The sequence below is a fragment of the Gobio gobio genome, assembly GCF_949357685.1.
Source record: "Gobio gobio genome assembly, chromosome: 7".
NCBI classification, from domain to species: domain Eukaryota; kingdom Metazoa; phylum Chordata; class Actinopteri; order Cypriniformes; family Gobionidae; genus Gobio; species Gobio gobio.
Genome location: NC_137103.1, coordinates 36,007,080 through 36,295,437, shown reverse-complemented (window position 1 = coordinate 36,295,437; position 288,358 = coordinate 36,007,080). Strand labels below are relative to the sequence as shown.

Here is a 288,358-nt window from a genome sequence, read left to right as displayed (position 1 = left end):
GATGAGATACTTTAGAAATGGCTTTCTATTATGTGAAAAAATAAGGAAGTTTGAAGTAGTGTTATCTTATGGTCATCTCAGCATTTTGCTTTTGATGTGTTGTTGATCTCTTTAACTGTATAGTAATGCATTGTGTTTTTTTACTACTTAGTGTAAGAAGAGCATACAATTGCAATGTGTGTACATGCATAAAAATGCAGTTCATGTTTTGTTTTGTACAGTTCTGTGCTACAAGGCTTCATTTGCCTTTTCCAGGAATTCCCTAGTACACTCTAAAAAAAAAAAGGTTCTATATTGCACCAAAAATGGTTCTTGGCTCGTAATCATAGGGGAACCTTTTTTAGTGCTATATAGCACCAATTTTGGTGCTTCAGTGGTTCTTCAGCGGTTCTTCAGAGGTTCTTCAGCGGTTCTTCAGAGGTTCTTCACCGGTTCTTTGACTAAGGTGCTATATAGCACCTCTGAAGAACCGCTGAAGAACCACTGAAGCACCAAAATTGGTGCTATATAGCACTAAAAAAGGTTCCCCTATGATTACGAGCCTTTTTTTTTAGAGTGTAATTGGAAGTCTATACAGAAAGCTTCTTTATTATAAAGATTGAATGTTTAGGTCTCTAATCAGTCTTTAAATCAGAAGATTCTTGCTCTCAATTAAGCCAAGTACAATTGAAAGAGCAAATTCAGTCATAATGGGAATTTGAACAGATTTGTGAACCAGCCCAATAGTGTCACAAATATCAGAGTTTGGTTTTTAGCATTGAAGAATATTTAAAACAGCCAAAAGTTACAGATATGTAATGAAAAAAAAATATTAAGTGAAATTAGGAGTGACTTAAGATGATGACAGTACAACCCAAGTGAACCCCATTTTACTCTCAGTATTTTTCATAATAAATTACATCTTGGGAAAAATGGCCAATTTACAATGCTCAGAACTGTACATTTATACTTTGCATGACTGAGAAAATGGCAGAATATCAAGCAGAAATGACAGATCCAATACCCTGCTGATACACTTTTACACTAATTGAAAACCTTACTTTCATCATTACAGAGAGTGAATCTTTTAATTTCTTTCGTCTCCTCTGGGTATTTAGAAGTTCAACTATTCACACTCCCTCGCAGACTCAATAAGCAAGCAGAAATGAGACAGAGAGAGAAAGTCACCATTAACCCTTTGATAACCACACCAACACACACACTCAGTTTTACATAATGGGAAATTAAAGGGAATTAAACTTTACTCTCATATTATGAGAGTCACCTTATGACTTTTTTGTCCTTCCATGGAACATATAAGAAAGATTTTTTGCAGAGAGTGTCAGAGCTGTTCTTTTCCATAATGAAAGAGTAGTGAAAGTAAAAATGAAATTACAAAAAAGCTTCATACTGTATGATAACTTTGAGAGAAGAACAGACTTAATATTTGTGAATCAATACAGTTTGCTTTCATAGATCCCCAATGCGACTTGATGGGCCAAGCTTGCAAATGCGTTTAAACTTTATTTCAATGAGTTAGTTGACATGTAGTTGCTAAGTTACTTATAGTTAATAAAATATATAAAGTGGACCATCAAAATAAAGTGTTACCGAAAATGCAAATTAAAGTTGTAAGTGACATCCTCACACAAAGCTATCTGATGGCTTTAGAAGATTTAGTACGTAATGAAGAAACAAAACGAGCCTTTTTTTGACAGGCTGGTGAAGATGGTGAGATTACAGCTGAAGAACAGGTACAGATGCTGCTGGATGCAAAGCTGCAGTGCCTACAGAAGGTCTCCACAGACGACCCTGCAGGTAGGCACCGTTTCCACTCAACATTTTTCCATTACAGTCAGCATGAAACGGCATATGTTGCAATAGTCGTTTCCCCCTTATTGTGGCTGAGTGAAACGGCTTCTTGAACAAGACATAATATAGAGCTGGACTTGATTTAATTGGGAATTGATTGGATGGTTGGGGTTTGTTATTGCTGTGATCTTGTGAGTGACAGGTTATCCCGCCCTCGCGCCAGTAAACACATCATCAGAGAAGAAACGTGATGTTGTTGCAAGAGGGAGAAGAAATCATGTGACCATGTGTCAGCTCACTCACATAAACGAAGCGTGCAAATAAACTGAATCGGACAGCTAATGAGACTCCTTCAAGACCTTTGTTAGTCTAAACCAGGGGTCGGGAACCTTTTTACCAAGAAGAGCCAAAAAAAAAAAATTTTAGAGAAATTTTTCAAAAGAGCCACAGCAAAATTTACACCTGTTTATTAGAAATATTTGCACATTTTTATGCATTTTAATGTAATAACAACAGCATTAACATACCACTTGCAATGTTAGTAGTTCTGGTAGTTGTATAGAACACCAGTAGGTGGCAAAAATGCAAACTAACGATTACACAATATATACAAAGCACTATATTTTGTTCACTGATATAGTGCTGATTTTTAACACAAAAAAAGAGAAACGGGCAGCATAAACACGCGATTAACAAGAAGTATTGTACCTTATACTTGCATTAATGAGATTTTTGTTGCTGCATCATTTTGCTGAGTGCTTTGAAGTTGGGGTCGGAATGAATGGTAATCGTCGTCTTTTTTTTCTTTTTGCCATCTTGCTCTCGTTGATGATTTTTAATTTAGATAGCTGCTTAACTTGATCTAGACATGATGCAGGCCTAACCAATTAAAATTCAGCTCTCTGAAAGGTAGGCTATACAGGCCAAACACCGCTGTCAATCATATTAAGCTGTAAGTGTCTTACCTAAATATTTTTTAACATATTTAATAGGGATGCAACAATACAGTTAGTCCACGGTTCAATACATACCTCGGTTTTTAACCACGGTTTTCGGTTCGGTTCTGATGGCTTGTCACATCAGTTTTTTGCTATTCTATTCTTAAGCGACAGGAACAGCAAGAGGTTAAGGAGAAAAAAGACTATTTTTTAATTGCAATTCTCTTTCTTTATTTTACTTAAAATAATTGAAAAACCTTACTTAAACTTAAAACTTTCCTTAAAAAAACCCTTGTACACATTCCTAGTGTATGTATAATATAAAATATATATATGTAAAGATTTACACTGGCAGCTCATAGATGTACAGCAGCATTTAAGTATGAAATTGAATGAATAAATGTAAAAATAAAACACTACATAGACTTCACTATAAAATATACATTGATTCTTATTAAAGCTACTGTATTAAAGTTTTTCAGTCAAGAGCAGTGAGTGATTTTCTCTTTGTATTTTGTTGTTGTATTAACATTAAATGGACAGTTCACTCAAAAATGAGAAATGAATACAGGTTTGGAACAATATTAGAGTGAGTAAATAATGACATAATTTTAGAGGTGAACTGTCCCTTTAAGGACCGCGTGTTCACTAGGCTGCGCTGCTTTCAATTTGCTTTAAAGACCTGTTTTCAGTCTGCGTGCATCTAATATACAGACACGCGCCGATTTTACTTTCACTGTAGACATAACCGACTGTGTTTATGTAAACATGGTGTGTATTTGACAGCATTAGCGCAGTAAGACTACTTAGTCCAGTAATCACGTGTTTGACAAGCGTTTAGTGCGCGCGTTCGGAAAAGCGCATGTTAAAACCGCGCACACGCCGGCAAGGCTTTAAAACGCATGCAAATAATGAACTTTCGTGATTGTGAATAACTATAGTGTCCCGTGAGTATAACTCTACCACTAATGTGTGATGTGAATGTATGACGCGTTGTTCAGTATTGGGATGGAGGCAAATGATTGAATTTGTAGAAAAATACTTAATTAAATGCAAAACCGAAAAACCGCAATTCACAGGCGCGTATTGAACCATGAAGGCCGTCGAACGGTACAATATTATATTGAGAATTGTGGCATCCCTAATATTTAATTTAATTTTACATATTCATAATGTTAAATTCTACATTAATCAAGTATGCTAATAGTTTAAAAATAATTATCATCATCGAGGGTGTATTTTTCAGTCAACATTTGAAAACTGGAGAGCCATATAAAATCCGGAAAAGAGCCATATATGGCTCGCGAGCCATAGGTTCCCGACCCCTGGTCTAAACTCACTGCACAGTTGTTTTTTTCATTTGGCTTTATTACAAACTTGTCACAGGTGATAAGGCAGAACATGTGAAGGGTAAAAAAAAAATGGGTCATCTCTGTTGGAGATGACCCATTGTAAAATGGCCTTCCTGGCAACTCAATAATATTAATTTGGCTCACTCCCTTTCTCTTTCATGTGAGCTTCATGGGTTATTGGCTTAAGCATAATTCGTGGAGATAAAATAATTATGTTCCGTACAAGGAAATGGTGTGCAAAGGATGTGGGTGCAACATACTGTAGCCCTATTTAGTTTTCAACTGGCACGTGAGAAGTTGATTACAGCCAAGTTGCAGTGGGAAAAGTGTTTAGTATAATTAAGATTTTCTTTTCTTTTAGTTCCTGAACTTACTTTTGCCAACATAAGTCAACATAAAATCAAATTGACATTATATACTTGATACATTCTGGTACAATTCATTGGTTTACATTTTTCTAAAGAGAAGGGGCAATGAAACTTTATCTTTTAATTTATACCTTTTTCAATGGATTTGCTAAACATTATTTTAAACATGGTTAAACATTAAACTAGGGGTTCTTCTTTTATTTATTCTTTATTTTGGCATGAAAGAAGACCTTTGTAGTTAATAAAGTTTTAACATGCTCTTCCTCCTTCCGAATTTTAAAGATATGTTGTCATCTCTTTCATTAAATTATATTAGCTTGATTTTTCATGGGCAAACATTTCCAGTAGTCATTTTTGCATCATTTCAATAGGAATCTATTCGAGCATGAATTTTGTATGATGGCGAAAGATTTCGGAATGGGTTTAAGTTGGTCGTGTGAATTTACTACATTGACCAAGAAAAAAAGCTGCTTGGTTTGAAAGTGACTTTTGTGTGAGCTATGCTTTATACATTGCTACACTATTGACAATAGACAATAGATCACAGGCTTAAACTGTAACAACCACCCAAAAATGTGAAATACGCAAGATTAAATATACCAGAGAAATTAGTCCTGTCCTACATTGTTTCCTTTTCACTTAGAAATGTTGCATGAAAGTAAGACGGATAGCAAATTACTGTTTCATGTTGACTTAACATTAGAATAGCAGGACTTTCTCTGAATCATTCCGAGTGAATAGTTTGAATGCACTTCACGGTCTAATGTTTTCAAACTTGACGCTTCATTGCTCCTGGTCTGATAGAAGAAATCTGTGGTTGATGGACCGACTGTTGAATCCATGCTGATTTATTGAACGTCTTTACACATCAACTGTCTGGTGTTAATTGCATTGTTTTTCTTCAGCATTTTTTTATTTCAACATAAACATTACATTACAGTCATTGTTATAAATTGTTTTAGCACAAAAGATAAGTACATGCACACTTGTTGCCTCTTCATGATGTGTCAGTGTGGGTTTCCCCGTGGGTGCTCATGTTAGGCAATGCCTGTTGGATATAATCGAATATCCACACAGCACAAACACATCACCCATAGGTTTTCATTTGATTATATGAGTGATATTTCTAACAGATATTTTACAGCTTTTATCTAATAGAAAGCATATGATTCATTTGGTTACAGTAAAGGATGTATGAGCTCATTTCATGTTTATTGTGCTACAAGATCTACTGTAATGATCAAGAAGGAATGAAAACGGTCAAGACTTTCATATGGTCTCATGTTATGCTGCGAAATTGGATGATTTCACTGGTCATATCTGAACTCGTCCTTTGGTGAATTGACATATCTGCTCTGAAACTCTTCTACTCTCAGTTGGTGTGTGTGTCCCAGAGTGGGATGGTCTGATATGTTGGCCGCAAGGCTTCCCTGGAGCTCTTACCAAGACCCCCTGCCCCACTTACATCTATGACTTCAACCATGCAGGTTTGAAACATTTTTCTCTTTCTCTGTTTCATCAACCATTGAGTCTTTTGTAGTTTTGAATGCTGTGCATTGCTGAAGCTAAAGATAATCACCGGTAAGCCGACTAAGCACTTTACTATCACGTTTATTAGCTTAACCAAACACACCCTATAATTGATAAATCAAAGATATATACACCTAAAATAAACATAATATTACAACTTACAATTGCACAAAACGAAAGTCTGCGAATACACAGGCAAACTTATAGTCGTGAAGATATATCAATATAGATATATAAACCAAGCTCTAAAAATGACTGAAACTAGAAATAAAAAGGAAAAACAAGACTGCACTATTATAGGAATCTAGAGATAAACTAAATAAGTTAAGCTAGAAAAAGCAAGACAGAACTAAAAATATGTCTAGGGAGACTAGACCAAAAATAAATACAAGAACTAGATTAGAGTAAAAACTCAGGAACAAAGAAAAACGAGAATTTAACAAAAATTTAGGAAACCTAAATCTAGTACTAACTGACAGTAGGGATGGCTGACGCGAAACTGACGTTTTGGTGCTTTGTCGAGATCCCGAAGCGCTGATGTTTCGTAACACTGCTCCGAACTGTGATTCGAAACACAGATGTCACGTGACTATGGCTAAATGAAGTGTAAAGTGTTTCATCAGGTGGTGCCTGTCGAAATTGCGTTTGATTGAAAGGGGCGGGAACAAACCACAGAGTCACATATCCGTTGTGGATGCACTTATCCTGTAACAATGCGCTAAAATATGGGCTTACAAAGAATTCACAACATTATTTGATAGTATAGTGTTTTCATTATAATTTTATGTTGCCAATATGAAAGACTTCCACTGCACATGTTGCACTAAAAGGGATAGTTCACCCAAAACTGATAATTGTATCATCATTTACTCACCCTCAAGTTGTATGAATTCTTTCTTCTGCTGAACACAAAAGAAGATATTTTGAAGAATATGGGTAACCAAACAGTTGATGGGCTCCATTGGCTTCCATAGTATGGGGGAAAATTGGCTTGGCTTGTAATCATAGGGGAACCTTTTTTAGTGCTATATAGCACCAATTTTGGTGCTTCAGTGGTTCTTCAGCGGTTCTTCACCGGTTCTTTGACTAAGGTGCTATATAGCACCGCTGAAGAACCGCTGAAGAACCACTGAAGCACCAAAATTGGTGCTATATAGCACTAAAAAAGGAGTGTATGCAAGTCAATGGGTCTTATGAACTATTGGGTTACCTGCATTCTTCAAAATATAAGCTTTTGTGTTCAGCAGAAGACAGAAATTCATAGAGGTTTGGAACAACTTGAGGGTGAGTTTATGACAGAATTTGTGTTTTATTTTGGGTGAACCGTCCCTTTAACTTTATTTTCCTTTCTAAATCATATTTCAAGCAATTCAAAAATATCATGGCGAACAGTGCGCATCAGAAGTGTCTCAGCTGAAGGGACATTATTATTGCCTTTAATATATTGGCCATATTTTCTTATCGGGTCAATAATGATAACAATAAAAAAAGAACATGTATCTGTCAAGGTTCTGCCCTGGCAGCCTTGTCAGCACCAGGCAGGGCGATGATGGGAAAATCCAGGCAGGAACACCAGGAACCTGAGGCTTGATGTTCCCTATCAGAATCAGCTCCAGTCTTGACTGCCAGGCAGTTAGAGACAGTGGCCAGGGAAAACTGAGGGCACAGGGCAGGAACCAACACAAGACTCTAAAACAAGACAACAAGCGATAACAGACAAGCTAACACCTATGACTAAAGAAAACCAAATAACCTAAATAATAACGAGCTAGCAAAAGAGAAAAAAATTGTATAAAACCAAGCTCTAAAAATGACTGAAACTAGAAATAAAAAGGAAAAACAAGACTGCACTATTATAGGAATCTAGAGATAAACTAAATAAGTTAAGCTAGAAAAAGCAAGACAGAACTAAAAATATGTCTAGGGAGACTAGACCAAAAATAAATACAAGAACTAGATTAGAGTAAAAACTCAGGAACAAAGAAAAACGAGAATTTAACAAAAATTTAGGAAACCTAAATCTAGTACTAACTGACAGTAGGGATGGCTGACGCGAAACTGACGTTTTGGTGCTTTGTCGAGATCCCGAAGCGCTGATGTTTCGTAACACTGCTCCGAACTGTGATTCGAAACACAGATGTCACGTGACTATGGCTAAATGAAGTGTAAAGTGTTTCATCAGGTGGTGCCTGTCGAAATTGCGTTTGATTGAAAGGGGCGGGAACAAACCACAGAGTCACATATCTGTATGAACCTAGTTCCCCACAGTTGCGAAGTGAAGTTAATCCATCTTCACCTCGTGGGTTTTTGTGAGAGGAGAGAGATTTTGTGATAGCAGTGATTTTTTTATTTATTTATTTATTTATTTTCCTCATTTGTATGTACTTGCTAAAAAAGAATTTTTTCAAAGGCTGGAGAAATTATATGTAAAAAAAAAAAAGAAGTCGGCTAAGTCCTTCAACAGCAGAGCAAAAAATATTTTTGATTAAATATGTTATGTAACAAATGTGACACATTGTGGCTTTATTTAATTGATTAATGTTCCTTTTTCATGACCAAAAAAACCTATAGTTATCCACAATGAGGCTACAGGTTACAAAACCAAGATCATGTAGTTGTCAGACAGATGTTAAAAATTATTATTTTTTTTTTTCACATGGATCATTGTCAAAGTTATTTCAGAGCAACACATGCAAGTGGCCGCTAGTTGTCGCCGTAGAGACGGGTGTCGGATTGATTCGAAGCTTCGAAACAATATGGCACATTTGCTTCAACTGTTTCAGTGCTTCACGGAGCCTTGGTCTGCCCATCACTAACTGACAGGTAGAAAGAGAACTGCACGCATGCAACGAACCTCATGTAAGGACATGAGGGAAAGTAGCACAATATAAAGGGACCAGAGCACATGAGGATCAGGTGAGCAAAATTAGTGAAGTGAGGACTAGACCAGGCTAAACAAGGGGGCGTGGTAACAGCAAACATGGAGGCGGAGCAAGTGGAACACATGGTTCACACAAACAAAGACACAGCCATGTGCTCAAGCACAAGACAAACAAAGAGACACTTAACAAAGACAACACAGACAAGGCTGCCAGGGAAGAACCCTGACAATATCAACCGATACCGATATGGTGGCCGATATTTTAGTTATTAGACTTTTTTTTTTTTGTTGTTGAAATTTTATATTTATATTTTAAATAAAAAAATTGTTGAAATTGATTCAAAATGGAAAAATAAACCAATGTTTACCACTGTTTTACATTTTTACTGTTGCATAATGTGTACTGTTTCACATATTCTCTCTGTTTCATCAACCATTGTGTCTTTCTTTTTTGGTTGTGTATAAAATAGTTTTAAACTGATTTTGAAAATGGAGAGCATCTTTACAGAGCATCATATGTTTGCTTGTGTTATACTGTTTCTGAGATGTGCAGTATGTATACTATGTGAATATGCAAATTTTCTGTATGTGTAGAATGCCCAGATGACCTGTAGGCCTACAATGCAATGTTCTTGATTTTACCTTTAATTTTCCAGTGTGACGAAAGAACTAGAAATTATATATTTGTATTGATTCTTGACTCATCATTTGAATACATTTAATTGTTATTAGACTTTTTTTTAAATGATTAAAATGGAAAAGAAACTAACATTTACCACTGGTTTTAATTTTTATTGTTGCATAATGTGTACTGTTGTTTACACAGTACACATTATTTTTTTTTACAAAAAACAGGTAGCATACAGTGTGCACTGAGCATTATGCTAGAATTAATTTACCCAGTAAAGTCTTTGTCGATCTTTCAGGACACGCCTACAGGAGATGTGACTATAATGGTTCCTGGGTGCTTGCAGAAAGTTCAAACAAGACTTGGGTCAACTATACCGAGTGCATCAAATCCCCAGAGCCCAACAAAAAGAGAGTAAGCTACATTACCATCAGTTGTCTTCAATGGACTGAGTTTAACTTTATAGGTGGCTTGACACACCACCTCTTTGACCCCACAGCAGATCTTTTTTGAACGGCTGCACATCATGTACACCGTAGGCTATGCAGTTTCCTTCAGCTCTCTTCTAGTGGCCATCTTTATTATTGGATACTTCAGGTAAGTAACTGACTGTGTGTGTTTGTATTTCATCTCATAAACTGCACGAAAAAGATTTTAACTGATGTTTTGTTAGTTTTCTTAAGACCCTAAACTCTAATATTGTATTTCTATTTCTATCAGTCTGTAATTGCACACTGTGAATCAGTGCTGCCGTGTATTTTTCTTTCTCTCTCTTTCCCCCGTGCTCCATTATCAGCTCGTTCAGTTAGAACATGCAGTTAGCTGAGACGTGCCAATACTATTCACCTAGTAAAGGAAGTGCTTGGTACAAAACGTCAATATTAAAGTGTTAGTTACCCAAAAATGAAAATTCTGTCATTAATTACTTACCCTCATGTCGTTCGACACCCGTAAGACCTCCGTTCATCTTCGGAACAGAAATGAAGATATTTTAGTTGAAATCTGATGGCTGTGAAAGGCCTCCATTGGCACAATGGCACTTTACACTCTCAAGACCCTTAAAAGGTACTAAAGACGTCGTTACAAAGTCCATCTCACTACAGTGGTTCTAAAATAACTTTATGGAGTGACGAGAATAGTTTTTGTGCGCAAAAAAAACCCTAAATAAAGTTATTTTAGAATCACTGTAGTGAGATGGACTTTGTAACGACGTCTTTAGTACCTTTTAAGGGTCTTGAGAGTGTAAAGTGCCATTGTGCCAATGGAGGCCTTTCAGAGCCATCAGATTTCAACTAAAATATCTTCATTTCTGTTCCGAAGATGAACGGAGGTCTTACGGGTGTCGAACGACATGAGGGTAAGTAATTAATGACAGAATTTTCATTTTTGGGTGAACTAACCCTTTAATAGCACAGCTTGCAAGCTGCAGGAAACAATGCAACATTGCAAAACTATGCTGGACATTGCTAGCTTGCATTTAAACTTTTGATGATAAAGGTAATGTGGGAAATGAAGGTTTTTTTTCTCTGTCTTGCTATAGCTTGATTATTTATATGCAGGATGGCATGTAATTATACATAGATTATTATCTACCTCCATTATAATCCTTCTCAGGAATTTATCTGTTGCCATTTCCAGTGCATTACCGCAAGACCAGTGGTTGTACACTCTAAAAAAATTGTGCTAAATAGCACTAACAGTGGTTAATTGGCTTGTAATCATAGGGGAACCACTTTAAGTGCTATATAGCACCTATCTTTAAAGGTGCTATACAGCACCTTTGTCAAATGGTTTAGATTTTAGATCTGTTACTCCACTCTCATATTTGCTATGAATGGCAATTTACTACAATGGCAAAAGCTGTTTTGAATTACTTTTATGCTTTTCTGAAGTCAAAAAGTCTCTTGTGGGGGCAAAATGTTGAGAACCACGTTATCTTCAGGAAATGCACTGTATTTTAATGTCTTTAGTATTTTAATGTCGGCTTAATGGGTTCTTTGTATGGCAGTGGTGCTATATAGCACCTCAACCACCCCAAAGAACCGCTAAAGAATTATTATTTTTGTGTGTGTGTGTGTGTGTGTGTGTGTGTAATAAAGTATTTCCCAATGTGCACACATAATTGCATCAGGATCAGGTCTTTCTGGGAAACAGAAGGTTCAATATATAGTGACATAGAGTATTATTTAGTGATATAGCCCAAGTCACTATATATATATATATATATATATATATATATATATATATATATATATATATATATATATATATATATATATATATATATATATATATATATATATATATAATTAGGGATGCATCAATACAGTTAGTCCACGGTTCAATACATACCTCGGTTTTTAACCACGGTTTTCGGTTCGGTTCGGTTTTTTGCTATTCTATTCTAAGGCGACAGGAACAGCAAGAGGTTAAGGAGAAAAAAGACAATTTTTTATTGCAATACTCTTTCTTTATTTTACTTAAAATAATTGAAAGACCTTACTTAAACTTTAAACTTTACTTTAAAAAAAAAAAAACCTTGTACACATTCCTAGTGTATTGTATAATATAAAATAAATATATATAAAGATTTACACTGGCAGCTCAGAGCTGTACAGCAGCATTTAAGTATGAAATTGAATGAATAAAAGTAAAAATAATACACTATAGACTTCACTATAAAATATACATTGATTCTTATTAAAGCTACTGTATTAGTTTTTCAGTCAAGAGCAGTGAGTGATTTTGTCTTTGTCTTTTGTTGTTGTATTAACATTAAAGGGATAGTTCGTTCAAAAATGAAAATTCTGTCATCGAGAAATGAATACAGGTTTAGAACAATATTAGAGTGAGTAAATAATGACATAATTTTAGAGGTGAACTGTCCCTTTAAGGACAGCATGTTCACTAGGCTGCTGCTGTCAATGTAAGACCTCCGTGCATCTAATATACGACAGACACACGCAATTTTACTTTCACTTTAGACATATCCAACTGTGTTTATGTTAACCTTGTGTGTATTTGACAGTATTAGCGCAGTAAGACGACTACTTAGTTCAGTAATCACGTGTTTGACAGGCGTTTAGTGCACGCGCTCGGAAAAGCGCATGTTAAAACCGCGCACGCGAATGAACCGGCAAGGCTTTAAAACGCATGCAAATAATGAACGTTCGTGATTGTGAATAACTACAGTGTTCCGTGAGTATAACTCTACCACTAACGTGTGATGTGAATGTATGTCGCGTTGTTCAATATTGGGATGGAGGAAAATGATAGATTTTGCAGAAAAATTATTAATTCAATGCAAAACCGAAAAACCGCAATTCACAAGAGCGTATTGAACCGTGAATGCCGTACCGAACGGTTCAATATTATATTGAGAATTGTGGCATCCCTAATATATATATATATATATATATATATATAATGTATGTATGTATGTATGTGTATATATATATATATATATATATATATACAGTATATTGAATACACATATTGAACACCTCCTCCAGTTTTACATTTTTTCTTTTTTATTAAATATTCTTGGTCCTTTTTATCATGGTGTTTTTTTACTTAGCTGGGCATTATATAAACAGATTTTAGATATTCAGATATAACTTTCAAAACAGCAACTACGAGATGTTGTGAAAACTGTGGATGAGGTTGGGAATGTTTTAAAGTGTATAATATATGAGTATTCTTAAGCACTTTGAAGTGTCTGATGCAGTGGGTTAGCCACAGCAGTGGCTGACAAAATGTATGTTGCTTCTGAGGTGAAATTTTTAAAGTGGCAGCTTCTGTCGTGTTGAAGTACAGGACACTCCTTCAGTGCACTATAGCATTCTTCTAAAAGATTTTATCTAAAAATATAAAATATCTCATTATCTTATCCTTCATGGATAAAGAATGCACTACAAAGAGCTTAGTGAATAAATGTATCTAATTGATATAATTACAATAATTTCACCCTATAATAGAATAGAATAGAACAAAATTGAATTGAATTAGATGAGCATTGTGATGGTCCGTGCAATCCATGCAAGTATCCATATACTAAATGTAGAAAATCTTTATAATATGCATCAGACTTTGAGGATTTTTGTGAACAGATGGTCGCTGAGTGTGTTGGTATTGTATTTATTCTGTTTGAGTCCCCTGTGAAAATTATGATCAATAGAGAACAGATTGAAACTGAAGAGGTAATCCAAATAAAAATAAAGTACATCATAACATTAAGTGGCATCCATTTAGTCTGTGATTGCATATTACAAAGGTAATATAAATCTTGACTTCAAAGCATTTTAGCATTATGTAGAAACAAGGTAAGTGCAATACTTAATGTAAACTTTACTCTTCCTCATTTCCCTGAATGCACTTTATCTCTGAGGTCTACCATCTTTTCTATTCTCTGCCTGTATTTCTGTGTGTCTTCAGACGTCTCCACTGCACCAGGAACTACATTCACATGCACCTGTTTGTTTCCTTCATGCTGCGTGCTGCCAGCATCTTTGTGAAAGATCACGTGGTGCACACTGGTACCGGGCTGCAGGAATTTGACGCTGTGCTCATGAATAACTTCACTAATGCTGTGGATGTGGCACCAGTGGACCCTTCACAGTATGTGAGTCAAGTGCTTCATTAAAGTATTCCACTAAATATTTATAAAGTAAGTCATGTGGCTAGATTTTAGATTATGTAATCAATACTTGTATTACACTCACCTAAAGGATTATTAGGAACACCTGTTCAATTTCTCATTAATGCAATTATCTAATCAACCAATCACATGGCAGTTGCTTCAATGCATTTAGAGGTGTGGTCCTGGTCAAGACAATCTCCTGAACTCCAAACTGAATGTCAGAATGGGAAAGAAAGGTGATTTAAGCAATTTTGAGACGGGCCGGTCTGAGTATTTCACAATCTGCTCAGTTACTGGGATTTTCACGCACAACCATTTCTAGGGTTTACAAAGAATGGTGTGAAAAGGGAAAAACATCCAGTATGCGGCAGTCCTGTGGGCGAAAATGCCTTGTTGATGCTAGAGGTCAGAGGAGAATGGGCCGACTGATTCAAGCTGATAGAAGAGCAACTTTGACTGAAATAACCACTCGTTACAACCGAGGTATGCAGCAAAGCATTTGTGAAGCCACAACACGCACAACCTTGGGGCGGATGGGCTACAACAGCAGAAGACCCCACCGGGGACCACTCATCTCCACTACAAATAGGAAAAAGAGGCTACAATTTGCACAAGCTCACCAAAATTGGACAGTTGAAGACTGGAAAAATGATTTCTCTTGAGGTCTCGATTTCTGTTGAGACATTCAGATGGTAGAGTCAGAATTTGGCGTAAACCGAATGTGAACATGGATCCATCATGCCTTGTTACCACTGTGCAGGCTGGTGGTGGTGGTGGTGTAATGGTGTGGGGGATGTTTTCTTGGCACACTTTAGGCCCCTTAGTACCAATTGGGCATTGTTTAAATGCCACGGCCTACCTGAGCATTGTTTCTGACCATGTCCATCCCTTTATGACCACCATGTACCCATCCTCTGATGGCTACTTCCAGCAGGATAATGCACCATGTCACAAAGCTCAAATCATTTCAAATTGGTTTCTTGAACATGAAAATGAGTTCACTGTACCAAAATGGCCCCCCCAGTCACCAGATCTCAACCCAATAGAGCATCTTTGGGATGTGGTGGAACGGGAGCTTCGTGCCCTGGATGTGCATCCCACAAATCTCCATCAACTGCAAGATGCTATCCTATCAATATGGGCCAACATTTCTAAAGAATGCTTTCAGCACCTTGTTGAATCAATGCCACGTAGAATTATGGCAGTTCTGAAGGCGAAAGGCGGTCAAACACATTATTAGTATAATCTTTTAGGTGAGTGTGTATTTGGGCTGGGTTATATTGTATAAAATTATATTTTATTTTATTACATTTAAATTAATATGGCTCTCCAGCCACTGTGGCTAGTGGTTTCCAGTTACTAGCCATTTTCACTGGCCAGAATTTTGTTGTTGGGAAATTTGTTGTTGGCTATATGTAAATGACCACTGTACACACCCAAATCAAGTCTACATGAAATGTATAAAATGACAGGTCATCAAATAGGCCTATTTAGCTCTGATAAAGTTGTGTGTAAAGCTCCTTAATCTAGACAGGGAAACACGAACAGTAAAAAAAAAAAATGTTTTTGGTGTAAATATAATTTATTCTCAAGCAATATTCTCATCAGTGTTCTATCAGCTGACATATTTAAATCTAGCATATTTTGTGTATGAGCCCATACAGAAGCCTAGTGAAATACATAATCATATTTTCATGTGATTTGACAGTTTATCATACCTGATACCCAGATGAACACTTTACAGTTGGTTTTATGACTGTACGTCATTCTCTTCAAATGCTATTGAAGTTAGAAATGTGTATACCAATGTTGTATGTAACTGAAATAGAACAAAAACAGTCAATCACTGAATGATGAATGAACCTCCTACGTACATCACACGTATACATCTCTGCTTTGTTGTTTATGAGAATGCAGATTTCAGTGAATGAGAGCGTGCTGTGAACAAAACTAGAAATGACTAATCTGAACGCCTCTGATTATTAGACATTGCGTTCATAAGCTCAACAGAATCTCGTGTGATTGGTTATAAATAGGGTTGGGAACCGAGAACCGGTTCTTGTGCAGAACCGAAACTGATTTTTGAAAAATACCAGAACCGCGTGAAATTCCTAAGTTTCGGTTCCGAAAACGGTTCTGGTGCAATGTGTGTGCGAAGTGCTGGAAGCGTATCCTTTAATAGCGAGTGACAGCCAGTGTTGCCAAGTCCGTGGTTTTCCCGCGGAATTGGGCTACTTAAACACTGTTGACGCGAGCTGTGTTTCATGTCCGCGGGTTTAAGCGACCCCAATTATGTGATATTTTGCCCCGGAAATGCGAATTTTACCGGAGAAGCCCCCTGAAACGCGATTGGGCTTGTTTTGGGCTAGTTTTGAGTAGCAGTTGTGCGGGTTTCGTTGTGAAAACCTGGCAACCCTGGCTCACCTCATCATGAATATTAACTACGTTGCCTGCCGCTTCCAGGAGTGCAACGCAGTTCAGCACTGAAAGCCCTCGCGCTACACATTTACGGTTTTGCGTCCGATATTTTCTCGTTAACCACCAGCATGGCGAAGAGAAAGTCACAAGTATGGATTCATTTCCAAAGAATGAATGATAATGAAGGAAACACAAAAATGTAACACAGGTGAAAAGTTAATAACATGCAAAGGAGGCTGCACTAGCAATTTGACAAAACATTTGCTACAGCACAGAGTGCCACAGGGCTTATACCAGATTTATAGTGAAAGGCCTATATATATTTGTCAACCGTTGAGTCACCATGGTTTAGGTAAGCGTTTAGGCACAATTACCTTTGTAATGCTGAATTGCAATTTATTATTTACAAGTTCACTGAATAACTGAATTACTATTAAATTAATATACAACTAATTAATAAATATAACTAATAAATATAATTTATAAATTGGTTTTATTCAGAGACAGAGAGATAAAATGTAATAAGACAATTTCAGAGGTGTTCATTTGAAAAAAAATGTGTTGCAAGAATGGCTTAATTAATACTGTAATATATGTACAGTTCAGGACTTTTTTGACATTGCCAACCTGTAAATTAATTTTAGAGCAAGTAATAAACACAAAATGGATTGTTTGAGTTGCGTATTGTGCCTTTTTCCTTTACCACTATTTGTTTAATAATTTTAATGGAACCGGAATCGGAACCGGAATCGTTAGGCGGAACCGGAACCAGAACCGGAACCGGAACCGGAAAATTTCTCACAATTCCCAAATAAATGCGATTATAATAGATGCCTTTTGTAAATGGCGGGTGAATGTTATTCTCTCAAAAATACAAGAATGTACATACATGTTGCTCTCATATTATGGAAGCCCAGTTTGTGCTGAATACAGTGTAATTACACTTTTGTGTTTAATAGGTTTATAAGCAACTGAAAAAAGCACAAATGTCAAAGCATGTCAAAACTTCTAAAGGGCCCCAGAACAGCTCCGACTCCAGAGGGTTAATTTCAAGCCCTGCATATATGGAGGACTCTTCTAATATCTGCTGTCTGTTCAAAGTACACATCATGCTGTGTGCAAAATGTGCCATTTGGATTAGTAATTCTTGAATGACCAGAAGCATAACTGTAGACTGTCATCCATAACAGCTTGAACACTGAATAGAGGCACAGTGAAATGTTAAACAAGCCTGGTATAGAGTGGAAATTGAAAGGGGTCATGTTGTGTCTGGATTAAATGACATATTGGTGAGGTTTGACTTCAATTCTGATTATGGTGGAGAATAAATATTTTAATGCTAGTGCAAGGTTGTGACCTGTCTTGAGAATGAAATTGTTGGAAGAAATGCCAAAGCTAGAAGTCAAAGGCCATTGGATTGCAAGAAGCTGTAAGTGCTTAGTCTCATCCTGTGCAGTGTGTCATACTCTAACTGGAGGGCTTTTGTTTCATACTTTCTCCAATCTCCACCCCAAAGCTCATACACCGCATGTCTGAATGTTTTATTATACTCTACGCCCACTACCTGGCCAGCCTCAACAATCCATGCAAAGAGGTTAAAAAAGCTCACTTGTCCCCGTTTGCTGTCTTTTGGGTGGGATAGATTATTCATTCCCACCTACGTTCAGACTCAAACTGTATCCCATTGCGGGCAGTACTGGAGACTCATTGACTGCGCCCTCAGCCTTTTCTTCAAACAGCTGCATTGCAGGAGATAAGTGCGATGGAGCCTACATGTGAGGGAGGATTTCACGACCAGTTGTTTAGCATCCATAGCTGCAATGCTTATGTTTGGTGCAAACAATGTGTCTTAAGAGATCAAAGGCACAACTGCTTTGCTTTGATCCATTTTGTTGTGTGTGTGTGTGTGTGTGTGTGTGTGTGTGTGTGTGTGTGTGTGTGTGTGTGTGTGTGTTGTGTTTCTATAGGTTAGTGAGCCAAAATGCTCACATTAATAGGTGGCTTTTACTCTGGACATTTCCTGCCCTTCCTTTTTCTTCAGTGGACCAGTATGGCAGCAGAATCAATTATTGGCAAATATTTGCTCTGTATATATGCTTTCTGCATCATATCAGGGATCTTTGTGAGGACTTCTCAAAGTAGAAACTACTTTATTATTTAGGTATGTAATACATTATTATTATTATTGGCAATACTGACAAAGGTTTTTTGACTAAATTAACCATTACAGTGAAAGTAAGCTACATTAATAATGTATATGCTTGGTACAAAATTATGATACTGCATTGTGGGAGGATTTCAAGTGACTCATAGAGTGCTTCGGGTATTGCATTATGATTTTAGCCTTTCTTAGTCTTGAGTTATTAACTTTGTATGTCAAAGGCTAATGTGATTACTTTATTTTCAACCCATTATGCTTTTCTCAGTATTGTATGAACTGAAGGAAAGGCTGCACTTTTTCCACTTGTAGCATTCAGTATTTTCAATTATTAATAATAACTGGAATCTGCATCATGCAACACGAATAGGAAATTGTCCATTTATTCCTAAACCAAATTGGACATTATAGTTTTTGTCTGATGTAAGATGATGATTTAAAGAGATCTGAAGAGTGTTACGCAGTCAACGGTGATATTTCAGTATTTTTTTCAGATTCAGTTTTTCCAGAAGCACCTTGTTGACCCAGGATTTCATTTGATATCTATAACATTTGTACTTCTATAGAAGCCTCCCTACTGCTTCCCTGTGGTGGTCCGCAATAGGCATTGTGTTTCCAATCAGTGCTGTGAAAAGAAGGCAGAGATCTCTAAGAGTACATTGTCAGCAGAGTGCCATGCAGAGAAAAGACAGAACAAAAGTTTCAGGTGTTCAGGTTAGCTGTTCAGATCCTCTAGATGTATTGACAACATAATCTGCACCTTGCTTTCCTCTGGCACCACTTTGATCATCTGCCAGAAGCACTGAAGCTCTCATAGTTGCTCTTAGTTTCTGGCACTTTCATGTGTCTGGAGTTGATATGTCTGTTATTGTCCTTTCACTGGGTTGATGCACTCCTTTTGGGGAAAAGCAAGAACAGTAGAGAACATTAAAGGTAGGCCTATAGTTAACCTAAAACATGAAAAGTCTGTGATAATTTACTCACCCTCCTGTTGTTCAAAACCTGGCTTACTTTCTTGCTTCTGTAGAGCACAAAAGATGTTTAGCAGAATGTTCATGCTGCTCTTTTACATTTAGTTCAATCATACAGGGGCTGCCAAGTTGCAAAAAGTCTTACTGTAAATGTGCATAAATAGTCTGTATGACTATATTCTAAGGGCCAGATTTACTAAACAGGACAAATTAGCGTGAGAGCGCAATTCCATAAAAGCGGCGATGGGAGTGGACAGTTCTGTGCATGATCTACTGATGATGCGCAAATTAATGAACACAGACGCAGCTGGATCATTTCCATAATGACCAATGCAATCTACCCGTTAGTGTCTGGTTTAAGACGCGCTTTTTTTGGGCAGTAAATAATGGCACAAACACCAGTAAATTGACGAGCGCAAACCTTTGTAAATCACCTTGCATTATTCTCTCCACCCATGAATTTTGCACCTGAAAGGGAAACTCCTACAAATGCATATGCAATAAGGTCAGCCGCAAAAATAACCATCCACGCCTTTTCAGCCCTAATTTCTCACTGCGTGTCTTTAGTAAATCCTGACAGTAGTTGTTTAACGCCAAAAGAGGGTTTGCGCAGGCGCAAGCTGTTAGTAAATCTTTAAAGCCATACAACAGCTTTGTGTGAGGAACACACAATTTAAGTCTTCCTTTCCACCGTAACTCTGTAATCTCATTTGACCATACACATTTAAATTTACCACATCACATGCAAGTACGAATTAATCTGAATGACTTTATTTTTGTTCCTCAAACAAAGCTATCACATTCTATAAAACTTCCTTCTGTGTTCCTTAAAAGATAGTAATACTGTCACGGTTCTGTTTAGTTATTTTCATGGACTTTCAGTTTGTTACTTTCAGTCACATGTTTCTTTTGTCTATTTTCCCGCCACTTATGAGTTTTCATGATTATGTGTTCTCTTAGTTCAGCTGTGGCTCCTTTGTTAACCTTGTTTGTACCACTACTTACGTTCCATTGGTTCCGCAGTTCATCGTCGGTTGTTATTTGTGCACAGCCCACTGTTTTGTATTGTTGAAGTTTTTTTGTTAGATAAATCCTGTTATTCTTGTAAACTGGCTTCATCTTCATCATCTCTGGATCAGCGATACACATACAGATTTGGAACAACGTATGGATGAATAAAGAAGGATTAAAACTATTCTTCTGAAAAAAAAAAAGTATGATTAAAACCAACATCTCATTCTCATTCATAAGCTGTTTACCTCTATCTCTCTGTGTGGATGAAATTCAGTGCTCATGTTGGAAAAGGCACTGTAATTATAGCTGGTTTTGCACATTATACGTACTAATTATAGGTTATTCAAATCACTTGACAGATAATGTTTTGATTAGTCAAGAAAGGATGCACTACATTCATGGATATTTGTGGTAAATGAAAACTCACACATTGAGAATTATTGATGACTAAATTAGATCAGACTAAATACCTTTTTATGTTATGAATATACAATGTGCCACCATATGATCTCTATCTATACATATAAAAACTAAGAAAGGTAGAGTGAGGGTCATAAAACAGTGTATAGAAAAAAGGAGAAACAATCAGATTAAATACGGAGAAAATTGAGACTTTTACTACAGACCTAATTAATCTCACGTCTCTTTTTGAGTTTGGAAGAAATCTCAACAATGCCACACATTATGCTCACATTTTCAGAAATAAGATTTGTTTTAGAATTTAAGTCTCTTATGCTCACCACGCCTGCATTTATTTGATCAAAAATACAGTAAATACAACAATTTTCAGCATCATTACTCTAGTCTTCAGTCACATGATCCTTCAGAAATCATTCTAAAATGAAGATTTGGTGCTCAAGAAACATTTATTATTATTATTATCAATGTTGAAAACACTTGTCCAAACAGATATTGAAAATGGAAATCTTTTGTAACAATATAATCACTTTTGATTTATGCATCCTTGCTACATAAAATTTCTTTAAAAAAATTAATTTTACGAACACCAAGGTTAATGTATTGCAGGATCAGCACACTTTGTTTGTCTTAGAGCAACATTCTTATTAAACAAGGATATCTGTTACCCTACAATACATCCAGTCTAAAAGTGTGGAGTGAAAGCTGAGCCAAAAATATATCTTAAGATTTGATCAATAGTTGTTATTGCAGGCATCACTATTATTGATCATACTTGATGTTAGTGATTTCAACAAACTCCTTATCCTATGTATTAAACTATAGTGCAGCAATTGGGTTCATTGATGCCTCAAAATGTGCAGCTTGTTGAGGAGAGGTGTACTATTACTTTTCTACGTGATCAGACTTACGATTATCCCCTGATAGGCAATAAATCAAGTTTAAAAATCCCATAGACTTGGGATTGAGAGGAAGGGACCAAGCCGTATCTCGGGACCAGAATGTCATAGTGGTAAGCATTATTTATTATTATTTATATATTATTTTTGCCTCTTTTGGACCAGTATGCAATCAACCACCTTATATATACTATTACATTTTACTAGTAAAACCAAATAAATTATTTTTGGTTTTAGAGTAGGAGGTGATATCCATCAACAAATAACTGTCAATGGTGAGTGCATTGAAGTTGTAGATGAATACAAGTATTTAGGAACAGTTGTTGTTGCAAAATTAACATGGGGTGTTAATACAGGAGCCATTTATAAGAAGGGGCTGCATTCTTGAGCATAGCTCTGTTAAATAAATTCCTGTGATGTCATTGTACACCTATGGCGGAGATTCGGCTGTTGTGAGAGGGATGTTGGTGTCTAGGGTGTTTAGTGGCTATACACTCACCTATAGGATTATTAGGAACACCTGTTCAATTTCTCATTAATGCAATTATCTAATCAACCAATCACATGGCAGTTGCTTCAGTGCATTTAGAGGTGTGGTCCTGGTCAAGACAATCTCCTGAACTCAAAACTGAATGTCAGAATGGGAAAGAAAGGTGATTTAAGCAATTTTGAGCGTGGCATGGTTGTTGGTGCCAGACGGGCCGGTCTGAGTATTTCACAATCTGCTCAGTTACTGGGATTTTCACGCACAACCATTTCTAGGGTTTACAAAGAATGGTGTGAAAAGGGAAAAACATCCAGTATGCGGCAGTCCTGTGGGCGAAAATGCCTTGTTGATGCTAGAGCTCACCAAAATTGGACAGTTGAAGACTGGAAACATTTTGCCTGGTCTGATGAGTCTCGATTTCTGTTGAGACATTCAGATGGTAGAGTCAGAATTTGGCGTAAACCGAATGTGAACATGGATCCATCATGCCTTGTTACCACTGTGCAGGCTGGTGGTGGTGGTGGTGTAATGGTGTGGGGGATGTTTTCTTGGCACACTTTAGGCCCCTTAGTTCCAATTGGGCATCGTTTAAATGCCACGGCCTACCTGAGCATTGTTTCTGACCATGTCCATCCCTTTATGACCACCATGTACCCATCCTCTGATGGCTACTTCCAGCAGGATAATGCACCATGTCACAAAGCTCAAATCATTTCAGCATCTTTGGGATGTGGTGGAACGGGAGTTTCGTTCCCTGGATGTGCATCCCACAAATCTCCATCAACTGCAAGATGCTATCCTATCAATATGGGCCAACATTTCTAAAGAATGCTTTCAGCACCTTGTTGAATCAATGCCACATATAGAATTTAGGCAGTTCTGAAGGCGAAAGGGGGTCAAACACAGTATTAGTATGGTGTTCCTAATAATCCTTTAGGTGAGTGTAGCCTATATGGTGTATGTCACATGATGTTTTGGTGATGGTTCATGTTCATTGTTCCTTGTTCACAGGGGCGTAAATTTTATCTAACAGTAGGGGGGGACGATAAACATGAAATTTCTCAAGAGCAATTTTTGAAGGGGACACAAATAATATAGCCAAAATCGTACTTGTAAGGATATGTGTACCACAAAAAAAAATTGTGCTTATTTGGCGTTTTGGTGCACTGAAAAATTATCTAATGTCCGTTTTTCTTTTCTCTGTCATTTTATCTGACCAACAACACAAAGCAATAGTTGTTTAAATATGAGTAAGGTTCACCACACAGTCATATTATTTAAAATTATCTTGCATCCTCCACATAGTATTTTATACTATGATATTCAGATCTTTAGATATTCAACTGCAGCAAGCCTGATCTGCCACTTATTATCATATTGAGCAAAACCCAACACAGATCTGACAGAGCGTCGCGCGCATATACTTTAAATTTAGAATTAGCGCCAATTCGAGGGCGGGTTGCTTGAATTATGGGTTCATTAGCCTATTATTCTTAATGAAAAACACAGCAAGAAAACAGTACAATGACACACTCCCTTAAATAGGCACTTTTACATTTCGCTTTGAAACCAAAACTTCCGCGATCATCTTGTCTGTCAGCTGTTTGCTCTAGTGATGAATGAAATCTGACTCTCGTTGGGCTCGTGCTGTATTGAGCAGACACGTTTAGTTTTTAATTGTTGTGTCTGTTCTCTAACTAAACAAAATTATTTTATTACTATAAAAATGAAAACAACGGTGGCCCGGGGCGGTGCCGCGGTGGGCAAGTGATGCTAACAGGGTTTTGCCTAATCTGTATTAAAGAGAAAAGAGTCACTTCATCTGATGTTTAAAGTTAATAAAATAGCATTGACAGCTTACTGGAGTTTCACAACTGCTGTCTGAAGAGCTTTGTTCTCTCCCCAAACTTGTGGTAGTTTTTTACGTTCTATGGGTATCGTTAGTTGAGGTGCGCGGTGGATCAAACCACTGTGGGGCAAGGGGGGAGGGGGGACTCCAAATGTTTCTAAACTTAAACGCATTTTTTGTCCCGTTTGCTTTTGTATTGTTTTACTACTTACACATTTATTTTAAGTATATATCATTATATTATTTACAATACTCAGCATGGTTTTTAGGGGGGGACAGCCCTCAGATTGGGGGGGTCCTGCCCCCCCCCCCCCGTGATTTACGCCCCTGCTTGTTCATGTTTTAGTTTATCATGTTCTTGCTTTGTTTTAGTGTCATGCACTTCCTGGTTTTGTCATGTTTCAGTGTCATGTGAATCCCATGCCCTCATGTGATCTTGTGTCTTGTCCTGTCATTGGTTCATTGTCTCATCACTGTTCACAGGTGTCACTTGTCTTGTCATTAGTCTGTGTGTGTATTTAAGCCCTCATGTTTGCCATGTGTCTTTGTCAAGTATTGAATGTTGTAACCCGCTGTTGGTGAGTTTTGTTATAGTTGAATGCCAAGTCCTTGTTTTGATTTATGTTGAGATTTGTTTAATTGTGAATAAACTGCACTTGGGTCCTTCAACTTGCCTCCAGTGGATCTACTTGTTACAGTGTAATGATCAATGTTGTGTTGTAATCTGTTTGTTTGTTCATACCTGTTCATGCCTGCTATTGTCGACTGAAGGGTGCCACAGATGCAAAAAAGATTTTCCGAAAGGACAATAAACTAAGCTAACTAACATTTGGATGGACAGATATTCTCATCACACCTTCTATGAATGGCTGAGTAGGCAGGGAGGTTAAAGACTCAAAAATCCATTGAGGTTTCCTCATGTTCATCTGAAACCTGCTCACAGCACAGACAATGTTTGATCTTTTGTTTTATTGATCATGCGGTTGGGGATCTGTTTTAATGCGTGACTTGCTTCTGCAGATTTGGAAGGACAGAATAAAATTGGAGAAAAGTCACGGGAGGAGGCAGTGATTGACTGATTATGCTGTCCATCGGCTAACACTAGCTGTTCTGGAAATCAGCCCAAATTAGACAGTTTTAGTAATGGATCGACTAATTACTAAGTAAACAACTCATTCACTTGCACATCACCACTTTCGGTCACGTTTGAATCAAAATTCACGGATTATCTGTGAATGATACTGTTTTGAGTAACCATTCAGCTCTGTTAAATTAAAGCTGCACCTCCAGAAGATGAGACTTCTGTGTTTGCCTAACACTGTGGAATAATAGTCGTATAGGAAGAGAAACCGTTGTAACAAATCAAAGCTATACATAATATGCTTGTTGCTGTATTATTTCTGAATCAATGTAAATGTAAGATTACATGATGAGACTTTGATGTGACTGGCTTTTAATAAATAGTACACTATATTGCCAAAAGTATTGGGACACCCCTCTAAATCATTTAATTCAGGTGTTCTAATTACTTCCATGGACACAGGTATATAAAATCAAGCACCTAGGCATGCAGACTGCTTCTACAAACATTTGTGAAAGAATGGGTCACTCTCAAGATCTCCGTGAATTCAAGCGTGGTATCGTGATAGGTTGCCACCTGTGCAATAAATCCATTTGTGAAATTTCCTCATTACTAAATATTCCATGGTCAACTGTTAGTGGTGTTATAACGAAGTGGAAGCAATTGGGAACATCAATTCAGCCACGAAGTGGTACGCCACGTAAAATCACAGAGAGGGGTCAGCACATGCTGAGGTGCACAGTGTGCAGAAGTCGCCAACTTTCTGCAGAATCGATAGCTACAGACCTCCAAACCTTTGTGTGGCCTTCAGATTATCTCAAGAACAGTGCGTAGAGAGTTTAATGGAATGGGTTTCCATGGCCGAGCAGCTGCATCCAAGCCTTATATCACCAAGAGCAATGCAAAGCGTTGGATGCAGTGGTGTAAAGAGCAGTGGAGATGTGTTCTCTGGAGTGACAAATCACGCTTCTCTGTCTGGCAATCCGATGGACGAGTCTAGGTTTTGCAGTTGCCAGGAGAACGGTACTTGCCTGACAGCATTGTGCCAAGTGTAAAGTTTGGTGGAGGGGGGATTGTGGTGTGGGGTTGTTTTTCAGGGTTTGGGCTTTGCCCGTTAGTTCCAGTGAAAGGAACTCTTAATGCTTCAGCATACCAAGACATTTTGGACAATTTCATGCTTCCAACTTTGTGGGAACAGTTTGGGGATGGCCCCTTCTTGTTTCAACATGACTGCGCACCAGTGCAGAAAGCAAGGTCCATAAAGACATGGATGAGTTTGGTGTGAACGAACTTGACTGGCCTGTACAGAGTCCTGACTCAACCCGATAGAACACCTTTGGGATGAATTAGAGTAGAGGCCAGGCCTTCTCGTCCAACATCAGAGCCTGACCTCACAAATGCGCTTCTAGAAGAATGATCAAAAATAAACACACTCCTAAACCTTTTAGAAAGCCTTCCCAGAAGAGTGGAAGCTGTTATAGCTGCAAAGGGTGTGCCAACTCCATATTAAAGCCTACGGATTAAGAATGGGATGTCATTAAAGTTCATGTGCCTGTAAAGACAGGCGTCCCAAAACTTTTGGCAATATAATGTATGTCAATATGATAATGGAACTATAAATATTATAGTATTGGTTGCTTATACTGTAACACCGTGTCATGGTGTAAAGCAAATTATATAATCAAATTTAAGGCACTGATGTTTGAACGACCACTGGCTCTGCACCCCTATACCTAAACTCACAGCTTCAGACTTAAGTGCTCTCCTGAAGCATGCAAGTGAATGGCGTCTTGTGGTGCTATCTCATTTTCTAAATCATTTTCTAAAGCATACTAAATCATTTTCACAGACCTTTTGACTGTTCCCCTTCAGGCGGAATGACCTGCCTAGCTCAACCCGAGTCTTTTGAGTCCCAATTTTTGATCCATTAACATTTTTTATTCTATTTCTATTGTATCTATTTTTTCTATTTATTAAAAAAAAAAAATGTTTATGTGTAGTGGTAGATTAGCTGGAACTTGTCACTGCACTTACATATGATTGCTTTTTTTTTTGTTGGTTTAATTGCTTCTATTCTCCTCATTTGTAAGTCGCTCTGGATAAAAGCATCTGCTAAATGATTAAATGTCAATATAATGTTTCCTCTGATTTTAACTCATAAACTGTGTACCCTTACGAAAAAAAAGTTTATTCAAGTGAAGTCCTAAAAAAATAAGAAAGCATACTTTCAGTTTTTATGAACTCCTCAGAAATATTCTTGATGTACTTTTGAGAAATATACTTCAAATTGCCCTAAGGTATACTTGACTTATACTGACAGAAAAGTCTTAGTATATTTGTTCTACGTATACTTGTACTCAAACATTTGATCTAGATATACTTAAAAGTATAATTAAGTATTCTGGACCCGCTTTATATTAGGTGGCCTTAACTACTGTACTAACATTTTAATTAATCATTTGATACAATGCACTTATTGTGTACATACATGTTTTTACATTGTACTTGCATTTAAAAAAATACCTGCATGTAATTACATCTGTAATTAATTTCTGTAGTTACATTTGTAATTACACAGTTGACACTTCCCTTACACCTAACCCTACCCTTAAACTTACCCATACCACCACACCTGTCCCTAACACTTTAATTAAAGTGGATTTAAAAACCTTTCTCTTTTTAATTTCCTTTTTTCCTTAGCTCCACTCTCAGCGAATATATTACATCCAAATGTGTTCCCACCCAGAAGGCTTCAGATCAAGAAAGAACCCACTCTTGGTCATTATGACCATCATACATTTTGCACCCAGTAATGTTAAACAAGAGATCTTGACCTCGCAGTCATTATTATTGATTATGTCCAGAAGGCACTGGATGAACAAATTGCTCTCACAGCACAACTGTTAAAGACAGCAACCTTCCGTATCACATGTTCCTATACAGAAATCATTCCATTTTGCCAATTTGGTGCTAAAACATTTCTTATCAATGTTAAAAACAGTTGTGCAGCTAAATATTTTTTTGAAAACAATGGTACATTTGGTGAATAGAAAGTTGAAAAGAACATCATTTATTTGAAATAGAAATCTTTTATAACATTATAAAAATCTGTAGCGTCACTTGATTAATGAATTAATTTAACTAACTGAATAAATGTCACAGTAATGTTTAGTTTGTTTAATTTTCATGAACTTTTAGTTTATCTTCAGTCACAGTAATAGTCGTTCTTTTTCAAAGACACTCATTCAAACAGCACACCTGTTCGCCCTTGAGTTTGTTATCACTTTGTATTTTAGTTCCTCCTATTCTTCAGTTCATTGTCAGGTATTGTCTTGTGTTACGGTATTGTAGCATCTTCCTGAGTTTGTTTTATTTAATAAATACCTTTGTTTTGGACCTTTTGAATCTTCCTCTGGACCTAAACATTACAATAGAAGTATTTCTTTAAAAAAAAAAAAAAAAACTTGCTGACCCCAAACTCTTTAACAGTAGTGTATATAAACTCAATAACAAATCACAAAGATAACATCAAGGGACATTTTGTCTATCCTTAGTTGTCTGTCAAGGGACAAAACAATCCAACAGGCACAGACACAGATGTTTTGGCAGATCCAGGCATGTTGTAGAGGTTAGAGAGGTTGGAGGTTTAAAGAGACCAGACAAACCAACTGAGCTTAGTCTTTAACTTGATGGATCATCTACTGTCAGATTCTGAAGTGTTCAAGAGTCTTTCTCCTGATCTTTTACAGGTGAAAATCGAACTGTGCCACAGGTAATGTTTTCTAAGCAGCTTCCTGTGCTATAGCTACTTTCCCCCTCTTCGCTTCCTTCACTGTTATCTGTCCAGTCAGAAAAAGACAGTAAAATGTCCTCCTCACCTAGAATCCAGAAGCTACTTGCGTTGTTTAAAAAGAAAAATACTTATATACTTATCTTATAGCCAGTTAAAAAAATGTTTTACAAATTTTTTGTACTAATGTAATAGATATACTGATTGTGTCTGAGATTATTGACTGAGCCTCTTTCTAACTTTATTGATGCTTATGACTTCCGGTGATACTGTACAGTGATGTCACATCAGTGTCAACACCTTTTTACGGAGATAATTGACAGGACAAGACTTTAACATGGTTGTGTTTTCATCCTGTCACATGTTCCTTTGTCTTAGTTTCCCTCCACTTGTTTGTCACCATAGTTGCCCTCGTTATTTATGTTCGTTTCAGCTGTTCAGTTAATCATCTTGTTTCAGTTTGCTATTTAAGTTCTTCCCTGTTCCTCACTCTTTGTCTGGTAACCATTATGGTTGAGTGTGTTTCCCGTGTTGTTCTTACATGTTCCTGAGAGTTTACATTAAAGTTCATGTTATATTTGGATCTCCTGAGTCTACTGCCTGTTCCTGTGCAACCCACCGTGACAGATTACCAGACCAAGACAGAAAGACAGCAGCAAGATGGGCATTCTGCTCACTCCTTGTGACCCGGCTGACCTGCTTATCGCAATAGCACAAGATGGCCGGCCTATCGGAGTATGTGGAGGAGTTCCTCGACTTGGCCCACCTGGTGCCATGGGGTGATGGAACGCTGAAGGGCATCTTTTGGACTGGGCTGGATGACCACTTATTTCGCCAGGTACCAGCAGTAGCGACCACTTTCTCCCTGGCCCAATATCTTGATTATGTGCTGTGGAGAGTGGTTCTTCCCTTACTGTTGGTGAGGTTGATAAGGACACCACCACCACTCAGCCACAGTCACCCTGTTCCACTTCAGTCAAGATGGCCGCTGCCATCCCTGCATCAACTTCACCAGAACCAGCAGATGAAAACTGGCTTATCAACTTTTGGACGGAGATGCCTCCAGTCCCCACCGAGTGTCCAGTGATGTCCCCTGTCTCTCTCCAGAGCCCAGTGACGTCCCCAGTCCACGTCCAGAGCCAAGCGACATCTCCTGCCCCAGACCAGCGTCTAGAGAGGGCTGAGGCCCCAGACCAGTGTCCAGAGAGGGCTCCAGCCCCAGACCAGCGTCCAGAGAGGGCTCCAGCCCCAGACCAGCGTCCAGAGAGGGCTCCAGCCCCAGACCAGCGTCCAGAGAGGGCTTCAGCCCCAGACCAATGTCCAGAGAGGGCTTCAGCCCCAGACCAGCGTCCAGAGAGGGCTCCAGCCCCAGACCAGCGTCCTGAGAGGGCTCCAGCCCGTGACCAGAGTCCAGAGGTTTCAGGGTCTAGCCAAATGGTCACAGTGCCTCCCGTCTCCAGTCCAGAGTGGGCTCCGCCTCCCATCTCCAGTCCAGAGTGGACTCCGCCTCCCGTCTCCAGTCCAGAGTGGCCCCCTGAGCTCCCTGAGCCTCTGCGGTCCCCTGAGCTCCCGGCACCTCCGTGTCTCCTGTGTTGGCACCACCCTGGAGGCTTCCCAGACAGTCAGGGCCCAGATCACCTGCCTTGGTCCTCTTGGACTCCAGGGTGCCCGCCCACACTCCCTGGTTTGTCTTTCTACGGCGCGAGGATGCTCCAACCCGGAGGGGGAGTAATGTAACATGTCTGTTTAGTTTATCTTTAAGTTGTGTTTTCATCCTGTCACGTGTTCCTTTATCTTAGTTTCCTGCCGCTTGTTTGTCACCAAAGACGATGGGTGCTACTGAAGATGCAGTTATGGGTAATTTGGAATACCAATATATTCTTTTTTTTCCCCCAGTGGGGTCAAATACTTGCCAAACTCACAAACAAAAATAACTTTTCATGCCAGTAGTTTCCATTTGAAAATATATTTTTCAAAAATAATACAGCAACCAGAACATTTTGTCTATCATTGTATTTCTTATGACCAGCTGTTGTTCTTCTTTTGAGACCCTTAGTCAACAAAAGTTTGGTAACTATTTGAGTTCTTTTAACAGGAAAATCAAAAATTGTCTTTTTAGTTTAGTGTGGTCAGTTTTTTTTTTTTTACACTTACTTTCTTGCCAAAACGGATGTGGTGTAGAGCGCAGGCTCGGCAGTACCCCCAGGCCTGCGAAAGGCGTTGGGGGTATGTGGCGAGCAGCGAGGCTGAGGGACCGTGAGAGCGGGACGAGGCTGCGGTCATTAGTGATGATGAGCGCCAGCTGCGTGCCGTCGGCCTCGTGTCTCAAGGAGGAGTGACGGGAGTATAAAGGAGGAGTGACGACAGTGAAGGACGAGAGAGGACCAGGCCTGGATTTTAAGTTGTGTTTTGTTTACGTTATGTTATGTGTGTGCGCGGCAGTCGTCCGTGAGGGGCTGCCGCTTTTACTTTCACTTTGTTCATTTATTTCATTAAAGTCTGTTGAATATTCGGCGGTTCCCGCCTTCTTCTTCCCACACGAACAAACTACGTTACAAAATCCATAGAAATTGAGTTTCTTTTGATTTTCCTCAAAAAAATCTCCACAGAATTATCATTATTAACACATCATCCACCTTCAACTGTTCAAGGAAAGCAAGTACCCAGCATACATAGGAAGTCTTTCAATAGTCCTTGAAAAAATCCCTGACGTCAAGAAGTTGCCTGAGAGAATACCAAGATTGTGTGAGTCTAAGCAGAGGGTGGCTAAAGAGTTTGGATTTGTTTAGCATTTGTTGGTCACTATATTATTAGATTAGATTAGATTAGATTCAACTTTATTGTCATTACACAAGTACAAGTACAAGGCAACGAAATGCAGTTTAGGTCTAACCAGAAGTGCAATAGCAGCAAGTGCAGGATATACAACGTTTGCATAAGTGCAGGACATGGATATGTACTGAGTATATATAAATATGTCTATAAATAGAGAGATGGTTATTACTATAAACAGAATTTACAGGTGAATATGTACAGTGAATAATATACAGATGGTTAATACTATAAACAGAATTTACAGGTGGATATGTACTATGAATATAATATAATATACAGATGGCTATTACTATAAACAGAATTTTACAGATAGAGGTATACAATGATATGTTAGGCTAAAATTAGGAATATGGCAGTGGATTAAGGTAGTGCAATAAATTATGGACAGAAGCTATCCGAAAAAAAAGTGTAAAAGTGCAGTGGAAGTGATTGCATATTACAGTTAGAAGTACGGTGCAAAATACAAATGTAAACAGTAGGTACTGTAAATAACAGTCGGCAGTGCAAATGAGCATAATCCAGTTACGGTGTGGTAGTGCAAAATGAATAAGTAAACAGTTGTTACTGTAATAAAGAGTCGGTAGTGCAAATAACAAAGTGAAGGTGGATGTGAGGTAGGAGAGTTATCAGTATATGAGGGGAGTGGATCAGCGGGGGTTTGAGTTCAATAAAGAGACAGCTCTGGGGAAAAAACTGTTCTTAAGTCTGCTGGTCCTGGTCCGGTGGATCCTGAAACGCCTGCCGGAGGGCAGGAGAGAAAACAGTCTGTGGGCTGGGTGCGAGGAGTCCTTGAGGATGCTGCGAGCTCGATGCAGACAGCGTTTCCTCTGGATGTGTTCGATGGCAGGCAGTGGAGTCCCTGTGATGCGCTGGGCAGTTTTCACCACCCGCTGCAGTGCCTTGCGCTCCGCAACAGAGCAGCTCCCATACCATACTGCGACACAGTTGGTCAGGATGCTTTCTATTGCGCAGCGGTAGAAGTTCACCAGGATAGCAGAGGAGAGCTGATTCTTCCTCAGTGTCCTCAGGAAGAAGAGGCGCTGGTGAGCCTTCTTGACCAGGCTGGAGGTGTTGGTCGTCCACGACATGTCCGCTGAGATGTGGATCCCCAGGAACTTGAAACTGGAGACACGTTCAACAGCCATTCCATTGATGTGGATGGTGTCGTGTGTGCCTCTTGACTCCTTCCTGAAGTCCACGATGAGCTCCTTCGTTTTGGTGGTGTTGAGGAGCAGGTTATTTTCGGTGCACCATGTGGCCAGGTGCTGGATCTCCTCCCTGTAGGCAGTCTCATCGTTGTTGCTGATGAGCCCAATCACCGTTGTGTCGTCCGCAAACTTGACGATAGAATTAGATCCATACACAGGCTTGCAGTCGGAGGTGAAGAGGGAGTAGAGAAACGGACTTAGCACACAGCCCTGTGGTACACCAGTGTTGAGTGTGATGGATGTGGAGCAGGTGGATCCTGAACGAACATTCTGGGGTCTGTCAGTTAGGAAGTCCAAAATCCAGTTGCACATTGAGGTATTGATGCCCAGGTCTCCAAGTTTGGCTATTAACTTGGTTGGGATGACAGTGTTGAATGCTGAGCTGAAGTCAACAAACAGCATGCGTGCGTAAGTGTTCTTATTGTCCAGGTGAGTGAGCACAGAGTGCAGTGCCATGGAAACGGCATCCTCTGTGCTCCTATTGCTGCGGTAGGCAAACTGGTGTGAGTCCAATGTGGATGGTAGAGAGTCTTTTAGGTGTTCCAGGACCAGCCGCTCAAAGCACTTCATGACGATGGGTGTGAGTGCTACAGGGCGGTAGTCGTTAGGGCACCTCGGGTTAGAGTGTTTTGGCACTGGCACAATGGACGTGCGTTTGAAGCATGAAGGTACAGCTGCTTGGGCAAGAGACAGGTTGAAAATGTCTGTAAAAACCTCAGCGAGCTGCTCCGCACATGCCCTGAGAACACGACCAGGGATGTTGTCTGGTCCAGCAGCCTTGTGCGCGCTGATCCGGCTCAGTGACTTGCAGACATCTGTGGAGGAGAGTGTGATTGGTGGGTCAGCTGAGGGTTTGAGCTTGGTGGCAGTTTCTCTGTTGTCTCTTTCAAAGCGAGCATAAAAGTGATTTAGCTCGTTCAGGAAGTTGACATCAGTGGCTGCGGGGGTGGAGTGGGGGGGTTTGTAGTCACTGATGGCCTGGATGCCCTGCCACATGCGTCGAGGGTCAGAGTTGGAAAAGTGACCCTCTATCTTTAGCTTGTAGCAGTGCTTGGCCTTTTTGATGCCCCTCTTCAGGTTAGCTCTGGATGCGCTGTAGGCTTGTGCATCTCCTGATCTGAAGGCAGTATTGCGTGACTTCAGCAGGAGTCGCACTTCCCTGTTCATCCATGGCTTCTGATTTGGGTATGTGGTGATCTGTTTCTGGGTTGTAACACTGTCAATGGTGGTATTGATATGATCCAATACAGAGGAGGTGTAGGAGTCAATGTCCGTGTGAGCGCCACTGGTGGCTTGAGAAGCAAACACACTCCAGTCTGTGTGTAGAAACCTTTCCTGGAGTGTGGAATCAACCCCCGCAGGCCACACCTTGATGGTCTTTACTGATGGCTTCACACGGTTGATGAGGGGTGAATATTTGGGGATGAGGAACAAAGAGATGTGGTCTGACTGTCCCAGGTGGGGGAGGGGTGTCGCAACGTAAGCACCAGCCATGTTTGTGTAAACATGGTCTAAGGTTTTGTTTCCTCTGGTGTGGCAGGAAACATGCTGGTGAAACTTGGGTAGCACTGACTTTAAGTTTGAATGATTAAAGTCACCTGCAACAATAAAAGCAGCTTCCGGGTGATCAGTCTGTTGTTTACTGATGGCTGCATGAAGTTCTTTCATAGCAAGCTTGGCATCAGCATCCGGGGGAATATAGGCTGCAGTTATAATGGTGGAAGTGAACTCTCGCGGCAGATAAAACGGTCTACATTTAACCATGAGAAACTCGAGGTTAGCTGAACAATGACTCCCAACAATAGCAGAGTTTGTGCAATATACATCGATTGTTTGTGCAATCGATGTATATTATTCCATATACATCGATTTATTTTTGATTACTTGATATTTTCAGTGTAAAACGACCTTATAATTATTCCTGATATTAAAAAGAGAAATGTCTATCATCAGTAAGCTTTGATAGTGTTTTGATTTGTGATGTGAAATTCCTTTTAATTCAGTTCATTGGTCTGGAAATGCTTTATGGCCATTAACCACACACATCTGTCATGGCAGTGAGCTAATAGCTTCATTAAAGTGCAGCACTCTACCTACAGCATTCAGCCAGTCACCTGACTGTAGTAAAAGGTTGTCATTTTGTCACACTTCTACTGTCCTAAAGAGCATGTCTGTCATTTGACACTGACAGTGTGTCATCTTAAATGAAGTTAGTGAGCTAATTATTCTAAAAGAGGATTCATGATAATGAGCATTTTTGTAGAATATAAAAGAGAGGACAGTTCAGCCATTCTTTCTTCTGTGGAACACAAGATATAATATATATATATATATATATATATATATATATATATATATATATATATAATTATTTTTTTTTATTTTTTTTGGCCCTACAGTGAAAGTCAATGGGGTTCAAAGGAATTTGTGACTTAAAATTGGAAGTATTCTTTATAATACCTACTTTTGTGTTCTGCAGAATAAAAAAAAAAGTCTTCTTATTCTACAAAAAATGTCTCCTAATCTGCCCTTTTGTTCACAATTATGTCATACAATGCAGTATGTTTAAACAAATAAGAGTGCATTTGAGTCTGGAGATGGATTTTGCTTTGATCTATTGAAGCCTGTGATTGTTCAGATTGTACCATAACAGAAAACATAAGCATCTTGGTTCATTTTGCTGTCTTATGTCAGTCTGACTCTGAATTAAGGCACCTAAACAGGACTGTTTTCAAAAACTTGTTTGTGGTGGCCTCCAACCAAGAGTAGGAAATAGTTTGTCACAGCTGAAGTATTGCTTCCCAATTTGGCTCTATTTAATCGAAACTGCCGTGTTTTGATACACGTGTTGACTTTTTTTTTTCTACGCTCTTCTTTTTCAGATGGGTTGTAAAGTGACCGTCTTGCTGTTCATCTATTTCCTGGCTACAAACTACTACTGGATCCTGGTGGAAGGCTTGTACCTGCACAGTCTCATCTTCATGGCCTTCTTGTCTGATTCTAAATACCTGTGGGGCTTCACTTTGATTGGATGGGGTGAGTATGTCATGGTAGTGAATTTCTTGAAAGACGCAATTTATGTATATTCCTGTTTCTGTTGGGTTTGTAACATTTCTTGGACAATGAAATGCTGCTGCTACTGGGTTGATGTGCTGAGTTTCTAGTTTTGTTCATGGACAGTTGGATGATATGTAATTGTACTCTCTTCAAACAACAAGACCAATCATTTTTTCACTTATATTTTCATTTTGGCTTCATATAGCTTGCTGTTATTGAATATTGTGTGTGTGTGTGTGTGTGTGTGTGTGTGTGTGAGAGAGAGAGAGAGAGAGATACTATGAGAGAGATATTATAACAACATCTTGTGCTTACCAATGCTGCATTTGATCAAAAATGTATTTGTAATTTCTTAAAAAAGAAAATAACTGAATGATATGATGTGCATTACATTTAAACTCTTAAACGCATACCTCAGGCTTTTAGTTACCCGGGACATAATTCATTACCCTCCTCCTCATTCATTTTTTAAAGTTCATCAAAGACATCAACCTTCTTAGTATGCTTCAATCAATTCATTATAAACAATGTAATAAGAAAAAAGTAATAAAATTCTAAAAGAATGCCATTTTTTTATTTTTATTGTATAGGGTCGCTAAAGGCCTGTACACACCGGGACGAATATCGTGCGTGCTTATCGCCAGCGTTTTTCGTGATGTTTTTACGGCGCGTCTTGAGTGTTCACACCCAAGTGATTTTCACTGGCGATGCGCCGAGTGAACGTGCACATTCAGTAGATAGCGCTCCCGGTACACAAGGTGGTGCTGTGGCCCTTTGCGCTTCTGACACTTGCTTGTTACACAGAAGAAGAAGAGAGACAGTATTTACGTGCTTGCCATAACCATAGATATATTATGTCTACGGCCAAAACCATTCACACACTTTTTGCTAACTGGCAAGCAACATTAGCAGCTCATCTTCTTCTTTGTCTACTTACTACTTCTTCGTCGTATCAATGTGTGCTCTACAAGACCGTTTTGTGCTTGAGCGCCACCAAGTCGTGTTTTACTGTCACTTCAGCAGCTCCAGGCACGTGAACAAAAGCGCTGATCTTATTGGTCGGCCAGTTTTTAACGCGCCGCGTCAAAATAAAAATTTTATAAATGACGCTTTTACGCCTGGCATTTTGCGCGTCGGTGTGCACACTCACATTGGCGCCCTTTGTTTAGTCAAGAGGCATTAAACGTCGGCGTTAAACGCACGCGAAAATTGTCCCGGTGTGAACAGGCCTTAACGATGTAAAGTAAAGTATATTTTTTTCTGCACAACAATAATTTAATCTTTGATGACTGAATAAGTGCAATTGTCCTTTATTCCACAAGGTTGCAATGTCTGATACACAATGATGAAGTGATGTTTCACTCGTAGTTACCACAGGCAGAAAACAAAAGAATAGGGAAGTGTCATCAGCAAAACTTGAAACGGTTTAGCAATTTACTGCAGAGCAAGTACTGAACGCAATCAGATATTAGTGTCACTGTCACTTAATGGTGGATCTGATTTTGGAGATGTTGAAAATTATAGTTTTGAGATGTACTGGAAAATAAGCTCTGATGAGGACAGTGACGATGGTATTAAGCATCTGCTCAAACTGAACCCTTTCAAGCTCCAAAAGGTAACAAAAGATGTTTTATTTTATCCTTCTAATTCTGCCCTACAAAGGCAAAAGACCTTAACTCGCTAGAGTGTGGAACTGAGAAAAAGGACTTTAAAGATTTGTAGTTGTCCAGCCAAATTAATTATAGGTAGGACACTGGAAATCTGGCAATTAGATGTATTAGTAATGAAAATTATCTACATCAAAAAATCGTCAGCAAAAAGTGAGAAGTCACACCAAGGTAAATGGCAGTAACTTCCATATTGTCAATATTTGGTTGCTAAAAAACACAAAATCTTTATAGTAACACCTGTATAAAATCTAGTGATCATGGCATTTATTTTGGATGATTTATAATTGCTTTTTTATTTTGAGCAGCTTGGTAGCCTATTCATTGGATAGCTGACTAGCCTATTTATGCTATAGGCTGCTGCTTGCTAAATGAAGTAGATTGCAATCTATCTAATTTGTTAGTCTAATGCATCTTTTGTTTTACACAATTTTACCTTGACCTTGATGTCTGCGTTTCAAAGCCATCTCATCCATCATTTTCCTTCGAGAGCAATGGGCCATCCTTAAACGCTATTAGTAAAAACAACCACTCAGCTATTTGTTTTACCTACACTTTTATTCAGGTATTGTGTGTGTCAGAAGTGCTTCAGTGACAGATATGACGCAGACTACACCACAATTTAAATGCAAACTTTAATGGACAGTAAAACAAAGGCAGAACACCATAACTTCAAGGCCGGCACTGTAACTTCAAAACAATGGCTAAACAATAGCAGAGTATCTAAACTCAATTTGAGTGTTACAAAACAAATGCAAATAACTCTTGGTTTTTGGAAGTTACTGTTAAGACAACCCATTATTTCTCGATAAAACAATGGAATTGACTCAAGATACTTATCCACATGATAAAGGAGGTCTTGAATGTCCCAAAAATATCAATAACTACTGTCAGTTACTGCATTTTTCCTTTGTAGGGCAGAATTGTTACTTTAATATCAGGAGAGTTGTATATTATCGCGACAGGTTGAGTTCCATCCATGTTAGATATAGATCCCTGTCGCTAAAGACCATAATATGTAATAATGATTGGCGAAACATTCATGCATTTAAGGGTGAAGTGTATTATAAAATAAATATACTTCCCTCCATGAAATTATATTAGGCTATGTTGACAAATGGAATCACATTGGCCGTCATTTACAAAACAAACGTGCAACAGAAATTGGGCGTGCTGTCGTTTCCATGCAAAAATTACTATTACAATAACATTTTCATTATTAAAAATAAAAAATAGAGTATTTAAGAATAAATATAACAATATAATAATAAACATAATAATAATAATAATAATTCTATTTTACAGACAACTTATTTTACAAAAAACTGCAGGGGTACCTGTTAACATGTAGTTAACATGAGCCTATGACTAAAAATCACTAGAAAAGGATTTATTATAAAATATTATATTATTGTTATTATTATTATAAAAATCGGTGTTATCAATTTCTTAATTTTTGTCAGGAGGAATGCAAAATCAAGAATGAGTCTATGTCTTTAATATGAAATATGAGCCTCTTATGCATCCACTGTGGGGAAAAAACTCCTGTACACTGGACAAAAACATATGGAACATGAACACAATAAACACATTAAAGGGTTAGTTCACCCAAAAATTAAAATTAGCCCATGATTTACTCACCCTTAAGTCATCCTCAAGTCATTTATGACATTCTTCTTTCAGATTCTTCTTTGTCCTAGGATTGTCGAAAAGGGAGAAAACGGTCCAAAATCGCCTGGGATATCTTGTAGTGTGTGGCGGGCTTTAGATTGATAAATGAGGCCCATTGTATATAATAATACACATAATAATAATAACTTATTTTACAAAAAACTGCAGGGGTACCTGTTAACATGTAGTTAACATGAGCCTATGACTAAAAATCACTAGAAAAGGATTTATTATAAAATATTATATTATTGTTATTATTATTATAAAAATCGGTGTTATCAATTTCTTAATTTTTGTCAGGAGGAATGCAAAATCAAGAATGAGTCTATGTCTTTAATATGAAATATGAGCCTCTTATGCATCCACTGTGGGGAAAAAACTCCTGTACACTGGACAAAAACATATGGAACATGAACACAATAAACACATTAAAGGGTTAGTTCACCCAAAAATTAAAATTAGCCCATGATTTACTCACCCTTAAGTCATCCTCAAGTCATTTATGACATTCTTCTTTCAGACGAGCACAATCAGAGTTGTATTAAAAAATGTCCTGGCTCTTCCAAGCTTTATAATGGCAGTTAATGTTACTCTGTCCATAAAAGTGCATCTATATCCATCATAACTGCTCCACACGGCTCCGGAGGGGTTAATAAAGGCCTTCTGAAGCGAAGGGATGCGTTTGTGTAAGGGAAATATCCATATTTAAAACTTTATAAAGTAAAATTTCTAACTCTAATTGAGTTTGACGTCTGACGAGCGTCATGACTGGTGTGCAATGTCGTCAGACGTAGCGTAAGCATTTTGAACTGCGAAAGGCACAACACTTTTTCCGTAATTTGCAGCCTTTATGCTTTCATAATCGCACATAAGCCAAATCGCGATTGCGGTTCGATTTCGAATAATCGTGCAGCCCTATCAAGTAGCTGTATAAAAGGAATAAAATAAATAGGACTAAACAAAATATACCATCAAGATAGTCTGGACTTTGTCCTAGGATTGTCGAAAAGGGAGAAAACGGTCCAAAATCGCCTGGGATATCTTGTAGTGTGTGGCGGGCTTTAGATTGATAAATGAGGCCCATTGTACTTCACCGGCATACACACCACACAGGAAACGCAATTTACTAAATTGACTTTGCCATGAATAGACGACGTCACCATGTGAAAACCCGGAGCAAACCAACAATGAGGACCATGGAGAAAGAGCAAGAAGAGGTGTTTACTGAGAAGGAAACCACAGGAAGGAAGTAAACAGAGTAGCGGACAAAACAAAAGCGTCACTCTTAATAAGCATATGAATCATTCATGATCTGTGCTTGACAAATGCTGTATTTTGTATTACATGGTGCTCCTAAATGTACTATATTCTGTATTTTTGGATCCAGTGCTGGAGTTCTTCACTCCCTCTCCATGCAGCTTCTACAACTGAGTCATTTTTCTCCAAGCAAAAGAGATAGCCTGCAGAGAGATTGAGCAACACCTAATATTCACTGTTTTTTTCTTTTTCTTTGATCTATAGCTTGGGAAAACATTGTATTTATGTGGTGAACTGTTGGAAACTTTACTGTACACTCACCTAAAGGATTATTAGGAACACCATACTAATACTGTGTTTGACCCCCTTTCCCCTTCAGAACTTCCTTAATTCTACGTGGCATTGATTCAACAAGGTGCTAAAAGCATTCTTTAGAAATGTTGGCCCATATTGATAGGATAGCATCTTGCTGTTAATGGAGATTTGTGGGATGCACATCCAGGGCACGAAGCTCCCGTTCCACCACATCCCAAAGATGCTCTATTGGGTTGAGATCTGGTGACTGTGGGGGCCATTTTAGTACAGTGAACTCATTGTCATGTTCAAGAAACCAATTTGAAATGAGTTGAGCTTTGTGACATGGTGCATTATCCTGCTGGAAGTAGCCATCAGAGGATGGGTACATGGTGGTCATAAAGGGATGGACATGGTCAGAAACAATGCTCAGGTAGGCCGTGGCATTTAAACGATGCCCAATTGGCACTAAGGGGCCTAAAGTGTGCCAAGAAAACATCCCCCACACCATTACACCACCACCACCAGCCTGCACAGTGGTAACAAGGCATGATGGATCCATGTTCTCATTCTGTTCACGCCAAATTCTGACTCTACCATCTGAATGTCTCAACAGAAATCGAGACTCATCAGACCAGGAAACATTTTTCCAGTCTTCAACTGTACAATTTTGGTGAGCTTGTGCAAATTGTAGCCTCTTTTTCCTATTTGTAGTGGAGATGAGTGGTACCCGGTGGGGTCTTCTGCTGTTGTAGCCCATCCGCCTCAAGGTTGTGCGTGTTGTGGCTTCAAAAATGCTTTGCTGCATACCTCGGTTGCAACGAGTGGTTATTTCAGTCAAAGTTGCTCTTCTATCAGCTTGAATCAGTCGTTCCATTCTCCTCTGACCTCTAGCATCAACAAGGCATTTTCGCCCACAGGATTGCCATTTTGCTTAAATCACCTTTCCCATTCTGACATTCAGTTTGGAGTTCAGGAGATTGTCTTGACCAGGACCACACCCCTAAATGCATTGAAGCAACTGCCATGTGATTGGTTGATTAGATAATTGCGTTAATGAGAAATTGAACAGGTGTTCCTAATAATCCTTTAGGTGAGTGTATGTTCTGCAGTGTGACATGCCAATCTCCGTCTAAAAGCTTTTAAATGGTCAAATGGTTAAATGTAATTGTATTATAATTATTGTGCATGTAGTTTTCTTTTTATGACCTTGTATTACTTGGGAGACAATATTTGTGCTATTAAAGGGGTCCTGAACTGGCTTTTTTATTTTTTTTATACTGTTGTCTGAGGTCAACTTATGACGTTTGCGTGGTTTTTACATTCAAAAACATCATAATGAATAAGAAATAGGCTTTTTTCTACCATGGTTTTGAGACTAGCTCCTGGAACGCTCGGTTTTTATGGGCGTGTTGCACTGAAGACTTGGAAGTAAACACCCACTGCTATGATTGGATAACAGTTTTGCATATTATAATGAGCTTCGACTCCGTCGGTACATGTTTTGTACAAACGTTTTGAAAACGGCAACCGGAATGATTCGCCCACAGCAGGGCTTGCAATATGTCTTTATCAAACAAACACAATGATTTATCTTTCATCCACCAGCAATTAATTGGAATATTATTTGTATTGCTTGGCCCGCCCGATCGGTGGATAAAACCGCGAACCGCATCACTAACTCACTCACACACACACACACAAGCATCTGCAAAACTTGCGCGATTGTATTTTTCTTTCAAATATCAAGTCAAGAGAGTGAACAAAGCACATCATGAAAGGCATGCTATTTCACTATTTAAGATAACCCGTCAGCAGGCCATAATACATTTTGGTTGCCTGACTTGAAAACACATAACCCCGGGACGTCGGGCTTTGCGAGCCCTGGCCTATACATGTTCAAGTCTGACCCCCAATCGCAGGACAATGAACCAACAACACCTCATACTCCAGCCTGTGACAGCATGGTAAGTTATGTTTAGTTAGACATGTACACATAATCAGTAGATATCAAACGTTCTGTAACAATGCAATACTGTCACATAAAAAAACTATTTTTTACTCACATAAGTGTGTTGCATCATTCCTGTCAGATCCAGCACACAGCATCGTTTTTTAATCTCATTCTGTCTGCAAATCCAGTCTCTTGTTTACAAACGAATCCACAGTGAAATGAAGCGAACAAACGCGCAATGTCTTACCCACGTGAGCTGGAACTTCATTAAAAATAAAGTTCAACCATGCTTTCCTAATATTGGAATCTAAATGAAGTGCTGCGTTTATTGCTTGGAAGTTCGATCCGGTTTAGCTTCACGTAGGCCTATGTTATTTATCTATGTCAGGCACGAGTGTGTGCTGGGTGGGCGGGTCTACAGAATCAGGCTTTCCTGATGCGGCGATTCACTGCTCTCTGACGTCAGGGGGACGCACATTCGCAGATCAATCAATTGCTTTTCTTTGACTAATAAGGACGTTTTCAGCTCTGAAACTTACAGGATATTCTTTCTTTGATATTTATAAATCAAAAGCTCAAGGGAAAGTTGATTTCTCAATTCATGACCCCTTTAAAAAAATCACACTGCAGGTTCCAAATGAACTAATGAAGACAAAAAGTTGAATAAAAGTGGTGAAAATGAAAATAAATTTTATTATATGATTTTATTATAATTAGTATTTACAATACTTTTAGCCTACCTTTTTAAAATATTTATATAAAAATGTTTGACCTCAATATCCTTATGCATTGAGATATACTGTAAATATACTGTAAGTCTTCTAATTTGCTTGATATCATGTCATTAATTATCTTTCTCATTACACATTCCTCGGCTGAAAAGATAAAAACTTTACAAAATAATAATCCAAGTGTTTTGTGTTTTTTTTAAATGTGAGTTTTAATGAGCTCTGCCTCTGAATATCCCATGTTTCAGCCAACTAAACCGTATCACACATGCAATAACTTGCAGGGATGTTTGAGATCTAGATATTAACAAGGTCTCAATACATAATTTCTCATCACCCTTCCTATTTGAACACGATGACTAATCTTATTATAAAAGATCACCTGTCTTAACCGTTCTCTGCATTCAGTTCATTGGTCAAAGCAGCAGATAATTCAACAGGGATGTTGTTAACCCCCCGTTGTATATTCTGAGGCTGTGAAGGTCTTGTTTATATAGGGAGGTAACGCTTTCTTTCTTTTGCTTAGCATTATAAGACATACAGATGCCCCCATCATAGAAGGCTGCCTTTGAATATGTATCTTATGTATTCCTTTGAGAAATGTCTACATGGAAACCAATAAGCTATTATTTATAGCAAGTGGTATTCATACCCTTTGCTCCGCTCCCACACGGAGAAACTGCACAATGATAGCTCACTGCAGTTTGTTTTGAGAGGTTGCTTCCTTTTCAAGTGGTTTCAAGTTGAAGTGTTCTTTATTTATTTGTCATTCCTGTTTGATGTGTTCCTAGTGGAAGGGCAGAGATCGGAGTACCTTTGATATGCAGATTCCCTGTTCTGGGAGAGGCTGCTCACTACATTCTCATGAATGTGTTTGTCATGGCTTATTAATGACCAATGGGTTAATTCTGTGAAAGTACTGCACAATAATGCCACGTTGATACTGTTAATCTAATGTTAATGAGGGGAAATGTTCCATCTTTAATGGATAAGTGATGTAATTCATGTTGTGGATTTGAGCTCCTTCTCCTATCTTTCAATGTCTATAGAAATGCCACAATGATGATATCTTACATTAAGGATTCATATTTATTTGATGGAACCATTGCTAAGGAAAGGTAACTGAACCATGCTGTGTGATGCAATAATTATTATGGCAAAGGAAATTTTTAGTATTAGGGCCCTATCTTAACGATCTGAGCACATGGTCTTAAGCGCATGCCGCAGATGCACTTAGGGTGTGTCGAATCCACTTTTGCTAGTTTAACGACGGAAAAAAAACGGTTGGCGCACCAGGCGCATCGTCCAAAAGGGTTGCACTCTTAATGAGTAACGTGCAAAAAACCAATTAGAGTCTCATCTCCCATTCCCTTTAAAAGCCAGTTGTGCTTGCACCATGGCGGATTTGGACTTAACGCTTCTCCAGAGAGGAATCCTTTTATTTTTAATATTTAAAAATGTTTGTGTGCTATTTTGTTTTCAAAGCTATGATTTTTTTTTTTTGTGGAAAAGGAGTTAATCAGGTTGGCTGTGCACATTTCCTTACAGTGCATCATGAATTTGAAGCTAGGTTATGATTCGATCTAATATAATGTATTAGGATTATTTATTTGATTCGTTTGGGTTATTGTATTATTTTCAAAAAAATAGCTGATAAAATATATATAATTAGAGACAATTTGCACTATAGTCGAATATTGACAAAATAATACATCAGACTTTATATTATTCACTATATCAAAATTCCATTTTGGCATAAGTGGTGTCCATTTATTTGGGTACAAATGTAAATGTTATTATTGGTTAAATAAAATAAAGGAAAATATGTTGTAGAATGAATACACATACTATTGATGCATTTTTACACCTCTACTAGTAAACGACAAAAATGTATTTTGAATGTGATTTAAGAGCTACAGCTCAAAGATTTACAGCAAATAATGGTTTCAATTTTGTCAAACAAAACCAATGTATAGCTTCAGAACACTTTAAATATAGTGCATAAGTTGTATGAAATACTTTTATTTTGCTTTTTATTTTATTTTTCCCCCCTTAGCTTGACATCGCTAGCTTGGTCCTACCAGACTTTCATTTGTACAGAGAGTCTGGCCACTCTCCATTGACAAGCGTTAACTTCCTTGAAGGCGGGTACTCTGTTGAAGTTTAAAACTATTGAATTTGCCCAGAGCCACCCTGGATCTGCCATAACCAATCGCTAAAGTTTGTTCGTTATGTATGTCATCTTAACTATCGCACAACATCAATGTCATCACTCCCTCTGTTCGCTGATTGGACCGGTTAAAATTTGATTGGAGAAAACCAGAGCATATACCGCAATCCCAGACGGAGTACTAAAGGAAAATGAAAATTGAGCGGAAGTATGCAGGAGGGCGGAGCCAGGCTATGACATCACCTGGCCACTACCTGGTTTGGTTATATAAAAATAACTGCATGAATATTCTTCAAAATATTTTATTTTGCATTCCACCGATGAAAGAAAATCATTGAAACAACAAGAGTAAATGATGACTGCATTTTCAGTTTTGGTGGACTGTACCTTTAAGAATGGATTCAGTACAAATTGAGACAGTGGGCTATTCATACACTTAGAAATGCAGTTTTATTTTAGACTGACTACTCACCTACTTTTTCCTGATTTACCAGGAAATGTCCTAATGTAACAGCATTGGCAGCTGGCAGGAAGTCTAAATCTTGGACTCATCATCATTATCTCATGACTCGGCTGATCAGATCATACCAAACAGAGGTTCGTTATGTGAATGGCTATCTAGAGTTAATGAACGGCTCAAGAGTTGAATAGTTTGACTTCACAGCCTCAGGGAAGTCTTGTGACTCGTCAAACGAACACACATATCCTGTGTGCAACAGGCTAACAATACAATAGACACAGAACTCTTTTGCTGACTTCAGCACACACACACACACACGCGGTTGACCACGTGAAGTTCGAACACGCAAACACACATACACGGAGAGCGCTGAAAGAAGACAATTCTTGCACAACACGTGTTACTTAAAACATGGGACTTAAAGGGGCTATATGCGTTTTTCTGAAATTTAAACTCGCGACTGACACTTGTGGCCAAAAAACAGAACTGCTCTCATTTTCTGCTCGCTCTCGCAGCGGTGGTGACGTCACATCCGCAGACAGCGCGGGAAAAGACGACCCGCCAGAAAATAGGAAAAATAGGAGACAGGCTTATAGGTGCACCCACTGTGAGCGGACAAGGTGTCAGTATGCTCATCAGGAGATGTTTGAGTCATAAATGGTAAAATAAAAAGGCTATTGTTACGTTTATTTTGGGGAAAAAGTTGCATATAGCCCCTTTAAAGAACTGTTTTAATAATGTTCAAATATATATAATCCGTTGATTTCATGTCTTTATACAATGTATTAGAATAACTAGGATGTCTACTGTTGCCAATCAAAACCTGTATGCCAGTAACTGTGATAATCTTGTATATCTGGACGCGCAAATCACAGAATGACCGTTCTTAGTATCTCTGTTATCGCGAAATTATGACTAGGCCAAATTTGGTTCAAAAATCAGATTTTGATGCATAATTTCAGAGATACCAGCTTTCTAAAGAAAAAGAGGCTTTAGAATTTCCACCCTATTGATTAACTCAGAGGAGGGGGGGTTCAGAGAACAATGGAACACTCGCGCCTTCTCGAGAAGATCTCTCCACGGACGTGATTGGATCTTTCCATAAGTCGGGCTCGGCCAGTCCATCTATAAATGCAGAAGTTATCATTAACTCCTTGCGCTCTGCCACTACGAGGAAAAGACGACCCTGGCCTCCGGCCCCTCCCCTTGAGAGAAGGACCCCTTTGGCACCAAGCCAAAAGAGAGAGACGGACCTGCAACTTCTGGAGCGACTTTCCTGAACTTCACAGAAATTCTCCGGACTCACCTCCTTAGCGAACTTCCACGACGATTCGAACTCAGACACGTACACGAGAGAGCCTAATGCAAGTATTATATTTCACCTTTAACTGCTTGTACGAGGTTGTCTTAATTAATCCTGATTCACGAAATCATAAATGTCTGAAGGGTTTTGGTGAAGTGATTGAACTGTCTGTCTGTCTGTCTCTCTCTCTCTCTCTCTCTCTCTCTCTCTCTCTCTCTCTCTCTCTCTCTCCCTCTCATCTCTCTCATCTCTCTCTCCCTCGTGGATTCTCTCTTTCCATCATTCTTTTCCTTTTGATTTTATTTGTTAAGTTTGATTTTTCCTTGTTTGTACCATATCGTTTGTTTCTCCTATATATATGCATATTTACCCCCGTGTGATTCGTAGCTTTGTATTCTATAGTGTTTTATTAAAACTCAATAATTGCATTAAACTGAATCCTTATTGTTTTGCTCACAAATCTCGAAGTCACTGAAGCGTAAGATCTAAGCTACCCATTTAAGCTTGATTTTCATGTATTACTACCTCAGTAATACAAATTGTGCAAACATAAGAGATATTATTTGTCCTGATCAAACAGATCAATGTTTCTTAAGGTTTGTAAGATTGATAATTGATGAAGAAATCAATTTGGATAAAGGTTACTTTTAAATGATTAAAGGTTCCGTTATACGTTAATTTTTCTGTACAACAAGCTAATAATATTCATAAACTCATGAATATTCATACCATTTGAATTAATTATTCCCCAAAACTTATTGTTGTTACAGTGGTGGAGATATGTTCGAGCAGTTTCAAACTTTGTTTTTGTGAGCAATATTAATATTCATATTCATGTGTAATTTTTGGGTATTAATATTATGCACGCGCGTTTTCGTTCGTTTCTTTGAACTGTGAGACAAATCGCGCAAGCGAACTCACTCACAAAGGCACGACGCCGAGCTCAGTTTAAAGCATATTAACAGATGCTAAATTGGCAATATTAAATGTCCTGCAGAGATAAAGAAATCTCTGTTCAGTCCGTACATGAGTAATATTGTTTTGTCCCGCTTGACTTGAACGACGAAATCTTCTTTCAAGCGGAAGATTGAAATAGGGCGAGCCTCCCCTATTCAATAATAGGCCTAATATAATATTAAATCGTTAAAGATAAACGATAAAACTCCTGGTTTCGCATTGGGGTAGCTATCCAAAGCCAGACCTAACACATGACTCATAAATGCTGACGGACCGTCAGCCAGTTTGATAAATGTCTATTGGAGTTATTTTAAATGTGAAGCAAAGCAGATGTTAATTCCTGTAGCCACATGTTTCTTGTGCCATTATAGCACAAAAAGGCCCGCCGTGGTCTAAAAGTCATTATGTGTTAATTCTGGGTGCGGCCATTATATGATTTTTGGTCTTCAACCCCCACGAGCGTGTGTTGCAACTCCGCGTGCTAGACGCCCGAGGGCGCGAGCTCACAGCTCTCGAATTACACTTCCTCATAACTTTATCCCGAGCGAGCGCAACAACGCCATCTCGTGGGTATTTTCGGATAGTTCTACTCTCCGCTAGTAATTTTGTCTTGACAGACTTAATTTTCCTTCCTAAGTTGAGCATGTGAATTGTTAATGATTACTGTTAGGAACGTTTTCATTTATGCAATTTTACTAAGCATTAGGCAGCAACCAGGTCTCATTCTCGCTGATTAAAAACACTTATTTGAATTTGGGTTTAAAAGGAAAAATGAATTTCCTCTAACTTAAATTGAAAATAGGTTCTTAAAGTTACTGACAGTCCGCTTGGAAGGACGCCACCGTGTGGCCGTACCCTGCTAAGTCAGCTTACAGCTCTCTCTCTCTTTTCCACTTTCTTCCAATTCTGTCTGAAGTGCTTATTCCTGTTTCCCTTGCTGATTATTAATTTTTTTTTTTTGGTTATTAATGATACTCCAACTTAGCATTAAATTGTTATAGGATATTATTTGGACTTGCTTTCTTTTATTTACATTCTCCCTACAGGCTTATTTAAATTTAAATTTTAAACTTGTTTTGAATTTAATTTGAATTAAGTTTGTCTTGTTTAATTTTAATTTTAATTTTCTATTTAATTTTATTTTATTAATTTTTTTTATTAGTTAAAATTTTTATTTTTTTATTTTCTTCCTCTCATTTGGGTTAGGTTCATTTTGATAGTTACCAACATTATCAAAATTGCCTTTTGTTTTATCATTAGTTGATAGAAACCTTTGCCTTTTTCTAAATCACTCTCGATATAGGATTTTGCATTTCCTTTTCGCCTGCAACCATAAATCACTTGATCCGGTAAACAATAGAGTCTTAATTAATTTTGATTTCGCCTGTTTACCCTCTTTTGTGTATTTATCGTAAGGCTCACAAGCATCTGTGGTGAACTGAGAATCGTCTCAACGTGGTCTCCACGAGCAAGGTTGTCCAACCGACGTGACCTGCACCGGCTGTGTGTGAATCTCGGTTTCTTTTACCTCTGTCCGCCGTTGCGGCACGCAGTGGCGACATCAGCAATCTGACACTCCAAAGCCGGTCAACCAGTTCAGCTGACACACACAAGGCAATGTCTGGTGCCCGTACCCAAACCTTGGCTTAATAGGGAGCCACTCTTGAAAAAGAGGGTTCTGGGGAGCGTGCCAACTTTGCTGTGCTGGCTGGCGGTTGACGGGTGGGTGCTGTCAGGTCGTGTTTAAAGTCTAAACTGTTTGAGTGGGCGTAACGCGACAGAGTAACAAGGACCGAGGACACGGCAGTTGGGTGTTTGGGAACGCCCGGAAGGCCGACTGCGCCACTGGTTTCCACCTGAGCGACCTCAAATCGCCCCGGATAAACTAAAGGTAATAAAATCCACATTATAAGCCAAATATTAGATACTCCCCGAGTATAGCCTAAACGTTTGGCCCACCTTTCCTCTCTAAGCCGCACCCTCTTTCCTAGGTTTCCTACCCCGATAGCCACACATGCTGTAGGCCCTATCAGAAACTCTTACGAAAGGTAGCAGGTTTAACCCCTTTAGTACTTCTCTAGCACTCCCAGCGTTCGCGCTTATTCTCCTTGTTATTGCAGACCAATTCATTTTGTGTTTGTTTTCACTGTGCTCTTTCCTACTTTCACTGTCTGGACTGTCGTAATCTTGTTTCTTTCAGTTCACCAAGAGACCCCAAGGAAAGCAAATTAATAGAGTGACAACCAAGCAGCCGGCGTCACCAGGTGACCGACAGGGCTATCGCCTGTCAAAGCCTCTATTTCAGGCCGATCCAAAAATTGGCCCGCCTAATTGCCTAACTGTCTAACAGTCTACATCAGTTAGCCAAAATTCTTGTCGACGGCATAGTCCGTACAAGAGCTCGTAAACCTTAGAACAAACTTGCATTGGCCTCTTTGTGTGTGTGTGCTGTGTTTCTCTCGCCCACAGTGAACCAGTATGTCCCGTTCATCCAGTCCCGCTGTCCCTTGGGATCGCCTAGCGGTATGGTTGGAAGCGATGACGAGCACTGTTCCGTCGGAGGACACCAGTGATCTGCAACTGCTGAGCCAGGAGGAACTGGACACAGAGCTAGACAAGCTGACGGCACACGACCCGACGCAGAGTTACTCTCACAAAGAACTGGCCAAGATCCTCGGGAGCCTCGCCCACAACCTTGTCGCCCAGGCACGGCTAAGAGAAAAGAGCCACACCGACCTGGAACAGGAAGCGGCAACACTAAAGCTCCAAGCCGAGGAGGCCCGGAGAAACCAGGCCCTCACCCAGCGTCATCTAGACCAGCTACTTCTAGAGACCGAGGAAAAGGGTGAAACGGACACAGAACGAGAGAAAGAAGTAAAAAGACTTCAAAAGGCCCTGGAAGATCTGCGTCTGGACAAAGACCGCAGAGAGCAGTCGGAGAAAGACACCAGGGAAGAACTCAACGAACAGCTCCGGCGAGGCGAAGCTCTCCTAGAGAGAGCCAACACTGCGCTCAAAGACAGAGATGCTAAAGCCAAAGCCTCCGAAAACCACTTGCAGGCTGCCCGAGCCGAGATCAATGAGCTGGTCCAGCAAAGACATGAGCTCAAAGATGAACTTGACCTTGTTCACAGAGAACTGAAACATTCCTATAAACTGCAAAGTGACCGGGAAGGGGGAACGCACCACACAAAGTTTCCCCCGACCAGCTGGTCCGCACCTTCTAGCCAAGAACCAAGAGCTGAAGAGGGGGGTGACAGCCCACTGCTCAGACTGTCACCTGCTAGCCTCCCCGAACCCCCGCCAGCAGCGGAGGAAGGGACGCCCTTCCAGGAAGTCAGGGTCAGCAGCCACGTAGCTCATAAGGACCTTTACAAGCTGGCCAGAAATATCCCTACTTTCAGCCCAGACCCTGCAGGAGGACACGATGTTTATGCCTATTTGCAAGACATAGACTTTCACCTGCAGACTGTCGCTAACGCGAGCACTTGGGACAGATTGTGCCTACTCAAACTCACGTCTAACCGGGACGTGCGTAGCTTTCTAGACCGCCAACCAGAGACTGTCAAAGCGGACTACGGCCAGCTACGACGAGCTTTAATTCGTGAATACTCTGATCCAGAATCAGTCCAGGGGCTCATCGCTGCTGTGGACCTCAGGCAAGGTCGACTTGAAACCCCACAGAACTTTTATAATCGACTGCGACATACCTACTTCGGCGCACGAAACGAACCAGGCATGGAGGAGGACCTCAGCTTCAGAACCCTGTTCCTCCGAAACCTCCACCCCACGATTAATCACCATCTGGGAGTTCTGGTTTGTCCACGCAGCATGTCCACCCAACAGTTAAGAGACTTAGCTCACAAGGCTTACACCAAGCAAAAGGCTATTTCTGAAAAGACTGTAAAACACCCAACCATTTGCCCTGTCTCTGAGCATCGCCCAGAGCTGACCCTAGAGGGCGCCCAACAGAACCACAGTTACGGACCCGTCAACAGAGAGTCTACACCGTTCCAAGCCAGCAGAGGGCAGCATGATCGTGGTAATGCCCATCCAAGGTACCAGAACGATCGCTCTGGAGGATCCTGGGACCGGCCTCGCCCCCTCCACAACCAAAAGGGGAGGGGCACATGGGAAGCCGGCCGGCAACCCAGAAGGAGCCGAACCCTCTCTCCCAGAACGCCAAGCCCAGAAAACCGACGGAGGAACCACTCTCAACGTGGTACTGGTAAGCGCGGATCTGAGCCCACGGCTAACAAGAAAAGCATGGTCGAGTCCGAAACTGCAGAACTGCTGAAGGTACTGAAGGAGTTTCTACAAAAGAAACCCCGCAAGACAGACAAGAAGGATGAACCAGACACCGCATGACTGAACCGGACGCCTGAAATCAACCTTCCTGACCTTTCTGCAACTGAACCTAACACCCAGAACACTGTTTCCCAACCACAGACTCTCGAACTAACTGTTGCACCCCCACACGTCAGCAACACCCACTCACTCCAGCTGACGGCAACACTTCCTGACCGAGACAGTGTCACTCCGCACACCAAGGTACATGAAAGTGCTGTCCTGGTTATCTGCACTCACAGTGAGACACAAGAGACATATCCCGACTGCCTACCGATCAACACACAGGCCCCAACACCCAGACTCTTGGGGAACCTGATCGAGAAGGGAATAGCTCGAAAACTCTACCTAACCATCACCTTGGAAAAGGAACTGAGGCTCGAAGCCCTGGTTGACACCGGCTCCGACCTAACGTTGATATCCGTTCAACTGTTTGACAAACTCAAATTCGAAGCACAGAGACAGAATCGCACTCTTAACCTTCACACGTGTAAGCTGAATGTGCAGTCGTACAGCCAAGACGACATCCAGCTCAAAACCATAGCTCCCATTCACCTGACAGTTGGGCCTATGAGTCTTGTACATCCTGTCTATGTGTCACCTATGAACACTTATCCGTTTCTCATCGGCAAAGACCTGCTGGACCGTTTCGAACCTTTACTGGACTTCAAACAGCTGAAATTCTGGGCACAAGTGCGAGAACCTCTTCCCCTCCAGACACACAGGTCTTCTGAGCAAGACTGTCAGGTCACAGAGGTCACGGCAACCCCAACAGAACCAGACTGTCAAGTCACAAAGGTCACGGGAACTCCTGCAGCCAGCCGTGAGAACACAGTCTCAGACCCAGAGCAAACTTCAAGTTCGCTACTCTGCACATTTCAGCTCACCATAGACTCTGATACCTACAGCCCCAAGGTCATGACTGACCTGCAGCTGAATGATATCACCACAACGAACACTATTCTAGCATTATGGGCAGACAACTCAGCCATTAGTCTCTCACTGTTCAATGCACTCAGGGAACACGCACCAGACCCGCCTTATGCCAGCAAGCGCACCCGTTTCCCTTTGAACTCACACCCCTCCTCTATGGTGTCCGCCAGAGGAATCTGTGCACTGCGCTTGACATGGAATCATCGGTGCCTGACCCATTACTTCCTGGTCCTTCCGGACCCGCCCCACGATGTTTACATCGGAGCAGACATTTTGGTTCGCCTCCGGGCTCATGTGGACACGTTCAACGAAGTGGTATGGGCCCCATTGACTTTACAGCCACATGTTTCCATCAGCCATGACAACCTCATGTCAGGACAGACCATCCCTGAGGTCTGCACCCTAGTCAACGAACAGGGAACGGTGGTACCAGCATACACCAAAGGGGTCGCTGTTCGGCTCAACATGCGATGTGGTCAAACCTTAAACCACACGCTGGGCTTCTTCCAACCCTCACCTGAATGTGTGGAACTCGGACTCACACTTGAAGCCACACCCCTCACTGAAGTGTCATCTCGTGTAGTCTACATCCTCTTCAACAACTGCACAGCAACTGACATCAACATTCCCAAGGCCTACCGGCTGGGATGGCTAGTGAGCCATGACTTTCATGACTTTGAACTTATACTACCCATCATTGGGCCCATTCCACCTGCACTGATACCCGAAGGGAGCACAGATAACACACTGTTCACCGCACCCTTCAAATTCATTGCCATCACGTCTGTCATGCCAATGACCAAAGACCAGGTGTGCCGAACGAAGCTGACTGAGGACAGTCACCTCGCAGTATACACAGTCTCCCACCAGCCTGTCGGTGAGACTGATGACTCTGCCACACCTCCCAAGACCAACCTGACTGATGACACACATACGGAGGAACCTTACCCAGGTTTTGAGTCTCAAGTGCAGCAAATTCTACGAGACCCTGACGCGCTCCAGAGCGAGACAGACCGTCAAAGACTCAAACAAGTCCTTTATAAGTTCAAAGAATCCTTTGCCAAAGACTCTTTAGACTGCGGTCTCACCAACCTCCACACGGTGCGCATCCCAACGCACCCTGATGCGCCTCCCACTTTTGTCAAGCAATACAAGATTCCCATCGCCTCACACGAACCAGTGCAGGAGATCATCGAATCCATGCTTGAAAAAGGTGTCATCCGTCCTTGCAACAGTACCTTTTCAAGCCCCTTGTGGCCTGTGCTGAAACCCAGCGGAGCCTGGAGACCCACGGTCGACTATCGGAAATTGAATCAACAGGTACCGTTGTCAAGATGGCCTATGACCCAACTAGAACAAGAAATACCCCGAATCAGGGGAGCCACAATCTTCTCTACACTTGATGTGGCCTCTGGATTCTGGACCATTCCGGTGCACCCAGAAGACCAACACAAGCTAGCATTCACATTCGGCAACCGACAATACACCTTCAACAGGTGCCCGTTCGGCTATGCCAACTCACCAGCTGAGTTCAACATCTTTCTGAACAAAGCCTGCCCAGACGCCAGAGTAAGAGGCAACCTGATCTATGTAGACGATGTTCTCATGAAGAGCACAACGGTGGCCGACCACCTGAATGAAATAGACTATGTTTTGAACCAACTGTCCGCAGCCGGGGCCAAGATCGCCCTCCACAAAGGACAGTGGTGCCGGACCAAGGTCAACTACGTGGGCCTGCTCATCGGATCCCAAGGCATTGAACCTCAATCAAACCGTATTCATGCCATTCAAAACATCAAGCCTCCTACAAACGCCTCTGAGCTGCGCAGTTTTCTAGGGGTATGCAATTACTCTCGACAGCTCATCGAAAACTACTCAGACATTGCTAGACCTCTAACAGCCCTGCTGAAGAAAGACTGTCCTTTTGTCTGGTCAGACGCTCAAGAATATGCCATGACGGCACTTAAAAGACATTTATGCACAGCTCCATGCCTTGCTTACCCCGATCCACAGAAGGAATTCTACCTGGAAGCCGGGTTTTCCGACCAATGTCTCAGTGCTGGCCTATATCAACAACATGACCAAGACAAAAAGGTGGTCGCATATGCCAGCAAAACGCTTCTCCCACCAGAGTGCAAGTTCTCTGACTGTGAAAAAGCTCTGTTCTGCACGGTGTGGGCCATTCAGCGATTCTCCAACTACATTGGGGCACAGAAAGTTATCATTGAGACTTGCCACCAGCCCGTAATGTTCCTCAACAGCCAACGCATCCGAGATGGCGTTGTCACTAATTCACGTATAGCCACGTGGTTAATGGCCCTCCAGGGACGCAATGTTGAGGCACGGTACGCACAAAATCACAAGTCTGCACTGGGCAATGGCCTGGCTGCATGCCAAAACTGCTCTGATAACACGCCTGCTGCTGCAGCGGATGCACAAGAACCCCAACAACAACAACTGACCTGTCACAGATACTTTGAACCGAATGCGTGCCAGGGCATGCCCACGGCCTACGTCGATGGGTGCTCCTACAACCACGACGGCGTCCTAAAGGCAGGTGCAGGAGTGCTGTGGGTGAACGATCAGCCGTGCCCACCACAACACTTCAAGTTGGGCCCCCAGTCATCGCAATATGCAGAGATAGCAGCTATTCTCATAGCCCTACAGATCGCATCAGCCAATGACATCAGAGAACTGCTCATCTGCTCAGACTCTAACTATGCCAGACTCAGTTTCGTGTGCCACCTTCCAAGCTGGAAACAGAATGGTTTCAAGACCGCTAACAACAAGCCAGTCAAACACCAACACCTGTTCCAGGAATGTGACAACATCACAAGAACACATGACCTGACAGTGTACTGGAAGAAGGTAAAAGCACACTCGAAGCTACCAGGTCTCGACAAAGACTTGAATGACCAAACAGACGCCCTCGCCAAGACGGGCGCACTACACGGCGACATGTGGGTACCCCCGAACCCCACATCCAGCCCCAACGTTGCAGTGCTAACCCGCAGCAAGCGACCGGCACCGGCTACAATGCCCGTCTCGCAGCCACTATCGCTAACTCCGCAGATTTCCAACAACGACATCGCGGATATGCAAGCCTCTGACACTGCAATAAAGACAATTCTTGACCACCTCTCTGACCCCTCCTGTCACCCTATCACTGACTCTGAGCTCACTGATGACTCAAGCCTCAGACATCTACATAACTCCAGACACATGTTGCGTATACAGGACAACATTCCGTGGTTTGCGCCCGATGACAGCACAGCACCAAGGCTTGTGGTGCCACGGTCGCAAAGGGGGGTCATGCTAATGTATGCCCACGACACACCATGTGCTGGACACCACGGCACCAGAGCCACGTATGACACACTGAAACAGGTGGCATATTGGCCCGGGATGCAACAAGATGTGGCAGAGTATGTCAGAGAATGCCTGGTTTGCTGCCAGTTCCAACCAGCAAACCCGAACCACAGAGCCCCACTGCAACGCAGAGGGATCACGTTCCCGTGGTCAGACCTACAAATCGACTGGGTGGGACCCCTGCCCAGGTCCGCAAGAGGCAACAAGTACTTCCTCACGGTGGTGTGCCAGTTTACCAAATGGGTAGAGTGCCTGCCAGCACCCAATGACACCGCCCAAACCACAGCATACCTCCTGATGAACCACATCTTCTCCCGGTTTGGATTGCCACTGAAAGTCAACTCAGACAGAGGCACCCATTTCACGGCCGAGATCATGCAACAGATCTGGAAATGCCTAGGGGTACGGGCTAGACTTCACATCAGCCACCATCCAATCTCGTCCGGCCAGGTCGAGAGATCGAACCGAACGGTGGTCGCCATGTTGAAAAAGTATGTGTCTGCTAACCAGAAAGACTGGGATATGAAACTCCCCCTCGTTCTGATGGCTCTCAGAGCTACCCCGCAGGAATCGACAAGGGTGTCCCCCTTCGAGCTCATGACTGGGCGGCAGATGACTCTGCCACTTCACTTGCTGTACCAACCCGGAGACTCCAATCTTGTCACCGCGTACACCACATTCCAGTACCTCGAGGAGCTCCATAGACACTTAAAAGCAACCTTCGCGTTTGCCCAGCAACACCTGCAGAAAAGCGCTGAAGGTCAGAAAGCATATTACGACCGGAAAGCATCACACCAGGAACTGGATGTGGGCGACAAGGTCTTGTATTACAGCTTCAACCCGCCACCTTTGACAGGCCCCCGGCGGCTGTCGAAGAAATTTCTGCCTCACTGGACGGGACCCCATGAGATTATGAACAAACTCTCCCCAGTAGCGTACCAAATCCAGTTAAACCGGGGATCCAGAGAACCAGTTCTCAAATGGGTCCACCGGAACCAGATTAAGAGACATGGGGCCACTAGCATAGAAAGACAGGGAGGGGCCAATGCAAGCTAGAACTCAACCGCCGTCACCGAAGCGAAAAGACTGTCCCATCCAACCCGGGACAAACCTTGCTGACCTGTTCCTTTTCTCTCTCCCCTGCTCCTCCCTACCTCTCTCACTCTCCTGCCTGTAATAGGATGCGGCTGTGGATCATCCTCCTATGCCTCCTGTCAACCAGAGGCCAGCCGCCACCCGACCTCATCACACCAGGCCCCGCCTCGGGCATTGTATTGAGAGAACAACCGGGGCTCCTGATCACCAATTGCCGGACGCACACCCAGAAAGTGTACGTTCGACTCGACCCTCGCAACGTCTACAGAGCACACTACCCCAAAGCAGTAGCCCAGTACAGCTGGGCCGGTGCCCGGTGGACAGAAGACTCTCTCCTCCATGCCGAGGCCGATGTCAAGCACATGCTCAACCAACTGGAGAAGATGACAGTCACCCAAGCGGAGTTAGGCGGACACAACCGCCGCTCCAAACGGTTCCTGGGAGCGTTGCTCGGAGCCGCCGCCGCCGTTGGAACTCTGTTTAACATTGGCATGTCCAGTGTCAACGCAGTAAACATAGCCACGATAAGACGGCATGTGGCTGAAATTCAGACGGAACTCCCACAGCTAAAAGAGCAACTCACCACACAGAGTGCAGCTTTACAAACCGTCGGCCAGACATTAAGAGGAACGGTGGTAATTCTGAACACCCACAGTGTCCTGTTGAACCAGACCGTGAACTCCATGAAACAGCTGTTTACAGTCTTCCAGAATGACTTTGCTCAAACGCAGCTGGTCACAGCCTTAATGACTGACATGCTACGGGAAATAAGCTCCTCCATCGATAGCTTAGCCATGGGTAGAATACCACCATACCTCATACCCTTAAGCCTGGTGCAAAGTGTGCTGGCGTCTGCTATCAACACACCCGCCGACCCTCTGCAGGTACACCTGGCCTACTCTCTGGGTAGCGCCATTCCCCTTTATGTGGACCCCGAACAGAAGGAGATGGGTTTCCTTCTTAACTTACCCATCATCGAGTCGAGCCGAATCTACCGACTCAAAGACATTGTCAATTTGGGCTTTTGGAAGGGTAACACACACCTTAAGGTGCGCACTCCTGAGGTGGTCGCCTACCACGACAGCGATACACAGCTGTACTTAGCCCCAAACCTGCACATGTGTACCCTGACTAAAGACATTCACTACCTCTGCCCTAGCAAGCCCTTCCTCAGAGACAACACCGAAGGAATCTGCGGACTACAACCGATGATCAGCAACACCCGCTGCCCTACCGATGCCACGCCTCGTACCCAAGTCACCGAGACACAGGCAGAGATCGTAGGTGACAGGTGGCTCGTCAACACTCCGGTGCGTACCGCTATGCTGATCTACGACCAGCATGACACCGCCACCCGCATCAACTTGTTGGACCAGAGCATGTGGATCCAAGTACCACGAGGGGCCATCCTCCATCTGGACGATTTGGCTTTGTACCATCTCCCAAGTGAAGAGTATCGGTCAGAGCTAGAAATCCCAGCCTTTTTCAAGGACCACAACTTCACCCTAGCTCCAGAACTAGAACGGTGGATTGAAAAAGGGGGGCCTCAGCTCATTGACATTGTTCCCCTCGACACAGCCCTCCAAGCATTGTCTCGATTGCCTATCCTGAATACCTCACCTGTTGTCCAAACCTGGACCGCCGCCGACACTGCGCTATGTATCTCCATGATCATCGGCAATACCCTAACCCTGGGCATAGCCTTTCTCCTGTACAGGAAGTTCAACGAGATGAAAACCTCTACAGCCAAACTCACGACAGCCGTGTCTGGAGGTCTCCGATGGAAACCCCGGAGGGAGGGTACCATGCCAGAAGCAGATGCGAACCTCATCGAGCTGGCTCCTCAGCCATAACGAACAGCTACTCTCCAACCGTCCCGATTCACCTGCCATCCGATCACTGTGATGAGGGGTTGTCCGATAATGTCCATCGGACATCATCCGACAAAAAGGGGGACTGTAACAGCATTGGCAGCTGGCAGGAAGTCTAAATCTTGGACTCATCATCATTATCTCATGACTCGGCTGATCAGATCATACCAAACAGAGGTTCGTTATGTGAATGGCTATCTAGAGTTAATGAACGGCTCAAGAGTTGAATAGTTTGACTTCACAGCCTCAGGGAAGTCTTGTGACTCGTCAAACGAACACACATATCCTGTGTGCAACAGGCTAACAATACAATAGACACAGAACTCTTTTGCTGACTTCAGCACACACACACACACACGCGGTTGACCACGTGAAGTTCGAACACGCAAACACACATACACGGAGAGCGCTGAAAGAAGACAATTCTTGCACAACACGTGTTACTTAAAACATGGGACTTAAAGAACTGTTTTAATAATGTTCAAATATATATAATCCGTTGATTTCATGTCTTTATACAATGTATTAGAATAACTAGGATGTCTACTGTTGCCAATCAAAACCTGTATGCCAGTAACTGTGATAATCTTGTATATCTGGACGCGCAAATCACAGAATGACCGTTCTTAGTATCTCTGTTATCGCGAAATTATGACTAGGCCAAATTTGGTTCAAAAATCAGATTTTGATGCATAATTTCAGAGATACCAGCTTTCTAAAGAAAAAGAGGCTTTAGAATTTCCACCCTATTGATTAACTCAGAGGAGGGGGGGTTCAGAGAACAATGGAACACTCGCGCCTTCTCGAGAAGATCTCTCCACGGACGTGATTGGATCTTTCCATAAGTCGGGCTCGGCCAGTCCATCTATAAATGCAGAAGTTATCATTAACTCCTTGCGCTCTGCCACTACGAGGAAAAGACGACCCTGGCCTCCGGCCCCTCCCCTTGAGAGAAGGACCCCTTTGGCACCAAGCCAAAAGAGAGAGACGGACCTGCAACTTCTGGAGCGACTTTCCTGAACTTCACAGAAATTCTCCGGACTCACCTCCTTAGCGAACTTCCACGACGATTCGAACTCAGACACGTACACGAGAGAGCCTAATGCAAGTATTATATTTCACCTTTAACTGCTTGTACGAGGTTGTCTTAATTAATCCTGATTCACGAAATCATAAATGTCTGAAGGGTTTTGGTGAAGTGATTGAACTGTCTGTCTGTCTGTCTGTCTGTCTGTCTCTCTCTCTCTCTCTCTCTCTCTCTCTCTCTCTCTCTCTCTCTCTCTCTCTCTCTCTCTCTCTCTCTCTCTCTCTCTCTCTCTCTCTCTCTCTCTCTCTCTCTCTCTCTCTCTCTCTCTCTCTCTCTCTCTCTCTCTCTCTCTCTCTCTCTCTCTCTCTCTCTCTCTCTCCCTCTCATCTCTCTCATCTCTCTCTCCCTCGTGGATTCTCTCTTTCCATCATTCTTTTCCTTTTGATTTTATTTGTTAAGTTTGATTTTTCCTTGTTTGTACCATATCGTTTGTTTCTCCTATATATATGCATATTTACCCCCGTGTGATTCGTAGCTTTGTATTCTATAGTGTTTTATTAAAACTCAATAATTGCATTAAACTGAATCCTTATTGTTTTGCTCACAAATCTCGAAGTCACTGAAGCGTAAGATCTAAGCTACCCATTTAAGCTTGATTTTCATGTATTACTACCTCAGTAATACAAATTGTGCAAACATAAGAGATATTATTTGTCCTGATCAAACAGATCAATGTTTCTTAAGGTTTGTAAGATTGATAATTGATGAAGAAATCAATTTGGATAAAGGTTACTTTTAAATGATTAAAGGTTCCGTTATACGTTAATTTTTCTGTACAACAAGCTAATAATATTCATAAACTCATGAATATTCATACCATTTGAATTAATTATTCCCCAAAACTTATTGTTGTTACACTAATAATAAGTAGGTTATATAGCATATCCAAGACAGCATGTGCGAAGCTGTGAAAGAGAATGTAGTATGAGTCAAGGCAACAAGATAATCCCAGACTCCCACAGTTACCCCATCATCGCCATGGGAACTGCTGTCTGAGAGGAGGGCACCCTCGATTGACATGCTCACCCTCAGATCCAGGCAATTTTGCTTCTTGATATGCATGATATGATCTTGGTTTCTCTGAGGTTTAAACCATGCATCTTATCAGTATGCAGCGTTTTTTCGTTTAGTGGCTGAGCCACACTAGATGAACCAGCTGCTGTTAAAATAAATTAAAATTTCAATTTGTTGAATAACGTCATCATTATGCATTTTGCAAAAGGAGAGAAAATTCTTTAAAGACTAATTTTTGTATTATTATGGTTTGCATAAAACAGAGCCAAACGAATGCACTGGCATCTTTTACCACCCCAAATTTCTATGAGAATGCAAGTTTTTTTTGGTCTATAACTTTTGAAGTGATAGACCAATTCAGCCAAGAAGACAATTGAGATTTCCCTCCCCTGAGCCCATTGAACTTCAGCGGACCCCCTAAAGCAGTGTCTTTAAACTGTTGGGTCGCAACCCAAAAGTGAGTCCCAGAGTGGGTAGTCAAAGAAACAGCAACAAACGGAATTCGAAAGGCTTTTCTGATGCAAGATTTTATTTTGAAAGATGTGCGTGAAAGCTGTTGACTCTTCTGTCAGACGCAGTTTAAGTAAACCCTGAGATCTCGGAAAAGACATGTTGCCTCATTTATGAAGTCCATAAAAGTGCATCTATTCATCATATAACTGCACTACACGGCTCTGGGGGGTTAATAAAGGCCTTCTGAAGCGAAGAAAGACGGGAAAGCTGTGCGCAATTTGACTTTTGTTTTACTCCTCTGCGCTTCTGCGTTCGTCAATACGCATGCGTCAAGTGTTCAAGGGTTACTCTTTCGCCGTAAATCGATGCGTATGGCAATCCGCCGGAAGTTCTTTTGTTTTAGTCTATAAAGTTTTAAATATGGATATTTTCCTTACACAAATGCGCCACTTCGCTTAAGAAGGCCTTTATTAACAGATATATGATGGATAGATGCACTTTTATGGACTTCATTAACGAGGCAACAATTCACTGCCATTATAATGCTTGGAATATCCAGGACTTTTTTAATATAACTCTGTATTTGTTTGAAAGAAGAATGTATTATACACCTAGGATGACTTGAGGGTGACTAAATTATGGGCAAATTTTCGGGTGAACTAACCCTTTAATGAGTGATCATTCAACCGTATCGTTCAAAAAGTTGATTGACTGTCGTGTATTGCTCTGGTTTTGCTCAGACGCAAAACAGTGCTGTGGCTTGTGTCAAACTATTTACCTTGGCGAAATTGAGCAAAAAATGAAGATAATATCACATTTGTAATTGTGCTGATATTTGTAGGAAATGCCACTCTTCGTGTGATATTACCTATATTAAATGATATAAATCTAAAAGACATACACAGGGGAATTTTTTCCCCTTATCTAGAATTTTGGGGGCATTATAAATGCATTTTAATAGACTAAATCACGCAGCGAATGCGTGTACTCTGCTCTCTGGCTGTGTTTTTGTAAAGTGAGGGATATAGGCCTGCTCGTTAATGTCCGATCGCATACCATTAAAACAACAATTACAATATTATCGTGGATGATATATATTGCACACCCCTATCTTCCAATACTGCATCAATTCGTCTTCGGAATGACAGATACAAGTCCTTCACAGTGGCCAGAGTGATTTTGAGCCATTCCTCCTCCAGGACAGTAGCCAGGTCACTATGTGACGCTGGTGGAGGAAAATGTTTTCTGACTTGCTCCAAAATACCCCAAAGTAGCTCAAAAATATTTAGATCTGGTGACTGAGCAGGCCATAGGAAATGTTCACCTTCACTTCCAGGTTCATCAAAGAAAGTCTTGCTGTGTGTATTGGTGCATTATCCTGCTGATACATGACACGCCCTTCAGGGTACAATGTTTGAACCATTAGGTGCACATGGTCCTCCAGAATGGTTCGGTACTCCTTGGCAACGATGTGCCCATGAAGCACAGGAGGGAATGCCATGATATTGCAACCCAAACCATCACTGATCTATTCCCGTGCTTCACTCCGGTCAGCAAAAGTCCGGGGTGTTATCCGTCTTTGGGGCTTCTCCACACCGTAACTCCCACGGATGTGGGAAAGACAGTGAAGGTGGACTCATCAGAGAACAATACATGTTTCACTTTGTCCACAACCCAAGATTTGCACTGTTGGCCCCAATGAAACCGACATTTGCGGCATTGTGACCACCAAAGGATTGGCTATAGCTGCCCAACCCTGAATACTGACTCTGTGGAGCTCCAGACGAGTCGAGTTGCGTATTTAATTCAGCTGTGTGTTGGGCATCTATGGTTTTATGTTTTTTGGATACAATCTGGGTTAGCATATGGACATCCCTTTCAGACAGCTTCCCTCTTGCATCAACAGTTATTACTGTTGGATGTGGTTCCCATTCAGTCGGTCACGTTCGACGTACGAATTGGGATCACTTCTGGGAGCCCCTATCAGCTTCGAGCTATCTAGAACCGGCCAATGAACAATTGGCGTGCGAGATTTGCATCTCGCGCTCCGCCCCGCGCCGCGGGTATAAACAGGAAGCGAGAGCGAATGCACGCTGTCATTCACTTCGGAGCCAAACGGCAGATGAAGACGACTCTCAACGCATCGCTTGAGTTTACCGCTGCTATCAGCAAGAGTTTATTGAGCCGGAGAATCCAGAGGAGACGGGTGTTGGAGAAACGGCACATTTCAGCAGGGATCCGCGCTGACTCATCGGCTGCCTCTGCAAACAGAGAAAAACTGCTGTTTTCACAGCAACAGCACTGTTGGTCTGGTTGGGCGTTTTTCCTGTTGAGTACAGGCACGGGCTGCACACAATCCCGTGCGCTGTCGCGTTTCCCCCTGAGTGCTTCAGCACAGAGCGTTTCCTCACAAAAGAGTTCACGGGTGACGTGCCGTCCTTTTCAGGATGTCTTACCACCCGTGCGTTTCTGGATGCGGTCGTTCCCTGTCCCCTGCTGACGGTCACAATTGCTGTCTCACGTGTTTGGGCACACAGCACGCTGAGGCGGCGTTTGTGGATAGTCATGTTCCCACTGCGGGAACATGACTATCTCGGAGCTAAGATCGAGACTCTCCTACCTCCGGGCTGGGGGAGTCCCCTTACCCATCCCACGAACCAGGGCTGCCCCTAACCCGGGCGGACCTGCTTCTTTGGATGGCCAGGGTGATCTGAGGATTACGTTTAGGGCAAACCTGCCGAGCGACCCTCCGCAGGCCCCTAATCCCTCAGCTCCGCAGCCGGTAGAGCCTCCAAGAGAACCCGCTGGACCCTCCCACGGGAGACCAGTGGTGACTTTTGGAGCTCCAGCGGACGAACAGATGTCGATCGCTGCATCGGAGGGGGAGTTTCAGTCCTCAGAGGATGAAGGGTCAGCTGTACTGCCTCCCTCTGGGAGAGTGGCAACGGCTGCCCCGGACCCTGAGATGGCTGCTATGCTTGCCCGGGCCGCCGAAAGGGTTGGGCTCGAGTGGAGCCCTCCACCGTGTCCCGAACCCTCTAGGTTGGACGATTGGTTCCTCGGGGTGGGTCGCGCTGGTTCTCAGCGTCCCGCCCCGACACCTTTCTTCCCGGAGGTGCATGAGGAGCTCACGAGGTCGTGGACGGCACCTTTTTCTGCCAGAAACCGGCCGAGTGACTCCTCCCCCCTCACTACCCTCGACGGCGGGCCAGCCAAGGGTTACGTGGGGATCCCGCCAGTGGAGCACGCCGTCGCGATGCAACTGTGTCCGGCGACCGCCTCTAACTGGCGCGGTGACCCACGTCTCCCGTCCCGGGCCTGTAAGTTCTCTTCCGGTCTGACCGGGAAGGCTTACAAGGCCTGCGGGCAGGCTGCGTCCGCCTTGCATGGCATGGCGTTGCTTCAGGTCCACCAGGCCCAGGCACTCCTTGACATGCACGAGGGTAGGCCTGACCCAGAGCTCCTCCGGGAGCAGCGGACGGTGCCATCGGTCAGGCGATGTCCACACTTGTGGTCCAGGAGCGGCATCTCTGGCTTAACCTGGCTGACATGAGGGAGACCGATAAATATCGGTTCCTGGACTCCCCCATCTCGTCAGCTGGGTTATTCGGCGACGCGGTCGAGAGCTTCGCCCAACAGTTCTCGGCCGCCCAGAAGCAGACGGAGGCGATCAAGCACATCCTTCCCCCGGCGGCCCGCTGCTGCCTCCACCCCGCTGCCGGCGGTAGCGCCTCCGACTACTCGTCGCCGAGGACGTCCACCCGCCGCCGCCCCCGCCAAGACACCACAGCAGCCTTCCACCAGCCGACGGCGTGGGGCCGGCCGTGGGAAGGATGTCCAGCCCGCTCAGGCCGCTGCCAAGCCAGGTGGCAAGCGTCGTCGCAAGCGACCCTGAGATGGGCCGCCCAGAGATGGAGGAGACTGCTCTGAGGGAGATGGCTGCAGCACCACTCCTTCCCCCGGAGGAGGGCCGGGGGAAAATCTTTTGTTTTTCTGTTCCGGCACCCAAAACTGTTTTCTGTTTCTGTTTTCGGCACCCAAAACATCAATAAAAGAGCAGTTTCCAATATCTCTGGGTGCCAAGAGAGCGCGCTTGGCGGTGGTCGACGCTCCCATGCCTCGCCACCCTCAAGTACCTCTCCCTTCGCCAGCAGGGGACGCCGGCTGTCGGGACGCACACAAGCGGCCTCCCCACACTCGCACGTCCCCTCCGCGGATGCAGGTAAGTGTTGCACAGCACACTCAGATCCCACTGCGGGCCGCTCCCATGCCGTCCGAGCCGGATCCCTGCGTTCCGCCTCGCTGCCCCACTGCGGGTACGTCTGTGGTGCCGATGGTCCCCCTTGCTCGGAGTCTGGGAGCCTGGCTAGCGCTTCCCAGCCCGTCTCGGTGGCTCATCCGTACCATCAGACTCGGCTATGCGATTCAGTTCGCCCGGCGTCCCCCCAAGTTCAGGGGCGTTCACTTCACGACTGTAGTGGAGGCGAATGCCCCCGTGCTCAGGGCGGAGATCGCTGTCCTACTGGCGAAGGACGCGATAGAGCCAGTCCCTCAAGCCGATATGAGGTCCGGGTTCTACAGCCCATACTTCATTGTACCCAAGAAAGGCGGCGGGTTACGACCGATCTTGGACCTGCGATTCCTGAACCGGTCCCTTCACAGGCTGCCGTTCACGATGTTAACGCAGAAGCGCATCTTCAGGTGCATCCGTCCCCGAGATTGGTTTGCAGCGATCGACCTGAAGGACGCGTACTTTCATGTCTCGATTCTCCCTCGACACCGGCCCTTTCTGCGCTTCGTGTTCGAGGGACGGGCATATCAGTACCGCGTCCTACCCTTCGGCCTATCCCTGTCGCCCCGCGTCTTTACGAAGGTTGCGGAGGCGGCCATTGCTCCCATGAGAGAGCATCGTGTTCGCATCCTCAACTACCTCGACGACTGGCTGATTCTTGCCCAGTCGCGAGAGCAGTTGTGCGAACACAGGGACAAGGTGCTCAGTCACCTCAGCCAGTTGGGACTTCGGGTCAACTGGGAGAAGAGCAAACTCTGCCCCACGCAGAGGATCTCTTTTCTCGGTATGGAGATAGACTCGGTCGCCATGACTGCGCGCCTCACCGAGGAGCGCGTCCAGTCGGTGTTGAACTGCCTGAATTCGTTCAAAGGCAGGACAGCGGTTCCACTGAAACATTTTCAGAGGCTCCTGGGGCATATGGCATCCGCAGCCGCAGTAACGCCGCTCGGATTGCTTCATATGAGACCGTTTCAACGCTGGCTACACGATCGAGTCCCGAGATGGGCGTGGCACAGCGGTTCCCTCCGCGTCCAAGTGACTCCGAGGTGCCGCCAAACCTTCGGCCCGTGGTCGGACCCTCTGTTTCTCCGGGCAGGAGTTCCCCTAGAACAAGTGTCCAGGCACTCCGTTGTCTCCACGGATGCCTCATCCACGGGCTGGGGTGCCACGTACAACGGGCTTGCAGTTTCGGGTCTGTGGACGGGGCCTCAACTGCAATGGCATATCAATTGCCTCGAGTTGTTAGCAGTTCGTCTTGCACTCAGCCGCTTCAAAGGGCCGCTCAGAGGCAAGCACGTTCTGGTCCGGACGGACAACACTGCGGCCGTAGCGTACATCAACAAACAGGGTGGTCAACGCTCCCGTCGCATGTCGCAACTCGCCCGCCATCTCCTCTTATGGAGTCAGAAGCATCTGAGGTCGCTTCGTGCCATTCACATTCCGGGCCTGCTCAATCGTGCGGCCGACGAGCTGTCACGTCAGCAGGTACTTCCGGGAGAATGGCGACTCCATCCCCAGGCGGTCCAGCTAATCTGGAGTCGTTTCGGGGCCGCACAGGTAGACCTGTTTGCCTCCCCAGAGACGACCCACTGTCAGTGGTTCTATTCCTTGACCGAGGGGACCCTCGGGTCGGATGCCCTGGCCCACAGCTGGCCCCGGGAAGAACGCAAGTATGCGTTTCCCCCAGTGAGCCTTCTTGCGCAGACTCTGTGCAAAGTCAGGGAGGACGAGGAGCAGGTCCTGTTGGTCGCTCCGTATTGGCCCAACCGGACTTGGTTCCCGGAACTAGTGCTCCTTGCGACAGCACCTCCCTGGCCCATTCCTCTGAGACAGGACCTCCTGACTCAGAGACGGGGCACCCTATGGCACCCGCGTCCGGACCTCTGGAAACTCCATGTTTGGTCCCTGGACGGGACGCGGAGGTTCTAGGTGACCTACCGCAAGCGGTAGTTGACACCATCACTTCCGCTAGAGCCCCCTCTACGAGGCGCCTCTATGCGTTGAAGTGGAACCTGTTCGTCGACTGGTGCTCTTCTCGCCGAGAAGACCCCCGAAGATGTTCGGTCGCATCTGTGCTTACCTTTCTACAGGATGGGTTGGAGCGAAGGCTGTCTCCCTACACCCTCAAAGTCTATGTCGCCGCTAATCATGAGCTCGTAGATGCAAAATCTCTAGGTAAGCACGATCTGATCGTCAGGTTCCTTAGGGGAGCGAGGAGATTAAATCCACCTCGTCCTCCCTCCATACCCTCTTGGGACTTAACTCTGGTGCTAACTGCACTACAGAGAGAACCTTTTGAGCCTCTGCAGTCAGCTGAGTTGAAAGTTCTGTCGTTAAAGACAATACTCCTGACTGCGTTGGCCTCCATCAAGAGGGTAGGGGACCTGCAGGCATTTTCGGTCGACGAATCGGAAGAAGGGAAGGCTGTCTCCAAGCAGAGGATGGCCCACTGGATAGTGGATGCCATCGTCTTGGCTTATCAGTCCCAAGACGTGCCCTGCCCGCTCGGGTTAAGAGCCCACTCCACTAGGGGTGTTGCCTCTTCCTGGGCGCTGGCTCGTGGCGCCTCGCTGACAGATATTTGTAGAGTTGCGGGCTGGGCAACACCTAACACGTTCGCTAGATTCTATAGCCTCCGTGTAGAGCCGGTGTCTTCCTGTGTGCTCACTTCCCATAGTCAGTAACACCGAAGTACCCGTTCTAGTGTCGGCTTGCTGCGCCATTCCCTCCCCTATGGTAGATGGATGCGTGCGCTTATTCTGCTCCAGTCGAGTTCCCCGGAACGGCGAACCCTGTTGAGTCCTCCGCAACCCGCGGCAGTCGGACGTGGCGGAGCGTTCGACGCCAGGTCTAACACTCGTATGCATTGGTGGAACTTGTGTTAGGCTGGGTTCCGTATGTAGTGACCCCCACGGCGGTCCCATATGTGTATTCTTCCACGGTACGGCTCCCTATGGCGAGCCCGTGTCTTCCCTCGGCAGAGTTCCTCTGCCGTCCCAGGTACGTGTTGTCTCCCTCCTAATTGGCCGGGGCCACCCCTGGGACTTCCGCATGTTGTGCTGCCCACGGCCAGCCCATACGTGTATTCTCCACATGTTAACTCCCTCTGGGCATGATGTGGCTTCCGCAGCTGCCTTCACAGGCACGCTTTCCCAGCGTTATCCAATACAGTCAGCTGAATGGGTCTTGCGGAACAGCAGCTTTGACTCTCCCTGCATGAACCTACCCGCCCGCATCAGATCGGGGTCTGTGGGGCTCATCGCTGGGCGCTGGAAGTGGTAGTAACTATGGCATTTTCCATAGGGGATCCCAATTCGTCGGTACGTCCGATGTGCGTCGAACGTGACCAACTGAATGGGAACGTCTCGGTTACGTATGGTAACCCTCGTTCCCTGAAGGAGGGAACGGAGACGTACGTCCCGTCGCCACAGTTGCTGTACCATGACTGCAGGTCGAGCCACTACGTTTGGCTCCTCAGTGAAAAACAGCGTGCATTCGCTCTCGCTTCCTGTTTATACCCGCGGCGCGGGGCGGAGCGTGAGATGCAAATCTCGCACGCCAATTGTTCATTGGCCGGTTCTAGATAGCTCGAAGCTGATAGGGGCTCCCAGAAGTGATCCCAATTCGTCGGTACGTCCGACGTACGTCTCCGTTCCCTCCTTCAGGGAACGAGGGTTACCATACGTTACCGAGACGTTCTTCCTTCATAGTGGTATGCTGAGTTACAGACATTAGCCTACCATAGATCTCGATACACCTCAAAGACTTGCTGTCCTGGTCACAGATGAGCCAGCGAGACGCGTACCAACAATTTGTCCTCTTTTCAACTCTGATATGTCTCCCATTATGTTGTGTGGATTGCAATATTTTATGTGCAGCTCTGCTGTACTGAAGTATTTAAGAAAATTGCTGGGGAAAAAAGCAGTTGAAAGTGGGAGGATGTTTCATTTCTTGCTGAGTGTATTTATTACTGACTGTAGTCACCAAAGATTTTGTTTACTTGGGTGTGCAATGAAAGGCATATGAAAACTTTTACATGATCAGAATCAAAAATTTATTTTAAACTTTTAGTTTTCGATTTCAAAGGCTGATTGTGAATCGAGACAAACCACTCAAAGTGAAAAAATAATAATAACAATTTTGTTAGAAACAAAATATTAAATCAAGTTTCCTTCGTACCAGGCAGAGGAGAAACTCTTCCTGTCCAGTGTTTAGAATGAAAAACACTCCATTGGCAATAAGAAAACAAGCAACATCTTTCTTCAAGATTACTCTGCAGGATATCCATCTATGAGTGCCAGCCTCCGCAGGTGCTCTTGAACCCCTGGGAAGGCATTAAAATCAGGGTCATGCTTCACTGCCTCCCTAAAATGTCTTAAGACATTTTAACATCCATTTATTTTATGTTAGCTTTTGTTCACTGCATTTATTGTGGTTCACTGCAATGCATACTAAATTAGGAAAACAAAATACTGTTGTATTGTTCTTGTTCATATGAAGGGATGCAATGTAATTCAAGTATTAATTCTCAAATTACTTTGCAAATCCAGTTTACTTTCTTTGGATATATATTTTGCAAAATGGTGACCAGAAGCACATTTTTTAAAGAATAATTAAAAAGTTTGACTGTGACATTATATTATTATATAAATTATAATATGACTACTAGCTTTACCATCATTTTCACTTACAGTAAAATGTTTGCTTGCAGTTCATTGAAATACTTTCTTCCTCTGTGTTTAATTTCAGGTGTTCCTGCTCTTTTTGTTGCAGCATGGGCAGTTGTCAGGGCAACACTGGCGGATGCAAGGTGATTTCATGTGTTCATTCTCACAGACTTGACCTCTTGTCTTGACCTCACGGACTTCGTATGGCACTGTTCATGAATATAAAAAATTAAGGAAATAAAAAGCTAGTCTAATAAAATTGAAGTAGCTAAATAAAAGAAGTGCATTAAAATGACAATGGTATTTTTTTATTTATTTTTTCTCAACAAAATAATGAATATATCATAAATATTCACCCCTCCTATAATTCATGACTTCATTGATGATGTAACAAATTAATTCAGGGCACATTTGCTAGTTAGTGAACTAATTCGATCAGAACTTGTCGTCTTGGATCTGTAAATGTTTGTGTTCTTATTTTAAAATGCCACTTCAATGTCCAAGCTATTTATCACCAGATCATCTAAATGAAGTAGTGTTTTCATGTCCGATTGATGTAAGACCATGCATGAGGCATTCTCCTTTCCTTTGTTTTATTTTCAAACACTTGCTAAATGCTATTGTCTCACTTCCCTCAAAAGAACAATTTGTATTCTTGCAGCTTACAGGCTGTTAGTGATGGTACCAAAGCAAATGTCTTCAAGCAACAACTTGCTGCTTCTCTGGCGAGAACATTCTTTATAAACATAAGGCTTTGTTTTAGCTGTAGTGTTTCTTTTTTCTTTCTTTTTTTGTGATGTTAAGGTGACCTAGTTTAGTTTATCACAGATTGTATCTTTATCTTTATTGTATCTAAAAAAAAAAAGTAATATGGTGTAATATGAGATTAATCTTTTTCATTATTAGGAAATGTCACAAATTAATTGATAATTTACAATAAGCTTTATTGGAAGGATATTAACCTTAAACAGGATCAGCTGACGCTAACTGTTTGGTTGACATACAGGACAAGATCTGATAAAGAATGAGGCTAACAAAATAACTCTTTCCTTGCCATTGACATAAATTTACGTAATTTATGAGACAATGGACATTTTTGACTTTCTGTGTTTTCACTCTTATAAGGTAGCCGATAGCAACCGATAGCTTATGTAAGCGGATGCATAAAATAATGCAATCATCAACATTAAATTATGTTTTGTTAGGGAGGAGCACGTTCATATAATTGACACAGGTGGAGAGCACTCAGCCAATCAATAATAAGAGGTATATATATGCAGCAGTCTTACCTCCATTTGTTGACAGCCTCCCTCCACCACCCCTTCTCCACACTTTTAGCTCTAACCACTTACATACACGGGGGGGTTGGAGCCAAATTCTGAGCCCGAAGCCCTCCCCCCAGACAGCACACCAAATATGCATTTAAATTTACTCTCTATAAATTCTATAAAATAATAAGTGTGTACTTGTGAAACAGCATAATGTCGACCCAGGACGAGCTGCAAGAACTCAGGTTTTTGCTCAAAATGTTTCTTTCTAATGAAACTTACCCACATTTTAAATGTAAAACTTTTAAAGAGTTTTTTGTTTAAAAGCAGATGCTCTGTTCTTTCAGATTCATACCACAAAATACTCTGGGGTCCATGAAAATTTGTGCAAATTATCAAAAAATGCTGGCGGTGGTTGGCAACTTTTTTTAAACTAGGACCACTTGGGAGGAAATAATTGCAAGTGCTTTACTCACAAGATACTGTTTTTTTTCTTATAGCACTTTCAGTTTTGAAGCGTTAAGCTAAAGTGTTGATGTTTTTTTTCATTCCGGTATTTGCTCTGAGCAGGGAATCTCTCACTACTGAGCAAGAAGCACTCTATTTATACTGAGTTCCAGTCTGTGTGTTTCTTGGCTTCTTTTGGAACTGTTTCCCGAGTTCACACTTGCATATAATTTATAGAGAGTAAATTGAAATGCGTATTTGGCGTGGTGTCCGGGGGGAGGGCTTCGAGCTCAGAATTTGGCCTGAACCCAGAGAGCTTTTTAGTAGTCTGAATGGCTTTTGAGACTGACATACTGTAGGATGAATTATTTTCCAATTTTGAATATAATTGTAATTAACTTCCTTATTATTTAAAGATACAAATATCTTCTCTTTTATGTCTCACTGATCTTTTATTCCACTTGAGTAAAATGCAAATGAAATGCTCATTTAGGCAAGGCAAGAAGTGAGACTGCAGAGCTCTGTAAAGTATCCTGACATTTGTCAGTTCTGAGTGATGGTGGGTTAATGACTTTCTGCAAGACCATAAGATGTTCCACTCTGAAAAGCAAATGTGAAGAAGATTAAAGGTATCCTCAAGTTGTCTTGATCTGCATTCCTTAGATGTAACTGGTAGCGCTAACAATGCTGAGGTCATCAGGGAATACTGATAAATTATACAGTATACCTTTAATGCATCATAACACACTGGCTGCCAAATGAGTACATGTGGATGTTGTCTGGACATTTGCATTCCACATGCATCTTTATATTTGTATGTTCTGCCGTTTTGGGGTCAGAGGAACCATGAACCAAACATTCTTATTTTGTAAGAAGTAAAATACAGTACAATATACAATACAATAAAATAAAATATTTCTAAAAACAATACAAATGAATAAACAGATATTTACCTGAATATTTTTCACAGAAAATGAAAGGGCACTTATTATGCAAAATTCACTTTTACATGGTGTTTTAACATAAATATTTGTGGGCAGTGTGTGTACGCAACCACCCTAAAATGGAACAAGACATTTGGAGAATCCTTGTAAAATGATGTCACATTTCACAGGCCCCGCCCACGAGTGTTGATGGACACTGTATTAGCATATACCCCACCCTCAGAGAGATGTATACAGTCCGCCATATTTATCTCCTCGCCAGAGCAAAGTGTTGCCAAGTCTTGAATTGGGCTACTTCAACACTGTTGCCGCGGGCTGCATGTCCACGGGTTGAAGCGACCCCAATTATGTGATATTTAGCCCCGGGAATGCGAATTTTAGTAGACAACCATGGCAAAAAAAACACATATTTTACCCCCTAAATGCAATTTTTACTGGAGAAGCCCCCCTGAAACGCGGTTGACCTTGTTTTGGGCTAGTTTTGAGTAGCAATTGGGCGGGTTTTGTTGTGAAAACCTGACAACCCTGCCAGAGCATTCAACAGCAGCATTCAAGTCAGAAATGTGTTCTAAATAAAGCTACTAAAGTTCACTCAGTCAAGAGCAGTGAGTGATTTTCTGATTTCCTCTGTTGTTTGATTCATATTAACAGCAGATATAGCAGTAGGTACTTGGCATATTAGACTGCTTTCACTTTAGTAACGTTACACAGATCTCATATACACACAGGATTTCTGTACTAGCTGCATTAGTGCAGAGACATAACCAACTGTTTTCATGTGAACTTTGTGTGTTTCTGACATAACCTTGTGTGCATTTGACAGTTCGCAATAACACATGAAAGAGAACTAGTCCAGTTTAATAGCCTACTCACGGACGCGCTGACATCCAGCTCTCTGTGCGCATGTGTCGGGTGTGTGTGCTCAAGTTGAGAGTGATAAGGCTTTAAAACGAATGCAGATGATAATATTTCATGATGATGATGATGAACTGCAATGTCACATGAGCATGTCTGATTGAGATGATCATCAAAACAAACAAATGTTTTCATTCTAAGGCTCCGCCCTCTGTGAAGGGGGCAACAGCTCATTTGCATTTAAAGGAGACACACAGAAAACCGCTCATTTTTCTCAAACCCATTTTCAAAATGGTATATGAAATGATCTGTTAGGAATTTTGATCTGAAACTTCACAGACACACTCTAGGGACACCTGAGACTTATATTACATCTTGTAAAAAGGGGCATAATAGGTGCCCTTTAATTAAAATGTTTAGGAAACTTATTAGCCAAGTGTGTTAAATGAGATATTCACAGTATTTTTTAACTTTACAGTAGTATATTTTCAGAGATAATACAAAACTATATTGCAAAAATGTAATACACTGATGAGCCAAAATGTTATATGACTCACCAGTCATAGGTGAAGCGAATATACTGATCATCTCCTAACAAGGCCACATATCGAGGTCTGGGTATAGATGGTAAGCAAACAATTAGTTCTTGTAATCAACGTGTTGGACGCAGGAGAAATGGGCAGGAATAAAGATCTGAGCGACTTTGACAAGGGCCAAATTGCTGGGTCAGGTGACTGGGTTCGAGTATCTCTGAAACGGCAAGGCTTGTGGATTGCTCCCGGTTAGCAGTGGTTTTTGGATAATATATCAACTGTGGTCCGTCCGAGGATGGACAAACCACAAACCAGCGACAAGATGTTGGGCGCCCAAGGCTCATGGGTGCACGAGGGCAACGAAAGCTATTCGAGCTATCCGTCTGGTCCGAGCCAACAGAAGGTCTACTTAGGCACACACCATTTTAATGATGGTAATTGGAGAATTGTGTCATTTTGCTGTGTATAGGGTTGCATAGCCGCAGGCCAATCAGAGTGCCTATGATGACCCCTGTCCATCGTCGAAAGCTCCTACAATGGGCACATGAGCGTCGGAACTGGATCTTGGAGCAGTGGAAGAAGGTTGCCTGGTCCGATGAGTACCATTTTCTTTTACATCACATGAACGGCTGTGTATGTGTGAGCCATTTACCTGGGGAAGTGATGGCACCAGGATGCACTGTGGGATGATGACAAGCCGGGAGTGTGATGCTCTGGTCAATGTTCTGCTGGGAAAACCTTTGTCCAGCCATTCATGTGAATGTAAATTTGATACGTGCAGACCAGGTGCACCTTTTCATGACAATGGTGTTCCCTTGTGGAAGTGGACTCTTTCAACAGGATAATGCATCCTGCCACACTGCACATGTTGTTCAGGAATGGTTTGGGAAACACAATGTTCAAGGTGTTGCCCTGGCCTCCAAATTCCCCAGATCGCGATCCAATTGAGCATCTGTGGGATGTGCTGGACCAACAAGTATCAAGTATGATCCACAACGGCTCCACCTCGCAACTTACAGGACTTGAAGGAACTGCTGCTAATGTCTTGGTGCCATACCACAGGACACCTTCAGGGCTCTTATAGAGTCCATACCTCGGCGGGTCGGCATTGTTCTGGCATAACGTGGAGGGCCAACAGCATATTAGGCATAATGTTTCGGCTCATCTGTGTATATTGCCATGACCTAGTAACAAATCAGAAGTCTGCGCGGATGAGTCAGATTCAAAGCCACTAAATTAGCTTGATTGCATATCAATTGAATTCCATATTAATGAAGCATGTTGCTCTGTTGCTTGACAACTGTAAACGGCAACAGTTATGAGCTATACTTTTGCAGAAATAATTATTATAATTAATAATGCATTTATTTGTTGAAAATGTTTTTTTTCCCACTTGTTGCCATTTTGTTAAATCAGTAAGTTTTGCAGTGTGCCTAAGATCACGATTTAACCGTCGTAAATCACTGTAGCCTACAGCCTCTCGTGGCATATTGTATTAGTATCTTCGTCTGATTTTTCACTCATGTTTTTCTGGTTTATCCATGCCAATCTGGTCATAATATTCTGATTATTATAGTTATTGTTGGTTATGGCAAATAGGATTCACCAGTGTTTCCCTGTTGATGTCTTTCTGCATGGAAGTGTTTTATTTACTATTGTTATATAAAAAGCTGTGACTCATTTTAATGAGTCCTTGTCAGATTGCACATGCAAGAAACAGCAGCGCTCCTTTTCTTTGTTCTTTTACATGATACTTTGCCTGCATACTTAGTAATTGCCTATGACACTAAAATCATTTAAACGAGGATAATACAAAATCTATTCAAATTAATAATGAATGTAATTAATAATGAATATTCATTATGACTCTTTAGTTTTGCTCTAGACTGGCCATGCATTCAGCATCCCTCTGAGTACTTGCAGTATATCCTATTTATGGACAAAATCCTCTGCATGGTAGATTATCTATTCAGCTTCACATCATAGTAAACATTCCTAACTGGATTATGAATGCCATAACAAATTGGTGGTAAGCAAATGGAAATGAGTTTTATAAAGCGCCTGAGCTTGCTTGCTCAAAGTGAAGGAGGGTGCAGCGACGTCAAGGAGAGACTAAACTATGTATTTTTGACTTATACAGTATATAACTGTGAAGTACAGTATATCATTACTGTGTTAGCACTGCCTCTGGGACTGGAAACCTATCTGCTTCTCTCCTACTGTCTCGCTCCATGCCTTTTAAAATTTCCCTTGCATCGTAATCCATGTGTGCCAGTTCATGTATCATTCGATCTGTCTTTATCTGTGTAGATGCTGGGAGCTGAGTGCAGGAAACATCAAATGGATCTACCAGGTCCCCATTCTGACAGCCATTGGGGTGAGTAAAAGTGACGTGAAAAACTGTCAGACCCTTAATAAACACAGCGTGAGAATCTGCAGCCTGGGAAACAGTTCAAAGACTGAGGCAATTTACTCTAAGGAGGGCGAAATTGTCTAACTTTAGCCTAACTTTTCTCTTTTTTTGTTATTCAACACTGCAAGATGAAAAGAACTTTGCCAAAGAAGGCAAACGGCAGATGAACTGGCAAGAGCATTAACATAATTACAATGTGTACGTGTGTGTTTCTGCAAGTTCTGCCAATTATTGAATGCAGACAATAACATGATTCAGACATGGGCACAGTCAGAGAGACTGAAGTGTCTCAGCGGGGGTCCCCACTTAAATCTAAGTTCTCCATTCTAGTTCATTTGGTTCATTTGAAAATTATTTTTGATTTAAAAACGAGGGATTTATTTATCACAGTTAAGTGATGGTTTACAGCTGCTGGTTTAACTTCTCAACCCCCAAGTTAATATCAGCCATGCATGCAGGTGATGTGCAGTGGCCCCAAAAAGTATTTGAACACTGAAAAGTCAAACATAAAAATGTATGTTGTTGCGTCATTTAAAAAAGAAAAGAAAAATGAAAGTGACGACTCTAGACCTATTCTCAGAAATAACTGTCTTGCCATTTTGGATCTTAAAGGATTAGTTCACTTTTAAATAAACTTTTGCTGATAATTTACTCACCCCCATGTCATCCAAGATGTCCATGTCTTTCTTTCTTCAGTCGAAAAGAAATTAAGGTTTTTGATGAAAACATTCCAGGATTTTTCTCCATATAATGGACTTCAATGGGCTCCAAATGGTTCAAGGTCCAAATGACAGTTTCAGTGCAGCTTCAAAGGGCTTTAAACGATACCAGGCGATGAATAAGGGTCTTATCTAGCCAAACTATCAGTTTCTGCAAGAAACCAAACAGTATTTATGCTATTATTTTACCTCTTATCAGATGAACGTGATCATCTCTGAGCTCTGCCATAACTTACGAGCGTGGTCATAGATATATCGATCGTAGATGCCTCATTAGCGCCTGCACGGATCAGTAGAATGAGGCATCTACGATCGATATATCTATGACCACGCTCGTATTTTGACCTCACTTAGCAGAAGTTATGGCGGAGCTCAGAGATGATCACGTTCGTCTGATAAGAGGTGAAATAATAGCATAAATACTGCTCGGTTTATCGCAGAAACTGATCGTTTTGCTTGATAAGACCCTTATTCATCGTCTGGTATCGTCTGGTATCCACTTTGTACATTCTATAAGTAATTGCAACTACATGTCAAACTCATCTGCTAACACTTTATGTTGATGGTCCCCAACAGACATTCTGTTGTCTTTAAGTAGCTTTGCAAGTACATATTAACTTATTCTACTAACCTACACCCTAACACCCAACACCTAGCTTAGCGAGTTACCATCATTCTTACAATAGGTATTAATGAAACTAATTATTACCATAATATTACTTATTGTGTAAATGTTAATTGCAGTAGTGGTTAAAATGTTTATTCGTCCAGCATTGTTTATTGATTAGTTACACATTAATTATGAAATTGTATAGTTTAGTTCTCTGGGAGGCATTAAAACACAGTAGGGCTTTAGTTCACATTTATGTTTTCATGTCTTTTTATTTAGTTAGGACGATTCTAAGGGCCCATGCACTTTTGGGGCCCCCAGAGATTTTATTAGTAGTAACAGTACTAGTAGTAATGTAATAGAAGTTATAAATGTAGAATCTACCAAAGAGTTACAAATAAAACAAAATGACGGCTTATTTCTGCATTTCCGGCAAAATTATCGACAATTATTTCTATGAATATTTGATTTCTGTACTGTATTTTTCTATTACATTTGCATTTTGTATAAAAAATCCTCTGCTAGCTACAGCCATGGTAGGTCTCTGACTAAATACTGATACCTCCCTAGTGGTCAAAACCAATAGCAAAAGTCTGTTTTATTAAATTACAGACAAAGATTTTGGATAGCTGGGTTGGCTTGTATGTTTGGTGCGGAATGGGTGCGGTAAGGGGCCCAACCTCATATTCTTTCATAGGGCCCAAAATTGATAGCGGTGCCTCTGAGAATACCCATAATGCATTGTGAGAGTCACGCACTGAATTAATTCCCACGTCTCGCCAGAAGATGTGGCTACAGCATAATATCATATATTGATTATATAACTTTCAGTTTTTAAATGTAATTTAAATTGATTTTACAAACTTAAAGCAATATCGTATTGCATAATGAATATTGCATTATTTAACAAGGTATCGCATATCGCATCTTTTTTCAATATCGCACAGCCCTACAGTCAACTATAACTCATTATACAGCAGCTTTAAATGGTTACACAACATGGTAAATGTATTTTGACAGCTGCTTCTCAGTCAAAGCCATAGAAATTGAACACCCCTTTTCCACTCTAAAAAAAGCTGTGAAAAGCGACTCACTCTTTTTCACTCTGAATTCAGATTTTTTTGGCACAGATATGTCTAGCACCAGTCTGAGTGGTCCAGCATTTTGATGATTGGTCAAATGACACCACTGTTTCTATTAAGCCCCAGCCTTCACAGCTGGCGTTGTTTGCCTGCTGCTAGCTGCTCTCTGCACAATCTACTGCCATCCAGGTGGCAGAGAGGGTCACTGCTGATGTATTCCTAAGTGCCCTGCCATGAACAGAGTGGAGAGCTGTGAGAGTGATGGATCCACAGATGCTAACACATCTCACTGAAGTGGTTAAATCGACTCGGCCAGGCGAGTGAGTCATTAGGAACTCAATAGTTTCCCTAAAGCGATGCAAGTCAAAGACTCTAACCAAATGTGATGGTACTCTGAGGTTCTAACAACTTTCCAAGGGTTTGTTCAACCATTTCATTTACTCACCTTCATGACGTTCTAAACCTGTATGACTTTCTTTCTTTTTGTAGAACAAAAGGTGTTGCATATTCTGTGCAACGAAATTGAATGGTGATAGATTAAGATGAATGGTGATAGATACAAAATAAAGCATGTAAAATAGACTTGTGCACTATATTCCTCTTCTAAAAGTCACACAATAGTTTTGTGATTGTTGAACAGACCAACATTTGTGGGTGAACTAACCCTATAAAAATGGATGAGCTCACTTTTAGTTAAAAGGGATAGCTCAAATTAAAATTTACACACCCTCGTGTAGGGCTGAGCGGTATGACGATATATATTGTTAACGTGGTATAAAATATCTATCGTTAGAGATTTTTCTATATTGTGTATATCGCGGTATGTAAATGTATAGCACTATTGACACTTCAGAGTGATGAAATGCATCCTCAACAAATAACATACAAACAAACCTCACTCACCTGGGGCCGAATTCACGAAAATCTTCTCAAGAAAGAAGTTAAGAAAATTCTTAAGATAAATTCTAAGTTCGTAAGAATGTTCCTAAGTGCAATTCTTCAAAAATTCTTTAGAAGTTCTCAAATATTTTCTTAAGAACATAATAAAAATAAAAGGTGTTATATGGTGTTATTTTATTGAAAGGTATTACTGAAGACTCACTGAATGAAAAACACCTCAAAGCCCGTCTTTTTGCGCTTCCTGCAGATTACCGTAGATATCATAATAAGTGTGCAGACTATTTTCGTCGTGACTGGCTTGACGGGAGTAAATCACTCAATGTCGTGTTTTTAATGTGCCGTTATTTTATAAGAGCCTAGCCATTTATCAAGAACGCTGCTCGGGTACAAGATCAGCCGTTAGATCTACACAAGACGGATCATATCTCAGAGACGTCAGAGCCAGCGGCAGACGGCAGAAGGACTGGCCGAGGAAAGGCTGCTCCCGCCGGGGTTAATCAGCGCTGAACACCCGCTGATCGCCTGGATCTCACAACTCCGAAAACGGCAGATCAAATTGTAAAATAGGCGCTCTCTTTATAAATAAACCACAGATTTAATCTTTAAGTAAGTACATACTCGCCTGAAAAAGTCTTAAAACTACAATTTGTGAAACATTAACAGTAGAATTGGTATTTAAGATAGATTGGAGGTTATCCTAACTAGGGGTGCACCGATCCGATATTAGGATCGGATATCGGCCGCGATACTGACAAAATAGCTGGATCGGGGATCGGAAAAATTAACAGATCCACAAGCCGATCCAGGTGTTTTTTTCCGTCGCAGCAGAACCTACGTCATTCGTCAGCTTCACGTGTGTCGCATGCTAGAAGGGAGCGAGCCAGAGAGTCGGCTGTGTGGAGGAGATATTTCACGCTTGCCACGCCAACTAGTTCGTCGCTGTTTCGAGGGTATTACTGCAAAGTCAGGGTCTTTCCTGCATTGACATTTTTTTGACGGCCAAAGCCTAATTTGATTAGTTATTGTGATTTACGAGTGATGTAGAACAGATGCTGCGCTTGTGACTGAGTGACAGAGAGACCGATCTGAGAGCTCCTCCCCCGCGCGCGCTCTCTGGGTCTTCAAAATAATCAGTGTTCGCTCTCATATTTCACATATTAATCCAAATCAAAAGCTCGGAAGACCGAAACCATGTTGCACGTGACACATTCGGACAATTTTGTCCTTGAATTATCACTGGGTGTGAATTGCGCTCAAAAAACATTGACTCTTCTCTGACCAGCTGACATAAAGCATACTTTCAATAAGCGGGAGACAAATTATATCCAGTTATGAAGTGTTTTCTGTGTGTTGACATCTTTCGCGATGTTCTAACAGACGGGATTCGCACACAACGCGTCTGCTAATGTCCGATTCGTGACCTAATGACTCCTTTGAACCGAATCATTTTAACGACTGGCCAGAACAACTGATCTGTCCAACACTGAACTCATGAACTCAGTTTATTAATTTACTCAGAACGCAACTGAAATGAGAACACAAGTGTGCTTACCCAATTTAGCAAGAGTGGGTAGTAAGAATTATTTTTAATTATCAACAGTATTTCATCTTATTTCTGTTGACAATGTGTAGTAAAATAAAAAGGCCTAGCCTACAATCATTTAATCTGGAGTGAGGTGAAACCAGAACAAAGTTGTTATTAGCTAGCTGAAAATTTTTATTAAATTGCATATGGCAGAAAATTAGACTATTTGTTAATTTGTAATGCTACTTTTTAATATTGATATGATTATATACCAAAACAATTATCTGTAGTGTAAAAAATTTTTGGTAACTGTCAGATTACTATTGTATGTTTGACCAATACACTGTTTTTTGTTTCCACTGCTACATTTTATTTATTTAAAGAAGTTAGATTACATTCTATTTTAGATTTGAATGCACAATTGTTTTTTAAATAAATAAGAATTCAACACCTTACATACATCTGTTATTTTGTCTTAGTTATGTTTAGTTAGTAAAGTCTGGTGCCTTTAGTCTCTTCAAGGAAGGTATAAGGTGGAAGATATACAGTTTATTATTAATTCAACAATATATCGGATCGGTATCGGGTATCGACAGATACACAAAGCCCAGGCATCGGTATCGGTATCGGGACTGAAAAAGTCGAATCGGTGCACCCCTAATCCTAACTTTAAGAAGTTATTTACGATGATTGTGAATATGATTACTTCTTAAATTTTATCTTAAGAACAATCATAAGAAATCCCGCTCCGAACGGGTTTACTAGAACTGCTTACATGATCGCAAATTCAGTTCTCTTTCACATCTTGAGTTTCTCGTCACATTCTCGCGCTTGAATGGTCGAATACACACGCGATTATGTCAAAATTCCCATTGTGTGGAGTATTAATGTAAACACAGACAATTATGTCTCAAGTGAAAGTAAACAGATGGGTGGATCTAAAGCATTAATGTGAATCAAACAAAAGAAAAAAATAACTTTGTTTTGGTTTTCATTTATCACAAGTGTCTCCCTTTGTTCTATTTTCCGCCACAATCTGTCACCATGGACACTAACAGCATTCATCACAGCTGTTCGTCTTTTAGTTAATTATCACAGTATTTAGTCCCCCCCCCCCCCCCCCCGCCCGTTCTGTTCATTGTCGGTTGTTGTTTGTGTTAAGACACACTGTCTTGCATGTTGGCTGTCTAGTTTTGAATGGTTTAAATAAATCTTATTTCATCTTCATTTTCGTCTTCATTGGATCCAGCGTTACAAACTTACTGGCATAACATTATGACCTTCCTAATATTGTGTTGGTCCCCTTTTTGCTACCAAAACAGCCCTAACCCCTCGAGGCATGGACTCCACTTAACCCCTGAAGGTGTGCTGTGGTATCTGGCACCATGTTAGCTGCAGGTCCTTTAAGTCAGAACCAGCATTAACTTCTTGAGCAATTTGAGCTATAGTATCTCGACTGTTTGATCGGACCACACGGGCCAGCCTTCGCTCCCCACATGTGAGCCTTGGCCCTGTCGCGGGTTCACCACTGTTCCTTCCTTGGACCACTTTTGATAGATAATGACCACTGCAGACCGGCAACACCCCACAAGAGCTGTTTTGGACAGAGTTTTGGACATGCTCTGACCCAGTCGTCTAGCCATCACAATTTGGCCCTTGTCAAACTCGCTCAAATCCTTACGCTTGCCCATTTGTCCTACTTGTAACACATCAACTTGGACAAAATGTTCACTTGTTGCCCAATATATCCCACCCACTAACAGGTGCCATGATGAAGATATAATCAGTGTTATTCGCTTCACCTGTCATAATGTTATGCCTGAGCGGTGTATATATCGTTATCTTGAAATAAAATATCATATCTCATATCGTGAATTAAGAATTTGGTCATATTGCGGACCCCTACCCTCATGTCGTTCCAAACCTGTATGACTTTCTTTCTTCTGTAGAAAATAGGGAAATATTGAGAAAATATCAAGAGAAATATTTTAGGAAATGTCAGTTTTAAATTTGAACTATTCCTTTACATCTGGCTTGCAACATTGCCCAATCTCTGCTCATTAATTTCTGTTCTCTGTATTCTCTGTAAAAAATATAAAAAGGCCAAAAATAAAGTAAATTTTTACTAAAATCTATTGCAATGAAGGAGAAAACATCCCCTTACCTAGAATACTCTGTGAGCAGGGGCAACTCCAGATGGCTCTCAACAGGACCAGACTTTCAAAGTATCTTTTTCTTGTGTTACAAACTTGCTGAAGGGCATTGGTTGTTCTGTTACTATTACCAAGTGACAATATTTGTTGTTCACTGGCATGCTGGCAAAAAGCGAAGCCAGGACTTTTGACAGGGATGGCCAGGGACCAACAATCACTTTGTGGTGCCACTGCGGTGTAAATAGTCAATCTCGTTGGCAACGATACAGGCTACCTTTTGTACAAATAGCATACTTCTTCTGTTTACACTTTGAATGAATAGCATCTGTCATTTAGTGACACATTATGTGTAGCCGACAATTTAGTTTTATTCCTCATTGTGCTAATTGAAAAGAATTACGCTACAGAATCTTTGAAGTTCAACTCCATTAGGTTGTATATACTGCTCAGCCTGCTCATTCTTCATCAAAGCATCTTCAAAGATACATAATATATAATAAATAAAATCTTCAATAACAACAATGGAATCGAGTAGATGTCAATTTTGGTAAAAACATTATGAAACTGAATTACAATAACCTTTAAAAGGCCCATAAAAGACTGGCAATTGCGTACATGAATTCCAGTTTTTATTAATTTCAAGTGGATGTAGGTCTCAAATTGACATTGTTGCGTATTCTTATTCTAATATTCATAAGGTTTTGTTAATTTTTTTTATTTGTAAATGTAATTTGTACTTTCAATTTAAGTTAGTTAAATTGATCTTTTATTTTAATGTATTAAATAGGGGCTTGTACGTGCAGTTTTTATGGGATCATAGTATCAAATATTTGAGGGATGTGTTTGTGTGTGGATGTTATGTGCGCATATGTAAATAGACTCGTTTGTATTGGTTGAAGGTGTAAATAATCTCCATGCTGGTGAGAAATTGAATCTTGTATATCCAGCTATTCACTTATCTCTTTGTGCACATCAAGCAAATGTATTATTCCAGGGGGACGATAAAGCTGCCTCAGCATGACTTCTTTTTTCCACGGTCTTCTTTAACTTGCGCCAGGCAGCCCAGCTGGACTCTTTACAAGTTTCGCACATATGGCGAATCAAGTTAGTATTATGGGGCTTTAAAGAGATGATTCCAACTTTTAATTACATAAATCTTGCCCCTAAAAAAAGACTGAAAATCAGTGACTGGCCCTTAGCTCCAATTAATGCTGATCTATTCAGATAGCGAGATGATGATATTTCACACTATGTCATTCAGGTCACACACTGAGAAATTAGGCATTGAATAATTTTTTTGTTTTTAGATGTCTTACATATTTTGATGCATATTTTAATGATTATATGATTGTAAAATGTGAGACAGAGATTCTGCAGGCATAGTAGTAACTACAAGTGAAACAAGTTTGTGGTTGTTCTTTTTCTCCTCTGCTGATTTACATTTCTTAAATACTGAGAAAAAAATATATATATAATATATTCTGATGCAACACACACACACACACACACACACACAATGTAATGCTAGATTAATATTATTCAATTCCATTGTGGCCAGTGTGGATGGATGGATAACAATTCATAGGAAAGTCAGATGTATAATGAGAGAAATCTGGCCAATGATGATTCATATGTTGCAAACTGTTAAAACACATTTACATTTTTTCAGTACTCCCACTGAACAGATGGTAGATATGGGGGTAATATTCTGCAAAAGGGGTCATTTAAATGTGTGACTGCCGTGATTGGCAATAACATCATATGTGTGAAGAAGAATGTGGTGTGTATGTATTTTGTTTGTCCTTTCAGTGCTGTTAATGTCCTCTTTGATCTTTTTGATGATTAGAAATACGAGAAATAGAGTACGCAGGCATTACTACACTATTAAAAATAAAGGTTCCAAAAGGTCGTTTTCGCAGCAATACCATAAAAGGACCATTTTGTCTTCTCAGAGAACCTTACAGTGAACTGTTCTTAAAATAAAAATGTTTTTGTGTATAGTGTATACAGTTTTAATTATTATAGGTAGTACTCAGAACACAGTTTGTTGAGCTTTATTTTGCACAAATCATCTTTTGCCACCCTCACACCTGAACATCAGTTATCTTACAGTTTTTTTAGTTGTATTACCTCCGATATTTAAATCTATAATAAAGTGACTGACTTTTGTGGTTACTAAAATCTTGTTTTGAAACGCTATAAGAAGTGTAATAGTTTTGTAATCATTTTGTATATGTACTTTTTTATATTAATATTTTAATATTTTTATTGTTGTTCAATAACACCAATGCTTGTAGGAGAGCTATGTACTCGTGTTTCTTCATTAATTATTCATGCTCAGCCAAGCAAGCTTAGCATTATTGGCTTCCAAAGCACTTTTTTTTTAACTGAAAAGGACATATGCAAAACAGAAAACGAAAGAAAGTAATATTAGAATAAATTTACACACCAAATAATGCATCTATAACGGAGTCCTTTTTGAATGTGAAATGCTGAATTACAAACACCGTAACTTTAAATTAGAACCAGAATGCATTTTTGTTTGTCTTATTGATTTCGGACTGAGCTCAAAATCCCATGCACATACATCCCACTCATTGTAATTAAGCAGACGGAAATAGGCATTTTTTAAATACATGCCAGCTCATTTGGGAAAAGCCAGCCATGCAAATCACTTGTACGGTCATCTGCTGGTGACCTCCTGCGACAGGCTTTATTTTCCAGTTATCCATAATGGATCAAATCCTTATAGTCCTCAGTCTTTATTACAGTTTTTCAGCTACACAAATTGGACGGATTGTGTTTAGGCAGGAGAAGGGATTTTATTAGCTGTCACCTTTTACTCAGTTCATTCTCTCTGTGCTCTCTTTTTCAGCTGAACTTCATCCTGTTTGTGAATATCGTGCGGGTGCTCGCAACTAAGATCCGCGAGACCAACGCTGGCAGATACGATACTCGGAAACAGTACAGGTTTGTGCGTCCACTTCCACTGGGCAATGTTTTTACGCATTCAAGTGCCTTGAAATTCAGTGTTGTACCAGCCTGAATTGTCTATGCCATTACAGTGGCATCATCTTTGCTATTAGATTGCTGAGAGTGGAAGCTATCCCTACAGCAACTGTTTATTTCCTTATGTAATTTATACGCGAAACCTTTCATCTGACAGCTTGGAGGTAGAATTGCCTGTGGCTAAGAGATGCGATAATAAGCTTCCCTTCCTACGCCTACTCATTATGCGGTTTGATTCGGATTGTGGTTTCTATCATTCCATCTTGTCACTACTGAAATAAGTGTCACATTTTAAGGCCATTGGATATTATAGATCTGATCTTATTACATGTGGAAAGAAACATTTTTGGCTTCCATTTTTATCTGCCTTTGAATCCATTATTTGAAACCCTATAGATGCACATTCAGGCTTTGGCATGTTCAAATGTTATGCTGGATGCTCACCAAAAGATTCCAGTTTGGAGCAAAACAATGTCAATGGATGTCATTTTGCGCTGCTAATAACAGTAATCAGTTTGATCATTGCCGTCTCCCCGCTAAATAGTGGTATGCAGAGCCCCAGGTGTCAGCTTGCACAGCTGATAGGACAGACAGTCATGTTTGCAAATACATTGGCAAACAGTGCATTTTGCTAAGCCAAAGACAGCCCTGGCTGATTCCTAGAAATAAATCTGTAATGTGAATGACCTTGTACACTCTCATGTCACATTCTTTGACTCTTATTTGCTACGACGCTCCCTTCACCGGAACACTTTGGTTGATCAAACTTCAATTAAAAGAAGATTTACACCCCATGATCTTCTAACGCTGCTCTTTTCCAATTATTTTTCATGATTCTTTTCATGACTAATTTGCCAGACATTTTACCTGTCTTCTAGGGCAGGCAAGGCGTAGCCATTAAGATGTTGCGCATGTCTTCGTTCAGATTAAAGTCACTCGGAGGCGTGTGCAGTGTCAGTCATAAAACAAGGATTAAAGACTTTTTGAATTCATAATATCACAACTACGTCACACACAGTACTTGGCGTCATCAGCCTACACAGATATCTCACTGAGATCAAAAAGGGTTACGTGAAAATTAATAGGCAGGACAGTTTGCCAAAAAATATAATTCTGTCATCATTTACTCACCCTCGTGTCATTCCAAATCTGTATGACTTTCTTTCTTCAGTGGAACACAAATGGAGATGTTGGGCAGAATGTTCACTGTCTTCGCACGAAATTGGGTAGGGACAGATGCTGCCAATCTCCAAAAAAGCATAATAAAACTCCATTGTGTCCTATATTCCTAGTGATCTAAAGCTGTATATCTTTGCAGTGGGGGATGATTTTCAGCAAATGACGTCTTCAGTATCAGTCAGTCCCTGACACAAATCTACCATATATTTTCAGAAGACTTGGAAATGTAGCTCACAAGTCATATGGACTTTTTGATGGTGCTCTTAGGTCTTGAGGAGCTCAAAACATCTTTCCCCATTCACAATATGCACAGCCTGTTCTCATGAAAATGTGTATATAGCACGAATTGTATTTATTGTGCGATTTATACACCAAAAGGAGTTTTTACGTTTTTGCCGTATAAATTGCACAATAAATACAATTCGTGCTATCTATATATATTTGCGTGGTCAAACTTTAATCTGATGGGAATTAGCATTTGTTTGCCTCATTTCCCTCATGCGGAATTCCCGATCACACAGATCCCTATTGAGATGAGAGCATTTCACCTGCTGAATTTTCACTGTACAAAGGTGATCGCACCTAAATATCTGTTTTTGTGTTGCACAGAAAAAAGAAATTCATATAGGTTTGGAACAACATGAAGGTGAGAAAATTATTTTTTTGGGGGGTGAACTGTCCCATTAACTCACAGAACATTTTCATTTCTCTCTGTTCAGGAAACTTGCCAAATCCACGCTTGTGTTGGTGTTTGTGTTTGGGGTGCACTACATTGTGTTTGTCGGAATGCCGCACACTTTCGACGGTCTGGGCTGGGAGGTGCGGATGTATTGCGAGCTGTTCTTCAATTCTTTCCAGGTACTTGGAAACGATGCTTTTATTGCATGAATAGCTAATGTAATCAGTGATCTCTGCCAGTCAATATGCATATGTTTTTCTTTTGATAATCCAAAAATCATAAATTCAAATTTGTATTTTAGCATCATTTATATAACTGCTGTGCAAGTATTTTGCATGATTTAATATTGATGTGGAAGAAAGATTTAAAAACGAGAAGGAAAAGCAACCCCCGGATATTGATGAGAATTTCGCTGACATGATGATGCTTGTTGCATAAACTACAAGCAATAAAATGTTCAAGAAATGTGTAAGACAGAGAAATAAATTGACAGGTCAATTCAATTCACAGCACTCCAAATGGGCTTGACATCTCATGACACACCACATTGATTTTGTCTGAGATGTTCGGCTGTCTTAAATGACAGGTGCTGGTTAGGTTAAGGGTCTTTTTTTCTGGACCAGGATGACACGATTCAATGAATGTCCTTCACATCAAGAACAGATCACTTCCATATCCACTTATAGTATCTTCAGAAACACAGCCACACACATTCACAGAACTGGGATAATTCAAAAGCATTTTATCTGTTTTTATAGGCCTACTGCAATATAATATAAACTAAACAGGTGGTCAGTGTCAACTGTAATTAATTAAATACCTAACATAATGATTCCAAATCACTGTAAACAGCATGTGACCAAGAAAAAAAACTTGGCCCAGTGCATATTAAAAAATATTCCAGAGACAATGTTACATTATTTCTTAACCTCTGAATCGCAACCAGAAAGTCTTTTATAGATGTTTTCATCAGTTTAAATTATTCCTCATACTTAACACTGTGTCCTAACCACACGTGACATGCGATAAAAGGTATCTTTTCCATGTTAAAGGGTTAGTTTCCCCCAAAAATGAAAATAACGTCATTTATTACTCACCCTCATGCCGTTCCACACCCGTAAGACCTCCGTTCATCTTTGGAATACAATTTAAGATATTACTGTTGAAATCCGATGGCTCAGTGAGGCCTGCATAGCCAGCAGTGGTCCAATATTAATATTATAAAGCGACGAGAATATTTTTGGTGCACCAAAAAAACTAAATAACGACTTATATAGTGATGACCGATTTCAAAACATAGCTTCATGAAGCTTCGGAGCGTTATGAATCAGCGGTTCGGAGCGCCAAAGTCACGTGATTTCAGCAGTTTGACACGCTTTTTGCTGTCGAGATTAATCTCTGGTGCCCTGCACTTGCCGCGAGAGCCCGCCCACACGCTGTTCTGATTGGCTGTGGTTTTTGATTGACTTAAAAATGCTTACATGCTGTTAAATGCTGCCTTCGCGTGCTATACAAATTCCGACTTTAGAAGTCGTGATTACAATCTTGTTGCATTCAAGTGCTTTGTTATCAGAATGAACAGGAATCATGGTGAACACCAGGTTTATTCTTGCCTATTTATTGGGAAAATCTTATTTAAACCAACATCATATGCACTGACAACCATAAACATTCCAGATAGTCCGCTTTCTGACGATTCTGCAATTTCAGTCAAATTCAGGCTATTTTTGCTGTGTATCAAACATACAATACGCTTCAAATGATTACTCGTACATGTAAAAATGACATTAATGTCAAGACAAGACGACCTAGCTGTTTTGGGGAAAAAAATTATAAAACCACACCTGCCACAGCCGTATTTCTCCCCGCCACCATGTTTAAAGTTTATGACACGCCCATCTCGGGAATTGGGGTATCAAAATTATTTATGAACTTCCCAGTGGTAAACATCAGAGGGCGTTCACGTGCAATTTTTACCTAGGAAACTCGTATTTACGATAATTCCCATAGTACGTGAAGGCAGCAAAAGTAATGTCGTAAAGATCGTATTTACGAGTTGAGCGCACATGAACACCACCATGAAGTCGTAAATACCAGTGGGAAGTTCGGGATTTTTTTTAAAGGGTTAGTTCACCCAAAAATGACCGATTTCAAAACATTGCATCATGAAGCTTCGAAGCGTTATGAATCAGTGAGTCGATTCAGCGGTTTGGATCGCCAAAGTCACGTGATTTCAGCAGTTTGACGGTTTGACACGCGATCCGAATCATGATCTATATAAATAATCAGTATATAAGTCGTTATTTAGGTTTTATTTGCGCACAAAAACTATTCTCGTTGCTTCATAAAGTTATTGTAGAACCACTGTAGTGAGATGGACTTTGTAACGACGTCTTTAGAACCTTTTATGGGTCTTGAGAGTGTAAAGTGCATTGTGCCAATGGAGGCCTTTCTGAGCCATCGGATTTCAACTAAAATATCTTAATTCGTGTTCCGAAGATGAACGGAGGTCTTACGGGTGTCGAACGATATGAGGGTGAGTAATTAATGACAGAATTTTCATTTTTGGGTGAATTATTTTCTTTGAGAATCATGATGGAATCAATACATGCAATGTCTGTAGTTGAATATAACGGGTATTTAGCAGTGACACTGTCAGGCTTTGTCATTTACAACAAAGTAAGCTAGCATTGTAATATAACAATTAGCCTAATATATAACGATACAGTTTACAGTGGCTTCATAGATGAATTCACACGGTTGTGTGCTGGGGGCCTGGGGGCCGGATGGCGCGCAGGGCCTTCCCTCTGCCGCCTCACCATGGTATACCTTGTGCGGGGGCCGGGGGGCACTGTGGCTATGTATGGGTGCCCAGGAAGTCTGCTTAATCAGTCAGTCAATCAATTATTTCTATTTTTTTTTTTTTTATTTTTTTTTTCACTTATTCTTATCCTATGTAATGAAAATAACTAGGGTTTTTTATTTAATTTTTTTTCTCCTCTGTAACCATCCTATGTGATCCAGCTTCCATCACCCCGGCCAAACAATAAGCCAGCATTACTCCTTATATACACCCACACACACACACTAACACACAGACATTCCCACATACTCATTAAACCCCCCCCCCCCCCCAACCCCGCAAGGCCACCACTTCTACATTCCCAGATCCACCATCCGTACTCAACTCCCACCCCCCCCCCCCCCACAATCCCGCCCTCCCTCCCTTCTGTTTCTTCACTCCTGTCACTTATTTTATTCTCGTCATTTAATTTCTGTCATTTCATATCTATAGTCAACCTGTATGCAATAACACTCAGCCTCTATATCTGTTGTTAATGTTATTTTATGTCAAGATAATATTCTAATATTATGTCTAGTACTCGTGTCTATTTTATTGTTGTAGTTTGTTTGTAACTTCATTCTTGTTTACAATAAAAAAAATAAAAAAAACACGACTTCTCACCTCGTAAATATAAACATCGAAGGAGGACTTAAACGCACCATTAGTCGTAACTCGTTGTCACATCGCGTCTAGTTAGGGCCCGTTGTTCACACCAAGAACGATTACTATAAAGATAACCATTATGATATTAGCATCCACACCAACGAACAATAACGCTCTTTTTATTCTAAGTAACAATATATTTCGTTTTAAGATTATGTCTTTTTTTTTTACCTCAATCAGCTGTTAGAGAAATGTGTACTGTATTGAGACATCCTGCTGTTGCCCTTATTAACATCTGTTTCTGTTTTTTAGGGCTTCTTTGTGTCTATAATCTACTGCTACTGTAATGGAGAGGTGAGCATTTGCAAAGCTGCATTATAATCATTAATTATAATTAACAATAATTAGGGGAATATAGAGAGAATGTGCAATTTAATTCTTTACTATTTTCTCATTGTGTACAGACAATTTGTCTCATTTATTTGCATTGTCAAACATTGTTTTTAGGACATTTGCACACTTCATGACTGAAAGTTGTTGCCCTGTCACACATTTAAAGAATCCGTTTCTTGATTTTTTGCTGGTGATTTGTGCACATTATACCAATAATCGTAAACCAGGTGCCTGAGACTCATTGCAGTGTGTCTGACAAGTGTACACTTGAAGTGTTTTGGCAAGGCAGGTAGTGCGGTTGGGTCATCGTGATTTTGTCAAATAAGATCCTAGATCAACAGGTTCCTAGATCAACATATTTTGTAATTAGTGGGAAATAATAGGTGAATAACACTGATGAAGAAGCACTTAACCTTGGTTGTAAAACTGAACTTGACTTAAACTGTAACTTGTCCCTCAAATCTGATCATCACTGCAGTTGCCTTACATTTTGGGTTGTTTGCAGGCTAAAAACATAAAAAAAAATTGTGACTTTCAGTGTGGTGTTGTGGGCTATCATGGGTTTAGAAAGCCAGTTTCCCACTGAAGCTAAACGGACCTCCTCGAGAAAACTAGGTTGCTGTCGGAAGAGTGGCTGACTTTTAGATGAGATGTTAAACTTGTCCTGACTCTCTAAGGTCATCAGAAATCCCAGGTGGCTTCTCAAAAAGAGTAGGAGTATAACCCTGGTATCCTGACCAGATTTACTCATTGGCATCCATCCATCATAGCCTCCTACTCGTGCCTTTTTAAGCTGATTGGCTACATCACTTGGTCTCCTCTCCACCAATAGCCGGTGTGTGGTGGGTGTTTTGACATGCTACGGCTGCCATCGCTTCAACCAGGCAGATGCTACAAACTGGTGGTGTTAATGGACATCCCACCACCCCCTAAATAGCTTGGAGGGCTCTGTAAATGTAACATATTGGTATTCATTTAAACATACTGATGTTATACTTGTTAAGTGCTTTAGCCCTACAAATGTTAGTTTTAAATAATAGACCAATCAGAAGAAAATGTGGGTGGAACAAGCATGGAGTTTTAAGTGTTCACCAAACTGTAAGAGTAGGCTGTTGTTCTTTATCCTGTTTTGCTGTAGCTGCTGCTATGTAGGGCTGTTACATTCCTCCATGTTCAAAATTGGTGTGATGTATATATAACTCTATATATATATATATATATTCATTGTAATATATATTTGTATATTTGCATTGTAATATATATATTTTTTTATATATATATATATATAAAAAATCCTGTCAGACATGCATGAGCATTAATATTCCATAAATATCTGACATGGGGAATGGTCTGCCATTGTAATGAAATAGGAATATATATATATGATTCCTATTTCATTACAAGGTCAGACCATTCCCCATGTCAGATATTTATGGAATATTAATGCTCATGCATGTCTGACAGGATTTTGATAACTGAATGGATCAAGAGTTTGGCTTACGTGTACTTACTCTTTTGCACACGTGCCAAAACACATGAAATGTTCTTAAATCAATAAGAAATTCAAATCTGATGTGAACAAGAAACAAATTGTTCAGAGATCTGAACTTATTGTTTTAAGGGAAAAAAAAATCTCATTTGAGAATTGAGCCAAAGCGAAAACTGTTAAGCAGTGAGTTCTTCAATGATACAAACGAATTACTCTCGGCCTTGGTTTTTAAAGTCACCTTGTATTTTGGCATCAACTGTTCTTTATCATTTATCTCTGATCCTCAGGTCCAGACTGAGATCAAGAAGACATGGACGCGGTGGAACCTAGCATTCGACTGGAAGGGCCCGGTTGTGTGTGGGAGCTACCGCTATGGCTCTGTGTTAACTGGCCTCAACAACAGCACCAGCAGTCAATCCCAGCTCGCCGCCGGAGGCCCAGGCACCCGTTCAACCACACTCTTCTCCAGCCGAGTCTACCGCAGCAGCGGGGGGCCAACTGTCAGCGCACATGCCTCCTTGCCAGGCTATGTGCTCAATTCAGATGCTGACAGCTTGCCACCATCTATACCTGAGGAGCCGGAGGACAGTGCGAAGCAGGTCGATGACATCCTGCTGAAGGAATCCCTGCCCACAAGGCCCAGCAGTGGCCTGGAGGATGACGAGGAAACTCTGTAGATAATGGTGCGGTGATAGTCAGCTAAATTGGCTGTAATAGCAAACATCGCAATTGTTGAAGAACAAAAATGACAGTACATCATCTGCAGAGAACACCACTATGGATGACAACAATGGACATTTCCTGCTCAATCTGTGACACATAGTTTTGTTTTTGACACAATGTCATATGTGGATAGATTGATATGTTCATGCTAAGACATCTCTACCCATCATGGCCCTGGAAACGCTGATGGTGGATAAAATTTCTGGTTGTTTCATGCAATTCTGAAACTGCCAATGGACAAATGTGCCAAATCCGAAAGTTTTTTTTTTTTTTTTATTGCTATGCCAACAATTTATTTTTGAATACTGATTTCATTTGCTAAGAACCATGATGTCAACAAGTGATTTTTTGTTTTGTTTTAGTCAACAGCATGACTTGTGTAGATCTCAGGATGAATGATTGTATTAAGGTCTATCGTATGTTTGGGGGGGGGGGGGGGTGCAAAATTTACTCCATCGTACTTCCTGTAATATTCCATTTCAGAGGATACATTTTAATAATTTAATAAAATTAATTTTGAATGCATTATAATCTGACAGTGTTGGTTTTGTTTTTGAATGCTATGCAACAGTTTAACTTTATCAGAAGGTTGACTAGCAATGGACCAATCAGCTGTTAGCTCGAGATGAGGCTGGACTTCAGCTGCGTTCACGTCATGTCGTAATTACCATAATTATGAGATGACAACCCGTGGTGCTCTTCTCGGAGCCGTTCACGTCATCGGAATTATGCGTGGCAATTATGTGAGAACATTATCAAAGCTAAAATGAAGCAATTACGAGTTATACAAGGACGTGAGCTCTTCGTGCGAGTTAGGGTATGGCGCGAACGCACCTTTTAACAACAGTAAAGTGGATGGCTTTTTACCACCAAACCTGTCCCTACCTTACCCGTATCCCACCTCAATAACAGCACAAGTGTTTTGCAATACAATATGAACTCTAAGTACATTGTACTTATTTTTTATGTTAGTAGTTAAAGACACCTAATATAAAGTGTGACCTTTTATTTTATCATAGATTACAGAAAAACAGTGCCATGAACACACCAAGTAATTGCCTTGTCAGCTGAAACATGCTCTTATGAAAGGCAATGATTACTACAGTATCACACAGAAAATAACCGATGAAGTTATGACAAAAATATGATGGATTCCTTGCATGCCTTGCTCAAATGTCTCATTGATAGTCTGTGAATCAGTGTTTTTAAAATGACTAATTTCATAGTTTCTACTCATAGAAATGTGCATTCTGATCTAAATGCAATTTTTTAAATGTTTTTAAAGAATCCTCTTCTGCTCACCAAGGCTACATTTATTTGATCCAAAAAACAGCAAAACAGTATTATTGTGAAATATTTTTACCATTTAAAATCATTATAATATACCGATTTGCTGCTCAAGAAACATGTATTATTATTATCAATGTTGAAAACAGTTGTGTACAATTTTTTTCAGGATTATTTAATGAATAGAAAGTTCAAAAGAACAGCATTTATCTGAAATATAAAGCGTTTGCAACATTATAAATGTATTCATTTCTTAAGTCGTGAAATGAATCCCCCCCCCCCCCCCCCCCCCCCCCAAAAAAAAATTCTTACCGACCCAAAACTTTTGAACGGTAGTACAATGTTACAAAAGCTTTCTATTTCAGATAAATACTGTTCTTTTTCATTTTCTGTTCATCATAAAATCCTTTAAAAAAATGTTTTACACAACTGCTTTCAACATAAATGTTTCTTGAGCAGCAAATCATCAGAATGATTTCTGAAGGATCATGTGACACTGAAGACTGATGCTCAAAATATATTCTTCAGTTACCTATTTCCTGTGTTTCCTTTGTTCTAGTTTCCCACAAGTCATTAGGACACTCATTCATTCATTCAGTCTTTTAGTTCATCAACATATGTATTTTAGTTCCTCACCTTCACTCTGTGTTTGTCCAATATTGTTTGTGTGTAGCACGCTGTTTCATATTGTTTGCTCGTGTTTAATAAATCTTGCTGTTATTGGGAGATACTTATTCTGCCCTCATCATCTTTGATGATGTGAGTGTGTGTGTGTGTGTGTGCCAGATATTCTTTCAGACACATCAGTTTTAAGCATTTATGGATATGATTAATCTGCTAGAATGAGTAGCTTGGTCAGCAGGAAGTAATATGGAGTAGCAGCACTGATAAAAATCAGTACCATTCTTCATATTTATGTACATGTGAAGTCTTTTTTTTTTTTTCTTTTCTTTTTTGGCAAAGTTTTTCTGTTCAAACTTTTAATCTGTTTTACATACTTTTTTACTCTGTTAATGTACCATGATTTTTTTTTTCTTTGCTGTGAACAGCTAATCTCTTCCTCTTGTGTTGCAAAAATCTCATCAGTTCACAAATGTACAGCTTGCAGCAACGTGGAACACAAATAGCTGATTATATATGGTACTTCTTAAGTTAAACTTAATTATGTTGTTTATCTATCACTAACAAATTAGCATATTATCTATCAGAAACCAAAATATCAGTATGTCCTATGAACCATTTATGAAATGCATGTAAGCATTTATGTAAGCAACCCCTCAGCAATCATCCACATCGTCGTGATATTTTTGCACCACTTATATTTTCTTAAGTAAAAAGCTTTTTCTTTTTTGTACTTTATCTCCATAAAAGCCGCCCCACTGGCCCATTGCAAATCACTCTAAATCCTAAAATTGCCTGGCATATGTAGAGGAAATGCAAATCAATTTGACAACAAAAATGACTGCAGAAAAACTGCAGTAATGATACAAATTTTCTAATACAAGATTCGGTGGGGATGTTTCAGATACAAAAGCATCGCAATATTATTTATTCATTTAGCACATTTCCCCCCCCAAAGTGACTTGCAAATGAGGAAGTACATAAGTGATTATCAGAAAGAAATGGGTATTAGATTCACTCCCACAAGAAGCTCAAACCTTGTTGCTAGTTTGCCAAAAGTGGCAGATTTTTAAATAATTTCAAGTCTTTGTAACTGTTAGAAAGCATTTACTGAACTAAGTATGAGAATATTTGCTTAAAAGAATACCTTTTCAGTATTGCAGTAACTTATAGAAAATATTTCATGCAAGTAAATATACATAGATGCTTTAAATATAAGTTAAAAGAAAAAAAAAATGACACAAACTTAAGGGAGGAAATCATATGCATGAGTATGACCTTGAATGTCGTTTTATCGAAGCAATCAAATATAAATAAGTAGAATAAAAAATAGAAAATAGGATAGAACCAATGAATGTTAGTCTGGGGATAATGTGTTTATTGCAAGAAAGTAACATCATATCAAGAATTTCTGAGGAAATGTCTTCAGGTTTTCAAGAAACCTCTGCTAGCATAGAGACAGCTTGTCAGGTTTGGTTCACCTGGGTTTAACTTTGAGTGATCAGACGTGTCTCTTCTATTCCCTTAGGACTTTATCCTGCACACTGACTGCGTGAACCTGCTAGCATTAGTGTGAGAACGAATGCTTCTGAATCCTCATTGCCATAACAGCAGGATCAGATTATTCTATTGTGTGCTAGAGTGTGCTCAATGTAACAAGTCAAGGAGCAAAATACTTCATGCCTTAAAGCCAATCTGATATAAACTGGAGGAACGAAAAAGACTTACAATTAGTAAAACATTCTGCAATAAATTGGCCCGTTTTGTTAAAAAAAAAACATTACATCACCAACTAATGCAATGCTTTACAGACTTAAAGCCTCATGTTTCACAAATAAGAATATATTTGGAATTTCAGGTCATTTGATTGATCCTGGGAGACGTTTTTACACCAGTTTGATATACATTGCCACAAGTTTTGGGACGCCTGCCTTTACATGGACATGAACTTTAATGACATCCAATTCTTAATCCATAGGGCTTAATATGGAGTTGGCACACCCTTTGCAGCTATAACAGCTTTTTGACCATTCATCTAGAAGCGCAATTGAGAGTCCAGGCATTGATTTTAAGGCCTGGCTCGCAGTCTCCGCTCTAATTCATCCCAAAGGTTTTCTATCGGGTTAAGGTCAGGACTCTGTGCTCATCCATGTCTTTATGGACCTTGCTTGTTTGTCATGTTGGAACAGGAAGGGGCCATCCCCAAACTGTCCCACAAAGTTAGGAGCATGAAATTGTCCAAAACATCTTGGTATGCTGAAGAATTAAGAGTTCCTTTCACTGGAACTAAGGGGCCAAGCCCAACCCCTGAAAAACAACCCACACACCATAATCCCCCCTCCACCAAACATTACACTTGGCACAATGGAGTCAGGTAAATACCGTTCTCCTGGTAACCGCCAAATCCAGACTCGCCCATTGGATTGCCAGCGAGGAAAGCTTGATTCGTCACTCCAGAGAACACATCTCCACTGCTCTAGAGTCCAGTGGCGGCGTGCTTTACACCACTGCATCCGCCGCTTTGCATTGCACTTGGTGATGTAAGGCTTGAATGCAACTGCTCGGCCATGGAAACCCATTTCATTAAGCTCTCTATGCACTGTTCTCAAGCTAATCTGAAGGCCACACAAAGTTTGAAGTTCTGTAGCTATTGACTAAGTTGTCGACTTCTGCGCTGTTATAACACCACTAACAGTAGACCGTGGAATATTTAGTAGTGAGGAAATTTCACGAATGGACTTATTGTCCTCATTCAATAATTTGGAGGGGTGTTCCAGTTTTGGCAATGTATATTGTGGCGTTCAAATGTTCAATACAAGGAGGTGATCTGGCAATTTTTATACCTCTAAACGAAAAAGACTTACAATTAGTAAAACATTCTGCAATAAATTGGCCCATTTTGTTAAAAAAAAAAAAACATTACATCACCAACTAATGCAATGCTTTACAGACTTAAAGCCTCATGTTTCACAAATAAGAATATATTTGGAATTTCTGGTCATTTGATTGATCCTGGGAGACGTTTTTACACCAGGTTCAGTTTGATATACATTGCCACAAGTTTTGGGACGCCTGCCTTTACATGGACATGAACTTTAATGACATCCAATTCTTAATCCATAGGGCTTAATATTGTTACAATCAGGTTCTAGGGAGATGAAGTCGATGAAGATAACTCAGGGTTTTAATAATAAGTCTCAAAATACAGCAAACATGTGAAACAGTGTGCTCGTGCACAGACAATACCAGACCATGAACTTAAGACGAACTAGAACTAAATACACAGATGAATTAACACAGATGACGAACATCAGGTGACACTCAAATGACAAACAGCTGATGATGACGATTAGTCTCCACGGTGACTGAAGATGGTGGGAAAACAGAACAAAGGAAGACATGTGACAGATGAGACCAAACTGAATGTCCATGAAAACAAAACCAAACAGAACATAACTGTGACATTACGCCCCCTCCGAGAAGGCGCGTCCTCGCGCCGTAAAAAGAACAAAAACAGATGAGGGAGGGTGGAGGCTTTGGAGGCGGGCGAGGAGCAGGAGAAGGACTGGAAAGGAGGAGCGGGCAGAAACGGGCAGGTCGACCGACAGGCAGGCAGAGCTTCCATGGAGGGAGTGTCCGTGAAAGTGCTGACGGGAGGAGTGGCCAGATGGTACAGACCCAGAGCACAGAGCTGACGACAGCCAACGGTGGCGTCGATGGAGGGAGAAGCCAAGGAGTGGGCGTGGTCAACAAACTCCGTGGGACGACTGACGGAGACGAAACCGATGTCAGGGGATCCCCATGTGATGATGGAGAGCCGATGGTCCAGAGCGGCGCTGCTGGCACTGGAGACCTGGGCGGAGCTGTAGGGACGAGCACCTGAGGGGACACCAGAACTCTCGAGGCCTGAGGCGGAGGCGGTGTGACTGAAGACCAAGGCGAGTCCGAGGGGAAGGAGGATCCCACTGCAGCCCTAGGGGTGGAGATCCGAAGCGCAGCGGGAGGATCGTAAGTCCGTGGCGCAAGGGTGATGACTGACCAAGGGGGAGCCGGAGGGATGAAGGAACCTGGTGAAGCTGCAAGGTCGAGGGATTCTGGTGGTGCCGAGGGTGGGAGGAGCCACGGTGTAGCCATCAGGTCACAGGGCCGAGGTGAGGCGAGAGGATCAGAGGCCGGAGGAAGAACCCATGGATCCACTTGAATGGACGAGACTGGTGAGTGCTGGTTCTGAGGCTTATCCGCACTGTAGGGAAACACAGGAGAAGGCACAGGCCAGCACGAGGACAGCTGAGGCAGGGCTGGCAGTTTCAAATGGCACAGAAGGAAGAGGGATCACAGGAGACAGTTCACATAAATCAGGGTGGGAGACAGTACTTCAGTGTCCCAGTCAATGAGCCAGTCCTCCCCAGTGTTAAGCTCCACCAGAATTCCCTCTGGGACGGCTGTTGCCGGCTCACACCCCTGGTCAGACTCACTTGGGATCTTCGGCTCCGGGGCTGCGGTGGGCGCTGTCGTCACAGGCTCTGTGTCAGCGGCGGGCGGAAGCTCTCCGTCTGCGGGGGGCTCAGGCGGTGTCGTCTCCATGGTGCAGGGCGTTGGTGGGCTGTGCTCTGGGTCAGCCTGCGAGATGTCTGTGGGGTGTGGCTGAACAAGGGTGTTGTCGCCCTCCGCTTCGCTCACTGTGTCCGTGGATCCCCATGTCCACAGCGCGAAGTTGATGTATCCCTTCAGTGTCCAGCCGGGATCGCTGGGTGGCATGATGAAGCGGAGGGCCTCGTCCAGGCCACACCGGAATCCCTCCATGAGACAGACGTCGTCGCAGGTGGCTAGATGGCAGAGGTCGAGGAACTCCTCCACGTAGCGGTCCAGGTCTCTGCCACGCTGAAACACAAACACTGTCACTCCTTTCAAAAATTGGTTACCCCTCATCGGGGCAACGTTGATGGAGGCTAGATCCATCTTTCTGTATTGGTCTGGTATTCTGTTACAATCAGGTTCTAGGGAGATGAAGACGGAGACGAAGTCGATGAAGATAACTGAGGGTTTTAATAATAAGTCTCAAAATACAGCAAACATGTGAAACAGTGTGCTCGTGCACAGACAATACCAGACCATGAACTTAAGACGAACTAGAACTAAATACACAGATGAATTAACACAGATGACGAACATCAGGTGACACTCAAATGACAAACAGCTGATGATGACGATTAGTGTCCATGGTGACTGAAGATGGCGGGAAAACAGAACAAAGGAAGACATGTGACAGATGAGACCAAACTGAATGTCCATGAAAACAAAACCAAACAGAACATAACTGTGACAAATATGGAGTTGGCACACCCTTTGCAGCTATAACAGCTTTTTGACCATTCATCTAGAAGCGCAATTGAGAGTCCAGGCATTGATTTTAAGTTTGCTTCCCAATTGCTTCCACTTTGTTATAACACCACTAACAGTAGACCGTGGAATATTTAGTAGTGAGGAAATTTCACGAATGGATTTATTGTCCTCATTCAATAATTTGGAGGGGTGTTCCAGTTTTGGCAATGTATATTGTATATAAAGACACACACACTCACATACACACTATATATATATATATATAGTATGTATGTGTGTGTGTGTGTGTCGCGGTATACAAGTTCAACTATATATTTATATATATATATTAATTATCGAGAGAGAGCAAGCAAGTGATATGAGAGATGTGTGTGTGTATTACCACTTCTGTGAAGCTGTGAGTGTAATTACTTCGAAACCAGCGATTTTACCCCCACGTTGTTGAGAAATATAATGTAGTGATTCAGTAGCAAATCTATTTTATTAATAAAAGTCATAGGGCATCATTGATAAGTTTCTGTGCTACTGAATGTTTATGTGTGCTAGCAGTGTCATCTTCGAACTCTGTGTGCGAGTGTGCCCTTTTTCTTGACAAAAAGTGTTTCCAAACTAGTTTTTTTGTGACATTTGAAGTATTGACAGAATTTATGCACTAAAGTCAAAGGGAAAAAGATTGTGTCGACATTTGAAAAATGTAAACAATAATTAAGCATTTCTATAGAGGTAAATATTTTGATGCGCTAAACCCTTTTTCACAAATAAATCCTTGAATGGAAACCTGGCTACATAAAACTGCACATTCACATTAATATATATAACTGACTTGTAACTTCCTGTGCATTCGACAGTTTTATTGCACACCTTCCAGCCAATCAGAATCAAGTATTCAGACAGACCATGGTATAAAAGCCAGGGCATGTTTTCTTTTATTAAAAGTTTACAAGCCCAAAAGGAAGTTGGTTGAGCACAAACATGTTTTAATTATTATTAGGTGTCTTTAACTAGGCCTATGTACTGTACATCAAAAAAATAAGTACAATCTGCTTGTGGAGGTAAGGGAAGGGTCAACAGTGTAATTATAGACATAATTATAATAATATTTCACGAGTTTGTGTCCCCATATAATCTTAGTGAAAGTGGTAAACAGATTTGTCTGATATAGAGGGGCCCGGAAAGGATATTATACCCGAGCTCCGATTGTCCCACTATAACAGGCAAAATTGTAAAAAAATGGAGGAGCAGGGGAGGATGAGGGATGCTGCAAGAACTAACAATGGGAAGAGGTAAGCTGCTGGTTTTATACCTTGGTATTAATTGGAAGATTAGATGGGCGTACTCCTCCCGAAATTTTGTTTAATAACTTCACATGTACATGTAAAACATGTATGTAAACAATAAGAGCATTTTATCAAATCATTATTTACATGTTAGTACATAGTGGTTAAAGACACCTAATATAAAGTGGGACTCTAGATTTTAGTATTGATGCAAAGTACTTTTGTTTTATAGTTATCACATAAGCTGCATGCATGTGGAAAACTGCATGGACCAAAAACGGTAGGAAGTCACAAGGACAGCATGAAAAAGCAATTTCAGTCAGTCATTAATGCAATCTCTTTTTTAGGCAAAAATAAATAAACCCCTTTCTAATATGGAAAAATATATATATATATATATCTCACATCACAAGAGTACTCTGAGTTATCATTTATGCAAAGTGTGTGTGTCAGACACAATACCACTGCGATTCAACTATCGCTACTTGCTATACAACAGTGAATGTACTTTTACTACTCAAGCGTACGCAAGTTTAATTACGTTTAAATGGGTTTGAAAGGCTTTCAGATGGAAATAGTTGTTTTGGAACTGGGCCTTCATCTCTGATTCATTTTAAATTTAGCAGCGCAATCCTGACAAATCACATGACTGCAAAGTAAACAAGAATGTGCCCAACAATTACTAGAGAATGGATTTAGATGCAGCCTTTGGCAGACATAACCATCTCCACAGGAAGCCTTTCACTATTATTAAAGGCAATGTAGCATGTACACAGAGATGTTCATTAATGTATAATTTCAAAAATAATTTCACTAATACAGCATTGAACGACTTTAACAACACCCTACCACTTAGTTACTCTAGCAACCCACCCAGAACACTCAGAACTCAGAGCAACCCAGTCAGAACACTCGAAACTATCTAGAAATTCCCTTGCAAACATTCTGAATACCCTAGCAACTACATAACAACTCTTTACAAATCACCTATAACACTCTACCAACCTCCAACTCTCCTTCTTCACCCTGAACACCCTAGCAAGTCTGTATTAGCAACTCAGAAACAAACCCCTCAGAAAGCCTTTTAAATGGTTTAGCAATGTCCTGAAATCCACCCAGAACACCCTAGCAACCACATTACAGACATCACACCTCTCCCAACAGGTCCGGGAGTCTCCTGACGCCTGAAAATTATCTACTATATCCCGGAAATCGAGCGAGCCAATGGCGAAGCTCTGTTTCCATCTGGTACACTCTTAAAAAGACAGGTTCTTAAATGGTTAAATGGTATTTATAAGGGTGTAGATGCGTTTTCAGTGATCCGTTAACAAGTGGCAAATGCGTCTCCTGTGACCAACGTTGGATTTCCTATTATTTCGTCACACTGTCTGTGTCACACACAGACAGTTATCACTGTTGTTCACTGAAAATGTTGATTTTTCAACACAACATATTAATACGTATGCCTGAAGATGCAGCAATTACCTTTCAGCCCATATGATAAGGGGTAAAGTTGCTGTTAACATACTGGGGAGGCAGAAGGCCGCCAGGGACTTTGGGAGCACGTGACTTTCATGTTTGTAGCAAACTGACACTTGCCTTGACTGACACTTCATTAATAATGCTTGTGGTAGAGTGCTGTAGTAATGATGTTGGTTGGGAGCTTGACAATGCACACAGAAAGCCAAGTAGGAGAAAAGCAAACCCACCCCCTTTAGGGCATTTCAGAGGAAAGCGATGCGTCAAGTGCTCATCATCTCCCTCTTGCAGTAAATGTTTATTATTTCAGAAACAATCCTGCATTATGCATGAAAATGTTTGCACAATGTATTTCGTCCAAGTTGTGCCTGGCGAGTTAGTGGTTAATTTTCAAACATATCTCCTCAGCAAAACCTAGCTGATATCCCAGGTGGGCAGCTCAGCGCTTCATCAGCATTTGTGCAACACTGTCACATTAGAGAGTCACAGCTGGGCGGCGTGAAGTTCTTCAGCAGATCCTGTCCGCAATACAGTCCCCTGTTGAGGCAATCCAGCTTAACCTGCTTTGTCAACAGCTCCACTTAAATCCTCAGTCACAGCTGGAGATGTGGCCTATGACCACTGATATGTCATGTAATGCCACTTACAGTTAGTTTTTTGTTTATTTTAACACCCAGATCGTATGCGTTGTGAATGTTTGCAGCGTGTTTCTGTATTTGGTTGCGTTGTGAGTATTCGCAGCACATGTGTTGTCAAACTGATGAAGCTGTTTTGCTGGTGTTTTTTCTATTTACATGCGTTTTCTTCAGTTTCAACGTGTTGGGCTCTCTCGGCCAACGTACATTTCCCATCATGCAAAGTATGTATACTTAAGGGGGCGTTTACATGACACCATTTTCAACTAAAAACGAAAAAACTGTGTGCATTTTTGGTTGTGTTATATCATTTTTTGTTTCATATGCACTTACATTGTTTAATATCAGCCTGTTTTAGCCACTTTCTACTGGCTTTACTGCATGGTTGAGATTAATTTCTCCATATTATATTAAAGGGCAAAACATATCCTGAAAGTATGCAACACATACATAGGATCAGATGAGTCATTGGCTGGCATCTGCACAGCTTTTTGTTGCTCATTCCAATTATGGCTTTTGTCAGTGTTAAGGCAAAGTGCTTTTAAATATGAATCACCAGAGAGCCACTGCTAAGCTCGTGCCAGGAGTGTATAGGACATAATTGTGCATATGGTGATTGCTCATTCATGCACCACCTCTTTTGTTTCAGTAGCCTAAATGTTTTTATTTGTAGTAGTAATAGTAGTATGGAGTTTACCTTAAAAAATCTATCTTTTTTCGAGGCAGTTTTGTCCTTTTCCAATGTGAAATGAGGAGGGAGTGACATGAAGGTAATAGTACCCTGAATGTATGCCATAATCTCTTCAAATTTCAGAAATTGCTTTTGGACAATAGAGTTGCTTTATTCCAGAGAAATGTGAGTGTTTATAAAGAATATGAAAGTTTCCCCCATTCTAAGGTGATCAGACGTCCCCGTTTCCTGGGGACAGTCCCGGTTTTTGGTGTTCTGTCCCCGACTGGAGCTGTCCCCCGTTTTACAGCTCGTTCAAAACAACCCTCAGATATATTGCAAAAAAGCGCCCAATTACCATACAGCAGCTGCTGATTATAGGAGCAATCATGTAGTGATTATTTTCACCAGCAGATGGCGCTGTGAGCTACGCTGACTCTACTTGGATGCGCGCCGCTGTTACTTCATGAAGAATGTAACCGAGAGCAGAGCGCCATTATCGCCAAATATCAAAAGAAACATCATTATCATTATCTCAGCCTCCCCGGGAAAGTCTATGCCAGGGTACTGGAGAGGAGAATTCGGCCGATAGTGGAACCTCGGATTCAGGAGGAACAGTGTGGTTTTCGTCCTGGTCGTGGAACACTGGACCAGCTCTATACCCTCTACAGGGTGCTGGAGGGTTCAAGGGAGTTTGCCCAACCAGTCCACATTTGTTTTGTGGATTTGGAGAAGGCATTCGACTGTGTCCCTCGCGGCGTCCTGTGGAGGGTGCTCGGGGAATATGGGGTCCGGGGTCCTTTGCTGAGGGCTGTCCGGTCCCTGTATGACCGAAGCAGGAGTTTGGTCCGCATTGCCGGCAGTAAGTCAGACTTGTTCCCGGTGCATGTTGGACTCCGGCAGGGCTGCCCTTTGTCGCCGGTTCTGTTCATAATTTTTATGGACAGAATTTCTAGGCGCAGCCAAGGGCCGGAGGGTGTCAGGTTTGGGGACCACACGGTTTCGTCTCTGCTCTTTGCGGATGACGTTGTCGTGTTGGCCGCTTCTAACCAGGACCTTCAGCATGCACTGGGACGGTTTGCAGCCGAGTGTGAAGCGGCTGGGATGGGGATCAGCACCTCCAAATCCGAGGCCATGGTCCTCAGTCGGAAAAGGGTGGTTTGCCCTCTTCAAGTTGGTGGAGAGTTCCTGCCTCAAGTGGAGGAGTTCAAGTATCTAGGGGTCTTGTTCACGAGTGAGGGGAGGATGGAACAGGAGATTGACAGACGGATCGGTGCAGCTTCTGCAGTAATGCGGTCGATGTACCGGTCTGTCGTGGTGAAGAAAGAGCTAAGCCGTAAGGCGAAGCTCTCGATTTACCGGTCAATCTACGTTCCTACTCTCACCTATGGTCATGAGCTTTGGGTCATGACCGAAAGGACAAGATCCCGGATACAGGCGGCCGAAATAAGCTTTCTCCGCAGGGTGGCCTGGCGCTCCCTTAGAGATAGGGTGAGAAGCTCAGTCACCCGGGAGGAACTCGGAGTAGAGCCGCTGCTCCTCCACATCGAGAGGGGACAGCTGAGGTGGCTCGGGTATCTGTTCCGGATGCCTCCTGAACGCCTTCCCGGGAAGGTGTTTCGGGCATGTCCAATCGGGAGGAGGCCCCGGGGAAGACCAAGGACACGCTGGAGGGACTATGTCTCCCGGCTGGCCTTGGAACGCCTCGGTGTCCCCCCGGAAGAGCTAGAGGAAGTGTCTAGGGAGAGGGAAGTCTGGGCATCTCTACTTAGACTGCTGCCCCCGCGACCCGGCCCCGGATAAGCGGAAGAAGATGGATGGATGGATGGACATCATTATCGCTTACAAGGTAGTAACATAATAACTATTCATGTTAAATTAAAGTAATACTGTTTGTATGTGCTTTATAACAGAGCCTCAACAGGGTGCGGGACTCTGAGAGTTCCGCAGTCACAAAGCAGTGATTAACTTACCACACATCTGAACTATAAAAAAGCCTAAATAATTACACTTGTAACAAATACATGTGCAGAATATACAAACTTTCTCCTTAAAATAAGCCAAAAATGCACAATAATTAGACCAATTGGATAGTAAGAGTTATTTTCAAACACAAACGCAGCAAAACAGTAAAAAAAAGTAATCTATATAGAATAAACTTGTGAAAATAAAAATATTAAATACAAATATAAAATGATTATTTATCAAATATTGTTTTATTTTTGTAATGTGTTTTTGTGAAGTCATGTTCTAATATTGTTTTGAACTGCTTGTTATTTACAATGGTTACTATTAACTGGTTTAATTTTTTTTGTTTTGTTTTTGTGGGTACGTTGAATTATATTAAATCCAGACCAAAAATCCTAATAATCAAACTAAATCATAATAATTGTTAATGTTAAAAATAATAAAGGGAAACCCACAACAACAATAACAACAAAACCATTCAAAAATTGATTGTCCCTGTTTTTTAATTAAAAGATGATAACAAATTAGATTTTAGGGATATTTTGATCACTCAAATAGGAAATGTCCCCGGTTTCAATTTCAGAAATCTGGTCACCTTACCCCATTCACTAACACAGCTAAATTATACTTCATCCATAAAAAAAGAAATCAGTGACACTACTATGTCATCATACTAGGTTAGATCGTGAGGAATTATGCTGCCGGACGTGCCGGTTCTGATTCCTCTTAACAATGCTTTTGAATTTAATGAAGAAATATTTGGAAAACAGAAATGCTGGGGTCATTTCAATATCAATTGTAAGACAACAGTAACATTTCATTCTTTTTATTATTATTAATAATAATAAAATAGGCTACCACGGACAAAACTCACCATTTGGATTTTAAAAATTGTCGTATAAACAACAAAGTACCTAGTAGACTAGGCTATGCCAAAAATGAAGGATTTACAATTCCATGAATCATATTAACTAAGACTGCTCCACCTGATTTCCTAAAAAGAACCGGCTTTTAAAAGTCTTTCACTTGAGAATTCACTGGTCGGGTGTGTTTTTGGTTCACTACAAAGAATCGGTTTATAAAAGGTTTGTTCGAGTTGAAGCGGCGCTGTGCAGACCGATCGATGTATGACATCAAAGTGCTCTGTGCTTTTGAATCGCTCTCGTGTATACACCAATCGGTCTGTGCAGCGCCGCCTCAAGTCCAACAAGCCTTTTTGTTTGATAATCGGACTTCATTGTTGCTGTGTGTTTTGGTTCATGAAGAATCGGCTCATAAGAGACTCTTTTTTTGAGAATCACTGGTCACTCTGTATGTTTTTGTTTCACTGTGAAGAATCGGTCTTTCAATCGCCCCCCTTTAAACTTTTGTAAAAATCTTTTATTTTATTTTTTTAAATTGAGAAACCTGCAAGGAAAAACACCTGCAATAGTTGAATGTCATTGAATCATTAAAAATATAGGCTAACAGTAAGACAGAATAATAAATCAGAACATCATTTTAAATTCAAATTTCAAATGTGTAGACGGTGACAATTCAACAGTCTGTGGTGCAATGATTCAGTGAAATTGCCGTTGGTTGTGACTTTATAAAGCCAGAGCAATAATTAAAATTATCACAGAAGAACTGGGATAAAAGTTTATCGTTTTAATATAAACACTGATGTCTACGGTAGCGATAGATGAAATCACATCAAATATAGATTGCATCAATTATGCTACATCTTTACACCAGTAGCTGGCGACAAGAGACTGTTAAAAAATGAATTTGTGATTGAATCATTTATTCAAGAGATTCAAAAGCGCTGTAATGAAACAAGTGAAGTCTTTATTAGTGAGTCATTGAATCATTCATTCAAACTGATATTTAAAAAAATAATGATTCAAATTAATTCAATATTTAGTAAATAGACTGCATCAATCAACATTTTGTCAGAACCTCTTGTAAATTGCATGTTATTTTGGTTAGTTGTCTAGGCTACTCTATTTAGAATCAGGATACCCTATTTAAAAAGATTAAAGATTCTCAATTTATCCAGAATCATGCAGCTCTAACACAATGCCCAGTGGTGAAATTGGCTGCGATGTAATGGGCACCAGGTAAAATATTGCCTGGGGCAGCAAATTGGTCAGGGCCGGCCCTGGAGCGCTAACCACTATTCATGCACCAGCAGAGTGAAGGTTTAAAGTAATGTTAGTAATTTTAATTAGATGGCATTAACAAAATTCCCAGTATTTGAAAATTTTAATGTGGAAAACATTTTAAAATACTTGTCTTAAGGTCACAGTGAATTGACAGATAACTAACTGTTGAGTTCAAGTGATATCCAACCTTTTCTCTATTGGCCTACACGAGAAATGTCATCATGATCTCACACAATGCCAAAAATCCACATCTGCACACATACCATTTATTTATTTAGTAAATTGATACTTTCACAGGATGACTATGTGGCCTTGAAGGGACTATATTTTATTCCTTATATTGAACTCTGCTTCTCAAACGTTAAAAAAATTGGAATTGTTATCAACTAAATCAGAGTCAAATGTCAGCAGCACTGTAAGAAAACTGTGAAGTCTAATAAATGGCTTTTACAAGACATTTACAAAAGACATTTTTGTGTCCATTCACAGCATGAAGAATTCTGAAATTAATGGATGTCAAGGTCAAGACGAGAAGATAATAACGGGAAGGTTTTTGAAAACCTTCAATAATCCTGAAGATTCGTATTTCTGATAGGCCTATGTGAAATTGGAATTTCAACTAGTAAGAAATTAATTCTTGATATCGACAACTGAATTTGAATGGCAACCATATGGTGACATTTCACTAGTTAAAATACAATTAGGGCCTACAGTTATCAAGAATTTTTATTTGGAATTCAGTTATTGATATCAAGAATTCGTATTTATATAAAAATTGCCATTGTTACTAGTAGTTAAATATAATTCATGATATCAAGAATTAGCATTAACTAGTGAAAATTGAATTCTTGATATCACAAATGCATATCCTGGGAATGAATAAAAGTCAAAACGGCTTGCCATAGTCACCAGTTAGTGCAACATAAAAAATAATTCTGAGTGCTTAGTTCACATGCATCAAAAAACGAAAGCATCAAACCAATTATATTTCAACTATTTCATAATTAGCAGCTGAAGATTATACAGGTTTAGTCTTACGGAAAACTTACAGAATCAAGTTTTCTCAGAGCTTCATTGAAGCAGAAATCAAATGCTGCTGAGCTCTTTAAAAATCGTTAAAAGTCGTTTTATTGCATAATCTATATTTTGCTGACACTTAGCATTTGATGATGGATGTTAGAGCCAGACTCTAGATTCACAGAGTGAATCCTCAAAGGAACCGTGTCAAAGAGCTAAAGAAGTTGCTTTGAAGCCTTGTTATTTTGGGATAAGATACAAAATTAATTAACTGTAACTTTAAAATACTCAAATTCTTATGAATAGGCAGAATTCAATATTAAGCAGAATTGAATAATGAAATTTGTAATCCACAGGAAAAAGACAGAGCATACAAAACAGTCAAATACTAACATAACATGTCTGCAAACATACACAATAAACAAGTCTTATCTGCATCATCTTCCGACCCAGTTCCCCTCTTCTTATATCTATAATTTCCATTATTACGTTTGTGTTGTATGTTATCACGTCATTATTGTTCTTACAGACCTCAGCCTTATAGTTTTTCAAGAAGAACCTGGTCATTTTGATCGCTTGAAAGACAGATCTAAACAAATGTCTGTACTTTACTGCCACCTGCTGGTAAATGCAAGTATACCCTAGTGTCTTTTTGTTTCAGATGTTACGTTCAGTGCCTAAATAGCCAGAAAGTAAAAAGATTTAATAAAAATTAAGCATTTACTACAAATGTAAAGATGTAGCGTATTGACCCAATTCAAATATTTACATTTAAAACCGAATCCTCTTCTAGTAAAAATCCATGCTTGGCTACATTATGTACAGTGATTTATTTAAAAACCCATCACTAACAATCCATCATAATCGGTTTACTTTCTCAGAATCTCACCCAAGGCAAATTGAAATGTAATTTTCTTTTGAGCACCTTTTTCATAATGACTTGCACTTTTTTTAATCTTATCATGGTGAGAGGGAAAAAAGCAAACAAAGCATTTGTCGCATGGCAATATCAAAACTGACATGCTGATTGAACAAATATTGGATCGAGACGTTTAGAGATGACAACTTATTAAATAAACATTGGCATTGTAAAACAAGTGTCAAGTAATGCAACAAACAATCTTTCCACTCATTCACAAATAATAATAATTAAAAAAAACATTTAATCACAGTACGAAAAACCCATTAGACCCATGATGACCTCTTGATGCAAAACAACTCACTTCATCATTTACAAGCAGTGCATGCAGACAATGATTAATGCTCGACAAACCTTGTCTGGATCTATTATATATAATACATAACATGGGATTGGATTGGTATGAACTCTGATCTAATGCACAGAAGAGCACTAATTCATCAGTTTAGGACATCACTGTTATAACTATGAAGCATTTAATGTAATTGACCAACCAAAGGAAAAACAAATACGTAACAACAATATTTGTAGGGGATCAAAATGGAATGTGCATTCAGGTTATTGTGATTTTACATTTATTTAACCAGAGTCGCTGTAAAGCATCTATTCCCCTGTGGAAATTCATCTCCATACTGCCAATTTAAACCAATGTCAATGTTATCCAGAGCTTCTGGATATGTTGAACTCTAGCTGATTAGACACGTTTCCAACAATAACGAAATAAACCAACTCCCGATTCAACAGATCACAGCAAGGTCTGATATTGTGCCTTACTGATTTATTTATGTGTAAATATGAAAATGAGTGAGCAGAGCAAAGCTGTATTGAATATTACATGATATCATTTGGCTTAACGGCAGACGGGATCAGCTTGTACAGGCCTGTGCTTTGGGAACAGTTAGATGAGCCAGTGGCTAAGAAACTGATTGTTTATCACACTGGCACAGGCCCATAAATCAGCCCAACATAGAGGAAACAGAGGCACATGAGGTTTGGCAAACCGTTGAATACTGAAGGTTGATCAAGCATCAAATCTAACCCATATCCAGCAGAGTCATATTCTTCACCCTGCCTTGACAACCTTAAGTCGCATTGTATGCAAAATTAAAAGGTACATTCCGTTCACGTTTGGGGTTGGTAACATTATATAGAAGTCTTATACTCAAGGCTGCATTTATTTTATAAAAAAAGAGTAAAAACAGCAATATTATTACAATTTTAAATAACTGTTTTCTATTTTAATACATCTTAAAATGTAATGTATTCCTATGACTGCAAAGCTGAATTTTTACTCTTAACTCTTACTCTTAGTCTTCAGTGTCACATGATCCTTCAAAAATCATTCGAATGATTTCAGCATAGTATTCAGCATGTTCTATCAGTGAAAAACAAGCTCCGGCTGACTCCGACAGGGGTACACACTGATCTAACAAAACCCAATGAAGTGTCTTTTGCCGTCAGTCTGTGCGGTGTGAATTGGTCTTAAGTGTGCTACAAAATCCAATACATGTGCCTTTGACATCACAAGTCAACTTTGTTAAACAGCAAAAGTCAATGAGTAAATACTGAAAGTGCTTGCATTTGTCTGCTAGTGCAATGGACCCATCAATCGTATCAGAACTTTTTGTGCTTAACAATTAAACGGATAGTTCACCCAAAAATGAACATTAGCCCATGATTTACTCACCCTCATAGGTGTATAAGACTTTCTTCTTTCAGACGAATACAATCAGTTATATTAAAAAATGTCCTGGCTCTTCCAAGCTTTATAATAGCAGTGAATGGCAGCCAAAATTTGAAGCCACAAAAAAGTGCATCCATCTATTATAAAATCCACACGGCTCCGGACTGCAGAAGCAAATCGAATGGTTTTTGTAAGAAAAATATATTAGTAAGTTTGTAAGTTATAAAGTAAAATATCTAGTTTCCGGTGGACTGTCTTCCGTATTCAACTTACGAAAAAAAAGTAACTGGCGCAACTATGACGCAAGCATTTTGTACTGTGAAAGGCGCTACACTTTCTTTGTAAGTTGAATACGTAAACTTTTATAATAGATGGATGCACTTTTTTGGGCTTCAAATTTGGGGCTGCCATTCACTGCCATTATAAAGCTTGGAAGAGCCAGGACATTTTTTAATATAACTCCCGATTGTATTCGTCTGAAAGAAGAAAGTCGTCATATACACCTAGGATGGCTTGAGGGTGAGTAAATTATGGGAAAATTTTAATTTTTGGCTGGACTATCCCTCTATGACACTTAAAGTTTCCTTAAAGAAGTTTAGCTACATATTCCTTTGCAAATAAATATGCATTTTAAGGCGTATTTTGATTCTTCTTGAAGGTTAAACAACAATATCCCTTCATATTTGTGGGAACTCCTGAAAACAAAATGTTCAGACAGCTCTACAAAACAACCATCCACATAATTATATGAGCGTTTGGAAGCTGCACACAATTTTGATGTATGTGCGTAAATGATTGCTGTGCGTGGTTTCGGTTTTGATGCATCTTTCTGGGTAGCTCCACCCACAGAGCAATCTCATTGGACTAAAATTTAGCTTGATATAGTATATTAAACATCAAATGTGTTCTAATTGGCTGTGATTTTTGTGGTTTCAGGCAGTGCTTCCATTAGGATGTGTTGAACTGATTGTTCCTCCTTGGTCTGGCAGTAGTGATTCCTTCACTCACCTAATATGCTACCCTGAGACAGGAAGAGATAGTATGGCTTCATGCCAGTTCTTTTGAAAAAGTCTGTGGTCCTCTGATTAGTGCAGATCTCTAGTCAGTCCTCTCTGGCATCTTATCTTGCCAAACGCTGATGATTTCAACAGAAGAGACACAATATCACAGTATCACACAGCGAAGCTTGTGAGAACTCATGGCTCTTTCTCCGCGCCACTTCGTCTTTTTCTTGTTTTTCAGACTAATCTCTGGAACTTGCTGTCTAAAAAGGCAAAGCATGAATGAAAAAGACATTTTAGTACATAAAAAAAGCTCCGATTCAAACATTTAACTGCACCTATAATGCCCACAAATGCTGTCTGGGTAGGCAGAAATGGATAACGATTTTATCTTTAACTGTATATCATCATAGTTCATCATTATGAGATGACAAACCCCTGAAAAATGTGAGATCATGAGTTTTATTCACCTGATAACTCTGACTAGTTCATGAAAAGCTCTGTCCACATTCATTGGGGGATCCTTGGCACTTGTTTCAATGTAAGTAATCTACAGAAATAATTAAGAAAGGTAAATTACTGCAATGACATCTCTCACATTTCCTTCAGACTTTTAAAAGTGTAGGAGTTCCATAAACACTTTAACATTTTGAACATAAATAATAATAATAATTAAAAATTAGTGTTCAAAACTTTTGATAAATTTAATGGCAATTACAAAAACACAGTACTGTTCAAAGGTTTGGAGTCAGTAAGATTTAATTTTTTAAGAAATTAATACTTTATTTCAGCAAAAATACTTTAAAGTGATCAATTGACAGTAAAGACATTTTTAATGAACAAAATGTTTCTATTTTCAAATAACCTATTATTAACATAATAATCGGTAATGTTTCTTGAGCAACAAATTAGCATATAAGAGTGATTTCTGAAGGATCATGTGACACTGAAGAGTAATGGTGCTGAAAATTCAGCTTTGCCGTCACAGGAATGCATTACATGTAAAAAATAAAATAGAAACTTCTTTTGAAGACATAATCTTACTGACACCAAAGTTTTGAAGGGTAGTGTGTATTTATAGCGTTTATGTATGGGGCTGCATGCTCCAAAAAATGACATAATAAGCACCGTAAAATTAGTAGTAGTACAGACTGAAATGTGAGTGTTATTCACTGAAATTCTCTCCCTCTTCTACAGAAGTCATAAAGGACGTTTTGGAATGTTATGAGGGTGAGTTTATTATGACAGAATTTTTGGATGAACTAACCCTTTAACCACAGTCAACATAAACACACACACTGTAAATTCTGGGCTCACTGAAAGTTGTCAGTGCTCTGATATCTGACAGACTCACGTTGTGTTTGGCGGCCATCTCACAGCCCTGTTCATTTGTCACTTTCCTCAAATGCACCAGGTCCACTTTGTTAGCCACCAAAACCATAGGGAAAGACTCTCTGGTGCAGACACGAAAGAAACTTTACATATTTTGTGAGGAGAAGTATATTCAAATATGTGTTGTGGTCTTGAGTTTTGTATGAAGTAAACATGATCTCTGACCGGTCTTTCACTCGTAGGATGAGCTGGTGAAACCGGTCGACGTGTTCAAAGCTGGCCTTGTCCGTCACAGAGAACACAATAAGGAATCCGTCACCAGTCCTCATGTACTGCTCTCGCATGGCGCTAAATTCCTCTTGACCTGCTGTGTCTAAAACTGCAAGGAGCAAAGGTAATAATATGTGTAAAATATTTACACAGACTGAAAGCTGTGATTGGAAATCTTAATTATTCCACCAAATATTCATTTCTGAATTAATTAATAAAAATGTGAATTCTGTATATTTTTCCCTCGGACCTAAACTAATTTGGATCAACAAATTACCACAACTGATCAACATTTAAAACTGCAAGCAACTGAAGCTAGTTTTAGCTGGATTTTCCATTAGGCATGATGTTTGTCATAATGTTATAAAAAGGAAAATTAGCCCATGATTTGGTCACCCTCAAGCAATCCTAGGTGTCTATGACATTCTTCTTTCAGACGAATTAAAGCTGTTCAAAATGCTTACGCTACATCTGACGACATTGCACACCAGTAGTGTTGTTTTTGGCGGCCTGTTTTAATTTTAGTTTTAGTCTAGTCTTTGTGCCAAGCTGTCATTTTAGTTTTTATTAGTTTTAGTCATAGTCATACTATTTTAGTCTAGTCAAGTTTTAGTCGACTAAAAGTCTGAGCATTTTAGTCTTATTTTAGTCAGAATTATCTATGGCTATTTTCGTCTAGTTTTAGTCGACGATAACTGATGACATTTTAGTCAAGTTTTAGTCAATGAAAATTGTATTTTAGTCTCTTTTTAGTAATGCAATTCTATTTAACCCAGTCAATATAGTATAAGTACATATTATAGACAAAACCAAAATCTTCTTTTAGCCAAACCCATTTCAAACCATGTTATCTTATTATATTATTGTTACCTTATAGACTCAAGAATACATCCATTCCAGACACGGAAGACGCTCTGATTTGAAGTTACAACATATTTATTTTACCAACTAAACATGTTAGAAGTACACACACATACATTTGAATAAAATAAATAAAAACATTGAGATGTCTCTTAAGGTTTGTGGTGTTTTTTCCTGTGATTTTTGTGGCCACATTTCTCCCCATCTTTTTCCACAACACCCGTTTTATTTTCCACTTCAATGTAATAAAAGTTTTTCCAAATGTCTTAATAAGAATAAATGCATATTTAATTTAATTTAATAATAGGAAAATAATATCCAAATTATGATTTCATTCTTTAAATCTGTTTAAAATTAGACCCACATTATAGTTAAAATGTTTTTCTGTCTTGTATTTTATCTCAAAATAAAGGATGTAATTTTATTCCACATGGAAATGAGCGGAAATAAGTGAATACAGCCTCTTATTCGCTTATGAGGTAATCATAATGCTGCGGTTATTTTAACATATCTAATTGCTGCCGTTATAACGGCCCATTTCAAATGTTTACGTGCTTTTCTTTCTTTTTTTGAGCGGTGATGAAATATCTTGCTCTTGTAAATACTTGTCAGCATTTCAGTAATACAAGTCTAGATCTTTCAAATGCATCCAAATAACAGCGAAGCACAGCCGCACGGTGCTCTGCAGTGGCCAAAAAGGATATAAACAGTGAATTCTGAAGTTATATATTATTGAAAACTCAGACATGTGGATTCAGAAGGCACCACGCGACCTTGGTGTTTGTCAAACAGTAATTTAGGTCATTCGGCCGGAGATTTTTACACGGGTGGTGGGAGAAAAACACTGATATTCTGGATTAAGACGACAATAAAATCACTGACTAGCCCCTGTAAATGATAAAGACACCTTACAACCGCTGGACAAATAATTACCGTCCGAATAGTGCTTACGAACCCCGATTGCCCGCCCATCGGTCTCGTTCACTCACCGGAGCTAAATCTTCTAAAACGCCGCGCGAGTGGGGGGGCTGCGTCTGAGCAGTGCGCCCTGATGCAGCCCCTGAATGAGACGCACAAAAATACTGCAAAATAATAATAAAAACGCGACTTTTCGTCTCGTCTCATTTTCGTCAACGAAAATGAAGAGACATTTTAGCATAGTTTTTATTTTGTGAACCACATTTAGTCTCGTTTTTATTCGTCATCGTCACATGACCAGCATTTACGTTGCGTCTCGTCTCGTTTTCGTCACGTTATAAAGGTTCGTTGACGACGATATTTAGTCATACTTTTCGTTGACGAAAACAACACTACACACCAGTTACGTTTTTTTCAGATCTGGTGGAAGCTAGATATTTTACTTTATAAAGTTTTAAATATGGATATTTTTCTTACACAAACACATCGCTTCACTTCAGAAGGCCTTTATTAACCCCCCGGAGCCGTGTGGAGCAGTTATATGGTGGATAGATGCACTTTTATGGACTTCAAAAACGAAACAAGAAGTCACTGCCATTATAAAGCTTTAAAGAGCCAGGACTTTTTTAATATAACTGATTGTATTCGTCTGAAAGAAGAATGTCATACACCTAGGATGACTTGAGGGTGAGTAAATCATGGGCTAATTTTCATTTTTGGGTGAACTAACCCTTTAAAGCCACAATATTTTTATTTGGTATAAATATAATATAATTTTATATTATATATAATTTTAATTCACAATATAATTTTTTGCCGCTAGAGGTCGCTTATTCATTTACATTTACATTTACATTTATGCATTTGGCAGACGCTTTTATCCAAAGCGACTTACATTACATTCAAGGTATACATTTTACATTTTTGTCAATTCTTGCTTTCCCTGGGAATCGAACCCATGACCTTGGCGTTGCTAGCGCCATGCTCTACTGTTTGAGCTATAGTTTGAGCTATTATTCAAAACAAAGGCATGGCGTGATGACGCCTTGATGTTGTGGAGCTTTTATTATGCCGCAGGGGACCACTTCCGCTTCTTCTGCTCATGCGTATGTGGGGTAACGTAGTGCTGTTTTATCATTTTAGATACATTTGAGTGTGTTTAAACTTATGTTATAATGCTTCTCTGTGCGCACGCTTGGTGGCCACTATGAGACACTTGTTGCACACTGCAGTAAGCTAGATCGATATTAGGCATGGTAAAACATGGTCCTCGCAGTAAATCAAGAAAACGAGATTTAAACAATAAGACTAACTGTGTTGAGCTATATAACAATTCGTTTTCTGTCAATGAATTAATCCAAACAGTTGCTCACCTGTCTAATAAAACACACAATACTGATTAAAGTGGAAATTGTTGGTAACACGGATGATGTCATTGATACGGTCCGTGTCCTGGTTAAAATCTTACATATTGTGCCTTTAAACTCTGTAACATTACTATTGTGTCGTTTAAAAATGAATATAAACTTGAATATAATGAATAAAATTAATATAAACTTTTTTTTTTTTGCATTATTCAATGTCTGAAAACATGGCATCTTTTTTTCATTATTTTAACCAGTTGTCATTTTCTGCATATAAATGCTCTAAATGACAATATTTTTATTTGAAATTTGGAAGAAGTGTTGTCAGCAGTTTGTAGAATAAATCAAAGATCTTTGTTTTACTCAAACAGATACATATAAATAATAAATCCAGAGAAAATGCTAATTTTGCATTTTTTTCCCAGAGCTGTATTCTTTTCTACCCAGTATTTTTATAAAGCAGAATGAGACAAATACAAATAAATAAATGTTCAATTTTGTATATTTTGATATTATTGGATATTATTTATTTCAACTGAAGCTAGTTTTAGCTGGATTTTCCATTAGGCATGACTTTTGGTGTGCCGTAATGAGGCTAAAAGCTTGATGTACTGTAGGCCTACTGCAAGGCTACAAATATGCTTAACACTATGAGAGCACTAAAAGCATAAATATTACAGAAAAATACTATAGATAATGAGGTATTGGCACATACCATCCAAAATAGCCCACTGGCCATCAATCTCTGTGTGTTTCAAGTAGGAGTCTTCAATAGTAGGATCGTAATCTGGCACAAAAATCTTTTGGAAAAACTGGATGGTAAGAGCACTCTTTCCTACGCCTCCGTCTCCAACAACCACCAATTTGTACGTCGGGAGATTGTCGCTAGGGACCGCGCTGGTTGCCATGATAACAGCTACACCTGAGGAGAGAGGAGAGGAGAACTGTATCCTTGATCATGATTTAGGCCTAAGCATAAGCTAGATGACAGTTATGAGCACTTTGTGTGTTTTATGTAAAAATAAAGCAGTTCAAAGTACGGACGAAAAGTTCAAGCGAGGTTTTGTGTGGTTTGGGAATAGTTCTGCAGAGAGCTAATTTAGGATAGAGGGGTGCATTACAAAGGATATGGTCTAGACACAGACATTGTGCTTCTTTGTAATTGCTGTTATTTTCTGCACAACACAAGCCTTGAATCTTCCAAGCCCTCTTTTATTTTTGTTTATGATAAAAAAAATAGAATTATACTCCATTAAAGCTCCATTAAGTTTGTATGTGAGGATGAGAAAAGCCAATGATATTCATATATAATTTTTTAAAAGATTAGTAGAAAAGTATCCTTAATCCTAGCATAGAGACAGAAATAAATATACAAACTGTACTATAAAGTACAAATGCACCACTTATACATTTCTGCACATTCATGCACCTCATTAAGCTACCTCACATAAAAGAAAAACAAATATATACGTTATAAATAAATAACCCACAAGTATTATGTTTTATTTTGGCAATCAAAAAATATAATTCATTTACTAATCAATATCCAACAAATAACAAGAAAGCAAGGACTGGCTGTGTAAAACTATTAGCACGATTCTTAAGCAAGTTCCCCAATGTTATTATGTACAGAGTTACAGTGAAATAGCAATTTGTACCAATAGGTTGTATGACAAAAAAATAACAATAAAATAAATAAAAACATATTTTCTTACCTAAAAAGACAACTATAGCAGAAAGAAGACTGAGGAACTCAGCTAGGCTAATGAGGAAATGTTTGCCTGGACTGTGAGCAGGGCAATGTGGGCTATTCAGGAGGAAAAGTCTGTCAGTGGGTGACGGCCACCCCTTCCTGTGGTCCACAATGTGAGGAAGGAGTAAACTTCCTTCCTAATTCCAGCAAGCCAGGATATTTGAGTGATCTCTCTTTCATAAGGAAGCTATGAGACACCTCTCGATCAGACACACCCATGAGAGAGACCCCAAACTTACCTCTTAAGATGACAAGCTAACACTTCATGCACGTCATTTACTCCCTCATGTCATTCTGTACGACTTTCTTTCTTGAGTGGAAAGTCTTTTTCAGTGTTTCAAATTGATTTTATTCACCAGGAAAGTCAATTCAAAGTGGTTGATAAAGTGCAATGAACTTATTTCTGTGAGTTTTAACTTTCCTGAATAAAACATTTGAGAAATAATCACATTGTTATACCAAATTTAAACAAATAAATATTATTATGACTTTAATTCTAATTCTATTTCTAATCTCATAATTAGGACAATTAGATTTTTAATATCATAAGTAGGACTTGTTATATCATGATTTTTTATTGCATAGTTATGACTCAGTATGTCAATTTAATAATTTCAATATTTTATCATAGTCATAATGCCTTTTTAAATTCTAAGTATGATTTACCAAAGCAAGATTTTTTTTTTATGTGATGAAAATTAGTAGACGTCTATCATATTTATTGATAATTTTAGATGCTATAATTTCCTTTTACACTTAACACAGAACAGTACTGAACTTTATAGTCTTCTTTTAAAAAATGGGTTGGAGCCAGTCCATTTCATTATATGTATATGCAACTTCCCTAATTATTACAATTGTATTATATATTTTCTAAATGTATAATTATATCACTTCCACCCAGATGTAAAGTTATATTTAGGTTTAGCTTTAATTGTCCATTACTCAGATTTTTTTTTTTTAAATGCAAAAGATACAGAAATGACATGTTTATAATATACAAGTTTGTAATACACTACACAAAATGTATCAATATGTTCAATGTCATCAGAATATAAAGGCGAGAAAAGAATTACCAATAAATGGTTAAAGATTAAGGTAAAAAATAAAAAATAAGTTAAGATAGAGAAAAAGAATAAAGAAAACCAGGGTAAGATATTTATACATAAATTAGGATGTACAAATTAAAGTCATTACAAATTGAAGTCGTTTTACTTGCTTTCTTATTTACAGAGGATGGAATAGTGTTAAGATATATGTTAAATTCTTTCAAAAAGACATGAAAGAATGGTTTGTTGTTGGCGAATTTATATTTGTGGATATTACATTTACAAAGAAAATACATCAAATTATAACAAATTAATGGAGTGTTTTTAATAGAGTCACAACCATAGTGACAAAAAAATTATGTCTTTAAAAGTTATGGTCATGGATATGCCTTGTTGGATATTATCATTAATAAAAGCCTCAATATTTTTCCAAAGTTGTTTAGTATAATAACATGACCAAAATAAACATGATAAACAGATTTTGTGTGGACTTGACAAAATGAACATTTCGTATCAACATCAGTTTAAAATGTCTTCATGAAATGTTTAACATGGTAAAAATGTATTTATTATTTTGAAAGACACTTCTTTTACATTATTAGGGAGAAGCCTATATTTTTATTGGAAGGACCTAATCTTTTTCCAATTTAAATTTATAAATAAATTATTCCAATACGAGATTGCAGGAGATGCAGAGATGATATTTTCAAGAAAGAGGGATCTAACTTTATAATTTCTATCTTTTTATTAATCAGACGTTTCATGCGCCCTAGCTTCCATCAGAGATGACGTCACTTTTAACGCGGCGTAATGACGTATCAGTATAATTCAGATTTCAGAGTTTATTTCAGTCTCATTTACTAAACATCTATGAGGATCATAAACAATGCCAAGGGGTATAAACTGACAAACGTTTATATCTGAAATTACACATATGAGTATGATTCTGACCAGTGACAAATGACAGATCATCAAAAGCCATCATCAAACTCTGGCAGGAAACTTACCAGTGCGGGGTTGGTTGGTTTACCAAGTGTGCAAATATCCCGACTTCTCCTCGACATCCCTGTATATTTAAGTTGAGAATAATCAACAGGCTCTTAGTGAAGACAGGGCCTGCTGTTCATATTAAATGAAATATTAAAACATTTACCCCGCCCTTATGAAATTACGGTGAAACAAACTTCACATCGCAACTGCTGATGCTATAAATAGCATAGTTTCGATGGGGTGGATGCGTTTCTTTCGCTAACTCTTGTAGAGCATTCACTGTTTTGTTTTGACTAGAAGCACTATACATCTGATACAAACATCGGTGAATATATATCCAGTTATTTCCCCAAAACACCGTCTTCTTCAAAACGCGTACATCGTCGAATAAACGGAAGACTCTTCCCCACAAGCGCAAATGGACTGTTCCTCTGTGTGAAGCCTCATCATCACTTTTAAAGCGGCAGCTAGTTTATATTATTACAGTACGATTTATATGATAGATGATAAAAATTTCATTTGGCATTAAAAAATACTTTGTTTCCTCTATTTATCTTAAAAAGACGACGCTTGACAGATGCAATTGTAACTTTGTTATTAAAAATATATATTATTGTTATTTTTATTAAAAAGGAAAAGTGTAGGGGTTGTCATTTTTCACAATTTGAAAGATGAGGTTGAACAACAGGAAAAAATGTTGCGCTCACATCCGTGGGAAATGAATATGTAAGTGTCTGTTGTGAACGTGTCCTCAAGTTAGATCAAGTTCAATGCGTAAGGAAAGAATAGTCCTAAACTTGTAACTCCTCCACTGGGACACGTTTTGTCTTATTGTCATATCCCATGACACGTACAAGACAACGTCGATAGCCCCTCATTTATAAATACAAAATGAAGAGTTAAAATGTGTGACATTTTATTCAGATATGCACCTGTCCATTCCCATTTTAGTTATAAAAATTATACATTCTTATTTTCTATTCTATTCCGACGGAGTCCGCAAATCGTCCGCGGTGTCGTAAAAGTGTCGTAAAATTGTGTGTCCATAACACTCAACGTGCTGTCCTTGTGAGAATGAACGCAGAGTAGCAAGTAAGAGAATACTAATGGTTTTATTGTCTTTAATTGGCAATTATTCCCTAAGACTTTACATAAATATGTTTGGGGCCTTATTCGAAAATGTATGCTTTCGAAAAATATAAAAATGTATGCATTCGGAAAAGCAGGGCTTGCGATACATACTTTTAAAATGTGCAGCAGGTTTTTAAAGCATAATGCGTTTATAAACAACTTTTGGTTACACTTTATTTGAAGGTGTCCGTGTTACAGTGTAATTATACATTTAAGTACTGCGTAATAATTAACTACATGTACTTGCTATAGGGTAAGGGTTAGGATGAGGGGTTGGTTTAGGGTTAGTTGCATGTAATTAGACAATTTAGTTATTACTATAGTTAGAGGGAAAAACGTATTTTATTTATATGAAGCATACATGGTATGTTAATTTTAAGATAACATTGCAATTGAATGCAAATATTATACCATTTATGTATATATATATATATATATATATATATATATATATATATATATATATATATATATATATATATATAATTTTGTCATTATTTTTTCTCAACAGTTTGGCCAGGTGAACAATAGAAGATGGCTTCACGCTTTCTGAGATTCTCTGTGTTTATTCAGAAGTATCGGACACCGCTGCTCCTTGTCAGTTGTGGTGGGGTCTTCTCTGCCAACCTTTCTTATCATGTTTTCCCAGATCATACATACAGAAAAGTTTACCAGGCCTGGCACAAAGGAGAACCTGCCAGCCTGTCTGAGAAACTTGAGAACGCCTTTCAGGAGGTGCTGAAAGATTCTGCTGTTAGCTCCCCTAAAAACTTCAGTGCATTTGCGGCTTTCGGCTTTCAGCCGGTAGGGGCTGGTGTTCCATGGCTTCCCTCTGGAGTGCAGATCGGCCTCCCAGCCAACTTCAACAGCACCTCTGAGGATCCATCGGGCATCACTAATCGCTCTATTCTCATCAATGGCAAAGAGCTGGAGTGGGACACCGACTCAGGCATTGCTCTCAAAAACTCCCTGGTGTTCTCTCCAGAGGCACAGAAGTTCGCTATAGCCCGAGAAGTGGCCCGACTGCGGGCTGGGGGTCCTGTGTTGCACGCTGCAGTGGCTCCAGCATGTCTGGCCGGAGCTTGTATATATAGCGTAGCCCTTAAGCAGATCTTTGGGCTCCAGGCTGGGTCCATCATCTTCAGGGCCGGTGTTAATGTGGTTGCACTGGGTTTAGGAGTCGTGTCGTATATCATGTCTTCTGATGCTCTGAGCCAGTGGTTGGACTACAGCTCGGACCACCGTGCGGCATGTCTGTCTAGCGCTTATGCAAAGGGTGGATTAGAGTTCTATGAGAAAATCTTGACACGGAACAAGACCCTGCGCTCTCTGATGGGCCCTAAAGGGAAAGAGATGTACGCCCCAAGTGGAAACTTGTTTCCTGGCCACCTGCTGCAACTCAGACATGCAACTTACACATCTAGACGGGATGGGATTTTAAATATTTTGAAAAATGAGAAAGTATGAACTGCCCAAATATATTTAAAGGCATATATGTAAATGATTAGATCTTGAATTTTAACATATGTTTGTATATGAGATTGTACATTTACAATGCGTTTGAAATGGTACAACACACCACTGGATACCAGTGTCTTCTCTTTCACTTGAATAAACAAACTTATGTTTATGATGTTGTTGTTTACATCTGTCAAAGTTTAATGTTTAAAGTATCAGTAAGATACACTAGGCGACTGGCTGTCCTAAGATTTTGTAAGTCATCATCAAGCAATGACATACATTTTTATTCATATTTTTAAAATGTTTGTGTGTGAGTGACAGTCGGCCAAAGGATGGATGCCAAAAATATGTTTGAGAGGCAATTTCAGCTTTTGCTGAAGCACACATTGGGTGTGGACATTTCCCAGTGTTTACATACTAGATCACTCATTCTGCAATGACATTTCCAGTAGGTTTGGCTTTCCGCAGTGTCAGCCCTTGTATGGCTCTCTGAACAGTGTTTTACTGTACCCCCCCCCCCTCCAGATAATAGCTAATTTCAAAATTAATAGTTTGTATTTCTATACAATTTAGTCTTTAAATGCTTGTTATAGTGTGATATTTAGCTTACTGTGAAGTTTTAAATATAGTTAAATGATTAATAGCTTCCATTTTACTACTGGCATTTGAAAACAGTACAGGGCCTAAATAAAACAGTATATTAAACAATATTAACAATATAAAATAAATAGGCCTACATTTAAAAAAAAACAAGAGACTCAAAAACGGGATCAAATCTATACACGCAATTAAACACGTAACTAGTAGGCCTAGCTTTAGCACGATTTGGCCACATGATGCCACTGTTGTCTTAAAAAACTATCTGTGCGTCAACTATGCGATCTTGGCTTTGGCAAAAGAATTGTTGCACTAGACCAGGGGTGTCCAAACTCGGTCCTGGAGGGCCACTGTCCTACAAAGTTTAGCTCCAACCCCAATTAAACACACCTGTACCAGCTAATCAAGGTCTTTTTAGGCATACTAGAAACTTCCAGACAGGTGTTGAGGCAAGTAAGAGCTAAACTCTGCAGGACAGTGGCCCTCCAGGAGCAGGATTGGACACCCCTGCACTAGACTTTTGTTAAGATGTTAGTGAGTCTACAATCAATGTTAGTCCCGTTAAACTGGATAAGCATGTGGACAAAAACGGATAAGCATGTGGACAAAAACAAGATCTATCTATCTATCTATCTATCTATCTATCTATCTGTCTATCTGTCCGTCCGTCCGTCCGTCCGTCCGTCCGTCCGTCCGTCCGTCCGTCCGTCCGTCCGTCCGTGTCTAAAATACCCCGCCTCTCCAGGTTGTGACTCCACCCCCGGCCGCTGGTGGCGCTGCGGAGAGATGTCGCGCCATGTTACAATGTAACACTCAGCACTGCTGCTGCTTCTGCGGCTCCTACAATGTAACAGCAGCACCGTGAACGGAGACACAACTGAAAAAAGTCAGCGATCCTGATGAGCCGACCTCCGGAGTGGGAAATGCGTTTTTATTCTCCTGCGAGACCCCTTCCACCGCCCTAGTGGTCCGTTGACTGGATTGCAAAGTGTCGTCGCTGACTGGCTTTACAGGATTGAGTTTGTGGATTATTGGAACCGGAGGCCCCGTTGAGTTGAATGTGTGTGCTGGGCTGGAGTGGGTCAGTATGAGGCTGCTGTTGCTGCTGCTCTGAGCGGGCTCTCCGCTCCTCTGCCTTGGGTCTCTAACGAAATAACATTTACTTATAAAACTGGACACCCCTGGAGCAGTTTATGACGGTAAGAATCGGAATGTCACTTTGATGTTGCTAGGGAATTTCTGCACTAAAATGCTGCTTGCTTTCCTGTATATTCAAAAAACACATTTCAAGTGAATTCTTATATCATAATTATATCTTTTAGAGAAGAAAATAATTACATAGCCTACAAGGAATACTTTTTTTAGCATTTTATTTGTAAATGTTTTACCAGAAGGTCCAAGCAGCCTTTCCTTTAGCTGAAGACATTAAAAGCAGATTGAATTTTGTTGGCGGTTGTGCTGTATTTAACCAACACAATAGTGCTCTGTTGGGAGACGAACATGATCATTTATTCCAGTTGAGAGGATTATCCTAATTTAACTTCTCTCATTAAGAGCCAAACACTGATGATCCCGGTCATTGTTGAAAACAATTGGTACTTTCGAAGTCAAAGATTTGTTTGTGTCGTCACTCCCTTTTTTAATCAGAGTTATTTTATGTGTTTACATGTCAATGACGTCATCGTTTTTTGACAGTGTTTATGACTAGACGCATGTGACTGATTATTGCGACGTCACCTACACAGGTGAAAACCAGTTGTTCAGAATTCTTCCCTCATGAAGGCACGAGTAGATGGGTGGATGGATGTGTGTGTGTGTTTATATATTTCCAGGGTGATTGGGACACTTTTTTTATTTTACCATTGAGATGACTTAGAAAATGTGTCCCAATCAATCTGTCGATGTCTACTCCGGCACATCCCAAAGAATATAAGGTCTGAACTCAGTGGTGACAATTCATGTTTGAAAATGATTCTTCATGCTCCCTCCCAACCATTATTTCACTATTTGAGCCTGTTGAATCTTGACAGCGTCATCCTGGAATATGGCCATGGTGTCTTCCTACATGGTTGTTTAAGAAATTAAAATATATGCACTCCATCAGTTAGGGTTAGAAGAACTGTTGCCAAACATATTAGACTACAAGCTAGAAACATAACTACAAAAATGATCAAATTATAGACTCCTAAGCATTTGCCTACACACACACACCTGGGCAAAAAAGCCTAAAATGGCTAAACACTAAGGCTAATGGCTAAACCCTACTCCTGCTCAAATTGCAAAGACAACCAAGAAGTGGCCTGGTTTGGCCTGATCAGAGTCCAAATTTCAACCCTATAGTGAAAACCATTAAATATTTTGCCATTTTTGGCTTGACTGTTGGCCTTTTTTTGCCCTTGAGTATGTATGTATATGTATTGTTTGTATGTATGTATGTATGTATGTATGTATACACATGCACAATTTAAATATTTAGTCTCTTATGCCCACCAAGGCTGTTTTTATTTGATCTAAGATACAATAAAAACAGTAATATTGTGAAACGGTAATACTCCGGTCTTCAGTGTCACATAATCCTTCAGAAATCATTCTAATATGCTGAATTGGCTCTCAAGAAACATTTCTTATTATTATCAATGTGGAAAACAGTTGTGCTACTTAATATTTTTGTGGAAACCTTGATACATATTTTTCAGGATTCTAAAGTTACAAAGAATAGCATTCATTTGAATAGAAATCGATTGGTCTTTACTGTTACTTTTGATCAATTTAAGGTATCCTTTCTGAATAAGTGTTCAGAAAAATACTAACCCCATGTGCAAGGAGAATAGAAATATCTTCATGAATGGTCATGAACATTACATTTACATTACATCTCGTTGGGCTAAGTGGATGTTATGCAGGAGCAGTTCGGATGATTTCAGGGTGTCAGCTGTTAGGGGCGCGAGGGCTGCAGCAAGGGCCCTGGCAGGCATTTGTGTGCACCTGAGCCAAGGCCATGTGGAGCTGAATTGAGGGGCTTTGAAGAGGGGGTAACAGGAGGCAGGTGTTCAGACAGTTGGAACTGGCAGCACCTGCCCATCACAGTATGGGAAACCACATTGCCTGACCGAGCACATTGCAGTGTAAGTTCTGACCTCCTCAGAGCAACCCATGGCCAAGTTAAGCACCTTATTATGGGGATGTTTCATATAGGATCTTAACACTATGTACTCTCTCATACTGAGCTGTTATTTCATTTGGTAACACTCTATTTTGCAGTGTTCTTTATATGTTACATGTACGTACCATAGTAAAAAATGATGCATAATTACTTGCAACTAACCCTCAACCTAATCCTACCCTAACCCTATTGTAAGTACATGTAGTTAATTAATATTACTCAGTACTTAAATATATAATTACACTGTAACAATGACACCTTAAAATAAAGTGTAGCCTTTCATTTCAAGCTGAAGGGTCTTCCTTTCCTCAGTTTTCTTGTTGTATTAATTGCTGGCATCATTACTCCTGTCTTCAGTGTCACATGATCCTCCAGAAATAATTTTCATTTGGTGCTCAAGAAACATTTCTTCTTGTCAAAGTTGAAAACACGTGTACTACTTAATATTTTTGTGGAAACTGACCTATTTTCAGGATTATTTGATGAATAGAAAGCTTAAAAACTTGACACAACACACAAGGCAGATCAGCTGAGCCTGTAACAGACTTCTTTTCATCACCAACTGAGAATTTCAGTGTCTGACCCTCTTGAAGCGCCGTTGTTTCCGATTTAGATAATAATCTCTTTGTGGAAATGATTATCTGGTTTGTTATACTACTCAGTTACTTAGTACGAATCTTAAGAGAGATTATTGAGAGCTTTGAATGGACCAATGTTGTAGAGCACCTCCATGTACGCCAGCGGTCAAAGTGACTGAAGACATTTTGGTTGCAATCAATGCAGAAACGCCCATCAGATTTAGGAATTATCATGAGATCATCTAGGTACTGCACCTTCCACTGCCAGGTCAAATATATTCATCTCAGATCTGAGTCATAAAGAGATGGACCTGCAGGAAATACAGGCTTGTTTTGACGGATTTTCTCTGCTTGTTCTTTCCAATGAAAACTTCCTGTCTGAGAAGGTACGAGATGAATGACTGGCCTCGGTATCATGAATAGAGAGTGTTCTGTCAGCACTGTTGCGGTGACTGCTCATGTGGCACTCCAAAACGGATCACCAGCCAGGCAGCCACACATCGCGTGCGTTTCAGCAGATATGACAGAAGCAAATCACAGCTGTGTGTACAGTCCATCTGTCGCAGACTCAAAGGTGTTTTACAAGTGTAACGGTATGTTATTATAGCAGAGTGTTGTTTGTGTGAGGGAGGATTTATTCGATCATTTCCATTTCCTAGTTTTCCTGATGAAATGGCATATTCTTTCAAATCCACACCATAGATTTTGTTCATTATAAAACTCGGTGTCGCTTCCTTATGCTGTCACCAAACACGCGCTCGGCGCTGAGGAAATGAGTGTCACATTTTTGTGGTAAGTGCTCCAAAATTAAAAGGAAAAGCTATCATGAACTTCCTTTTTACTTGAAGATTTATATTACTGTGCGGACCGCAAATACAATTTCATATTTTGGAACTAATTTGACATTTACACTTATTAACGTTGAAAAGTTTGGGGTAAGTAAGATTTGTTTTTAAAAGAGCAGGGGTGCAGTAAATTTATCAAAAGTGACAGTAAAACATTTATAATGTTACAAGAGATATCTATTTCAAATGTTGTTTTGATCTTTCTATTCATCAAAAAATCCTGGAAAAAGTATCACAGTTTTCACAAAAATATTAAGCAACACTAGTGTTTTTAACATTGATAATAATGAGAAATGTTTCTTGAGCAAAAATCAACATATTAGAATGATTTCTGAAGGATCATGTGACACTGAAGACTGGAGTAATGACTGAAAATACTTTCAAAAGCATAAACTGCTTTAGTTATAAAAACTTTTTCTGTCTCATTTGTTAACATACATAAATTAACAGTGAGCACTGAGCAGTATATTTTTACAGCATTTAACAACTTAAAAAATGAAAAGTGAAAATGAAAAAGTTCTCACAGTGTGTTAGTTAATGTTATCAGATACGTTTGATTTTAATGTTTTAGTAAATGTTGAGACATTAAAGCTGTTCATTGTTAGTTTAACTAATGTTAAATGAAACCTCGAAGTGTTAACAAAATATCTTCGCGACCCCAAAGTTGGGAAAGGTGGTGTAATGCGGACATACAATAAAACACTAAGTTGAACTTGACCTTAAAAAAAGAAAGAAAACAAAACATAATAAGTATTAGTGTTATTAAAATGTCCCTTCTGCCCCAAAAGATATGATTTATGATAAAAACCTGTGGAGATTCTCTACTGCATTTTTTCACTGTCTTCTCTTGTCTGTCTGCAACTAAACTCAGACAGACAAAAATAGACGACCTCCTTTTTTCCCTCCATTTTTAATGTAAGGCTCATGACACATCTCAAAGAGACAATGAGATGTTTAAGCATTAATGAGTAATGTTCTTGTGTTTTGACGGAAAGAGGAAGAGTCATTTGAAAAAAATTCCACTGCACTGGAGTGTGTCTATATCTGTACATCTGTATTACCCCTTCAATTGAACAGCCTGTTCCCTATGTTTGGGCCACTTGTGCATGAAATATTTTCACAAGACATTCACATTATGCTTTTGATGTGTGCACATAACTATTCAGAGACTGGCGTTTGCAAAATTATGAGTTAAATGCCAAAGATGAAATGCCTTAGATTAGAACCATAAGCTATCTATCTATAACTAACCATATATTGGACCCTCTGTATTTGGGTCCTTTTTACACTTAAGATGCATTTTGGTCAATCGGCTCACAAGTAGATGAGGAAGACACATTTCCCGTTTACACTTGGTGTTTTAATTCCACTTTTGACCACTTCTGTCCTGCTTTCTTCAAAATGTTTCATTTTTTCACATCTTTCGATCTAATGGAATAAATAAGCTCATGCAATTTACATATGAGCGCGCCTGGAGACGATGGTAAAACATACCAAGCATCTTACGTTTCTGCTCTGATAGCTGCGAGACCACGCCGAACGTGGTGAATCTGTGTAAGAAATAAGGAGTGGATAGAAAACATTGTGCTTGGTACATTTTCGTCTTCAAACCAAACTTGGGTCTTCAGCCGGAAAGGTTAAAATCCTCTCTGGTTAGCTCGCTTCCCATAATGTTTACGCATTAAGTCAGTAGGTGGTCTTTTGTGGCTATTCGAAAAGATTCGACCACATGATCTATGAAAGCAATCAAATACGTTTTCAACTACCTCTAGAAGTGGTCGAAAGTGGACAATCTCAAAACGTTTACACCCCGTTGACACCTCTGTTTAGTGTCATCCACTTGTGATCCAGTCGACCAAAATGCATCTTAATGCCAGGCGTAAACAGGGCCCGAGTGGATTAGATGTTAAAAGTTAGTTAAGTGTTTTTTTTTTATAGACCTTTTTTCATATAGGATGTTTGAAGTGGTGTTTTTCAAATCTGGAGTGAGTGGAAACTAATTTTAATTACAGTGCTATGAACTTAGCTTTTTGGGGTTTAACTACTTGTAGTTAATTTGAATGTGGGAAACTGATTTCAGATGCTTCTACCAGACAGGCTGAAACTCTTAGGAAGCAACTTTGCAGCTCAGAGTAAACCTGTTTTGATGGGTCCACTGCTTCTTAGCTTTACATTTCAAATTTTTCCAGTGTTGCTGCATTGGGATACTCAAACAAACAGAGCCCACAGTGTTTACGCTTTGGCGAGGATATCAACCTACTAATGGCTTTACTTGTAGCTGTCTCTGCATATTAAACTGGAATTTGAATTTAAAATATTTCACACCTTTAACCTCACGGAACTGACATTGCATTCTTGTTCGATTCTTTTCTGTGCGGTATGCTTGAATGAACATAGGCTAACAGGTACCATGGCTTTTTGGACAAATTACCATTTTAATACCTAAGTATTCTTGTTAAACCATACAAATACAATATTTTGAAGTAGGGATGCACCGATACATATCTTAATCTCTGATGGTTCTTTTCATATCATGTTCAATAACTGATTAATGGCTGATGTTAAAATTCTGTACAATTTTGTGTAAATAAATTTACCGTAATACACTGAAACCTAAAATCAATCTTTTTAATTGATACTTTTAATTTGTGTAAATGAATTTAAATACCTTATCTAAGGTATTTAATCTAATGTTAATTTAGTCATCAGAACATTATAATGTATGGTATACAAATTATATATTCATTTTGAGATTCTTAATATTACATTTAACTGTTATTTATAAAATGTTATTAAAGATGGACTTTTAAGTGAACATTAATTCACAGCAAAGGTAATCTAATTGAGATCTTCACTTGCCTTTCAATTCAATTATGATTCATAGGGTAACGACAAATACAACACAAGAAAGAAAGAAACAAATTAAATTTAACAGTGCTTTACTTTTTTATTTTACATTTGTAGAATGTGAGTACTCGCCAAGACAGATATTTTTAAATCATTCTGCAAGAATCTGACCTTTCAAGCACAATATTCACTTAATTTGGGATCGCACTGTGTCTGAGTAATACTCAAAAAAAAAAAAAGGTTCTATATGGCACCAAAAATGGTTCTTGGCTCGTAATCATAGGGGAACCTTTTTAAGTGCTGTATAGCACCAATTTTGGTGCTTCAGTGGTTCTTCAGCGGTTCTTCGGCCGAAGAACCACTGAAGCACCAAAATTGGCACTTAAAAAGGTTCTCCTATGATTACGAGCTAAGAACCATTTTTGGTGCCATGTATAGAACCTTTTTTTTTTTTTTAGAGTGTAGTCCTTTTTAATATCAACACGTCCTGCACTTTCTCTCATTCATGCCTGTTCTTTTGGTAAAAACTGACATCCAAAATATCAGACGATAATGCTTTTAATTAAGTCTATAGTAAAAGTACTTTATTTACAGTACAGCAGTACATTAATATGTATGATGGGCCTATTTAATTACATTTTTAAAAAATCAATTATTTTGTTTTTATGTATTGATGCAGAATCCTTCAGCATCACAATGCATTGATAAACAAATATATTCCTTAAGCTCTATAATCTCAATGTTAATATAGTGGAAATGAGCATGCACAATTAAATATTCAATATCGACCAATACGGTACTGATATATTGTGCATCCCTATAGTGGTACTGCCACAGTACTTTTTCATTGTTGTTCCTGACATTTACAAAGAAGCTCTTGTTGTAGTATACACTAAAATTCATAATACCTAAAGTGTTTTCCCTTAAAATTCCACACTGTCCAAGCTGTGTTTCGTTTCCTTCATCCACATTCAAACTGTTTTTGAAGCAGAGTGGTTGGAAAAATCACTCTTTTCCTTTTTTACTTCCTCCAGTCATTGCAGTTGAGGTTGCTGTGCCAAATGTAGCCAGAGGCTGCAAAAATGTCAGGTTCAGAGATTGGCTGGGTTGTGCTTGTAAGATCTGGTTACACACTGACTCCTGTAGACCTAGTTTGAAAGTGTGTATACTCACCTGAGTCAGGATGTACGCCCACTTCCCCTCCCCACATGCCAGAGAACACACTCGCAGCACATTGCGCTGTTTATGTGGGCTGCTATTGGCCGCTCGCTGTAGAGAAAAGGTCTGTGTTTGTTCTCCCAAAATGGGATTCAAACCAACTGTGAGCTAACGTGCATGGCAAATATAACCGCTTTATCCTTTATTAGTTATTGAATATTCTAAATGCGTTTTTTTTTCCAATTCTGTGTGTCTGTGTGCTGCATTGTTGTAAATGTCTTTTAGAGTTTTGCTGTGTAACCTTAAACCTTAAGATTTAGACTGAGTGAGCTATTTTGCTAGCAGTAATTCTGAATGATGTCTGCATAATGCCCACATTTATACCAGAATTACTAATCATAAGTAGAATAAGTGTTAAAGAGGATGAAGTATACCTGAAACTGTTAGCTGAATACTGTATTAATGCAGCAAGTTGCTAGGCAACTGTAATCAGGCTACATTTAAGCTAATTAACTATATTGGCCGCTTACTGTTTCATGCTGGTTACACAATTGTTTTAAACCATTATTTATATATGCATGTATGTATGCATGCATGTATTTATGTATGCATGCATGCATGCATGTAGCTTAATGCATTTTTTTATCAACACTTGAATATGGCCAAGTTTCGTAAAAAAGCAACATTTTGAACAAACAGCTGAGAAAATAGTTTTTTTTTCAAAGACTACAACACGCATAAGCAATGCTTTTATCGCCTGTTTCTGCTGTTTTGTGCATGTGTTTTGATCCAGAAATGTTGTACTCTTTCAGAAGATGCATAATAGCGCCCCCTGCCGTATAACAGTGAAAACACGGAACGCCAGAAAATTCTGTCAATGGTGGGCAGCTAACTTTCTAACATTTTAAGTTTCAAGGGCTCTTGTTATTTTGTCGTTTTTTTTGGGTAACACTTTACAGTAAGCTCCCATTAGTTAATGCGAGCAATTTGTTTAAACTAGGTGTATGCAATATCCCGATTTTAGATTGCGAACAATTAGAATGTCTCCACAACATTCTGCCTTTGAGGAGAGATCGTAGTATCGTGCTACAGTGCTCTTTCAGTTGCAGTTCTGGCACCCCATCTCTCACTGATTTGACATAAGCTTTTTGTGTCTTATTGCACTTAAGTGTTACTTAAAGGTTTACATAAACAGTAGGGCTGCTCAATATATTGAAATTATCGAAATATCGCAAATGTACATATCGCAATATGCAAATCGCAACGGCACCCAATATATGAATGATTTTAATAGGCTACTTAAACATTGTGAAAAGTGTACGTTTAGGTCGACGCATATAGCAGAGAATAGACTGGGCACACGACTGTTACTTATGTGACTTGCTTGACATTAAAAAGACTTCTTAAACGTAATAATTTGAACAACTCCAACTCCTTGGAGTCTTGCGCTGTCTGCTGTCTGAAACACACACCGAAATGTGCGTAAAAGCCGCCTCTCTGAAATCGTGTGATCCCTTCAGTTCTGTTTCATGCCTTGTTACACGAAATGTCAAATACACACACAGTAATGTCAAAATGGCTGTCTTGATGAGTATTCATGTAAACACAGTCGGTTATGCTTTAAGTGAACGATATCAGTTGGGGAAAGAAACCGAATGCATGTCAACAGGATCTGTGCATTAGGTCTTAAAGTGACAGCCTGCTCATACAGTAAACCTGCCGCTGTCTGTCAAACAACAAAAGAAAAATGAGAAAATCACTGTGCTCTTGGCTGAATAAACATGTAGCTTTATTATGTATCAGTGTATATTTAATTCATGTGAAGACTACTGTTTTTAGTTCTTATTTTTAATAACAAAGATAAATTAAAATAAGAAAAAAAATCGTCCACCCAGGTTGATATTATACCAAGTCAAGCAGTCAAGTAAAGCATTACATTTTTTGTTTGTTTACATTGATGTTAAAATTATATTGTCAGATTTGTGACATTCAGTTTTGCTAAAACACTGCTGGTCACTTTCAGAAGTTGTAGCAATGCTTTCTTTTCCCAGAAAGAATGTGCAACACACAAATGGTATCATTCTCAGTTTTTAAATATTTTTTTTAAATACAATTTAAATAGATTTTATACACTTAAAGCAATATCGCATCGCATATTGAATATCGCATTATTTAACAAGGATATCGCATATCACATTTTTCTTCAATATCGCACAGCCCTAATAAACAGTCCTTTATATCTTAAGTGAATCTAAAGAGTGAATGCCATTTATATTTGAAAAAAAGTTGAAATATTTTTGCTATATCATCCACCCCTAGTTTATACAGTATTTGTTAACATTAATAAAAACTTCTTTGATCAAGTTGTATACTTCATCTAATACAGTTGTTAGTTTATCTTTGGTTAGTTCAGCACTGGTCCATTAAATAATATTACCATACAACTTTTGATTTTAATAATGTATTTTTAAATGTTAAAATTAACATTAACTAAGGTTAAATGATTTAGTACGGTTTTCAATTTTTTCTTCATGTTAACTAATATAGTTAACTCATTTTAACAAATTAAACCTTATTTTAACGTGTTACACTTTTTTCTAACATATTTATGTAATTAATTTTTATCTTTCTTGCATCTACTTTACCATACAGTCACATTTTAACACTTCTATTGCTGCCTTCCAAATTTTCTTTATGCTTTTTCTAGTTGATTTATTATAATTATTAGAATGTATTACATTATACATTACATTTATCACAATTATCATATTGATTTTGCCACTTTTTTTTAATAAAACAATCTCCAAAGCTTTATTTTTGTTTCGTCTTAGCCTCCTTGCTTTATTCAGCAATGCATGGTTTTTGCAATGACATTATTATAGTGAACTAATCCAATTTGTGCCTCTTTGAGTCACAATTTCATCTGTAGAGATGCTGCAGGCTAATGGACTGAGTAACATGTGAGTTTTCTGAGTCATCTGTATTCTAAGAAAGATGAATGGAAGGAGATGTGACGTGGGGATTTCCAACATGCAATACATCCCTGCAAAGGGCTCAAGGCTCAAGTTGACCGTGTAGTACATGCAGCATCTATCGATCTGGCCGTCCCTCGCCTGGGGACGTATAATGAATACAGAACATTTGACTTGAGCCAGCCGCCTTCTCAGCTGTAGTCTTCATATAAAGTGCTCGAGCCTCTTCTACCATCTCCAGCCCAGGGGGAGGCTTTCTTTCCTCTAATGAAGTGAGGCAGATTTGTTTACAGGATATTGATCGCTGTGGTAGTCATCCTTTTATTCAAGTAGTTCTGTGTTCCTAGTGAGTGGTTGTGTCTCGGCGGAGAGGCCGGATGCAGAAGTGGAAACATGCAGAGTCTGTGTGTCCAGAAACTCACAGCGTGATTAGAGTGGACAAACCCTCAGCAGTTAAACCTGCTACTGTAGGCAGTGCAGAGTTGACTGGAATGTGCAGCTTTAATCAAAAATGTGTTTCTTTTTCAATGTTGAGTCTAGGCTCATGGGAATTAAGAAGCTTGTTAGTGTAGCCTTTTGCCATGCCTTGCAATATTTTGTACCTGAGAACTACACAAAAATATTTTAGTGTAAGCTGCTAACAGTAATTTTACCTGATTTTGATAATTTGCTATTGCCCACTATTCACATCTTCCAATGAAAAACAACATTTAAAGTAATTATTTTAATTGTAAAATACTGTCTCAGTTTAATATGCAGAGACTACTTTAAATGAGATAATTGTAGGTTCATTTCCAGAAAATTTATACTGTGACTGTTTTGCGCTTTAAAAACATTGCTCGACATTTGGCTCACTATGCTTGTTAATGATGTTGTAGAGTTATTTAAATTAGAGATGCACAGATATTTTGGCTTTGTGTTTTGTTACTTTTAAAATGAAGCAAAGTCTGTTGTTTTGGTACGCTTTTAAGGGTTAGTTCACCCAAAAATGAAAATTATCCCATAATTTACTCCCCCTCAAGCCATCCTTGGTGTAAATTACTTCACATATATTAAAACACGTGGAGTTATATTAAAAAATATCCTGACTCTTCCAAGTTTTATAATAGGAGTGAATAGTAATTTGAAGCCCAAAAAAGCGCATCCATCCATTAAAATAATCCATGCGGCTCCAGGCAGGGTGTTAATAAAGGCCTTCTGAAGCGAAGCATTGTGTTTTTCTAAGAAAAATATCCATATTTATAGCATAAACCATACTCACTGGCTTCTGGTAACTGCTGTACGCGAGTCTAGTTCCGGCGGAAGAGTGAACTTTGCCCCAACGTATTGACGAACACGGAAGCACAGAGGATAGAGCAAAACAAAACACAGGTCAGATTAGAAGTCTAAAGCTAAATTTTTTTAAAGGGAAATTTCAGAGGAGCTTGAGTTTGTTGCCCAGCCCTATTTGTTTGAACTGCCAGAGGCGTCAATTCTCACCTAAGCTAATGGTACTCCTACATTCTACATCATATGATCGGGAACTGATCGTCTCATCTCCTCTTTACTACTAGTTACAGCATGAAATTAACATGGGTGAACACCAGAAGGTATGTTGAAGATACATTACAACTGAAAAGTCTCATGTGATAGTTCAATCAATGTTACAACCGGAGGAAAAAACGTCAACAAAACAGCGTGTAGGCTATACAGTGTCACTAAACGTTACATTTACCTGAAAAAAGCTATTCAATGTCCATAAACTCATTAGTTAGCTAGAAAAATAACTCTAGAGAGAAGCATTTCGTAAAATATATGCATTGCATTCACTGTATTACATATTCAGTATATTTTTACGTAGGTCTTCATTATTTAATCGATGTTTGAATGCTAATTATTACAGTTTATTGTCATATAAATGTTCATATTTCACCAACGAACTGGAATATAAACTGAGTGATCTTGAGATGAGTAGTCATCCAATTTGACTCTCATATGCTGATGTAATATATTTTATAAACTTGACAGGTGATTTTTATGAAAAGTAGTTGATTACCATCTTCCCAGTTGTTTAAAAGATCAAGACAATTATCGAATTTAATAAGATGTTGTTTAATTGTCCAATTAAAGATGTGATTTTATTACCCCTAGCAGATTTTTACTATATTATTTTGCAGGAGGTTGTACAATTGAATGCAGGGAAGGTCTTAATAAGAATTACACACCAAAAATTTAAACCAGACAGATGGAATGAAAAAATGTAATTGAAAAACAGCCAATCATGGAATAAATAATTTACATACAAGGTTTTATGTTTAAGTGAATTGGTATATTATGATGGTATATTATAGACTCTCAGTAGTTTGTTTGCATGTCAGAAACTTGCACCGTTGCAGCCAAATGAGTTTTTGCATTCATATGCTGTAATTTGCGAGTTAAATGCTTGTTCCGTAGAGCTGAGTTATGCTGAATGTAATGGAAGCCTATTCAAGCACGCTCATGTGGTTAGGTGATGTCCCCTGAGGGAACAGGCATATAAAGGTTAGCTTGCATAGGAGGATCGAGCTACACTGAGGACACCTGGGCTTCGTAGATGCTGCCATGCTTGCTGACCTTTGCGCTTAGTTTGTGTGCTTTGAATGCATTAAAGCGAATGTTTTTGGAATAGATTGTAGTAAACCATTAAGGCGACTTTTTGTTTACACCTTTATAAGTCCCTCAGCTGCTAGTTTGGCAGGACGACACAAAGAGAACATTGCTCGTGTCCTGAGTTTGTAAACTGTTTAGTAGTTTGCCCTTTTACTCTCCTGTTTCTTTATTATTGACTTCCAGCAGGGCACATGCAAGCTGTTTCATTCAAATACCATACTTCATTCTTAAATCATTATTCAATAAACATTAATGTCTGCAATGGACAGTTTCTCTCTAGATTTGTTTTAAATGCAGAGGCAGCTGGCAAGTGAGGTACCTTATCATCAGCAAGGTGACTTCAGACGTTTTTCATTATAACTGTGTGCAAGACTCATGCAAGGTGCACTCATTCTTGATGGTCTGTTTGGCTAAAATGCATGCCTCATGCAGTTCTAGACTGTCTAGTATTTTCACAAAATGATTAGTTTATAAGCATTAATTTTACATTATCCGTCTTGTTCGTGTGACATGCAAAAATGCCCCTAAAAAATTAGGAATTTCTATTGAGTTGTTGTATGTATTTTATTTTAAAATGCTTATATTTTATCTATATGCATTTAGTAGTGTTTCCCTTTTTTCCACAAATGAATGCCCAGAAATCCCTGTGAGGTACCTTAAAGGTCAGAGATATTTTTCTGTGACCTTTGCGTGACTGTAGATCTATGAATGAACATGAGACGGGTTTAGAAGTCTCGGTGGATCTGTGGATGATGGCCTGATGGTTGTGACCCATGGACATGTCAGAATGCTGAAGTGAAAGCGCTTCCACATGGCTGATCGTACACACAAACTGCTTTATTCACCTGAATAGAGCACAACAGATCTCCCAAGATAAGGCAATCTGAGAAGCGTGGACAAAATATATATTGATAATTTAATCTCTTAAAGGTTAAAACCACACTATGAAAGTTTTCCCCCTTAGTTTATCCGCTTATTAAAAATGATAACAAAGGCGTAGCTTGATGAGGCTGTGAATGAGTGTGGAATCTTGGGAGTTGTTGTCCATGTCCACAACTGATGGAAAGCAATCCAACAGGACTCAAGCAGAAATCATTGTATTAAAGTTGTATTAATGTTACTGTGGTATGAAGCAGGGCAAGATGGAGAGCCTGGGACATTTTACTTTGCTGTTTTTATATGCCTCAGTCAGCCGCTGTAGTTTCTTTCTTTTTTTTGTTTGTTTATTTTACAATTAAATTTATGTCCGCCTCCTCCTTCCCTGGTATTAAACTTTGTTACAGTTCATTTTGATCACTTAAATTCAGATTATTTTATTTCATTCTAGTGGAACAGCCACAGGTGCTGAATTACTACTCCCTTTATTTGACAAATTAAAATTGTGCGGTAACACAGCGCTGTTTACTTGGTCAAAACAATTATACTAAAAGTACATTTGAGTGTGTTGAAAGTTATGTTATAGCATTACTCTGACTGGTATGAGACACTAAACGATGCTAGATCGATATTAAAAGATGGATTTTGTGTTGCTAAATGGAATGCAATTTTAATTTTTAAAATGTATTGTATGGTGTAAAATGCTGTATTACTGTTACTACAAATAAAGCTCTTTCTGCTTTGTCAGCCACTTGTCAGACAAAATGGTGTTGTCTCTCTGGGGTACAAACATGTTACTTGCGGTAAATCAAGAAAACAAGAGATTCAAACAATAGGACTAACCATATATAACAATGATTAGTTTTCTGTTGATAAATGTATCCAAACAGTTGCTCACCTGTCTAATAAAACATAATATATTAAAGCGTCTTTGGTGTTTTCATGGTTGAAGTAAAATCAGTGAAATCAAGGGTAATGCAGATACGAGGTCACTGACGGGCAACGTAGTTACGCGGCCCATAACACTGGTTAAAATAGCTGATTTCTCTGGATTTAAACATTGTTGGAAACATTTGGGATAATGTCAGCACACAAGTAGCACAGTGCACAAAACATATAACATTCTTGTGGTTTTTGGATATTGTAATCCAAATATCTTGCATATTGTGCCTTTTTTAATTTGGAAAGAAAATCCAGTGTATTATTTTGAGTCCAAATTCAGGTCTGTATAAAAGGTAAATGGCCTCCTAAACTTTAAGATAAAACTGAACCTTAAACAATGTGATTGTATCAATTGTATTTCTGTGTATGTATGTGAAGTACCTCTTCTTTGAATCCATCCTATCCTCTATGTCCCCATTTGCTGTTACTTTTAGCAGGAAAGCTGCGTAAGAACCCCTAAGGAAATGGATATATTTAGGCACAATGTAGGCTGTACATAAAAATATCAGTTTGTCATGTGTGCATTTAAGTCGGAGTCTGAATCAGCCTTGTAAATGCACAGTTTAACAGTTTAGTTTTGTACAGTTTAGCCAGTACAACATTGCCTGTTGTAATTATATATTTATAGTAATAACTATTCCTGTTTTTTAATTAATTACTAACCCAACCTGATGCTAATTTTATGTTATACTGGAATTGCACAACCTTAAATAGATTTTTTTGTGTGTTACAGACTCTGGTTGGACCGTAATGACCACACGCTTCCGGTTGCCTCCAGGCAGATCCTACAATGTCCGGGCGACGGAGCTGGCACGCGACAGGCAGCGCACCGAGGTGGTCTGCAACGTTCTTCTTTTGGATAACACTGTCCAGCCTTTTAAAGTCAATGTAAGTAATGTGAATGAAATAATGATGTGTTAAAAGTCTACCATCACCGTTTTTCAACCCACTTTGTATTGTTACAATGTCGGTATACATGTAAATAAATAATGTTAAATGTGAACAATGTCGTTCTCCGTGTTTCCTGAACCGAGAAATGGTTGATTGTGTACGTGACAAAACAGTTATTATTCCCCTCTGTTTAGCATAAAACACTGTATTCGTAGTCATCCAGTTTGAAATGTTGGCTACAAACATAGAGGTTTTTCAGATTTTTCCATTGTGGCGATCTCTCCATATTTATGGTTCTTTACAGCTTTTCGGTAGCTCTAGACGCATCCTAGCGGCAGCAAATGTAATTTGCAGCCAAGGTCGTCTAGCAACTCTCCGTTGGCTTGCGAGCTTGAAAAACCAAACTCTAGTCAGGCCAATCACATCGTGAATAGAGTCGGTGAGCAAGCTTAACATAATGACGGCAGAGTTGCGAAGGTTCCTTGTGAATTCCTTGCTACTTGAAAACAAAGAGGATGGCTGCTGCTGGTGAACAGCGGTCTTTCGAATCAGCTTTGTCTCTGGAAGTCTTGGAGTTAAGCTTTTCTTTGAGAAAAGAACAAAGAACAGCTTTCTTAAAAAAGGAATATGTGTTCAGAGTTTTGCCAACTGGATACGGCAAAAGTTTAATCTTATCAACTAGCTTCGTTGCTCTGGTTGGTTGTAGCAATATCCTATTGCGTGCAGAGGGAATTTGAAAGACAACCGTTTATCCCGCCCCTCGGATTGAGCCCTGCCAATGGTGTGTTCCCAGACCCAACATCTTGATGTGGGTCTTGCTTTGTCAGGCTAGCTTTTTGGCACTGCCTACAATGCATTGGAACCTTCACTTGAAACCGAAAGTAACTCTCACTAAACTTTTACTCTTGAATGCTTGCACCTGTGAACAATGTGACTAAAAGTTTTTCTTGGAGTATTTCCTACTAAAGCAAGCAAGGCAATATTTGACTCTGATAAGCGTATCCATAGCAGGCTGGTGTGAGTGGCCTTGGACGGCAACATTCCCAGTGCATTATGGGTGTTTTTCTACCGATTTGGCAAAAGGGATGACAACAGCCTTTTTTTCTGTTATCTCTAGTCCGGTAGCACCAAATACATTTCCCTTTCTACTGTATAGGAAGCTTACTTTTTTTGAAAGCCCATTTTGCCAGCCGGTTGAAGTCCTTTTAAGCAATATATATTGTAACACAATTTTTACATTTTCTAAAGCAAATGTGAGTGGTGTTACTACGTGGTCGCTGGGGTGAATGTGATTTCAACAAGTAGAACATGTTCCTGGATCAACATCCTTGTTGTTCCCGGAACAACATTCCAATCAACCAGTCAAATATGAGAATTATGTTTACAGTTAATGTCAAGTTTTGGCTTACAGAAAATGGCTAGGAGCTTCTTAACCATTTCTCTCTGGTTTGGGGATAAGTTATGTGTAGGGTTAGGTTTAGGGGAAGGGATAGGGTTAGGACTATGTTTTTGGACAGGAATGTTCTAAGATCAATAAAAGATGTTGATCCAGGAACAAAATCACGGAAACCCTAGGGGCTTCTGGATAGTTGATAGATAATTTCTAGATGCTTACTTTTAGGGTGTTCTGGATGGAGTCCATCCATGTCCAAGTATCTATGATACTGTGGTCTTTATGGTGGTCGAATTAAACGTGACTTGTCTGGGGTTTTTTCTCTCTCAAAAAATGTGTATTTTTTAACCATGCAGCAAAACTTTTGAAAAATTACTTTTTAAACCGTTTAACCAATAGCATTAAGTGGTCAAAATTCTTACTGTCGGTTAACAGTTAACCAGTGAAATTATGTGCACCGTTCAAATGCTTGGGGTCAGTAAAAAATTACAAAATAAAGAAATTAGTATTTTATTCAACAAGGATGCATTAAGTTGATATACTGTTTTATATATATAACATTGATAATAAGAAGAAATGTTTCATGAATTGTATTTTAAAATACATTCAAATACATTCTATTAGAAAACCAGTTATTTTAAATTGTAATAATATTTCACATTTTTACTGTTTTACTGTATTTTTGATCAAATAAATTCCGCCTTAGTGAGCATAAGGCACTTTCAAAAACATAACTTTTTTTTTTTGAATGGTTGTATAATAAATGGCTAGAATTGCCAACAAACTTCATTAATCATATATTAATTAATGATTGCATGTGTGTGACTGATCTGTAGAACCTTATACAGTGTTTGTTAAGGTCTTATTAATATTATAAAGTGTTACCTTTTTTTCTTGAACTCCAAATCATATGCATATTTGTTTGAAGTTTGTGAGATCTATGTGAGTTTTTCCAAGTCTGCATCATCTACAATATGCTCATGTTCTAGCTAGAGGATAGTGTGTAATTCTGCTTATAGAGGGGATGCATGCTTGACATTCCAGCAGGATGAAAAGTGGCCCTCAGGGTTCCAGAGATTCAAGTACATACTTGCACCTGCAGTATAAAGCTACCATGACACACCCCACACACGCGACAAGCAAAGGCACAAATCCTCAGCTCTTTCATTTGTTGGTCTTATTGCAAAACCCTTGTGTTTGCTCATCCTTGTCCTTAGTGTTGTGCAAAGTGTTGTGTAAAAGGGTCCTTACGGAGAACTGTTATGTCCTGACTTGAAATAAGGGCTTGTGCCAAAACTGAATTAAAGGTTGTTCAGGTTATAGAAGGGTACTTGGGTTTCCCTCAGTGGATTCCCATCAGTTACATTGTACAAGGATTTCCTGTGAATCAGGAAGTATTTCCATATTTGAATTGGAGCAAGCAATAAACAATAAATCTATATACATCACATGACTCACTTTAAACAGCTGCTGATGATCTGTTAGTTGAATCAAGGCGTTCTTACTTAGAAGTTGTCTCTCATGCTTCTCCTTGATTTGTAACTAACATTTCCAGGAAAGCCAGTCCTCATGTAACAGCCCCATTGATCAAATTTACTCACTCACTCTCTGGTCTAGTACTTTTTTGTGCCAGACCTCTTGGTGACCTAGATAGTCTGGCAGCACAGCGGGCCCTTGATGAGTAGAAGGCGCACATGGAACGGAAGGACAAGGTCTAATGGAAGGAGAGAGGGAGCACCAGAGGAAAATAATCAGGAGGGGGCGAGGTGTTGAAAACAGGAAGGCTGATATTTGTGTTACGGAAGTTGATGTTGTTGATGTTACGGAGAGGCTATCATAAATGTCTCATCTGTGTGTTTGTAGATGTGCATATTACATCTGGAATGCAGAGAAGAAGCCGGAAGTTTCTAAATATTAGACTTGATCGCTGCCTTGTAACGTCTCTCTTAATGTTTCTAATAGATTTTGTCACTTTCATCTTTATTTTCTTTTGCGAAGGCAAGTAACATTATATTGCAATACTGGTGTTAGGGGTTTGTTTAAATCTTTTGGCACAAGACATGAATCATAATTTCAAATTGTGTGGATTTCATTTATTTTCAATGAGCGGTGACCACTAGAGTAGTGATACAATTTAGCCCTGTGCAATTTTATGCAAATGAGACATAACACTAGAAATTAACAATAAGCATATGTTCAACTTTCCCAGTCAGACCAGTAGTTTAGATTTTAAACATTCTCGTAAAAAAAAGTATAATTGTATATTAAAAAAATTGATATTGATGATAACTAGGGTTGGTGAAAATATACTGGTGAAAATATTCTCACCAATACATGCATTTTGTGTGAATTTGACCATTCAAGTGCAATAACCCACATAAAAGAACTGAATTTGGGATTGCATGCTCTCTGAGAGCCAACTTTTTGTGCGCAGCATGTAAAATGTTGCAACCCAATAGGGTCAGTGAAGGTTCCATCGGCTAGACCGAAACTCTTACATGCTGGCATTGTTTAGCTCTGGATACATTTACCATTCTTAAGTGGCCTTAGTGACATGAGCTTAGAAGGAAATTTGTTTTTGATACAACATTATGAAGATTACTTTTTTCCTTCAAAACAACATGCTCTAATAAATCTTCCACAATTACCCCAGGAACGTCTATTGAGAAAGCAATTTCATGCTGGCTATAATTGTGGCTTAAGTGTCCAAATACTTAGTGGGCCCCCTGTGCAGTGCCAGTCTTCCCTTAGAATCGAAACATACGTCATACCTACACTGTATTTGCTGCCTGTTTCTTTGGACTAACTGTCTTCAAAACACTCATAGGCTTCCTGCAGATCTCCGATATCTGGACAAGCTGGCGCAAGTCTGCTCGCATTTCTGTCATACCTCACTCCTCTCCTTTTCTCTTTTAAAGTCAGCATGAAATATAAATGTACAGTATTTTCTAAATGTATGTTATTAATTTTGTGAACAAATCATCCGTGCATGTTTCTTTTTACATTACCTTAAGATTACAGACTTCTCCCTGGTGACATATACCAGACTTGTCCAGTCACTTTCTTACAATTGAATGCAAGCTCACATTTAGCAGTTCTACCTCCACCCAATCAACAACTGATGGAGAGAACCAGGTCCTTGTTCTACATGTTTTTAAAGTTATTTACAAAATGCAAAATAAAAAAACTAAATTCAAATTAGTGTTAGACCGATATATCGGGCTGATAATAAGGCTGCTGTTCGCCGATATTTTTTCAACATCGGCCGTCACATACTGCGTTTTTTGGCGGCTGCCAAAGCAAATTTTTATCCCGCTAAAGCCTTATTTGATCGGTGAGTGATGAGATTGACTGTAGTGCTTCTAACAGGTCGCGGGAGCGCGCCCCTCCTCCGGCCGCGCACGTGCCGCGCACTCTCACCGTCTTCAAACTCTTGCTCTCCCTCCCTCGCGCATATTAATCAAAATCAATTGAGAATTGACACGATGGTAAAAGGTCGGAAGACCGAAGTTTCACGTGGAGCATTGGGAGATTTTTTTCCTGAATTACCGCTGGTGTTGCTCTACAAGAGATTAAGTTAAGTGCACCTAAGCATTAAATGACTAGGTTGTAAATAGTTTTAAAATTAAATATAGTACAGTCAGTGTGCACTTTATTATGCTGCTTGCTTGTTGCTACTGTGTGCAATAGTGTAATTATTTTATTTATGCTTAAATATTTATTTTCACCACTGAACTCTTTTTTTTTTTCTTGTTCTCACCTGTTTTTACTATTTGTTAAATATAGTTTTTTTTAGTTCAATTAATGTTCCTTTTTTAAATTTAAAAATGTTATCATCATGATCATTGTGTCATTTTTATGATGTAAATTGAGGGAGTAAAAGCAGTATCGGCTCCAAATATCGGCTCAAGAAAATCGGCAGCCCGTATCGGTCATCGGGTAAGGCTGATGAAAAAAAAATCGGTATCGGCACTAAAAAATCCATATCGGTCGATCCCTAATTCAAATGAAAAGATCCGTTGCTATTTCCATGTCATTGCGACTTTAATGTACACCCTCTTACACATTCATTGGAAATACCACACTGGGATCCCACTTCCAGTTCTGACCGTTACTTTAGACTTCTGTTGACGACGCACACTTGAATAGCCACAAGGTCTGAGACCACAGCAAGTCTCCTCTCAGACACTTTAATTAGTGTGTAAATCTACACAAAAATGCAGAGGACAGGAGAAGGAAACACAAGGTTCCAGAAATTCGGGAACTTTGTTCATATCTACATCCTAAAAAAATGTTTCGAACAATCAAAGCCCATATAAACACTTCCTGTTTTGGGTTTACGTAAAGTTTTCCCATGGTTTATTTTTTTAAGTTATACAGTGGCTGTAAGAACTATTTGTGACCAATTTTTTACTTTGCCTGCTGTGAAGCTGCTTTGAAACAATCTGTATTGTTTAAAGCGGTGTATAAATATAGGTGATGTGACTTGACTATTTGAAATTTATGTTGGCTCTCATGCTAATATAAAAGGCAAATCACATGTATGAATGCCACTTAATTATATGATGTGTCTAAAGGCATGTAACTAGGCTGCATCAAAAAGCTTGTGTTTTTTATGATCAACAAAATAGTGCAAGCTTTAATGATAACTAAGCAAATATTCAATTAATAGGAATTTCTCACTAGAAATAACATCAAAAGTGGAAAACATTAAAAAACTTACATTTACACTGACCACCAACCACAAGTTTCAGATATCGTCTTTTTTTTTAGCTCAGGTTTCATGGAATGGAGCGCACACGATTGTGGGATATCAAAGGCAGCAAAGGCTGCCCTCAATACTTGATCAGATGAAGGTATCTCAAGAAAGAGGAAGTGAAGCTAACATTGGAACTCGGACATGCCTTCCGAGTGCATCCTACAAAGTAGGGCTGCGAAGTATTGGAAAAAGAAATTGGCATTGCAACATTTTGTTTTCGTCGATACATATTGCGATATGAAAACAATTTCACCAGATGACTTTAATAGCTTTATTTGGAAATTATTTTTCTAGAATTATTGGGGTGATTTTGGAGAGTTCTTTAAACTCGCTTGAATGTTTAAACAGGACTTAAACATGTGCAAATATTAAACTTTCACTTTATGATGGTTAAACTTTGCTATTAATCCTCCAATCACATGCGTTATGAACTTTGGGACCTGGGGCCTCATTTATAAAACTTTGCGTAGGATTTGCGTCAGAAGTGGCGTACGGATGAAACATAGGACGTGCGTACGCACAGAAATATTCGGATTTATAAAACCGTGCGCAGCTTTTGCGGCTTCATGTCACGCCCATAGTTGCCCATAAATAGTCCGTGAAGCGCCCACAAGTTAATATTCATCGATTGCGAAATCATGGCAAATACAGAGAGGAAATAAAAAACTTAACTTCACTCAATGTGAAGTAGAAATTATCGTTGGCTAGGTGGAAAAGAGGAGAAAAATATTTTTTGGAGGGCACAGTGTGGGCATTAGGCTACTAATGCCAAAAAGGCACTTGAGGTGCAAAAGGTTGCAGACGCCTAAATGCTGTAGCCTCACAACCTCGGACCGTGGCCGAAAAAAAAAAGAAATGGTCGGACATCAAAGTCGAGGCAAAAAAGCGTCTAGCGCTCCATCGCCAGAGTGTGTCTGCCACGGGAGGGGGAGAGGGGACACCGGAGCTGACCCCTCTTGACCAGAGACTGGCGGCAATTATTGGAGAATCCCTATTAATCCCTATCCCTATTATCTACGTGGAAATGGGAAATAGTTCAGTGCAAATGTAGTTTCTTGCAGCTTTCTGAATGGTTGAGACATACGTCATATGTTATTTTATCGAAAATAAAACAAACTAAAGGCATTTGCATGAATACCATGATTCCGTAGCTGATGAAGAAATTTTTACTATGAAAACAACTTTCCCCAGTGGACAATTAATGCATCTATCTATCTATTTATCTATATATCTCCCTAATTATCTATCTATCTGTCTATCTAATTGCATCTATATCTGCTCCGCCAGACGGACACATTGACGAGAATATCAGTTTTGTACATTATTTCGTTCTGTTTACCATATTATTTATGAGGATGAATTGCATAACATGCCAATATTGTTGCAGAACATATTTCACTTTTTTTTTTTTTTTTTTTTGCATTTCTGTTGTAATTTTCTTTTGATTTTGTTTGTTTTACACTGCAGATCGATCAAACGAGTGTTCGTGTAGGCTGTTAATTGTAATACTTGCTTTGTGAAGTCTTCAAGTTATTTATGAGAGGCAGTATTGCTATTTCTTTTACACAACGGTCTACAGTTTCACACACTTTCGCGTGTTTCTTCCATCTGCCGACGGTGTCGCCATTTCTCATTTCACCCGTTTTTGTGCGTACGCCTGGGTCAGAGCTTGCGTGAAGGACCGCACATTTTCCCGTCAAGTTTGCTTTTTATAAATACCAATTATTGCGTAGAGAGTGGCATACGCCTTCTTTTGTGCGTACGCAACGTTTATAAATGAGGCCCTTGGTCCATACTGATCACGGATCAACTATGATCCCTATACTTATCACACATCCGGCGATGTGACTATTGTGGATGCGCACATCGCAATGCCGATGCTAAAACGATATATGGTGCAGCTCTATGCCGAAAGCAGCATTTTTCAGCTTTCAGACAGAGCCCCAGTGTCCTGCAGACTTTAGTACCAACCAATTTGCTAGCAATTCTACACACCTTGATTAGCTTGTTTTGGGTGTGTTTGGTTAGGGTAGGGTAGAGCTGAACTCAGCAGGACACTGACCCTCAAAGACTAGAGTTGAAGAGCCCTGTTCTCTGGTATGGAGAACACAAACCTCCACCTCCTTCATTAAAAAATATTCACTCATGTTAACATGACATAACTAATATAGTGTCACAAATAAAATTGAAACAATCAAACCGAACTTGCACTTTAACGTTATCTATAATTAAAGAAATTTCCATCTGCATGTCAATATGTAAACTCTCTATTTGTGCTCCATATTTCTGTATTCTTGCCTGTTTTGCAGCTCTGCAGAGGCGTTAGACTGTCCATATTCTCTCAACTGGCCTGTCATTCATTCTGCTGATGTGATTGTTGCCATATTTTGTGTATTAAGCAACACAGCGTGTGTGTGGTTTGAACTGTCTTTCTGTGTTTCTCAGAAGGCATGTGTTCAGAATATGCTGTCTTGGCATTTCCAGGACCATTTAAATGGGTAAAACAGGAAATAAAATCACTGTTAATGCCTCAGCTCTGCTATCAGGATGCTTTAATGGATCTGACAGCCAATAAAAATAGCTTATTACTTCTGACTGTTTCTAGTGGTTTGGCATTTTCTGGAAATATGGGTAATCTTACTTTTACTTCGCTGCTTATGTCAGCCAAAAAGATGCACATGATCGTGACAAATGTAGATTAACGAGTCTCTGATCCCATTTTGTTTTTATTCTGCATCCTGATTTGGTTCACTTATAATTTTTTGCTCTAGGTTCCCTTTATTTTCAAATGTTCATTGCAAAATGAAGTTGAAGAAATCAGGATATAATTTTTTTTTTATTGTATAATAATTAGTGCTGTCAAATAGTTTTTTGCTTGTATAACATATGTGTTTGTGTGTATGTATATGTATGTATATATAATATATAATATATAATATATATATATATATAGTGTGTGTATGTATGTATATATATATATATATATATATATATATATATATATATATATATATATATATATATATATATATATATAATATAATATAATATATATAATCTCTATCTCAAATACAGTATTTGTGTATATATACATGCACGTTATGTAAGGTTGGGTACCGAAACTAAAATAACCGATATGTACCGAACCGAATCAGAACGCAGATTTCGGTGCCTCATTTCAGTGCCAAAATTCAAAAGTATTTTCGCGCTTTGGCTGGCGCCGAGCCACAGACAGACGCGCTCAGCGCTCATCACATCACAACTCATGACAACTATTCAGTGTTTTCAACCACATCATGTTTATTTCAGGTTTCAGACATTTAAATGCTCATAAGTACTAGCAAAAAACACACGCTGATGTCTATGGAAGCTGCAATAAAAATCCTTTCAGACAGTTATAGCTAACTTGACTACGTGTTTTATTCACATCAGATACATGCACATTATATAGTAACTATATAGTTTCTTCTATTCTTCTTCCAGTTCACTGGTCACTTACTTTCATGTATTTCGTGAGACGTGAATGAATTTACGTGTTGTAAATCCGACAGATCCGATTCTTCTGAGGCGCAAACTAACATGGCGCCGCCCATTGCGCTTTAGATCAACTAACACACATTCACTCACACATATTTGAAAATCAGAATATCATATAGTTTGCGACACAGTTAAGAAGTTTGTGAATATTTTGAATAAATAAAAAAACCCCGAAATAAACCCGATATAAACAGCTGAGCTGTCAGCGTTATTGTGGCAGCTGTGTGTCATGTGAGAATATTTCAAATTGTCATATTTCAAAATAAAGCTGAAGCCCGAAGCTGGTTTGTAGCAGACCAAGAATATAGACTACTTTGCTGTTATAACTGTAACTGTTATTTAGAGTAAAATTAGGCCTGTAGTTGGGTTAGGTGGCTTAGGTTTTACTGTGAATTTGTAAATAAGTCAATAATAATTTGTAAATAAGTAAATTGTGTTTTGTATTTATTTATATTCATACATTTAAGTATACATTAAACTTTTAATAAATGGTTCAATTTGAATAATAATAAAAAATAAATAAATAAAAAGCCATTTAATGTCATCCACCTCGTTTTGTGGCCTTTTTTTAAAAAAAGTATCGGTTCAGGCACCGTTTAGGCACCGGTACCGTTTTAAAAGTATCGGTTTGGCACCGGTATCGAAAAAACCCGAAACGATACCCAACCCTAACGTTATGTAAAAAAAACTTTTGTTAGATGCGATTTAATCACAAATAATCGATTTTACTGCACTAATAATAATATTGAAGACAGTATAATTCTGAAGAACATGATTGTATTTAATACAATTAAAAAGTTCTAATTTAAATATTTAACAAAATAATATAATTTTTTTTTAAATTAAAATGTATTCTTACAACTTACATTTTCCCCTCTATCTGTGTGTGTGTGTGTGTGTGTGTGTGTGTGTGTGTGTGTGTGTGTGTGTGTGTGTGTGTGTGTGTGTGTGTGTACATACTCTATAGAAGCACGATCAAGGACAGATCCTACTGGACGCTGTCTTCAAGCACCTGGAGCTGACCGAGAAAGACTATTTTGGGTTGCACCTGGCCGACGACTCCTCTGATAGCCTGGTGAGTTCAAAGGTCAAGCTCAATGATGTGCCAGAGCCGAGCCGGTTTTCCCTCTGGGATTCACAAGGGTTTTGCTCTGAGCTTTTTAAGCTTGAGTGTGTGAATGGCCAGTATTCCTGAAATAGGTTCACATTTAGGAATGTAGGACACACAACAATTCAGGTTTAAAGGTCCTTTTAAGCATCTCTCCCTTTCCGGTGGCCCAACTCAATATTCAGTATTAGCAGAATATTAGACTACTGCAATAGTTTGATATATCAAAAGTGTAATTAGTTTCTTTAGGGAAAAAAGTGTTTTAATGAGTAAATCACTTAAACATCACAAAACCATGAGCAAATGTCCTCCTAAAATAATATGCAGTAAATGTTTAAGCATATATCCCACACATTCCAGACAAGAAATTACATTATTCGGATGAACGCAAACACATTAGTAGTAGACATATTGGTGTTGCATGTATAGTATCAGCATTCACGTTACACCTGCGTCATTTTCCTAGAAGGTATCTACCAATCGGTCGATCTGTGGCTGAAAAGACTTTATAGTTACATTGATTCAGTTGAAACTGGATCAAAGTTGTTTTACTCAACAAACACTCACTTTGTCTCTGTGTAACTGCAGATAAGTACATCCCCACCTCCCCACAGTAGAAAACACAAGCCTATTGAATTATTGAGTGGCATTAGGTTGTGTTGGACTGTTGCCATGTTATTAAGGTTTTTCTTCCCCTCTCTCTATCTCTGTCTCTTTTTCTTTCTCACTATCAATAATTTATAGAGGTGGCTGGATCCAAATAAACCCATAAGGAAGCAATTAAAAAGTAAGTAATTTTATACAAAGCACTATACTATAGGCTGTTGTTTACCACCCACCATTGATTTATTCTTTCTCTTCCTTTCTATCTGCACATCTTTGTACTTGCACATGTGGAATAAAATGCTAGGGGGCTCCCCACATCATCTGAACTTCCGGGTGAAATTTTTTGTGAGTGACCCCAACAAACTTCAGGAAGAATACACACGGTGAGTTTGTGGATTTCAGCTTTGATGCACAGAATATGAAGACCTAAAAAAGTGTTTATTAAAGAATAACTTTTTTTTTGGGACAATTTTAGAATATGTCACCAAATTCAGTCATCAATATTTTGGGCAGAGAAAGAGAAAGACTGAACATTTTGAATGTATGTTAAAAGTTTTACATTTGAAACTTTTTCGTTTTCAAACAAATATGCTAAAAGTTATTTTGCCAACTTTGTACTCTATAGCATTTAAAAGTCTTCAAAGCTAAAAGACATAAACTAAAACAGATTTGATATTCTTTCACATTTTATTCATTTAGCATACTTGAAATATTTATGTTATAATTCTTGCTTCTAGTAAAAGAGTACTGTAATATTATAGAGGTCAAAAATAGTTCAGAGAAGTATAGACTAGAACAGGGATGAGTAAAGCAGGATTACATGTGCATAATTTAAAATGACAATGATTGACATCCTCTGATCCTCACCTGAATCGGTGATGGTGATTCATAGTGATTCATGGTGATACTGTTGCATTATCTCTTTGTAGTGTTCTTGTAGTTTAAACAGTAGAGTATGACACTAGCAGTGCCAAGGTCATCATGGGTTCAATATCCAGGGAATGCACAAACAAATAATTGTAAAATGTAAACTGCTTTGCTGCCATAAACAGCAAGTATCTTAATATTGTAATCAGGGCTTGACATTAACACCCGCCAATCTGCCATTTGTGGGTTGATTTCAGCTGTGGCGTGCAACACAGTCACTTCGACTAGCCACTTTGGCGGGTTGAATTTTATTGTAGTCTTCTCAAAAGGTTGCGCATTATAACCAATCACGCGATCCTGTTGAGCTTATGAATGCAATGTCTAATAAGGCATTCAGATTAGTCATCGCTGAAACACCAGAGTTTTGTTCAGATTGCGCTCTGACTCACTGAAATCTGCACTCTCATCATAAACAACAAAGCAGAGATGTATACATGCGATGTACACAGGAGATTCATTCATCATACAGTGATCGACTGTTTTTGTTATATTTCAGCAGCCAAATAGTTTCAAACAAAGATCACAGCAGAACCATAGCGCATCTGATGTGACTGGCATAAAGTTGGCTTGATGTTGGACGTTCGATATTTGCAAATTTAGGGACCGTCTCTAAAGTTACATATGACATTGGTATACACGTTTCTAACTTCAATAGCATTTGGAGAAGGACTTAGTCATAAAACCAACTGTAAAGTGTTCATCTAGGTGTCAGGTATGATGCACACTTTTTAGATTTTTAAACTGTTAAATCACATGAAAATATGTATTTCATTAGGCTACTGTATGGGCTCATACACAAAATATGCTAGATTTAAATATGTCAGATGATAGAACACAGATGAGAATATTGATGGAGAATAAATTATTTACACCAAAAAACTTTTTTTACAGACAAGCAACTGTTAGTGTTTCTCTGTCTAGATGAAGGAGCTTTACACACAATCCTATCAGAGCTAAATGGGCCAATTTTCATACGTTTCATGTAGACTTGTTTTGGGTGTGTACAGTTGTCATTTATTACATATAGCCAACAACAACATTTTGGCCAGTGAAAATGCTTGTAACTTGCTTGAAAGTGGATAGTAACTTTGGAAAACCACTAGCCACAGTGGCTGGTGAGCAAAAAAGTCAATGTCAAGCCCTGATTGTAATCATATTACACAAACTTAAGAAACCTTATATAGACTAACCATGTCTTTGTTTACTTTGCTTGGTTCAAAAATAATGCAAAAAAATGATATTGATTGTTAGTTAAACTCTCAATATCTAAACTGTACTGCGGTACAATATGGCGCAGTATTTTTGTAATATTTAATACTTCACCTCATGAACAATACATTCAAGTTTTTTTTTGTCCAGTGGCTCACAGAGATTATTTGTCATGTTCTTTTCCATCTGTGTAGGTACCTGTATTTTCTACAGATTAAGCAGGACATACTCAGTGGAAGGTGAGCTGATCTTTCTAAGTCCAGTTGCATTTAGTAGTAGGGGCATTCAATTTATTTGTAAATGATTATATCTGCAGACTGCAACTAATACTATGTGGATTGTTCATTCAATATTTATCTTGATACCACTGCAGTATATGCTTCTGAAGTTGCATGTGCTTAATGTTCTTTTATGGTTACTTGAATATAGTAATTTGGGACCAATTTGGTTTTATCTTCAACATGTTATACTGTTAATTTAATATAATATATATCCTTCCCAGACTGCCCTGTCCGCACAATACTGCCGCACTCCTGGCATCATACGCTGTTCAGTGTAAGTATGAGAACGGTGGTAGGATCTAAATGACAATGAAGCCACAAAACTAAATCAGTTTTTTAAAGCAGAACGGTATGTGATGGTCAATTACATGTGGTTTGTTTTAATTCTGGTTTGGTCTCACCATCTTTAATGTTACAACTTTAAATCCTGTTTAATGTTATGTTTGGTGTCAAACAAGTGGCGCCTGTAATTCTCTATTTCTTGAGCAAGAGGAATTGATAGCAATTTAGCGTAGCAGCAGAATTATAATTAAAGTTGTTTTCCGCCTATGTTATGCACCACATTTCTTTTTCCATTTCATGCAATATATTTCACCATAGATGGTATTATGCAAACTAAAATCCAGTGCTGAGCTTCCCAGCAAACCACCGAAATACAACAGCGCAGGCTCAGCATGGTACATTCCATCTGTGCACAACCTCAACGCTTAACAAGCACTAGCTTGTAAAACAGAAGTACATGCGAGCAAGAAATCTCTCTGAAGTACAGCAGGCACAAACACAGCCCAGCACATCTTAGTTAACCTAATAGTGCCCATTCGAGATGGAGCAGTGACATGGCATATCCCGGGCCCTGGGAGGGCCGCTTGCCAGATTGAGCTCAGCAATAATGACTCTTGACAGATTGCTGTAGTGAGCACATTTGCTCTGGTCTCTCCGGGGCTTTTAGCATGCAGTTTGGGTGCTATGTAGGTCATAGGGGATTCTGTTGAGGCCAGTAGCCTAGTAGCCTGTTTGCTTTAAGGTTTACCGACAAGCTGCCGTAGTGGCAAACTGGATGCTAAATGCAGCGTTTTGTGTGTTTTATTTATAATTTTTTTTTTATAAAGTCAATGGAATTGGTTTAGCAGATTTGAAAGACTTACTGAGTGCTTGTGTGTTTTACATGATGATAAACATCGTAGCAGGTGTTTAATCATGCTAAACCCATAGCTTTAAGCATAAGTATGTTTTATCATTTGATTCTTAAGTGAGGATGTATGTAATGATAATGCAATGCGTGGCTTAAAATGAAGTGAAGGTGAATTGATCTTGGTCAGTCAATTCAGTAATAGAATTTAATTTGGCACTTGTCAATAAGAACATATTTCGTTTTGATTTATTCACTCTAAAACACTCTAAACCTGTATAACCACCAACTTAAAAAATAGTATTTTTTTTTTTACATATGTGACCCTGGACCACAAAACCAATCATAAGGGTACATTTTTTTTTAAATTGAGATTTATACATCACTTAAAAGCTGAATAAATGAGCTTTTCATTGATGTATGGTTTGTTAGGACAATATTTGGCCGAGATGCAACTATTTGAAAATCTGGAATCTGAGGGTACAAATATTGAGAAAATCGCCTTTAAATTGTCCAAATTAAGTCCTTAACAAAGCATATTACTACTACTAATAAAAAAATGTATATATATATTTACGGTAGGAAATTTACAAAATATCTTCATGGAACATGATCTGTACTTTATATCCTAATGATTTTTGGCATAAAAGAAAAAAAATAATTTTGACCCATACATTGTATTGTTGGCTATTTCCACAAATGTACCTGTGCAACTTATGACTGGTTTTGTGGTCCAGGGTCACATATATAAAATGTATAGAATATTCTTGCATTCTAACTTATACCTTGAATTAACATGATTGTACACATTTTAATCATTATTTAAATTAATCATTATTTTAATTAGTTAAGTTAAAAGCAGTTTCTTATGCCCACCAAAGCTGCATTTATTTGATAAAAAATTTATATATAATACAGTAATATTGTCAAATATTATTACAATTTAAAATGACTGTTTTAAAATGTAATTAATTCCTGTGATGGAAAGCTGAATTTTCAGCATCATCACTCCAGTGTCACATGATCCTTCAAAAATCATTCTAATGTGCTGATTTGGTGCTCAAGAAACATTTCTTATTATTATCAATGTTGAAAACAGCTGCTTAATATTTTGTTGAAACGGTGCTAAAAAAAATTAGGATTCTTTAATGAATATAAAGTTCAAAATAACAGGATTTTTGTATATATGTATATGTGTATATATATGTATGTGTATAACAATGTAATAGTCTTTACTGTCACTTTTTATCAGTTAAATGCATTCTTAATAAAAGGATCAATTTCTTTTATATAAGTTGTGTATAAATAATTTCAGGGCATTTTGCTTAGATTTTTTTGTCACATAATAATATGTGTAAGTCACACACACAGCACGTGATTTAAGAGATGTGGCTAGCAGTGTGTATCCATCGGTAATTCTGCCTCATTACATACATTATCTGCTTGTTGTACTGTTATGAGTCATGGCTGTTATTCATAATACTGTGGTTCTATTGTGTGATTCAGCTGAGCTGGGTGATTACAGTGAGGCAGAGAATTTGCCAGGATACCTGTCTGAGTACTGCTTCATCCCCAACCAGCCTCAGGGCTTTGAAAAAGATGTCACCAAACATCACCAGCAACACAAGTAAGAGTTACCGCTCTAAACTTACTCTGGCCAACTCTGGCACTGCACTATTATAATCAAATATTCCTTTCAGCACATTACATTGCTGTCAGAAATGTGCCACAATTAACAAGTCTTGTTGATTTCACATATGGCTTTATGAATATTCATGAATACTCACATGTGTTGGCGAACACTCATGTGCTTTCTCAGCACTCATTACTCAGTATGCACACTGTAGAGCTGTGCTGCGAACAGGAAGCTTATTGTACCCCATTTCTTAGCCACACTGACAAATCAATTTACACAAGAGTTTTGTGCACACGTACCTCTACTACATTGTCTTGTGATCTGAATCTGAAGCACATGTCTTAATTTTTTACCCTTTATTCTCCCCTTTTTTGGCCTGGGCACAGTGGACTTAACCCAGCACAGTCTGAATTCAATTATCTGAATACGGCACGAACGTTGGAACTCTATGGAGTGGAACTGCACTATGCAAGGGTAAGTGTGCCAGAGCTGTTTCATTATGCATCTAAAGCCTCTTTTGTTCATATAAAGAGAATCATTGAAACAGGAAAGCTCATTTAATGTCTGTTTCTCACACAAAGCTATTTTATAGCTTCAGAAGACTTTGGTCACTGTATGTACTTTCATTGTATGAGGAAAAGCATTTTGCATAGCTTTTATGTACCATGAAAGTAAGAAAGATGTATGGTTTTGGAACGAAATGAGATGAATAACGAAATAAGACGAATGTTCTTTCATTCAGAGTTTAAATTTTTGGGTGGACCAACACTTTAAACAACATTAAACAGCACAGTTTTGAAAAACGCTTAATGATCCTCATTAATTATTGCTCTCGCTCTGTTCCTACTTTCAGGATCAAAGCAACACAGAGATTTTCATGGGCGTGATATCAGCTGGCATTGCCATCTATAAGAACAGGGTACGAATCAACTACTTTCCGTGGTAAGTGAACTTGCCGTCTTGCTGTAATTCGGGTTCAAGTCATGATGTGTAATTAACTGGCAGAGAAATTCTGATCATTTGAAAATCTCATGTAATGGATTTTTCAGGAGTTTATTTTTGTTTTACTAAAGATCACTCTTAAGGGGGTCAAATACACCAGGAAGAGGGGTTCTAAATGTTAAGGCATTTTTAGATTCTCCATGTTTTAAGATGCACTCATTTTGAATTTTGAGATGTGGAATAGCGGATGTGGAAATGCTAAGCTCAGTGATCAAATGTAAATAGTGGCATTCAAATCCTCATCAGGCAAAGCTCCCCCTCCCCACCACCAGACTGTTTTTCTGGCACACAAGGCCCAGCTGCTACTGTAGCTGTAGTCCAAGCACCTCCCTTTTGAAATAGATGCACAGATGCTTTCCAGGCAAGCTATGTTTAGCCCTGAAGAGAACAGGGGCTGTTTACCACAGATGTCTATTAAGCTCTCAGGGCAAACGGTTGCACTTATTGATTATTTTATCGCTCACCCCTGTAGTTCATAAATTTCAATAGTGTTTGTTAAAAAGTAAATGTATACAAAGCTGACTATGAATGCACAAAAAGATATGGAAGTTCAGTTTGACCAACTAGTCATTGACTATGTGTTTGCGAGTTGCACTGTGCTGTACTATTTGTGTGTGACAGAAAGTCATAAGTGGCTGACACTCCTCCAGCATGTTTATTCAGACATTTGAGAATGTGTGTGTGTTGTGTTGAATATATTTAGCCCCACTCTGAGTCATATTTTAATAGGAGTAAAAGCTTAGAGACACACAAAGGGCCATGAAATGGGATCAGGGAATTTTAACAGCGCACAATGTGTGTTTTTTGCTGCCCTTGATCTGTTTTTGTTTTACCAACAAATCATTGTTCTCTCTTTTAGGTTGAAGATTGTGAAAATATCTTTTAAATGCAAACAGTTTTTCATCCAGTTAAGAAAAGAGGCGGTAAGTGGTACACTTTTTTTTCTGTAATACTGTACTTAAAACCTCATCCGCAACACATTTAAAGGGACACTCCACTTTTTTTTGAGAATAGGCAAATTTTCCAACTCCCCTAGAGTTAAACAGTTTTACCATTTTCAAATCCATTCAGCTGATCTCTGGTTCTGACGGTAGCCCTTTTTTTTGCATAGCTTAGCATAGATAATTGAATCTGATTAGACCGTTAGCATCTCGCTAAAAAAAATGACCAAAGAGTTTCGATATTTTTCCTATTTAAAACTTCTGTAGTTACGCAGCGCCTGAAAATAGGCTAACTCCGGTCAACATAAAAAACGTGAAAACCTGCTTGCACAGGGAGTGCTGGGGACTATTTTCAGGCGCTGCGTAATGTCATTGCGCTGCTGCACCCATGGTACAGCAGCAAATTTCCTTGATTATTACACAGGAATGAGAGTATAGTTCCCAGCCGTATCGGCCTAGAAAATCGCAACTTTTAATTTTCCATCGGTCTTAGTACACGATGTAACTACAGAAGAGTAGAGTTTTAAAGGTCCCATGGCATGGATTTTTTATTTTATTTTATAATGTATTCTGAGGTGTACTTATATTGTTAGTATGATTTTTACATAATTTTTTTTTACATTTTTACATAAAATGTCATAATTTAGAAATAAAAGGCATTTTTTCTATACTGATGTTTGCCCTGTGGCTGAATGCCCTGTTTCAAGGGGCGTGTCTGCTGTGAGACTTCAGTAAAAACGCTCCCACTGTTGTGATTGGCTGACATCTTTGCATTTGAAATGAGCGAAGGGGGCATGGTTTAACGAGGTCTAAGAGGCACAAGCCTGCTGCCAGAGAGACGGATGTCACTTCTCATCAGTTCTCTCAGCACGTCTCAGTTCAGTGAACTGTTGTAGTTACTAGCATATACGTCAGGTTATTAGTTTATTCCTAATCGGAGGGACTGTCACTCATGTCAGAAAGTTAGTAACTTTAGTAAATGATGGATCAGCGCTGACTCGAGACGCAAACCGTTTAGAACGATTCAGTCCGATTTGGTGAACTGGTTCGGTTCACTAAAAAGAACCGGTTCAAAAGAATGATTCGTTCGCGAACCGGACATCAATGGACCAGAGACGGAGAGATTGCTAACAAAGTGATATTGTAATGAGTTATGAGAGCGCTGTCAGTGCGAGTTTATTTTGTTTGTATCTGAGAGTTCTGAATAAACACGAGTCCCAGTCACGCCGAGCCCGCCTTCCTCCTTATTACCAACTTTGTAACACATGTAATGTACCATTACAGCTGTCGAGATGAACGAGTTACGAGTAAGTGTTGATTATAGCATTATTTTTAGATATTTTCCTATCAAATGAAAAGCGTCAGTGCATTGAGTACACAGCGCAAAAAAAGACACAACAGGGCAGTAATCAAATGTAATCCAATTTATTGTGGGGCTAGGCTGGCTAGCCCGGATATGCTCACGCTCACCCCCCTTCTGCTTAATCTCGCGCCGCGTTTGGTGCCTCCGCTGTGGGCCTGATCCAGTACTGGGGGTCGGTGATGTTGAAGGCCGACCGGCCAGTGCAGCCCGAGCTTCGGTGTGCGTGAGGTCTATCTCTAAAGATGTGACTTTGCCGATGTTGAGCAGAAACTCACGACTGTATGCATATTTTAGAACAGATAGAAGTGACGAGGACAGACAAAAACACGGACTCAAGACAGAAAACACCGTTCTGTCAGGAGAGAGAGAAGCCGCAGCACGAATAATAAAGTTCTGTGTGAACTTGAATAATTAGCTACACATCAGAAATCACTGATCACAGATCAGAAGGAACTGAAAAAATACTTCTGTTTTCATTTGTACATCCAAACACTGAGAAACTGCCAGCATTCACTCGTTCACAAGCCATGATCTCTCGAGGACAAACAAATATGGCGCTCCCATGGGCGTGCCAAATTCTCTGGGCGGAGGAAAGGGAGGTAACCGTTCCTGTTATGATGTCATAACAGGAGAATTCAGGATCAGCTCGTCTCGAGCTGTTATTTTCTCAAAGGCAGAGAGAGACAGCCAGAACTCAGTTTACACCGATCAAAATTTCTAGCCACTTTGGGACAATATTCAGGCTAGGGGAACTTATATTAATGTTGAAAAACCTCATAAAATGAAAATTTCATGCCATGAGACCTTTTAAATAGGAAAAATATTGAAACTCTTTGGTCATTTTTTGAGCGAGATGCTAACGGTCTAATCAGATTCAATGATCTATGCTAAGCCATGCTAAAAGTGCCAGACCCGGAGATCGGCTACATGGATTCGAAAACGGTAAAACTCAACTGTTTAACTTTAGGGGATTTGGAAAATGAGCCTGTTTTCAAAAAAAGTGGAGTGTTCCTTTAACTTCTGTGACGTTTCTGAGTAAAACAGGAAACATTATTTTAGTGGGAAATAATATGGGCTATTACAGCTACCTCACGATATTATACACATCACAAAACAAAGGTCACGATTCACAATGCGTCACAATATCGTATTTAGATTGTGACTGAAAATGAAGGCATTATATGGCTTCTCAAATAATTAAATAAATATGAAAGTATTAAAAGTTATTGTATTAAAACCGTATACATTTATGATATTAATATTTTTGCGTGATGTGTGGCATCACATTTTTATATGTATGAAGTGAACATTGTTTAAACTACAATATTTTTTATATCTCCCTGTTTGCTGATAACTATATGTAAAATTAAAACGACTCCAACAGACATCATCACTCTCATTTAGAAACTGCAGAGAGCAGTAATTCCTATAAATAAACTATCTTGCTCAGGCAATATCAAATTGAAGAGCATATTGGCTCCCATAGCACCACTGATCTTTGTTTATTTGAAATCCCCCTGTAATTACTGCTCTGCTGTCAGTGACGATGCGGAGAGAGATAGAGACTCTTTACAGCTTATTAATTATGGAGAGTAGATGATGTATTTTGCATGTGGGAGAGCGGGATGCGACCTGACATCAGAACTGTGCCAATTGCTGAGACTCAACGTGAACCTGTGTGCCTGAACCGGGTCTCCACTGCGTCACAGACCCTCTACTGGAGACCTCAAAACACCCCGGTTATGTGAATAATGCACAGGGACCTTTCAGAAGCAGTTGTACTAAAAGCAGAACTCAATGATGTCATGATCCATAATTGATGCCCAGATGGCAGAGCTCAGCTGAATGGGTCCGATTTCCTTGGACCTGGGTCGCAGCCCTTGCGATTTGTACAACCAAAAACAGTCCGGGAAGTGCATTTACCCCCCTCTGGAGTCCCCAGTGACCAATGGAGCCTTGCAGATTGGAGTGTCAGTCCTAATAGGTCTCTCCAGAGCAGAGCTTTCTGGCTACTTTGGCTAGGTTTCAAACAGAGGCCCATGTTCAGAACAAAACAAGACGACACAATGTGTGTAACGTTCAGGGCAGGGAATGTAAATGTCACCAACATCTCCTGTGTTTTGGGTTAAGCATGCAGTATGCTTGATTTAACAGCCTCAAGATCCTTCCTTTTTTTTGCCTGCAGCACGAGACAAGAGATACATTGCTCGGTTTCAACATGGTAAACTACAGGGCCTGTAAGAATCTCTGGAAGGCCTGTGTTGAACACCACACCTTCTTTCGGCTAGATCGGCCCGTTCCTCTGCAGAAGAACTTCTTTGCGCACTACTTCAGTTTGGGCTCTAAGTTCCGTTACTGGTAAGACGTCCCTCCTGTATAGTTTCTATACATCCAAATTTGTCCTTGTCCTTTTTCACTTGCCCCCAAAAAAAAAAAACGTAATATTTGTATGAATTTAAAATAATACTTTTATTTTTATAATTTTCAACTACTCAAATTTGTATGAAATTTTGCAGTTTTTAATTGATAAAAAAAAAATTACTCATGTAATTCGTAAATGAAAAAAAAAAAAAAACGTTTGCATTTTCTACATATTAGACATACGAATAAAAGTGAATTTGTTGACATTTTTAAATAAAATCTTATTTGCAAATAGTTTAAATTGATTACTTCATTACTACAATTCGACCTAGAACTTATTTTACCATTCCTATTTATTTATTTCCTTAAATCCCAAGCACAAAATGGAACATCCGCCTATGAGAACAGAGTAAAGATCATTCTTACAAATCACAACATTTTCATTTTGTGTGGCATGCACATTTCATGTTTTTCTGAGGAGAAATTCATGATTTTGTTTGTCATTTGCAGTAGTTAGCAGTAGTGTGCTGAGGGAGGCCACAGTCATGAGAAAGCTTGACCTTAGTCGACACAAACAAATACTCTAGTCAATCATGGGGATAAACTCTTGAAAAATAGATGATGCTCTTTTAGCCAATTTTAGATATAGGGAAACTAGGATGAGGAGGTGATCAATAATTCATCTTGCAATGCTTTCTAGATTTATAAGTGTTTATTGGTGCTCTTTGTAGTATAAAACATATTTGAACTCTGAATTTGAGCAGTAACAGCCTCATATAAAATGAGGTCAATAACAGAATTAAAGGTCTCAGGCAGGAAAGTCACATTAAATGTTGTGAAATTGTGAACTATGGTTTGAATCCTGAGAAACATTGTGCGTCTCTTCACAGCGGGAGGACGGAAGTACAATCTGTTCAGTATGGCAAGGAGAAGGGAATCAAGGACAGAGTGTTTGCAAGGTAACGTAAGCTTGTACTTCAGGGATTTTGTGTTGGCGACCGGTTATGATGTGATTCAGTTAATGATCGTTAATGTATTTGGTCTGAAATAGTATTTATTTCCGTGGAAGTGTGATCTTATAAAATAAACTACCAGCTGGTGAGGAGGAGTGACTTGGTTCAGCAGGTGAACTTTAGAAGGATCTTTACATTCAGCTTTGAGATTTTGGGGTCAAAGTACTTTAAGTAAATGAGTTGACTCATTGGCCACTGTCTTAGTAACACCCCTGGGAAGATGTATTAACAGCACTTTGAATTTCATGTTGTTGTTGTTTTATTTTGTTTAGTTTTTTTTTGCTAAAAAAACAAAGATCTCCCTAGGGTTTACTGTGTCAAAATGTACTGAACACTTACAGTTAAACGTTTAAAGTATAAATTGAACATTGTAGAACAATATCTAGGTAAATTGATGCTCATAATTCAGTTTAAATAGAACCTGATAGATCAATATCAATATTAAAACATTAAATATAAAGGAACAGTTGGTGAGATTAACAGAATGCATTTCATCTCTCAGATCTCCCAGCAAGCCTCTGGACAGAAAGTTGATGGGTTTGACAGACTGGGAAGCAGTGAGCAGGAACTCACTGTCTGAAGAGAGGCTGGAGACCCGTAGCCTGCCCACCCGCTCCCCCCCTGGGACGCCCAACCAGTGAGTGCCTCTCGTTTCAGTGAAACATCCAGCCTAATGAACAAAGACTCTTTAGGGTTCTTGGGGGGGTGATGGCGGGGTTATGGGGGGGAAAGACAAGTGTGTAAGCTGTATGTAAGTGAATCTCACAATTGAAATCAATCACATTTCACGCCAAAAAAAAAAAAAAAAAAACTTGGCAAAAAGAAAATGAATAAAAAATGATTTTGTTTGCCATTATTTTTTGATAATATTTTAAAATGTAATTTTTTGCCCAAATTTTAATTTGCCTAATTTCTTTAAAAAAAAAAAAACATCCCATTATGCATAGAAATGAATTTCATTAGATTTCATTATAATAATAGTTTTTTTTTTTAAATACCATCATGCATTTTTTAAATTTAAATCAGCACAAAGGCACTCAAACAACATAAATACAATTTAACTACAATGTGCATTTGTTCATGCATTACAGTAAATTTAATACAAAAACCTTAATGGTCCTAAAAAGGCTTAAATTCTTAAAGCAAAATATATTATAACTGTAATTATTTTTCCTTTGATTTAGGGGCAAAATATGACCTAGACATGTTCTTGGCAGGTTTTGTGAGTTTTACCCATGCAGGGAGTCGGACAGCTGTTCAAGGAGATCTAATGAAAACAGTCACTCTCTGTCAAAGATTCAGTAAACTAACAGTGACCGTCTTTTCAGGAAGAAAGAGAGACTGGATGAATGCTGTGAAATTAAAAAATAGGGTTGGAGTTAACAGTTAGTATCATGTTTTTCATCATATGTTATATAATGCACTGTACACTTTACAGTAACTGTGAATGTGACTGTGCAAAATATATTTGTTTTGATAGAACACCTTGTTTTCCTTCTGCCAGAGGATTTGTATTTAACAAATCGCTGAAAATGATTATGATTATTATAAATGTTCTGTCAACAGTAGGAACTCCTTATTTGTGCAAGAGGGTCCCCGGCTACGGCCCTCTTCCATGGGTCACCTGGTGGACCATGCCATCCATGCCTCCCCCAGCCTTCCCGTTTTCTCCAATCACAAATCACCTTCTTCAACACAAGCTAACAGCATCAGCCTGGAGTCTACACCGTAAGTACTTCCTCTTCTTCTGTAGGAAAACAGTCAGTCCTCAAGAACTGGCTTTTTTATGCTTTATTATTAGTGATGGTGCTTTTTAAGGTTCCTCTTGTAACAATCTAGTGACCGCCCACAATACCTCAGCAACCACATAGCAATGCGTGGATTATACCTTTTTAAGGATAAGACTCTCCAGATGTCATAGTCAGATGTATGAAATGCTGATATTTTTATTCAAAGTAATTTCAGTGACATTTTATTTTGCTCTTTCAGTATCTTAAATCGCCAAAAGAGTCTTAAAATAGAATACCCCCAAAAACCAACTCTTTAAGCAGACGTTTGGTATATTTGCTTTTTTTTATTAATGTGCTTTATACTGCATTTCAAGCCTTGAATATTTGCTTATCCATACCGCAGTGCCACTCTAACTCATTGAAACATTAAATCATTTCAGTTATTATAAACCCTATTTACAGAAGCCACATAATTTAGTGTAAAAAACAGAAACACAAGTCTGTTCCTCAAAAGGGAAAAGTGGTTTTACTGCACCAAAACCATCTTTTATTGGCTGTTTGTTTTGTCTCTGCCTTCCAATCACGGCTACCACCCTCTGTCTGCGCCCTTAAATGGCCCCGAATGGAAACTAAACGCACGCTGCGCAGCTGTAAAACATGTTTAACGCTCTCATAGCTTTGGGCACAGAGCTTTGGCTTTTAACGGTGCATGGTAAACATGTCGAGCCCTTTGTGATCCTCTTGAAAAGGTCTGCAATATACTTAAGCTTAATGGCATTGCCAGTGGCAGATAGGCTATTTGCATGATGTGGTGGTTTTGACTTTGTTTGCTGAGCTATTTTAATTGAAATATAACCCCCCACCCCCTTTCCTTTGTTTCAGTCTTTAAACCGCTTTAGAAATGACCTGTTTACGGTTGGGGGCATCACCACATAACCTGTCTGATAATGCGGTGTGAAAAAACAACGAAAAACCCCCCCAGATTGTTAGTCAGATCTAACGGGCCGAAGTATTTTGATAGCGCCTGCAGTGTCACAATTACTTAAGGTGATTTTTATTGAACGATTGAGGTTTATTTATGTGCATTTTTAAAAGGTCAGTTGTCAGAATGTGACGTCAAGAGGATAGAGTAAGTTCAAAGTTATTTCCTGGTACGAGTTAGATTTTGATTAGTGAGCATTCTTACAATTCCGTCCACACTGAGATGGTGTTTTGGTCCTGTGAAAAGCTTTTAGAAAACGCTTTCCTAAGTGGATACATTTAAAAACACCATTTTCGCATTATAGTGTGGACTGTGAAAACAGAGGTGTTTGAAACCAATGACGCATGTGGAACTGATAGATATACACTACCTGTCAAAAGTTTGGAAACTGTACTATTTTTATTGTTTTTTTAAAAATACAAAAAAAGCTGTAATATTGTGAAATATTATTAAAATGTAAAATATATTTTAAAATGTAATTTATTCCTGCTATGCAAAGCTGAATTTTGAGCATCACTACTCCAGTCTTCAGTGTCACATGATCCTTCAGAAATCATTCTAATATAATGCATAATATGATGATTTGTAGGGCTGCAACAACGAATCGTTAAAATCGATTATTAAAAGAGTTGGCAACAAATTTCATTATCAATTTGTTGTCGCGCGACTAGTATGCCCGTCAATAAGACGCGGAGATGTTTGAGTATAAAAAAAGCACGGTTGAGCGCAAAGCAGAGTGGAAGCGGGCGAGCCGTGCTGTACCCGTTGTACCACGCTGTGGAAAAGCAAACCGAGCCGTACCAGTCGAAAAGCGCAATCGAAAAAGTGTGTTAATTGCAGCAAAAGCGACGCGGCATGGCATGGGAGCACCACGGTGGTGATTCAGAACCTAAAACCAAAACATTTTGGCGTCCTTGATGAGGAGGAAGGGAGTTCAACAGCAGGGGAACGTTAATGCTGCCTTCACGTGCTTTTGGAATTATCGTAAATACGAGTTTCTTAGGTAAACATTGCCCTCACATTTTGAAACTTGAATGCAATGCGCTCGTAATCACGACTTCAGAAGTCGGCATCATCAAATTTCCGATTGCACGTGAAGGCAGCATTAGTCACTACAAAATCCCACTTTTGTTCCGAAGTGAGGAGCGTGCCATCCCTCCAGTAGCTCTTCTGGTGCTTGTTTACTCGTTATCCAGCTTGACCATCATGACAAGTTAGCGTTAGCTTGTTAATAACAGTAGTAAAGCAGGGGTGGTATAGTTTGCAAGACTAAAGACACGTTTTTATTCACTTGCCTTTTTTGGCCCATTCATTTTTCAATCTGTTGCTATGTTAATTTCGTTGACAAATAATTTGTCAGTATTTTAATCAACAACATTTTTCATAGACAAAAACGAGACGAAAATCAAAACCAGCTTTGAATGACAAAAACCACGACTAATATCTATTGTCATTTTCGGTCAGCATTCGGTCTTAAAGCGACAGCAGTCCATTAACATGCTTCCATTTGTGCTCTTAATATTAATCAAACAACAAAAGACAGAGAAAATCACCTCTTTAGTTTTAATAAGGATTCATTATATTTATTATACATTCATTATTTAATCCATATTTAATCTATAAGGAATGTTGTATGCAAGTTGTTATAAAGAATGCATATCATTCATTTAAAATAAGACATTCTGTTCTTCTTTAGGAGGAGTAGTTTTATTTAATTGTTACATAATATTTTTTATATGTCACAGCAGTTAAATCTGTGTCTGGATTTATCATTCATATTAAAGGTCCCGTTTTTCGTGTTTTTTTGAAGCTTTGATTGTGTTTACAGTGTGCAATATAACGTGTTCATGTTTCGCGTGTAAAAAAACACAGTATTTTTCACACAATTTACTTATCTGTGTACCGCTGTTTTCACTGTCCTCAAAACGGCTTGAAAGATTTCCCTGTTCTATGAAGTCCCTCCTTCAGAAACACGTAACGAGTTCTGATTGTGCCAGCGGTTCCCGTGTTGTGATTCGACAGCAGCTTAGGGCACGCAGAGCGCAGGTTACCGGAAAGGTCACGCCTCTCACCATAACGGGGATGCATGCGCTCAATGATCTCTAAGTACAGCGTCCCTGGGAAAGCCAAACAAAGGTGACTTGACTCCGGGATGAAAATAACAGCGTCTCGACGACATGGCAACAAACAAACTATACGAACGCAACCGAACGCAACACTTCCTATTCTCCACGCGGGAGCAACAAGACCACGCCCCCTTTTTCGCGCGTTCTTGTGGGCGGAGGTTAGTCGACATACTGCTCTACTGACGTAATTAAAGCAGGAAATACCAGGATGTAGTCCTAACCAGCCGTTCGCTGTAGGCTTTGAAAGGGAACTTCTGTTAAATAAAATATCTCGCTTGGCATTGAACTTTGAGCTTTATAATTTTACAGGTATTATAAATGCTCTAACAGCAACATTACACACTAACTAAAGTTTGAAAAATGGGATCACGAAGAACAGGACCTTTAATAGGTTAATACAGTAGATGTTTTCTCCAGGAGTATATAATGGGTTTGGACATTTTAGAGAAATTCTTAATGCATTACAATTTAACTAAACCCCATTAATTTTGTTTGTGAGTGTGTGCGTCTGAGTGTAGTGAACAAGTTCAAACATCCTGTTAAGGTTTCTGATTAGTATTTTTCTTTATAAAAAAAAATTAAAAAAAGATTTATAGATTTATTGTAGCAACCTGTGCACTTTCTGAAGATTTTTTGCACTGTGAATTTGCACTGTCAGTTCTTTTCTTGAATAAAGGATTGGAAATTAATCGTTTTTTTTAATCCGATTCATCGATTAATCGAAGAAATAATCAACAGATTAATCGATTATTAAAATAATCATTAGTTGCAGCCCTAATGATTTGCTGCTCAAGAAACATTTATTATTATTATCAATGTTGAAAACGGTTGCGTAAAACGGTTATTTTAGGATTCTTTGATGAATAGAAAGTTCAAAAGAACAGTATTTATCTGAAACAGAAAGCTTTTGCAACATTGTACTACTGTTCAAAAGTTTTGGGTAATGGAGTAATGATGCTGAAAATTCAGCTTTGAATCACATAAATAAATTGCATTTTAAAATATATTAAAATAGAAAAAAAGTTTTTTTACAATATATATTTCACAATAATACTGTTTTTGCTGTATTTTGGATGAAATAAATGCAGCCTTGGTGAGCAGAAGAGACTTCTTTCAAAAACAATCAAAATAGTACAGTTTCCAAACTTTTGATTGCTAGTGTATATGTTTATACCGCTATTGTGCCTGTTATGTGTTGTTCACTTTCACACTGTTGCTAAAGATGTTACTTTGTACACTCCTCATATTGCAGTCCTACAAAGATGACAGAAAATTGACTCTCAATTGCTGTCCTGCGGCAAAACATGAGGGCAGTTGCTTTTTTAGACCAAACAGCCGTGCATTTTGCTAAATAAAATGATCCTGCCAGAAGAATAGCATGAGAACTTTATTATGTCTGTTCCATCTGTATCATCTCAGTGAGCTTTTTTGAGGGTTTATGGATGCGTATTAAGGTGAAGAGTTTCCCGATGTTTAAGTGTGGATGAGAAACTCTTGGAAAACACTTGAAAATGCTAGTGTGGTGGACGGAGACCCTTTTGAAATGAAAACACCTATAGATGTAGCCTAAATCTGTGGCATTGCTGGGTGACCTACCAATATTCATATACTATGAATATTGTTGGCTCTGTGACAAATTGCTCATGTTTTTCCTGTTGTAAGTCGATTTGGATAAAAGCATCTGCTGAATTCATAAATGTAAATTGCTTTGGGTAGCCTCGCCCACATTGAAATCCCATTAGTCCAAAATCTGGTTCCAAATGTGTATTACACATCAAATATGTGTTCGAACACGGTGGTAATTAAATTTTCACAAAAATGTGATTAATCCCAGAAAATTTAAGTGTAAGATATAAACCCCTTTCACACATTAAACCTGATAAATTACCAGATTGACTTTTCCAGTAAATAGACAAATGTGCTGTCCACACAAGAATCGTCATTCCATCTTTTTACTGGAAAGATACCATTTACACTTTAGTACCAAAATACCAGTAAAAGAAATGAAACGCTGCACTAAATAGAAGCACTTTAATTACACTACCCGTGCAATTTGACTTCTAAATGACAGGCTTAAGGAAAATATCACAGAATGTGTTTTGCTCTTAAAAATGCATAATACTGTAGTTACTATAGTACAGCCATAACCAGGCTATAGTACGAAAAAGTAACTGTAGAGCCACAGCGCTGATGAATATAAAAGAAGGCTTGGTCTTTTGTTTATAACTTGGTGCAATGATCAGATGTCCGTCTAGCGCATGTTTACATAGAAAAACAATTAAAAGCAGCATATCTTATTGTAAGCCTCTCCGACAGAGCTTTATGATTGACCCAAAGCTCTTACATCTGACCTCATAAATGCTCATACTGGTAATCCTGTTTTTTCCCCACACATAGCATCATACTATTCATTTACTAGTAATGTTACAACTGTCTCATACCGGAAATTGCCAGAACTGATTTACGGTGTTTTTGAAAAGGTCCTATTCCCGTGATCTCTAATTAGTCATTTAATGGCAATTTACCCTTACAGAGGCCGTATGTGTAAAAGGGGCTATTCACTGTAATAGGGAAGTGAGAGTTTGGCATATCTTAGGGTCTGTGTCAGAGATGTTTTATTGGCCCCATAATGTATATGTCAGTCGTCTTTTCCGCTTTCTTAGTTTATTTATATATAATTTAAAGGAACTGAATATGAATATATATATATATATTTAACACATACAGACGTATGCGTAACCACTCACACACACATGCACACACAGCTTTTTTCCCCAGTTTTTTTTTTCCAGCATTCTCAATTCATTAAACCATTCGGCTCATGAGAATCATTTGTTTGATAATTGGACTGTTTTGTTGTATGTCACTGCTGTCTGTAGATAAATAGACATTTGCTCTGTGACCTTTGGCCTTCTCAGTTGCTCTGTATGTGCGTGATGTGTTCAGTTTGGGTCAGAGCGGTCACTTTCTGACACCATGCTGGGGTGCAGTAGTGGCTCCTGACTGTAAATTTAAAATCATGTCTATTCTCAAGCATAAAACAAACACAACAGAATTTAAAAAAAGGCTATTTACATTAGAACATTTAAACTAAAGGATTTAGTTTAAATAAGTTGATATGCTACTCCACATTGGAAGAACAGACATGCCAACTAGTTACTGACCTGATGCAGACTAATACACACATAGCGAAGCAGATTGATATCGTCTTGGTCTGGAGCGAGGTTTCCGCTAGCTAATGTGAAAATAAGCGAGGCAGTCTGAAATCTGCCCCATTGGTTCTCAAAGAGAGTGCGCTGCAGTTCCATTTTTCACCACAGATTTTCATTGGAAAATTGTGGGACGCTGTAGTGCTGGGGAGGGCTCAGAGACTGGCTTGCCTTGCTCTTGGTATCATTATACATGCCTGTCGAAGCCATACATTAAATTAATATATCCTGCTCATTTTACGACTTAAAATCCTTAAAATATTTGTTGCAGAATGCTGAACACATTTACAATTTAGCACTGATTCAGTTTATATAGAGGTCTATATTTTGGATGAATATTTTGCCCCACCTACCCTTATACAGACGAGCCAAGGCTGCTGGGACTAGAAATCAAAAAATAAAAAGCCTAAAGGGGTCAGTGGGAGTTGACGCGCACACTCATATGGCCCATATAAAAACACACACTCAGATACTCGTGACCCCCATGGTGTGGTGTTCATTGGAAGTGTGTGCCCAAGTGTGAAAGCTAAAACAATGTGTTGATTTCTAAACTTGTTTGATGTCTCTGCTAGCTGCTAACTTTTTATGAACCGTTATTCGTGTGTTTGACAAAAAAATTATGGTATTGGAAACCTTTTATCACAGAGATATTTCATCACAAAATAAAAATTGACCATTTACTCGCCTTCATATTGATCCAAACATGTATAATTAAATCTTTATGTATAATTTATTCTGTGCAAAAATGAATGTTGTTTTAAAGAATATTTTGATTTCCTTCTCTATGAAATGCAAGCATAAATATATTGTATATTTATACTCTCACTGAATTTAATAGGTCTCCGGAAGGTGTTGAAGGACCGCCCCCTGCCCTCCCACCCAAACAGTCCCGGAAGAACCTGAGCCAGCTTATACTGTCCCACTCCCAACAGGACTTGGACAACCACATCAACGAAATGTACGATGTCCCCATAGCAACAGACAAGGCCATGGTAAGAATACATCCACTGACTCACTCGACCCAGACTGTCTTTGTGCTGCTTTGTTGTTCCTTTTTCCAAAGTTGGCATTAATAGTCCAGCGTCCCTCCCTGCTATGGTACGCCGCTGATGTGGTTGCGCTCTCAAAAAGTTATAAAGCACTTGGTGGTTTGGTGCATGCAGTTCCTTGCACATAAATAATTTTCACTGCCTCAGTGTGAGTTGATATTTCAAATGTTTTAGTTTTTATCTATATCTATTAAGAGGCAGTGTTTGTGAAAACTAATAGTAATAATGCATTTTATGTATGGAGTATTTTTCATTCTTTCAGTATACAATATTAAACAAAATATACATTAATATAGGCGAAAAAAGCTTTAAAAATAAATGCAGTGACTAAAAGGGTTACACTGTTTTATTCAAAAGCTAACTAAGATGTCTTCAGAAGCTGTTGTGATCGCTTGGAACTTGTCTAATTTCAGTTGGTAAGATTTTCCAGATTTTGGGGGCATAATGGTTTATAAGCCGTCAGAGATCAGAATTAAGATGCCTTATGTCAGTGTCCCAATAAAATAGCTCAAACAATGATTTGAAACCTCCTTGAACTGACAGTCAGAAATGTATGAAGGTGCCATGTCATACATTGCTTTAAAAAGCAGCTAGAATCCTGTACATAATGGAAATCAATGCAAATTTGATAAAACAAGTGCAATGTGCTGTTTTAAATTGGTTGAAAACTTCAACATTGAAAAAGTCATGCAAATATTGACATTATTGTATTTTTTTCTCAAATGTTTAGCCCAATGGAGTCATTCCTCATGACAATCTTGTCCTGATCAAAATGAAACCGGATGAGAACGGGAGATTTGGGTTTAATGTGAAGGTAAAATGCTCAGCATATGTAATTTACTGTTGATGATTTAATGAGTCAATTGCCTCTTAGAAATCACCCCTCTGTCTCTCTCTCTCTCTCCCCCTCTCCTTTTTAGGGTGGCTCTGATCAGAAGATGCCCATTATTGTGTCTCGAGTAGCGCCTGGAACATCGGTATGTTTAATAGGCTGTTTATTGATGTAAATACTTTAGCATTACCTTTTATAGGGCAGCTGGGATTAAAGCTGAAGACAATAATGACAGATTAATTGAAGAGTGACCTCTATAGGATTAGCAGTGAACTGCCCTGTGTGTCAATGTTTGATTGATGCCTGTGTTGAAGGATTTATGCTACTTTCCATTTAAAATTGCTTATAGAGTTTTCCAATATGATATTTGAACAATCCAAATGAAGCATTAAAGGGATAGTTCACCCCAAAATGAAAATTACCCCATGATTTACTCACCCTCAAACCATCCTAGGTGTAAATGACATTCTTCTTTCAAACAAATTCAGTCAGAGTTATATAAAAGAAAAATGTCCTGGCTCTTCCGAGCTTTATAATGGCAGTGAACGGCAGCCCAAAATTTGAAGTCGAAAAAAGTGCATCCATCTATTATAAAAGTAATCCACATGGCTCCGGGGGGTTAATAAAGGACTGCTGAAGCAAATTGATGTGTTCGTGTAAGAAAAATATCCATATTTAACATGTTATACAGTAAAATATCTAGCCTCTGCCAGACGGCCTTCCATTCAACTTAAGAAAAAAGCGTAACTGACGCAGTGTATGACGTTGGATGTAGTGTAGGCGTGAGGTGTTAAACTTTCTGCGTAAATTGAATACGGAAGGCTGTCTGACTGAAGCTAGATATTTTACTTGATAAAATTAAAATTAAAATTTTTGGGTGAACTATCCCTTTAAGACCTCATTTGTCATCTAACAACAAGTACTTTGAATTTCATAATTTTCTGTCTGTCTCCTCTCCAGGCTGATTTGTGTGTGCCTCGACTGAACGAGGGAGATCAGGTTGTGCTGATCAACGGTCGAGATATTGCAGAGCACAGCCATGATCAGGTGGTCATGTTCATCAAGGCCAGCTGTGAGAACCATTCCGGGGAGCTCATCCTGTTGGTGCGGCCCAATGGTGAGCACTCACCTGATTAATAAGCAAACCTTTTGCTGCCTTCAAGTCAAATTCAAGTTGAAATGACTTCACTACCATTCAAATGTTAGGGGTCTGTATGATTTGTGTTGTTTTTAAAAGAAGTCTCTCATACTCACCGAGGCTGCATTCATTATATTTTGAAATTTTAATTTAAAATGGCTAATTTTACTATGTTAATATATTTTAATAAAATGTAATTTAATCCTGTTATGGCTGATTCCGTTCAGAGAAATTTCTTATTATTTCTTAAATATTTTGCTGCTTGATATTTTTTGTGGAAACTGGTAATATTTTTATAGGATTCTTGGTAACACTTTACAATATGGTTTCATTAGTTAACATTTGTTAACTGCTTTAGTTGACATGAACTAAGAATAAACAATACTTCTAATTTCAACATTAACTAAAACATTATCAAAATCAAATGTTGTATTTGTTAACATTAGTTTATTCACTGTGAACTAACATGAACAATCAATGAACAGCTGGATTTATATTGACTAACATTAACAAAGATTAATAAATACTGTAACAAATGTATTGATCACGGTAAGTTCATGTTAGTTAATACATTAACTAATGTTAACAAATGAGACCTTTATTGTAAAGTGTTTCTTTGTTGAATAGAAATAATTCTTTGATTAATAGAAAGTTCAAAAGAGCAGCATTCATTTTTTAATACATATTTTTTTCTGAACAATGTACTCACTTTTCAATTCATCCTTGCTGAATAAAAGTGTTAATTTCTTTTTAAAAAGTCTTACTGTCTCCAAACTTTTGAATGGTGCACATGAACAACTTTACAATTATGTAAATACTAAGGAGAGCTAGTTATTTATTTATTTATTTATTTATTTATTTATTTATTTATTTATTTATTTATTTATTTATTTATTTATTTATTGAAACCTCTTTTGGGGCGTGATGATTAAAGGTGCAGTGTGTAATATTTATGAGGATCTATTGACACAAATGCAATATATAATATACATAACATAACTATGCTTACAGTGGTGTATAAAGACCTTACATAATGAACCGTTATGTTTTTATTACCTTAGAATGAGCCATTTCTATCTACATACACAGCGGGTTCCCTTACAGTGAAGTCTCCATTTTGCGCCGCCATGTTTCTACAGTATCCCTAAACGGACAAAATGCTCTACAGAGCACTAGCTACTCTCTGCTGTCTCAGACGATGATATCTTTGTCCTGTGTTGGCCACTGTAGCTTCTCTATGTGCTTCGAAAGGGAGGGGTGAGCGGTAGGCGTTGCAATTCGCAACCGCTAGATGCCGCTAAAATTTACACAGTGCACCTTTAAAGAATCATGGAATTAGTTGTACACATCCATTTTACTTTGACCAAAATTACTTTAAATGCACACATTATAATTACGATTTCCAAACTTAAGACAGCCTTTGATTTGATTCATTTATTTGTTGGGGAAAAAATATTTCCAGTTCTTTACACCTTGTGGACTTAGCTGCCATCACAATAACTGTTTCTCCGTATGTAGCTATCTATGATGTAGTTGAGGAGAAACTGGAGACAGAGCCTGATTTTCAGTACATCCCAGAAAAATCTCCCACAGACCCATCACAGCTGGACCAGGATGCCTGGAGGGACTCGATGCTGCAGTTAAAGGAGGGACTCAACAATGATACTATACTAGCCCATTTTGATGTGAGTTAAACTGATTCTTTTTTTCACTTATTCTTTTGAGTTCTAATTAAGTTCATGTTTTTACTTCCTTTTTTTGTTGCAGAAAATCCAGAAAATCTTTTGTTCTCCTCAGGCAAAAAGCAGTTCAAGTTCATATGCTATTGTTTATCTAAATTGCTCATTTACAGAATGCTTTGAAATCCACAGCAATCAGGGTTATTCAGGATGTGGGTATATCAAAAGAACGTCCTATTACTTCCTGTCTTTTCATCAGGCACCCAAAAATTTTAGTTTGATGTTCCCCCCAGGGCATCAAAGATATGGGTGACTTTGTTTTTTCAGTAGAACACCAATGAAGATTTTTAACTCAAACCGTTGCAGTCTGTCAATAGTATAATGCATGTGAATGGTAACAAAATCTGTAAAAAAAAAAAAACATGCACAGACAAATCCAAATTAAACCCTGCGGCTTGTGACGACACATTGATGTCTTAAGACACAAAACTATCGGTTTGTGCGAGAAACCGAATTTGTATATAATTTTTTACCTCTAATACACCACTATGTTCAACAGCCTTTAGTGTGCTCTCACTTCCGGTGAGTGAGGTCTGTACACGATCTGGCTTGCTTAAACTACGCCAGATCGTGTACAGACCTCACACACCTCACAAACTGATCGTTTCGTGTCTTAAGACATCAATGTGTCATTTGTTTGTGCATGTTTTTTTTTTACTCTCATAGATTTTGTTACCATTCACATGCATTATACGACTGACAGACTGCAACGATTAGAGTTAAAAATCTTAATTTGTGTTCTACTGAAGAAACAAAGTCACCTTTATCTTTGATACCCTGGGGGTAAGCAGATCAACATCAAATAAAAATGTTTGGGTGAACTATCCCTTTAAGACCTGTTCACACCAAGAACGATAACTATAAAGATAACCATATTAGCATCCACACGACCAGCGGATAATATCGTTCTGTTTATTCTAAGTGCATGCTTGTCTGTCACTTTAAATGCTTGAGCTTATTACAGCAGGATGGATTCTGATTGCCTGTCAATGTTTTTATCGTTCATCAGCTGAATAAAATCGTTCTGAAAGTGATTCCAATGATATTGTTTCTCTGCGTCGATATCGTTTTAGTTGTGGTGTGAACTCTGCTTTTCTTTAATATTGAGAACGATTTTTAGAACTATATCTTTATTGTTATCTTTATAGTTATCGCCCTTGGTGTGAACAGTGAGACATGTTTCTATAACACCTGTCATCAAGCCCCTGCAGGATTTAAGATACTAGTGCTGCAGTCCAGAAACATAAATTATTTATTAAACTTTCCCGCCACAAATAAAATAGGCTACTCTGTTATGACCAGATTTACTGTCAAAATAAGATAGGATGCATGCTTTTTTGCTCATTGTGCATTTATGTGGTCATGCATGGATTTACGCACAAAGCACCGGGTGGAATGTGTCCTTGAAGTGATACATTATTGAAATGCTTGGATTATAGGAGTAAGGGGTCATTCACACACAATGTCTTTTTGCATTCCACTGCACTTCCTTTCTATTGATTTTATATGTAAACTTTGACCATTACACTTGCGTCTATTGCAGCTACTCGTGCAAGACTGTTCTAAAAACAGCAGCGCTCAAGTTTAAACTTTCACTAAAGAAGTTGTTTTTTATTTTACTGATTTTATTCCACTACCCAGCGTCTTGTGTTTTAAATGCAAAAACGTGTACTTTGTGAATGACCCCTAATATGACTCTAATATCAGGCACAATACTACCATATTTCTATAGTGACTGCCCACAGTTTTGTGAAGGAAAATTTGATATATGAAATTTCTGGTCTAATACGTAAAAGTTGTAAGGAAGGCATGAATACTGAAGGTCATACTTAAAGGGTTAGTACGCACAAAAATGTAATTCTGTCACCCTCATGTCGTTCCAAACTTGTAAGACCTTCATTCATCTTAGGAACACAAATTAAGATATTTTTGATGAAATCCGAGAGCTTTCTGACCCCACATAGACTGCAACGTAATCACCATTTTCAAGGTCCAGAAAGGTAGTAAAGACATCATTAAAATAGTCCATGTGACTACAGTGGTTCAACCTTAATGTTATGAAGCGACGAGAATACTTTTTCTGTGCAAACCCCCCCAAAAATAACAACTTTATTCACCAAATTCCTCTCTTCAGTGTCAGTCTCTGACGCTGTTCACGTTGTAAACACAGTGCAACGCTTCCGGGTTCTATATCAGAACGCCGGCTCAGTATTGGCTGGTTCCTGCGTCAGCACCACACACATGCGTCATAGAGACTGACACAGAAGAGAAGAAAATTGTTGAATAAAGACGTTATGTGTTTATTCTTTTGTGTCCATTTAATGAGTTTTCGTTCATTGGGATTTTTATAGACTGACTGTTTTTGTTTTGTTTTAAAGCAAATGTATCGGAAAAGGCCTGGAATGACAATGTCATGTGCCAAATTACCTCAGAATATTTCCAAAAACCGCTACAGAGACATCTCACCTTGTGAGTATTGCTGCATGCCGTTCCTTTATACTGATAACCAGTGGAAGTGATAAACAGTTTATCCGTTTTTGTTGTTTTCTTGTCAGATGATGCTACTAGAGTCATCTTGAAAGGCACAGATGACTACATCAATGCAAATTACATCAATGTGAGTAGCTCAGAATTATTTTATTATCTCGCTGCAAACTCAAACACCCAGCGAAAGATGGATTGTGATTAATAGGCTCTCATAATTTTCTGTCATGTTTGCAGATGGAAATCCCTGCCTCCCGTCTCATAAACCGCTATATCGCCTGCCAGGGGCCACTGCCCAACACGTGCCCGGATTTCTGGCAGATGACATGGGAGCAGGGCTCCTCTATGGTAGTCATGCTTACTACTCAGGTTGAACGAGGACGTGTATGTATACCTCTTGATGTTTGACATTTAATTTTGAGGTGTCTTTTCTTAAAACTTTTGAGCTAACTTCATTCAAACCCTTTCTACCACAGGTGAAGTGCCATCAGTACTGGCCGAACCCCTCAGGTAGCGCTACATACGGCGGCTTTCAGGTTTCCTGCCAGACTGAGGAGGGAAACTCTGCTTTCTTGGTTCGAGATATGACTCTTACTCACATTGAGGTGAGTGTATCACAAAAAATACTTTGTCAGTATTATTTTGACTTAAACCATGTAGTGCTGCGGTTCCTAATAAAGTTACCAAATTGGTGTTTGATTTACTTGCTTAAAGGGATGGTTCATCCAAAAAAATAATAATTACTCACCCTCGTGTCATTCCAAACCTGTATGGCTTTCTGTCTTCTTTGGAACACAAAAAAAGATATTTTGAAGAAAGTTGGTAACCAAACAGTTTTGGTGCCCATTGACTTCCAGGCGGAAAAAAAGACGTTTCTCAAAATGTATTCTTTTGTGTTCCACAGAAGAAATAAATTAACAACATGAGAGTGAGTAAATGTTGACATAATTTAATTTTTTAGGTGAACTATCAGTTTACACCAATGTTTATTATGCATTAGGCACTTGGCAAATGTTAATATTGAACTCGGGGATCTTGTTTACAATGTATTATTTTTCCATGATGGCATTTATAACCATGTCATTTTGTGTTTGCTGTTCTGTTGTTTGTGCTGTTAGAGTGAGGAAAGCAGGGAATTGACCCAAATCCAGTACCTGGCATGGCCCGATCACGGTGTACCAGATGACTCAACGGACTTCCTGGATTTCGTTGCTCTGGTCCGGAATAAACGAGCTGGGAAGGACGAGCCCGTTGTGGTCCACTGCAGGTAATTAATATATCTATATCATAAACTAGTTTCTAAATGTACTTATCTGAAGAGAATTACAGTGTAATCAAGTTTTTCCTTCCTCTCTCCCTATGCTGTGTCCAGTGCTGGGATTGGCCGGACCGGAGTTCTCATCACCATGGAGACGGCAATGTGTCTGATGGAGTGCAGTCAGCCGGTGTATCCGTTAGACATTGTGAGAACCATGCGTGATCAGAGGGCCATGATGATTCAAACGCCTGTAAGTTCCGCCCACCCTCTCTTGTCCTGTCATATCCACCATCAGTCATCCATTGGGAGTTTATCGTTGGCTTTCTGTCTTCATTTGCTGGAAAGTGGCTGAACACTGCACAGCCAATGATGGCATGTTAAATAAACAACAACAAAAAATCTTTTGAGGTGATCACATTTAAAATGCAGCTACAGGCCGTGATGTTTTCACATATAATGTGAAGAAGAGTGTAGCAGGGGGTCTTGTCTAGGCTGGGACTCCCAGAGCTGGAAACGATGATGCAGCTGTGATTTCAACGTGATGCTTTAATGAGGCCTGTCTGCCCAGAGGCTGCTGACCATGAGACAACACTAATTAGACAGCAGGAAGAAGAAAGGGCTGATGCTCAGTAAAAACTCTTCTTTTTCATTAATGGTGTTGCTAAGGCTGCTTTTACACTGGCACAAAAAAAATGATTTTTTTTTACTCACATCTGACATCGGAATACACACGTGTAAACACAAAAATCCGCATGAGATCCGATATTTTTTCTCAGCCACTTCTAAATGTGGTTTTAAATCAGATACATATCCTATATCTGGATATCCCACCTACGTCTAAACACAAATATAAGATTCTCCGTTGAGTTCCAAGCAACCACAAGGCGAGGGCGACACATATGCCCGAAAAGATAGCTTTTTATGTTTTATTATGAAGCTTAGCAGATGTGCCTGTATGCACTCGCTTGCAGCTTTTTTTTATTGAGGTGGGAACTTTATAAAGGAAAGAAATTGCTTGCACACGGAAACATTCAGGAGCTGGTTTTCAACCTCTGTTTCGTGAGTTTTAGAAGTAAAACAGCTTAACTACTGAAAGCTACATTATTTCTCAGCAAGGATTTGATAACTTTGCTGTAAATATAAACCAACAAGCTTCTCTATTAGGCTACTCTCTCTCTCTCTCTCTCTCTATAAAATAACAAACGGAAATTACCATAATTTTTCGGTCTATATCTGTTCGGTCAGATTTTGTGCTGCGATATAGGAAATAGGACCAAAGGAAATGAATGGGAAATCCATGACCGCTGTTATCTTGTCCATGCTGGTAAATAATCATGGCCACCTGACATGAATTACATAAATATAAACTACCCTACTAACTATTAATAAGCAGTAATTAGTTTAGAGTTTATTGAGGCAAAAGTTATAGTAAATAGTTAGTTAATAGTGAGAATTGGACCCTAATCTAAAGCGTGACCATAAATAATTTTAATAGCACAGCATTCAAAACCAGAGGGCCTACCATGTGCATAGTAAAGTGATCACCAACAATCACTTTGGGTTGGAATTAATGTAAACACGTATATTATATCAGATAACAGTTGTGTCTAAAGTGAATGTAAACAGGCGGGCCAAAAAATCAGATATGGTCAAAAAATCGGATCTGTGCATTAAGACTTGCAGTGTAAATGCAGCCTTTGGCATCACTATTTCTATTGCGCATACACTACTGTTTAAACATTTGTGGTCAGGAAGATTTTTTACAATTATTAATTCTGTTCAGCAAGGATACATTAAATTGATCAAACACGAGGGTATAGAATTGCATTATTACTGAAAATATATTTCAAATAAATGTTGGACTTTTGAACTTTTTTGGGGGGATGGGGGGGATATATCAGTTTCCACAAAAATATTAAGCAGCACAACCATTTTCTACATTGCATCATAATAAGAAATGTTTCTTGAGCACCAAATCAGCATATTAGAATGATTACTGAAGGATCATGTGACAATGTAGACTGGATTTATGGCTGCTGAAAAATTAGGAATTTCTTTTAAAATGTATTAAAATAGAAAACTTTTTAAGTTACAATTTTAAGTTGTAATAATATGAATATACGGCAAATATTACTTTTTTCTGCATTTATTTTTAGACCAATTAAATGCAGTCTTGCTGTACAAGAGACATTAAAACCCTTATTGAGCCCAAATGTAGTGTACATAAGGTTAGAGTTTTGAGCAAACAATTTAACCCTCTGGTGCTCTTTGGTCATTTCTGACCGTTTTGAAATTTTTAAAATCACTACGTCATCGGAAAAAATGAAACTTGGTGAGTTTTCTTGCATAAGGTATGTAAACACAAAAAACTTTATGATAAATAGTCTTTGAGATTTTTTAAAATATATATTCAAATCCATCAAAAAAAAAAAAATCATTAAATGTGTTAGGGAATTCTCAAGCCTCTCCATAGCGACCTCTAGTGATTACACCCATGGTTGCATTATTTCTTAAATAATTCCAAAAGAGGGCGCTAATCTGCCTTCAAAAAAAGTCTCTATTTTAACCTGCCCCCGGTTTCACAGACAAGGCTTAAGCTAGTCCTAGACTTTTTTTAACTGAAAGCAACTTGCACTGAGATATCTTAAAATATGTCAGTGTCATTGTTTTGTCTCAAGATGCACACCAGCAATGTTTTTTTATATGGCACGTTTATAAAAGTTACTTAAATGTCCTAATTGAACTAAGGCCTAATCCTGGCTTAGTCTAAGCCATGTCTGTGAAACCGGGCCCTGAAATACTGCAATAATTATAATATATGCAATAATATATATATTTTTGTATAATTTTCAATGGCAAAAAAATACCATAATACCATGAAATCATCTCAAAATACAAAATTAAAAAGAAAAAATATTATTGAAGAAAAATAAATTGCATTAGTTTTACTGGGGTGGAGGAAGTTTCGTTTTTAGGTGTCTGGTCACTTATGACCGGGAAGACAACCAATGTAACCCCTAAACGGAGAGCACCAGAGGGTTAAACATGTTTAGGAGAGATCTGCTTTTTCTTCTCTGCTTTCACTTGGTGGATTGGCTTCAATTGGTTTAAAGACTTATTTTGAAGGAGGGACCCGAGCAATATATTTTTTGACTGTCCACATCTTATCGTCTGCCTCTGGTTTTTTCCACTGTGGTTCTATATGCATTCTCCCATCTTGCTTTCTCTCTCTCTCGCATAGACACAGTCCATGAATTATGCTCTCATCCCAGTTTCACATACTGCCGTCACGCTTGGCTGCTCTTGCGTGATAGACTGACTCATCTACCATTCACTATGACTTCCCCTCTGTTCTCTGTCTTCTCAGAGCCAGTTCAAGTTTGTATGCGAGGCCATACTGAAGGTTTACGAGGAGGGCCTGGTGAAACCGCTCAAGTCCACTCCGGACGAATCCAACTAATGCGATGCCAGCTTTTCCTGAAAATGATGCTGAAATTCACTGACAGGATCTTCTCCATGTGATGTTATCGCAGCTTCACGGCAGAGCGATGGGGAAGTATCTCGAGCCAGGAACACAGGACATAAACAAAGCACTGCTGCACTTTATGCTGGCAAAGAGACTATATGCCAGGCTTTAATGAGGAGAGAAAGAAAGGACAAAAAAAAATTCTAACAAAGGTGAATTAGGTACTTGTTGGGACTATGAGTGTTCAGGGTTTTGACAAATATATATGTTAATAATGAATATAGTAAAGAGATTGCTGGTGCCATATGTAAGTGTGTAAGGGCAGGCCCATGAATGAATGTCTGTTTTTATATGTGGTCACCTATTATTTGGAGACAGACAACACCCACAAAATGATTCATATCCAGGCCTCTGCTGCAGATTAATATTTGTATTTTTATTAGGAATATTTATTGTTTTAGTTTAAATTTGAGCCCTGCTCATTCAACATAACTAACTACTTACAAATCAAAATTCGTATTTCTTATGACAATGATATTTTTTCCTGTTTGCTGTGCTCCCTCTTTGGCACAGGGTGAAAATAATTGTATTTATTTTGCTGTCAAACTAAAATGCTGTCAACAAGGATTTTAAAATTATTTGCATTACAGCTGTGATGCAAATATCAGTTCAGTTTCTCATGCAGATGTTAAAGAAATAGTTCATCCAAAAATCAAAATATTTAGATTATTTACTCACCCTTTGTGTCTTTCCAACCCCACATTCTTTTGTCAGAGGAACAAAAAAGATGTTTTGTGAAATGTTCATGCTGCTCATTTTCATACAATGAAAGCCTACAAGAAAAAAAACAACAAACATAATTTTTTACCATATTCCATATCTTCTGAAGCCAAACCTTTATGTGAGGAAAAGACTGACATTTAACTTTAATTACTGAAAATATTCTTCCCAGGTAGTAGTTCAACTTGACATAACTAGTTATGAAGTGCAAGAACTAGTGAGACTAGTGTTGAATATTAAATTCAGTGCCAGAAACCCAACAGAAATTCACATACGGAAGATTCTTTTAAAATTAGATTTTCATTTTTTTTTTAAAATCCACACTGCTGTTTTGTTGTAGGAAGAATGCTATTCAGAAATCTGATCTGTCCGGAAGCAAACATTCCCTCAAAATGAATTCCCTTATCATTTAAAATCTGATATTCTATTAAAGGGATTAGTGTCCCTTGTAGGTGATTGTAATATCTATGTGTTGCGAATAAGAACTGCTTTTTGTTTTGTTGTTAAATCTGAACGTTACACACCAGTGTGTCGAATGCAGTACTGTGTTGGAGTTTGTTTATGGTTGACCTGTTTATTTCTTGTAGCAGACTGCACATGCAGAATATCCCACCAACATTAGCAAGCTGAGAGTGTGTCCAGTATGTGTGTTGTGTTATTGCTGTATGTGTCTGCTGTCTGTGTGTGTGTGTGTAAGTGTGTTTTATTATAATGTTAGCGTGAATGTAATGGCCCAAATCACATGTTCAGGTTTGATCTAGGCCTGGTTCAACACATTAGAGCTGGTGCCTGGTTCAGACTGTATGATTTTATTTAGTTTATTTCATTGAGCCCTAGTTTTATGACCAGTCTTGTGTTTAGAATCCATCAAATCCAACAGTGACATTGATTCATGCTAAGATGTTGCTTTTTGAGAGTTTAGGGATCACATTGTCTGCAAATTAAATGTGTGATTCATTGCCCAGTTTCACAGGTTGTCCCTAGTTGAACGCAGTGTTGCCCATGCCTGTACTCTTCTTTGTAAGGTACTATCTACTTTTTACAGTCAATCATTTGCCATTTCTCTGTGGTCATGCTTGCTGGAGAACCTTGGTTTTAGGACCAAATGATTCCTTCTATGCTCAACAGGTTACAGGTTTTACCAAAAGACATTTAAAACAGGAGTATGACATGCAATTTGGGAGAAACTACACGCCTCCTGTCTTGTGGGAAAGACAGCACTTTTTCAACAAAGATATACAATTGTAGACTGGTGTTAACATTTATTTGCTGCAAATAACAAGGTCAAGTTGTGCCACTTGTCCATTTTTATGAAAATATTATAAAGTGTACATACAATGTTGTATATTAAAAAGAAAGTCTTTAAAATAAAATAAGGTGTGTGATCTGGGTCGTTTTTGCATTAAATATGTTCTTTTTTTTCTATATTGTATTTTTGTACATTTTAATTCCTTGGATGATTTTGGCAGAGAGGAGAGTTTCTAATGTTACAGCAATTTCAAGCCCTCAGTAACCAGTGGGTGGTGCTGTTGGAAAAACAAAATACAGAGCACCTGTAAGCACTATAGAGCTTTGAAGTTAAAATAATGAGTTTTTTAAATTTGCAATAATATCTGCAAATTATAAATAACATTTCAAATCCATTCTATACATTTTTAAAATATAAGTGTCAAAAGTTTTGGAAACGTTACGCTTTTAAATGTTTTCGAAAGAAGTCTCTTAGACTCACTAAGGCTGCATTTATTTGATCGAAAATGCTGTAAAAACAGTAATATTGTGAAATATTATTACAATTTAAAATAATACTTTTCTATTTGAATATTTAATATATATATAACTTATTCCTGTGATGGCAAAGCTGAATTGTCAGCATCATTACTCCAGTCTTCAGTGCCATCCTTCAGAAATCATTATAATATGATTTGCTGCTCAAAAAAACATGTATTATTATTATTATCAATGTTGAAAACATATCAATGCTTAACATTTTTGAGGAAACGATGACAATTATTTTTTTTAAAACAGAAATTAAAACTTGAATTGATAATTTATACTGTTACAAACATGTATATTCAATAAATGCTTTAATACGTTTATAAGATGCATTTAAAGGGCTAAATGCTGTTCATTGAACTTTCTATTCATCAAAGAATCCTGAAAAAAATATCACCATTTCCACAAAAACGTTAAGCAGCAAAAACAGTTTTCAACATAATAAACGAAGCACCAAATCAAATCAGCATATTAGAATGATTTCTTAAGGATCATGTGACACTGAAGACTGAAGTAATGGCTGCTGTAAATTCAGCATTATCATTACAGAAATACATAAAAAGATATTCAAATAGAACGTAGTTATTTTAATTTGTAATATTTCACAATATTACTGATGTTACTGTATTTTTGTTTAAATAAATGCAGTCTGGGTGAGCATAAATGTCGTCTTTCAAAAACATTAACTTGGTAATCATTCAGTCCCATGCTTTACTATCTGATCACTGTACTGTGAACCACTATATCCATTACATAAAGGTCTGTCAGAATTCGGCACAACACCGGCCCTTTAAATGTAAATCCACTTTTAGGGATTTACGTGACGTCATTTCCTGAGGGGAAAACAGCCACCCCGCATCCCACAATCTTTCGGAGCAGGGAGAATATCAGTTACACTTATCTCAAAAAAGAAAAAAGAAAAAGGGTGGCTGTGCCACACTGTGGCTTAGAAGATGGATATTTCAAAGCACAGAGTTGTTTGTTGATTAAAGCCGATGCTAGAGGACTCTTTCATTGGCGGAACATTCATCAATCTGCAGTAAGTAAAGCTTTTGTCTCCGGTCTGACCGAGGATCAACAAGTGGATTCGCGCCGCTAGCGCGCGAGCGTCTTGAGTGCGGTCATTCCTGAGGTGGACGCGATATATATCGGCACAAAAGTAGATTTATCATTGGTGTATAGCCGTATTGTGATTTCTAGCTGTTTGTGGAATTTAAATAAATAGCTAATTTTTAGATCGTTATGTCGTTACATGTCAGTTAGGCGCAGTTTTTCTTGCGCAAACAGGTGTCAGGAGTTCGGCCAGTCAGCGCGTGATGGTGAGGTGCTCGCAACAATTTTTCATCGAAACATGAAACAGTTTGGGTATTGCGCGTGCACGCCGGAGAGCAGCGTTAAACGTTTGACGTTTTGTTCGCCGTTACTTTCAGCGTCGTCGCCGTTGTTGTCTTAAAAGGTGCGTCAGTGATGCTGAAATGTGGGTCTAACTTGAAGAAAAAGTAATGAATAACTTGTAGTAACAGAAAAAAAGACCACTCTGTTATGAATATTATAAGACTATAGTAACACTTAATGCTATAAGGAAAATCAGGAAAGTTAAGTATATTTTATAGAAATTATATTCTCATTGTCATAACCATGGTGAGAAGACGTTCATGGTTTTACTTGTGACTGTTTTTAGTTTTTTTTTTCTTATTACAAATGATACCATTGAATAATAGTTACTGTACACTTCTACTCAAAAGCTGGGGGGAATTTTCATTAGAATAACTTAAGTGTAAATTGAAAAAAGGTGCAACACTCACTCTTGAAGGAATCCAACTGGATTTATTCAAAAATGTGTGATGTTTCGACCATTGACAGGGCCTTCATCAGACATTAGGAAAAAAATTGCCATCTTTGGTCTTACTATATGCTATTGTTCTTACCACAGTGAAACTATGGTTAAGAAGTAGCAATTTTCATAGGGGTTGGTCTGAGTGTAACAGAGATGGTCTTTCTTTCAGACTGGACTAACAAACCTTCCCGAATATGCTGAGCTTCCTGCGCCGGACTCTGGGCCGTCGGTCCATCCGCAAACATGCAGAGAAAGCTCGACTCCGGGAAGCCCAACGAGCCACAACACACATCCCTGCTGCTGGAGATGCCAAGTCCATCATCACCTGTCGAGTTTCTTTGTTAGATGGCACAGATGTCAGTGTTGACTTGCCGGTAAGTTGACTAATGAAAGTGGTTGCACTGTTTGCTGACCATGGTTTTCTTAAACAGATCTGTTTGTTTGTCAGTTTCAGTGTTCTTGCCAGTTGTACAACAACTCAACTAACCAAGAGTGTTTTTCTTGAGTTGCTTAAGTTAAAAGGTGACCTTGATTGAAGCTCAAGGTTGAATCCTTGGCATCGGTTTTCAGCCTGTGCTCTGACCGAAACTTGTCCTTGCCTGTTGGGTCACATTGATACTCCAGTATGCCAGACAGAATGCTCTCCATTGTTCATTGCTGTTTGAGGCTGAAAACCTGAGAGAGTGAAACTAGACATCACTGTTTAGTGACTACAGATGTGTTTGGCAATTGTTACTTGACAAATATGATCAGTCTTTACTCTCAACTCTCAAAACATAACAGTAATTATGTAGCCTGACAAGCCAGACCCACCAAGATGTTGGGTCTGGAAACTCACCATTGACAGGGCTCAATCCGATGGCGGGATAAACGGTTGTCTTTCAAATTCCCTCTCCACGCAATTGGATAGCGCCATGAGCACCACAAGCAACCAGAGCAAAGAAGAAGGTGAAGCCGAGCTAACGTTAGTTGATAGACTTTCGCCGTATCCGGTTGGCAAAACTTTGAACATACAGTGAGGAAAATAAATATTTGAACACCCTGCTATTTTGCAAGTTCTCCCACTTGGAAGTCATGGAGGGGTCTGAAATTGTCATTGTAGGTGCATGTCCACTGTGAGAGACATAATCTAAAAAAAAATCCAGAAATCACAATATATGATTTTTTAACTATTTATTTGTATGATACAGCTGCAAATAAGTATTTGAACACCTGTCTATCTGCCAGAATTCTGACCCTCAAAGACCTGTTTGTCTGCCTTTAAAATGTCCACCTCCACTCCATTTATTATCCTAAATTAGATGCACCTGTTTGAGGTTGTAAGCTGCATAAAGACACCTGTCCACCCCATACAATCAGTAAGAATCCAACTACTAACATGGCCAAGACCAAAGAGCTGTCCAAAGACACTAGAGACAAAATTGTACACCTCCACAAGGCTGGAAAGGGCTACAGGGAAATTGCCAAGCAGCTTGGTGAAAAAAGGTCCACTGTTGGAGCAATCATTAGAAAATGGAAGAAGCTAAACATGACTGTCAATCTCCCTCGGACTGGGGCTCCATGCAAGATCTCACCTCGTGGGGTCTCAATGATCCTAAGAAAGGTGAGAAATCAGCCCAGAACTACACGGGAGGAGCTGGTCAATGACTTGAAAAGAGCTGGGACCACCGTTTCCAAGGTTACTGTTGGTAATACACTAAGACGTCATGGTTTGAGATCATGCATGGCACGGAAGCTTCCCCTGCTTAAACCAGCACATGTCCAGGCCCGTCTTAAGTTTGCCAATGACCATTTGGATGATCCAGAGGAGTCATGGGAGAAAGTCATGTGGTCAGATGAGACAAAAATAGAACTTTTTGGTCATAATTCCACTAAACGTGTTTGGAGGAAGAAGAATGATGAGTACCATCCCAAGAACACCATCCCTACTGTGAAGCATGGGGGTGGTAGCATCATGCTTTGGGTGTGTTTTTCTGCACATGGGACAGGGCGACAGTACCGTATTAAGGAGAGGATGACCGGGGCCATGTATTGCAAGATTTTGGGGAACAACCTCCTTCCCTCAGTTAGAGCATTGAAGATGGGTCGAGGCTGGGTCTTCCAACATGACAATGACCCGAAGCACACAGCCAGGATAACCAAGGAGTGGCTCTGTAAGAAGCATATCACGGTTCTGGCGTGGCCTAGACAGTCTCCAGACCTAGACCCAATAGAGAATCTTTGGAGGGAGCTCAAACTCTGTGTTTCTCAGCGACAGGCCAGAAACCTGACTGATCTAGAGAAGATCTGTGTGGAGGAGTGGGCCAAAATCCCTCCTGCAGTGTGTGCAAACCTGGTGAAAAACTACAGGAAACGTTTGACCTCTGTAATTTGCAAACAAAGGCTACTGTACCAAATATTAACATTGATTTTCTCAGGTGTTCAAATACTTATTTGCAGCTGTATCACAAATAAATCATTAAAAAAATCATACATTGTGATTTTTATTTTTAAAAATTATGTCTCTCACAGTGGACATGCACCTACGATGACAATTTCAGACCCCTCCATGATTTCTAAGTGGGAGAACTTGCAAAATAGCAGGGTGTTCAAATAATTATTTTCCTCACTGTATCTTCTTTTCTGAAGAATGACTTCTGTGCCGTTCTTTGTTTTTTTTCTCAAAGAAAAGCTTAACTCCAAGTCTTCCAGAGTCGCGGCCAAAGCCGATTCGAAAGACCGCTGCTCGTCAGCTTCTTTGTTTACGAGTAGCACGCAGAACCTCCGCAACTCTGCCGTGACGTGCCGTCATTATGTTAAGCCTGCCCACCAACTCTAAACACGCTGGGATTGGCCTGACCAGAGTTTGTTTTTTCCAGCTCTCAGATCTACCGAGAGTTGCTAGACTACACTCGCGACAAAATAAATTTTCTGCCGCTAGGGTGCGTCTAGATTTCTAGGCTAGTAATTATAGTAGGCTTGCTGCGAATACACTGAGTTCAGCCACACACCGATTACATCACTTGCCCACTCAGTTGATAGACAAGACGATGGCGGATGATTTTGTTTTAAAGCGCCTATTTGGCAATATTTTGGATTTAAACCCAATGCTAATAGGGAACCTGCAAACATTAATGAGGCAATCTGTAAACTTTACCTGATGAAGGTGGCAGCATCCGAAGGTGGGCTAATACTTTTAATTTACACACGCACCTTCAAGCACACAACAAGAATTAGGCTTATTCGTTTTTTTAATAAAGGTTCTATGTTTGATGTAATCAAGTTTGTCTTTGTACTGTTTTGTTTGTTTTTCATTGAAGAATAATAATGAACCCACCATTCAAGAAAATTTTTCCGCCCCGAATTGCAGCTAATTCGAGAAGGTAAAATGCGACCGGCTGCACAGGCATTTATAAACTATTTAAAAGCGAACAACTTATAATCACTGGAGCTGTCAGTTACACAAAGCTGCACTTTTTTTTTTTTTTTACACGAAGCTGAAAATTCCTGTTATCAATGAAGCTTTTTGCGCTGTGCAATTAATCTCTTATTGACATTGTGTTTATACTTTGTTGGTTATAATGAAAGTATTTCCAAGCTGGCAGAACTCGTGTTGAACAAAAACACCATTGAGTTAGGGCTGGGCGCTGTGCAGTGTGCAACAAAGATTGTTAAACATCCAAATTATTTATACTGTATTTGGGTTGAGCTAATAAACAACAAAAAATCCTGAGGTAACTCTTAGTTAATTGAACATGTAAACAGTAACACCATTCGCCATAAAAAATGTAATTGCATTTTAAACATTCTTTACAAGGAAAATGAGCCTATCAACAACAGCAGGCTTGAGGCAAGCTCGGTTGTTGAAGAGTTGTTTGCTTTGCAAACGGGGTGCTAGCACTAACGCCACTAGAGTGGTTTTCTTTTCGAAGAAGGCAACACTTCTCCCACTCAGCCGCATGTCTTCGCTTTAAATGCTGAAACAGATTTGTCGTACTGCTGCAAGCAACAACAGCTTTAAAACATAGTTTGCATCGAGGTGTTGTCTGTTCCTCATCAGATGCCGTAAATCCAAACCAATTCCACACGACTAAAGTCAAAGAATTTTTTTGGAAGGAGCTGCTCTTTCGCCGGCTGTTTCTGCCATATTGTTTGTGTATGCATGCGCTGCCCTCGAGAGAGGGGAGGGGCAGAGGGCTGCGCCGCCCGTTGAGTGTGCTACGGAAACCCTGAAGGAAGATTTGGGCGAATGCAAAATGTATGTATTGCGCTATACTGCAGAGGGGGAGAAAAAAAATCAAAAAAATCGATTTTTGGAAAATATGAATCGATTTGACCTACCAACTCGATTTTTAAATCAAATCGATTTTTTTCCCAGCCCTACATTGAGTGGTGTTGAGCGGATTTTGACTAACTTAAACATCTGATTGGCCATTGCGTTCACACACTGAACAGATATACGGTTGCCTCTTACGCATGTAGACAGCTGCAGTATTAATACAGTGTTTAACTGCACAACGGCTGCTAAAAAGGACCACAAAGTCAGCAAAGCATGCAGTTCTGTCTCCCTGTTATAGTTTACCTGGTCGTCGAGGCTGGTACGTTACAGAGATGGCTCAGGACTGCGTTTCCCCAAAGCATTGTAATACAATAGCCATCAATGGTCTCTACGATCAACTTAGGCATTCATTGCTTTTGGGAAAAGCTGCTCTGGTCTGTTATTGACTTGTCCTGGTAGCTTAACGTGGGCAGCCACGCCATCGTTTTTAGAAGTCTCCGTTTTGGTCCGTTTACACTGAAACGCGACCCCAGAGTTTTCAAACTAAAACGGGTTCTGCAGCGTTTTCAAAAGTCTCTTGTTTCGAAAGCGCTGTAGACTGATGGCTGGCGTAACCGTAGCCAAAGTAATTCATTTTAAAACTAAAACGCACTAATGTAAACGGGTCCTGAATGATGTCAGATTATTATTAAGTAAATGTAATAACTTTTATATTATTAATATTTCAAGATGAACAGTTAATGAACTGAAGAGGTTCGCTTGGTGACCCATACCCATCCTTTTCTAGAAAAATTATGTTAGCTTGTGTGAATTAGGGATGCTTCGATAGATCGGCAGCAGATCGATATCGGCCTATAATTGTATTCTATGACTCACCAATCGATCGTAAATTGATGACATCGCAGACTTTAATGCTGCAGTTATGTCATCACCAGTGTGTAGTTATCACGTGGTCTCAAGAAACAATGCGTTTTTAAGCCTTGCGATTTAAGAACAAATGACTTGAAACCACTCATGTGCTGTAAGCAGCGAAACAGTGCTCCCATTCTATATGCTGTCTAAAAGATGGGTTCTAAGCGCAGTCAGCACACGCACCTGGAACACTCACATACAGCGCATGAGTATTTATCTTACTGGACTGTGTCAATGCCATCTTTGCGAGTATCTTCGTAAACACAGTTATTTATGTCTTAAGTGAACGTAAACAGTGCATCCGGTGTTAATGTGAAAGCAGGCTAATAAAGCTGCTGTCATCCTTGCCATTCATGTTAATCAAACATTCTCTCATAGCTCTTAACTAAATCACTTTTGTGAAGATTATGCACTGTTTTTGTACATTTGATTACTTTAAGCACTATAAATAGAAATGCAACATAAATTGCATAATGTTTAGCACTCGAGTATTGATGGTGAGTGTCTATTCAGTACAGCTGCATAAGTTTTGGATGAAAAGAGGAATAGACCCAAAATGCAGAAAAGCTTGAATTTATAAAGAGAATCCTGCCTTACCTACTTAAGTAGGACATAGGAAGGATCATTTTAGCCGTGTTTCCACCGCAGGAACTTTCCCCAGGAACTAGGAACTTTGGGGTGGTACTCGGTGTGTTTCGACCGCAGGAACCAGGGTCTAAATGAAGTTCCGGGTAAATATTTCCCCCTCCAAACTGCCCTGCTCCCGGGGTAGTACTTTTTCAAAGTTCGGGAACTTTCGGGGGTTGGACTTGGGCGCTGAACATGCTGATTGGTTGAACTCAGGCAGTATTTTATTTCAACCAGCATTTTTAAAAGTCTTTCGCGAGGTTCGTTCGTTCTGCGTTCAGTAAATATCAGTCTTGCTCTTTCTGTCTGATGGCGCTCGTTCGTCTCAGCCATCTCACGGTCAATGTCCGTAATAGCTGATAATAACATGCGTTGTCTTATTTAAAATCTAGCTTTACGAGCTTTCAGAATACGCTTTAGTATCAGTGCTCGTCTCTTTTCCGCCGTTTTGTTAATGACCTCTTTATTAAAACAATATATAACTACCAAAAGCAGCGCTGCTTGCATCTCCTTGTTATTGTTGCAGACAGTGTCATGCAAAAATGATTACTGTCCGTCGCTGACTGGGAGGAGCAGCCGCGCGCATTTCTACATCACGGACTAATTTGCCTAATCGTCCCGGTACTTTAGACCGCAGTGGAAACGCGGACAGTAGCAGATCTGGGGGGAAAAAAGCTCCTGTAAAAAAAGTTCCTGGTACAAATTGTTCCGGGTAATTTCGGTGGAAACGGGGCTTTTGTATCAGACAACTCCTTTTGTTCATGATTTGCAGTGTTTCTATTTGTTTTGTCCTCCTCAGTCAAATATTGGACAATGTTTAATTACACCTTATGGGTTATAATCAGGGCTTGACATTAACTTTATTGCTCACCAGCCACTGTGGCTAGTGGTTTTCCAAAGTGGCTAGCCACTCAGCATTTTCACTGGCCACAATTTTGTTGTTAGGAAATTTGTTGTTGGCTATATGTAAATTAACACTGTAGACATCCAAATCAAGTCTACGTGAAATGTATAACATGACAGGTCATCATTACATTTATAAGCTCAACAGACTTGCGTGTGGTTGGTTATAATGCGCATTGCGATTATAACAGATGCCTTTTGAGAAGACCAGCCAAAGTGGCTAGTGGGAGTGTCTCTAGGGGTGCACCGATCCGACTTTTTCAGTCCCGATACCGATACCGATGCCTGGGCTTTGTGTATCTGTCGATACCCGATACCGATCCGATACTATTGTTGAATTTATAATAAACTGCATATCTTCCACCTTATACCTTCCTTGAAGAGACTAAAGGCACTAGACTTTACTAACTAAACATAACTAAGACAAAATAACAGAGATGTATGTAAAGTGTTGCATTCTTATTTATTTAAAAAACAATTGTGCATTCAAATCTAAAATAGAATGTAATCAAACTTCTTTAAATAAATCAAATGTAGCAGTGGAAACAAAAAACAGTGTATTGGTCAAACATACAATAGTAATCTGACAGTGACCAAACATTTTTTACACTACAGATAATTGTTTTGGTATATAATCATATCAATATTAAAAAGTAGCATTACAAATTATCAAATAGTCTAATTTTCTGCCATATGCAATTTAATACAAATGATCAGCTAGCTAATAACTTTGTTCTGGTTTCACCTCACTCCAGATTAAATGATTGTAGGCTAGGCCTATTTATTTTACTACACATTGTCAACAGAAATAAGCTGAAATACTGTTGATAATTAAAAATAATTCTTACTACCCTCTCTTGCTTAATTGGGTAAGCACACTTGTGTTCTCATTTCAGTTGCGTTCTGAGTAAATTAATAAACTGATTCATGAGTTCAGTGTTGGACAGATCAGTTGTTCTAACCAGTCGTTAAAATGATTCGGTTCAAAGGAGTCATCAGGTCGCGAATCGGACATTAGCAGACGCGTTGTGTGCGAATCCCGTCTGTTAGAACATCGAGAAAGATGTCAACACACAGAAAACACTTCATAACTGAATATAATTTGTCTCCCGTTTATTGAAAGTATGCTTTATGTCAGCTGGTCAGAGAAGAGTCAATGTTTTTTGAGCGCAATTCACACCCAGCGATAATTCAAGGACAAAATTGTCCGAATGTGTCACGTGCAACATGGTTTCGGTCTTCCCACCTTTTGATTTGGATTAATATGTGAAATATGAGAGAGCTAACAGCTAACACTGATTATTTTGAAGACCCAGAGAGTGTGTTCGGGGGCGGAGCTCAGTCACAAGCGCAGCATCTGTTCTACATCACTCGTAAAACACAATAACTCATCAAATTAGGCTTTGGCGGCCGTCAAAAAATGTTCAATGCAGGAAAGACCCTGACTTTGCAGTAATACCTCCCCTCGAAACATTTAAGTTACTTTGCAGACATTGCAAACAGCCGACGAACTAGTTGGCGTGGCAAGCGTGAAATATCTCCTCCACACAGTCGACTCTCTGGCTCGCTCCATGTTGCTTCTAGCATGCGACACACGTGAAGCTGACGAATGACTTAGATTCTGATGCGACGAAAAAAAAACACCTGGATCGGCTTGTGGATCTGTTCATTTTTCCGATCCCCGATCCAGCTATTTTGTCAGTATCGCGGCCGATATCCGATCCTAATATCGGATCGGTGCACCCCTAAGTGTCTGTTACACACCACAGCTGAAATCCACCCGCAAATGGCGAGTTGGCGGGTGTTAATGTCAAGCCCTGGTTATAATTATGTTCAGTTGGACATTGTCTTGGAGGCTCTTTAATAAGACTTGCGTCTTGATTTCTCAATGTTAAGTGGTCTCTTAATTTTTTCCAGAGCTGTATATAGATTAGTGTAAATGATCGGGATTGGTATCGGCTGATCATGATGACAAAAAACTAGGGATGCACCGAAATGAAAATTCTTGGCCAAAACCGAAAAAGAGGAAACCAAGGCCGAAAACCGAAAACCGAAACACCGAAAGAAATTATGCCAATTATTAGTACCATTGCATTTATGGCTATGACTGTGTACTAACTTTACTAAAATCAAGACATTGCAATTGCATAAATTAATATTAAAGTTTCAAAGAATAATTCAATTACAAATTATGTCAATATTTATTTAGCACATTGCAACAATGCACAGTATAAAATAAAATTCAAACAAAAATGTTTAACTTGACCCCACTCATTTGTGCATTAAATAATAATTTACAGGCCTACAGAAAGGTTTTAAAATTAAATATTCTCTCATAAAAACAAAGTGCATTTAGGTCTAGTGCATTTAAACATTTTCTCTGTAGGACTACTACAAGAAAGTGCATTCAGAACAGGTGCATTAGGTCTAATAATCAACACTCAAATAACATAGTACGCAAACTTTACATAAGGCAGTTTTTGCAATAACTTCTAAATCTGATTATAAAATAGTTTTTTATCCAATTGGTTGTTGAAATATAATCATTATATACACAGTGTCTGTCATTTTCATGACAGGTTTATTTAACATGCATGAAATAATCAAGACATCACTAACAGGTTAAGTAGAATATAATGAATATAACGGCTAATATAGAGCATATATTTAGTGAAAGAGTTGATTTACTTTAGTGAATAAAATTGTGTGGACACTGAATGACTGCCTGAGGTAAATGTGATGCTAAAGTTACATGACATTTGTTTGGTTTACAGCAGTTATATTGACGTCTTTTCGCCGTTGAAACACTGATTGAGCGATTACACCACATATGATACGTGACAGTAAGTTGTAATGTATCCTCAACACATCTTAGATGTTCATTCATGTTTATTCTTAATGAAGAGATGATCGATCGCGCTCACAGATGATCGCGTTCACGCGCGCGCCGCCGCTTGAACTGTGATGTGATCAGTGATGCCACATTAAATTTCGTGATGCATGTTGATCGATGTTGGTGTGGGAACTCGAATTGAAGTGTGTTCCGCGCTTAAAACATGCCCACTGTTAAAGATTGCATTGGGAAACCGTTGGCTTTCACAGTGAAGTCTGGTCCTCTTCTCATCGAGAACATGAGCTGCTGCACTACAGCTGCACTGAACACTAGCTCTCGCTGGAGCAGACGTGGGTGTTTCTCAGATATACTGAAATACGTCCACACCGCAGACATTGCTTCAGACAAGCACGTGCAGGTCGCGGTTTCTGTTTACGTCATCACAACATTTCGGCCATGTTGTTTCGGTGATAAAAGTCTTTCGGCCGAAAACCGAAAATGCACTTTTGGGCCATTTTCGGCCGAAAATTTTCGGTGGCCGAATATTCGGTGCATCCCTACAAAAAACGCTAATTGATATTGGCTGCTCATTCAGATAATGTTACGCAATTAAAATGGAAAAATTACACATGGTAGGCTATCATGTAAGTCTAAATAAACTGTTTTAAAGATTGACATTTATGGTAAAGTTAAGATAAGTTTAATTTCTTGTCAAAACTGCATCTGTCCATTATTTTCTGACAGGAGAGAGTGGGCAGGGATTTTTATGACGTCGGCCCTCTGAATATAGATACAATGGCTGGATTGCGTTTAAGTTACACTGAGATCTGATCACAATGTGTCCTCGACTACCTCTGGACCAGGACACACTGATCGGATAATATTCAGAAAAGAAACGAGTTTACACTTGTCTTTTCAATGTGTATGTGGACAACATCTGGATGCAGGTCGCCAAGTGTAAACGCAGCTTTATAACTGTAGCTAACCTGCACCTGTGCACCAGTTAACTTTTGAAGAGTTTGCATGAAAACACCCTCTTCGAATTCATTGGTTGGTTCTTTTCCCCTCTCTAGCTAGAACATTATGGGTGTGTGATTTTTAGATTAAACCTCAATAATCCTAATTTGCAATTTTGTATTTTTATATTGTGGTAATTTCATGGGGAAATAAAACCTAATGAAAATGTCATTGTTCAAAAAAAAATTTAATTGCGGGACGGGACGCTTCTTATGACTTGCAGGATGTGGGACAAAGCTTCCAATTTCAGGACCGTTAGGACCAGGTGGTCACCCTATCACTCTATCATACTATGTGAAGTTGCCATAACCTGATGTATCAAACATGACACAAAACATAAAATGCGAATGCAAACCTTTTTTTTTTTTTTTTCAGTTTGAAAAAATATATATTTTCAAAACAAATGTTCTGACTATTATTTCATATGTCAGGCTATATGGGGTTAATGGTTGCACAACTTAAACTCATTTTAATGTACTGTGACTGTCATTTTCTGTTGTGTATGAGAAAAACCAAAAGCCAAGAACTCATGATATGAGCCCTTAAAGTACTTTTGATTTTGATCAGATCCTGACTTAAATGTTATTTACATTATTACTTGAGAATGACTCTGACTTGCAAAATGATATGATTTGGGGTGTTTTTCTCAAACGCATGTCTCAGAGATCTGACCCAGATGTGTGTCGTTCTGTTTACTGATTAGATGTAATATACCATCAACCCTCTTGTAGCATGTGTTCATTGGACTGTGCGGACAGTGAAGGACTTGATCCCCTCAGCTTCTTAATGCCTTTGTTTATGCTGTGGTTGAGCCTCTGCCAGGATTTTCTCTGACCTCCACCTGAATGTGTTCGGTATGGTGTATGGCTGAGTGTGACTGTGTTGTCGAGTATTTTACACGATCCCTAAAGTTCAGTATTTTTACAGTGTTTTTTTCTGTTAATATGTGCACATTATCATGCTCCCTGTATTACAGTTTAACAAATTTAGTAGGTTCCCATGGAATTTTATGCTGTCATTTTAATTGCGTAACATACCCATGTTTTAAAATGAATCCTAGAGACTAACTGGCACCGATAATAATTACTACTTTTGACTCCACTTTCTGAATGCAACTTAGTATGGTCATGTCACAATATTGCAAACTGTTTTAGACTCTTGTTTTTCTTCATCGATTCTAGCCACTTGTGTTGTCTTGCACCCATAGATTTCATTGTTATATTTGTATTTATTAATGCAGAGACGAAGGTCTAATGTTTACTGGAGGGTTTTGTTCATCTAGTTTGATAAGGATCTCTGGGCTGGTCACTGTAGATTACTAATGGTCTCTTTGAGGCTTGGCAAGGAAGTAATCATTTCGAGTGGGATTCACATGCCATAGTAGTTTACTCTAAGATCTTAATCTGCCTTTATTTTTGCGTTGTTCTTATTTAGCTTATAATAGCTGGTAGGGCTGCACGATTCTTGCTAAAATGTGAATCACGATTTTTCTCCATGGGTATTGAGATACGATTCTCTTACACGATTCATTTTTTCTTATACTTTAAAAAAAAAAATCAATTTTAAATAAAAGTAATTAGTTACAATTAAATTAAAATGTAGAAACAACAAATGTAGACAGACTAGATGTAAATATATGCTTATTACAGTTTATTTCTATTTTTATGATTATTTAATATCTTGCCTTGTGGAGAGAGGGTTTTTGTTGTCTTATTTCGTTGTTTCATTTTGTTTTTGCGTTTTTGCAATAAATGAAAACTATAAATAAAAATTTTTTTATAAGAAAACGCTTAACGTGGCTTAATGTACTAAGACAGTGTTACAGACATCCCAACCTGAAAAAAGTCATTTCAGGGAGGTACCCCCCCCCCCCCCCCCCAAAAAAAAACAAAAAAAAAAAAAACATGAAAGGAGGAAAAGTATCCCGAATTTCACCACAGAACATGACTTTACTTGTATATTATAATATAATATATCATTAATATATAATTTCTATAGGCCTATGCAAGTATTTGTAAAAAATTGTTTGTAAAATTATGTAGATCACTTTTACTATTTACATAAGCTGCTTATACTATTTATGTAAACTGCTTTTATTTATATTTCATTGCAACTTTAAACAGGTCTAAGGAATTTGTTGTTTTCATGTAGCCTTGGCAACTAGCCGACCTGAAAAATATGCACATGAAATGAAACTTGTTTAACTCAAACATAACATGTCAGTAACAAACTGTAGGCCTACAGCGTGCAAGATTGTCATTATGTTTATACTTTATACTTTCGTTTTTTGGGGCACTCTCCCTCTGCCATGGCGCTCCAGTTTCTAGATACACTGAACTGATTAATTCGGTTCGGGAGAAGAGATAAAAGCCCGCCCACACTGACAATTGATTGGTTGACTTACCGAAACAAGCCAATCAGGATGCTCTCCGTCTTACATGCGCTTCATTAGGTGCACACCAGCACACACACGCAAGGTCTCTCGCTCTCTCTCCCTCTCTGCCGTGCGCGCGTGCACAGTTTGCGGTTAATTTTTACCTCTTACCGCTACAAATCTGACTCCATTTAGGTCTGCTCTGCCGTCTTGTTACACGTCAGTAACAGCGAAACATGGCCAATGAGGGAGAGGAGAGAAGTGGAGATTTATGATTGATTGGTTAGTGTTTTGTTATTGTGTGAGTGTGACAAGCTCTGGTGTGACCAATAACGCGTGAACGCAGCATGATCTGAGGGAAATACACGGAAGAGAATCGCCAACATTAAGAAATGAGATCGCATTTATGTTTGAATCGAGATCGTGATTTTTTTTTCGATTAATCGTGCAGCCCTAATAGGTGGCACTATTTTGTTGTTGTTTTAAAGATTCCCTCAGATCTGTCATACACAAGGGAATGATGAGCATAAACTGAACTAGAGGTGACTGATAAATTAAAGGATCTTAATGAGTTCCAAACTTCATAACCAAGAGTAAACAATCCAATCAACTGAGCAGATACCAGTCTAAATAACTTAATTTAAGGAATAGTGAAGTTTTCCATTTATTCATCCTCATGATATGCAACCAAATGCACACGACTTTTGTTAATATATGGAGCAATAAGGGAGTTTTTTTGGCAGGACATTAATGTTTAACTTTTCCACAGCGAATAAGCTTTAAAAAAAGCATCATGAAAGTTGTTTGTTTTTAGTAAACTTGAATTGCTGTTTTTTTTGAGAAACTTTTTTTTTCTGGTCTCTTCACATAAATTTAGCACCAAAGTACAGAAGACAAACCACTGCGTCTCTCTAGGCAAAGAGACAACAAACCTATTCTGTAGTACTCTACTGCTGAAAAAGAAGAGGCATACATATCTTTACAGTTCGCAAGCTGCACAAACATGCAATGACCATCTGGTGCATCTCCCAGGAAAAGCCTTTCAAACAGTCACCCTGGATACCCATAAATGCTGAATCAATGTTTCACCGTGAATGATTCAAGTTCAATGAATTTTCTGGCTTGATGTGTATGTTCTCGCACTCTTGAGAAGTGGAGCCAAGCCCAACACAGGAAAGCCCAATATCACAAATCATGATACGCTCACTTTAGGGCTGGGTCAACCCAACCTGTCTTTTTTTTTTCTTCTTCTAATATTTTGGTGGCAGAATTTGGTAGTGCTTCTTTGAGATGACAATGGGCTGTTTTTATTAAAAAAAGCAGTGATCTGATGTTTGAAGTGGTGGTATGGGTGGCATGGGGATTTTATTTAGAAACAACAACTTTGCATTTACCATGCTGATAGTGTCACAGTATGGTAAACTCTTTTACAAAAAAAAAAGAACACAAAAAAAAAAATCCCATTTCAAGCAATAATAACTAATATACTAATAACATCAGAGCACCACTTTTGATCCGTTTTTAAAACAGACTATCTGTGCAAACAACCAACTGACCTAATAATAATAGATACAAAATACAAATAATACCTACTGAGAGAGGGTGGTGGATTTGGGTTCAGGACAAGCAATCAAACCAAGTGTTACTTTCTGTTCTGCTTGCTGGAAGAAGACTGAGGAATGTAACTGCGCCTCTAAAGGCTGTATGTTGGCATAGCAGCCTAGAAAATCTCAGCTGAACAATGTAAGTCCTGAGCCTGGGGTTCACTCAAGCACACAATGGACTCTTTGTCTGCATTCTTGCAGCTCGCTGGGATGCTTTGTACACTATGCCAACTCACTGGGGCCTGCGTGAGCATCCGGTACTGTGCGCTCGGACTACGGCTAAACCGGCTTTCCCAACTTGGAGCAAAGCAGTTGGGTGAGATGCTTGTGTGTCAGCACTCTTTGGTTTATTCATGGAGATGCTAGCATGTATGTAGCTGTCCATAACCTACTATTTTGTGTACTGTCAGACTAAAGACAAATGGGTTTGTTTAGATTTTAGATGATCTGAAATTGAGAAATTGAAGAAATTGAAACTTGTAACTCAGCGTCCATGAAGTGGCCCCATCGTCTCTAGTAGTAACATTTATCACTTGCTTAAATCTAACCATGTTAAATATTTTACTATATCTTTGGTCATGTGTCAGGGTAAAACTAGACTGTGGCTCATTGGTTTGTCAAGATGCAGAACTATGAAATCAGGCACAGTTGAAGTCAAGTGGTTGAGCTGTTGCTGAGTTATCATGGTTAAGACAGAATAGCTCTTCTTGCAGTTTAGAAATTGGGATTTTGTGAATTCAAGTGCTGAGGGTATTTAATTTATATCCCATAGATGGTTTGGATGGAGTGTTTAGATTTAAACAGAACATTTAAAGGGGTCATGAACTGGCTTTTAATTTTTTTTATATGCTATTGTCTGAGATCAACTTGTGACGTTCGCGTGGTTTTTACATTCAAAAACATCATAATGAATAAGTAATAGAGGCTCAAAACCAGGGTAGAAAATAGCCTCTCTCATGGAACGCTCGGTTTTTATGGGCGTGCCGCACTGAAGACTGCTATGATTGATAAGCTCAGGGGCGTAAATCGCGGGGGGGACGGGGGGGACCGGACCCCCCCAATCTGAGGGCTGTCCCCCCCTAAAAACCATGCTGCGTATTGTAAATAATATAACAATATATACTTAAAATAAATGTGTATGTAGTAAAACAATACAAACGCAAACGGGACAAAAAAATGCATTTTAAGTTTAGAAACATTTTGAGTCCCCCCTCCCCCCTTGCCCCACAGTGGTTTGATCCACCGCGCACCTCAACTAACCTAGCGTTTCCCATAGACCGTAAAAAACTACCACAAGTTTGGGGAGAGAACAAAGCTCTTCAGACAGCAGTTGTGAAACTCCAGTAAGCCTTTAAGGCTATTTTATTCACTTTAAACATCAGATGAAGTGATTATATTCTCTTTAATACAGATTAGGCAAAACACTGTTAACATCACTTGCCCACCGTGGCACCGTCGTTTTCATTTTTATAGTAATAAAATAATTTAGTTCAGTTAGAGAACAGACACAAAAATTAAAAACTGAACGTGTCTGCTCAATACAGCACGAGCCGAACGGGCAAACAGCTGACAGACAAGATGATCGAAGATTTGGTTTCAAAGCGAAATGTAAAAGCGCCTATTTAAGGGAGGCCTTTACAAGTGTCCTTGTAGTTTTGTTGCTGTGTTGTTCCTTACGAATAATAGGCTAATGAACCCGAAATTCAAGCAACCCGCCCCCAAATTCTAAAAAGTGGCGCTAATTCTAAACCGAAAGTATATGCGCACGGCCGTTCTGTCAGATCTGTGTAGGGTTTTGCTCAATATGAATCTGAATATCATAGTATAAAATACTATGTGGAGGACGCAAGATAATTTTATAATTATAATATGACTGCGTGGTGAACCTTAATTGTGTACCTTGATTGCAATGTAAGTCGCTTTGGATAAAAGCGTTTGCCAAAATGCATAAATGTATTTAAACAACTATCGCTTTGTGTTGTTGCTGTTCAGATAAAATTACAGAGTAAAGAAAAAACGGACATTAGATAATTTTTCAGTACACCAAAAAGCCAAATAAGTAGGATGCACGAAATGGTTTTTTTTTTTTTTGGTATACATATCCTTACAAGTACGATTTTGGCTGTATTATTTGTGTCCCCTTCAAAAATTGCTCTTGAGAAATTTCATGTTTATTGTCCCCCCCAGCTATAAGATGAAATTTACGCCCCTGGATAAGCTTTGCATATTATAATGAACTTCAGCTCCCCCGTCAGTACATGTGGGAATTGTTTTGAAAGCGTGTGGGAAAACGGCAAAAGGAAGGACAAAATGTTTTTATCAAACAAACGCAATGATTTATCTCTCATCCACCCGCGATTGATTGGAATGTTATTTTTTATTATTACTTGGCCCACCCGATCAGTGGATATAACCGCGAGCCGTGCATCACTAACACGCGCGCACGCACGCACGCGCACACACGCACAAGCCTCATTGCTGCGTCAGACAAATCAGCATAATCAAAACTTCTGCGATTTGAATTTTTTCCTTCAAATAGCAAGTCAAGAGAGTGAACAACACGCATCAAGAAAGGAATGTTATTTTACTTTTAAGAGAGCCCGATCATATGTTTTGGTAGCCCGTCTGGAAAACTTCCAAAAACTTGGATGTTCGATCCGGTTTAGCTCTATGTAGGCCTTTGTTATTTATCTAAAACATGTCAGGCACGAGTCGGTGGGCGGGGCTACAGAATCAGGTGTTATTCTTCTTCTGTTGTGGCGGCGTTTCACCACACTCTGACGTCACATCTAGACACATTCTGAGATCTCTCGTTTGCTGGGCCCGGTGTCAATAAGACAGGGTTCCTACGGGGTTTGGAAAAGTATGGAATTTGATTTGAGTTTTTTTTGAGTATGGAAAAAATAAATCAGAGTATGGAAAAATATTTATGTTTCCAGACTATTGTCCCTATTTCATTTTCTAAATATAAAATTAATTTCTAAATGTATATAATAAATATATACACAATCGTTTTTTTCAATGAATGAAAAACTTGTAGTCTATATGGCAGTAAAGGTCAGACCTGTGTGTTCCTTCCTTTTCACAGTTCAACAGTGGTTAACACAGCACTTTGTAGTTTGAGAAAGCAAGTTGTGTTTGAGGATAAAACAGAGTCGATAGTGGAGTCCTTAAAGGAATAGTATACCCAAAATGAAAATTTGTCATTTATTCACCCCCAAGTCTTTCAAAACCATAACTTTATTATATTAATATTTTTTATATTTTAAATTTGAGAGATTTTAGTCCCTTTTATTAAAGGATTAGTTCACCCCAAAATGAAAATGTCCTAATCATTTACTCACCTCAATGCCATCCAATATATCCATGCATTACTTTCTTTAGTGAAAGATAAATTAAGTTTTTGAGTTGGTTGCCATTTTGGATGCATTGGGGTCAGTAAATGATTAGGACATTTTCATTTTAAGGTGAACTAATCCTTTAAATATCTTCATGTGTCCAATATTTCCAAGATTATCAAAATTCTTATTAGTTTAGAATGACATGAGGGTAAGTATATTATGATAGAAATTTCATTTTTGGGTAAATTAATAACCCTTTAAAAAAATTGTGACTGATTTAGCATTTTGATCGTTAAGGTCACAAAAGGCAATATTTTAATATAGGATTTCTAAATATTAGATAGCCTACATAGAGGTTTTGACTCAGAGTGTAACATACTTGTCGGTGCCGATGGCATTGTGGGTAAGTGCGTCGCTATGTAGTGCTGTTGTGTTTCGGGAGACCCGAGTTCGAGTCCTGCCTCATGGAATTTTCCCAATCCCGCCCCCCTCTCTCTCCCACCTTACTTCCTGTCTAGCTACTTTCCTATCCTAATAAAAGGCAAAAACGCCAATACTAAATCTTTATAATGTAACACTTGTTAGCAGTTGAATTTGACATCAATTTATCAGAACAAGTTAAATATGGTCGGAAAAATCTGTAGGCCAAGTCTGGAAATTCGAGTCTGGAAAAGTCTGGAATTTTGAAATGAAAATTGTGTAGGAACCCTGATAAGAGCTTTTCTTTGACTAAACAAGGAAGTTTTCAGCTCCGAAACTTACAGGATATTCTTATATTACCTTGACCTTTTATATATCAAAAGCTCAAGGGAAAGTTGATTTCCCAATTCATGACCTCTTTAAACTGACTCAAGAATCTAAAGGTTTTGGTTTTGTTGTTTGTTTTTAACAAAGAAACAGGCAATAGAACTGAAACTACAGCCAAGTTAGCTTGGCCAGAACTTATCTACTGACCTGCTCTCAGTGTTCTTGTGAGTCTGTACATTCAGTTCCAATATACATATTTAAATTATAAACAAAAAAGAAACTTGCATAATTACTTCATATTGCATAATATTAGTTTAAATGCTACGCCTGAAAGCCACTATTGACTGTTAGGATTTAAATCATCTGCTCTCTCTCTCTCTCTCTCTTCAGAAAAAAGCCAAAGGTGCAGAGCTGTTCGAACAGATCATGTATCACCTGGATGTTGTCGAGAAAGATTACTTTGGCCTGCGCTTCATGGATTCAGCCCAAGTCCCGGTAAGTGTGAAAGGATTTCTAGAAAGTGGATGTGCTTTGATTTGTTATGTCGGCTGATTTGATCATTACTTTACTGTTTATTACTGTAAAGCTACTTTGAAACAATCTATTTTGTATAAAGAGTTTTATTAAATATAGCTGCAAGTAGCAATGATCAGGCCCAAGCTTTGGTGTCACCGTCACCCCCACCCAGTGAGCTTTAGAGAAACTTTGCACGCTAGGCAATATGCATTTAAAGTGGGTAAATATAAAATGACTGTCAAAGTCACTTGAATGTGTCAAATTTACTGCAGCCAGTTGGTGCCACTATGACTGCTAACTAGAATGGCCGCATCCATGAGATTTAAATTGCATTACGTTTCATTTAATTAAACGTCATCATTGAACTTAGGTCTAATCCTGGCTTAAATCCTGTGAAACCAGGCCTAAAACTGCCAGTAGATGGCAGTAAATGTCTAAATGAATAAGTAATTGAGTCATTCATTCAGTCAATTTTAGGGATCGACCGATATGGATTTTTTAGTGCTGATACCGTTTTTTTTTTTTTTTTCATCAGCCTTAGCCGATGACCGATACGGGCTGCCGATTTTCTTGAGCCGATATTTGGAGCCGATACTGCTTTTGCTCCCTCAATTTACATCATAAAAATGACATGATGCTCTTGATGATAACAATTTTACAAGTCTCAATTTAAAAAAAGGAACATTTATTGAACTGAAAAAAAAAACAATATTTAACAAATAGTAAAAACAGGTGAGGTAGAATAAGGAAAAAAAAAGAGTTCAGTGGTGAAAATAAATATTTAAGCATAAATAAAATAATGACACTATTGCACACAGTATCAACAAGCAAACAGCATAATAAAGTGCACACTGACTGTACTATACTTAATTTTAAAACTATTTACAACCTAGTCATTTAATGCTTAGGTGCACTTAACTTAATCTCTTGTAGAGCAACACCAGCGGTAATTCGGAAAAAATCTCCCAATGCTCCACGTGAAACTTCGGTCTTCCGACCTTTTACCATTGTGTCAATTCTCAATTGATCTGTATGTCAATATGTGGCGGCCGGTGTTGATTCTGTGGCGACTTAGTCTATGTGTGGGAAACACTGGAGAGACACACACGCACGCGCGTCTAAATCTCAGCCAGGTGGTCGCTGAATAAAACTCCCACAAATACCACTGTACGTCGGCATTACTTAAAGGGTTAGTTCACCCAAAAATGAAAATTCTGTCATTAATTACTCACCCTCATGTCGTTCGACACCCGTAAGACCTCCGTTCATATTCGGAACACAAATGAAGATATTTTAGTTGAAAGCTGATGGCTGAGAAAGGCTTCAGATAGGTCTCCATTGGCATTCAGTACACTTACACTCCCAAGACCCATAAAAGGCACTTAAAACGTCGTTACAAAGTCCATCTCACCACAGTGGCTCTACAATAATTTTACGATGCGACGACAATAGTTTTTGTGCGCAAAAAAAAATCAAAATAACACCTTTATCCAACTTGTTATTGTCTTCCGTGTAGGCATCCACGACGCATGCGCGAGAATATGACGTAGCGCCAGAGTTCGGGAATCCATGAAATGCACACTTTAGCCTGATTTTGAGAACTACGCCGAGACCTAAAGCATGATCAATGTAGAATTCAACACCTTAGATACGCGCGTCTTCCTCTGCTTGTAAACAAATCGCTTCTGGGTCATGTGTCCGAACGCCGGATCTGGGCGTTCACATTAAGTGAAGTTACGTTTTTTTGATTTCCTCTCTGTGTCTGCCATGATTTCGCAATTGATGAATATTAACTTGTGGGCGTTTCACGGACTATTTATGGGCAACAATGGGCGTGACATGTAGCCGCAAAAGCTGCGCTACATTTAGAATTGATTGTGATTTTATTAAGTTTTATAAATCCGAATATTTCTGTGCGTACGCACGTCCTATGTTTCAACCGTACGCCACTTCTGACGCAAATTCTACGCAAAGTTTTATTTTGACATATTTTTGACCATTCAAGCGCAATAATCCATGAAAAAGAACTGAATTTGTGATTGCATGCTGTCTGAAATGCAGCTTTTTGCGAGCTCGCTTCAGGTCTGAGCCTGGCAGCGCGAGTAGCGATTTGTGCTCTTTTTCTATGCTTATTTATCTTAATTATTCTTTTAAACATCACACATTTCCCACGCCTATTTTCTCATGCACTGCACAGATAGGCTATATTTTAGTGCCTGCATGGAGTGGAAGCAGAGCCCTGCACACACGTACCGCTGTCACACATTGACGCAAATGATGAAATATGGCTCTTATTAGAATGTTGTCATTCTTAAAGTACCTGTACTGATAAAATGTGGAACCGCACCGTTTTTAAAAGCACGGTATCGCGAGTACTGGTATATCGTGCAACACTACTCTTAGGATCATCAAGACTGAACATGCTGCCTGATATTGTATGGCAGTCCTCATGACTGGGTGCTCTTCATGATTTTGTTTGAGTCAAACACAACTCCCACAATTCCTGACAGTTTTGGATGCTGTTTTTATTGCCGTTCCTAGCTAAGTTGTACCAGGCATGTTCTAGATTTGGTGCATTCCCTGCTTACATTGTAGATGCAAGTGTTGTTACTGCACAATCACTGAAAATCAGGAGCTTTTCCTTAATCACATTTGTTAAACATTGTCATTTTATGCAGTTCCATTTACTTTAACTATTCTGATGGTTTCTTAGTTTTGCTGAATAAATAGTCCATTTATTTACTTCTGTTCAACTGAATAAAAATAACTTTAGGATACACGTTCTAATAAACTTTCATTATTGACACTTCTGTAACTTTAACCGTGATAAATCTGCTAAAGAGCAGCAGACAGCTCAGGCTAGTGCAGAGTCTTGCATAGAATGGGAAAAGGGAGGGAAGAGCGTGTGAGGAATGTGTGGGAGAGATTGAGACACTATATTCTTCCATCAGCATGAGTGCTCCCTCCCTCCCTCCCTCCCTCCACATTATTCATGCATCACCCCGTTATAGCAGCCCAGCGCAATAGACAGGACAGAATTTTCTAGTTTCTTCAGACCGCAGTATGAAACACCTTTTGCCCAGCCAAAGTGGCTGATGAATATTTTGTATTTTTTGTTGTTAAATGTTAGTAATGTCTTGAATAAACACATCAAAATGACTACCATAATACTGATGTTTTTATATGCAAAAAATTAGCTTTTTTAAATGTATTTAATTTATTTTTACATTTTACAGCATTGGCTTGATGTCACCAAAAGCATCAAAAAACAAGTCAAAAGTAAGTAAAATGTTGTTTTCCTACTACCGACCTCACTTTTTGTGAAATGTTTTGGACAGTTTTGATTAAATCAGCAACATTGTGATGGGTGCTTTAGTGATTAAAATGATAGAGGCCTGATACACTTGAACACTCATAGAGAATCATCCATGGCTATTATTCACTCAGAAACTGTTTCAAAACCTTGTATCTAGGTAGGAAGCTCACAAGGTTTTTAGTTAGTCTTCCTGAGTACTCTCAGGAATAACTGTTTGTATAAGGTTAATGCTTAACTGTGTATGTGAAGGGCAGGTAATAATGAACCATGAAATGGAAATTCTCTGTATCTCATCACTTGCATGACATTCTTCCTGAAATTCCAGTTCCAGTCTGCAATCTTTATCAATAAAACCTTTTTTACTACAACAAGCTGTGCACTACAAACTCAAACATCTCTAGTAAGCCATTTTGCATTGTTTGACGTGTCTATTATGTTCTATGCCTTATGCCTTGTTTCAGTTGGACCACCATATTGCCTCCATATGAGAGTAAAGTTCTACTCCTCAGAGCCCAACAACTTGCACGAAGAGCTAACAAGGTTTGTCACCTGTTTATACTATGAACTAACTAAATATTGACTCAATTGTTTTACTCACTTCTTTCGTCTTCATGATCTCTTGTAGATATCTTTTTGTACTACAGTTAAAGCAGGACATTCTCAGTGGAAAGTAAGTGAAGTTGTTTTGAATTATGTTCTAAATGTCTAATTATTATTACTATTATTTAATTTTTTTTGTTTTTTGAGCAATTGGATGTCTGTATTAACACATTTCCATTCTTAAACAAACAGTGGCCCCAAAATAAACTGCATATATTGTTTTTTTGCTTTGTTTTTTATTTTATTTAGCTTTTTTGCCACTGGTTTTAGAATTTATACAGTCAGTATTAAGGGCATTGCAGCAAAAACATTTTACAGAATCTGTGATAAATTTCTCACTGTAACAAAAGTTTGATTTTGTTTTTTAAATTTTTTTTTTAACTTTTAGTAAATATGCTGTGATCATCTTGTTTAATCTAGGTTAGAGTGCCCATTTGACACAACAGTGGAGTTGGCTGCGTATGCTTTACAGGGTAAGTCAAATAACTTTTAGTTTTTTTTTAATCAGTTCAGAAATACTGGGATTTACACCACTGTTCAAAAGTGTGGGGTTGGTCAAATACATTTTTTTATGTTTTTGAAAGTCTCTTATGCTAACCAAGGCTGCATTTATTTGATTAAAAATAAAGGAAAATTCAGTATTCTGAAATATTATTGGAAGCGTTTTCTATTTTAAAATATTTTAAAGTGTAATTTATTTGTGAGATTTCAGCATCATTACTCCAGTCTTCAGTATCACTTTATCCTTCAGAAATCATTCTAATATGTCATATCTAATACCGAAAACAATTTTCCTGCTTAATATTTTAAAATCAAACATGGATTTTAGTCTGGGACTAGGCTAAAGCCTTGTATGCGAAACCGGGGGGAAATGTGTCATTGCTGAATAAGTTTTAATTTCTTTCAAACTTTTGAATATTACAGTATTTTACACATTCTTTTCATTTCAAGTGGTCATTTGACGAGATCAATTTCCCAGCTTGTTGTGAACTTTAAACATTTTAGGTCACAGAGAAAGAGAGGGTGTGACAATGGTTTTGAAAAATTTCTCTTTCATTCTCAAAAGTAAATGATGGCTCATTAGTGTGGGTCTGAATGAAAGGGCTCCTAATCCTCTCTCTTCCTACTGTGCTCTGATCTTCTACACAAGAAGTGCACTCCGCTGGCATTTAGCAATTTTTATTTTTTATTTTTTATTAGTGCTGTTAGTGCTTATCTCAAGCTTTGAGGGTCATGTGTTTTATCTGTTGGAGAGAATGATTTGTCCTGGTTCTCTCTAATCATGATATCTTCATGATTTCATCACCATAGCTGCTGTGGAACAACTTGAACTGAGTTGTAACATGACAACATAAGCCGCAACCAGTTGCAATTCTTTTCTTCAAAAACTGGTACAGATCAGGCCATTATGGAGCATTCAGTCCTAATAACTCATTTATATATTTATATATATATATAATATGTATATATATGTGTGTGTAATAAAAAAAAAGCAGCTAAATGCTATAAACTTTGTTGCTGATCTGTAGCATTTTTACCTTTCAGCTGAACTTGGGGATTGTGACCCTGCTGAGCACGGACTTGACCTGGTGTCAGAATTCCGCTTCATCTCAAACCAGACGGAAAATATGGAATTAGACATCTATAATGCCTGGAAGGAGTGCAGGTATAAATGAGAGGGCTCATTCTATAAAAACATGCCTCCTAGTTGCACATGATGGTTCCTTTTATGTCGGTGCTTAGAGAGGAAATCTAAATGTAAAGCAGGTGGATGAATGTCAATGTGTAGGTCATCACCTCTGACTCTCCCTGGATCTCACCTGTCTACTCAACCAAAGCACTACTGTTCACCCTGAACACTTCATATGTGATTTATGACCCGTCACTGTAACCTCGACAAGCTGTAATCAACAGCAGATGTGCAGTAACTTGGGTTGTTTCATTTTCTTTACATTTTGTTTTACCCTGTTCGTTTGCTGTTCGCAGGGGCCAGACGCCAGCACAAGCTGAGATAAACTACCTGAATAAGGCCAAATGGCTGGAGATGTATGGGGTGGACATGCATATGGTCAAGGTATGCATTTAAAGCATGCAAGAGTTTAAAATCAGGACCTTGAGGGGGACTCTTCAATCCAGATATATCTAGAAACTTATCTGTTATTTGTTTCCTCCTCCTCCAGGCACGAGACGGAAATGAATACAGCCTGGGTCTGACCCCCACTGGAGTGCTCGTGTTTGAGGGGGAAACTAAGATTGGCCTGTTCTTTTGGTATGCGCTCCCTCACCAGCTCTTTATAGCTACTGTGTGTAATTTCTTCACCACAGCACCAAAGGGGATTTTTACATTTCAGAAATAGTTGAGTGGTTTTAACATGTAAAAAAATCTCAGATCCATGTGGGTCCTAAATTCAGTTTTATAAAATTAAAGGTCATAAAAAGTCTTAAATAGGGATGCTCCGATCAGGATTTTTGCTGCCGATACCGAGTACCGATTTCTTGTCATGGTGATCGGCCGATACCGATCCCGATTCCAATGCTTCACTGATTTGTAAGCTTTTTTTTTTTTTTTTTTTTAGATTAAGAAAAACAAAAACTATAGAATATGCCTTTATTATATATTTTTTCATTTTTATGGTAATTATGTATTGTAATGTAACTATTGTTTTAACAGGGTACTAAATAATCATAAAAATTATTCATTATACTGTGAACTAGGGATGCAACAATACAGTTAGTCCACGGTTCAATACATACCTCGGTTTTTAACCACGGTTTTCGGTTCGGTTCGGTTTTTTGCTATTCTATTCTTAGGCGACAGGAACAGCAAGAGGTTAAGGAGAAAAAATACTATTTTTTATTGCAATACTCTTTCTTTATTTTACTTGAAAGAATTGAAAACCTTACTTAAACTTTAAACTTTACTTAAAAAAAACCTTGTAAACATTCCTAGTGTATTGTATAATATAAAATAAATATATATATAAAGATTTACACTGGCAGCTCAGAGTATGAAATTGAATGAATAATTGTAAAAATAAAACACTACATAGACTTCACTATAAAATATACATTGATTCTTATTAAAGCTACTGTATTAGTTTTTCAGTCAAGAGCAGTGAGTGATTTTCTCTTTGTCTTTTGTTGTTGTATTAACATTAAAGGGATAGTTCGTTCAAAAATGAAAATTCTGTCATCGAGAAATTAATACAGGTTTAGAACAATATTAGAGTGAGTAAATAATGACATAATTTTAGAGGTGAACTGTCCCTTTAAGGACAGCGTGTTCACTAGGCTGCTGCTGTCAATGTAAGACCTCCGTGCATCTAATATACGACAGACACACGCGATTTTACTTTCACTTTAGACATATCCAACTGTGTTTATGTTAACCTTGTGTGTATTTGACAGTATTAGCGCAGTAAGACGACTACTTAGTTCAGTAATCACGTGTTTGACAGGCGTTTAATGTGCGCTCTCGGAAAAGCGCATGTTAAAACCGCGCACGCGAATGAACCGGCAAGGCTTTAAAACGCATGCAAATAATGAACTTTCGTGATTGTGAATAACTACAGTGTTCCGTGAGTATAACTCTACCACTAACGTGCGATGTCAATGTATGTCGCGTTGTTCAGTATTGGGATGGAGGAAAATGATAGAATTTGCAGAAAAATAATTAATTCAATGCAAAACCGCAATTCACAAGCGCGTATTGAACCGTGAAGGCCGTACCGAACGGTTCAATATTATATTGAGAATTGTGGCATCCCTACTGTGAACATTTTAATATGCCTTTAAAATGGGGTTTCTGCATAACACTATGCAGGACACTTAATAATAGATGTCCTAAAAACAATGTTGAAATTGAAGGCTATAAACAAATACAGTGCATGTAATGTAGGCATGTATTAATAATTGTTTTTTAATTCACTGAACTAAAAATGAAAATAAAAACAAAAGCATATTAGCCTATATTTGATTACCCAATTATAATGGTCACTTTCATAAAAATATACATACATGTAGGTTTAAAATTCTACATATGGCACAATTATTGTCCACCAAACAAATAGTTTAGAAATATGTATATTTTAATCAGAATTATGGCGTTATATTGCGCTCCGTCTGTTTGGCGCGGATGCGCACGGCGGCGCTCGCGGAAGTCTGAATTTTAGCGGAGAAGTACATGCAGAAGGCTCGTCGTCTCCTGACAGCAAAATGGACATATTTGCATGACTTTCTAACATTTACAGATGGAGAATATCCCTGTGTAATGTAAGTTGTGCACTGAGGAAAGCACCACATCTCAAACGCATTAAACACCGCGAGTATTGATCTGTCTGTCAGCACAAGTATCTCTGAGCGTCTGACAGGGCGAGCTGCTTTAAACTATACGTGTTAACAATACCTTACCAGTTATTTTAAAGCCCTTAATATAAAGCATGCGTCATGTCGAGGACAAATTGTATCATGCACTTTCCCTGCATCAGCTCACTTTGCGTACTCCGCTATTTTTCAGATGCGTTCGTATCAAACTACTGTATATCGATACATCCTAACGGCGTTCGCCCATTAGGACCGACTGACCCGTGTTCAACTGCTGTTCACATGGAACCCTTCTCCACTTCTAGTTTGAATATTTGCTACTGCCTACCCCACGGGTCATGTACGCCCTCACGCGATGACGTCATCAAATTGCGGTTCGTGAGATCGGCCAAGTTAGTGAGTACCGATCGAGTTATAAAAGATGATTATCGGCCGATGCCGATCGATCGGAGCATCCCTAGTCTTAAATATCTTACATGATATAAGAAGGGTCTTCATTTAAGAGGTCTTAAAATTAGAGATGGAAAAGTAGTGATCGCAAAATTGCTTAATGTGATCATCCTCATCTGTTTGAATAAGCAGCTGGAAGTAGTAAAGAATAGACATTTCAAAATAAGAGTCCAGTGTTTCTGGGGCTTGTGCCCCAGCCAGTTTATTAAGTAAAAGTTTCTGAGATACATGATTCACGAACGGACATACAGTATTTTAGTTCTTCAGGTAATTTTTTTTTAAAACTCCTTTTAACCACAAGTTTAGTAACACTTTAATTATTTGTCCTCTGTAACCATTCTGTCATACTTAAAGGTCCCATGGCATGAAATTTTCATTTTATGAGGTTTTTCAACATTAATATGAGTTCCCCTAGCCTGAATATTGTCCCCAAGTGGATAGAAATGTTGATCGGTGTAAACCCGAGTTCTGGCTGTCTCTCTCTGCCTTTGAGAAAATGACAGGCCAGACGAGCCAATCCTGAAGTCTCCTGGTTTGACGTCCAAGCAGGAACGGTTACCTCCCTTTCCTCCGCCCAGAGAATCTGGCACGCCCATGCAAACGCTCGAGAGATCATGGCTTGTGAACGAGTGAACGCTGGCAGTTTCTCAGTGTTTGGATGTACAAATGAAAACAGAAGTCTTTTTTCAGTTCCTTCTGATCTGTGATCAGTGATTTCTGATGTGTAGCTAATTATTTATTATTCGTGCACACAATGCGGCTTCTCTCTCTCCAGACAGAACGGTGTTTTCTATCTTGTGAGTCAGTGTTTTTGTACGTCCTCGTCGCGTCTATCGGTTCTAAAATGTGCATACACTCATGAGTTTCTGCTCTATCGGCCTCACACACGCCGAAGCTCGGGCTGCACTGGCCGGTGGCCTTCAACATCCCCGACCCCCAGTACTGCATCTGGCCCACAGCGGAGGCACCAAACGCGGCGTGAGATTAAGCAGAAGGGGGGTAAGCGTGAGCATATTCGGGCTAACCAGCCTAGCCCCACAATAAACTGGATTACATTCGATTACTGCTGTTGTGTCTTTGTTTGCGCTGTGTACTCAACGCGCGTCACTGACGCTTTTATTTTATTTTAAAAATAATGCTATTATCAACACTTACTTTTAACTCGTTCATCTCGACAGCTGTAATGGTACTTTGCATGTGTTACAAAGTTGGTAATAATGATGAAGACGGACTCGGTGTGACTGGGACTCGTGTTTATTCAGAACTCTCAGATACAAACACAATAAACTTGCGCTGACTGACAGCGCTCTCATAACTCAGTAGTTACTATAAATAACTTTGTTAGCAATCGCTGAGCTCCGTCTCTGGTACATTAGTGATGTCCGGTTCGCGAACGATCTTTCTTTTGAACCAGTTCTTTTTAGTGAACCGATTCAGTTCACCAAATCGGACTGAATCGTTCTAAACGGTTCGCGTCTCCAGTCAGCGCTGATCCATAATTTACTAAAGTTACAAACTTTCTGACATGAGTGACAGTCCCTCCGACTACAAAAAGACTAATAACCTGAAGTATAAGCTGTAACTACAACAGTTCAGACATGCTGAGAACTGATGTGAAGTGAATTCAGGTCCATCCGTCTCTCTGGCAGCAGCTCGTGCCTGCTCGTGCCTCGTAGACCTCGTTAAACCACGCCCCCTCCGCTCATTTAAAATGCAAAGATGTCAGCCAATCACAACAGTGGGCGTTTTTACTGAAGTCTCACAGCAGACACGCCTCTTGAAGCAGGGCATTCAGCCACAGGGCAAACAGCAGTATTGAAAAAATGCCTTTTATTTCTAAATTATGACATTTTATGATGTAAAAGTCATACTAACAATATAAGTACACCTCAGGAAACATTATAAAATAATAGAAAAATGCCATGCCATGGGACCTTTAAGTAATGTAGTGACATTGGTCATTTTATCTAAAGCAAACCTGTTGTCTGCACAGGCCCAAGATCACACGTTTGGACTTTAAGAAGAGCAAACTCACCCTGGTGGTAGTGGAGGATGACGAACAGGTAATGCAGGAGACAGAAGAGGTAAAGAAACATCTCACACACACAGACACGCACACACATACAGTTTACAAATCATTTGCTTGTGAGGGGTGATTGAAAATAGTGACTTGAGTCACTCCTAGCCTGAGTGTGGTTTATAGCTGGTATTAACAAGTATCTGAAATCTCCTGTGACCACTTCTGACTGTTTGTGATCAAGCGGTTGTTTTGTTCACACATAATTAGCAAGCAAGCAAGCAAAATCAATTAGTAGGTGTGTCAGTTTTCTTCGGCATTGCAAATTAGTACCCATTTATGTTTAATAAATGCAATAACATACGTCTGCAATATATGCAATAACACAATTGTTCTGCGATCAACTTACAATGCTTTTGGGAAACGCAGCCCAGCTGTGTGTGAGGATTTGTGTGTGTTCTTGCTGAGACTGTTGGCATCTCTCCAGCACAAGTTAATAAACGACTCCCTTCAGGCATGCCTGGCATCTGAAGCACTTCACACTTTATAAAGCACTGGAGCTGTGAATATGAGTACAGAACTGCCCATCACTCTCTTAAGTTTGAACATATACAATAACAATGTCAGTCATGACACATGATGGTGTCAGACAGCATCCAAAGATGTATTTTGATGGGGGTTTGGTGCATTGCAGTATGGGTTTCTGTTGACTCTGGTAGTCTATTGTAATTAGTTCCAGCATTAATTCATCCAGTTGATTGTGACCAATAATAAAATGATAGAAAGGTATCCCCATAGGATGCAATTACTAGTCTTTGTCCTGTATGAGATTGTACCAGGTCTCCTTGAGTTGTTTGTCATTAATTGCCACATAGCGAGGCCCCCAGACTCCAATACTCTTTTGAAGATTAACTGATAAAAGCCTCAGAAAGACTTTGATTTGCTTGAATAGAGCTGATGGAAATTAGATTGAACAACTGGTATTTGCTGGATGTGTTTTTTTTTTTTTTTTTTTTTTTTTTTTCTGCTATCAGTCGTAAAGACAGCAAATTAATTAAATACATGTGCTTAGTGTTACAGAGTGAATCCCTGTGTTGTTCATTTACATGCGTTCAGCTCAGTGTCTTGTAGTTGCTCGTTTTTGAGGTGAACCGCTTAAAACGTATTCGGAAACGCAACATGCGCTAACCATCTCCCCGCACTTGTAATGAAAAGCGCTTACAAAAACTGTTGTCAATGAAAGAAAAGCTTTAAGGTCCCCATGTTTAAACCCCCCCCCCCCCCCCAAAAAAAAACAAATATATATATATATTTTGAAAATTAAGAAATAGTCATAAATATTGTAATTTTATAGTTGTAATTTATTTTATATTCATATTGATATATAATTGAAAATGTTTGTGCCAAATTGTGGAGCCTTCCAAACAACCACAGCAAACCTGGAGTAAAAAAAAAAAAAGATTTTAAAGAACATATTTCGCAAATCGCAACTGCAGTTTTTATCTTAAAAATCACAATTAGATATTTTCTCTAAGCTGCAGCCCTAATAGCACTCAGGAATAATAGCTTAATGGCTACAGAGCTTTTTGTTTACACTTAAAGATAACTCCGTCTAGCCCAAATAAGCTTCTGTTAATCATGTAACAAAAGAGTCTAGTGATAACCTTTCCTGAAGGTTGTGCCTACATGTTCTCAACATCAGCATGTTCTTGAGTTTACATTTGTTTATGCCTTCATCATTTTTAAACCAGTTATTATGTGTTTCTTTTGTCACACAAACGGATAAATTAATAGTACATTGCTCTTACATTTTGTACTCTGCCGTAGGGGAAGGAGCAAGAGCACACGTTTGTCTTCCGCATGGACCATCCGAAGGCCTGCAAGCATCTGTGGAAGTGTGCCGTAGAGCACCATGCCTTCTTCCGCCTGCGTGGCCCCGTCCAGAAGAGCTCGGCCAGCTCTGGGTTCATCCGAATGGGCTCACGTTTTAGATACAGGTAAGTTTTTCTGAAGTTCATCAATCATTCGTCCATTGTTAGTGTCTGGCAAATAATACAACTTAGAACCACTCACACCAAACTTTAGCAACTGCATGGTAGGGCTGCACAATATATTGGAATATCGCGATATGCATATCTGAATGATTTTAAAAGGTACTACTTCAACTTTGTGAAAAGTGTACATTTTAAGTCGATGCATATAGCAGAGAATAGACTGGGCACACGACTGTTAATTATGTGACTTGCTTGACGTTAAAAAGAGTTATTAAACGCAATAACTTGCGAAAAACAACTCCTTGCAGTCTTGCGCTGTCTGCTGTCAGACACACACAGAAACGTGTGCACAAGCCACCTTTCTGAAAGCGTGTGATCCCTTCAGTTCTGTTTCGTGCTTGTTACACACTCGAACTGTCAAATACACACACAGTTATGTCAAAATGTCTGTATAATTAATTAATGTGAAGACTACTGTTTTTAGTTCTTATTTTTAATAACAAAGATAAATTAAAATAACAAAAAGTATCATCCACTCCTAGTTCAGGTGTCTTTGTTTACCTGGATGTTCTTGATGTTAAGTTTTAGGTTGATATAACTATATACATTACCAAGTCAAAGAGTTTTTGGTATTTAAATATTGTTTGTTTTCATTTATGTTAAAATTATATTGTCAGATTTGTGACATACATTTTTGCTAAAACACTGCTGGTAACTTTGATGCTTTCTTTTCTCCCAAAAAATGTGAAACACATAAATAGTATCATTCTCAGCTTTTAAATATTTTTTTAAAAATAATTTAAATAGATTTTGTACACTTAAAGCAATATCGTATCGCATATTGAATATCGCATTATTGAACAAGGTATTGCATATCGCATTATTCAATATTGCACAGCCTTACTGCATGGCAATGTTTTGGTGTTGACACACTACAAGTATTGTAGTTTGTAATTAATTTTTTGCATGCGCAAGCACCTCCAAAATATATTTTAGATTACTTGATTTTGTTGAAAGCAGCCACTAATTTTGTGTAATTTAAATTGGGGGAAGGTATTGCCTTTATTTGCCCAGTGGTCAGTTGAGTGTTATTGTATTTTTACCTAGATTGAGATAAGACTTCCTGTTTTTCATAGGTCCTCTTTACAATATCTTCTGCTAAGTTGTAAATCGTAGCATTGTCTGCTTTAAATGTATGTGTTAGTTGTCCTTACTATGGAATTGTATCTTATCTCCAGCTGCCAGCCTGGAGCTTTGACGCTGTCCAGTTCGGCTTCCTATTGGCCAGGCTTTTTATATATATTTTTTCACTTATCCTGTCTCCAGAATTAACCTATTTTGTACGTCAATGTGTTCACTTATCTTTGATTTCACCTGTGTGTGTCTAATTGTCACAATTTCTTTTGTTGAATTGTTTGCTCCAAAGAACAGTGGCATTACTCTTTCCGATGCCATTACACTTTTATTACTCTAAGCCCGTAAAAGTAAATGTCTGCGGTCTTAACGAGTCAGCAGGGATTTATCTTGAAGGTTTTAAAGATATGTGTGTAACTGACATAAATGTATTTTATTTGTGGTAAGTGGGAAGACAGAATATCAGACAACTAAGGCCAACAAAGCTAGACGATCTGCCTCGTTTGAAAGACGACCAAGCCGCCGTTATTCTAGAAGGACCATGCAGAACAGAGGTGAGAAAAGGACCTTCCCAGGATTAAAATGGCTAAATGTAATAACACTGCTAACCTTTTCACAGCATTCTCAGGTTTGAGACATGTAGTGGTTTTGTTTAGTCCCAACAGAATAGCCCAATTCATTTCAGTGAATCAGTCATTATGTAATTTTTGGTAACACTTTATTTTACAGTGTCATATGTATTACATACAGTATTACATATGTTACATGTACTTACCATAGTAATAACAGTAAATTATGCATAATTACAATTACATGCAATTAGCCCTAAACCAAACCCTAATCCTACCTTAACCCTTGTAGTAAGTACATGTTATTAATTAATATTACTCTGTACTTAAATATATAATTACACTGTAACAATGACACTTTTTTTTTTTCTTCAGAAGTCCTTGTGCTGCAGTTTTGTAAATTTTTGCCTCCTATAAATAGTTATAATGTAATCAGCTTTTGTTTTTTAGCAGCTCCTTTTTCAAATAGTTCTTCCCCCAACACAGTTTCAGCTGTGTTCATGTAAATAATTATTTTGTGACTTCAGCTTTGTAATCTTGCATAATACCATGCTGATTCTTTTGTTTGTTTCCCTGCAGGTCCGAACAGATCCTTAGAGTAAGTATTTTACATTTTTGTATTGTGTAATGGAGTTTTAAATGTCTCTCGTATTGTGATGAGGTGACTTCCACTTTCATGGAGTAAAAGCATGTGTCATTTGAAAGCACACCAACATACTGTTCAGAGCTGCTTCTATGGACTCAATCGTGTTTCTATACTAGTGTGTAGTACTATATGTGTGTTTAGTAACTGTTTATAAACTGAATGATTTAATATCCGGAGACTTTTTATGATTTTATTTTTTAACAAGATGCTGTCAAAACATAACTAGGGTTTGGTTTAAGTTTTAAGTTATTTTTTTAAACATGATTTGAATGTAATCTAGAATATGAAGTGCTACTACTTTATTTCATTCTTATTCCAAAGGAAAAATGTGTCACTAGTCTGTCAGGCTAAAAGTCTTATAAGTACCCCTTACTTAGACTGTGATTCAGCTGGAGTTAAATATGGAACAACATCATGTGATGGCACTTTTGTAGTGCAGATTTATAGGGACTTTTCAAGACCAATGCTGTGACTAATACAGTAATGCTTCTTAAATAGGATTGTTTGACCCATTGTATTTTTAAAGATCTGGGGCCTTATGTATAAATGTTGCGAATGCACAAAAAGAGCATTCAAATGCGTACATAATTTTCCATGCACATCTTGATTAAAAAAAAAAAACTGAACATGTTTAGATGAAATATTCCACTCTCATTAATGGAGTTAAGCACTCAAATTACATAGTCATTATCCAAAAGTTAAACATTGGCTGGTTTGTAAAGGTCCGATGACAATACTGTACAACCACTGCTGCAAGGAGGTGTGCTGTTGATGTCGTGTGCAGGCAGACAGTAGCCTAATGATAACTCCTGTGATCTTCCCAACATTATGATAAAATACCATTGTATTTGAAGGATAGAATTTGAAGGAAACAATAAGAATTTTTTTTTTTTAATTTAATTTAAGTGTTTTGTCAGTGATGTGTCAGACAAATATATTAACACTCCAAAAAATAAGTAGTCCTATCTGTTTCCATTACTAATATACTGTATAAACATCCTAAAATACATGTTAATCTTATAGGCAAAATTTTATTAATTTAAAACGATTACAAAAGCAGTTTGGCAAGTGGAAATGACTGAGAGAAACAACTGAAAACATTCTCTGAAAAGTATTTTATATGGCTTTTACGGATATTTTGATTATAGTATTTATTCTAAAACAAGACATGGATTCTGATTGATGTTTAACAATGTAATCTGACACAAATGGCATTTACTCTATAGTCCGTATCTCATATTTTCCTAATGTCTTGTAGCCTACCGTTACTGTTGATAGGAATATGCATATGGAAATATACAGGTGACGTAATGCATAGTAAAACTAGGTGTTGTAAGCTCTATATATCGTTATTTTGGTGTGGAAACGCATGTATGCACAATCTCAGAATTTTGTGCAGGTTCTGGTGTATGCATGGTTTTACGCAAAATCTACCTTTTGTGCTTTTCATATGCACACTTTTGGGATGAAATCTACAGTTTTATACATGAGGCCCCTGATCACATGCTGAAACAACATCAGAAATGTCTTGGCTCATGCTGATCCATGTTTTCTGATCACCTCTATGAATAGACCATCTTTGTGGTGCCTACTGAAGTCAGTCAACAGTAGCTCATAAACCCTGAAATATGTTATATATATCTCACTCACATTTTCTCTTCTCTTTTCACAGTAACCACAATAATGGAATGAGCCCAAGCTTAAAAACAAAGGTAGTACATCCTTGCAATTATCTTACAAAAATACATACTTTTTAATGTTTGCCAAAGTTTGTTGTTACAGTTAAGATGGAATCTTTTTATGTAGGTTCTTTTTTTTTTTTTTTTTTTTTTGTCTGCAAAGAAAAGTCATATTTAATTCCAAACTTGAAAAAAAAATATTGCATGTGAGTAAACTAAAGAAATATCACAGTTTTTTTTGTAAAATACACTACTATTCAAAGGTTTGGGGTCAGTAAGATTTTTTTTAATTAATGCTTTTATTCAGCAAGGATGCATTAAAAATGAGATGGACATTTTACAATTTTACAGAAGAGTTATTTTTCAAATAAATGCTATTCTTTTGAACTTTCTATTCATCAAAGAATAAATAAAAAAAAATCAAATTCATCAAAAAAAAAGTGTCATGGTTTCTACAAAAATGTTAAGCAGCACAACTGTTTTCAACATTGATAATAATAAATGTCACTGCACTAATAATGGCTGGGGTAATAACTGATTAAAATTCAGCAGTGCCATCACAGGAACAAATTACTTTTTAAAATATATTAACACCGTTATTTGATATTGCAATAATGTTTCTGTTTTTAGTGTATTTTTGATCAAATAAATGCAGCTTTGGTGAGCATAAGAAACTTCTTCTAAAAGTATTAAAATATCTTAACAACCCCAAGCTTTTAAAAACAAAAACAAAATTGCACATCACAATTTCAGTCATATAAATAAATGTTAAATATAAATTTGGCCCGTTAAATGAAACTTGACCTGTTAATTATAACAATGACTGCGTCAGCAAGTCTATACAGCAGATCTCTTACTAGTTCGATTTGAACTTGATCTTTTTTTATCATGCATTCACATGTTTGGTTTGGTAAGGCTATTTTGCTTTCAGGTTTTTTTTGTACCTAAAATCAGCCCACATGCATCTTTCCTCAGCCCACCCAAACACGGCCTCCCTGGTCTGGTATGCCTGTGGTCAGCAGCCCACCCTCTGCACCAGGCCCTATGGAGATCGAAACCCTCCCCAGAAGCCCCGGTGGCAGCCAATCGGACAAGAGGAGGTGAGCTTCTCTCAATTTTAATGCAATAAGACCTCTAAACAGGTTAATCTGATTCCCTGCTGTTACTTCGTGCCCCCGCACAGCCAGTTAACATCACTTTGGCAGAGTGCAACACTTGTAGAAATTATATATTTGGGCTGCTTGGTCTTGCTGGGTCCTGCTGGTGTGAGGTTGTGGTGCTGGCTGGTGACTGGTGCTGAAGGTGCTTCATGCTGTTTAGCTTTGACGTTGAGCAGATGGCTGCTTAAGCACAGGAAAAAACACCTGCTGGGCTGACAACAACAAACTCTCTCTTGACGTGAAAGTCCTGTCTTTCTCTCTTACTCCCCCCGTCTAGCTCTATCTCCTGAGGCTGTCTTTGGGGTTATTGTGCTGTGCAGAGCTTTGCCTTAAACTTGAAATATTGAAAAGAAATTAAATCGGACAGCGGGATTATTTTGTGAGTGTTGGATATGTTGTCCTGTCTTATGAAAATTTGATCCTCATTCCTTAATGTTCTAGTTTTTTTTTTTTTTCTTGTCTAAACTTTGTTCTAGTCTGATGTTCTGAAACCCAGTGGCCTTTTCATAAGGCAAGGTATGTACACTCCTGTTTTCAACCCTTCATAGACTCACTTCAACCAATCAGTACATTTCTGAGGGAGTCCTCGTGATTGGCTTTGTATCAGTTGTTTTTTCTCTGGCTGGGAAGATCTACATCAGTTCTGTTATTGCTTGATTCTAGTCCAAACCAATCAACCTAATCAGTAGGGTACCTGTGATCTCAGCTGGGCCAATAGATTGGTGTGGTGTAACTGCTAGATGAAGCAGTGGCCTCTCTTTTTTTTTGGCTTTGTGACTGTCCTGTCCTCTCCTTTGTCAAACCTTAAACTAATACAGATCATTTCACTGCTAGTACCTTTGCTTGGCAAAGATGGAATCACCCCAGACAAGTGGACATCCCTTCTCTACTCCTTTCTGTTGACAATTTCTCACTTCTGTTCTTCTTATCTGAATCGATTCTTATATCATATTAATGCTCTTCACTAACCAATCAAAACCCCCTTCTGCCTAACCTAGTAAATAGACCAAAAATACTTTCTTCCCTACGATTTTGTTCACTCAAGTATGTTTCATTAAGCCCTCTTTTGTTGTCACCTTACATCTGTCTTACCACCTTCTCCCCCATGACCTTGCTTTCCCACTGATCCATATACATAGCCACTTCTTCTGTGCAATAATAAAATTATATTTAATAAAAAATATAAGAATAGTCTAGTATTAATATTAGTAACAGTTATTATAATTGGTTAATATAAATTAGTCTCATTAATACTTAATAGTAAAAGTATTCATTTTTATTCTCAACACAACGATTAATTTCATGAATAAGCTATGAAAAATTAATCAAACAATGAGTCAGTTTCACTGAATGAGTGAGACTGATTCAAACTGAATATTTGCTCAGTTTGAAGATTGATTTGAATCAGCTAATGGTGTGCCTCAATCAGCTCCCTAGTTCAGTAGTCAGGGCACTGATCAGGGAGTCAGACATTTTAAGAGCTCTCTCAATCGCAAAATCCTTCCAGTGCACTGAAACATTTGTTTCCTAAAATGTCACACAGTGCACCTTGAAAACCAGGAAGGATCAATGCTCACTATGTTCCCTTAACGGAAGTTCTAAAGTGTGAAATATTAATCACATGAGGCAACACACTACACATAATGACACGATAGATACAAAAAAAAATTACAAACCATTATTTATGTTGGCATAAACGCATGCATCGCTAGACAGGTAATGAACTTAATCTAGCTGACACTTTTTATTTATTTATTTATTTATTTATTTATTTATGTACATAAAGAAATATATAATAAAGATATCAGTTCTGCTGTTATTCATAAATACCAGTAGTGATGTTGTACAATGAGGACGTTGGCATGTTGCAGGAAATAGTCCCAATGTGACGTGAGCCTGGGTCATTACTGTTCTTACCAGTGCCCAATTACTGTACACAATATACTAGTTCATGGAAGCTAGGGAGTTTTGAGACTCACTAGGGGATTGAGAAATGCACCCATTCATTAAGAGGAACATCATTTGTAAATCGGACATCTCAGGTATTCATTGTTGAATGCAACGAAGACAGAAGATATGCTGAATAGTGATTCAGGAAACATTTGCATGCACTCTAAAGATGCAATTAACTTTTTCCAGATAAAATTTATCTAAAAATGATGTATTTATTTTATCTTGTTGCTTTGCAGCCTGGAGCTCTATTACTTCTCTATCTATCCTCTCTGGCAGTTAGCTAGTGAGAAGTCTACTACATAATCTATTATTCAAGTGTGCAAAAGGAAGTAGTCAAGTGCTTTACTCTTTCCCCGCCATTGACTGAATTTTACTGCTTTCCATTTTTTTTTTTCACCATCTTCTGATCAAAACGCATTCGAAGATGATGCAGAAACAAGCAATATCATATGTAATCATATGCATATGTAAAATAATGTGATCACCAAAATTAAACAGTATATTAATTAAAATTGCCTGATATTACTAAATGAAATGTTTACCCAGGACGAGCTATAGGACTCTGCAAGCTTTCGGGGTGTTGATGGACTCAATCTACTCCCTGTGTTTTGATAATCGTTTTCTCAGCTTTTTGCTCAACTTACCACATTTAAAAAAAAAACAAAAAAAACAGTTTTTTATATATATTGCAGGTTCAAATATGTATACTACAAAATATTCTGGGGGCCATGAAAACTGTGAAAATGATCAAAAACGCTGACTGGCAACTTTTAAAAAAAACACTGGAGGGGAAAGCGTTAACTGTACCATTATTTAAAGAATGGATTTAAAGCATGAAGATATTTTACTCTTCCACTCAGTTGGGGGTATCCAATTGTCATTGCATCAGAACATGTTTTGAATGGAATAGGTTTAATATATGATATTAAACTACATTAAATTAGTAGAACACATTGTGTGTTGAAAGAGTGAAATATTACCAGGAAATACCTCCTCTATAGTGCATACAAACTACTGCAGTCATTTGTAAACTCTATAGATTATATTGTATCTTCTGTATATCATCCTCTGCCTTAGCACCTTCAAAAAAATGTGTTGTCTTTGTTTTACCTCTCTCTTTATGTTGCCTACCCTTTTCTGATCTCTGCATATCAGACTCTACAGTATTCCTGTCCCCTTATGCTAACACTCCCCCCTCCTCCACTGACCCATCCAGGCTTCACTCCCCCCACTCAATCCCACCACTGCCTCCAGCGTGACCGCCAGGCATCTCCCTGCACCTCCTCTCAGACACGGATGCTGTCACAGCTCCTCCACCCCCGCATTCCTCGGATACAAACTGAGCGCCAAGGAACGCCAGGATAAAAGGCATATTCTCTGACTGAGATCAAGCGAAACTACCTGGACTAAAGCCTTCCCTTCATTTTAACCACAGAAAGCGTTCCATGCCCTTCCCCTCTTAGACTGAAACCAGCCAGAGCGATGAGATAACCTTCATGGAAGAAGCCTGAAATACTTACTGTGGCTGTGCTTGCAATGACAATGACTTGGTCATTATTTAACCAGCTTCGTCATACAGGAACTATCTTGTTGACATTTATTTTATCTATTTATTTGACTTATAAGTTATACCTTGATCAACATACTTAGTTTTACTTGATTCTTTAGACTTACTGTACATTTAAAACAAAGTTATTAGGTGCTTTTCACAAATAGGGTACAAAATAGGAATTGAATCGAATTTCACTGAAAGGAAGTGCTTAACTTTCAGGAAATGATTTGTCCACCTCAAGAGTTGTATTTATTTGAAGCTAAACCCTCTTAGTTTTTTATTAAATGTAAACATTTATAAAGTAAAATTAAAACACCAAAGTGGATAGCAGTGCTTCCTAAATTGGGGCCTGTTTTTTTTTTATTTAAAGGAAAATAATTTTATAGGAAAAATATTCATGATTTTTTCCCCCTCTTAAGAACATAGGTTTCCCTATTCCCTAAAGGCACAAAACCAATTTGTATACTATTTGTGTAAAGTGGCATTAACATTGTTTTATTTCAGTATATCTCAGAAATCAGAATTAGACGTGTAATCAGAATAATCTGATTATTGAACTTTTCCGTAAGTTCTTATTGGGGTGATTTAAACATGTTAACCAGTTGACAATGTGTAGTGCAATATACATGGCACTTTTTAGATTGTCTACAGTACAATTCTAACCAAAGCACAGCTGTATTTTAAATGGCTGTAAGACATTTGATTAAAACTAACAAACAAAAGCAACTCCCCACTTTTTATTTGGGTTTCTTTTTAGGGCTGTGGAAGATTTATATATGTTGTTAGAGCTCATGTGACGTAAACATTTCTGTAAATGGCATCCGAAAACTTGGTCATGTCTCCACCAGAAAAGTATTTTATATATGAAGTGCTAATTACTTGGTCTGTACAGGCACTGAATATGTATAGTGCAACGTGTTGTGTTTAGTCAGTGTGCCAAGGAATGACATGTCCAAAAAGTAAGCCTCCTTTCCTAAATGCATTACTTTTTGTGGTTTCATTTGAGGTGTGTGTGTGTGTGTGTGTGTGTGTGTGTGTGTGTGTGTGTGTGTGTGTGTGTGTGTGTGTGTGTGTGTGTGTGTGTGTGTGTGTGTGTGTGTGTGTGTGTGTGTGTGTGTGTGTGTGTGTGGTCTTTTAATCTAGATCTAGAGGAATGTGTGTGGCCAGTTGGCATATGACTCTGTTAGATAACGGTTCCATTCCTTTTGTGTGAGGTTCTTCAGTAATGAGCGTGTCTGCTCAATTTTGATTATAAAGGTTTGATTATGGGTTGTGCAATACATTGCATATAATAAGTTAATCTATATCACCCAACCCTAACACCCATCTAGTTTTGAGATTGCTCTCTTTCACTGGGTGTAATTTGAGATTTGGTATGCGATACTGTGCTATTGCATGCGTAGCTGTAACTTGAGGTTGGCCCAGCTTGAAGGAGTTTTGTCCAGGTGAGTCACATTTGTCATATCTATCGATGTGGACGATGTACGAGCAGAACATCCTATAACTGACACATAGTAATTAACCCTTTCATCCTTCATAGCATGCCCTTGGTGACTGACCTCTTGGAGACGTGTGTAGATGAGGTACTTCGGGCCACTGTTTCCATGGTGACCGCTGAAGAAGTGGGGCCTAGTGCTGCTCATACTGCAGCCAGCACAGTCACTGAGGAGAACCTCACTCTGACCGGTCAGTTAATATATCACAGATACAGTGGGATGCATTGACAGATAATATATTTTTCAGAGAAACAATGTTTTGTCTAAATGTAAAGTAAAATGAACAATAATGTACATTAGAAATGTTTAGTACTTTTGTAACCTGCCACAGAAAAAAAGTTTGTAGTTTGATCTGGGTAAAAATTAAACACTTATATTGTCTGCTTCCAGGATAGGCCAATTCCGGTTACAGAATAATAAATAAAACTGCAATACTGACCAGTATCACACTTACATTACCGTTCTAAAGTTTGGGGTCGGTATGATTTTGTTTTTGTTTTTTTTTAAAGAAATTGATACTTTTATTCTGTAAGGAAAACAGATCAAAGGTGACAATAAAAACTTAAGCTGCTTTTAACTATTTATCAATGAATCCTGCTTTCAGCGTTATTAATAATAAGAGATGTTTCTTGAGCACCAAATCAGCATATTAGAATGATTTCTGAAGGATCATGTGTCACTGTAATTTATTCCTGTGATGGCAAAGCTGAATTTCCAGCATCATTACTTCACATTTTTAACAGTATTTTACAATTGCTTTATTTATTTTTTGCTGTATTTTGGATCACATAAATGCATCTTTGGTGAGCATTAACCATTAACATATATATATATATTATATATTTGTATATATATATTTGTTTCACAAAAGCCTGTAGATATTAAAAAGGATATTTTCTGATGATTAATTCAAAGTAGTACTTGCATTATATTTTACTTTATTTTTAATTTGATTATTTCAAAAGGCCTGAATTTACATTCTGTACAGTTGTGGTGATGTCATGCTCTGCCTTTCCATTGGGTTAACCGATTAACCCAAGAGTGAACATATTTTAATCCCCACACATGCAGATGTATTTCTATCTTTCTATCTGACCTCTCCATGTTTAGTGATGCTCACTGAATCTGTTCTTGTCCACAGAGGCTGCAGCTCGGCTCAAGCAACTAGAAATCGAAAACACTCCAGTGTCTGCTCCAGCCAGAACCAACGTCAACCTCAACATGAACAACCAGGTCAGTTCAGCCATCCAGAAGCCCCCACACACACTGAGAACAAAGCTTTTTGTAAATGACTACACGGCATCTAATTAAAACTTGACAGACTTTAAATACTAGGAGTAGACACTGTGTTGCCCACTATGCCACTCTAACCTAAGGATGTACTTTATATTAAATGTGAATAGTAAAGATGATTACTCTTGTTATTACTGCAGTCAGTGATGTCTATTTTTTTTGTCCCTTAAGGTCCTTTCAACCTGATATTTTTTTCAGCCTGGTCTATATATTTAAGCAAAGGGAACAGAACATGACACACACATACACAGTGGATACAAATTCATCATTATACATTCAATCTTTATTCTGTGTGCAGGAGGAAGTGGTGAAACTGACAGAGAAAAGTTTAAATAGTGTGGGCAACAGTCCTGTCCTGAACCAGCTCAAAGCTCCTGATGAGCTCAAGAGCAACATCTTGAAAGCTCAGGCAGAGGCAGCACTCAAGGTATTCAGACTAGGGCTGGGCGATATATCTCATGACATTGTTAGGCGCATCTCGTCAGTAAAGCCGGTTCCTTGATTAGTAGTAAATCGCCATCACCTGCTTTCAGATAGAGCGGCATTTACTACACAGAGCCGTAGTTCACTGACAAGCTGAGCCATATCGCATGAATTATCACGGACGTATCGCCTGCGATAATTAATGCGATATGGCTCAGCTTGTCAGTGAACTACGGCTCTGTGTAGTAAATGCCGCTCTATCTGAAAGCAGGTGATGGCGATTTACTACTAATCAAGGAACCGGCTTTACTGACGAGATGCGCCTAACAATATCATGCGGTATATCGCCCAGCCCTAATTCAGACACTCTCATAGGCAGTATCACAGTTACAACATCGGCATGATGCTATATACAGTGGCTTGTGAAAGTATTCAAACGCCTTAATATTTTTTCACATTTTGTTTTCTTTTGTTATCTTTGTTATTGCTACCTTTATATTAGACTACTGTAAATTACTTTTTAACATTAATCTACAATCCATACACCTTAATGACAATGCAAAAAAACTGATTTGTGACAACTGAAATTACGTTTCATAAGTATTATTACCCTTATCTGGGACACTTGAAATTTAACTCAGGAGCGTTCCAATTTCACTTGTAGATGGTACTAGGGCTGTGTGATTATGGACAAAAAAAATCTATCACGTTTTTTTAATTAATATTGTGATTTCAATGTTTTTAATTAAAAAAAAATTTGGAAGCTGGCTTTATTGCCAATCTTAGCGAGATGAGAATCTCATTTTATCAGAATGCCGTAAGTGCAGCGCAGGTCATGTGACAAATCGGCTTCACCCTTTCCGTAACAACATTGAAAGCTCAGCCAAAATGGAAAAACAGCTGATGATAGCTGTACAGGGCGGGTTTTTTCGTTAACCTGTAAGCAAATTCAATTGAATGGGTATGATTTGGTCTAACAGCTGAAAATGCATATCAGAGCAAAAACCAAGCCTTATGGTCAAAAGAACTGCCTATAAAGCTCTGAGACAGGATTGTATCAAGAGAAAGACTACAACAACAAAAATCTGCTGTATTGAATGTTCACAAAAGCATGTAGCCTCCATAATCCTTAATGGAAGAAGTTTGGAACGACCAATACTCTTCCTCGAGCTGGCCTCCTGGCCAAACTGAGCAATCAATAGAGAAGGGCTTTGGTTAGATTGGTAACAGAAGCTGATGGTCACTCTGGTTGAGCTTCATGATCATATATGGAGATGAATGACAAACATCACTGCAACACTCCACCGATCTGGGCTTTATGGCAGAGTGGCCAGACTCAAGCCTCTCCTCAGTGAAGACAAATGAAAACACACTTTGAATTTGCAGGGGGAAAAAACACCTAAAGGACTCTCTCAGACACCAAATGCAGATGTGCAAAGCTTGTCACGTCATACCCAGAAAGACTTAAAGGTCCTTTTACCAAGTACTGAGTTATGGGTTTGAATACTTATCCAATGTATAATACATTTTTAATAAATTTGCAAAGTTGCAGATCATGTCATTATGGTGTACGGAGTGTCGATTAATATGAAAAAAAGTAATTTAAAGGAGTTCAACATAAGGCAGCAACATAAAATGTAGAAAATGAATACTTTCGCAAGCCACTGTATGTTAATGTCAGGTATACTGTTGCATGAAGTTGTGCATGTATATATTTGGAAATGTTCATCTCTGTTCAGGATTCTAGAGATGAACTTGGACCCACTCCAGACAAGAACTGCAACCTAGAGGAGGCGGCAGCCAGGTATGATGTATTGCGGGGGAGGGAATGCTGTTGTGCATCTGTGCTAAAGGTGTAGAATGCCTTTTAATAGCTCAAATGTTTTTGGGTTCAATGTCAGTTTATGCCATGAATTTTTTACTTTATGCACTACCATTATAAATAACAATGAAGCAGCTGAAATTCAAGGTCAGACATTGTTTTTGATACATTATAATATTCTCTTGTTGTAACAGTTGACAAATAACATGGACGCACACATTTAAATTATTACGTGATTGTTAGTAAAAAAAATAATAATAAAAAAAAGGAAAAAAATTTGAATGGTGGATGCCTGTGTCTCTTTGTCAGACTGATGTGTCGAGGGGGGCGTATGGGAAGCACAACCTCTCTGCCAGTGAGTGGGAGAGCGGAGCGGCAGGAGTCCTGGGACCTGTTCAAACAGCCCGGCCTGCTGCCCTGCTCTACTAGCAGGTGAGACCACAGCACACAAAACCTAGTCCAAGTACAGTGAGAAGATTGTACTACAAAGAAGCATTGCTTTGTTGTTTGAGTGTGTGGATTAATGTTGCCTTCATGTGCTATTGAAAATGTTCTACTTCCCACTTCTGAAGTCATGATTACAAGCTCATCGCATTCAAGTTTTGACTTGAGTGTCCATGCCCAATTTTTTAACTAGGAAACTGGTATTTACGATAATTCCAATGTGATGGCATTCTATGTCTTAAGACAATATTATTATTATTTTATATTTTTATTGAAGTAGGGGCTTTCGCACCGGGTAGTTATAGGAACTACCCACCAAGGCAGTTACCTGATAACTAAATGTTCCCCTATGGCCATTTTCCTGGTTGCATTCGCACCGTCAGTAGGAATTCTGAAGTGGCATAAGCCGCGCTTGGTGTTGTGACATTTACTTTGAGCTGAGAACGCCTGAGCACACAGCTCTCCCATTCTGTCTTCATTAGTTTACGATCTGTTTAACAGTCCTGTCTAATATGTTATTAGAAAGAACTGTTATACAAAAAAAGTGGACAGTATAAGAAAAAGTGTTAGCGTTTGCTGTGTGTGTGTGTGTACACAGCCTTTTAAAAAAAATGGCGGGTGCTGGTGTTTCGCGGGCAAAAAAGCGTGTATTTCCACCATTAGTTCAAGGAACTATGAAAAGGTTCCTCCGGTGTGAAAGCCCCTAATGTGAGTGAGCCTGTGACCCTGTAATCCTCCTGGGACAGTGAAGCACAAGCACGCAAGCAGAAACTGGGGCACACCCAGATTAAAGGGACCACCTGGTCCTCCCAACAGCAAGCCAGGGCTTGTTTTATTTCTTCTGTATATGTTTATACACTACCGTTCAAAGGTTGGGGTCAAGTTTTGTTTTACTTTTTTTTTTTTTTTTTTTTTTTTTTTTTGAAAGAAAGAAAGAAAGAAAGAAAGAAAGAAAGAAAGAAAGAAATTAATACTTTTATTCAGCAAGGATGCATACAATTTACCAAAAGTGACAGTAAAGACATTTATTATGTAACATTTCTATTTCAAATAAATGCTTTTAAACTTACTATTTATCAAAGAGTCTTTGTATCATGATTTCCACAAAAATATTAAACTGTTTTCAACATGTTTCTTAAGCAGCAAATCCGCATATTAGAATGATTTCTGAAGGATCTTGTGACATTGTAGTACTGATGCTGAAAATTCAGCTTTGCCATCAGAGTATTAAATCGCACTTTAAAATATATTAAAACAGACAACAGGTATTTAAAATTGTAATAATGTTTTACAGGATTACTCTGTTTGTTGTATTTTTGATCAAATAAATGCAGCCTTAGTGAGCATAAGAGACTTATTTCAAAAATATTTAATTCTTACCAACCCCTAACTTTTGAAAGTAGTGTATGTTAACTAGAACTGCCAAGAATGTCCTTAAGGAGGTAGTATAGATTTGGACAAATTTGTGGTGTTCTGCATCCTAAAAGCTAGACTGAAAGGCTGCAGTTTGCTGAGGAAATGTTTAATACAAATAATTTATGGACATCTGTTACATGCTGTCTGTTTGCACAGAAAAATAGAGGTCATTGTAAAATACTGTCAATTGGAAAAGAAAATGTGTATTTTATTTAATGAAAGCGGTTATAGTACAGTTTGAAGGAAAAAAAAGTTTTACTTCCTTTTTTACCAACTGTACAATAACTGATGAATAATGATGAATAACTTTGATTATTTAAAATATAAAATACAACTTAATTGATAAAATGCTGTTAATTAGAAAATAAACAGTAAATGTCCACAGACCATACCTTGTAGTGAACCCAGAACATTCCTTAATCTAGCCTTAACATATCCTTAATGTAGCTCGATGTTGCCATCTAGTGGGTCATATGGCCATGGTCTGCCTGGAAACATGTTCTTAGGTAAACACATGTACCCATGCCACAGATTGACTGTACACTGAGCCATTCAGCTCTGATAGTCACATGGTAAAAGAAAGATATGTAAAATGTTGAAGAATCCAATATCTAATCCATCAAAGTGACATTGTTGAAATGATATACCATATGAAAAACTGTTTTTATGGAAAGGAACAAGAAATTTAATTATAATTCACTGGTAGGGCCCACATCAGATGCTCAATTCATAGACACCAAAATTATGGGTTTGTCTGCCAAATGTGTAAATAATTTGTACCTTTTACAGTGGTACTCACTTTTTCAAGACCGCTCTGCTCTGGTGGGAAGCCATCCAAATGTGCACACACACAAACGCATAATCATCAGTAATCACAAGTGACCTCTGAGTCATTTCCTCAAACACTTCATAAGAGGTGTTCATAGGTTTCATTCAAGGGTGATTTCCTGTGTCTCTTTTGAATGAACATTAATGAATAGCTTGTGAAGTCCTTTGAAACGCTCCGGTTTTCCATATCTTTTGTGCTCCTTGTCAGTGCTCAAATCAAAAGGTTTGGTGGCCATAGCTCTTCTCAGACATGTCTCATCACTATTAAAAACACCTAAATATATTATTGTTGTGATATTTGTTTTCTTCATCAACAACCGCCGTTGTTTTATCATATTCTGTATCGTCAAGATTCTCTCACAAAGACCAATCACTGGGCACAATAACAAATCCACTTTTCATTGTCTGTCCTTAGCCTGGAAGAGAACGTAGACGACTTCATTTCTTCTGTGCCGCCTCTGTCATTAGACCCACTGAATGAAACCCAGTCATCCAAGGTAACAAAAGTGGCTTAATGTCATTCCAGCTGCTGGCACACTGTAATGAGAATCCCCAGCAGCTGTGACACATACGCCATCATTTACTCACTCCCTGCTGACACGTGCTATCCTTTGCAGGGAAAAAAAATTCATGTTGAAGTGTACTCACTGGTTCAGCAGGCATGTCAATGGATTGCTGCAGGGATTACATATTGTAGGCCAGCCAGGAAATTCGCATCACCCTGGTTCCGTCGACAAAAAAAACAATTGGAGCTGGCTTTTTATCACAACTTTTATTAATTTTTGTAAGTAAAAAAGGCAAAAGTTAGGCTATAAACAATCTCTGTCGTTGTCGCAATGGGTTTTTCTGCTCAGTGATGCTATTTAATGTCACTTACAGCCTCTGTAGTTCCCTTTCAAGACGTAAAAGTTTGAAAAAAATCACAAGTGGCGTGTATATTACTGATATATTTTGTATGTTGTAGATTAAAATGTGAAAATATCTTGAGCTTGTGTTTACCACAGACTTTACTTCCAGTTCCATTATCCCAAAGTCAATGGGTTTTTGGTTAAATGCCTGAATTACTTTCATTTCTGGGTTTTAGGACCTATTCCTGCAGCACTCTATACAACACAAAGCTATTGTGACTGCAATTGCAACCCCTGAAACCCACTGACTTATTACAAGAGGGTCCTGTGCCATATCTAGAGACCAGAATACCATAGGTCGGGAACCTATGGCTCGCGAGCTGGCCAGGTCTCTCACCATTTACCTACAAATGATCGAAAATAAAAATATTTGACACATCAACAAAGATCTGCTCTCTGCAGAAAAAGCAGCCAAGTACAATTCCTTTATTGTACAGCCCACTGAAGTTTATGATGATAATATATTTCAAGTTGTACTGGCCAAAATGCGTGTTCAGTGCTGTTAGCGAGTGTCACGAGTCACAACGGCAATCAACTGCAAACCACTTACGTTTCTGTGGTAAACCTGCAGCTCCTAATAGCGATGGCGAAATCCATTTTTAGAACAACAGCGAAAATGTAAAAGTAGGCTATATAAACTTTAACATATCCTTTTATATGTTAATATGTTCACTCCAAACAGAACAGCGACAGGCATAGTAGCGTTTGTCTTCGGTTGTGCACCTAAACGCCAAATACACACAGAAATGCACTTCAATGTTTTATTTTTTATTTTTACTGTGGCTCTTTTGGAAAACTGCATTAACCAAAATGAAAAAATGTCTCTTTGGTCAAAAAAAGGTTCCCGACCCCTGCCATAGAGGCTTGGGGAGGGTGTTTAGGACTTGTGCCCCTAAGAAGCCAGCCACCTAGCAATGCTATATTTACTATTTACCGTCAATTTTGAATGTTACTATAAATCTCTCCCTTTCATCATTTGTTAAAGTTTTGTTGTCTAATGATTACAAAAGCTGTAAAACTTGTTGATATCTTTTTTCCTGTAGGAAATGCAAATCTAGACATTGAATGTGCTTTTGGTTGGCATTCCCTTTAGAGCATGTGGCTTTTTACAATGCAGGTCAAAGTTCAGGATCCTGAGCCGCTGACAGCCCCTCTGACTGATAACCTGATAGACTTCACAGACCCCATCCCTGTAGTAAGTTCAGCACTGCAGCTCTAAGACTGAAACAATAAGCTTGCACTGCTTCTAGTAAGCCAACACTTACCGTTTGACTATTGTATGGCACAATAATGTCTGTTATAGATTTTTCCACATTGATAAAGTAATATTTTATGGAAACTTTTTAATTGATACAGGTGCCGGCCCCCAAACCCACTATCACTCCTCGATGGATCATTCCAGCTTCAGCACCTACAGTGAGTTTACTGCTAAAATGAGCTGTAAAATCAAGAAAGCTTTTATCTAAAAGTTTAGTGTCATTTTGAATAATTCTTACTAGAAGATGATATATGAGTGAAATTTAAATCTCAGATTGATGAATAGGATGAATACTCAGAATATGATACATTTGGTAAGCCTTAGTACATCCAGAAATCAGTTTTAGCTGTTCTTCCACACACTGACCCATGCATTATTGTAGAAGAGCAGAAACTTTATTTAAGAACTTGTGCATGGATTTCTATTTCTCTGCAGTTCTGTATATGCACTTATACATTTTGCAAAAGCTTTCATATTGCATCTGATGTTGTTAACTCAGATGACGCGTTCTGTAGAGTGTGCATTTTCATTATCCTCACTTCTCACGTTTCTACTAGTTAATTTAGTGACTGACTGTTCCCCCTCCCCTTCCTTTCTCTCGTCTAGCTGTCTGGCACCTTTACTAACGGCCTCCTTGACTGTACAGCAAAGATGTCATCTCCGCATCCAGAGGGGGCTGCTATTTCCCCACTCCCCCATCTCTCTCTCACTCATAATGTGATTGCCACCAGGTTTGTTTCATCCCTGCTCCTCCATTATCTTTCTCTGCTCTGTTGAGGACAGTTGTCCAATTTCCTAAGCAATCAAATTCGCCATTTTCAAAAGAGTCATGCTGTAATTACACCATTATGTGGGGGTGTTTTTTCTACTGAAGTTGTGTATTCCGTTAAATACACTATCGTTTAAAAGTTTTGGGTCGGTACATTTTTTAAAATGTTTTTCAAAGAAATCTATTTTGCTCACCAAGGCAACATTTATGTGAAATATTACAACTAAAAAAATTACTTTTCTATTTGAACATTTTAAAATTGTATGTATTCCTGTGATGGCAAAGCTGAATTTTTGTTGAAAGACCAACAAAACATAAATTATGGTTAGTACGATTTGGATATATATGCATGTGTGTGTGTGTGTGTGTTCGTGTGTGTGTAACTGTAAATGTAATTGGGTGTGGGGATGGAAAAATATTTGAATAAAGGAGCATGTAGGAAAGTACAACAGACATAACCAGAAAAAGAAAAGAAAATTAAAAAAATAAAATAAATAATACTAATTTTGAATGACAAAAATAATGATGATAAAGATAGTAATGGTATCCCAAAAAAACAAAAAAAAACATGGAAATGGAAAATGGGGTATGAGGAAGGTGACAACAGCAAAAGTAATAGCAATATTAATAATAATAGTAATAATAATAATAATAATGATGAATCAAATTAATAAGAAATGATAAATAGTAATAATAGTATTAGCAGTAGTAGTAGTAATGATAAACATATGAACAAATATACTCATTTCATCCAGAATGAGGTTCTAGACTTTTAACGTAGGGACACAACACACACACGCCAAAGATCTAGCGCTGATGAAAGCCGACTGTGTGACACAATAGTGACTTAATAAAAAAAATGACATTAAAAAATGACTTAATATTATAACAGCCTTCTGTCCATTCAATTTTGATTTGCTCGTAGTCATCACTTTTTCTCTTATTTGTCTGAAACAGCATTCTCTCTCATCGACGGTCCGACACTGATTCTACATGTTGAATCGGCCCAAAAAAGAACGACACCGTCCGATTTTCCCTCAAAAAAGGCCGACTGTCGGCTTGATGTGTCCCTGGCTTTACATGTCAGTAATACACCCGCAACAATAGGTGGCATCACATACGCATTAAAACGAGTGTGCCAAGAAATATGATGTGTTCAAAGTCAAAGAAAAACGTACCGTCTAAGAGCCACGTGACTGTCATGTTTGCCTAGCTGACGGGACCAAACTTCCCCCATACATGATCTTAAAACGTAAGACGGTACCCAGATTTTAAAAATTCAATAAGATTTCACTTTTACTGTTAATGAAATTTGGTAGGCTTCATGGTTTTTACTATGAGATGGATAGCCTAATTGTTATATAATTCAGATGGGCTATTGGTTATTTTTGTTATATGCCAAAAAGCGTTTCATTTTTAAATGTGATCGTTTGTACATTTTACCAGTATTTACCATACTTTCAATACAAACATTTAAATATGGAAATTATTTTCAGATAAAAGCATTTTCTTTACAAAAATGTTCTTTATAAAATACAAGATTTGGTGTTGAAAACCCCTTTTTCCAAAAGGTACATCTTGAAAAAGGGCGGTCGGGTCGTCTTATAATCAGGGTCGTCTTGTATTCGGAACAAAATTGCAACAAAAAAAAGTTTTGGTGCAACAGAAATTGCTTTAACCTGAAAAATATAATTGAATTCTTTAGTTTGAAGTATGTTCTTAACTCGGCTTCTGATTGTAACCGCCAAATGCTGAATTGATCTTTGACAGTATTGTGGCTCACCCAGCCAAGGACGACAGCCACAAGCCCAAAGGTCTGCTGACCACTGAACTCTGAGAGTGACGCCTTGAGCACATTCCCAACACCTGTCACTGGACCATCAACAGTTGTCCTTTTGATTACTACATTCCAGTCAAACACATTCCAGGCCCTTACAGTGCAGGCACAGGCAGCTGGACTCTGGGCATGCACGGTGTTGCAATTCCATCTTCAAGAATGCTGGCTTCGGACAGATGGCATCCACAAGCCCAGATCTCAACGCTGACAATTTAACTCGATTGCACAAGGGGTTAGAAGCAGGGTCCAGTGTTTGGGGACCACCATACCTTTTTATAACTTTTTACACCTCTTTTGAGTGACTCTATAGCACATATATACGACCCGGTCCTGTTGTGATTGGATGTTTGATGTAGAATGTTTGATCCACCTGCTCTCCACTTCCTGTTGAGATCTTCTCTGATTGGATGACTGCGAAAGAGCTTGTGAACGCGCTTGGAGTACGATGCACCACTGACTATTTTTAGAACTGAAGTAGTTCTTCCTACAGAAATTATATTTTTTATCTTTGCCTTTCTTTTGCTCTGCTTTCTGTGTTCTTAGGAGAAGTGTAGCTGCATTCATTTTTACGCTTTTAAGTACTGTACTCTAAACTGAAAGGTTGTTAGAGCACTATTGTGTGTAGCATTGGGCAACATGCAGTCATTGAGCCAAGATTTGCTGTTTGAACCTTTTATCAATGCTGTTTTATCCAAACATTGTAGTTATGACCTGCCTTATTTTAATAGTTCATATAAGATTTTAAATGAACATATTACAACATAACGTATTACAATATAGTTTGTCATCTACTGTATTTAGTTGATGTATTTCACTGTGTAGTTTTAAGTGTGCTTCACTGTGTTTATAAATGCTGTTAGATGTTACGAGAGGCACAGGTGCAGCTGAGACCTCTGTCAGGCACTGGCTCGTACAGTATCAAAACTACAGAAGGCTTGGACAATGTAAACAAACGTAATAGGGGGGAAATTACCACTCGCAGTCTGTGCCAGCAGTTACCACAAATGAGAGGCCTTTCATGGACCCTTCTTCCTCCACTTTAAGCATTTGCTGCTATTTTTCAGCACACTGAAAAGTACATCATTGGTATAATCACTGGATCTGAAATCACTGGGATGAAATGTTTGGAGGTCAAATATCAACTTTTTATACAATCAGTTCTTGTGAATAATTAAGTCCGACTTCTTAAAGGTTGTTTTATATGGTCGACATCTTCTGCTTTGCTTTGAGCACTTCCGCTAAAGCAGGGAGTACAATCACAGAAGGCAGTTGTAGCTGGATTCCATTGATATGCTAATTACTTTTGTTCTGTAAGTCTCACACTGTAGGCTTATTTACATATATTAATGATCTGTAGATGTCACAGCAATGATCTGTTTGTATGAAAACACTGACTGTTAGCCTTGTCAAATTTTGTATGATGTGAGGCTTTCCATAAGTAAAAGTATTTTAACGTTGTTATTGACCAGTGCTTTCATGTGTGGACATTTGCTTTCCAATCATGATCTAGTATTGTATATTTGGATGATTGAGTTCCTCATTTAAAAGCAATAGACAACCTTTTTTTTTTTTTTTCATTTAATTACTTCATCTCATATTGCTGATGTTTGTCCAGTATTTATGGGTTAAACTATAAGGCTTTTTTTAGGCATAATAAAGGAAAACATTAACATTAGTTAGAAAATCACTGAATTTCCCCGATACACTTGATGGCCAAGAATGTACAGTTTACAGCGGACCAGCAGATGGAGCCAGAGCTCCTCACCACCCAAATGAGTGAGACTCCGATTTGAGTCTTCTAGCTTCAATAAATGCTCTGCAACTTTTTTTTCTTTTCTTTTTTTTTGGTGGTGGTGGTGTTCGCCTCATATTTAAGGAAATTAGTAGTTTGAAAGCAATTTTATTTATTTAAAAAATGGCAAAAAACAAAACAAACGCAGAATACTCATGCTTCTTAAGCTTTCTAACCAAACTGTTTAATTTACAGCACATTTATTTTACTCAAACAGAAAAGATGAACGTATGATGATTCATTGTCATAATTTGAAACTACGTCGTAAAATACGCAGTTGCTCAAAAAGGCCAAATTGAAATAGAGGGCAATCCTAATATTTTATTATTAATAAATAATTTTAACAATTAGCTTTCCAAATACATTTAATATGATTACTTAAAGCTGTAAAGTTAACATAAAACCAAAGCAGTCTGCACTTCTTTATAGTTGACAACTGTGTAAAATATATCAGTAATTCGTTTAAAACCCTGTGCAAACTTATACAAAGCTAATACATTTTGGACATAATGTTACAGGAGGAAGTCAATTTAATTGGCTGGGTTTATTCATGTGTTTGTACAATAGACTACTACACAAAGCCTCACTAAGACTAGCCTAGTTATTCTCTTAGGAGAACTGCTGCTGGTGCTTAATTTCTCAGTCCATTGTTTTGGAAAATCCTCAATATGATGGCGCCAAATCTCACTTTTAATGGGACTGTTCTTCTAAATTATGACATTTCATCTGGACATGAACATAGTTGTTGGAAAATATCTGTGTATTTATTATATGTTGCATGTGAACAATCGTGTAGCCTATTTGTGCAGTAGCACAATTGTAAATGTAGCCTACATGATTCCCTTTAACCATAGCCTATTGTCGCTAAATGTTTTCCTTCATTTTTACCCAGTGTGAACTGCAGATTGTGAGTAACAATGGTTTCCTCAATTCGCTAATTAATTTTTTTCATGTTTATTATTAGCCAGCATTAGTTGATGATCATTGAGGGAGGTGGCTTCGCGTTTACAGTTGCCACAGCACAGCTCGCATATCTTTTACTTGAATGCCTGACGCGCGCTCGAGCGCAGTCCGACGGTCCACGAGCGACTTTAGCGAGAACTACTGAGCGCGCACGCTTCAGCTGACCCGAGACCTATTTCAGTTGTTCGTTTGAGCTTTATTCAGCACTAAAGCAGTACTTTATTAAACACAGGGTATGGTGACTGAGAGGAACGGAGGAATTCTCCCTTCGGCCGTCTTCAGCGTTGAATGAAACTGTCTGCAAAATGACCTGCCAAACGCGCAGATGTGTCGAGCTGTGAGGGAGTAGTGCCGTTCAATCAAGAAACTTCTGTTTGCTTTGACTGACATTGAAACGGAATGGCATCAGTGTCGTGGAGACACGCGCTTTTCTTCTTGGTAGTTGGTAAGTTAAACTGGTTTGTCCTGTTTATGTCTACCTATTATGTAGGCTATGTTTCTGAAATTTCATACTGACTGTAAAATACAAAAAAGAAAGCTAGAACAAATCATAACGAGCTATCCAGTTGTTTGCTTGTTTTATTGGTTTGTAGTGGTTCGTTAGACGTGACTTGCTGGCACTACGGTTATATCTCAGTAAGGTTTTGAGTCAGAAGTCAAATGTGTTTTTGCAGTGTTTTTGTAAGTTGGTTGGTTTTAATCAAATACAAACCATATTAAGATAAAAATGAATGTGAGGGTTAACAGTGAACACACTAGTGCATTATCTCGGGCAAAGTATCAACTAGCTATAATGAATGCTGATCCTGTGTTCTCAGGACAAGAGTATTGTTTAAAAAAAATCATGTCAGTTAGCTAGGACAATTGTAGCATATATTAGCTTAATATGTATACATTATATTTATATATTTATACAGGTTATTAATTGCATTATTAGCTGGCCAATATATTTCATGTAACCTTTTACATTTTAAAACGTGGAATATTTTTACAGAACACATGCTTTTAGTCTTTTTCACAACATGCATGCAGAGGTTGGAAATTTTGATCAAAGTGACAAGTCCACCCACATATGGGTCAATTATCTAATTAATAATGCATGGCAACCTCCTTCTGTTGGAAAGAATTCATTTCACACTTACCTTAACAAGCTCACTGAGCTGCTGAGCATGACTAAAAAGCTGCTCTTTGCTTGCCTTGATTTCCTGTCACCATTCAATTGGGATTCAAATTTTTACCCGAAGATTTGACATACTTTTGTTTAGCATTAATGTATGTTTAATGCAAATATGTGCGATTCATTGTTGTGAACTGACTCTAAGTCAAGTAATACATAAACAAGAAAGTATGAGACTTTCTTGTTTATGACAGTGACAATAATGTATCTGGCTCTCTGACAGCAGAGGGAAACAGAATGCTCATGGATTCACACAAGAGAATGGCATTAAGCTCATGTGCAATCAGTCTGTAGAAATATGTAACTCTTGAATAAACACTTCTGCTTCAGTTAAGCCCGCTGTAGTGAGTGCCCTATAAAATATGTAGATTTAACAGGACAATATCCAGACTTTGAAACAGTGCAAAGTGAACTCAGGAGGAGTGCATGTTAACAAAGGCTCTGATGTTAACTATTCTTTTAAATAAAGCCTTTACATACTCTACGAAAGTATGGGGAAAAACCCTTGAGATATTTCCTTTCCTTTCCTTTGCCTTTTTCATTTCCCTTCCCTTTGGCTTTTACATTTCATTCTCCCTTTCCTTTCCTTTCCTTTCCTTTCCTTTCCTTTCCTTTCCTTTCCTTTCCTTTCCTTTCCTTTCCTTTCCTTTCCTTTCCTTTCCTTTCCTTTCCTTTCCTTTCCTTTCCTTTCCTTTCCTTTTCCTTTCATTCCCTTTCCTTTGCCTTTTTCATTTTGTTTCCTTTATATTCCCTTTCCATTTTCCTTACATCCTCTTTCCCATTTAATTTCCTTCCCATTGTCTTTTCCTTCCCTTCCCTTTGGCTTTCCCTTTTCATTCTCTTTCCCCTTTCCTTTCCTTTCCATACCCTTTGACTTTTCCATTTCGTTCTCTTTCATTTCCTTTTCCTTTTCTTTACTTTCCCTTTGGCCTTTCCTTTCCCCTGCCCTTTGGCTTTTCATTCTTCCTTTCCTTTCCTTTCCCTTTTCCCTTCCCTTTGGCTTTTCCTTTTCATTCCTTTCTTTTCCCTTCCCTTTGGCTTTTCCTTTTCATTCCTTTCTTTTCCCTTCCATTTGGCTTTTCCTTTTCATTCCTTTCTTTTCCCTTCCATTTGGCTTTTCCTTTTCATTCCTTTCTTTTCCCTTCCCTTTGGCTTTTCCTTTTCATTCCTTTCTTTTCCCTTCCCTTTGGCTTTTCCTTTTCATTCCTTTCTTTTCCCTTCCATTTGGCTTTTCCTTTTCATTCCTTTCTTTTCCCTTCCATTTGGCCCTCTCCTCTCCTCTCCTCTCCTCTCCTCTCCTCTCCTCTCCTCTCCTCTCCTCTCCTCTCCTCTCCTCTCCTCTCCTCTCCTCTCCTCTCCTCTCCTCTCCTCTCCTCTCCTCTCCTCTCCTCTCCTCTCCTCTCCTCTCCTCTCCTCTCCTCTTTTGCCTTTCCATTCATTTAATTTAATTTCCTTTCCCTTTTCCCATTCTTCCTTTTATAGATGGCTTCCACCCTACTTTCTTTATAGATAGCTATGTCCATCTTGTCACGCAGATGCAGGGGAGAGAGCCTGAGAAGAGAGGATATTGATGGCGTCATAACTGTTCACTACTGGCAGAGAAAAAGGTGGCTTTATGCTGCCGTTGCAAACCGAGAGATAAATGTCAAGCACACTTTTTAAAAATCGAACAAAGCTTTCATTGTGTTCCAGGCCAGAATGCTCTGTCTTTTGAGACCCACTGAGATGCATTGCCCTCATATATCTGACATTTGAAAGTCTACCACAGACAAAAACACCACATACAGTTAAGGACACTTCAAGGATGTGTCCTGTACTGTTCTCTAAACACAGATTAACTGGGTGCATTTCTCTGATTAACGTGAATAACCTGATGGCAGTGGGCGGGGAGATCTGGACAGCCGTAACAAGTGAAGATGAATATATGGCTGCTCTATTTCTTTGCGCTTGTCAGGGCCGCTTTGTATTTCATTCCCAATGTACTGCCTTAAGCAGTTCAACCCTTGTAGTAATTCAGTTCAGTAGGTATCGAATCCAAGTGCATAAGTAAGCATTGTGTGTAAAGAATGTAATGGTAAATGATATTTATGGAATTCGTCTTACCAACGGAGCATTTGGAATTACATCCACGGGGTGGCTGAAGTAAACTAAGCATGCTTTATTGCGTCAAATGGCTGCTGGAGCTGAACACATTAAATTCATCCATATTTCTGATTAGAGCTCACAGTCCAGGCATGTGGCACTGTCTGAAGACAATGCAAAAGAAGATTGAATTAATCAAAATATTAGTTAGCCACATGAGTCCTGATACCATTCAAGCTGAAAGAAGTAACTTTTTATGCTGTTCATAAACTCAGATGACCCTTTTGAGTCGTGTTTGGCACATGACTGCTTCACCTGCATCAACAATCATATTTTGTGGGGAAAAGAGCATTGCATAACCTATTTGGCCAGCAGAATGCATATGGGAGATGTGAATACAAAAGCATTTTTCAGTTATGAAATGTATATTTAAATATCAACCTTATCTCAAATGTTTTCAAATGATTTCAAATAAAGGACAAATAAAAATAGAAATACAGATACTTGGTGACATGCAGAGCTGTAAAATGTATGTAGCATAGCTCATAATTTGGTCTTATGCGCTTTTAATTTTTTACATTTCATATCAAATTCTCTGGCATTTGATTGCAGACTTTAGCATTGTGACAAATCTGAGAGCAGACAGATATCTTCTGAAACTTTATAGGACACATTTGAGTATACTGGTGTTTTTTTGTCTGAAAAAGCAGGAGGCTTCTGTAAAAGTCTCAATTGAATCACTGTCTTGAAGTAGCATTGGAGAGTTTTTCTTTTCAACAGAATGGCAGAGGCATGAGTCTTAGCTCATATAAATAAAAACGGGCTGTTTGTGCGCCAGCCCTGCCTCTTGAGGCGCATTTAGGATTTGTCTAGCTACAAAATTAAAGCATTGCTCTGTTTGATGCATTAAGAAATAGGCGTTGGACTGAAAAATACAGTGAATATTTAATGCCTAACTTTGTCGTGTGATGTCAGTTGGGAATCGGCATGCTGGAATGTGCGGCTCTCTGCATCACTGCTGGTTGGGTTGGAACTCCTGCATTAGCTGATTATTCATTATGCAGATTGAGTCACCCTATAAACTGCGTTGCATCATGCTGTGGTATAAATTAGTTTTAAAGGAAAACAAGAGGTGAATTGATTCATCTGCTCACTGGCATGTTTGAGCTTAAAGGCTCAACTGGCCTCTCTTATCAAGCAGGGGACAGACAACATGGCATTGACATTGAATGTGGCATAATGTGCTGTGAAGAATCATTCTGGAGTCTTTGGTTTGATTGTTAAAGAGACGCTTCAAGCAGCGCGAAACCCCATACAGTGTTTTTAAGACCTCTCTGACAGCAAGAGCTACGGAAACAAGAAGTTTCTCGGCCCCTGAGTGAGCAGTGGCATCTCACCCACAACTACTTGCCCCCGAGTTGTAAACCAACACTTGAGCCAACAAAAGCATTCATTTTATTTCCCCTTAGATTCGACATGGGAAACTCAGTGGTTAAGGTATTTTAGCAGCTTAAAACCTTTTTATTAATTATCCATATAAAGCAGTCATATCTTTTAAAACAATATATTTTTTCCTCCCAAAACAGAATTTAGCTTTTCATGATCATGTTTTCATAATACAATGAACTCGAAATCTGCTAAGGGGTAATTATGTAATAAATCATGTATGGATTTATAATCTTTTATTGGAAAATTAAACTACATTTGATCAAACTTTGATTACCTTAATCTTTTAAACAACTGCGAAGATATTGATCAGAGTATACATTTTAGAAAAATCACCTGTCAAGTTTATAATAGGCTATATTACATCAGCATATGATAGTCAAATTGGATGACTACAGGGACTCATCTCAAGATCACTCATTTAACAGTTCATCTATTACCAAAATATGGAAAAAAGATCAGTCAAGAATAGATCATTTAAAATATTTAAATCGGGAATGTCAGAATTAGAATGCATAGTTAGTGTGGGTTTTCCAGGAAACACATGCACGCATGGACCTCTGCTTCTGGTATTGTGCACGTTATTTTTTGACAGACATTGATGTCATGCTATTCAAATGATGTGGATTTGAAAACAGATGGATCGGTAATGATCATTTATGTTTTAGCCAGCAAGTATTCAGTGAAGTGATTGATGCCCATGATTGAGTGTGTTATGTCAATGTTTTTAGTTCTAATATAAGTTTTTGACGGACTTGATAACGTGCATGAGGGGTGAAATATGTTTGATTTTAGGGTAATTGTAAACGGAGTGTCTATTTACAATGAGTGAAAATAGCCCACCTTGTTGGCAAAGACTATTTACACTAACTCCGCCCACTCATGTCCGGTTGTGCCAGACAAAATTATGTAAAACCCTGGACTGTTGGCAGAAAGTTTTGATGCAAATCGACCCGATTTCGAATCCACCTTTTGCCGTACTCGCTCTACTCCCTTTTACCATTACATTTAAGTTCGGAAAGGCATTTATTTTCAATAAAAATTAAGAAAATATTCGAAAAGTAGTAAAAAAAAGTGTTAAACGTGTGTTTAATAATAAAGTTTTTAATGGTTAGGTTTAGGGGTAGGTGTAGAATCCATTTAATAATTTTAATGGACCCACTTTACATTAGGTGGCCTTAACTACTATGTACTAACATTTCAATTAATCCTTTGATACAATGCACTTATTGTGTACATGCATGTTTTTACATTGTACTTACATTTTTTAAATTAGCTGCATGTAATTATATCTGTAATTAATTTCTGTAGTTACATAATTACACTGTTGACACTCCCCTTACACCTAACCCTACCCTTAAACTTGCCCAAACCACCACACCTGTCCCTAACTTTACCCGTATCCCACCTCAATATCAGCAAATGTGTTTTGCAATACAATATGAACACAATCAGTACATTGTACTTATTTTTTGATGTAAGTACATGGTAGTTAAGGCCACTTAATATAAAGTGGGGCCATTTAAATAAATATAGTAATTTACACTGTATGTTATTATTGCATACCGTTTAATGTACAACAACACTGAGGTGCAAATAGTATCTGCCACGGTTTATAAGTAAAAATAGTATCTAACAACTATTCACACTTATTGCAAAGAAAATACTGCTATTTTAGTGTAAATAGAATCTATCACTATTTTCTCTATTGTAAATAGCAGAAAATGCATCTATTTCCACTTAGTCTAAATAGAATCGATTGCAATTTAAACTTGTATTGTATTAGCATATATCGCTAAGAAAATAGCTATTTTCACTTGGTATAAAAAGCCTCTGCCAATTATAAAATGTGCTGGAGACTTTTGTAGTTTATTATCCTTATTTTAAGGAATGAAGTTTATTTTGTGGCTTAAATAAATTACATGTTACTATGAGACTTTGACATTTTTGGCACTGTGATCTGTGGGCTATATAGATGTTCTGCCTTTGATTAGAAAATCATTAGTTGTATATATGAGGAACAGAAATCAAATGAATAGCTGATATAAAAAGATTTTTGTAGAATAGATTCTTTAAAGGCATTTTAATATGTAATTTACATATTAAATGCTGTTTGTTGACTTCAGCTCAGCATTCAACACTGTCATCCCATCCAAGTTAATTGCCAAACTTGGAGACCTGGGCATCAACACTTCAATGTGTAACTGGATTTTGGACTTCCTAACTGACAGACCCCAGAATGTTCGATCAGGATCCACCTGCTCCACATCCATCACACTCAACACTGGTGTACCACAGGGCTGTGTGCTAAGTCCGTTTCTCTACTCCCTCTTCACCTCCGACTGCAAGCCTGTGTATGGAACTAATTCCATCGTCAAGTTTGCGGACGACACTACGGTGATTGGTCTCATCAGCAACAACGATGAGACTGCCTACAGGGAAGAGATCCAGCACCTGGCCACATGGTGCGCTGATAATAACCTGCTCCTCAACACCACCAAAACGAAGGAGCTCATCGTGGACTTCAGGAAGGAGTCAAGAGGCACACACGACACCATCCACATCAATGGAATGGCTGTTGAGCGTGTCTCCAGTTTCAAGTTCCTGGGGATCCACATCTTGGCGGACATGTCGTGGACGACCAACACCTCCAGCCTGGTCAAGAAGGCTCACCAGCGCCTCTTCTTCCTGAGGACACTGAGGAAGAATCAGCTCTCCTCTGCTATCCTGGTGAACTTCTACCGCTGCGCAATAGAGAGCATCCTGACCAACTGTGTGGCAGTATGGTATGGGAGCTGCTCTGTTGCGGAGCGCAAGGCACTGCAGCGGGTGGTGAAAACTGCCCAGCGCATCACAGGGACTCCACTGCCTGCCATCGAACACATCCAGAGGAAACGCTGCCTGCATCGAGCTCGCAGCATCCTCAAGGACTCCTCTCACCCAGCCCACAGACTGTTTTCTCTCCTGCCCTCCGGCAGGCGTTTCAGGATCCTCCGGACCAGGACCAGCAGACTAAAGAACAGTTTTTTCCCCAGAGCTGTCTCTTTATTGAACTCAAACCCCCGTTGATCCACTTCCCTCATAAACTGATAACTCTCCTACCTCACATCTGCCTTCACTTTGTTATTTGCACTACTGACTGTTTATTACAGTAACAACTGTTTACTTATGCATTCTGCACCACTATACCGTAACTGGATAATGCTCATCTGCACTGCCGACTGTATTTACAGTAACAATGTTTACATTTGCATTTTGCACCGTACTTCTAACTGGAATATGCAACCACTTTCCACTGCACTTTTACACTTTCTTTCGGATAGCTCTGTCCATAATTTATTGTACTAACTTAATCCACTGCTATATTCCTCATATTAGCCTAACATATTATTGTATACCTCTAACTGTAAAATTCTGTTCAAGTAATAACCGTCTGTATATTTATTCATAGTACATAGTCACCTGTAAATTCTGTTTATAGTAATAGCCATCTGTATATTTATTCATAGTACATATTCACCTGTAAATTCTGTTTATAGTAATAGCCATCTGTATATTTATTCACTGTATATATTCATCTGTAAATTCAGTTCTACTTATAGTAATAACCATCTCTCTACTTATACATATTTATATATATTCAGAACATTTTTATGTCCTGCACTTACGCAACCATTGTATATATCCTGCACTTGCTGCTATTGCACTTCTGGTTAGACCTAAACTGCATTTCGTTGCCTTGTACTTGTACTTGTGTAATGACAATAAAGTTGAATCTAATCTAATCTAATCTAATATGTGAAATCAGGCTACTTTAGAGCATTAATGATGAGTGTTTCAATTGTACTTGGGTATGGTTTCAACAAGTATACTTGTCTGTGACCTAACTGCAAAAGATATGAACTATTTATAGGTATTATTGGTTATTGTCTTAGACAATTCAAAGAAATATATATATACACATTTTTATACCCTATATACAAATTCTGACGCAAACGCACAAATCATCATCTTAACTCTGATCATCAGCATAACTCTGACACTTACTATAAAGTGCATTTCAATTGCTGCCTACAACAAATTACAGTGCAAGGTGTCGATTAACTCTTACAGCAGTGAGTCATGGTGACCTGCAGCAAATGACCCTTTTTAATGGAAACCAGCCGTTGGTGTAATGGCCATGAGTGATCCATCACCTGTACGGACAGATACGCTGACATTCATTGCCCTGGTAATTGCTTCATCACAAAGGACCTGTGCCATGGCCCATGTAGATTATTTTGGAATGCCATGATGGATGTTGTGCATGTGTGTTTCTGTGATAAGAAGAGTAAATGGTGGCATGTGCTTTATCAATAGCCATAAACCGTTGCAGAGCCTGATTTCACCAAGTGCAACATGTTTCTAAATCAACGTTTTTGACAATCCTGGAACAACATTCCAATCAACCAATCAGATTTGAGGGAGTTTACAGTTTGCAAGTTTAGGCTTACAACCAGGGTTAGGTTATTTACCCATCTAGTCATTTCCCTCTCATTTTAGGGACAACTTATGGGTTAGGTTAAGGGGTAGGGATATGGTTAGGATTAAATTTGCTGACAGGAATGTTGTTCCAGGATCAACAGAACATGTTGAACCTGGAACTGGTGTAATTCTGCAATATCAGGACATGCGACCATGTTACACTATAAGAGGATGAAAAAAGGAAGTAGCAATTTGTACCGGCACATTGCTTGTTCCCAAAAATGGCAAACAGTGCTTGATCAGACGGCCATCCAGTGTAGTTCACTCGCAAAACACTTTAAAATACGGGTTGCTTCTTGACTGGGAGTGCTGTATGTTACTGTCACCATGTTTTTTCCCCCTGCAGCGTACTGCAGGCTAATCATCAGTTACTCACCCTCATGTTGTTCCAAACCTGTAATACTTTCGTTCTAGTCTGGGTAAACCCAGCCTGATCTGCCGGCGATTTGATTTCACCCTGCAACTCAGTCTGGAAACCTGTACATTAATTTCTACTGCTTCTGTTACACTTTTGCGGGAACCAATCACAGACTGGGTTATCCACCTGGCACGCTATTGGCAGGTTTAACACAATGACGGATAGAGAAGCGATGGGTCGTTGCCCGTTGATCACGCCTCTTGTGCAGTAGAAAATACATAGCAGACTCCCCAGACCAATGTTCAATCCTAAATTGAGCTTGGTCTGGGGATAGCCAGACAACTTTCATTCATTATTGGAACACAAATGAAGATATTTTGAATTAACAAAAAAAATTATATTTTACTGTCTGAGGTGTCCTGCAGCTTTGAAGCTTCCATTGGGTTCCAGAGACAGTGTAACATGTACAAATGACACCTTTCTCCCAACAGCACTCTGGCCTCGAGTCAGACATGCCAAAACCAGTGATATAGTGCCAGTCCAAATCATTGTGATGGTCACTCCTGAAATACAAAATGCACAGATGACATTTTACATTTATTTTGTGCTTGTTTGGAAAAGAATAAGAACAAGACATTACATTTTTGTATCTAATAAGTCATTTTTACTGGACACCTTTTTGTAGCAGAACATCAGTCTTGATCATTTGACATATGGTCCTTTCAAAAGTACATTTTCTCAGATGATACCAACCTATCCTGTTGTCATCATAAATCCAGCGTATTAGAGTCTGGCTCTTGAGTTGCATCCCACTCAGTATCCGTCAATCTCACTCTCTGTCTGCGTCCATTTACTAACGTGAGACACTCGTTGTGGAAGGCATTAATTTGACCAATTATGAGGCTGTTACACCTTAAGAAAACATGACAGCTTGACAGTAGCATAAAAAGCACGCTGAAGGAAAAATTCAGTAACTGAGCAATTTCAGTATAATGCATCTGTCAGCAATATTTGTCCACCACAGTCTCAAGTGCTGCCTGAAGAGCATCAGTTTAACACAACAATACGTTTAATTGAAAATTTCGTGTTCAATACAACTTCAACTTAAAAAAGTTTGAGTCCAGTTTTTATAAAGGTACATTTGCAGCAATGCACTTGCCCTGTTTAAGGTGCAGATACAGTGTTTTATCCCATAGAGAGAATTTTGTGGCCTTTTGAATTGTGAATCTCAACGTGTCATTGTTTCACATACTTACCAGTAACATATTCACACATCTCGTGCGTCATTGTTTGGAAGAGGAAACGCACTTAATAGGGTATCAGCTATACAAACACAAAACTGAATGCAGAGTGATGCTGATATATTTCATGTTTAGTTAAGCATAACAGATATGTTGACACAGAGGAGGAGCAAGGACATAGTTCTGAAACTGCAGCTGGACTATAAACTGGGGCGATTCTAAGATTTTCATTTTAGGGGGGCTCAGCCCCCAACGAGGGTATGTAAAAAAAATGGTAACACTTTAGTTTAGGGTCCAATTCTCACTATTTACTAGCTTATTAGAATGCATATTAGGCTGTTTATTATTACTGATATATCTCGCACTTGACGTCGAGTCCTGCTGCTAAAGTTCGCCCTCAGCAGCTTCTGCGTAGATAAAGCCTGCCTAACTTTACTCTGATTTGATTGGTTTTGTCAAATATTTTGACATTGGCGAGCGGTGACAGACCAATGAGGCTCAGATCAGATCAGATCTGACGTGCACTCTGCTCGGCGCCACTGCGGATTGAAGAACACGCTGATTGAAAGACGGGACGAAGCCGAAGCTTCCCGTCAGTTTCATACGTTATAAAGGTTAATCACAAATTTGTAGAAGTTTAGGGGGGGCCTAGTGACGCCCATGACTATAAATAATATCAGTTCATGTCTTCATGTCTCTTGTTAGGTGCAGCATTAATTCAGTGGACTGAAAGGGCACTGTAGAGTTTCCAGGGACTGTAGTCCCTTTTGTGTTCAGATTCTGGACTCAACTTTTCTATACAATGAAAGCAGAGCCTTGCCGTTTCAGAGTTGCTCTGACCCAGTCGCCTTGCCATAACAATTTGGCCCTTGTCAAAGTAGCTCAGATCTTTATTCCCGTCCATTTCTCCTGCGTCCAACACGTTGATTACAAGAACTAATTGTTTGCTTATCTAATCTACCCAGACTTTAATATGTGGCCTGGTCAATGATGATCAAGGATATTTGTTTAGATCTGTCATAATGTTTTGGCTAATCAGTGTATATACTTATTATAGTCTTCAAAATCCATAAAGCATCTTTAAGTAAATTTCAGTCTGTTCTTCATTCAATGCTTGAAATATAACTCGCCTGTTATTGGTTACTCAATTTTTTTTCAATTGAAATAAAACGGAAATAAAATAAATATTAGATAAAAAAAAAAACCTGACCTTAAAAACAAAATTTGTCCTTTTGTGTTGCATGGAAGAAATAATGTTAAATGTTTTTCAAACAACATGAGTGGGAGTTAATGACTATTCCTCACAGCCAGCCTCACATCATACAGCTGCATAAATACTCTTTACTGAAAAGATGATGATGAATATTCCATTCAAACCAGTCAAAGTTATGGAGATGATCAAGAGGAATCTCGAAATACTCTCGTTTAGTTCTCCTCTCTTTCAAAATTTATCTCAACTCTTGTTTGTGTTGAAGAGAGAAAAATAAGGCCATGTGGCAGCATAATGTTAACTTTCTGTAATATGTTAGCTACAAGTTTTTGTGTGTTTATTGTAATTTTTAAAGTTTATTATAACCTTGACTTTAGGAGGCCTGCAACAATGCACAGCATTTAAAGGCACAAAAAACAACATTATGCTGCCTTCTAAGATGTCATGCTTTGGCAAATTGTAAGGCAATCCCAGGATGCACTGTAACAAGTTCTGTAAAAATGTGTCCAAGATGACAAATGTAGTCGAATGAAAAAGCAACTATAAATATACTTTTTTAAATACTGAAAATTATTGATTCAAAAAAAGATTTTAAAAAATCTATTTTAATTAAATATAAATCATATTCAGTGCAGTTGCACTGAGTTGCTATTTTCTGTGTACAGATATTCTGAGTGGTTTGTGACAAATTGAAGTGGTTCTGAAAACACTTGTTTGTGAGTTTACCACTTAACAGCAGCCAGAACAGATGGATGTGATCTGTATGGCCCAGCATCCTCCTACACACTCTGGGCTGGCCTCAACTTTAGTATTTAAGTTAGTTAAAAGTAATTGCAAAATGTCTTGTGAAAGTTAGTTCTCAGTTTTAGCATAATTTCTTTTGTAATGCCATATGGGTTGCCTTATCTAATGCAAATACATTCATAAATGTTTAAATGTGACTTAAGTATACAAATAGTTTTTTGGCGCCACTGCATGTACAAAATGATGTGTTCTTTTCCTGTTATTTATAATGATTGGCAAGTTGTCTTTACTAATATCTGTTTTTAATGAGTTCAGCTCCTCAGGAAGCAAACATGTGAAAAAATACTGTGGCCTGTCCCCTCCACCGTAAGTGCAATCTTGGTAAAAAAAATTCACATTGCATAAGCAAATATGCCACTTTTGGCTGTATCGGGAGGCAAAACTGGAACACTGTTCCACTGTATTATTCATTTTTCCTTTCATCCATCTTCAGGGCAATATAAAAGCTCACGCCTGCTAGAATCGCACATGAAATAGAATTGCTTTGGGTGCAAAGTTGTCTATGTCGTGTTGTCGGAGGGTTCCAATGTGCTTTTAATTTGAAATCACACTCTTTTTGCATTTGAATTTGCACTTGCACACCACAAGTGTGACGGGTGACATATTACTGTCTAATTGACTAAAGGATCTAGATATCATCCAGATTGCCCACATATTGCAGATGGGAAGTAGTTACACACACACACACACACACACAAATATGCTGTGAATGTCAGCGAGAGCAGTGATGTTTACACACAGATACTAATGAAGTGTTCTGGTGGAAAGGTTCCTGTCATATTGACAATATTGCATCAAAGGTCATATATAAATGTGACATGCTTGATATTGTCTTCTCTGTACTCGGTTGGTTGGGAATTTTACTGCTTTACACATACAGTTTTCTGTTCCTCACCATATAACCATTCACTTTCTGTTTTTATATAGTTATTTGACATTGTTATTTCCCCTTGTTCATATGCTGTGAGATTGAAAAGGAAATTAATTCAAGATACGATTTGGATTTGGAACAGTGAATGGATTTGTTTCTTGTCTTCCCAAGGGAGAATTCTTTTATGTTACTGAAGTCATGATTGTGTTTTAACAGGAACACTTTCCATCCAATTCTGTGAGATTCAGTGGCTCGTATTCAAAATCTTATAAAAAAAAGAACGTTTTCTCTCTACTGAATGTTACTGACTGCAGCGGAAGCAGTGTGCAGAAACATGACTGTCTTGGCACATGGAAAGGAAAACACTGGCACAAAAGCAAAAACAGAGAGAGGAATATTAAATGATTTTAATTTTTTTTATGTTGAAGTCAGCGTCCAAAATTAACATCCACCAAGAGGCAAATGCAAGAATAAACAGGTTATGGCAAATAAATAAAACATTATATTATTTAATTGAATTGCAATTATGATAATCTGACTCATGTGCAATTGAATCATGTGCATGATTCAAAATCAACATTAAAATTGTGAATTCCCGCTAGTTAATCATACCTAAGATGCTCTGAAAGAAGTGCAGCATTATGTTCACTGTATCACTGTGCTGGTAAATGTCCTGTTTACAGCACAACACTCGTGTAACATTTCTGGATAAGAGCTTTCTGTGCCCGCAGCAGTTGATTTCAGGTTTTGAAGCCACAGGATGCAATGCACATAAATGTTTCTTTCCAGGAATATGTGATGGTAGTGTTGCATTAGATGTGCAGAAGCCTTTAGAATCTGCTCTATTCCATTTCAGACTCTGATAGCTCTAATCACGGGAGGATTTACTCATGGTTGACATCCTGAGTTATTTTTGCACATGAAATAAAGCAGGAACATAGCTATTCCAATATCTATCTCAGATGCTATGCACTATCTTGTGTTTATAATGTTTTTATGCTCTCTTATGCATTTTGTAGTTTCATCGTCCTTTCATGTCCCCTCTGGAAATTTAATTTTTATTTGCAAATATGGTTTGATGTTGTGATGTTGCATATATTTGCATTTCCACTCCTTTCCTATCTGCTGTTTTTCTTACTGAGAGTCTTAAATCTGCCTCAAAGCATACACTCTTGGATGAAAAGGAATAATTGATGACGGGCCATTTAATTATTAGAAAAATAATGCCCACCTTTTTGTCCTTAAATCGCTCGTGTGTAGGACTAATTTCTTACGCATCTAATCCCAAACCTCCGTTTTTATTCAAAACAAAACACAAATCTATCCTTTACTACATTATCATATGAAAAGGCAAAAAACTACAAAAACAAATCCTGTAGGGATTCAGTTTATCCAGCAGCGAATTCCCATTAGGATCCTTTAGTATTATGTAAGTCTGATAGGAATCCTGATAGGAATGTCTGATAGTTGTCCTGCACACATTCCTTTAAAACATTTTTTAACCTCCCTCTTTATTTTTCTTGTGGGAGTCTCAACTGTCATTTAATTGATGTGATAGTTGTTGTTGACTAACAATGTAACGCCGTCACTGCGGCTCCGACCGTGAGCCCGTCTCTCATACTGATCAGAAGCTTTTCTTCACGGCATTGGGGGCGAGTGCTACATTTGTACTGTGGATCTCTATAGGAGAATAAAACAATTGGAGGGAGAGAGCGAGAACAGAGAATATGAAAGAAAAGGACAGTCAAACAATGGCTGCTCTGTTTAAAAGGCTATTGTTTTGCAAGAGCTGCACATTAATAACATTATATCAGAGCTAATGAAATGACTCATCGTTGCTTCTCCTCTGAAGTTTTTTTTTTCTTTTACACTCTATTCAGACCTTTGCTAGCTTCTGAAATGTTTAATCCGTTACTGGCTTTTTAAGGAGAGTTTTATATTAAATCAATTGACTAATTACAGCAAGACTGCTGGTTATCTGGACGCGATGTTCATTTGTCACAAATGTCCCAGGTTCAGTCACGTTAAGCTTGATTTATGCCTTTTACAATCTGCAGGGTAAATTGTTTTCCGTGCTAAACAGCAGCAGTGTCCATTTTAAACTGGAACATTTCATTAAGCGTTATGATTAATGTGAACGTTTTGATTTTTAAGTGTCTGTGACCTGTTTTATTATTGAGATGCATCAAAAATGGCAACTCCTCATGCTGATTTTAATGTGTTTTGTTGATTCCTCTGATTTCTGCCGATTGATTTATTAAGGTCAGATGACAGATATAGTCGACAACTCATCATTTGCTGGGGATGTGGTTACAACAAATCCTGGTCAACCACTGGCCTTATTATTCCTATGGGAAAATGAGATATTAAAATAGATATGGTTCTTATTTTAGAATGGAAACATTTCCCCCCACTGTAAATAGTCTAAAAAAAAATCATACGTACTACTTTATAAAAAAACAAAACAAATCTGTAGTAGAAATAAAAATAGACATAGATGAGACAATTATTGACATACGGTAAGGGTATGAGAGCTGTACAATTACATAGCACCGATCATTTGAACTTGAGAGAATTAAGGTGTCTAGGGATAACAGTTGAGCTACAGTATAAAGAGATCTCATTTGTGATGTTTCTTTAACATTGAGCTTCTTTTAACTGTTATATAGCGCTTTTTACAATGCCTATTGTTTCAAAGCAGCTTCACAGTGTTAACAGGAGAATGCAACAGAATTTGATTCGGCTGTACAGCCGCTCTGGAGAAAACAGTGATGTCATCCAGCTCTGTTCAATTATCATATAGTATCAACGCGGGCAGATCAGTAATACAGTTGAATGTTTAGTGTAGCGCGCCCAACTAAGCAAGCCAAAAGCCAAAGGCGACAGAGGCAAGGAACCAAAACTCCATCAGGTGACCTAATGAAGAAAAAACCTTGGGAGAAACCAGGCTCAGTCGGTGTGCCATTTCTCCTCTGGCCAATGGACAATTGGACAAACAGTGTATGATTATGATTCAGGCAACATTACAGGTCAGAAGTCATATTAGACCGGAATATTCAGTATATTTGTCTAGTTCCATCTGATTGAAGATCGGAGTCATCACGCCGGAGACGGGTTTGTTGAGGATGTCGTGTCGATGAGGCCTTCACAGGGGAGAGTCTAGTTGACACGGTCTCTGCCGACACTTCAGGGATGCATTGGTCGTGTCTAGCACAGGTCCACCATCTGATCTGGATACGGCCCGGATCCGGCTGACTAACATTAGCGTTAACATTAACAAGTAGATCAGGTGTTATGGGAAGTGTTCCCAGTTCCGGCTGACCTAGTTAATGCAGCCTAAAACAATCATTTAACTGATTTGAATAATATAAATTGACAATGTTCTATGTGTATGCCATAGTAAAGATATGTGTCTAGATTTAAACTGACTATTTATGTAAGAATTTTTCACACACAGTGATCTGTGGGGTATAAAAGAATAATTAAGATGTTTTTTCACCCTCAGTTCTTTTTCTCTTGCAGTGAACCTGCCTGTGCTAACGATGGCATGCAGCAGTCACTATGGAAATGCCATTGAGGAGTTCTGCCTGGCCAAATTCAAGCTGGACATGGAGGTTCTAGATCAGCGGCAGTGGTGCAGCTGGGAGGACACTGTTGAGTAAGTGATAAACATGCCAGTTGTAGGATTTAATATATTATCGGTAAATTCTTGATTCTTATTAGCTGACATAGTGTTTATGGCATGTGAAGGCCAAGTATGGTAACCCATACTCAGAATTTGTCACCTGCATTTAACCCATCCAAGTTAGTGCACACACATTAGGAGTAGTGAGTAGTGAACACACAAACTGTGAACACACACACCCGAAACAGTGGGCAGACATTTTTGCTGTGGAGCCCGGGGAGCGATTGGCTTGCTTTAGGGCACCTCAGTCATTTCAAACCTGCAACCTTTGGTTACCAGTCTGACTCTCTAATCATGACTGACCCCAGCATAATTTTCTTCTTTTTCTAAGTCCAACTGTTTATTGACATTTTCTTTCCTGTGTTGTGGGAGAAGAATCTGAATAAAGTGGTAGTGATATTAGAGCCACAGTGCAGAATATGTCAATATTTGCATTTTCCTGTTACAGGATGACCAGACGTCCCATTTTTCCCAGTACAGTCCCGTATTTCAGCTCTACTTTTTAGTGTCCCACCTTATTATGAGAAAATTTAGTTTTGTCCCGTATTTCTTCTTTTCTACATTTTCTTTGCTAGGTGATCATATAATATCGAGATACAGTCTTCTGTCACAAGAGAATAGCCTAATCAAAGGTAGCCAGTCTCGTCATATAGTATATCTTGGAGAACAAAATTACCATCCAATCACAATTTGTTATCGATTAACTTGTGGTTAGTGAAGGCAGAATATTAGAGAGCACGGAGGAGATCATGTCAGACACAAAGATGTCAAAGAAGCGTGTGTACATTTAACAAGGAGCTTCAAAAACAGTTTATAAAGTCATTATGCGCAGTCATTTTTTTTTGTTATCCGGGAGTGACGCGCTGCCAAGATGGCAACGGCCGACTTTACGCTTCGAAAACGCTCTTCAGAAATGATCGCTATCTCACGACCAATTCGTACGTATTTGCACGAGGGGGCTAACTCGTACGAATTCTTACGACCTCATTTGTATGAATTCATACGATTTGTCTATACTGCAGTGATGGGTCGGTTTTAGGGGTAAGTCATTTGTGGTAGAAATCATACGAATTGACCAACTCTTCAAATATTGTTTGTACAAGTGAGGTTGTACAAATTTGTACGAATTAGCCACCTCGTAAAATACGTACGAATTGCTGTGAGATTAGGGATTAGGTTGGTATTACTGTATTTTATCAGTAGAAATGAAGCCTTGGTAAGCATCCCGTCCTTCGGATGAGACGTTAAACCGAGGTCCTGACTATCTGTGGTCACTAAAAATCCCAGGATGTCCTTTGGAAAAAGAGTAGGGGTGTAACCCCGGCATCCTGGCCAAATTTGCCCATTGGCCTCTGTCCATCATGGCCTCCTAATCATCCCCATATACTGATTGGCTTCATCACGCCATCCCCTCTCTGGTGTGTGGTGGGCGTTCTGGCGCAATATGGCTGCCGTCGCATCATCCAGGTGGATGCTGCACATTGGTGGTGGTTGAGGAGATTCCCCCCTTCTATATGTAAAGCGCTTTGAGTGCCTAGAAAAACGCTATATACTGTAAATGTAACAAATTATTATTATTATTATTATAAGAGACTACTTTCAAAAACATTTAAATGATCTTACTGACCCCAAACTTCCCCTACACGTTTCACATTGCACACAGTTTGGTTCAGCACTCTTTTTAACAAATTTTGCTCAGAGCAACCCTACCTTGCCGCTGACACGCCTGCATGTTTATTTGAACACTTCATGACAAGGTCAGTGAAGAGCAGAGTTTTCTCAGTAAGAGAGACGACAGGGGTTCCCATATTATCACATACCTCAGAGGGATTTAGTGTGCCATGTGGCACAGCTCCAGGCGTACACCGTTCCTGGGAATGCCTCCATATGCACAGCTGTCTCTGTGACATAATGGAGGAGGTTATTTGTGGTGCCCCAGAAAACATGATATTGAAGAACCTAACCAGAAGAACTGTCTTGGCTTTACTTTTGTGATTTTGACAACTGACCCTAAAAAACTCCCTCTCTGACATTAGACTAAAGCCGTTGCGTTCTAGTCGAGAAAAGTGACACTGGATGTCCAGGCTGTCGGATCGGGCCAGCAAGGTCTGCCAGTCCCTGTCATCAACACTTCATACACTGTTTGTCCCTTGCGACCTACCTCGTATAAACTGTAGCTCATGCCAATGTGCAAAATGCTGACTGTGTTTTACGGTACTAGAAATTATTGGAATTAAAAGGATAGTCCACCCAAAAATGTAAACTTAACCATCATGCACTGATGTCATGGCTGTATGACTTTCTTTATTCTGTGGAGCACAAAAGAAGATATTTAAAAAAAAAAATTGTCCATGCAATGGAAGTCAATGGTGACCAAATTTGTTCGGTTACCAGTATTCTTCCAAATATCATCTTGTTTTCTGCAGAAGAAAGAAAGTCAAACTTCTTTGTTTGGAACAACATGAGGGTGATTAAATGATGACATTTACATGACTTACCATTTATAATGGAAGTGAATGGGGCCGTTTACTGAATAATTTAAATGATTAATTTTGAAGCTTATCATTTTATAAAAGGACATTCATTTTTCGCTTAATATTTTTGTACTATTTGAGGTGTACCGCTTTAAAACCTTAAAATGCCTGGAAAAATGTTTTGAATTTATGCTATTTCAGTGTCATGGCGATGTAGTTGTAAATTTAAATGTAACTTTAAACAGAAAGTCTTACCACACACTATATTGCCAAAAGTATTGGACATATCCCTCCAAATCATTGAATTCAGGTGTTCCAATCCCTTCCATGGCCACAGGTGTATAAAATCAAGCACCTAGACATGCAGACTGCTTCTACAAACATTTGTGAAAGAATGGGTCGCTCTCAGGATCTCAGTGAATTCAAGCGTGGTAGGTTGCCACCTGTGCAATAAGTCCATTCGTGAAATTTCCTCACTACTAAATATTCCACGGTCAACTGTTAGTGGTGTTATAACAAAGTGGAAGCAATTGGGAACATCAACTCAGCCACGAAATGGTAGGCCACATAAAATCACAGAGCAGGGTCAGCGCATGCTGAGGCGCACAATGCGCAGAAGTCGACAACTTTCTCCAGAGTCAATGGCTACAGACCTCCAAACTTTGTGTGGCCTTCAGATTAGCTAAAGAACAGTGCTTAGAGAGCTTCATGGAATGGATTTCCATGGCCAAGCAGCTGCATCCAAGCCTTACATCACCAAGTGCAATGCAAAGCAAAGCGTCGGCTATAGCTACAAATGGTGGGCCAATTTTACAATTTGTACAATATTTGCATTAATTTGCGTCAAATATATTATTAGTCCCAAGATTCTTTGCATTAGTGAATAAATACATAGATCTGCTGTTAACATTTGAATTCCCTAGTGGTCTGGTGGCAGAATGTTTGTAAACCGTGTCAAAGTTTTCGGGTTCTAATCCACTCACATATTTTTTTTTTCTTCTTCATTAAAATCAAAGGTGTTCATCAATGATTGTATATTAAGAGCAGGGACACGTTTGTGTGCAGTTTGTTTTGTGGTTTCACCGGAAAGAATAGAGTCTCTCTCCGCAACGGCATAAGCGATAGATTGACACGCTCTACTGTGTGTGAAGACAACAAGAGAACGTAAACCCCGCCTACTTTGATTGGCCATCTCAATCATTTTGACATTGACGAGCGCTGTTAGACATGAGGCAGACCAGACTAAAATGTAACTTTTAAACCTTTTTGTCATCCTAACAACAACATACAGACATACAACATAATGAAGTGAAGCAGAGCGGTGCAATAATTTCAAATATTGGGGGGGACAATTTGGCCATTTCTAATTATTGAGGAGGACTTGTCTCAATGTCTATGGTGGTTACGGCCCTGATGTGTACGTGAAGGCAGGTGTCCCAAAACTTTTGGCAATATAGTGTATATTGTTTGTCTATTGAATATTTCAACTTATGGATTTACCTCATTAACTTCCACTGTAAGTGCCTCAAAGTAACCCAGAATTTTGCTCCACTCAGAAGTGGAGGGATTGTCATAGCAGAATGTTCTTGGTGTTCTTTAACAAAACCTTTGGTGCATTTGTTATTCAGATCAAAATCTCAGAATGTTGCCCAAAGGTTGCAAACAAAAACGGATTGTGTTGAGGAGGAGGACTGATTCCTGCGGGTATAGTTATACTGAGCCATTATTTATGACATAAAATGATTATTCATATACGACTATAAAAGCAGTTTGAGTGATTCCCTTAGACAGTGAGTCATAGATTCTGCTAACTGTGTATAATGGTTTGTCATGACCTCGATCTTTGGTATTTCATTCGACATCCTGGATAACAATATTTTTCTGTCTGTTTCAAGGATTTATATGTGGTTAAACCTCAATAATAAGAACAGTCTTAGGTTAGCCGGCTTTATTTAATACAGAGAGTACATCAAAAATGATTGATGCCACGCAATGGTCTTTAAATCAATAGAAAATTCAGGCCATAAATCTGTCATGGTAGGTCAGAAAGTGCACAATATTACTCCATGATTCAATGCATTACTTTTCTTTACCATCAAGTTCAGGGCTCGACATTAACGCTTGTCCGGGACAAGTGGATTTTTTGAAGGGGCAAGTGAAAAATAATTTTACTTGCCCGACGGACAAGTATCCTGGTTAAAACGTCAAAACAAAAAATAACTAGGGAATCACCAAAGTGCAATAATGATTCAGCATTCAGTTAGTGTAAGTGGAGATCGATAGTGGACAATAATATAAAACGAACTGACGTTAACAAGGTTGTGCTGTTGAGGCTCGCGCAGCCTCTCGAGGAGAAAATCGAAAACATATGAGCGCCGCTCGTACAAAGAAACTCCGTTAACATACACGGTTAAAAATTGTGCCGTTTTTATATTTATAACATATGATACAGTTAAGGAACATCACACAAACAAGAGTGTTGTTTTCCTGAATACCATCACGACTGAAAATGACACTGATTTCATACGCCAGTTCCATAAACAATTAATTAACATTAAGTCACTTACATTTTAGATGCAATATGGACTGTTTTTGTTCTATTTCAGCAGCGAAAATAGTTCCAAAGAAAGATTACAACAGAAACGTAACGCATCTCAAAGCAACAGCGTGTTACTGAACGATTCAGCGTTTTCAATGTATCGGTTGAATCAAAGATTCAATAACCTATTCGTAAACGACCGCCTAATTCTTGAATGAATCAGCCGTTTGAACGAATCGACTCAATGATTCACTCATTAAGACGGTCACCTGCTGCCAACTACAGGTGGTTTAGTTTCATCTTTCCAACATTTCATATTTGTATATTCAAAAATATTTAAAATAATCTCATAACATTATTTAATGCAGTTGTCATTTTTCAGTGTAAAAAATTTTATTTAATTAGTAACAGCCTATAGTGTCTTATTCTAATTTAATTGATTGATCAAATTTTAAAATATAAAATGAAAGCTGAAGCATAACCTATATTTAAAAAGATTATGGAAAAATGCCCTTTATAAAAAGGTAAAAATATCACAAATATGCATATTTAAATATGTAAAAGCTGATCAAACTCTGCTTCAGAATAGATTATATTTACAGAAAAAAAAAAAAAATTCCGGACAAGCTAATTTTTTCCTCGGACAAGTGAATGACAAATATACTTGTCTGAAGGACAAGCATGTGAACAGGCTTAATGTCGAGCCCTGAAGTTTGATTCCAGGCTGTCAGCCTTCTAGAGAAGAGTGTTATAGCTCAATGGTTGCTCTTTCATAGCTCAGGGGATTTCATGGTGTTCTCAGATCTGGGAGCAGGTTCAAGTGCCCCACTCACCTGTGAAACAACGCTCATTAAAGTATGTATGGCCCTTCGGCTCCCTCCATGAGGTCGTCTAACTCCATTGCTCAATTATGCACAAAGCACCGTCTAGAGACAGTCACAGGTCTGAGATGAGGGCTGAGCAACACTGTAGAACGGCGTGTGGTCTCCAATGAGCCTCAGAAGTGGTGAGGTAAGACTTATCGAGCACTGAGGGCAGTCAACTGCAGGTAATTAAGGTTATACACAAGCGATCAGAGGCGGCAAGCACTGTTGGAATTCAGCAAATTGTCTCACCTGGGCAATGAAGCATTAAACTGCTTTTGCGAGAACCAACAATCTACAGATATACCCTTGCCTTTTGCCCTGCCAAGGGTCATTCCTGTGTGTGCCGGTATATGCTCATTAAACTCCTCTTAAAGTACAGTCTGGAGGCAAAATAAACTCGTAAAACATATACAAATTAACAATGCAGAGCTGGGATTATAGGCAGGTGTTTGTCTACTACAATTTTAGCTTATCTGAAGAAATTAGATTAAGGAACAGATGTGAAAACCTCAGTGTGAAGTGTTTTGCTACTGATTTAACAAGCACAAAACAGATCCCAATAGGTTTAATAAAGTGCAAACTACATTGACAAACTACACCTCTGAAGATCCTATTGTGGTTTCGGGTTATTTATTGCAGGGCATTATTTTAATGGAATAGGTTCCCCAAGTTGTTCCGAACCTAATTTTCTTTTTTCTTTGGAGCATTAAAAATGTTTTGCAGACATTTTTTTTATCCATACAGCATAATTGTAGAGGGGTAAAGAGAGAGGTAGAGAGAGAGAGAGAGAGAGTCTTGAGGCATCATGTTTGAATATGTGTATGTCGAATGAGATTTGGCAGTTACAACAACTCTAAAACTTAAAGTTGATAAATGGCCAGCACTAATCTTAATTTATTTTTGTGCCATTACTAACAACAGATAAATAACTGCATGAAAACCTTAGTAACTGGTTTGGTGATTTTCATCACTGTCAGTATCTAGTTAGCAAAGAAAGGCATGCCTTTATGTGCTTCATTATGGGCTTGATTCTGCTAATGGTTCCATGACAGCTAAAATGCATTATTTAAGCTAAAATTTGACCAACACATCTTTGGTCTGACTCTTTACAATTTTGCCTGGTGTATGTAATCAGATTTAATTTAGGCTTCACAATTCATGGCCATTTTATTGAGGTTTTGATGTGTGTTATCTGGATTAGTCAAACTGGGAACAAAATTTCAGACCTAATTCATGTTTAAAAAAGTCTGCTAATAAATGTTCTTTGTTGATATTCTGCTCTTTTAAAATTATACTGGGTTTAATTTAACAAATGAATGGTCTAATTAAAAACTAAGAGACACACTTTCCGAGACTTCTAGTGGCTGAAGTTGTTATTAATCCAGACACGTAATGGCAATGTTTTCAGGTCATGAGAGCGGCCAGAGTATATGGCAGAAAATATTAGAGGCTATTCCCCTTTGGCCTCTCCAGAAATCTATTCCATGATGGATGTGATACTTTTCAAGCACGTAATACGTCAGAGATCCTGTAACTCGAGCTCAGGTGTCTTGACTTATTGTACCCGTCATTTCTGTGTACACCATCTGGTGTTTGGCAGTTCTGACTCTTTGGGCCCTCTGTGACCTGTTGTCCTGTCCCTGATGAGACTGCATGAGGACAGGCGGATCATGTGATCACTTAAAAAGTGTGAGAAACTAAAGGAGAGAAGAGAAAGCAGAGTGACAGTTTTGGTGATGGCAAGGGAATACTGAAATCTAGAGTTGCTGGTTCACAGAAAGTCCTGGAGTTAAAATGTAGGATCTGAATGCAGTGATACGAAGTGACAAAACTTCCTGCAGTGTCTGTGCTTGGAAGTTATGAATTACATAGAGAAATGTCACTATATAGCTTTATATTGCCATAGAGATGTAGTAAATTTAACAAATGTGTTACCCAACTGTATACAATATAAAATAGGGGAAGATGCCCCCTTAAAATCCTTCTGCTCCCCATGCAGTCACAGAGTTTAGGTTCTGATCCTGATGTCCATATGTCCCCCGGGCATGCATCATTCACATTACAGTCCAGGTGTTTGTGGGCTAGTTTTTATTAGCTCTGTGGAATGTGACCACACTTGAAAGCATTTAACCCCCCTGTCAGCCTTGATGACAGTTAATGACTTTGAGAGAGAGTGACACTTTATAGTATGTTTCAACAATTCTCATCACCTTCAGCATCCAGGGGACAGAGATCAACTGATTCGGCAACTGTTGCAGAGACACATGCTCGAAATGTTTTAAAGGACGTTTCTGGATAATCGAGTATATGATCACGGATCACTGTTGTTATGCGTTCTGCTACAAACAGTCCTCAATTGAATAAGCTGTTTCTATAGAGATCCCAAAACTAAAATGATGGACGAATATTATTAATCTTGAATATTATGCTTTGAATGCTAAAATATAATAAAATAAAATAAATAAATAATAATTATATTGTTTTTCAACACAAATAAATAAACCGCAAAATGGCATGACATACTGAAAAGTAGTTATTTTTTTATTTACAATAAGTAAACTACTTACTTTTCCCCCCTCGTTTAATTTTTTGCCAAACAAGACAAAATACTGATTAAGAAAAATTATTTTAGCGTTAAAAGAGTGATTCCTCCATGGACTGCCACCTTAACGTGGTGGAGGGGTTTGAGTACCCGAATGACCCTAGGAGCTATGTTGTCCGGGGCTATATGCCCCTGGTAGGGTCTCCCAAGGCAAACAGGTCCTAGGTGACGGGTCAGACTAAGAGCAGTTCAAAAACCCCTTATGATGACAAAAAGAAGGAGGACCGTGACGTCGCCCGGTATGGCGCAGCCGGGGCCCCACCCTGGAGCCAGGCCTGGGGTTGGGGCTCGTATGCGAGCGCCTGGTGGCCGGGCCTTCCCCCACGGGGTCCGGCCGGGCTCAGCCCGAAGGAGCGACGTGGGGACACCTTCCCGTGGGCCCACCACTCACGGGAGGGACCGTAAGGGGCCGGTGCAAAGCGAATCGGGCAGCAGTCGAAGGCGGGGGCCTAGACGACCCGATCCCTGGACACGGAAACTGGCTCTTGGGACATGGAATGTCACCTCGCTGGCGGGGAAAGAGCCTGAGCTTGTGCGTGAGGTTGAGAGGTTCCGACTAGAGATAGTCGGAATCACCTCCACGCATGGCTTGGGCTCTGGAACCACACTCCTCGAGAGGGGATGGACTCTTTACCACTCTGGAGTTGCCCATGGTGAGAGGCGGCGGGCTGGTGTGGGTTTGCTTATAGCCCCCCAGCTCTGCTGCCATGTGTTGGAGTTTACCCTGGTGAACGAGAGGGTCGTTTCCCTGCGGCTTCGGCTCGGGGATAGGTCTCTCACTGTTGTGTGTGCCTACGGGCCGAACGGCAGTGCAGAGTACCCGACCTTCTTGGGGTCTCTGGGAGGGGTGCTGGAGAGTGCTCCGACTGGGGACTCCGTCGTTCTACTGGGGGACTTCAACGCCCACGTGGGCAATGACAGTGAAACCTGGAGGGGCGTGATTGGGAGGAACGGCCCCCCTGATCTGAACCCGAGTGGTGTTCAGTTATTGGACTTCTGTGCTAGTTACAGTTTGTCCATAACGAACACCATGTTCAAGCATAAGGGTGTCCATCAGTGCACATGGCACCAGGACACCCTAGGTCGTAGGTCAATGATCGACTTTGTGGTCGTTTCATCTGATCTGCGGCCGTATGTCTTGGACACTCGGGTGAAGAGAGGGGCGGAGCTGTCAACTGATCACCACCTGGTGGTGAGTTGGATCCGATGGCGGGGGAGGAAGCTGGATAGACTCGGTAGACCCAAACGTACTGTGAGGGTCTGCTGGGAACGTTTGGCCGAGTCTCCTGTCAGAGAGATCTTCAACTCCTGCCTCCGGCAGAGCTTCGACCGGATCCCGAGGGAGGCTGGAGATATTGAGTCCGAGTGGACCATGTTCTCCACCTCCATTGTCAAAGCGGCTGCTCGGAGCTGTGGACGCAAGGTCTCCGGTGCCTGTTGAGGCGGCAATCCCCGAACCCGGTGGTGGACACCGGAAGTAAGGGATGCCGTCAAGCTGAAGAAGGAGTCCTATCGGGCCTGGCTGGCTTGTGGGACTCCTGAGGCAGCTGACAGGTACCGACAGGCTAAACGGACTGCAGCCCGGGTGGTCGTGGAGGCAAAAACTCGGGCCTGGGAGGAGTTCGGTGAGGCCATGGAAAAAGACTATCGGCTGGCCTCGAAGAGATTCTGGCAAACCGTCCGGCGCCTCAGGAGGGGGAAGCAGTGCCCTACCAACGCTGTTTACAGTGGCGATGGGCGGCTGTTGACCTCGACTGGGGATGTTGTCGGACGGTGGAAGGAATACTTCGAGGATCTCCTCAATCCCGCCGTCACGTCTTCCATTGAGGAAGCAGAGGCTGGGGGCTCAGAGGAGGACTCGTCCATCACCCGGGCTGAAGTCACCGAGGTGGTCAAGAAACTCCTCGGTGGCAAGGCACCGGGGGTGGATGAGATCCGCCCTGAGTACCTCAAGTCTCTGGATGTTGTGGGGCTGTCTTGGCTGACACGCCTCTGCAGCATCGCGTGGCGGTCGGGGACAGTGCCTCTGGGATGGCAGACCGGGGTGGTGGTCCCTCTTTTTAAGAAGGGGGACCGGAGGGTGTGTTCCAACTATAGGGGGATCACACTTCTCAGCCTCCCCGGGAAAGTCTATGCCAGGGTACTGGAGAGGAGAATCCGGCCGATAGTGGAACCTCGGATTCAGGAGGAACAGTGTGGTTTTCGTCCTGGTCGCGGAACACTGGACCAGCTCTATACCCTCTACAGGGTGCTGGGGGGTTCATGGGAGTTTGCCCAACCAGTCCACATTTGTTTTGTGGATTTGGAGAAGGCATTCGACTGTGTCCCTCGCGGCGTCCTGTGGAGGGTGCTGGGGGAATATGGGGTCCGGGGTCCTTTACTGAGGGCTGTCCGGTCCCTGTATGACCGAAGCAGGAGTTTGGTCCGCATTGCCGGCAGTAAGTCAGACTTGTTCCCGGTGCATGTTGGACTCCGGCAGGGCTGCCCTTTGTCGCCGGTTCTGTTCATAATTTTTATGGACAGAATTTCTAGGCGCAGCCAAGGGCCGGAGGGTGTCAGGTTTGGGGACCACACGGTTTCGTCTCTGCTCTTTGCGGATGACGTTGTCGTGTTGGCCCCTTCTAACCTGGACCTTCAGCATGCATTGGGACGGTTTGCAGCCGAGTGTGAAGCGGCTGGGATGGGGATCAGCACCTCCAAATCCGAGGCCATGGTCCTCAGTCGGAAAAGGGTGGCTTGCCCACTCCAGGTTGGTGGAGAGTTCCTGCCCAAAGTGGAGGAGTTTAAGTATCTAGGGGTCTTGTTCACGAGTGAGGGGAGGATGGAACGGGAGATTGACAGACGGATCGGTGCAGCTTCTGCAGTAATGCGGTCGATGTACCGGTCTGTCGTGGTGAAGAAAGAGCTAAGCCGTAAGGCGAAGCTCTCGATTTACCGGTCAATCTACGTTCCTACTCTCACCTATGGTCATGAGCTTTGGGTCATGACCGAAAGGACAAGATCCCGGATACAGGCGGCCGAAATGAGCTTTCTCCGCAGGGTGGCTGGGCGCTCCCTTAGAGATAGGGTGAGAAGCTCAGTCACTCGGGAGGAACTCGGAGTAGAGCCGCTGCTCCTCCACATCGAGAGGGGATAGCTGAGGTGGCTCGGGCATCTGTTCCGGATGCCTCCTGAACGCCTTCCCGGGAAGGTGTTTCGGGCATGTCCAACCGGGAGGAGGCCCCGGGGAAGACCAAGGACACGCTGGAGGGACTATGTCTCCCGGCTGGCCTTGGAACGCCTCGGTGTCCCCCCGGAAGAGCTAGAGGAAGTGTCTAGGGAGAGGGAAGTCTGGGCATCTCTGCTTAGACTGCTGCCCCCGCGACCCGGCCCCGGATAAGCGGAAGAAGATGGATGGATGGATGGATTTTAGCGATGTAATATTTCAGTATGAGCTGAAATTTGAATTGTTTCATGAATCTGTCACAATGTATACTCCAGGCTTTGCAAAGAGGTTTCATTTAGGAATAGTGCAGTGCCAATAGAGATGAGCATGAGTAAAAGCAATAATCGATCATGAAAATGGCAACATGAAACCATTGCTGCGATCTTTCTTTATTCTGTGACTGGTTATTGTGGCCGGAAACCCTCAGGTCCCACAGCATGAGCAGTGACAGTGTGCTGTAGTCATGGTCTCTGTGTGTTGATGTTTGTCCCTGACTCTCTCCGTCCTGTCACACAAGTTATATTTAGTGTGTTAAACCATTTTGAAATTCAATCTGCTGTCTTACAAGACTGAAAGCTGCAGGGACACTTTCCCATCACAAGGCCAATGGAGAAAATCACCAGCAGTTACCTACTTGCTGAGTTTTATATAAAAATGCGGAATATTATTATCATATTAGTTTATCCAAGTACAAAACAACTAAAAACAGACATTTGTCTAAGACTTACCTCTTAAATACAAAGATTAATTAAACTAATAATAAAATAATGCCCAGTAAATCATAATTGAAAAGAATGAGAAAATTTGCACCCACTTTATATTAGGTGGCCTTAACTACTATGTACTAACATTTGAATTAATAATTTGATACAATGCACTTATTGTGTACTTAAATTTAAAAAAATACCTGCATGTTATTACATCTGTAATTATTTTTTGTAGTTACATTTATAATTACAGTGTTGACACTTCCCTTACACCTAACCCTACCCTTAAACTTGCCCATACCACCACACTTCCCTAACTTTTCTCTAACAAAAGTGTTTTGCAATACAATATGAAAGCATTGAGTACATTGTACTTACTTTTTTATGCGAGTACATTGTACTTACTTTTTTATGCAAGTACAAAGTAGTTAAGGCCACCTAATATAAAGTAGGACCGACCATTTTATTAAAGATGTTTTATTACATACCATCATCATTAATTTTTCTTTTCAAATTCCCTTTTGTCCTAGGTCATATAAAAGATACTACAAAAATCCATCAAATCCAACCGATTTTTTTGCCCCTAATAAAGTTTTATCAGTCAGTCAATTAAGCTGTAATTTTGTCTAATTATTAAAAAAAAGAGTAGCGCCATAAAAGTAGACATTGTGTTTGTCTGAAGATAGTATTGTGTGAGGAACCGGCCCTAAATTTAAGACATTACGCCTCAACATCTTTTGTATTCCGCAGAAGAAAGTCATACGGGTTTGGAACGGCATGAAAGTAAATGATGGCCTTAATACAACGACATCATCTGATGTCTCACATCTGCAGTCAGAGGATCTTAACCAGAACAGCTTCATCTTATCTGTATTCACTTGTTAATTGCATGATAATAGGTTTTGACAGGGCAAAATTGAAGCTCCCAGGGTTCCTCATGATTAAACATCCAAATTTAACTCCTTCACTAAATTACTTCCTCTCAAACTGATGCTACAGGCTAAATATTGCCACAGCTGTTTCTGTTCATGCTGGTGATGATACGTTTGACATTTCTTTTTCATCACCCTGTACAGTTGGATGAAGTAGTTAAATAAACACAGAAATACTCATTTGTCTCTTCAGCAGAGCAGAAACCAGAAGATTATTTTTCAGATAGTTGAGCGCATCTCACCCTGGTTTGATGTGTATTTGCTTCTTAGACATTTCGGTAAGAGAATCTGCCTTTCAAATGAAATGAATTTATTATAGACTTACAATGGCATAGTGTTTAAAACAATTATAGATGAAAGAAAATGTGATTGATGTAGAGATGAATGGCACAACATTATGTGCACAGCATTATAACATACACTGCAGTCCACCTGCAGAGGATATCACATTATTAGATTTCTGATTCTCTCACATTCATGGCGGTGACCTTTTTAGGGCCCTATGAAATGCCTGTGCCATTTATATTTTTATTGTACATGGATCCATCTTTTGCCCTTTTCAAATGTGCTACTGTGTGGCTTCAGTTGAGGCCTATTGTCCTTTGCACACACTGTAGCCTATTAAAATGGCCACAATGGATTCCTAATACTGTGTGTCGTTATGATCCATGGCTGTTTTTTGTGTTGTGATGGTGATTTATGGTGATGAGATGGTGGTCTAGTGGGTTAAACCACTGAACTGATACGCAGAAGGTTACTGGTTCAATCCCAGTAGTCGCCACCAGCGTGTCCTTAAGCAAGGCACTTTACTCCATGTTGCTCCAGGGGGATTGTCCCTGTAATAAGTGCAAGGCAAAGTAGGTCGCTTGGGATAAAAGCGTCTGCCAAATGCATAAATGAAAAAATGATGGGCGTTCTTGAGTCTCTTGTTTGTCCTGAGCAGTTAAACTGCCCAATGTTCTTCAGAAAAATTTTGAACCCTCTCTAGCAGTGACTGTATATTTTAAGAGCCATGCTTTTGTGAACAGGATGTCCAAATGTTCTTATTTTGTTTAAATATATATATTTTTTCATTTAGTACTGCCCTTCAGAAGCAGCAGAATACTTACATGTTTCCCAGAAGACAAATTAAGTACAATTGACCTTGATCTTCAAATGCAAAAAGTTTTTTTTGTCTTGTGGACTATATGAAAACATCTTTTATGTAAAATATCTTATTCAGGAAAAAAAGAACATGCATTTTTATACAATTCCTCTTATTTTGTTAAAATTATTCACATTTTCACAGATTCTGCAAGGGGTTCACAAACTTTCAAGCACCACTGTATATTCTAATATTATGTATGTGTTGTGCCTCAGCTGTCACAATACCAACATTTTAGTAGACTGTAACAAAACCAGTGAATTTTTACAATTATCGATACCGATAACACCGGAACAATGAATGTACTTTTGAACAAGCTCCTTTATTCAAGACAAGTAAACAGTCAGTAATAAAATCAATAAAAGGAACATTACATCAATTGAACAAACCAAAAAAAAAAAACAGAACCAAGATACACTTTTTCACATAACTAACAGCAGTATGAACTATTCAAGTAAACATTAGAAGATCTATCAAAGACTATCAAAAAATGATGCAAATTAAAATGTCTTCAGTTACTGACATAGTCTTAACTGCATTATTATGTTCATGCTCAATGGTAGGGCTTATTAAAGCTACTAAAGCCAAAAGCAGTTATGTGCCAAAGTTTAACACGTTTAGGGGTTTGCTCATAATTACATTATATATATATATATATATATATATATATATATATATATATATATATATCTCACTAATTGTAAGTATGAGCAGTAATATGTAATAAGCAGTAATAATATATATGCTTGTCTTGGCAAACAACATTAAAAATGAAATGAGGAAAACAAATACAGTGCTACTTTGCATTAGCATACTATTAACTGTCCATTGTGGGCTTACAGTTGGATGGTTCTTTGTTTATTTTAGTCTTTAATGTGAACGCTATAAATACACAGGCAGACCGAGACGATCAGCGGTGTGAGCTCAGGGTCAGTCCATTAACAGACGGGGTTTAAAAAGCTGGAGCTTCTCCTGAATTTCAGTTCCAGTAAAGTTGACTCACTCTCACCATAAGTGAACGTCTACCACAAATCATTTCTTGTTTTGTTTTAACATTTGTCAGTGGTACCCAGGCACACAGACTCAAACACTGACATAGAGGGAAAAAAAGAAGATATATATATATATATATATGCACATAATTACACAATTCAAGTAAACCTATACAGCACATTTTATAGATAATAATTATGAAAGTTATGAAAGAAATAGATAAAATTCAAGTTTAAAATCAATATCGTAATTATAAAATCAATAAAAAGAAATAATAAAGGGAAAACTAGAAAAATGGACATGCATTTAATAATGCAGTGCAGCTGAAGTAGTGTAGCTCAGTGTTTTAAATTCAGTTTCCAAGTCAATCCTTTAAACCCCTCTTTGCAGTAGTTCCAGTCATTCTTGACTGACTTCTTTAATTATTTCCCATTTCCTTTACCCAACTACCCTTAGCCTCCATAGCCCAGCTGTGCACACAGGGGTGACCTAGACACCCATATGTGTCACACATGCCTCTTTGGGAAGATGAGACGTGCTTTTTGCACTGCCTGAGTGTTTGAGCTGCCATCCTGCAAGCCATCTTTATCCCTCGGGGTGAAATGTGAGGGGAGGCGATGTGCAGTCTGCTCCAGCCCCTAAAACAGGCCCGGAAGAGAACTCTTGATTAAAAGTCTGCGCTGGTTATGCCAGGCATCCCACGCTAGGCTGACTGGGCTTAAAAATAGATGGCTCAGGGTATGGGAGGGGAGGAAGGGGGGTTTGGGGTCTAACACTCACATAGGGGCCTATTAAGAGCTCATCTGAAGAAGTCTCTCCTTGAGCTCCTTTACCATCATGGAGTGAAGTCATTCCATCAGGGATCCTTAACGGTCACTGAGAGAATCCTTATTTCAGCTTAATAAATACATTTATCTCACACACTCTCACACACAAATATGCAGACATGCATTTTATGGATGATAGGAACAGCACCGGAGAGATTCATGTGAACCATATGCAAATAGTTAGCACATGTGAAATCTACAATGTGATGTTTTTTTTTTTTTTTTTCATGGTTCTTAAAGTCTTGTGATCTTGCAGGTTTTGATGAGATTATTTCATTGATAGTGCTTTTATATTCCAGCACATATTAAATTGATATTAATTTTAAAGTGAATTGTGTCCTAAAGAGTATTCAAAATTAGAATTGGTGTGTCCCAAATCGTAGAATGTTGAAATTAATATCCAAAGATCCCTGGATGGTCTACTTTTCCCGGTTGGTGCAGATTTGTGCACACTCTAACGGCTAATATTGCCCACGACCCATTGAGAATTGGACGAGGATTAGATTAGAACTACAAACACGGATCAAAAGTGTTAAACTACAAACACAACGGATGTGCGAGTCTGACGGTTAAGTAGAGAGGTTTAGATAAAGGGGTCGGAGTGATTTAATAATCAGTGTCTAACCTGAAGAAAAGTTAGTTATTCAATGTAATCCACATTATATTTAATCTGATCTATATTCAAATTGCAAACACATGAGGAGAGTCTCCGCATGAAAGGTCCGTGACTACATTTCTCTCCAAAACAGTGAAATGAAATTAAACTGAATGTGGGGGATTTTAAGTAACTGTGACAAGATGATTGAAAGGGCAGTTTAAACTGTGACAGGATGCATGTAACTAAGGCCACATCCACACGAAGCCAGAGCTTTCCCCATCCGATTTTTTTTTTCTTCCTCATCTCAAGAAATATCTGCGTACACCCGAAACCACTAAAACTGACTCAAAACGATGTAGTATTCATGCCAGCCCAGTATGGCTCTGTAATTTTGCCACAGAGGAAAAAAAACTAAAAACAGAGGAGAAGACATGCGCGAGATGTGGGGTGATGACATCGACGTTGCACAAAATATACGGATTGGCTGTACCGTGAAAATGCCAGGGTGTCATCAGAGGCGGACAGTAGTGAAGTATTTTTACTTTCCAAGTCATTTTATTTTTCAAGTATATGTACTTTATCACTGTTTTTCTTTGGAAAACTTTTACTTCACTACATTCCAAAGCATAATGACAAACTTTTTACTGCAGTAAAATTACTTGGAAAGTAAAAATACTTCACTACTGTCCGCCTCTGCGAGTCATTTTCAGATTTATCCACTCTGGGACCCGGTTTAAGAAAATAGCGGTTGCAGGTTCCCAAAACACCAGATACGTCTGGACAAATTTTTTTTCGTATACAGCTAAATGCATCTCCATGTGTACCCTAAGTGACAGAGCCCACTGCCATGCTCAAGGGCACCCAAGTCATTTTCTGCCAGTATTGAGAATTGAACCTGTGACCTTCAGGTTACAAATCCAACTCTCTAACCATTGGGCCACAACTGCCCCCTCAAAACTGTAAATGATACGTTGGATTTACTTAATTTTTTTATGTCAACAGGTTCCACGCATTTTTAATTAACATTGTTTATTTCAGTAAACTTAAGTTTTTTTACATAAGTTAAATTCAATGCCTTTTAGTTAAATCAGGTTCAAATGATTAATTTTGTCCAAAACTATTCAATTTAATTATTCTAAAATGAATATAAAAAACAAACCAAACCAAGAAATCCACTTTAATTTACTATTTTTATTTAGTGAAATGCTATTTTTACAACTTTTACAAAACCTTTTACAAGGTCTTATTGGCTAGCCAGAAGACGGTTTTGTTACATCCATGGCATACCCAAAGTAGTTTTTTTTATTATTATTATTATTAAAACAACTTTAATTGTTATTAGCAGGTCCTCACCCCAAGCACATGCTCTACACTTCACCACAATGGTAACCTCCAAAAACACTAACATAACAAAAACCTTTAAATACCAACATAAAACATTAAGAATTAAAAAGTCACTCCATTTTTTCATCTTGTTAAAAATGCATCAAATAGCACTTTATTTAAACATCTACTCTCCAAATTCAGCCCCTTTGCAAAGCATGATGGGAAGTTAAAGTCTTGTTTAATTGAGTTACTTGATTGAAACATGTTATTTCAAAATGAAAACATAGTTATAATGATAATAATTGTAAATAATTGTTAAATCAAGATGAATTGCTTAAAGTATAGTTTTTTTTTTTGAGTATAGCCGTTAACTCTTTTATTGGATTTTTATTTTAGCCAAGCCACACAAAACAAGTCCTACAAATTAACACATATTTTAAAGACACTTACCCCTGGTTTCACTGACAAGGCTTAAGCCTAGTCTCAGACTAAATTGCATGTTTGAGCTGTTTTAACTGAAAGCAACTTGCAATGAGATTGCTTAAAATATATCAGTGCCATTGTTTTGTCTCAAGAAGCAAACTAGTAATGTTGTTTTTCTAAGGCACATTTATAAAAGCTAAATGTCCTAGTTGAACTAAGGCCTAATCCTATGTTAATTTAAGCTCTGTTAGTGAAAGCCCTGTTTTTGTTTATTTGACCAGCACTTCAAAACAGTGAATCATTTTGTTAAGCTATTTGTTTCATTTTTTAGGAGTTGCTAAAGATCAGTTTCTCCTATCACTAGTGACCGCTGCAATGAGCTAAAAATTGTATGTAGGACCACTCCAAAAGAGCAATGTTTTGAAAGTGCCACAGCGTTTACAGTCTCTGAGAAATAAACCTACGAGTGGCTTCCCTATAGTTGGTTCTGCGTGTCTCCTGCCTCCTACAGGTAAAGAGGGAAAAATTGGCACACTTCACATAAAAAAAAAAAAGTTCTCTTCATCCTGAAGCCTTTAAAAATGCACAACACTATCTTATGCAAACAGTCGACATTAACCTCCTGTTTTCTCTCCTAAAGGTCTTATGGAGAACTGACCAACTGCACGTTCCTGGTGGCTCTGAAGATGAACTGTTTCTGGCCAAACCGAATGGTGGACGAGTTTTTCATCCGGGTGCACAGGCACTACTTCCATGACTGTTCATTGTCTGGACGGCTGCTTCACGATCCACCCAATCGGATCTTGGGGCCTTTTATCGTGGTGCCCATTCTGGTGACGCTACTCATGACAGCTCTAGTGGTATGGAGGAGTAAACGCAGCGAGGGAATTGTATAAGTCTACAACAGCTAACCAAGAACCTCCACACTGAACAACAGAGAAGGTGATATTTCACAGACTGCGAACATTAAGAAAGACTTGTTTCTCATCAAGCGGTTGTATATCGAAACGCTTATAGTGAACACTGTCACTGTGTTATCTACAAACAGATAACATAAAAGTCATTTATACGGACAAAAACTTTCTGCACAATTTCATTCAAGTAGTTTTCAACTAAATGTTTTGTCATGCCAGCATTTTGTCAGTAAAACAGATCTCCAATATGGATGCAAGTCATTATGATGATGGATAAGTATCATCTTGGATGGATAAACACCAAACTTAAGGAAGGACACTGTTATTCCCATGTCTCTGACGAACCTATGTGAACACTGGACTCAATCACTTTGTGACACCCTAATGTATTTCACACTCATAGATGTGCTTTGTGCTAAACTATGACATTTGTAGCATGACATTCATGATTAATATTTTGTTGTAATATTTAAAAAATAAAAAAGGGCTACAACCATGATCATGCCAATAACATTTACTATATTAATGATTCCTCCAAAAAAATTATTGAATCAAAATGATTATTGTACTTAAATGCTCCAAAATGAATATCTTCATCAGATATTTTGGTAAGACACCTAAAAATGTAACATCACATGTATCCCTTAAAGACAAGTCAATCCAACAATGCATTGCTACATCAAAATCATGCAAGATTTTGGGTAGCTCTGAGAAATTGATTTCATTCAATACTGAAAAGTATTTATAAAAACATATATACATACATCAGGCTTAACATTATGTGAAGTGAATAACACTGAATATCTCTTCATCACTGCACCCGTAGTGGGTGGGATATACAGTATTAGGCAGCAAGTGAACATTTTGTCCTCAAAGTTGTGTTAAGCAGGGAAAATGGGCAAGCATAAGGATATGAGCGAGTTTGACAAGGGCCAAATTGTGATGGCTAGACGACTGGGTCAGAGCATCTCCAAAACTGCAGCTCTTGTGGGGTGTTCCCGGTCTGCAGTGGTCAGTATCTATCAAAAGTGGTCAAAGGAAGGAACAGTGGAGAACCGGCAACAGGGTCATGGGCGGCCAAGCCTCATTAATGCATGTAGGGAGGGAAGCCTGGCCTGTGTGGTCAAATCAAACAGACGAGCTACTGTAGCTCAAATTGCTCAAGAAGTTAATGCTGGTTCTGATAGAAAGGTGTCAGAATACACAGTGCATCGCAGTTTGTTGCTTATGGGGCTGCATAGCCGCAGACCAGTCAGGGTGCCCATGCTGACCCATCTCCTTCGCCGAAAGGACCAACAATGGACATCTGGGCATCAGAACTGGACCACAGAGCAATGGAAGAAGATGGCCTGATCTGATGAATCACGTTTTCTTTTACATCACGTGGATGGCCAGGTGCGTGTGCGTCGCTTACCTGGGGGACACATGGCACCAGGATGCACTATGGGAAGAAGGCAAGCCGGCGGAGGCAGTGTGATGTTTTGGGCAATGTTCTGCTGTGAAACCTTGGGTCCTGCCATCCATGTGGATGTTACTTTGACACGTACCACCTACCTAAGCAATGTTGCAGACCATGTACACCCTTTCATGGAGACGGTATTCTCTGGTGGCTGTGGCCTCTTTCAGCAGTCACTCAATCGAATCGAGCATCTGTGGGATGTGCTGAACAAACAAGTCCGATCCTCACAACTTATAGAACTTAAAGGATCTGCTGCTAACATCTTGGTGCCAGATACCACAGCACACCTTCAGGGGTCTAGTGGAGTCCATGCCTCGATTATTTATTATATACTACTATATATTATAATATATCTATATATTATTTATGCATTTAGTTGCATTCATAATGCATATATATTATATTTATGAATTGAATCAATGAATAACATTGATAGTAACATCTGTGCATTTATATAAATACACCACAAATGTCATCTCGATTAAGTTAAAATTCATGGAGCTTTAAAGATAATTGAATTCCACCATACAAAAACATGCTAATGATTTGACTATTGTCCAACACCATCTGGGTTTTGACGTTTTAATGCCTAATGTCATAAGGGACAATGTGCTACTCCACTACATTTAATGTTTTAATTTGCTTAAAGCCTAATTAAACAAACACTTTTGTCTTATCACAATCTTGTGAAAGCCCAGTTGGGTAACTGCCTAAAAGGGTAGATATCTATATACTGTAGGTAACAGACTGTGGCTATCAGATACTATTAGAAGCAGTGAACTGAGATAATTACTGCATTTATTTTGTGACACAGGCTTCATGAGGTCTTGTCAAGGGTAAATATTTTCTTTCTTTAGTGGAGCGGAACCCGGCAAAGAAGCTTGCAGCATATGTCAAGGAATAATTCATGTATTAGCTCTAAAATTATGTTTTCATTCAGATGGTTCTGCTAATTATTTTATTTGAGTTATGTCTGTGTATCTCTGGAGCTCTGCGTCCACAGTGAGTGGAATAAAAGCCTGTGGTGTTCGCCTGCCAGTGGTGAACTGGACAGTGGCACAGAGACCCAAGACATCTCTAATGTCAGCTGAAATTCAAAGCCTCTGATTTCTCCTGCAGCTATAGTAAAGCCATTTGCCCTCGACTCTTTTATTCCGGACATTTCCCCTCATTGGGGCTTTGCTTTAGAGCACATCATATGCAAACAAACAGACACAAGAGAAGGCAAGCGGTCCTGAGTCACCAGAAGTTTAGCCGTTAAATAACAGCAGGTCAGTTACAGCACAATCACTCAGCTTCTATTTCCTGAACCAGTTCGACGTTAATGCCACATGATGTTAATGTCTCTGCATTTTATTACTAGAAGGATGTTCATGAGATCATGTTTTATGCTCTTTTTGCCCGGAGCTACATTTTTTAACCACAGAGATATAATAAATTCTTGTAAATAACTGCCAGTATCACCAATGACCTGATGTGCCACTATTTTAACACATTTTTAAAGCACTGTGCTAGTAAACTTAAATCAGTAACCTACCTAACTCCCTGTTACACACTGTTAGTCATTGTC

At 39.0% G+C, this 288,358-nt stretch overlaps 6 protein-coding genes across 11 annotated transcripts in view; 5 read left to right on the top strand and 1 right to left on the bottom strand.

The window, feature by feature from the left end:
- Nucleotides 1-96,222, top strand: part of pth2ra (parathyroid hormone 2 receptor a) — a gene marked incomplete at both ends in the record, with an annotated part of 105,744 nt that extends 9,522 nt beyond the window's left edge. Inside the window, 12 exons of the mRNA XM_079821800.1 lie at nt 1,698-1,797; nt 5,826-5,936; nt 9,787-9,902; nt 9,988-10,085; nt 13,923-14,109; nt 36,137-36,290; nt 71,982-72,042; nt 78,257-78,323; nt 88,224-88,318; nt 90,256-90,394; nt 93,976-94,017; nt 95,833-96,222. Coding sequence (XP_079677926.1) covers nt 1,698-1,797; nt 5,826-5,936; nt 9,787-9,902; nt 9,988-10,085; nt 13,923-14,109; nt 36,137-36,290; nt 71,982-72,042; nt 78,257-78,323; nt 88,224-88,318; nt 90,256-90,394; nt 93,976-94,017; nt 95,833-96,222 — 1,560 coding nt within the window. The remainder of the gene's footprint in view (nt 1-1,697; nt 1,798-5,825; nt 5,937-9,786; nt 9,903-9,987; nt 10,086-13,922; nt 14,110-36,136; nt 36,291-71,981; nt 72,043-78,256; nt 78,324-88,223; nt 88,319-90,255; nt 90,395-93,975; nt 94,018-95,832) is intronic.
- Nucleotides 96,223-115,772: 19,550 nt separating this feature from the next.
- Nucleotides 115,773-125,136, bottom strand: mrasa (muscle RAS oncogene homolog a). Of its 3 annotated transcripts, XM_079821317.1 has the most exons (7): nt 125,014-125,136; nt 124,868-124,926; nt 121,774-121,980; nt 117,871-118,024; nt 117,668-117,767; nt 116,784-116,863; nt 115,866-116,576 (listed from the first exon to the last, which is right to left on the bottom strand). In XM_079821317.1, the coding sequence occupies exons 3-7, from the start codon at nt 121,964-121,966 to the stop codon at nt 116,477-116,479; spliced, it is 627 nt and encodes a 208-aa protein (XP_079677443.1). In that variant the 5' UTR covers nt 121,967-121,980; nt 124,868-124,926; nt 125,014-125,136; the 3' UTR covers nt 115,866-116,476. The 3 variants fall into 3 exon arrangements, with proteins under 3 accessions (XP_079677444.1, XP_079677443.1, XP_079677442.1); XM_079821318.1 differs by lacking the exons at nt 124,868-124,926; nt 125,014-125,136 and adding an exon at nt 122,774-122,851 and having other exon boundaries at nt 115,773-116,576; XM_079821316.1 differs by having other exon boundaries at nt 124,868-125,020.
- Nucleotides 125,137-125,876: 740 nt separating this feature from the next.
- Nucleotides 125,877-127,610, top strand: tmem177 (transmembrane protein 177). The gene is made up of 2 exons (XM_079821544.1): nt 125,877-125,942; nt 126,493-127,610. Exon 2 carries the CDS (start codon nt 126,516-126,518, stop codon nt 127,446-127,448), a length of 933 nt encoding a protein of 310 aa, XP_079677670.1. The 5' UTR covers nt 125,877-125,942; nt 126,493-126,515; the 3' UTR covers nt 127,449-127,610.
- Nucleotides 127,611-128,811: 1,201 nt separating this feature from the next.
- On the top strand, nt 128,812-190,400 carry ptpn4a (protein tyrosine phosphatase non-receptor type 4a). 2 transcript variants are annotated; one of them, XM_079821594.1, is made up of 27 exons: nt 128,812-129,238; nt 144,782-144,936; nt 155,596-155,703; nt 156,481-156,523; nt 156,647-156,725; nt 158,673-158,717; nt 158,981-159,033; nt 161,395-161,515; nt 161,911-161,998; nt 162,378-162,466; nt 163,386-163,449; nt 167,016-167,188; nt 168,082-168,150; nt 168,707-168,841; nt 169,771-169,932; nt 177,090-177,243; nt 178,031-178,114; nt 178,221-178,277; nt 179,093-179,249; nt 180,789-180,955; nt 183,388-183,478; nt 183,565-183,626; nt 183,731-183,877; nt 183,970-184,098; nt 184,612-184,760; nt 184,866-185,001; nt 188,119-190,400. In XM_079821594.1, the coding sequence occupies exons 2-27, from the start codon at nt 144,799-144,801 to the stop codon at nt 188,209-188,211; spliced, it is 2,793 nt and encodes a 930-aa protein (XP_079677720.1). In that variant the 5' UTR covers nt 128,812-129,238; nt 144,782-144,798; the 3' UTR covers nt 188,212-190,400. The 2 variants fall into 2 exon arrangements, with proteins under 2 accessions (XP_079677720.1, XP_079677721.1); XM_079821595.1 differs by having other exon boundaries at nt 128,825-129,238; nt 178,236-178,277; nt 188,119-190,390.
- Nucleotides 190,401-191,599: 1,199 nt separating this feature from the next.
- epb41l5 (erythrocyte membrane protein band 4.1 like 5) lies at nt 191,600-247,084 on the top strand. 3 transcript variants are annotated; one of them, XM_079821449.1, is made up of 26 exons: nt 191,600-191,809; nt 192,777-192,981; nt 211,614-211,718; nt 214,976-215,018; nt 215,517-215,595; nt 215,681-215,725; nt 216,076-216,128; nt 217,201-217,321; nt 217,642-217,729; nt 217,836-217,924; nt 222,422-222,491; nt 224,273-224,442; nt 226,021-226,127; nt 226,722-226,740; nt 228,461-228,500; nt 229,443-229,567; nt 234,673-234,818; nt 235,770-235,861; nt 236,220-236,348; nt 238,084-238,148; nt 238,476-238,598; nt 241,270-241,351; nt 242,880-242,957; nt 243,119-243,178; nt 243,627-243,751; nt 245,560-247,084. In XM_079821449.1, the coding sequence occupies exons 2-26, from the start codon at nt 192,802-192,804 to the stop codon at nt 245,624-245,626; spliced, it is 2,301 nt and encodes a 766-aa protein (XP_079677575.1). In that variant the 5' UTR covers nt 191,600-191,809; nt 192,777-192,801; the 3' UTR covers nt 245,627-247,084. The 3 variants fall into 3 exon arrangements, with proteins under 3 accessions (XP_079677575.1, XP_079677573.1, XP_079677574.1); XM_079821447.1 differs by having other exon boundaries at nt 222,422-222,512; XM_079821448.1 differs by lacking the exon at nt 191,600-191,809 and adding an exon at nt 192,098-192,226 and having other exon boundaries at nt 222,422-222,512.
- Nucleotides 247,085-248,006: 922 nt separating this feature from the next.
- Nucleotides 248,007-285,850, top strand: ramp1 (receptor activity modifying protein 1). Its single transcript, XM_079821451.1, has 3 exons — nt 248,007-248,826; nt 265,617-265,752; nt 285,056-285,850. The coding sequence occupies exons 1-3, from the start codon at nt 248,781-248,783 to the stop codon at nt 285,309-285,311; spliced, it is 438 nt and encodes a 145-aa protein (XP_079677577.1). The 5' UTR covers nt 248,007-248,780; the 3' UTR covers nt 285,312-285,850.
- Nucleotides 285,851-288,358: the final 2,508 nt, after the last annotated feature.

Coding starts and splice junctions, on each gene's coding strand:
- ptpn4a (XM_079821594.1), top strand. CDS start 144,799: ATGACCACACGCTTCCGGTTGCCTCCAGGCAGATCCTACAATGTCCGG. Junction 155,704..156,480: donor ACGACTCCTCTGATAGCCTG/GTGAGTTCAAAG, acceptor AATAATTTATAG/AGGTGGCTGGATCCAAATAA. Junction 169,933..177,089: donor ATCAGCCTGGAGTCTACACC/GTAAGTACTTCC, acceptor TGAATTTAATAG/GTCTCCGGAAGGTGTTGAAG.
- epb41l5 (XM_079821447.1), top strand. CDS start 192,802: ATGCTGAGCTTCCTGCGCCGGACTCTGGGCCGTCGGTCCATCCGCAAA. Junction 234,819..235,769: donor GGAGAACCTCACTCTGACCG/GTCAGTTAATAT, acceptor TCTTGTCCACAG/AGGCTGCAGCTCGGCTCAAG. Junction 235,862..236,219: donor ACCTCAACATGAACAACCAG/GTCAGTTCAGCC, acceptor TTCTGTGTGCAG/GAGGAAGTGGTGAAACTGAC.
- tmem177 (XM_079821544.1), top strand. CDS start 126,516: ATGGCTTCACGCTTTCTGAGATTCTCTGTGTTTATTCAGAAGTATCGG.
- ramp1 (XM_079821451.1), top strand. CDS start 248,781: ATGGCATCAGTGTCGTGGAGACACGCGCTTTTCTTCTTGGTAGTTG. Junction 248,827..265,616: donor GCTTTTCTTCTTGGTAGTTG/GTAAGTTAAACT, acceptor TTTCTCTTGCAG/TGAACCTGCCTGTGCTAACG. Junction 265,753..285,055: donor AGCTGGGAGGACACTGTTGA/GTAAGTGATAAA, acceptor TCTCTCCTAAAG/GTCTTATGGAGAACTGACCA.
- mrasa (XM_079821317.1), bottom strand. CDS start 121,966: ATGGCAACCAGCGCGGTCCCTAGCGACAATCTCCCGACGTACAAATTG. Junction 116,864..117,667: donor AGATGGCCGCCAAACACAAC/GTGAGTCTGTCA, acceptor TTATTTCTGTAG/ATTACTTACATTGAAACAAG. Junction 116,577..116,783: donor GAACTAGTCAGAGTTATCAG/GTGAATAAAACT, acceptor TTGCCTTTTTAG/ACAGCAAGTTCCAGAGATTA.